General features: G+C 39.3%; 15 protein-coding genes, 2 long non-coding RNA genes and 1 pseudogene across 37 annotated transcripts; 10 read left to right on the top strand and 8 right to left on the bottom strand.

The window, feature by feature from the left end:
* Positions 1-1030: 1030 nt before the first annotated feature.
* Positions 1031-49939, top strand: erfl1 (Ets2 repressor factor like 1). Of its 2 annotated transcripts, none has more exons than XM_035944216.2 (7): positions 1031-1765; positions 14747-14908; positions 40892-40965; positions 41629-41863; positions 43659-43836; positions 45561-45690; positions 47301-49939. In XM_035944216.2, the coding sequence occupies exons 3-7, from the start codon at positions 40905-40907 to the stop codon at positions 48116-48118; spliced, it is 1422 nt and encodes a 473-aa protein (XP_035800109.1). In that variant the 5' UTR covers positions 1031-1765; positions 14747-14908; positions 40892-40904; the 3' UTR covers positions 48119-49939. The 2 variants fall into 2 exon arrangements, with proteins under 2 accessions (XP_035800109.1, XP_023117542.1); XM_023261774.3 differs by lacking the exon at positions 1031-1765 and adding an exon at positions 10752-10877.
* A 2689-nt stretch (positions 49940-52628) lies between these two features.
* Positions 52629-95336, top strand: arhgef1b (Rho guanine nucleotide exchange factor (GEF) 1b). 10 transcript variants are annotated; one of them, XM_035945155.2, is made up of 33 exons: positions 52629-52712; positions 68157-68222; positions 71813-71899; positions 72035-72148; positions 73975-74073; positions 75071-75113; positions 75251-75356; positions 77157-77297; positions 79262-79291; positions 80238-80349; positions 80530-80605; positions 80853-80882; positions 81333-81533; positions 82579-82720; positions 83859-83870; positions 84677-84838; positions 85691-85881; positions 86008-86154; positions 86490-86572; positions 86834-86959; positions 87112-87226; positions 87653-87753; positions 87923-87997; positions 88088-88163; positions 88801-88968; positions 89078-89165; positions 89256-89363; positions 89574-89626; positions 89737-89871; positions 90005-90130; positions 90693-90877; positions 91359-91463; positions 91854-95336. In XM_035945155.2, the coding sequence occupies exons 2-32, from the start codon at positions 68196-68198 to the stop codon at positions 91431-91433; spliced, it is 3234 nt and encodes a 1077-aa protein (XP_035801048.2). In that variant the 5' UTR covers positions 52629-52712; positions 68157-68195; the 3' UTR covers positions 91434-91463; positions 91854-95336. The 10 variants fall into 10 exon arrangements, with proteins under 10 accessions (XP_035801048.2, XP_035801047.2, XP_035801051.2 ...); XM_035945154.2 differs by having other exon boundaries at positions 84674-84838; XM_035945158.2 differs by lacking the exon at positions 80853-80882 and having other exon boundaries at positions 84674-84838.
* Positions 95337-95370: 34 nt separating this feature from the next.
* Positions 95371-98538, top strand: cd79a (CD79a molecule, immunoglobulin-associated alpha). The gene is made up of 5 exons (XM_023263735.3): positions 95371-95834; positions 96283-96606; positions 97288-97403; positions 97657-97719; positions 97905-98538. Exons 1-5 carry the CDS (start codon positions 95795-95797, stop codon positions 98028-98030), a joined length of 669 nt encoding a protein of 222 aa, XP_023119503.2. The 5' UTR covers positions 95371-95794; the 3' UTR covers positions 98031-98538.
* A 218-nt stretch (positions 98539-98756) lies between these two features.
* Positions 98757-126831, top strand: lipeb (lipase, hormone-sensitive b). Of its 5 annotated transcripts, XM_055013745.1 has the most exons (16): positions 98778-98888; positions 99297-99333; positions 102342-102382; positions 106881-107122; positions 107865-108149; positions 108820-108910; positions 109288-109314; positions 111462-111607; positions 111974-112159; positions 113055-113207; positions 116060-116204; positions 118091-118318; positions 119485-119667; positions 120653-120834; positions 121674-121943; positions 122720-126831. In XM_055013745.1, the coding sequence occupies exons 1-16, from the start codon at positions 98798-98800 to the stop codon at positions 123119-123121; spliced, it is 2709 nt and encodes a 902-aa protein (XP_054869720.1). In that variant the 5' UTR covers positions 98778-98797; the 3' UTR covers positions 123122-126831. The 5 variants fall into 5 exon arrangements, with proteins under 5 accessions (XP_054869721.1, XP_023119444.2, XP_054869722.1 ...); XM_055013747.1 differs by lacking the exon at positions 99297-99333 and having other exon boundaries at positions 98772-98888; XM_035945164.2 differs by lacking the exon at positions 109288-109314.
* A 1444-nt stretch (positions 126832-128275) lies between these two features.
* On the top strand, positions 128276-163404 carry tmem145 (transmembrane protein 145). The gene is made up of 15 exons (XM_023263721.3): positions 128276-128582; positions 140844-140918; positions 141391-141468; positions 143359-143445; positions 144128-144229; positions 150915-150999; positions 151543-151614; positions 153116-153184; positions 153844-153924; positions 154240-154318; positions 155721-155814; positions 157912-158084; positions 158758-158878; positions 159380-159568; positions 160837-163404. Exons 1-15 carry the CDS (start codon positions 128472-128474, stop codon positions 161074-161076), a joined length of 1656 nt encoding a protein of 551 aa, XP_023119489.1. The 5' UTR covers positions 128276-128471; the 3' UTR covers positions 161077-163404.
* A 735-nt stretch (positions 163405-164139) lies between these two features.
* mrpl17 (mitochondrial ribosomal protein L17) lies at positions 164140-167040 on the bottom strand. The gene is made up of 3 exons (XM_023263722.3): positions 166667-167040; positions 164588-164656; positions 164140-164479 (listed from the first exon to the last, which is right to left on the bottom strand). Exons 1-3 carry the CDS (start codon positions 166838-166840, stop codon positions 164225-164227), a joined length of 498 nt encoding a protein of 165 aa, XP_023119490.1. The 5' UTR covers positions 166841-167040; the 3' UTR covers positions 164140-164224.
* Positions 167041-167974: 934 nt separating this feature from the next.
* LOC111564204 (trypsin-2-like) lies at positions 167975-169601 on the bottom strand. Its single transcript, XM_023263643.3, has 6 exons — positions 169472-169601; positions 169117-169267; positions 168774-169024; positions 168551-168687; positions 168256-168357; positions 167975-168125 (listed from the first exon to the last, which is right to left on the bottom strand). The coding sequence occupies exons 1-6, from the start codon at positions 169509-169511 to the stop codon at positions 168078-168080; spliced, it is 729 nt and encodes a 242-aa protein (XP_023119411.1). The 5' UTR covers positions 169512-169601; the 3' UTR covers positions 167975-168077.
* Positions 169602-171712: 2111 nt separating this feature from the next.
* On the top strand, positions 171713-176225 carry LOC118469174 (uncharacterized). Of its 2 annotated transcripts, XR_008602835.1 has the most exons (5): positions 171713-171948; positions 172678-172819; positions 173809-173909; positions 175515-175638; positions 175702-176225. It is a non-coding gene; the product is annotated as an uncharacterized LOC118469174 (long non-coding RNA). The 2 variants fall into 2 exon arrangements; XR_008602834.1 differs by lacking the exon at positions 172678-172819 and having other exon boundaries at positions 171717-171948; positions 175702-176223.
* Positions 176226-184323: 8098 nt separating this feature from the next.
* Positions 184324-190951, bottom strand: LOC129349723 (uncharacterized). Its single transcript, XR_008602833.1, has 3 exons — positions 190730-190951; positions 189241-189389; positions 184324-184796 (listed from the first exon to the last, which is right to left on the bottom strand). It is a non-coding gene; the product is annotated as an uncharacterized LOC129349723 (long non-coding RNA).
* Positions 190952-191907: 956 nt separating this feature from the next.
* Positions 191908-196902, bottom strand: LOC111564197 (transmembrane protease serine 9-like). The gene is made up of 12 exons (XM_055013672.1): positions 196784-196902; positions 196527-196680; positions 196167-196417; positions 195927-196063; positions 195694-195795; positions 195574-195618; positions 193425-193593; positions 193018-193168; positions 192651-192901; positions 192398-192534; positions 192175-192276; positions 191908-192083 (listed from the first exon to the last, which is right to left on the bottom strand). Exons 1-12 carry the CDS (start codon positions 196821-196823, stop codon positions 192036-192038), a joined length of 1587 nt encoding a protein of 528 aa, XP_054869647.1. The 5' UTR covers positions 196824-196902; the 3' UTR covers positions 191908-192035.
* A 1317-nt stretch (positions 196903-198219) lies between these two features.
* On the top strand, positions 198220-211874 carry LOC111564198 (transmembrane protease serine 9-like). The gene is made up of 18 exons (XM_055013669.1): positions 198220-198350; positions 198454-198607; positions 198717-198967; positions 199071-199207; positions 199339-199440; positions 199516-199560; positions 201544-201709; positions 201966-202116; positions 202233-202483; positions 202600-202736; positions 202858-202959; positions 203051-203095; positions 209988-210054; positions 210254-210410; positions 210705-210803; positions 210949-211112; positions 211225-211364; positions 211492-211874. The coding sequence occupies exons 1-18, from the start codon at positions 198311-198313 to the stop codon at positions 211642-211644; spliced, it is 2361 nt and encodes a 786-aa protein (XP_054869644.1). The 5' UTR covers positions 198220-198310; the 3' UTR covers positions 211645-211874.
* LOC111564202 (trypsin-2-like) lies at positions 207034-209054 on the bottom strand. The gene is made up of 5 exons (XM_023263640.3): positions 208899-209054; positions 208651-208804; positions 208315-208574; positions 207539-207675; positions 207034-207416 (listed from the first exon to the last, which is right to left on the bottom strand). Exons 1-5 carry the CDS (start codon positions 208936-208938, stop codon positions 207264-207266), a joined length of 744 nt encoding a protein of 247 aa, XP_023119408.2. The 5' UTR covers positions 208939-209054; the 3' UTR covers positions 207034-207263.
* A 64-nt stretch (positions 211875-211938) lies between the features above and the next one.
* On the bottom strand, positions 211939-228003 carry cblc (Cbl proto-oncogene C, E3 ubiquitin protein ligase). 5 transcript variants are annotated; one of them, XM_023263636.3, is made up of 14 exons: positions 227669-228003; positions 226783-227570; positions 220161-220307; positions 219873-220029; positions 219445-219566; positions 218848-218985; positions 218673-218760; positions 218382-218513; positions 216349-216531; positions 215270-215422; positions 214999-215045; positions 214471-214542; positions 214257-214312; positions 211939-212609 (listed from the first exon to the last, which is right to left on the bottom strand). In XM_023263636.3, the coding sequence occupies exons 2-14, from the start codon at positions 227157-227159 to the stop codon at positions 212476-212478; spliced, it is 1806 nt and encodes a 601-aa protein (XP_023119404.2). In that variant the 5' UTR covers positions 227160-227570; positions 227669-228003; the 3' UTR covers positions 211939-212475. The 5 variants fall into 5 exon arrangements, with proteins under 5 accessions (XP_023119404.2, XP_035801071.2, XP_023119405.2 ...); XM_035945178.2 differs by having other exon boundaries at positions 227743-228003; XM_023263637.3 differs by having other exon boundaries at positions 227816-228003.
* A 4190-nt stretch (positions 228004-232193) lies between these two features.
* On the top strand, positions 232194-248508 carry bcl3 (BCL3 transcription coactivator). The gene is made up of 9 exons (XM_023263729.3): positions 232194-233031; positions 233649-233769; positions 240550-240658; positions 245887-246088; positions 246339-246427; positions 246545-246622; positions 246933-247100; positions 247609-247702; positions 247846-248508. The coding sequence occupies exons 1-9, from the start codon at positions 232518-232520 to the stop codon at positions 247953-247955; spliced, it is 1485 nt and encodes a 494-aa protein (XP_023119497.2). The 5' UTR covers positions 232194-232517; the 3' UTR covers positions 247956-248508.
* Positions 248509-248612: 104 nt separating this feature from the next.
* Positions 248613-259528, top strand: ddx61 (DEAD (Asp-Glu-Ala-Asp) box helicase 61). 2 transcript variants are annotated; one of them, XM_023263674.3, is made up of 13 exons: positions 248613-248757; positions 249620-250487; positions 251574-251637; positions 251799-251903; positions 252898-253027; positions 253367-253513; positions 253853-253947; positions 254065-254187; positions 254289-254417; positions 255670-255850; positions 255944-256045; positions 256176-256394; positions 257057-259528. In XM_023263674.3, the coding sequence occupies exons 2-12, from the start codon at positions 250309-250311 to the stop codon at positions 256385-256387; spliced, it is 1467 nt and encodes a 488-aa protein (XP_023119442.1). In that variant the 5' UTR covers positions 248613-248757; positions 249620-250308; the 3' UTR covers positions 256388-256394; positions 257057-259528. The 2 variants fall into 2 exon arrangements, with proteins under 2 accessions (XP_023119442.1, XP_035801069.1); XM_035945176.2 differs by lacking the exon at positions 249620-250487 and having other exon boundaries at positions 248656-248757.
* Positions 259529-259994: 466 nt separating this feature from the next.
* Positions 259995-267334, top strand: tomm40 (translocase of outer mitochondrial membrane 40 homolog (yeast)). Its single transcript, XM_023263675.3, has 9 exons — positions 259995-260084; positions 260772-261007; positions 261168-261328; positions 261957-262058; positions 262199-262304; positions 265660-265782; positions 265990-266066; positions 266621-266723; positions 266848-267334. Exons 2-9 carry the CDS (start codon positions 260791-260793, stop codon positions 266985-266987), a joined length of 1029 nt encoding a protein of 342 aa, XP_023119443.2. The 5' UTR covers positions 259995-260084; positions 260772-260790; the 3' UTR covers positions 266988-267334.
* Positions 267335-268384: 1050 nt separating this feature from the next.
* Positions 268385-275625, bottom strand: LOC111564199 (meprin A subunit beta-like). Its single transcript, XM_035945175.2, has 18 exons — positions 275569-275625; positions 275347-275428; positions 274937-274955; positions 274789-274827; positions 274638-274663; positions 274354-274438; positions 273836-273953; positions 273312-273490; positions 272775-272993; positions 271584-271745; positions 271163-271393; positions 270596-271048; positions 270337-270510; positions 270091-270196; positions 269896-269940; positions 269699-269743; positions 269519-269566; positions 268385-269032 (listed from the first exon to the last, which is right to left on the bottom strand). Exons 2-18 carry the CDS (start codon positions 275413-275415, stop codon positions 268954-268956), a joined length of 2097 nt encoding a protein of 698 aa, XP_035801068.2. The 5' UTR covers positions 275416-275428; positions 275569-275625; the 3' UTR covers positions 268385-268953.
* Positions 275626-278170: 2545 nt separating this feature from the next.
* On the bottom strand, positions 278171-279839 carry LOC118469844 (meprin A subunit beta-like; annotated as a pseudogene).
* Between the last annotated feature and the right edge of the window lie 6332 nt (positions 279840-286171).

Here is a 286171-nt window from a genome sequence, read left to right as displayed (position 1 = left end):
CTCTGTGTCATTTTAAACACATTGCGTTTTAATAATACAGTGTTGGGCCAATAAGTGTCTTTGTGGGAACGCTGTCTTCAAAACTAGACACTTAGATGCGCTGATATTGACACATCCATCGTCTGGGTGAGGCTAAAGCACAGTGTGCCAGTATAGCTCAGTGAGCGTTTACGCTAACATTCTAGAGGGAGAAAAAGATGTGAATCTCAATCCCGTAATTGATTTTGATAAACTAACATGCATGGTGTGAGGAAGTCCTCTTGCATTGAGAGAAAATGGGAGTGTGTCCGAGAGGCCACCCCCAAAGCAGCAATGATGAAAGTGGGGCTGAATGGTTTGTGGGATGGAATCAAGAGAAATGAGATACACCAAATTAGAAGAGATTGGCCTGATGGACTTGGATTAGAAGGAAAAGAGGTATATAGGGAGGTGGATGACGAGAAAAGGAGAGTGAGTGAGTGAGTGTGTGCATATGTGGAAGATGGGGAGAAATGGAGGGGTAGGAGGGGGGGGGTGGTGGTCTCGGTACTTGGCAGTCTCTGGGTATCTCAGGTTCTCTCCGGCCGGGAAAGCGGTCGATATTTAATTGTTATTGCTAGCATGGAACGCACGGAAGCGGGGCCTGTACGAAAATTTCTCATTTATTTGGTATTCTTGTTTTCTCTCCTTTTCCTCCCTTCACCCCCACCCACCTCTCTTTGCGGGGTGGGGTGGGGGAAAGCGAGGGGAGGTGTGGAGGTCTTGTGCGCGCACTGGGGGCAAATGGAGAGAAAAGGGGGGTGAGATCCTTGGATGAATCTGGAGGGGGAAAAGCGCCGCGTCCTCCTCTCCCAAGTTTAGTTTCTGTCTCTAGACACATCATATCCACACTCCATCACCTCCACCCCACCCCACCCAACTCCGCCACCCCCACTCTATCTACCCCCACCTGTCCAAAATGAAAAATCCGTCATTTTCATCAAACGTCCAACCAAATATTATCTACACTCCATTCCCGAAGATCGAATCTTATTTAGGGGCGACGGGATTCGCCATCTGTTTTCAAATTTCATTCCTCCATGAACTTTATTTTCCTTCGACTTTGGACAAAATTATAACCCGATCGATCCGCTTTCTGGCCACCACCCGTCTACATATATTTTCTTTGTGTGGTCTCTTCACCGTGCAGGTCAATTTTCTGTCTCACGTCCACACGAACACGTGCAGAACACAGTCTGCAGCTGATAGAAACTTGAATGCAGTCGGGCTGATGTGAGGTGGAGGTTCAGGCTCAGCTTCTCTTTTACCTCCCCCCTCTCACTGCGCTCTCGTCCTCTCCTCTCGCCTTGCGCCCGGATCTCTCCCGTTTTTTGTTTTCCTTCTTACTTTCCTTTTTTATGCCTAGGTTACATTGCTCGTATAAATTATATCTTACCCGTTTCGGACAGTAGAAGGTTGCAGAGGAGCCCCCTTTTCTTGTTAAGTTTTTTGTTGCTCCGAGGATAACTTTTTTTCTCCCGCTACATTCGTGCGCGCTGCTTCCTCATCTTTTTTTTTTTGTTTTGTTTTTTTTGTCTGTCGCTCTACGGGCAGTCTTCATCCACATTGGCACTCATAGATCATGTCAGTGTAACTCTTTACCAATATAGTTTAATGCAGGAGGAAGGATGCGCTGTCCAATCTGTTAAATTGCCCGATTAGCATCAGTCCTCTGCCCACGTCGACAGGATTCCCATCAACCTAAGTGCGAGCTGCTGGACAAGTCAATGAAGGCGCATCGGTGAAGGTAAGCACCCTACTTCCCTATTCTGTTACGGACAAGTGGCATTAATAATTGAGAAACGCGTCAGAAATAAGAATCTCACGAGAAATATAATGCACTTTGGTGAGAGAGAAACATGCGCACCTCCTGCAGAAATTGATTGATGTAGGCTGTGGACGCTTGTGCGCCCGAGAGTTGTCGAACAGCGCGCAGTACGTCTCCCTCCAAGTAGATCAGCAACAATTCCTCAAAGGTTTTTTTTCTTTTTCTTTTTCTTCTTTAAAGTGAAAACGTGTTTGTGCCTTGCATTTGCGATTTATATCCTACTGCGGCTTCAGGGACCGAGACGTTAAGGAGGTGGGGGGGTTGATGATGGACAAATGTGAGATGAAAAGTATAAGAGCGGCCGGGGAAGTGGAACACGAACTTGGGAAATGAGGATTTTGACTCCAAAAAGTTGTCAAACCTAGTACGATGCATGTGGGCATGCCTGCATATGCGAGATCATACTATTATATCTCAATATAGAAGGACTTAAATGCTATTTTCTGTAATTTAAAGCAGTGCTTGCTTAAAATGGTCATAAGCATGCAACTGTAGACTCATGTACAAGTTATACACGTAGAAGCTTCCCATGGACTATAATTATTAACATCATGTCCTTACAGCTGGTATTAAACCCCAAGAATGACCTTTGCAAATTGCATGAATTGCATATTCTTTGCACATTAAGACATCCAAACTATCTATCACATTTACTTTTTATATATATTTCTTAGCTTATGTCAAATGTGATCATATTTAACATATGGCTGCTGTGATAAAAGGAAATTTCTCTCAGTTTTTAGATCTCAACATCAGTCTTGGGCCCTGGGGTGGTCTGCTCAGGTTTTGTGATTGAAGAACTCCTTCCCAAACACACTGAGCAGTAAAGTGAGACTCTAATCTTTGATGTCCCACTGATAGATGCTCTGGAGCTGTTGCTTTAATAGAGGATTGCAGTCTGACTTTCTGAACTCATACAATGTTGGACTTTATGTAGTTCTTTTCAAGTGTTGCGTTGTGTTGATTTCAGTTGCAAAACAGTGGAATATGAACAATATGGAATATTTGTCAAGGTCACAGAAGCTCTGTGACTATATAGTCACATCAGACTTTTATATAACAATTTTAAACCATAAAATAACTAATGATCTGAAATTGTATTATAATATTTTTTTGCCACTGGCTCATGTCCTTGAATATAAGACATTTTATTAAGCCGTTATTTAATTACCCGCTCTCCCTTGCTCATCAGTCCTCCCCTGAAGTGTTCAGAATGCTCTTCTGGATACTGTCACCAGTCTTTTCACAGATTTCAAGTTCGTGTCGCGTAAGGTCAAAAACATCATAGAGACGGCTCTGACAGTTTTCTCATTTATACATCGAAATACAACGTGTGACATGGAATACTACTACCATACATGTGTGGGAAGATGAGCAAATGTCCTTCATATCTGTGTTAGCCATGTAATTTCTTATAAACAAATTCTAGCTGCTGAGTGCAACACTTGGACAGTCATGCAATGACGTAAAAAAAAATAAAATGAGAACCTCATCAATATCAGAACTGACCATTTGGTTTCGCCACTACGATATGGCAAAATAAATTGATGTATTGTTTTTTTACCACATAGCTGCCAAACTGTGAATATGCTGAGCAAAAACAGAAATACCTTGCATCATAGTTATAGCATATATATATATATGTGAGTTTTAACACCTCCCGTTTTGAGTCGTTTGATCAGTTTAACTTTTTTCCATCTGTGTTGTGAGACTTCAGTGGAAACATTGCCTCAAAATGCAGTTCAGATCAAGGTGACTTGAAAATGAGTTTTAAAGTTTATTTAATTTATGCTTTACTGCTTCAAAGGTTCTCACTACTGGTGTAGTGATCGTACTCATCAGGTTCATCCCTAGTGCAATTTATCTATTCACCGTTCATTTAAATATTTACCTTTGTATGACTAGATTTAGAGACCGCTTTATGTCTTAAATGTTTGCTTTTGTACATCAGTTAGATTCTGAAAGAATAGGACCCATCCCGGCATACCCAAAGTTTATTGGAGTATCTCATAGTGGCACAGACTATGTTGGGTAATATAGGTCTAAATTTTCAAATAACTCAGTTCAACAATAAAATTCTGCGTCATTCTCCTTGAACCAATTAAAATGTAGCAAAGTCCCCTTGCTCGTAAACCTAAATTTCTCTCTTTAAGAACCTGGGCTCATATCTGATCTGTAACACTGGCAGCCATCATTGGGATAGTGAAACTGCTGTAAGCCTGAATTCCTCACTGGAGGTGGCAGGAAGGTGTTTAGTTCCCACTGCAGCTTCGATACGCTTTTCTTTTTTTAACCACACAACCACCCCATGCACTTTTCACTTCTTCCTGAAAGAAATTTTCCTCTTGACACTAATAATGTGTTAATCAATATGGTAGTTTTTAGCTTATTCTAAACAACATTATATGTGCACCCTCTGTATGAATCAAGGCTCTGCAAGGGCCAACTGCAAAGGAGTGTCCCTGCATTGATTAGGTAGTAGCTTCACCACCTCCAACGCCCAGCCACTTGTTTGCAAACAGTGGTCTATTTCCGAGGTATTCAAACGATCACTAAGCATGGTAGCCAATATTTATCGAGGCTTTAACGGGTTCATTATAGTCAGTGGGGATGGTTCCACCAGGGGATGAAGCACTCATAAAGGGCCCAGTGGAGTAAGTCCCCATCCACTGAGCATTTCACAGTACAGTCAATGGCTCCAATCATTCCTCATCCACTTTATGGCCACATTGACGTTTATAGTTGTTATGGGGTTAAAACAAAGGCATTATTGGATGCAAAGGGTAAGGTGATGCATTTAATCAATGGTCGCTCAGTGTAAAGGCCATAATCCACTTGGTGACAGTTAGTGCCACTCAGGGTTTTCCTCATGTCCACGCGTTGTTGCTTCAAGGAAGACAATTCATGAAATGTACTCTCACATTTATTGATACTCGATTTATTAAAATGTTGGTCCTCTGATCTTAGGGGAAAATTAGTGTATAGAAAAAGCAGGAGTTTGGACCCGATTCACAAGTTGTTAAGCCATTTTTATGTATTTGTGGTAATATTGACTCCACCAGTACAATAAGAGAGCACTTTACATTGCTTGGATGTCCCAAGTTAAAATACCTGCATCATGCCAATTACATGTAATATGACATTCAACTAGTGCCCAAATGTAGATTCTGCTTTCTGTGTTTGTCTTGTGATACACGTTTATTTTCTTTGTCTGTGTCCCATCACAAATTTCAATATCGGACCTTGTCTCCACTCGTTTCTCTCTCTTTCATCTTTCAAATCATTATCATTTTCTTGCACTTCCAAACGAGTTTATGTCTGAATTGTGTCTCTTACTAAAATTACTCATTTGTGTACCCACTTTTTTTTTGTTGCTATCTCCCCGATACTTGTCTGTACCCAAAGCAGCTTTCCTTTTAGATAGCATGAACCCTGTTTTGAAGTCAGTGACCCCCCTCCGCTCTTTCCTCTCCCTTCCCCGTCTCTTACTTAACCCCATATTTCACAGCTGAACTGCGGCTAATTTCCCCCAGTCCTCTGAACACTGCTCTCTATACTGCTGGAGCACGCTTAATTACCCACAATTAAAGCCAAACGCTAACGAGAAAATTGCTCTGTTATGAAATGACTTCAAAAGGACTAGAGTAAGTAGAATGGATCGAAGGAAAAGTTGGGTGGTAGCCTCGGGTGGCAGGGAAGCGCTTCTCTGCTGCGTTTCCCCCTCAAGCTGTCTCAGTGGAAGGCAGTAAGCAAAGACTCCACTGGCAATACCCAAAGCTGTAGACTACAGTATTCAACAGCTAAACTCAAGTGTTGGTACTGAGAAAGCACAAGTACTTAACTTAAGTAATGAAAGATTGAATCTGTGAATGCTTTGTAGTGAAAGGGGGAAAAAAAAACTTGGGTTTCACTTTTGCTCTTTTAATCACATTACTTCAAAACTTACTCTACTTACCTATCTATCTTAACTTGCATCTCATTTATCTCACTTAAAGAAATATACATCACATCTTGTCTCATGACTGCACAGGATGAATGCTGGCCGTTGTAACTAGTGTGACCGATAGATTTTCAGTAGATTGCCAGCACTCTATATGATAAGAAAACAAGGTTATTTTCTAAGCTGATGCTTATTACATTTCATTTACTGAAGCAACCTGCAATCACTGTACATGCCATGGTGTAATGAAGTCCATGAAGGATAACTGACATTCTCTTCAAAGACATACACTTGAGAGTGATGTATGTCTGATAACCTACCGAAAGTATTGCATTCAAGATGATTATCTGCAAAACCATGTTTCTATAAAATCCTGACAAATTTACTGATGCACTGTCCAGAATGCTAAAACAAACAAGCATCGTCTCACCTATGGCTCCGTACACAAAACAAAAATGTGTTTTGATGAATGGAATTTCAATTTTGAGGCTCACAACATTTAAAATTACATTTAATTGGGCTAAGGATCTAGAACCATGCTAAAGACAAAGTACAGCTGAAGCTGAAGGGAACGGTTTAAGTTTTGCTTATGCACAACAAATGAAAAATTTGACTTGATGGCAGCTGTAAGTTAAAATGTATGCTTCCTCCAAAGTTATTACAATTCATCCCAACAAGATGTGGATATGTCTTTAACAAGTTTCATGGCGACACAGTATGGAAATACAGTAAGTGATGGACCAACCGACCACAGAGCTTCACCGCTGGCATCTCTAAAAATACCAATAGGAGCACTTGTTTCCAAAGACGAGTCTCATGTTACTCTCACTAATTCACATATTTCATGGACGCTAAAATAGTTCAAGAAATTAGTTTGAAAGAAAACTGTTCAACATCTTCAGTGAGGACTGTGATTAACCAAAGTTTGTTTTTGAAAAGATGCTATATTTCTTCTTTTGTTGCTGTGAGGCCACGGCTCTTTTCATCTCCATTGTATTGGACTAAAATCTCAGACACAGACAGTTTAAAACCACATAAATCCACAACTATATGCATTTCCAGGTTCAGTTAGAGGTGAGTGAGATATTAAATACGGTACTATAAAAGTATCAGTTGTAAAAAGCAAAATGAGGATGCTTTCAGACATAATGCCACAATAGATTCGGCACAATCTAAACATCTATAGTGTTTAAATCTTTTGCACAGTTCTCTGTCCATTATATTTGTAATTTGTGTGCATTTGTGTTAAAGTTGCTACACCAGAAAGCTCATGATCTGAGATGCCTGGCAGAAAAAAAACAGAACCTTCCTACATTCAATAAAGTGATCATGAACACATTTTGTACCATAACAACATTATCTCTCAAACCCCTGCTGAAACCGTCTCACAGCAGTTGAGCGGAATTGAGAGCCCCAGATGTTAGAGTGTATCTGGGACAATATACCTGACCACGAACCCCTATTCCATGTCACTGAGGAGTGAGCCATGCCTTCCACGCCACCAAACCTCCCCCCCACCCGACCCAATCCAATCTACAGCAGGTAAAATGAAACAAATAAACACTAATTTGGATTATTTACGTCCAGTTTACATCACATGATGCAAGGTATGAGAGGTAGGAGAAAAAAAAAGAGCTATATGGTCGGCGGATAATTGTAACAGTGGCAGTAATAAGTGCAGCGGCTACAGTGATAACAATTAGATTTGATTTCATTTGAGAATGCCTCCACAGCTGCTCCCCACTCACCCCCTTAACCCCCTTCTCCCCCCTCCCTCTTTTTGCCCCCCCTTCCCCCTCCTTTCCCTCCCCTCGCTTCTCTCCCCCTAGATTAAAGTGGGTGTGTTAATTCCGTGGTGTAGCGATCGAACAGCTCTGGCAACAATGGGAAATGGGCTATTGATCAGAACAGCTCAGATTAAGACTAGGCAGTGGAGCTCTTTCTTGCTCTCTTTCCTCTCCTTTTCTCTTCATTTCCCACCTTCTACTGCCTGTCTTCCTGTCTGTCCTGCTCGTGTCACCCCCCCCCACCCTCACCCCCCTACACCCCCAAACACACACATACACACATGCACATGCACACACACTCACACACACCCCATCCCTCTCGTCTCCCTCAAACAAGAAGAAAGAGTCTTTGCATGTATAAGAGAGTCTAAGAGTCTATGTGGATTTCCCTGTCCTTCCTTCCTCCCTGTCCCTCCTCTCTTCCTCACTGCTTCCCACTTCTTCTTTCTGTGCTGAAAGCACGTTTTTTTTTTTTGCCTCATCAGACCTAAAGAAAGCATGGAAGCCAACAAGTATATAGTAGCCTCGAGTGAAAATATAATGCGTAGAATGGGAGCCTTTTAACAGTTCACTGTGCTGCAATGTGACATCCATTCACATGAGATTTTACATCCGTCAGTCACGCTCAGGCCCTGTGTCGTGCCACAATTAAAATCCACCCAGTCAAAACAGCTCACATACCAAAATTAGCTGTCATGATCATGCCGCAGGACGGAACACATTGAGTTTGCATTGAATAGACATAAAACATACCAAATGTAAGGAGACAGCAAATCCATACAGTGAAAAGTGAGCTAAGAATCCCCTGCTCTACTTATATTAATTAACTCAGTCAATGGGGATGTGATAGGTCAGTTATTCATCCTCTTCCAACGCCTCCCCACTCTGTCACATATACCTCCCAGGTGTCAGGGGCTCAGACGCTCCAGCTGCTGAGCGGAGATCAGTGGGGGGAGAAAAACGTGAGAGGACGTTAGAATGTGCTGCTCTGAGATCAGTGGTTATAGGTTACTGACATGTTTCAGTGTCTCTGCGCTTTTGCCCTTTTGGATTTTAGAGGTGACGTGTACAAATGCGCAGACACTGCATGCATGTACGAACACTGACATGCACCACCAGCACACACACACACACACACACACACACACACACACACACACACCAATGGTCACATCAATATTGCCATGACCCTCCGGGGACTCGGACTATTGGCAAAGCTTTCATCTCCTGAGTGTGTGTCTGATATTTCCTGCTCTCAACACACAAACAAGACTGACGTACATTAAAAAAAAAAAAATACAGCTTAGCGTGCAAAAAGAGTACAATCCCACTGTAGTTTTGAGAAATGGAAACTGAAAAGTGAGGGCAAAGAGTTGAGAAAGAATAAAGCCACTAGTGTCAGCTTGGAGGGGTTAACAAGCAGTGATAGAAGGCTGAGATCAGCAGCCGACACTAGAGGGCGATAAAGAGGTGCATGGATAGTTATGTGAATGTGTGATAATGTGTGTATGGCTGTGGTTGTGGCCATGGCCATGTTCTACTATTAATGCTCCATTCATTCAGTGCATTGGCCCCCAAATAGATCTGTTTTCTGTTGTGTTTGTAAAATAACTGCTTCAAACACAAGTAATTTAGGTGAGTCAGGGGCAGATGGCCTTTAAAAAAATATCAATTAGGATAGCAACTGATACCTACAGGAAATAATATGAAATAGATTACAGCAAATCCTCAATCAGAGATGTTCTGTGGTATTTTTACTCAAAATTGTGGCCAAAAATGTTCCTGTTGCTCTGTTTTCATTTGCCTATTCTCAAACAAAATACTTGTTGCTAGGAGTTTACTTCTGCCCAACACTCATACATGAGATATGGAAAAAATACTGTCTAAATAGTTCCTTTCATGTGGTCCTTCATGTTTTGACCCTTACCCTCTTCAGCAATGGTTGCATATAATTGGCAGCAGTACAAGAATATGATCTTAATCCGCTGTCAGCCTCACTGATACACCAACTTAGACACCCAGCAAAGAGCACAGTATCCCATTCTTCCTTCCAGCTCCAGCCTCCTTTTCCCATCCTTCGATCTCTGCTCTTTTCTCCTGATTCCCTTGTCATAGACTCTCGCTTTCCGCACTCAAGTGAGTTCCATAGGTTTACCTAATTGATTATTAAGTTGCTGATTGAGGATCAATTAAATAATTAAAGTTTGTTAAGGGCAGAGTCGATTTACTGGCACAAGCACCGGGGCAACATCTCTGCTTCTTTTGTATGGGTGTGTGTGTGTGTGTGTGTGCAGTTGTGTGATTTAATTTATCCAGACGTTTGATGGAAGTCATGCGATTGAGTTAAAGACAGCTTGCATTTTACTGTGTTGTGGATTTTTTGCCCGGAAAAGGTTGACAGCCGCAGTGACTTTCTTCTTTTACTAACGCCAGACAGACAGGTGGAGCTGACCTTGAGTGAGTGGCGTTTCAGGTTTCCTTTATATTCATTGAAGAAAATATTGCTGTTGATAGGTAGCATTTTATCCCTCACAGGAAATCACAGTGATTCCCCTAGTTTCAGACGTGAATCCAGCTTTAAGTTTAGGTGGAGGGTTTTTCTTTTGTGTGTGTGTGTGTGTGTGTGTGTGTGTGTGTGTGTGTTAGAGAAAACACTGTCAGGCACATGAATCCCAGTTGCACTGGCGCTAGAACCTCCTTGAAGTGGTCACTTCTCCTTGCTCGTTTGGGGGAATTGCTGAGCTACTCCAGGTGAGCAGCTTTTGGGGTCAGGTCACTGTGTTGGTGAGCACACAGCGACTCTTCAGTGCAGGCGGTTGGCGGAAGGAACCGGGATGGAGGGGCTTCTCCTGTGGCAACAAGGGGAGCCCTGCAAGAGAAAACGCTCACAGTCACAAACACACACCAGTGCACACTCACACACACACGCACAAACCTCATATATGAGACACAGGAGCGGAAACGGGTCGAATCCTACTTCAAATTCTCTTTCCTCTCGGCTTGTCGACCGGGGAAAACAAACCGACCCGAGGCACAGCGAATGGGGATTTACTAATTAACTACTTACACACACACACACACACACACACACAGATAGAGAGAGAGAGAGAGAGATGCACACCTCTTCCTCTCCTCCCTCCTCCCTCTCCCTCCCCCTCCTCCCTCTGCTCTCCTCCCCGGGTTCAGGTTGGTAGTAGTGCTGCCTCACTGGTCGCTGGCTCGGTGCGCCGTCAGAGTGAATGCGTGTGGATAGACTGGTCGCACTTCAGCCCGTGAGAACACCACTTCCCTAAAAACACAACCGGTACGTTACCATTTGCTGCATATTTTTCTTTGTCGCATATATTTTTACGGTGTGCAAAATTTCATAATGTTATTGTTTGCGCAAGGAAGAAAAAAAAAACAGAAGAAAAGTTGGGATTGTAGTCGTTTTGTGAGTGCGTTTAAAAGTCATGATAGGTGTGCGCTGGCGATGTTGCTATTCATTGTTGTAATCTCTTTTTTTTCTATTTTAAGAACTATTGTTTTGCCTGTGTTGCTGTCGGTTTTAGAGGCGGAGTGTAACCTTGCAACAAAAAAAGTTGGACCGTGCGTAATTTACGCAGCCGCTTTTTTGCCACTATTATTGGGATTTTTTTGGCTTTGTTTTAAGCTCCTAGCATGCTTTTTTTTGGAGACATTTAAAAGTTTAAAATGCTTGTTTTGCACACCGGGATGATGCTTAAATTGTCTCGTGTACAAGTGTGAAGGTGTGAAAGTGTTGGCTGTACGGGAGCACTTCTTGGGTGCGTTCAGCTGTCTGCGTTGGCCCGGATTAGCCTTTAAATGTCTCTATTTGTTAAGGCGTCCAGCTCTCACCTCCACGCCGCCGTATCAATCAGTCAATTAAACAGCCACTCACACGCAGCGAGCTGCATGAGACCTTAACCGGTTTCTCTCTCTCTCTCTCTCTGTGTCTCTCTCTCTCTCTCTCTCTCTCTCTGTCTGTCTCTGGCCCATTTGTATGTGTGGGTCAGCCCAATTTACCTTTATGAATATGTTACAAAGTGTGTGTGTGTGTGTGTGTGTGTGTGTGTGTGTGTGTGTGTGTGTGTGTGTGCGTGCGTGCGTGTGTGCGTGCGTGTGTGTGTGTGAGAGAGTGTGTGTGTGTGCGCGCGCGCGCGCGTGTGTAAGCCCTTATTTTATTTCGTCATGCTGCCTGCTTGCTGATCTGTCCTCAACTTTGCACGTGCTAATATTTTGATTGGTCTCCCATTTAATTAATCAATGGACTGACAGTGTTTCTGTTAATTTCGCCATTTGATGCCCGACTGATTTCCATCTCCCAGACAGTTTCAGTCTAAATGTAAAGAATTTCTCAACTATATATTCCGACAATTTTATTTAAGTTTCCATTTCTACACTATCCCTCCACCTTCTTCACTCCTTTTCCACAAAGAGTAGATAAATAAACAAAAATAACTAAAACCAACCTTGCTGCTAGGGTGCTTATCTGTGATCTGTGACCATCCGCCAATGTGTTCAGCGAAGGAAAATACTGAAGTTTACTCCAGCAGGAGTACAGCCAGTAATTTGTGCGTGTGTGTGTGTTTTCAGACTCGCATGGGAGTTTGTTTCAGAAGTGCATGGGCTCATCGATACAGTGCGGAGTCGAGCTTGAAAAAAAATATTTGGAATAATCTTTATTTATTTGGCTGGTCTCTCCCTCATATGTTTTTTTTTTCTTTTTAGGTGTTTGGGCCCCTTACAACATTGATGCATATTTATGTGCGCCGTGGGTGAACTCCATCAATTATTTGTGCCAGTATATTTCCAGATAAACAGTGTTTGTAAATCGATACATGCATGTAACTATTGCAGATTAAGAGATCGATCAATGGATCCACCCCAACCCCAACCAATGTTGTTTTTCTGGAGTCAGTTATTCACATCTACCTCTGAAACTTAACAGCTTGCGTGTCCGTGTGAGAGTGTGCGTGTGTGATTGAAAAACAGGAAGTTTATGTGGAATTATTTAATTTACGATTGACAAGAAGTAATTAACCCAAATATGTAAGGATATTTATTATTAATAATAATAATAATAATAATAATAATAATGATAATGCATTACATTTTTTCCTTATAAAAAGCTACGTTCGGGAATGATTTAAAATCATTTTCTTTTTATCTGTCCTCCCTCTTTGCTTCAGCCTCACACACTTCATCCTGTCTTGCGTTTTCCACATAAGTGTGAAGTTTGAGGCCAACGTGTTGAACCTATTTTCTGCGGTGTCGTCCATGAGCTCTGGCCGTTTAATTGGATTATATCCCTGTTTTTTTGTGCCGCTTCACACCGGCCGCTTCATCCGTCTCTCTGCTGTCAATACTTGGTGGAAATATTTCCGACATTAAATGGCATTTGGGGAAATTTCTCCCCACGTCACTCACCCTCCCCTTCTTGATCCTTCACCTCTGCACGGTTGGCTTTGAACTCGTTAACCCGTCCAATTTGTTAGAATATCACCACTTTAACGCTGCTATTTATTTATACCACAGACAGTTCAGGGAGAAAATTATAAATGTCCCTCCAGTTAGGACTTGTCTGCCTATACCATTTTTTCCTCAGGTAATAATAATAATAATAATAATAATAATAATAATAATAATAATAATAATAATAATAATAATAATATTAATAACAATAATAATAATAATAATAATAATAATAATAATAATAATAATAATAATAGGCTTAGTAGACCCGTTGTTATAAAGCAAGTAGCCTACATTTTCGTTTAAAACGAATGGACCCGTTTTCAAATTATTTATATCATCATTACTATGATGTTGTTATTATTATTAATACTATAATAATTATTATTATTATATCGAACGAATAACCTATTATGCACTCATTCCTTTATTTTCCAAAGCAGCTTGTTTCAACTTGAAGCTCCACTTTTTCCACACTCCGATTATTTGCTATATTCTCATCCTAATTATTTTCTAATTTATTTTTCTCGAATTCATATATTTAATTCCATCTTTAGGTCCATATTTAAAACTTTTTTATTCATTTTGTCCTTTTATCTGCGACCCACCTTTTCATTCGCCGTCACTTCCACAAACAGAAAATAGAAATATTGCCGTTTCTTTGTTCATCTGTGTATCTGTTCTTTTCGTGTTACTGATACAATCGTTATCTAGCATTTAACTCAGCATTTTCATAAGCTGCTTGAGCCTTTGTGTGCCACATATATTCAGACAATCTAACTTTCTTTTCAAGTTCCGATCGTAATTCCATGGTGTGGAATCAAGATTTTGGATGCAGCCTTTCTTCCTCCTTCTTTCTTTTCCTTGTTTTTTCTTCTTCTCCCCTTTCCTTTCCTGATTTTTGGATAAAGAAAATTGGCTTTCTTTTATTTTTCAAGACAGCCGACCTTTGGGGGCTCTCACCTCTCCTCATTTCCATCTCATTCGGAAAAGAAACTTCTGACAGGTGCGAGAGGCGGGTTTGATTTTTTAAAAATGCTCTCATCCTTAATGTGTTGTCATCTGGAAAGCAATTTCGTATGATCAAAGTGCGGCTAGTTAGTGCGGTCAATATCCTTTCCAGCAAGCTTCTCATATATCGATAACAAGACAGCAAAGCCTCTCGCCGAGCTGCGCTCTGGTCCTCTGGAACCGCTCAGTGTGCCGATAACCCCGGATACATCCTGTGCGTAAAAAAGAGCTAAAATCCCATATATATGCATAAACATTTCAAAATGCTTCAGTGTGAATAGAGAAACACTATAACTCACTCGTAAAGATTCTGTGGGGATACTGTAGAAACATGAGGAGAGAAACAAATGCATTCTGGTGCGATAAGGTCATTCACAAATGAGCGCAATAAAGACGCGCTAAGTCATTATGGGAGTATTTCTCATACTGGCATCTCTTCCTCCCGCTCGCTACCTTCGTTACTGTATGACAGTAAGAAGTAAATAAGGTGATTGATCTGTGGTCTGTGAGACAGCAGTTGTCCTGCGGGAAAACATCAGAACAACTCTGATACCGCCACCTCTCCTGTCTCCTAGACTTGAATTAATTTTACTCTCTGATTTGGATGAAGAAAAGAAAAAAGTCCGGTAAGAATGATTTATTATTTTTTTTTATCAGTCTCACTTTTTTTTAAATCTTGTTTTTTAGTGACGCCTTGTGCAGTGCGACAGCGGCACTTTCTCCATCGCCTCCTTCCGCCCGGGTCACAAACCAGCGCAGCGGCGAACAAACTCCAACTCCACTCCGAGAGACGGACGTCGGGCTTCGGCCTCAGGTGCATCTCTGAGGCGGAGCGACGCGAAGGGCCAGGTGGGTGCATCTCGTCATTATTCCTCCTCTCTCGGTATCTTAGTTTCCATTTCTTTCCTTTCTCTTATTCTTCTACAGTTTCCTACCACATTTTCTTGTAAGCTGAAACCACTCCCATTAAAAAAGTTTTCATATATTTGAAATCCGAGGTCACTTAAGGTCAATGCGTTTTACAGTTTAAGGAGTCGTGCTGTTGATGTAAAATCACCATTTTGTAGGCTCATATGACCATGTGAGATAGAAATTGTCAAACATTTCCTATAAGTAAAATTTTTATCTTAAAGATACTGAACAATGTGAAATATAGTTTCCTTCTCTTGGTGACTTATTGAAAGGGCAACAAACTGTGAAAATTAATCTAAATAAGGGTTTGATTGTGATACAGCTTTGATGCACTATGGAATTCACTTTGATTAGCTCTCAAAGTTTTTCTCATTTTTTTTTTAGAAACACCTCTTTCTTGATTTTGAAAATGTGGCTGCAGTGAAGCAAGAAAAATCAGTAAATAATCAAAGGTGTCTAATTCGTCATGCAATAGCTCTTGGCCATTACCGATCACATTCAAGATTCTCCTCCTGCTGGCCAATATCTGAACGCTTCCTACGGCTCCTCTGCGTCCTCCTAATTCTTCCTGTCTGATGTTAGCCCTTCGGCACCGTAAATTTTGTGTTTCATTATTCATAATTCAACATTCATTACTGTTTGCTAGTAGACACACTTCTACCTGTTACACTCCGAGCCTTTAGGGCAATTGAAGGACTCCTCCGTATCTTTTCCACCATCTCCAAGCCTCTGCCTTCCTTCCCCCTTCCCTCCCTCCAGCTCATCTCCCCCATCCCTCCCGTGGCCCTCATACCCCTGTCGTCTCTCGCTGCCACACCTGGTAACTACAAACTTGTACACAATAATAACAGCCAGATGTATCCATCTATCTCTCTATCTAGCCTGTCGGCAGTTAGTGAAGTGGCTGAGAGACTTGCAGGCGTGAAAGGTCAGTTAATCAATGGCGCACAATTTGACAAATCCCAGCAACTCTTATCATCCTCACGGGCGTTTAAGGCCGAAAGGAGGACCACCGAGATAAATGCTTAATCCTGGCTGCTCTGTGAGAGAGAGAGAAAGAGTGAGAAAGGACAAGCACATGAGCGCTGTGAGGCAGATGGGCATGCAGAGAGGTTAGGAGTTGAGGAGTTGTGGGGGGAGCTTTGGAAGAGTTAGAGAGAAGAGGCGAATGGAAGAAAGAAAGAAGGTGATGTGGAAGTGACTCAAAGCAAAACTGGAAGGCGAACAAATGTGCTCGCATTTGGAAGTGACAGATTCTGCTTTTGTCTGTCGCAATCAAAACAAACGGGCGACTTTGTGGCTCTCAGATCATCGAATTTGCCTCAGGCTGGACAGGCCATGCACATGCCTTCTGGGCTGACAGAGAAATTCTGGTTTGCTCTCAGTTATGGCTTTGCAGCTGTGTGTAAAGTTGAGAAAAACCTGAGGAAAACAAAGGTGTATGAGTGGTTGAATTCTCCTGTGGCATGTTAGCCCGCCTGCAGCAGTGTGCAACCAAGAGGAAAATGAGCTTTTGTCCACGAGGCTGGCCTCTTTTTTCCCTCAGTTTTTTGAGCGGCAGGGGTTTAGAAGGTGGCACAGTTTTTTTTCTTATACCCTTAACAAAGATCACCTCAGTATGACATGCCGTCTGTTGTTTTTTTTTTATTGTTTTTTTTCACTGAACTATTAGCACCTTTTTTTTAATTTCTTGTGGTTTTGCTGACATCAATCCCTGTTAGATTATTAAAAATGGCATCACTGTCACCAAAACTGATGTGTTGCATATGTGCGCGTATGCAGTTTCCATCCTCTTTATAGAGCCGGAGCTCCTTGAGCAGTCACACAGACAGATGCTCATGTCCTGTATCTCCATCTCACTACAGGTTCGATGTAATTCGATTGAGATTAGTTGAACTGGCATGACAGCAGATCCCAAGTATTGCCAAAGCACTTAGGAGGCAATGACAGGACCACATTGATGTCTACTAACACATACACAGCACTCTACAATTGGTCAGCCTTGTAGCAAGACTAACATACACACACACACACACACACACACACATACACACACACACATACACACACACACACTCAGACAACAGCAGAGATAGAGTGACGGCTGAGTCAAAGAGGTTTTGGCAAATTTCAGGATGACGAAGTTAAAGGATGAAATAAAGTCGTTGAAAGAGTGTGAAACGAAGAGGAGAGAAATGATGAAGGGACCCGGACGATGAGCGGAGCTGAAGCATGACAGAGTGCATCCAAAAATCTAAAAGAATGACTGACTCCCAGGGAGAGTGATGGAGAGAGAGGTGGAAAGAAGAGGGGAAGTGAAATAGAAAAGAAAGAGGGACAGGGAAAGGGGTAGTGGTGGTGACAAAGCGGAAGAGGCGAGCGATGGTGGAAGAAGGGGTAAAGAAAGAATGAGTGGGAGGAACGCACTGGAAGCGGGAAAAAGAGAGGACAAGAGAAAAAGGGAGCAAAGGGGGGAGGGCAAAAGAGGATAAAATGTATAAGAGTGATGTACGAGAAGAGGGTAGAGGAAGAGATTTACTAGAAGAGAGATTAAGTCAAGTTGTCCCCGGTCAGTCATTAATCCGATTTAAGAGCAATTAAGGTGAGACTGATTCCTTCCTAGAGAGAAAGAAATAGATGGAGAGGGTGAAAAGAGGGGGGGAGAAAAGAGGAGGCAGGAAGGGAGACGAGAAAAGAGTGATTGAAAGAGAAAAGTGGGAAAATAAAACAGGTGTCTGATCGCTGACTGCCAGTTAGTGGACAAATTAGAACCAATCGTGTGTGTACCGAAATTGTCACTGAAACCCAGATGAAATATTTCAAACTGTTTCTGTGATTATGATTTAAACTGAGAACAACGTACATATAAGGTGGGAAAATTGTTTAAGGTCAAACACAGTTTTTTGAAAGGTACTATAAAAGTTTGGTCGTGATTTTCCTGTACATTCTTTCACTCTTTGAAAAACAGACATTCCATGTTTTGATCAAACAGTGAATTTTTAATGACATTAGGATCATACAGAAGCAACTCGTGATTCTGTTGACTGAAGTTTCATGTGAAAACAACCCGCTGTGCCCTTTAGTCTGCATGTTACACCTCTGCTATCTGTGAGATTGTTCTTGTGAGAGACAGAAGAAGCTGTGAAGTGGAGTGTAAGGTGAAAGTACACTGGCTGTTTACCTCTCATCAACATGAGACAGCTAGGGGCAGAGAGGAGAAAAAGACAGCAGTAGAGTGAGGGATGCCGTGGACAAATCTCCTTTGAATGAAAATGAACAGCACAGAAGCAATGAAGAGTTTCCCTCCTCCTTCTCTGACTCCTACTACTGCAACAAACCCCTCCAATCCCTGTTCTTTGAGCTCTGTTGTTCCAGATGTGTATCAGGGGTCTCTGGGTCGACAGAGGGGTCCCTCCACTGCTGTAGCATTTCTATGTCTATTGGGAGATGGTGGTCCTGATAGCTCAGCTGTCTGACACATACACAACAGTACATAAATCAAATGCACACATACACACACTCACTCCATTTATCTCCCACTCAAGCAGTGCGGTGATAGCAGCCAACTCTGCATAGAGTCAGAGGGAGGGAGAGGTTGTGGTCTGTCTTGTTAAGTGGGAAAGTAATGGGTAGCTGTAAAAGGTTTACTTCTCTTACTGCCATCTCTATTGTTCAGGCTTTTCCAGTGTTTGTGCCTTCTTTGTTTGATGTGCTTGAATAGTATATAGCACACTCAGTGCATAATTGCTGTTCCATACAACTGCAGGACAACAGCATGTTATTATGAAGCTGAAGTTAAGGCAAAGAATGGAGCAAATTGAAAGCTGAGGTCGTAGATCTCGCTTGCAACATTTTCGGCATCTGAATGGAAATGGCTTTATATGATTTCATTGACTTACATCAATGGTGAATGCATTTGCGTCTCAAAAGCAGTTCGTCATTATAGGGAAAATGGCCTTATACATATCTCTTTATTTTATTTCATTTTTTAGCCTGACTTTTCTCCTATAAAAATTCTCTCTATTTTTCTGTGGCACATCTATTGCAGTTTCTGTGTACCAATCTTTGGCCCATCACAAGTCCCAGATTGAGAGGCCATTTGGCTGCTGTTGACAGGAGGGAGCAGCTATTGACAGGGCCCTGCCGGGGAGGCGTGTCTCAGGCCCCATGTCCAAAGCGTTTGTGGCGTTTAATACACTGTAGCAGTGGTCCTCACAGCCCTCACCCTGCATGCTACTGCCATAGGGATCAATATGCACTGGGTTAGAGAGAAATGGACCATCTGATGCACACTCAGACAGGGGGATGAGAGAAAAAACGAGAGAGACAGAATCAGCGGGGAGGGGTAGGTGTAGCGAGGGATTTAAAGGAAAAAGAGACGAACCGACTTGAAAAAGGGGAGATGGTGAGACCGAAAGGAGGAGAAAGGAGGAGAGGAAATGATTAGAAGCACAGTTTTAAAGACGTGGAGGCAGAGTCCTGCCCAGCACGGAGATAGATGGTAAAGGAGAGAAAGTGGTCAGTGGTTGAAAGAGACATTCAGCTGGGAGAGAAAACAGATTGGAGTGAACGGGGATAGACATTGAAAAAGAGGAAGACTCTAGACACCAGGGAGGATACACACAGGAAAGGAAAAAAGACATAAGGGAAGAGAGGAGTGGGAGATAGGAAGGGAGAGTGTGCTGGAAGAAAGGAGGGGGTGAGAAAAACAGAAGGGGGGGGTGTAGAGAGGGATGAGGAAGAAAGGAGGGGAGGGGGGGTAAAATTTCCATCAGGTTTTCAATTGGGGCAGATCAATAGTGTATTAGAGCTCACCTTGACCCCGTCTCTCCCCCCTCTCCCCGGCCCAGCACACAGGCCAAGCTACTCTCCCTCACAGCAGGGGATGGAGAGGGGGAGAGATTGCATTACGGCCTCCCTTTCTTGGACCAAAGTGGCAGAAAATGGCACAATAAAAGCAAGAGCGGACAGAAAGAAAGAGGAAAACTAAGTCGCGGCAGGCAGAAACAGAGAAAGTGGGAGACCAAGAGTAAGAGAGAGCGGAATGAGGTGGAGGAGAAACCAGCAGGTGTTGTCGTACTTGTTTGGACGGAGCTCTCTAGGAGAGGAAACTTGTTGGGCGCCAAGGTGTGTGCATGACTTGTGTGTGTTTGTATCACTCTAACGCTCAAAAGGACAGATTAAACCTGAAATATGCTGTCCACGTAAAATGCATGCATGCATACACATAAGATGAAGACACGTTTATATAATTGTGTGTCAACTTGAAACAGACTCTCTAGCTGTATAACGATAACTTGATGTAGAAACAGATACATTCATGCATTTGAATTTTTATTTTGTTAGAGTGTTGTGGTTTTAACATTATGGTCTATTTTGATGAAACGCTGTACCATTAGTTTACCTTACCTACTAAACTCTTCATATATTTATCAAACATATCTGACTGTTTAACTAGTTATATAATCAGCAGACAGAAACGTAATAATTTCTGTGGACTTTGAAGGTTTGAGCTAATTGATGAATACTTTATACTACCCCTAATAATTACCTTATATGCTATAGCCAGGTAGTGGACATTCAAGTCATCCATGTTTATTGGATTACTTTTTTAAGAGTTAAGGCCGTTGATTCCTTTTGGGTTACATGCAACAAATTCATCTGATTCTACATTAATTGTAAAATTTCCTTAACTGCAAAAGCTATTACAAACATTTTTTAGATTTACAATGAACCCACGAAGAAGCTCTACATTTGTCAACAGGATGTGACACCAAAGTATTTGCTTTTCTATTGTGCACAAGTTGCATAAACACTTAGTCGTATGAATGGTGTATGAATAACATACCAACTCACTTCATACACCATGGAAGTATCATTTAAGTGCAGTTAAATGGCACGCGAATGCTTAAATACATAGACACAATACACAAAATGTGCCTGTGCTATTTATACACAATCCCATGACATTACATTACAGCAACCACCTATCTATACACAGGCTACATAAGGTTAGCAGGACACCCTCCATCACTAAAGGACAGCAAGACTTGAAGCTCTTTCAGAAGGACAGAGGCTGGGGCCAGAGGGAGGGTAATGATGGGGGGAGAGGTTGAATAAAAAAAAATTGATCTGGGAATTTAGCATTTAGACACAGTTTACAAAGCGATATAGAGAGGAGGCAGAGGAGCAGAGGGGACCATGCGGGGGAGGACACTTAACTTTACAATAGGTCAGCTCTGCCGCTAACTCTGTTACTAACTGTAACCCTGACGTACTGCCTTCTATGCTGCGTCGTGCATATACCGCAGAAAATAAACACAAAATACCAGTTTTAGATTCTCTCAACGATCCATCTTTGGGCGAGCATGTGATTTAGCTGTTTAGACAGGAGCTTGTTTGTAAAAGCGCAGACCTACTAGCAGCACCATCCTCATCTCTTCTACCACATTTCCTAATGCTGTTCCTATTGTCACCCATCCACACTCCAGTGCACATGCACACGCCAACACAGCCGACAACAACACAGAAATGCACACACGCACCCTATGTCAGACATACACACAAACACACACACAGAGTAACACACAAACTCTGTCCCACTCACTGAGGGGGAGAAAAGGAAAGAAAAAAGGAGAGAAAAAAGAAATCGATCGCCGGGGATAGCGGTGCGCGTCGGAGGATCGTATCTTGTCAAAATAATATATTACCCTCATCCCCGCCTGATCGATGCGGTGGATTAGGGACGGAGGGCTCCCTCTCTCCCCACCTCTCTCTCCCTCTCTTCCTCCTCGGTGCTTGGTGCAGTTTAATATTTACCTCCGTGAAAGAGCGGCCGCGACGGCTCTCAGCCCTAATTGATTCCGACACATGGGGCTCTGTGCTCAGGCTGCGGATGAGAGAGGGAGGGCCGACTGGAATGCAGAGGGAGAGAGGAGAAAGAAAGAAAGAAAAAAGAGAAAGGAGGAAAAAAGAAAGATAGTAGGGAGTGAGAAAGAACCTGGGGTTAAGACAACAGTTTAAACAGCAAAACAGGAGGAAAATCTGAAAAGGGAAGACAGAAAAAAGATGTCCATAAGGAAGGAGAAAGAAGCCAGAGGAGGAAAGGAAAGGTCAGAAGTGAAAAGGCTGAGGTAAAGTGTTGAGTTAAAGAAGTGGATAGAAAGATTGTACAAGGGTGGTAGAGAAATACAGATGAACGGAGGGAGGTCAGAGAAAATATGGCTGGAAAGGTATAAGATGGAGATAGCAGAGCCAGAAGGTAGAGAGGGATGGCAATGTACTTGGCACAAATAGGAGGGAGAGGGATGAATGGAACGGATAGCGGAGAGGAAATGAATCAGGAAGAATGAGGGAAACGGAGAGAGTAGGTGGAAATGGGACAGCACATGGAAACGGCTCCAGGAGAGCAGGAAGAGAAACGGGAGGGATGAGGGCAGAGGAGAGCAAATGAGAGGGGATTAAGAGAGCGACATGAAGATGGATAGAAATGGAGGAGTGAAACATGACGGGCGGAATGTAGAGCACCAATAAAAACGCGAGAATGGGGAGGAAAGAAATAGGGGGATGATGGAAAAAAGATCCTGGCGCAGAGGTGACAGAATGATATCAGGTGGGATAGACAGAAAACAGGAGTGATAGCGGAGCGAGAGGCAAGAGGGTAGAGAGGGACCATATTTTCCGTTGAAGGAACTGGCCTGTCATGCTGTTCCGCCAGCGGAGAGCGGCTCTATAAAATACAGGGAGCAGGCGGGTCGTGTCGGGTGACTTATGTGTATATCTAGGCTCTGTCAATATTTCTTTCTGTCTTCCTTCCTCTGTGTTCCCCCTATTGCTCTCTCGCGCCTCTGTTCCTTTCTTCCATCTCCAGTTGTGCGTGCACTGTCTCTCCCTCTTTTTCTATGTGTGTGTTTGTCCCAGTTAAACACTCACTTCTTCTCTAGCATTGTTTGTTTCTCTTCATGTTTCCTCTATCATGTGGGCACATACACAAGAGGTATGAGTTTTAGAAGTCACTTGCACCTTTGAGCATTGGCGTACAAGCCAGATATGACTGTGGCACAATGACTTGAGGACTTGGCAGGCTTATATTCCCCAATGATTCTCCATTATGAGACAATACAGGCAGGATGATGAGCCTTGCAGTTAAATTGACATCGACAGAGTGCCAACACAACTATTCTCATTGATGTTCATATCATAAAGTCTTTTTCCAGATCCAAAAACAGGAAGGCAGCCACTTGTGGTTCACATCTATCACACCTACATAGCCACTGTTTTACTGCTTCTCTTCTGCATGAGTGCATGGATGAATGAATGAATGAATGCATGTGTTTGTGTACATCGCTCTGTGAGTGTACTCCGCTAGTCTCTCTCTGCCCTGGCACAGACACACCGGGTGGTAGGTTGATTTATTCATGTGGTCCCAGGGAGGATTGCACCTCCTCTTCCTCATTTGGCGTTGGTTTAGTATCCTGAACACAGGCCTGCGGAGACCTGGGTCCATGGGGGGGCCAGACATCCTGCAGATACACTGCCCCGGTCTACAACTGGTGGACACTCACAAATTACCCTGCTCTACATTTCATGCATATTTATCAGAGAAACACATCAAAACTTCTCATAACAGTTCTGTCTTGCCAGACATGTGAGGTTGCCGGTGTTGCCTTTATTAGCTGCCTAGACAGTCGTTTACCTGAAGCCTAAATGAGTCTATGTAGGACCTTGTGTAAATAATGAAAAACAGGTTTTAGTTGATGCTGTGTAAACATTTTTTTTCCAAAAATTTAGAAAAATATTGTTCATCTTCACTATAGACTGTTAGGAATTTATTTTGAGCTGCCACCATGAGTCCATGACAACCAAATGTCACTGCAGAAGCAAAGGGATGTCTAAACAAAAAAAAAAAAAAAAAAGGGCAGAGAAGTTGAACTCAAATGAAATAGAACTTATTTAGTAAGCCGAAAATTTCCAATCCGTCTCCAAGACTTCCTCTGTCTCTTTGCTATTGTTTCTTTTGCTTTGCCACCCTGTTGGCTCTCTCTCTCTCGCCCTCCCTGTCCCTGTGTCTGTTCTTTATTTACAACTCTCCCTTGCTCTCTGTAGTGGCTTAGGGAGCGGTAACAGAAGTGTCACTTGTCATTATTGGTCTAATTCAGTAATCCGTCATCGTGCACTCACTGTATGCGGCGCATTATACGCCAGCACAGCAGGTGTACTACGCACCGAGGTGGAGATTCGATTTGACACGCACACACAGGCGAGAGGGCCGACAGGGGCCGGTTCACACAGGCACTGAATCTATGTACATTTGTGTGTGTGTCTGTCGAAGAGAGGGGAAAGAGGGAAACGCAGGTAGAAAAATTGAATTTCTGTGTGTGTGATTCAAGCGTGTGTGTGTGTGTCCGTGTGTGTGGGAACATGCTGGTCTGTGTATGGACGTCTGTGGATATATGACTTTGTATTGTGGTTTCAATAGAAATGCAGCAGTCCAAGACGTCCCTGTATTGGGAGGAGACATCAGAAAGAATATAGTGACAGAACAGAGAGTAAAAATCGTAGCAAATATGAAAAGAGACAGAACAGATGAGATAGTAGTCATTTTAAATGGCATGTGCTTTAAAAAAAGGAATGTAGTATATTATCTAGGCTTTGTATCCATTCACTTAGAATCTACTCTCATCATACTTTGTGTTTGGTGAGGTATTGTTTACATTTGAAATATCGTTCTTGTCTTCAAAGTTTGTGTTCATCTATGTGCTGAATACTCTGTATACCCAGAATGCCCCTGAAACCCAGTGAACAAACAATAAGTTAAACCTGCCTGAAATAATATTGTCTGGTTTGAATATAACATCAAGTGTCCAGGATTTCCAGTATTTGTGGTTCAAGATTTTTTTATTCAACTGTGTGCTATTCTGTTGTTTTATAAAGCAGTTCAGTGAATGAAATCATTAATGTAGAAATTTTCAAGTGAAATGCACATTAAAGTTTATAGTTAAAGACTGTGTAGGCAAAGCTGTCAATTCAGTCTGATGTATACATTAAAAATTGAAATCTTTATTTGCTTTACATTTTATAGCTGAACTGCTTGTCTACTTTGGGCCACATTTTTTACAGTGTTTCTAATTTGACAGCTTATGGAGTGAAATGACAAGAACTGGTGAAGAGAGAGGGGCAACATAGGTTAAGTCATGGTGTGGCAAAGTCAGCCTGTTGCTGTGGTCAAGATTATGATCCATACATCCTTAAAGGAAGGTGCCAATTTAATCTTGTCCTGGTCTATCTGTTTTTCATATATGGGCAAACATATGGGCATCAAAATCTGGGCAGACACAAAATAAATCATTTTTATTACTGATTGCTTTTATTTCTCAAGTTGATTTTTGTATTTTTAATCATTATCCTGTCAATGCTCTCTGGTGGTCAAATCCGGTAAAGGTCAGTGTCTTTAAATGACCTCAAATTTACAGATTTTATTTCATAGACCATAGTTTGACATTTCAGTAACACAGTTTCTCATTACTTATGTGCTGATACCAATGCATCTGCAATGAGCTAACAGGATTCTTGCCATGTGCACCCTGCTTTGTACAGTTCAGTGTTCAACAACTCCAGCCCACCAATTTTAAATTGAATCCACCTACGCTTTGGTGCAAGGGTGTGTCCAGTTAAAACAACGACAACGGCCAGCATTTTACATCACATTGACAGTCCCATCTCCCCTGGGTTCCAGGATTGTGCCAACTGCATTCTGGGTAGGAGAGTTCTTTTCATGTGAACCAGTGTAAGAGTCATGGGGTTTAAGGTTAGCGATGGTGGAGCTTCCACTTGTCTCTTTATCACTGGCAATTTGTATGTGAGCACACACCTCTGTAGTCCCAGCGGACACAGTGGATTTCATCAAGGTCTTAACCCCACAAGGCTACAAATCCGGTTACCACTGTAAGTGTTTTAAACAGTTTAAACTCTCAGAGTGCTCCATGCTGCGTCTCGGCCGTGTACAAGTCACAGCCATATCACACTGAACCATATGAGTCTAACTGCATTTACTCCACTTTTTCTGTTATTTTATTTTTGCTTCATATAACACCTGCCATTTCCACCGTCTTATCAAACGCCGGCTCTAACTCTGCTCCAAGGGGATTCAGTGCTATTGTTTTGCGAAAAGTTTTCAGGTTGGGTTTATTGATTCATTTTCAGCATTCCTTTTTTCATTAAGAGCAAGTTAGTAAAATATCATCTTTTTATGTGATTTGGCTACCCCCCAACTTTTGTCCTTGGATTTTAACTTTCTGTTTACTGTAGAATCTGACTGTGTCAGTGTGAGAGCCCCTGAAAGTGATTGGTCGTAGTTTGTAGGCTAACAATGCTATTACAGTCAGAATAACAACTACAAATAAACTGATAATATAGGTATTCATCATAGCTGGTAGGAGTTAATTATAATATTTTAATTTCAATTCACTAGTATAATTATTTGGCCTAAATATGTGGTGAACCTTGGTCAGCTGAATCGTCCACAACATCAAAGTGTGACTGAATAGAAAGTGACAGATAAAATAAATATAACTGAAATTGGAAGTTTAGTGTTTTTAAATAAAGCATCCGAAGTTCAAAATGGTGAGATGAAAACCATTTTGCAAAATGGAGGGTTTTTTTTGTTTTTTTTTTATTAAGACAAGGCTTCAACCTTAAAAATACCTAAAATATCACCATTGACTCTAAACACACATCGTTGCTCCTTTGAGGTCAAATTAATTATGCCGTCCTGTTTTTCATAATCCCGCTTCGTCCAATAATAAAAAAAATAAGAAAAAATAAACCTAATTGTTTTCTCAAGCATCGCGATAACTCATCCCTCATTAAACCCTTCAGTTAATTCTCATCAGATAAAGACAGAGAGAGGGTTTAACAAATTTGGAGAATTAGGAGATAAATCAGATAATTCAAATTCAGATAGCATTTTGAATTTTTAAAAAAAGTAACAATCCGCCTTCGTTTCGGTCTAATAATAACGCTGAAACATGAGCAACACATGACTTGTATCTGCGCAATTTACGCGCAGTCTAAAGTTATTTGTAACGCGTTACAAAAGTGTTACCGTCCAGTTACCATCGACTGGAAACAAATGATAAAAGTTAAAGTTGAAGATCTCCTCATTTCGAAGTTGCGTACATTTTCATACATACATCCCACTTCTCTCAGCTGCACCTCGCTTCCTACACATCTGGGACGAAACGGGGGTAAAAAAGGTCAATCTCAAAAATCCACTTTGGAAAACCAGCGACCTAATTCTGTTGGCTTATGCATATAAACAATTTGAGGATAAAAACGTCACTAAAATCAATAGACTGCGCTTATGGACATTAGCGCACTAATTGATAATTTAGTCTATGGAGAAAGAGACCTTTGATTTTATCTGCTGCGGTTGCTTGCTTGATGATGATCACCGACTGGGGGGTTATTTTCCATTATATGATCCGGGATGATCAATACCGGTCAATAACTGTGATCCTCTTCTTCTTCCATCAGCGCCATAATGTGTCCATGACGAACAACCTATAGGCCGTGCAATGGTTCTAATGTTCAACTATAATAGTCGGAACTCACTTTGACTTTGTTGTGATTTTTACTATAGCACCCTTCAAAATAATGGCACACAATAAGCTGATTAAACCAGCTTGGAGTTATGCGGGTAATGACATCATTATTGCTTTAAAAAAAGGTGGGGTATGACAAAGTTAAAAAAGAAGCAGGAGGAGGAAGAGGCAGGACGAAGAGGAGGAAAGTAAGGAAGGGGCGAGGAAGGAAAGTGTTTGAATTATTATCCTGTATATGCTTGAGTGGACATGAGACAGAGAGCAGGGGGGCGATATGGCGAGTTGTTGAAGAAAAGATGAGAGGTAAGGCCGAAGGTGGGGAGGAGAGAGAGAGAGAGAGAGAGAGGGGGGCTGATGATGAATGGAAGGAGAACAGGGATGAGAGACGGAGCAGCATGAAAGAGTACGGTGCGCGGTCCCGCTCCGAGGATGATGAAACGTTAATTAAAGTAAACGAGCTACCTGAGCTCCCCGGCTAACCCCCTGTCACACTCTGTCAGGAGACAGAAAGAGGGGAGGGAGGAGAGGAGAGGAGAGGAGAGGAGAGGAGAGGGAGGGTGGAAATTTGACTGAAGAGGAGAGAAGTTGGATAATCCAGCTGTGGCTTTTAGTTCAAGGTTGATTGCCGTCACAGATTTTAAACATCTGCTGACCAACATATATTTATTGATCCATCTTATTAGCCTGCGTGCTATTTATGCATCACTCCTTGTTCTCTGCATTAAATTTGTCCGAGCTTCCTGCAGGATGCACTGAGCTCTTTATTGCACTGATATCACATCTGGGAACTTAACATTTGGATGTCTTTTGTCCGTCAGTAATTGCAAAACCATTTTTTAACAGAATAAAAGTAGGCCTAATTTCCAAATCAGTCGCCTTGAGAGAAAACTCCCATCCTCTCGTTCTGCATATATGTTCCAGCCTGTGCTCCTCTGTGTATAAGCCTTATTTCCCGTTCAGTCCACGCAAGGTTTATCAGCCAAGATCACCTTTGTTTCTTTTTAATGCTCATATTCATTCAATTAATCTGGGCTCTAATTCGTTTATATATTTATTTACTCGGTCTCGCTATCACTCTCTTCTTTTTTTCATCTCTCTCCAACGATTATCCTGGCGTCTAATTAGAAATCGATGCTGCTGGGCCGGCGGGTATTTGCAATGTGTTTGTGGACGTTGAGAACAATTCCCCGGACAGAAAAGACCGAGAGAAGAAAGAGAGAGGAAGAGGAAACGCTACACTACACTGCACTGCACACACACACACACACACACACACACACACACACACACTGACAACCGACTTTACTGCTTGCAGCCATTCTTCTTTCTAAAAAGCAGTAGCTAAGTTTAAAAAAAAAAAGAAAGAATGCAAGGAAAGGGAAAAATGAAAAGAAAATCATTTTTTAACGACTGACGCCAGGGATTTGTGGAGAATTGTTGAGGACTGTTTCCCCGTCTTTTAGGAAAACAAACAAATCTCGAAGTGGAAAAGCACTTTAAATGTGATGGCCTGCATCTAACCCCAGTTCGTGCTTTCCCCAAAAGTCGAAGGAGCCAATTCATCACAAGGTTATAACACTGCAGTGTGCTGAGCCTCGATGTGCACTACTACTGCAATTATTATATGCATTTATTAGGCTTTCAAATGCAGCATCGCGTGTTGCATATTTGCACATTTGGCATGCGTTAATGTCATTTTTGCGCAGACGAACTGGTTACATTTCCCAACAATCCATGCGCATTAGTCCCTGAATAAGTTTCAAACTCAGTGAGAAAATTCTGTTAAACTCAAAGTGGACTGTACCACACATTCTCCACCTCTCTATTATCATCACGACCCTGCCTTGGATCGTTGTGTGCCATCGCTGCTCATACCGAGCCGCCGTCGCCTCCTCTCTATCGTGTCCCGTGGAGAGGAGTCGGAACAGAGGCGACGGGTTAGCGCCATTACCGGAGCCAGTCGAACCTAAACGAATTAGCGGCAGCCAGGTGAAAAAACGGAACATGTTCCAACCAAGTAAAAAAAAAAGAAGAGAGAGAGAGAGAATGAGAGCCTGGCACTTTTATTAGTTCAGCTTTACACCACAGTGTGTTTACCGTCTGTGCGCAACGTTTTATTGGCTCCCTCCATAATCTGTTTTTCAGACGCCGTTTCTCTCTGTTTTCTGTGTTCATCATCCCAAACGAGATGCATCACTTTCTCTCCCTCCCTGTCTCTCTCACTCTGCTTCTGTTTCTCCTACATGGGTTCACCAGTCAGGAAGTGTCATATCGGGAAATACAGTGTTGGAGTGTCACCTCCCTCTGCATGATGAGGAAAACTGAATAACTTGCTTTTTCTCGTTGTTGCTTCACATTTCATCAACCCCTGTGATGCTTTACTTGTGCCAAAACTATCAGCCTGCTCTCTCTAGTGTGTGAATGTGTGTGTGTACGAGTGTGTGTGTGTCTTTGTTGCTCTGTGCTGTATAGCACTGAGCCATATTTGTGACTCCATCCTTGCATTTTCTGTCAGTCTATCTTTCCATCTTGCACGCTCATTAAACGTCCCACCCTCCCTCACACACACACACACACGCACGCACACACACACACACACACACTCCTCTCTCTCTGAGTCTCTCCCTCTCCCTCTTCTTCTTCTTCCTCCGCGCCTCACGCTCCCCTTGCCCGTGGCTATATGATCGTGAAAAATGTGTTTACAAAACTCGCTCTCTTGCAGATCAAACCGTACGGACGAATCAAAGACTTTGGAGAGAGAGGCAGAGAAGAAGAAGGAGGGAAGAGAGAGAGAGATAGAGAGAGAGAGAGAGAGAGAGAGAAGGGGTAGGAGCAGAGGGTGTGTAGAGGCCTTATAATTTTAAAATTCTCTATGTGTTATTTTCTGTTTTTTTTTCTCCTCATGTGTGTGTCTGTCTGCATCTCCTCTGGTAATACAATATCTTTAAGGCCCCCAAAACAACTATCTGTGTCTCACAGTTAAACATGAGATAATGCAATATTGATGTCTCCTTGTCTTTGCTATAACGCAATACTGGGCCCATTCTGGCTGGACACACGAACGTAGGCCGATAGTGCCCTTGCACTTAAAAGAATTACTGTGCTTCTGTAATAAATTTTAGAGGGATGCTACACAAATATCAAGTCCCTAAAGGAATAGAAGTAGCTAGTGAAACCATAAGAGTTAACATACTCCCAAAGCAGCATCAGGTCACCTTTCATACTAAGTATTCAGTACGAGACACACATGAACTGAAGATTGGACTTTATTAGTTTTCAACTGAGTGAGTTGTTTTTCTATGCTTTGGGTTTCTAAAAGACGCACAGCGCACATGTTTCTGGTCTCACTTTAGAGTGCCTTGGTGTCACTTTGTAAGTCTTCACAGTTATGAAGGCTGCCTGCATGCACTTCATTTTGTTGATGTAAGAGATTGTGCTGTTGATGTTCCTCCTGTCTTCCATTTCTTCTTCTTTCATTAAGGTTGTTGGACTGTGAAAACAGCAGGGACAGCAGCGGAAACAATTATCACATTTTATTGTTTTGACAGTGTTCTATATTAATATTCAATCAGCTATTCAAGTCTTATGTGATATTGTACATAAGGTGGCATTTTTAAATTTTTTAGTAAAGTGCAAAATCACTGTGACATCTAGGGAAATGCAGAGCAGAGGTAAATATTATTTTGGTTATGGAAGTAATACATCATCATCATGTGCTCACCAAGTGTGCAAATTTTGTCATTCAAAGAATAGACGTCTCTCTTCATGTGTCAAATTAATTGAGATCAGGCTCCTTCAGAAGGTGCACGGGCTTCATGAGTAGAGGTGAGGACTTATTTTTGAACTGAAAGATCTTATTCCTGCCTTAATGTTCATGACAGAGGTTTGACGGTTATATGAGGAGAGAGTGTCTCAAATTAGAGGACATGAAGAAGACATAAAAAGAGACACGGGGACACGGGAAAGGGAAAAAGAGTGCGAGGAGATGCTGGCGAAGGGGGAGAGGGGAGGGGAGGGAGGGGGACAGACAGACAGGCAGGCAGGGGGAGCGATTATAGCAGGGTTTATGTATGAGCTATTGATTGAGTCGGTGGTGACTTCTTGAGTGGTTAATTCGGGAAGTGAGAGCGATAGAGAGAGTAACTCACTGACCAGAGAGGGGAGGGGGGTGTATGGGGGGATAAAGAGAGAGATAGAGAGAGCGTGATGAGGGTGAGTAGAGACACAGAGGGAGAGAGAAGTGCATTTCCTCAGGTAAAAGTGTGGAAAACAAGTTAGCTTTTTTTTTTTGCTAAGAATGTGCTGTGGTGCTTAGAGGACTATTGACATTATTATCCTGTTTGAGTATTAATAGTAATATAAAAGACGGATCTTACTCAAAACTCTGTATAGAAGGACCGAACCCTTCCCATTGGCACAAACAGTGGATGCTACTGAATATAGAAATGGCCATAAAGTGTTTCTGCATTACAAGGCAAGGACATATTTTAGTATTTAAGGGCTTATGTATGAGCAAGGCGCCTTTTGTTTACCAAAAAGTCACTGAACGACAAAGAAAAAATGTACAAAGTTGAAAGAATGCTGCATAGTGACATATACTTGGAGTCAGTTAGACCACAGAGGTTGAAAAAGCTGTTAAAAAAACATAAATTCAAATGGGCTTATTTGGGACTTTGGAGGGATATTTGCTAGACTTTACAGAAAAGGTCTCGAACCCCAAACCATCTCTCATTTTCTGCAGCAGACATCTGAATCATATTGGTTTAAGAGTCAGTATTCTGACGTAGGGAAAATACTGTTAATTGCCAAAGTGATAAAACTTTAGGTGTGTTTTGAGCTGTTAAAGTCTCCTACGTGAAATAGGAAACAGCAACACTGTTATAATATTTAAAAATGATGTAGAAGTACGTTCTAGTGGCCTTACAGCCTCTGTGTGACTATACTTCAGTGAAACATCCACACATTTCATCCACTCATTTGCAGTTTCTTTTTAAAGTTCATTACAGAGTTGTTAGTCTGCTTTCACATCTTAAACAAACTTAAGCTCAGTTTAAGCCAATGTTGGTATTTTGTCTTCTCTCTCTTTTTTTTCAGACATTGCAATCACCTTGCCTCTCTCCATTACGCCCAGAAACAGGCACACACTCCTTTTCTTTTCTATAGGTGTGAATTTGAGCCCATAGGACACTCATCTGCTGGAAACAACAGATGGTTCCCTTGTTCTCACCCTATCACCTTGTCTGAGGAAGTCAAAATCAAGAGCAACAACTTGGACTTGGGAAGAAAGGTGGCGTGTGCGTGTGCGAAGTGTTTTGGGGTGCGAGTCTGGTGCAGGCTATACCCTGGATACTTTGGTTATTATTCTAAATCTGTCCAATGCATATTCGCCGGCAGTTTCGTTTGCAATGCATCTCGGTTTTGTTTGCAGGTAGGATATCCTGCAGTGAAATTCCGAAAAAGCTGCGCGCGTGCGTCGGCTACGTGAGTTTGGTTTTTTTTTTGCCTGTGCGTGTGTGCGTGCGCGCGCGCGCGTGTGAAGGTCAGCTCGCCGGCGCAGTTTCTTTTCCTATTTCTCTTCCCTCTCGCGCAGGTTTTGATCTCTCAGCCGCGAGATCAAAGGCGCTCTCTGGCTATTAGTCAGCGCGAGCCATTGATCCCTCATCGATCCACGCGAGACACAGCCGCCCCGTGAACACCGCGCGAGGCTCCCCAAAGCTCCTCCCGCGCGTCAGGAGAAAGAGAGAGAGAGAGGGAGAGAGGGAGAACGCAAAGGAGGGAGGTGGAGCAATGTGTGTGTGTGCGTGCGGGTGTGTATATTTTTCTACTGGCGCAGGCAGAGTCAAACTCGAGCTTTTTCTTTGCCGCGGGACATGAAACAATGAGGCTCGAGCCGGTTTTAATAAAGCGCGCTTTCCCTCCTTTCAACTCTGGCGCGAGGCGGACGAGCCGGCAGCGGAGAGCGATCGATAATTAATGACGATGAATAATTTAACCCTATCGATTGATACTTTTTCTTCATCCTTTCCCCCTCTTCTTTTCCTTATTTTCTTAAGGCCAGCGTTCTATATCATACTAATAGCCTACCGTTTTCACGCGCTCGACATCCTCATCTCCACTCACCTCTTCTTAAACTTGTTGGAGTTCTTCACCTTTCGCCAAAGTCCGAAAAAACAAGTTTCCTTATTTACCACAGGATATGGTGGTCTATTTATGACCCGAGCTGGAGTCTCAACTTCACCCGACTTGTCCTCATGAATGGAACTGTCCTTTGCATGATTTTAGTGGCTTGGTGGTAGGTTTATTCTAGATGTTTCTTATTATCAATAAAAGCAAAACTGCTAATCAGACATATCTGGATTCCTCTTACACCACTCAGATGGGCAACAAATGTGTATTAGTCCACGACTGAAAGTAGTCCCCAACAAACTATGTGAAGTGCTACGAGATATTATGAACTGGCACTGCATCAATAAAACTGAATTGAAATGCAATATCTACTAGACTATAATGCACAGCTGTTTGGTGAAATTTGTGTCTTTTTTGTAAAAGTTGACATTTGAAGTAAAGACACCTGTGCTTGTGGGTGATGGCCACAAACAGATTAGGAAAGCCAGAAAGTTTTTCAAAGATTCTGGGACAAGAGGTAAAGTGCAACCCCTACTTTACTCTCAAAGGCCTGAACCTGCTATCTTTTGGACAGATTTAGTTAGTTGTGAAAAAAATATCTCCTTACCTTTCAACTATTTCAAATATAGACAAAATTCTCTGCTGTATTTTGGAGCCCATCATTAACTGTCAATGATCTTGTCACTTAAACAAAGCATCACCGTGACGATCGCTATACCACTATTGTACTGTGTCTTTCAAACTACATTTCACTGAATGATATTCTGGCTGGGCAGCCCTGTCAGATGATAGCCCGTCTCAGTGTGAAGGACTCAATATTATCTTTGAACCCGTAGTGTGGAGTAATAGGTGCTCTGTGGGAGAACAGGCAGAGTCTCAGAGCCTCAGTACTCCTGTAACTATACATCTTGGTTAAATACACTGACAGTACCACACCGCTGCCTGTTCCTATTGCAGCAGCTCTTCTGATTTCTCACTCACTCTTATGACAGTATGATTGGTGTATGAAGTTCAAGGTGCAAGGGGGTGATCACGTGGAGATTTAGCTGCTATGAAAGTTGCAATGTGATCAGTGTATTCTTAGTTTATTGAGCTCTTTGGTTCTTAAACTCTTTACAAAATAGTCTCAGAGTTTCAGCAATGTCAATCTAATGTAATTAAATTTACATGGGTCGGAACTAATCCAAGGGATAACATGTTAAAGGTGAAAGCACCTATTTCTAACATGGATGTTAAACAGACATGTAATGGAAACTAAGCAACAGAATCTTGAGCATAAGCTATAATAGACTACACTGCACTATACTACACTGTAGTCAGTATAATATTCTATGAAAAGGTAGAATTGTATTGCATATCGTTAAAGGGGTTAAGTCTTGTGTATATCCAACATTTTGCACAGATCAGTTAACTGCTGAAGGTTTCAGTGAGTTATTGTTTTAGGGTATAGTCCCCTAAAATTACTTAACACTTAGGCTAAGGATGGGTGAAGATGGACGAGGTTTTGGTCATTGTTTCTTGTAGTTTAGTGAAGTTCACAGAGTCTAGTCATGACAATAGCATTCTGATTAAGATTCTACTTTATCTGAAAAAATGCAGATGAAAAAATCATGAATACATTTCCTATTATGTTGTATATTTTGTATATGAATACGTAAAGAAAAAATGGAATATAAGAAAAATGAATGGCACAGAAAATGTGTATATTTCACTTTTTATAATATATGATCCTTTAGTCCCAAATATTAAGTGATTAAGATGAAATTTATAAGGGTTAGTATTTGATTCAGCGTTGACTTTTCTCTTTAACATTTGGATAGACAGGTTCTTTTCCCCCTTCCTCCCCTCCTCCTCCTTCTCTCTTCTGTCTCTCCCCTCCTCGTTTCTCTTCTCTCCTTCTTTCCATCTCCTCTAACAAACCCATAGCAGAGTCCCTCTGTTCTTCCACCCTGAGGCTGACCAGTGTGTCAGAGCTAACCAGGGAGAGGAACAGAGAGAGAGGGAAAGACAGAGATAGCGGGAGAGAGGCAAGCAGAGAGAAAGGGAGAGAGAGAGGGTTCAGTTGGGCCTTTTTCAGGGGCGACCAAAAAAAGGAAGATGAGACAGATGTACAGAGTCCGTTTCATCTAGTGGAAAAAGAAAGCGGGAGAGGCCAGACTCTTCATGCTTCTCACATTTTTCTATCTTTTTATATCGTGACCCATCACTCTTTCCTTCTTTAGACAGCACTGGAGACATAATGTTGCCTGAATGTCAGGCTGCCCCCCTTCCTCCCTCTACCCCAGTCACTCTGCAGAATTTCAAAACATAGTTGGTACTACAGTGTATTCCTCACACTGTTTTCTTTTCACTCTCGTCAATGGCCTACTAACCTTGGCTTCACAAGTATGCCAGCTCTGCTGATGGGCTCAGTCCTATAGATTGCCAGCTTCTTTGCAAACTTGCATCAGTGTGATTCGGTCAGTCCTGTTTGGGAGGAAGACGTTGCGTTCTAAATAGAAATACATGACCTGTGTGGCAACACTGATCTTTTGAAAATACATCGGGACTAATCTATGTCTAATTCTTGGTTTATTTATTAGGGGATATTCCTTTATAATACTTTTGTTTTGATTTGTATCTACCCGAAAAATATGATCAAGAGTTCATAACAAGGTCATTAGTCGATAGATAGAAACTAATATTATTGCATCAAGTTCACAGCTGAAAATAATGACTATTAACATTCACATCTATCGAGTCTATTTGAAAATGTGCAATATGAACATTGCAACATTTTTTAACAGCCATAATCATATTTTTCCTGGACCTTGGTCTGTTCAGGTCATTTCTTATATTTGAATAGCACCAGGAGGGGGGGAACCAGAGGACTAATTGCAGAGATCTTGCATTGCTATTGTGGGCATAAGAATATAGCTTTTAGATGAAAAAAATGTAAACCAATCCTTTAATTTTATGTGATTTTTAGAAGGTGCTGTAATTTGTTCTTATCCTGTTACATACTTTCTTTTTTAACCCCACCAAGTTTATTCAAATCCTGAAAATTCAATTAATGTGACTTCAAGGTTGCTTAAAACAAGTAAGCAAACTTTATTTCTGTTGTATTTATCAAAAACAAAATAACAAAGACTTCTTGAGAAACCCCAAAAAGACAAAGAAAGCAAGCAAGTTTTTTTTTTTAACATGTAGACTCCTCTGAGGCAGTGTCCACAAACACCCTGCCCACTCATTCACCACATCCTCCGTAATCTGCATCCAGTAGTTTATTTCATTGTGAGCAGTACAGTCCATTGCATTTGGGATGTTTAGCAAAATAGTGGCATGCGTATTATCAACACAATATCATTATATTGTGAGAATTTTGAGGGCATTGCAGAGCGTGTAAATCTCACACTGTGATGCTTTTAAAAATGACTAAAAGTATAAAGTGCAGAAAGTGATTTCAGATGTGTGCAAGTTGAGCAGCAACAACAGCAAAGCCGTTCACCTTCAGCCTTGACATAGTAAGTGTGTGTATGTCCTTGTGTTGTTGTTGTGTCCTAAAGACACAGAAAAAAAACATGTCACAAAAACCCAGAGTGTGCTTTCAAGTTGACTGAATTATGAAAAGCCTCTGACTCATCGACACACCAGAGGGTTTCCAGCAGTAATGATCCTTTTGTGAGACCTAGTGCAGGCCTACACTTTACAACATGTGGAGGTGCACAGCTAAGATTTCCTTTGAGCAGTAAATGTGTTTTTGTCAAGATGTGACTGTGTACGCTAACTTGGTGCCCCTGTTGTATGTGTTTACTATTGTCGCTGGTAACTGTGTGATCCATCATCCACACTGGGTCTTATGGGTGACCTTTTGTGGGAGAGAGGTCCTTTGTTTGATGTGTTTTGTCCGCAGTCACTCTGTGCGAAATAAAACGCATTTGTGTTTTTGTCTTCCCACATCTCTTCTCTCTATCAGTCCACCAGCATCTTTAGTAAACAAAGTGCATTCTCTCTTTCAGCTCGGCGAGATGTGTGTTAGTGTGTCGATATTGATTCAGTCAATATCTATGGGCTCCATGTCTTATTTTGTGTGCTGCTTTTCGCTGTGTGTGTGACTGCTACTTGAATACCTGCATATTTGTGCCATATCTGCTCGAGACTGTGTGTTTACTGTGCATGTACAATCCATTACAATCTGCGAGTGTCTGTATCTGACAGTCTGTGTGCGTGCATGTGTGTGTACAAGTGTGTGCGTATGAGGAACAGTATTCCCTGGGCTGCTAGTTATAATGTTTCTGGGGGTGATGGGGGGAACTTGAAAGCCCTGTGCTGCCCAAATCAAAACTAACAAGGAAATGATGGGGGCTCCTTTATCTCCTCTCTGGCCTGGGGGGCCGAGGGGGGCGAGAACGAGAGACTGGGCAGGGAGAGAAGGAGGAGGAGGAGGAGGAGGAGGAGGAGGAGGAGGAGGAGGAGGAGGAGGAGGAGGAGGGGAGGGCGGGTGAGAGGGAGGGGAGGAGGAGGAGGAGGGGGGCAGCCTGGCTTCCTCTTTGATTTGTAAAAAATGCATTACCTCCGAAATCAAACGGAAAATTACTGCGCTGAAGCAAAACACACAGAGCAGGAGAGAGAGGGAGAGAAAAGGAGATGGGTGGGGCGGAAGGGAGGGAGGGGGAGAAGACGGTGGATGGGATAGGTGTGTGTGGATAGGTGTGTGTGAGTAGAAAAGGAGGTGGGGAAGAGGAAAGGAGGATTCACCTATATAGATGTGCTGCTGGATAGGAAAAGGAAGAATTGGTATAGATTTGAGGTAGTGCGTAGGCGGTATGAGAGGTAGCTGGAGAGACCCCGACAGACAGAAGCACATATATATGTTTTCCTCAGAGGAGATGAGCCTATACATGCTGCGGAACATGTGAATATGGCAAATGAAAGAGATGATGCAGTATCGATGACCTGTAGCCCACAGGGAAGAGGAAACTTATAGATTACTACCTCCAACACAAAGAATATCTCATTCTTTAAAGACCAATCTTTGCAGAAACCATCAGTCAGATAAATGGGTTAGATGTCAACATTTAAATGGAAGGACATGCGTTTTGGAATAGTTTCTAATCGTGTGAAGATCGATGTGTGATTTGATATTCTAGTGTTACACCGACTGATCAAATGTTACGAGCTACACTCCTGTGCAAGTCAGTATCTTCGTGTAAAGATATAAGTTATAGCAACAACTTTGACTCATTACGGGAAAGTATGCAGGCAGAGACACAAGAGAGAAGGATGAAAAAGAGGAACCATAACATGAATGATGTGGAATAAACTGTGAGTGAGATAGGATGAATGCCAACTCTGTATCTGAAGACAGAGGGAACGGCTTGAAAACAAGGAGGATGAAGAGCGGGAGGAGAGAGCGAGAGGGGCCACAATCCAAAGGCTAGAAGCAGGGTGAGAGTGAACGAGAGAGAGACACATAGAAAGAGAGAGCCAGTCAGAGAGTGAGAAATGCCTGGAGTTAGCAATAATAATTTATACAAACACACCTTAATAATTCACGTTCCATTTCAATGCTGGAGGGAAAATCCAAAATTCACAGAGCATAATTAAATAGAGGCAGAGAGTGAAGGGAGAGATAGAGAGGCCAGCATTAAAGATACCAGTGTAGCAGCAGGGCATCTCTTCCATCTGAGCTTTGTAAAACAACCCTGATGAAACTGTGATATCCAAACTAGATTCCGTCTCTGCGCTCATCATGGAAACACTGAAATCTCTTTACCCTCTCCTGTCAGCACATGCCTATATGCATTTGTTTAGGAGGCGTTATCATTATAAGCTCTTATTTAATAAAGCAGCCCAGCCCTCCTTTACTCACACATGCATGCGTTATTGTACACTGAAAAGGGGGGAAAGGGATGGAGTGAAAATCAACAGTTTGTCCTACGTTTTTGTGCACACCGGTGGTGATTTCACTCAGGATGCTCAGGTGTGGTTATGAAAACAAATAGTGTAAAAGGCAGTTGAAATGTTGAAAAAGAAAACTGACATATCTCAGTTGTTTTAGATTTGCGTTAGTTCCTGCTGTTGCCTAATGCAGCTGTATATTTTGCATGTTTGATTTGTTTCTAATATTACATGTGGGCATGTTTTAGTTTTAAATGGTTTATCACTGGTGGCATAACAATACTTGAGATCGATTTGAGGTACTTGTACTTTACTTGAATATTTTATTAATAATATCGACTTTATATTTCAACTTTACAATTCAAAGGTAAATTTTGTATTTTTTGTTACTACTGTTCACTGCTCTTACCAGAAAACAAATCCAGATTTTAAATAGAAAACAATTATTGAGTTTATAAATTATGATGGGCCGCTTTAGATCAATTACCCAACAATAAAAAAAGTAATTAAAATGAGCTGTACCTGAATAAACTACAGCAATAAAAATCAATGCTGATAATTATCCAAAATTAACACTTGCATACTTGTGTTTTCAGGATATTTACCTGTAAAGGTGTACTTTACGTATTTGTATTGATACTTGTGTTTACGTAAAGGTTCTAAATATTACAAACTACATCTCTGCACTCATATATAAACTGAAAAAGCAGAAAATGTGTCTTATTTTCTATTTACCTAAAACACATAACAAACAAATCCTCTTCTGGGAGACCATTAAATCTAACCCTTAGCAGCCCTTAACACAGCTTTGAACACAGAGATTTTTGACTTACTGTGCAGTTTGTACTTTTAAAAACTCCACCAAGTAATACCCAAGCCATATTATATGTTTGAAAACATTATTTTTAATGTATAATATTGCTCAGCTTTTAAGTTGGTTTTCAAAAGTGTGTTTAATTCCTCCTGTTCATAAATGCACTATAGGGATGTCCACCACATTGCATCAGACACGGCCTCAGGTGGACAAGATCACATCCATCAAACACCTGATTTCTACCTAGTACATATGAAACATAACCTTGCTATATTTCACATTGATTTATGGTATCATTTTGAACTCATATTGCGCCTTTAGACCCTTATGCAATACCTTCATTTTGAACAAAGTTTACAGTCTTCAACTTCAACTCACAGCAATAAAGCTGCTGGGTAGCTGACTGTGGCTTAAACCAATAATTTTCTGTCAGGTGTAAGCTCATATTAGTCTGTGTCCATTTGCAAAAGTCTGTGTCTTCTCTTCGTTGTGTATCAGGTGTTGTGGAGGCATGGACTGTAACTGCGTCAGTGACCTGCTGCTCCCGCCGGTGCCCGCCCTCTGGACGCCAGGTCAGTACTATCATCAGCATATCCGAAATCACAGATAGTCATTCTAATTTTGCATTGTTGCACCAAATCTGCATCAGTTTTTTTTTGTTTTGGAAAATGTAGGAAAAACCTTTAACTAATCTAGTCCTAGTCTGCATGTGTAAATTGGGTAAAACCAGACAGCCAAATCAAGCAAATACAGTTGAGCTAAAAGTTGAGAAACATCTTCAGAATCGCATGTTGAAATTCATCTCAAATATTCAGCTATTTAAAAAGATTAACCATACGCACATATTGCCAAACAAATTGAATCTCTGTGGGTAATTGGTTCTCTATCTAATATTTTTACTAAGCTAGTTAGTGCCAGATTTACTTTGGGAAGAGTTAAACAGTTGCTTAACTTTGCCCATGATGTGCATACAGTCGGCTTTTAAAATTCAGTCCCAAGCAGCATCAATCAGACCTCTCCAAGCGAGCTGTCATCATCCTGCTGACCAATCTGTTGAGGCTAGAGGCTATTAGCTCAGACTAACATTGCTCAAGGCACGTGCTGTGATATTAAACACATCATCCCTTACCTCCATCACTCATCAGTCATTCAGACAGCGATCCCCCCCAGCGAGCAGCAGGACAAACGACAGGCCTCAGCCTCATCCTCCTGTTTTTCCTTCTCCCCCTGCTCAGGGTTCGCCTTCCCAGACTGGGCCTACAAGCCCGAGTCGAGCCCCGGCTCTAGACAGATCCAGCTGTGGCACTTCATCCTGGAGCTGCTGCAGAAGGAGGAGTATCAGGGGGTGATCGCGTGGCAAGGAGATTACGGGGAATTTGTTATCAAGGACCCCGATGAGGTGGCCCGGCTGTGGGGGATACGGAAATGCAAACCTCACATGAACTACGACAAGCTGAGCAGAGCACTGAGGTATGTGTTTGTACATGATGTGCTGAATGTCAGGCAGCAACTCTGTATCAGATAAATCACATTGTTTATCAGTACCTCAATTTACATACATTGTTTACTCTTGCTGGATTTAATCCTCACTCAGCATCTCCCGTTTCCATGTTGGTAAAAATGAAAAGATTGAGGAGGGACTTTTCCTGAAGAACATCAATATCCTCAATTTCTCCTTATCTGTGGACATCCTAATGGAAAGTTCGCCGTTGAACTGCCAAATAAAAAATTCAATAGAGATTTCAAAATTAAGCCCCAGCGTGAAATTGCTCAGACTTCTTTAGAACAGGGAAACTGCTCACCTCCGAACTTGGCGAAGGTGATTAAAACAATGCCACACTCCATACCTTCAGCATTTTACACCCACAACCACACACACAATTTGCTTATGCAAATACCCACTAGCCCGACTTGCTCCCCTACCCCACCCCCTCCCTCTGCTTTCCTTTGGCCTCTTGTTAATGGGGGCTGTCGTCAGAGTCTAATTGTTATGAATTGGCTGGGGCCACAATTAGCCTTCTTAATTAGCCTCACTTAATTGCTCAATTAAGGGCCACGGCACAATTGCCACGCAAAGCAAAACATGTACACATCATTGCGCTGGGCTCAGCCACTGTGGATACATGCTGATATGTACATGCTGCAGTGTTTGTTGATATAGTGCATCTGCATAATGAGATGCTGCTCACCACTATTTAATGCTGAGGTTGTCTAATGGTTTTGGTGCAGCCACTGTAGTCACTTTGAAACAAAGAAATCTAATTGCAGGAAGAAATGCCGTCCAAGATTTGAACTTAAATCTCGCGGTAATTCATCTACAGGTTTTTTAATTTGTAGCATCTCGCTTTCCCCCACTACGCTGCTCCACCTGAGCACTCACTTCCTTTACCTGGACCAGATGGCTCCATGTTTTTCCTTTAATGCTGATCAACCTGGCATCCTGGCAGATTGTACGTTGTGACACCTCTGTGGGTGGCAAAGGAAACTGGCATGACGATGGTTTGACATGCCCAGCGGGAGACACCGGAGGTCGTTACCATGGAGACTTCGCTTGTTGTCCCACCTCTTTGTAAATGTGCTTTGCTGTTGGAAATGGTGACAGCTTCTTGGTGTCATGTGCATTTACATGACAGTTTTACAGACCCAACTGCTTGTGATTATTCAAACTAAATACCAGGACGAAGGCAGTTCTTCCGTCATACCTCTCATCTTAAGATTCTGACAATTCATTTTACTTTATCTGACAAATTTATGATTTTACTTAACAAAAATACATTTGGTTTTAAGACACCAATACATTCCAGGATTGTGATAGTATCTTTTCATTTATTTTGATGTCTTAAATTTATATGATAGTGTATTTTGACACTCATATTATTTTTTGCCCGTGGTCTAATGGAAGGAAATTTTTGCTCTGTATTTTCTGCATACTTGGGTTCACAGGAGTTTTGGCTTTTTGATTTTTTTGTCTGTTAACAGCTGAATAAAATATCATTTTACAAAACCATATTGTATTGAATCAAGGCAGTGAGACATGAATTGATTCGAGGAAGGAAGAGATGAATAAAAACAGTGGGAAATCAGCATAGATCTTGCCTCACAGGGCTGAAGTTGTTTACTTATTCTTTTCTTATAGCGATGAAAAATGAAACCTTGATGTGAGCATTATATTAATCCTTCCCCTCCTCTTTTCCTTTTCCTCCTCCTTTATCCTTTATCACCTCTCTCTATCCCTCCATCGATATCCTCTCCTCCTCCTTTGTAGGTATTACTACAACAAGCGTATTTTGCACAAAACCAAAGGGAAACGTTTCACCTACAAGTTTAACTTCAGTAAGGTGGTTTTGGTGAACTACCCCATCCTGGACATGGCCAACTCTCCCTTTTTTCTGGCCCAGAACCACTTCAATGGGAGCACCGCCACACCAGACTGCAGCCCAGAGGTACGAGGCGTAGGATGAAGGGCTCGGGAGGGAATGCAATTGATAGACAGATATATTTTGATGTATTTTGTCAGATACATATTTTGCAGTCATACTGAAAATGAACATATATTTTGTAGTTTCACAAATTTGAGCAATGACAGTCATACAGAACAAACATTCTAAAATATCTACATTGGTGTCTCTATAGCAGGCAATTATAAAACCTGGCATTTCAATGCAGAGGGTACAAAAAGAAGACAAACCTGGAACAAAGACAAAATGATGAGATACAACAAGACTCCTCACTCTACTCCTTAATTTTTTATTAACAATGATTTAATCCAGCTATAAATCTATTTCACTGGTAATGGTTTTGCTGTTATAATTCTCAGACTCCTGCTGTGCGTTCCCTTTTTACAAAAGAAATTCTGGTATTCATTGCATCTATCTTTTATTCACTGTCTCTAATGGTGGTCATAATAGAGTACAATTCACTGATTATTTGCCCTGAGAGATTGTAAAACTTTTACAGAAATGAATTGTATCAGAATACATGAAGCACGAACAAAAATGTCCTAATTTGGCTCAGAATTGAAATTAGAACTTTACTTGTGGGTCTATTTCGGTGCTAAGATATTTAGATGCATCTTTAAATAATGAAAAAATCAATTTAAATGTTGCTGCACTCGGTAATGGATGTAGCTTTGCAAAATCTTGAAGGAGACTATTTTTTGGCTTGGATGTAAGTGCTGGTGTGCAGATAATTTTATTTCAGACGGCTAGTGTCCCAGAAAATACACGTAACTTAAAAGTACAGTAAGAGAGAATCATCCATCATTTGTCTGTGCCATCCTTAAGATGGGATAAGGAGGTACAGGCTCTGAAGGAGACCATGGAGGGGGATGGTTTTAACTTGCCCTTAAAACAAAAGAAGACGTGATCCCCTCCTTTTCTCATCCCTGTCTCCGATGGCGTATCCATCTGTCATCGATTGAAAATGAAAGAAACAGAAAGCAAAGGGGTCGCGTCAGATCAGATCAATGGCGGGTCATTAATGCGGTTTGTTAAGCAACGCAGATCTCGCAGCTTGGGAGTACAGTCTTGCCTTTCAAACTTGGGAGCTACACTGTGACAGATACTATTGATCCGCAGTCATGCCAGGGAAAAAAATCCCCCCTTTGTCCCGTCGAATCCTACGATTCAACCGTTCCACCTTTTTTTTTTTTTTTTTTTTTTTTACCGTGTCTCCCTCTCCTTCACATATTCTGGACAGAAAAAGTACAGGCACACACTGACACACACACACACAGCTGCCCTACTTCCTGAATGGGTGTCATTCTTTCACATCTGTTCGCCCTGTGTCCCTTTACACAAACTGGCCCACAATCCCTCTTTCTCCTTGTCATTTATCCTCTGTGCCTACGATCTTAATCGCTGGTCTCCATTTGACTCTGTACTTTTCCTGCCTTTGAGTCTCTGAGCCCCTGCGTCCTCCCACCTCCCGTTTTACCCCGAGTCCCATAGCGCCGCTTTTTATCCTGTCCTTGCTGCGACTGTGTCACTGTTTGCATCACACTCTGCAGGGTGCCGCTGTCAACACATGACTTTACCCTGCACGGCATCAGCAGCGTCATAAATGCAGATTTGTAGGAATACATGTTCTCTTTTTAAAATGTCTTTTCATGATACAAATTAATTTTTAAATGATTTTTTCCACTCTTTTTTTTCTTTCTATCACTTAGGCCATACAGTCCCTGTTTCCTCGTTTGCCAGACACTGGTAGAGGAACATCGCTGTTTGATCGAGGGACCACAGCACCGGGACCTGAAGGAGACAAACTGAGACTGGATGCATTCCCTTTTCTCAGTTCAGGTGAGCTGAAGCAATGGGAGAAGTTTGTCAAAAACTCTCATTGCCATTGCAAAATTAGAAATCTTCCAGTATCTCAGGGACAAAGTTGTCTCTATTACAAGAACACCTTGTGTATAGGCAGTGTGCAGACAGAAAACAGTCCTCAAACAAAGGGAGGAGGAGAAGGTAGAGGGAAAGGAGGAAAGCAGAGAGAGCAATGAGGATATGGGGAGGCATGAACATTTATTGTTAAAGGAAATAAGAGAGATGGCTGTCCCATAGCAGCCTGCAGTGAGGCTGCGCTTCAGGTGAAAGAGGCCAGGTTAGCTTGTGAATTATGCATGCCAGCAGAAGTAAGAAACAAGTTGAAGGCTGGAGAAAGCATCCACCTTTTCAACATGATCGTTCACATTTGTCCTCTTCTGTTTTGAGCACGCTCAGTGTCAATGAATGCAGCGTTGAATTGTGTATTCTCGCTTGATTGACATTATTGGTGTTAATGCGTCTGCTTTGTGTTTGTATTTCTGCATGCTCTATACCTGCAACAGAATGTGTACGAATCTGCAGAGCTCGATAGGTAGTGTGTAAACAGATGTGCTCACACACACACACATGCAATCCTCATCACACAACATGCACCTCCTCCCTCCTCCCCACTCTGTTTGTCCTCAGGTCCTATTCCCCCCTTCTTCCCTTCTCACCCTCCTCTCCCTCCCATGTGTCCCCGCTGTCCTAATCCCTTCCCAGGCAGGAAGGCCCTAATTGAGGGTGCAGGCTTCAGTTTGTGGCCTGTGGGCGCCCATTACTGTGTTTTCATAAGCAAGTGAGGCCTGCCTGACTGATTCAATATTCATGTGTCTGCCAGCTACTCCTGGCCCAGCACGCAGAGACTTCACCACTGTCAAATTAGCCCTGCATAGTAAATAACAGAGTGAAAGAGGGAGAGAAAGATGAGAGTGAGAAAGACTGGGAGAGGTGGAGGGTGCAGCAGAGACAGAATCTTTGAGTTGGTTGTCATTTGGAAGGAAGTGGAGTAGGTTGAGAGGCAATGCTTTTGCTTGTTCATTAAAACTGAATTCCAGCATCACCTCAAATTTACCCCCTTTAGTTGTTATCAAGTGATGCTTACAAGTAACCGAATTCTAATACAGTGTAATATTTAATTTGCAACACTGTTGGATTTTCTGCTTAATCTAAAGTGATACAGTGACACGTGAAAACGTTATTTCTTAGCTCGATTTTTCAACAGTGAGACTGTCATCAGTGTAATGATGTGCTGTCAAAACAGAGGCAGAGTGCCATAATATATTTCTCTTTTCACATCCCAGAAATAATGAGCCATTTGGAAGATGTGAACGCTGCGTGATTACTTTTAACCGCAGTGCAGAATCTTTGTGTCCACATCTGGTTTGCAGCAGTGTGAAGTGGGTGTACCATGCAGTACTGGCATGCATAAATGAACCACCAGGTTTTTGTTGAAAGCAACCGTGCCAGAATTAGCCCCCGTGGCTCCTGATTAGAATTGCTAATACCACTGACTATAATTAGTGAACATTCTTGGATGTTGTATGTCAGGAAACCTTTGCCCCTTCTGAGAACTAACCTCCATCTCTGGATTTTCTCTGTCCTAGGTGCCCCATGCTACTCCAAACCTCCGTCCCTGCTGGGCCCGTACCCTCGCAACCCACCCTTTGACTACCCCTGGGGCTTCAACCCCTACCTCCCAGGGGCCTTCTCTCTCAATAACTGCCCCAAACTACCCCCTGGCTCTCTTTACCCCTCCCAGTTTTACCCCAACCCTCTGCAGAGCAGCCTTTCCCAGCTGCCTCACCCATTCTCCTCCCTACTCCCCCCAGGGGAGGCAGGTGGGGGCGAGAGGGGAGCAGCGGGGCAAACTGGTGGGACAAACGGCACGGCAGGCGGTCAGCCAGCCAGGATCTGCCTGCCACCCTACCCAGGCAGCCTGTCACTGGGTCGGACAGAGATCGGCAACGGGGCGGCGTTGGGGGAAAGGGAGAGGGTGGAGGCCAATCCTCCGGGCACGGGGCTGAGTCTGGGGCTGGGAGCGGTCAGCCTCGGGGCCGGGACCGGGACAGGCCAGCAGAGTCCCACAGAGAGGAGAGGAGGGGTGAAGCAGGACCCAGAGTCAGACTCAGACCTGGAGATAACAGATCTGAGCGACTGCAGCTCAGACAACGAAAACGAGCACGAATTTGGCATCGGGAAGGAATCCAGCCTGGCGAACCGACCACAGCTTGTGTTGGATGGAAAGAAAGGGAGCGTGCTGCCACCCATCTCCTCTCTTCCCCCACCAGTGTCCCCGCATCCTCTGAAGAGCCTGATGCCCATCACTCCTCCTCCCCCATCCCTGCCTCCGTCGCTTTCCCCTTCCATGGCTCTGCATGAAAGACACAGGGAGACAGAGACCCTTAAAATGATACACAGTTAAGACATTTTCTGATGCACCCACCATCTTGCCAGTCTACGCTCTGATAACTCTCTTCTTCTCTCCTTTCATTTTGCCAAGACAGTTTTTCTGCTTTAAATGATCAGATATTCTATCACTCTTGATAAATACTCTTTTCCAGAAAAGGCATTTAAGTTCTTTACTTCTGGAACTAGTGTTTCCCTCTCTGCTGTGTAAGTTTTTAACTTGCCTGCAGTCCATTACACGACTGACTTGTCCATCTCTGAATACGTGGGGCGTACAGTTTTTAGGGTGTCGGCTGTCTGTATCACCATCTTGTCCTTTCTGTTTTGATCTCTCACACCAAATGTTCCCTCCATGCTTTGTAGACTTGTTTTACACGTTGCCAGCAATACTCTACAATTTGCTGTCTGCAGCTGAGCTATGAAAGAAGGCAGCGAGGTGGTAAATTACAACACAGCAATCCCTGCCCTGACCAACATTAACAAACAACATCCCTATACTAACACAACAGAACAACAAATAATGCTGAGATCGATCCAATTTTACAGATTCGTCCTGTAATTCTTGAGATTTAAACTATATAATGTAATCACCATGACTTTTGAAACCTAGTCAAATACTGCCACCTTGTGGTCATTTCTATCAACGTCTCCTTCAAAGAAAGCCTCTCATCTCTGCAGTCCTGGGAGTGAAATCGTTGCCCCTAAGTTCAATTTGCGCTTTAAAAGAAAATCTCTATATTGTTTCTTGTGGGTTAATTTAAATGCTAACAATCCACATTTTTAACAGTGTTAACTGTGACAGTCTGTGAGTATTTCCTTTGTCCAGAGATTTCCTGCACATTTTCTGTTAGGAAAGAAAAAGAGAGCAGAGGGAGCTGGACCAATCTAGAATTTGTATGAATATTTCTCTGTATATATTTTAATATGGTGTACATGATATTTAATTATTATTCACTATGATAAGATTTAGCTGTATTGTTGTGATTTAATTCAATATTTAAACATGTTGGAAAAAATATAAGCGTAGGTGTATCAAAGTTTAAATTATTAATGGCAGAAGATCTGCACTCTGAAGATGTTTTCTATGATGAGGACAGAGTTCATACTGGGAGTTGTCTCTGATTTCCTGAACCCCGGTTAATTGTGCCCTTTGGTCATTTTTGCCAGATGCCCAGTGTACAAACCCTTTGGGTTCAAAATCATGCCGGTAGACTTATTTTTCTAGTTAGCATTCACCCAGTGTAACTGTACTGTAATTAGTCAAATGTGAATAATATTGGTCTTTGCATTTTCTTTTTTTAAATCCTGCCCCCAAAATCTGTTTTGATTATTTTTCAATCAATGCTTTTTGTCTATGCCAGCAGCAGGGCAATTTGGTTTGCTTGAGGACATTAATCAGTGGAAAAAATATTTACAAAAGCTGTTTGTCTTTGCTCTCCCCAAATCTAATGACCAACATCCTTTCTACAGACCAGTTTTTGAGCACCAAGTGAACACGAAACCATACTGTACAGTTTCATAGCCTTTATAGCCTATGGTTTGTCAAACAGTGGCGGTATAAAGATTAGTTGTGAAAGCTCTATTGTAAAGTTAATGTAAAGCTCTATGTTTGTTGAGTTGCTACAGGAAAGGCCTCCAGTCACATCCACCTGGAGTATAACAGCTGTAAATACTGTTTCCTTTGTGTGTGTATGTGTGTGTACACATCCAAAAATGACAATGCAGTGGTTTTACCTGTCATCTTTCTTTGTTTTACTGTAAAGAGGAAAAATGGAAAGTGCAAAAAGAAGAAAAAGATTAATATCTTCAAAAGCAATAAATATTATTCTGGATAGTGGACTGTTGTTGACTGTGAGTTTGTTGAATGGATTCACTGTGTGAGCAAAAAGTCAGGGTGATTCATCTGTGAAATTTCTGTCATAATCACTGAAACTGATTGCAGATTTTGCTACACATATTCGGTATTTTTTTAAACTAGGATATGTAAATAATTCCGGCAATAATATCTGCTGAATTTAAATGTTGCTAGTTGATTATCAGTCCTTCATTGTTCACTACTTAATAATATGTTACTGTTCCTATTAACAATAATCAGAGTATTTCTGCAGCTGTAACACAAATAATCACTTTGAAATAGTTTTGAAAATGTGTTTTATTATCCTATATATTAAAAGCAGAAAGTTTGATGATATTGTAGCAAATTGATATGGATTTCTGTTAAAACACTTTGTCCACATTTAATTAGATTGTTTTTCCTAAAATGAAAGCATTGATTGAATAATCAGATGAAGTTTGACTAATAAAAGTAATCTACAGACACTTATGCTGATAATTTCATGCATGTTTCTAAAACTGAAAAGCACAAACACAATCACAGACGGTGTCGATTTATTTTAATTTATCAAGGTTGTTAATAATGAAAAGATGTCAGCCATAAATGTACCCAATTTCATGTACTTAACACGCTCATTTCCTGCTTTCCTTTCCTTTCCAGCTGACAAGACATGGAGCATTCTGCTACTAATGATAACAATAAACAATAGTCCTAGTCTTATAAAAACTCATTAAATGTTGATATACTTATCCATAATCCCACAATGAAGAAATCACACGTATATTACAGTTATACCTGTAGAAGATGTCATGGCCATTCAGACATGCATACATTTTAATACCTAAAAGCTGAATGTTACAAATTATGTTCGACTCAATTTGTCTTTTTTTGGGCTTCTATTTCATTACTTTAACATTTTATACATAGCAGCTCATTCAGCAAAGGCGCTGATAATTTAATTGAAATTGTATCTTTTGCATGTCATGTTTGTCATCTTAACATTATACAGCATAACATAACATAACACAAGGCATCTGGAGGAACTTTTCATCATACAGTCAAGACAGTACAGTGGCAGAGAGAAATCCAACAACCTTCCTTGAGCATGGTGAAAGTGGGAAGGTTTTGGAGGAAAAACTCCCCTTAAATAGTACATTTTAATGCATATTAAATGAGTGAAACAGCATTTTCAACAGTCATAACCTGAGCGATGAGCATGTCTCAGACTGTTTAACACCTTCCATCTGCTTCTCTGCAGTGCTGACAGTTAGTGTGATCGTGGATGGGGTGTGAAAACATCTTTAAAGTAAGTCTGGGAAGGTTAAATATAAAGATTTGTTTAATCTTAACGATTATCTTAAAAACTATTTTGAAAGCAGCTTTCAGCAGCCACTCAGACAGCGTGACAAATAGTCATGTTTATGACAAACCATGAAGAAGGCGGTAGCAGGGAGAGTGAGAAAGTGATTAAGTCCTCAACATAAGGAGGAAAACGTTTTCCCACCAGCAACCTGTATGTACCGTATCAGTATTACTTTAAGCTTCGGATATATTATAATACCTAAACTAACTGATACAAACTCTTTTGGACCTTTGTGTTTATTACAGATCTGCCACTGTTCCAGTTAAATGTACAGAAACCCATGTGTATTTAATGTGTCCAGAACCTCAGATACAAAACATTATCTGTTTAAATAATAATAATAATTTATTTATTCATTCATTCATTCATTTATTCATTTATGTCTTTATTTTTTACAGAACCCAACCTGTTAACATTTTTAACGTCCAAAGTACGAAGAAAAACTACATTTTTTTTTTTTTAAATCTACAGTCATGGAAACTGACGTTAAATGTCAGATTATTCTGCAGATGGGCTGTAATCAGATCATGACCATGTTCGTCCAGGGTGTGGCGCCAGGAGGCTGGGATAAACGTGAAGTCGCGATCAAGCAAAGAAACGAAGTTGAGTTTGAGCCCTCAGCTCTGTAAACAAATGATTTGACTTATGCAAAGACAGACATACGTTTAACAGCTGTGATCTCTGAACAGCATCATACTAGTGTGTGATTTATTTACTTGCAGGTACTGGATAGAGAAGACCTCACATGTCGGTAATTGATGCTCTACACATTTGATCTGGGTTGTTTAGGGGCAATTAAAACGCTAATTTAGAAAGAGAAACTCACTTTCTTTTTAATAGTAGCGATGATGAATGAGATTAAGTTTTTACCAGCCTCTCAGTGCACGACTGGTTTATTATGATCAGAATTAGTAAACTGTTGTTCGCTGAGGATAGTCTTGTTCTGATAACCAACAACAAACATGCAAATAACATGCACGGCATTTTTTTTTCTTTTTAAAAATCTCGTACAGATATTCATAAATGTTTTTTTTCCTAAATCTAAACCAGGTATATATGCAAATATAGTGCTGGTTACTGTGGGCTCAGTGGGGACGAGTTACTGTGTAACACAGTGCGGAAACAAGTTGTTTAGATGGATTACCTAAAAAATTTTTTTAAAAAATAGCCAAGCTGTAAAAGACACAAAACAAAAACAAAATAGCGTTATTTCTGCATTATATTGGACCCTTTCAAAATATTAAAAGACAAACTTTCGAATCACCGTGTGCTTCTTTTTTTTTTTTTTTTTTTTTTTTTGATGTGTACTTCCGCGTACAATGTTTTTTGTTTTTTTTTCCCCACTGACACACGGCAACTTTCGAACAGGAAACTCATTAGACGCTTCGCCTGTCGTTTTCTCTGTATTTGCGGGTGAGTACATCATTGAAACATAAATCCGAGTAGCATTTATAAAGCTTGTGGACTTTTATAGTTTTGTCTGCGTTGCTTAAACTCGCCATTGATATTTGCTTTGCAAAAGAGCAATGGCTTATCCCCCCTACAGCCCGAGCAGCAGACGGTAGCGTCCGCGTACAGGAATGCTGTACTCGGCTAGCTGCACGGCATGTCGTCTTTTCTGGATAAAGGTGTTTATTTACCATTTCGCCGAATTCCTGCAGCAGTGGAGCAAAGTCGGGGTCCTTTTCGACAACTTGTTTTATCTGTCAGAGGCGTGAAGCTCAGGATAGTTAGTCATTACAACTTCAGGTAGCAAAGTTGGACCGTATGTAATTTCTGGCAAAGACGACTCGGTTAGCTTTTATCCCACACAACAAATCACTTTAATATTCGCAGGGGGAGTTATGTTGTGTCATGGGCAGTCAGTGAGATATTTATAGCTGGCGACCTTGTGAAATTTTCTTTATTTTTTTAATCTGCTTTAATCTGCTTTGAGAGAATGTGCTTCTAAAAGTTATCAAATGACTCTAATTAGGGGAGTGCAGCTTAAGAATGTGGGGCTGTTTGCATTTGACCTAATAAATGGTCATTTATTATTTCCAGTCATCTCCATGTGATGCTTGGATATACACAACTAGGAGAGCTCTCAGCACTGTGATTAGAGAATTAGCCAGATCAAGCCCTACGTTTTCCTCTCATTTATTTGTCAATACTGTTTTTTGTTTGTTTTGTTTGTTTGTTTTTTGGCTCAACATGAAAGGAGGCCTCATTCTTGCTGCACAATATGAAATGAGTCCCTCCCAGCTCCCCACCCACATTTTTTTCTATACCGCTAATCAGATCAACCTATATAGTGTAGAAGCTTCAGTGCAGACAATGTTCAATAATTAGTGTCTGAAAATAATTGATTAGCCCTGACGACTTTGCTTTGTCAGACAGAGAGCATTGCCTGTGCAGAAAAGGCAAGAGTTTCCTGTGCTCACAGGAAACTGCAATTACTCTACATCTAGTGCGGCAGTCATTACATCCACATAATAGAGTGTGGGTTGTGCATGCCAGTAAACTGTCAAGTTTTTATTTACCACTCATCAAAGAGCAACAGCTTTTTTTTTTACCAGGTTGTCAGGCCAGTTTGTTTTATTCATGCTTATTTTTCTACTTTCATTTTTTTTAGTTTACAAGTGCTGTCAAAGCAAACATACAAATCCAGCAAGTGTTCAAAGCGATTAGGTTTGCTGAATATTAGACGGTGTGTGTTAAGGGCGTTGCAGATGGTGGTTTTGGAGACTGTGACGTGTTCCCAGGCTGCCGCTGCACCCCAGAGGCCCCGTGTGAAGCAGGCCCTACCACTTCCTGTTACGCTCTGTTAGACTAGAGGAGCCCTGCACTTGTCATCTCTCTCTCTCTCCCCACGTTTTACAAGTGCAGGCTTGTCTGGAGCCCAAAGGCTACCTTCTCTTCCTTTTAAAGGAATGTTGGCTATTTAATCTGAGCTGCTGTGCTGCTCTCTCCCTCCCTGTCTCTCACTCTCTATATTGTTATAGGCCTACATAAACTCACCCACATCCACTGTCTCTCAGGGGGTAGGAAGACAAACTCGGGTAGTACTACAGTGAGACGTAACAATCGTCGTTAGCCTCTGTGTGAGATACGCAGCAACTGGAATGACGGGTGATGGCACCCACAGACAAACAGCCAGGGGGTGTCCTAAGGGCCTGGAATTGTGTTGCTTGCTCTGATGGCAACCTAATAATTTACTGTAGCCAGGCTCGGACTTCAAAGGAGCACAGGTATTCTTCTCTGGCTGCAGTGAGTTTGACGAACAGGCAGCACATAATGAGAGACAGAGCAGACTGGGCTGCTCTTCTCTCAGTGGAATCTACTGATTCCTCCTGAAAGAGCTCCATGGGAGAGGTGGAGTGAAGTTACAAATAGACTTAACCCTACCAATAAGTGCTTGGGGTAATGCATGGAAGGCAAATATGCTGTGCTGCGCCTGTGACACAAGTACACCTGAAACCACACCTAATTTCTGCAGGCTTAAGCAAGTAGTACACTGTAATGTGCTGTTAGAGTTGTATGCATGAATAGCTCGTGCCGACATGTGGTATGTGTAGCAGATTTGTTTGTGGTTAACAAGGGATCATCCGATTGTTGGAGTGACTGATTGTCAGATCCAGTAATCATCATTTTTCCAATTATCTACGTGTTTTTTTCTTTTATTTAAATGTAAGAATTTAAAGCTATTTAATGAGTGGGCCAACAAAACAAGCCTCTATTTTCCACATTATATAATCTACAATATTATTCATGTCTTCACTGTCGACTTGAGTCATATTTGTTATATATAAAATAAGCCTAACCTGATCTGCATGATGGAATAACTTGTTTATCGTAGTTAACGTTAGTCTAGCTGTGGGAATCAGCTGCTCAACTCCAGCAGATGCTCACAAATACTGTTGATCAGTCCAGAAAATCTGTGTGTTTATTTCTACCCCTGAAATGTATTTATACTCCAAACAGAGCATCAACAGATCTACATTCATACCTTTAGTTTTGTTGCTGTTGAAAGATTAAATTGATAATATATGATCAGTTAATCAGTTAGTCGCTAGCATCCTGGTCCTGTCCACAGCACAGTCTGGTCAAGAGTAGTAGCCGTTGAACACTGAAGGAGAAATGTTGAACAGCGTCTTTATTAAAATTACTTAGAACATAAATAAAGGCAGTTTAACAAAGCTTTGTGTTTGAGTTTCTACTATTTAAAATTTTGATGGCAAAATTACATTTTTTTTGTGCAAATGTATATTGGTTCCAAATATTGGTCATCGGTCTCCTTAATTGATAATAATTGATATCGGTAACGACCCTGGAAAAAAAACCACAATGTCCAGCCCCGATTATTAACTGGGTTAGCATCAAGCAGACATCCCTATCTGGTTATTGATCTGCAAAGGTTTCGAGCTGAATTTTCAGAGAAGGCTGTGTAGCAAAACATTTTGATGCAAGTAAGTCACACTGAGGTCAGAAACCTCTTTTGAAGAAGAACGTGAAATAAACAGACAAAACAGTGCAAAGACTGACAGCACTAGAGACATTTTGAGGGATGTGCATACAGATGGCAATGGCTGAATTCATTAATTTATCATTAGTGAATTTCTCAATATATTGAGTTAGTGTATAAAAATAGCTTTAGAAAATAATAAAGCATTACAGAGAAGCCCAGTAGTCATCAATACTGACTTCTGCTGTCACTTTTCTGAGTTGAAGAAGTATTTTAAGTCAGACAAAGCATTAATTGATCTTTACATGACTTAATATCAGTTTATTACAAAGCTGAGCCACTGCTCAGTAGTGCTGTTGTATCAGTGTAGTCATACTACAATGACTTTTAAGTCAAAGTGTCTCACACGGGTAGCTCTGAATATTCACCTGCCAGTTTCTGTCCTCTCTTTGCTATCATTCAGTTCTCTGAAGTAAAACTAGATAAGGCTCCCTGCTCACAGTCTGTGTGGCCAGAGTGAGTCATGGGTGTGCAGCAGTGACATCCCCCCACGACTGAATGACCCCATCAGGGTCCAAAACGAATGCGATCTCTGTTCAAGTCTTTATGTGCTCTCGCTCTTAATTGTTCGAGGATTTTGTGCAAGTTGGACTTGGGGTGCTGCATCTTGTTGCTCACGCTCTGAGAAAAGGTAGAAAATGGAAAGCGTTCCATCCATCTGTCTAAGTGTGAGTCAGAGGGACGGCTGGAAAGCTGATGTGACAGTGAGCATACTATTTAGAGAGTGAGGAAGCAGAGAATGAGGTCTTTCATTTGAGAGTCAGAGTGGAAAAAGCTTGACTAGACTCCACAGATGATGTTTACTCTTGAGGAGTGAAAGATTGGGGGGAGGTAGGGGTGAAAAAGGTCCTTTAGTCGAGTGAATGTGTGGAGGCCGTGTTAGTGCTCAGCCCTTTGAAAACAAACAAAAAAAAAGGATGTTGTATTTTTTTTATTGTTATAACTACAGTACTATACTGTTTCTATTCATCCAAAGCTCAGACTTTCCATGGTAATTTTGAATATTTTTATATTTTCTTCACCAGTGTTTTACTGCATCTCAGATATTTGGTGCAGATTCACTTTTATTACCTTTGTTCTGATGATTACAATATCTTTGTCAAGTGGTATCGTCACATACCTACATATTAAGAAAAGTCAACAAAGATAAGAAAAAGTAAAACTGTAGGAGAAGCAAGAGAGCAGGGAGCCTACTTTGAGCTTGGATATATGCATGTGGTAGCTGTTGTACATAGAGACGTAGATCTGATCTTACAAACTTTCCTGTGAAGTGCACTGGCACACAATTAATGTGACATACCCAAAATAATTTGAATACTTCTCCTGATAGATGGAGCCTGTTATTAAAGCTTAATCTATTAGGAGATAAAGCCTTAAAATATGTTAGTGATAACAGTGCTTCTACTTGCTTTAATTTTCATCCTTGATTACTTTGATAATTTTAGAAAGTAGTAAAAAAAAAATAGTTTTCACTGCTTATTTTGTGCAGCCAACAGTCCAAGCCTCTAAATATTTAGTTTAGTATTATATATCACTAAAAAACAGCAAATATTCACATTTTTGATTTTGGATTTTTGGCGTGCTTACCTACAAAGCAGGACATACACTGAGGCTAATTTAGACACTAGGGTCTAACAAGAAAGAAGAATATACAGATATCTCTGCTTCTGCTGCCTCACTTTTTAAATCTTTTTGTCTTGAACTGTCCGTTGACCATGTTACAGAAGGGTGAAGCTGATATTGCAGACACCTCTTTTACCTTGAAAGATATTTGCTTTTAAGTCTTAAATATGAAACCCAGCAGTCCGGTTGTTCAACTTTGAGATAAAACATTGATTGTGGTCAATGCAGATAACTGTGATGAGGACAGAGTTATCCCTTGAGTAGTAATAGATCTATCCTGAGAGAAGGAGAAGAATGTTGCATATCAGGATTGCACACACACACACACACACACACACACACACACACACACACACACTGGCATGAAATGTTTGCAGCATCGTGAACCAAGGTGTGCCCATGTGCGAGTACAGAGTACATTTTTGGGAATGTTTTCCTCAGAAGCTTTGGTTCTGGACAGCCTGAATTCCTTCCAGTAATATTCAGCCAGAGCCTCCGCATTTCAGCTTTGCTTGGTACCATCTTAAAATCTGCTACAAATGAACCCACTGGACATTCTAATGCACATAACATCTGTGAAAATGCTTTTTGGTTTTAGTGATTGCTTCTACACACACATGAAAGCTGTTAGGCCAAGCTGGAGGTTCACTGTGAACCGCTGATCCATGCTAGTCAATTTGCCCTGGCCTATCAGCTGTTTCCATGAAGCCAATGACCTCTATATGGGGATAAGGAGAGAAAAAAAGCATGGGGTTTGGTTTGGCTGGAGGTGGCAATTTGTTGAACTATAACAGTTAAGTGTACTTTAGCTCTAACTAGAGGCAAGAAAATAAAACACGTGTGTGAAGCCTTTCTGAGTAGGCATGACTGTACATATAGAAGAGAGGAGGGTGTATCTTGTTGTATGGGATACCTTGTTTAACATCTTTATAATGTTAACAGACGCTGGGCAGTGTTGTGCTGAAAACTGGGAGGATGGGTCATGTTTAGTATCAGTACAAACCTCTGCGTGTATTTGGCTAAAATCATATGAAGAGCCAGTCGTTGGTTCTCTGGAGCAATGAAAACATGAAAAGGTCATGGCAGTAAAACAACAATGTTGCAACAAGTGCTCTTCAACAGTATGATGCCTGTTGTAAGAGGAATAATGAACAATATGTAAGGTAGAGTGTAGTGAAGTCATGAAAAACCCTGCCTGTGTTTCGCTGGCGCTATTGACCATAATCTTATTTTAGCCGCTACGTAATGGTCGTTAAATTACATAATTGGCCCTTGTCTACTGGCTATGAATGCACCGGCTGTTTCAGAGTGAGTGTACAAGGGCTGCTTTATTTTATATTCAAGGTGGAGGAGATGAAGGTTAAGAGAGAGGAAAGGGAGAAGTACTTAGAAATGAAGCTTGCAGGAAAAAAAAGATGGAAAAGGAGAAAGCATGTGGCAGCAAACCTGAGGAGGAAAATATGTCTGAATGGGCATGTTTTTATACATTCTGCCCAGATGAGCCACTCCCTCTTACATGCATACAGTGATGTCACTTCCTCTGTTCATGTACTCAGCTGCGCAAAACTATTATCAGAATCTCACAATCCACCGTCTCCAATGTTGTTTGCTTACTGTCAGTGCAATGACAAGATTTCTGGGATAACTTTGTGCCCTGTAATGTTTAGACCTCTGTTCTGTTGCCCTTTTATCTCATTGAACTAACATGCAGACAGTCACATTATGCCTTGTTATGTGGAAGTGTCTTTTGTCTGTGAATTGATGACTATAATCTTCAATTCTTCAAGTCGATGTTTATAGAATAATTTAAAATGCTTTTGTTGCCTGGTGGTCTTATCTGTTCAGTCGTATTTTAAGGGATTACTCCACCAATAGTGTTTTTTAAAGTTGAACAGTTTTGAGAGATTATTTTAACAGATAATTGTCAATGTTAACGCAGTAGATGTTGAGAATTGCTGACTTTCTGTTACTAATATGGGTCAAATGACAACAGCAGATTTATATGAAACATCATTCTTCCCAAAGATATTTCCTTATCTTGTGTTTTGATGAAGGTGGTTGACTGTTAACGAACACAGCGGTCTAAAATCCCACACGTGTTCAGTTAATTTGAGACTTTGTAATGGTGAAATGTGAAAGTCATTGCGTATGACTGACATAATTTTCCTCATCAATAAACAGTTCAGGGACCCCTCGTGCTATATGGATAGGGGCTTTGTCGTCCAGTCTTGTTTGTACTTGTTTTCTAATTATTCTTTATTATATAATAGTCTTTTAGCACAGTTGTAAGGATATGCTACCCTACGTTTCACTAGGTCAAATAAGACTGATTCTTTAAATTGTTACTTCATGTTTTTAGACATATCTCATAGTTTGGGAACACTCATCTCACGCTCACTTTATTACACTAATTAAAGTTCAGCATTTACACGTCACACATGTCCTGCTCGAACCCTTTTCGTCACCCTCCAGTGCATAAACTCACCCATTCTATGCACGTACATTTAGGCTATGCTTTCTTTTTTGTACACATGTACACCTTTCAGTTATGTAACCACTACATTGTGATCACAGCCTGCATGCTAAATATAAAGATATGTACACACCATGCATGCTCTATAGTCAAAGATGCCTTCAGGTGTCTTTACACTGAGATGCTGGCAACTCTGCTGCAGTTAAAATCATTTGGTCAAGGTTGAAAGAATGTAATGCGTGTGCCTGAAGCAGATGTGTAGCTTGTAAGCTTTCAGATGTAGGTCGGTGCTCAGTCCGCAGTTGCTGCCTTGTTCTTTATTTCCTGTTACAGCGTGTCCCTTCTTTTAATTTCTTTTCCACGCCACACTCCATCTCCTCCACCACATCCTTTCTTACGAGCCTCATTGCTTTTATTTTCTGTGTTGCTGTAGGGTTATTATAGGATAGTTATCGCTAGCACCGTGAGGCTTACAAGTATTAGAAGAGCTAGAAATGCATTTTATTGCAATTTAAGATGACAAAAATCAGGCAAATTTTTGTTAGCTTTGTTATGTCTGTGCATTTTGCTGTAATTTTTTTTCCATTGTTGCATCAATTGTTTTAGCAAGCTTATAAAATGTGTGGCATCCAAAAACGTGTACCTAAACCTTGTACTAGTAAGTCATCCTCTACTGTTCACACTCATCCCTTCACGAGCTCTGTTCCTCAATTGTCAGTTTCGTTTATGCTGTGCGGTAACGTCCTTTTCTGGTTCCCATGTGAACTTGAAGATGAGTGGCACAGGAGGCTTGTTTGATGTAGTTTTGTCTGTCATGTTTCTTACGGAAACACTTGTGGCCTCCTGTTTTTTCAGATTTTCTCGCTCTCTTTGTCGTCTCCTTCTGTGTCTGTATTGCTTTCTCTCTCTTCTCATCTGATAGGTCACACAGGAAACGGCTCTGATAGCTTCCTGAGGAAATTACACCCACTTCCTGTCTGTATGCCTCCCCATTTGCCACCTTCCCCAGTTTTCTTTTTTTCTTATCTGTACTCAGGGAGCAGCTGCTGAAGGAGTGGAGGAGCAGTAGTGCTAGTAGGAATCCCCCAGTCACACTAATGAGACTGTGGCTTGATGAGCAAGCCAGATAAACAGCGGTACAAACACAGCAAGCTATACCCATTAGCCGCTCCGCTATTTTTGGACGCTGCCCTCATAGCATATAGACAGGACACAGCCTATTGTGAGCAAGTATAAGAAGACAAAAGTGACCTATGCTTAGACAATGGATTCTGTGGCCAAGTGCACCCAGTAATTGCATAGGATTCTAATTTTAGTGTTTTTAGTAGTTTTCTCTCAGTATTTTTGCCGATGATTTGTTATTCACCTGCCTACATGTGAGCAGCAGCAAAATAGCCTTCACAACTGCTTTATGTAACACAAAATTATGCGTGCCACAGTTTGAATTATAGAGCATTCCACTGCAATCAAGTTCATCTATTTAAGAAGGATTGACAAATTGACAAAAAAAATCATTAGTTGCATCCTAGTCTCACTTTGTAACTGTTGTTTTATTACTATGGTTTTTCAGAGAATCTAATTAATCAAATTAGTTTTTGGCCTCAAAAATGGCAGAAATGTGGATCAGAGTTTCCTCAAATGTCTTGTTTTGTCCAAAGATCTTTAGTTTACTGTCAGAGGAAAGAAGCTAGAAAATATTCACCTTTAGGAAGCTGCAATCAGATAGTTTGGTCAGTTCTTACTTATAAAATGACTCAAAGTGATTAAGAAAGTTTTTGCTACTAAACTAAACCAGTGGGTTACTGGAGCAGCGACTCACCGGACTACTGGTTCTAACTGTGTGGGGAAGCTGGGTGAAGGATTCTGGGAGTTGTAGTCCAGACTGGAGCTGCTGTCTGGCGACACTTTAACGCTTCTGTTCTGAAAGACAAAAGAATCACCTTGTTTAGAACGTTTTAGAACCTAGATCCAGGGGCCTCAGCGATTTTTTAAAAAAAAATACACAAGTAGACATTATTCACAGTTTTGGCCTGTTTTTTGTCTGTTTTGTGAATTTTAAAATGGTAAATTAAGATTTATTTTTGTCTAATCTGACAGCATACATTTTTTTTTTTTTACAGTCGATGTAAATGAATACTTTTTTAAAAAATGACTGACCATTTATTAATTCTGAATATGCGTGTATTTTCTTTCAATTAGCGTCAAATATCTGTTAAAAAAACACTATTCTTGCTGAACTGAATGCAGTAAAACAATTTAATTTTTAGAGTCAAACATTGAAAAAGAACAAATTATTGATTTTAATGCAAACTTAATTCACAGTTTTTACCTTTACTTCACAGTTAACACGTTAATCATTTCTTTCCCTGATTTTCTTGATTTTATCTGTAATTTAACAACAATGTTTAAATAAATTCCACCTAAAACTGTTTAAAAAGTTCGTTTTTAGAATTTGCGTGAGTAATGAAGCAGCTCATCAGGCAGCAAACGGAAAAATGACTCCTCACCCTCGCCATCTTCATCTTCCTCCTTAATCCTCGTTGAGTCCTAAAAAACATAAATCACAACCTGAAAACATCTTGATTAATCTGATTACTGAACTGCAGTACTGGGCAAAAACTGGGGGTTTTTTGGACTCTGTGTCAAATTAGATATTTATCTTTGAAAACTAAATTGAGTTAGAAGAAAGTTTCCCAGTGTTTCCATTGTACTTTGGTGCTCACTGTAGCATCATTTTAATGTTTTAGAAGAGCTAACGGCTAGTGCGAGATGCTAATGGCTAGCACGAAAAGTGACAAGAAAAGTTTAAAATAAGATTACCTTTGTTATATATTTTATCCCTGATGTATTTATTTGCAGATAATAAAACATTTGAATTTGTTTTTGGATGAGAACATTCTTTTCTTTAAAGATTTTTTTTTAAATTTTCATGTAAAACTGACATTTAACAGATTTAAAATCAGTAAAATTATTAAAATATTCTGTAATTATATTCACATTTTGGATAAGGGCTGATTTTGGTCAAAAAAATTGTAATTGAAAATAGAAAATAATGTTTTTATGACAACTTTTTTTTGTTTTTTGATGAGCACATTTTTGTCTTTAAGGTCTTGAATGCGATTTCTTTATTTTCATGGAAGCAAACTGACATTTAACAGGTTTCAAATCAACAAAAACAAAACATATTTGGTATTTAGAATCAGGACTGATTTTGGTGAAAATATTAGTCATTAAAAGTAGAAATAATGTGACTACAAAACATTTTTATTGTGCGTTTTTTGACAAGAACGTTTTTGTCTTTAAGGTCCTGAATGCGATTTTCTGTTGTTTTTTTTTTTTTTTAAGAACAGATAATAAATAATAAAAATAATAATAAAGCACCAAAACACAGATTTTCTACTATAGAATTTTCAACTCATTATATTGAAAATAATATTTTTTGTTTTTTTTCGTCCTCATTAAAACAACTGTAGCATCATGTGAACAGAAATGACATTAAATGGTTCTAATTCTAAGAAAACTGAATTAATATTTGGTAATTTGGACATGGAATGCTGTAGATTAGAAGAATAAAGTTCTTAAAAGTGAAATATATTATTTAAATATAACATTGTTTTGACGTAGATGTTTTTGTCTTGAAGGACCTCAGTGTAAAAAAACAATGTTAAATAAAAATGTACATGAGCAGGTATGTGATTTACTGCAGCCAGTGGTTCAGGATTGGGATTGAAAATGAGTTGAAAATAATGTATTACATTAAAATTTTTATTATATTATCATGACATTTAAATAATGTTTTTTTTCTTTCAATTAAAGTTAAGCAATTAAAATGATAAGATAAAAATATGAATATAGAAATACATTCATTAAATATTGTGTTTAGATGGTGTTTCATGGGTTCAGTCAGAGTTCCTCTGACAGTGAACACCAGTGAGAGATATAGAGGAAGCCGGGCCAACTGACGGTCCTAGGGGAGGAAGAGCTGTTAGAACCCAGAGAGGAACGTTCTCAGGGGATCTTGGTTGTCGTTCTTTGGTTCCTCTACCTGGACAGGTGAAAGGAACCCATTAGCATCCTCGAACACCTCGTCCTCTGGTGGATCTTCCTTCAGCTTCTGTGCCTGAAGAGTTGGAAGAAACCCACTGGTGTCCTCAAACACATCGTCTTGTGGATCTTCTAATTGTTCCTCAACCTGGACAGGTGGAAGTAACTCGTTTGCATTCTCAAACACCTCATCTTCTTGTGGACCTTCTACGTGGAGTCCCTGACTGACATCTTCTTTGGGCTTTGCTGAGGTCAGCTGTTGGACCATCAGTTTCAGTTCCTTCTGCTCCTTGAGGAGGGACATCTCCCTCTCAGCAGCTGCCTGTTGCATGAGGTCAGAGCTCTCTTGCATCTTCTGTACAGCTTTCAGAATTTTTATCTGCTCACTGTGCATGTCCTGGGGTGAAGCCTTCAGCATCTGGAGCTGATTCCTTGATTCGGTTGGGAAATATGTCATTTATCAAGTACATTGTGACAAATAATGAGTTGAACAGCACAGACACCTCCACGGTTCCACTTTGTAACAAATGACGGGGAAAAAAAGCCTGTTATCCAAGACTGTCTTTTTTCCAGGGTGAACCCTTCTGCATCTCCCACAATGCTTTTCAATTTTAATATGAAATGAGGCAGCCAGCATGTTAAGAATTAACAGTATATTAAAGAATTAACAATATCCACTTGTACAAGCAGTTGGCATTTACTAGCACTTATGCAAAACATGCTGACCTCGACAACCTAGCTGTAATCCAGTTTGCTTATAGTTATCTTTACTAGTTGGGCCCGTTGTTGATTTGAAGAGTTGTGTCTCTGAGATTGACATTGTTAAGAACAAACGTGGACTAACTCATAAGAATTACTTTACTTCAATGTATTACTTTTGAACAAATTTGTGCAGAGCTGTTCATGATACCAGCCATTTGTGAACTCCAGTTTGCTTCTGTTGAGGAATTAAACCAGCTGTTTTTTCTGCAGGTAAAAGCCAGCAACTGTCATTCCTCACATCGAGTTTTGATTTGCTTTTATCGTGCATGGAGCAAAAGAGCTGGGCACAGTCAGGTCCGTTGTCCACAAGGAGGGAGTTGTTGTGCTGCGTGCAGTTCTACGACAACAGATAAATATGTGGCAGTCACTGCTGATATTGTGTCGCTACAAATACATAAATGAAAGGGTAACACTTCAATTATCTCAGTGTGCCAAAGTAGAATCCATGAAGGCTTTCTTGACCTCCACACTGCCTTACTACCACTAGGAGGCCACAAAATCACAAGTTCTGAAATTCTACACCTCGTCTAAAATAATTGCTTCGCTCCTGGGTGTAAAACAGCAGATGAGTTTTGCTACCCTCTCTGGTGGAAATACCAAAGCTTATTTCACCTCGGCTGATTCAATGATTGGTGTGTTTGGGTGTGGTCAGAAATGAGTTGCATTTACATATAACCACACTGGTAGAGATGATTACACTGCAACAAGTAAAAAATGTAACCACTGTTGGTTAGTGCAAACAAGAGTACAGGGGTAATAATCTTCTCCTCGAGTCACAAATGTGTTTTGTTTAGTGTTGCATCTCTGAGATGTTTGACGTTCACTGTGCCGTATGATGTATGTGCCGAGTTTGACACTCGAAGGCTTCTTTTTATTTTTTTACATTCAGCTACTGAAAAAGGAAAGAACCGGGGTCACATTACACATCTGACTTTAACGTGAATATTAAGCAGGATTTTGTGACTTAATGAGTTTGGAAGCCAGTCCTGCTTCAATATGCAACTTGCTCAAGTGTGATTTGAAAACTGGAACCCTCTGGTGCACATTTACTGAGACTGGAAATTTCAGTGCAGGAGTCCAGCGGTTAAACATTAAATTAAAAAGGATTTGTGTATTCATGGTTTCTGGGTTTTTCGATGAGTGTGAAGCCACAAAGGTAGTTTTAAGAATCTTAAACTATGTAACATATCAGACACTAAGAATTATTCAGAGCACAAGATTTAATCGTTTAAGACATGTCAGAGCATATTGGCTTTTGCACAGCATATATTTATCTCTCCTCTTTATAACATTTATTGTATTTATTTCATCATTAGAGTTATTCACTGATCAGCCCCAGCATTGAAACCGCCTTACTAATATTGTGTAGATGCCCTTTGTGTTGCCAAACAACTCTGACCTATTGAGACATGGAACTTTGGAGGTTCCATGTCTGTTCCAGTCGCCTGATTGGTGAGTCATAGACTTGTACAGCCTTCCTGTACACTAAACAAGTACAGACGATGGCTTTATCAATTGTTAATGATGACTCCCATCCTCTATGGGGTGAATTGCAGCTTCTTCCCTCTGGACGGAGGTTTTTAGTCCCGAGGTGCAGAACAAAGCGTTATAAAAACAGCTTTGTTCCCGTCGCTGTCACTGAGCTCAATAAGAAGTAGTGACATTGCACTTTATTTTATTGTATTTATTTATCCTATTTCTTAGCTCTATTTATTATTGTGACTTTTAAATTTTATGTTCTTATCCTGGTTTTTATCCCGGAGATTACTTTTATTTCCCTAAGGGTTTTTTATTGTGCTTTGTTGTGTTTTGTTTTCATTTATCTTGAGCTTATCTTTTTACTAGGGCTGGGACTTTAACGCGTTAATTTCGATTTATTAATTACAGCCGAAATAACGTGTTAAATAGATTAAAGCATTTAAGCATTTTCTCAGTTCCCTAATTTGTGGCACACCAGTAACACTGATGAACACTCCAGCCCAGTAAGCGGCGGTAATGAACCTAAAGTCTGTCTGCAGCATATGGTCTATGGTCTGCAGTGAAGAAGATACACAGGAGTGACGTCAGCGCACAAGAAGGTTTGGTGAACAGTGAAGGAAGATGAGACTCATTGTGCTTTTTGGGCAAAGTTTTGTTTTAAAAATCTTTCTGATGGCAGCTCGGATAAAAGCCTGGTTGTTTGCAAATTGTGCAAAGAGTTTTCTGATCACTGCGTCACTTCAAGTCGACGGCATCACCTCAATGGAAAACATGTTGCTGTTAGCATCAGAGCTAACATTAGCAATGACAGTCCTGCTAACGGTGTACCCATCCCATAATAGATCACTTTAGAAGACACTGAAAGTGCTTTAGTTTATAAAAAGTCATAAAATGTTGAATATAATCGCTATAATTGCATTTTGAGTTTGCAGTGATCTGTGAATGTAGTAGATGAAAAATGCAGATAAATAGAAATGAAACAAACATTTTTGTGGTTCAATTTTTTTAAAGTAAAAACCACAAAAATGTCTGTCTTTTAATAACTATAAAGTTTTTATGAAAAAATATTTTTCTTTATAAATAAAAATTTGTGTTCCTAAAAAAAGAAACATCAAAATGACAGTATTTATCAGACCCAGAAACTATGAAAACAGAATAAATCTGTGGATTTTCAACTTTTTGAAGGTTCTTGAATTACTTATGCTTTTGTTATGTGCCATACAATGGAAAAAACAAACTAAATCCAGACTTTAAATCATCCAAATCACCTTTTTTCTATATGTCCCATTTTAAAATTGTATTAATTTTATAAATTTTAAATTCTAAACACGTATGTCTTTTCATTGATTCAACTATCAACCAAAATTTATTTGAATTGAAAATAAATACTTATTGTGTCAAATATTGCTGTTTGACAAAAATGCAATTAATTGCTATTAATTACAAAGCCTGTAATTAATCAGATTAATTGTTTTAATCGCATCCCACCACTACTTTTTACGTATCCTTGCTGCTATATTGGTGAATGATGGACCACTGAGCACTTTTTTGTCTTGTCTCTCGATCAAGTACCTGCCTGTCAGGTTCAGTGTGTGTTTTGTAATGGAATGCAAAATGTAATCATTTTTTCAACAAATCTGCCCACGGGTATAAATAAAGTATCCTTGCACCGTTAAACCTTGAACCTTGTTCTGTGCCTTCTTGGACCAAGACATTTTTCCTCCACCGGTCAGTGGTTTTACTGTTGTAGCCAATCAGATAAATGTCTGTGCTTTGGAGATTCTTTGTGTGCACCCAAATGCTGGATGAATTTTGCACATAGGTTTGGTCTATAAAAAAAAAAAAACTCACCTGCTTCTCTCACCTCATTACATGCTGTGCTGACTGTGGTATTACACTACTATTTAACCTCGTCCTGATTCATTAAACTTACCACACTTTCTTTCTGATAATCAGCATCATGTGATTGCAGGAACTTGATTGACAGGTGTGGGCCCCCCTGGTTTTCGGTATGGACGCTGAAGATGCTCACTTTGGGGTGAGGTCACATTATGACTCCTCCTCTCTTCTTGGTCAGAGGGGTTTCAGTGAAATGGCTAATTGTTTAAACGGTTTCACAATGGATGTGGGCTTTGCAAGAGCTGATGTAACACTTTCTCAGTTATTATTAGGATGCAGTGTAACCTTAGTGACCTGGTGGAAATATGAAATGCTAAAGTATGTCACTACTTTAAGCGAATAGGCAGGTGCTGCTTTTTGATTGCTCATGTACAGAATTAGGCCTCGGCCTGGTCAGAGGTGGAGAGGAATGCTCTTGTAAAGGCCAGTTGTCATTGAACACACACATGGAAGTACACCGACAGCTCACTACAATCACAGAGGAATGGCCCCCTCCCACATACGTGCTCAGTCTTAACTCACACACACACACAAAGGCACGTACGCTTGATGGCTATCATTAGATTGATGCCACCTGACACTTAGTTAGTACTGGAATGTGTTGGGAGGGAGGGGTTGGGGGGCAGCTGCTGATTTTCAGGAGCACCAGAGCTGTATCTCTGCACTTCTGGGACGCTCTGTTCGAATGCTGTATGCTCATGGTCTTCTCGTCCACCCCTGGCCATGGCTGTGTCAGCCATTAAAGACCCTCACAGTGGAGAGCTTATGCCAGCTTTCATATAATGGAGGTGAGGAGAAGAGGGTCTGGTTACTGTTGAAACTCAGACTGTCTCCATCTGTTGTCTGAACTGTGCCATATGCTGGAATGCACCACTTGGCTCCTTCTGGATAGCGCAGGCTCCCAGTCCTGCCCTTCTGTAACCACGTGCTCTTTAAATCCGGAGTGGAAATGACCTTCGCTACTTCCCTCTGAGAAACCCCAGTTAGCCTTCCCCTGCCTACACCAATTTATCTCTCTCAGAATGATCATGTATTACAGTTACTTTGAAATCAACCAAGACATAACAAAAACAAAGGATTGGCTACAGCAATAGCTGTAATGAGGGGACTGAAATGCTGAGAAGTGCTGTATTGTGGCAGCAGTCAGCTTTCCATAAGGTTTAAAAGGACTTGTTCTGCTTTTCCATCACAATCAAAATGTAGCAGTTAGCTGGGAAGAATGCAGAAATCATTCACTGTCACTGTCCTCATGTTAGAAACTACAATTGCCAATTGATTCATTGATTAAACATTATTTATTCGCAGCAATTTCCAGATAAAATTTCAGGTTCCAAACTTGGAGAATTTGTTGCCCTTTTTTATTGCATTATCTTAAATGGAAAATTGAGAATGCTGGCCAGATATAACAAAGCATGTAACAACATCATCTTGCACTTAGATTATTGTGAATGACACTGTTGAGGTGTTTTTTTTTTTTTTTACATGTTTTATAGACCAAACAATTAATGAGTTCGTAAGGAAAATAACTGCAGAGCAATTGCTGAAGAAAATAATTATTATTTGCAGCCATGCAATGATATTTCAAACAGTGGACTCTTCCTGTGGATCAAGTCCGGCAGGTGACAAAAGGATGAACCTGAAATAAAATGGAGCAAATAGTACATGCAGAATTATCAGTAGAGAGTAAAGATTTAGAGCAATAAAAGTTTTTGTCTGAATTAATGGTCTTAGAGTAGAAGGTGCACTTAGCTGTATAGATTCTAAAGTCATTCATTTACAAAATAGGTGTGACTACATACCCAAATAAATCTAATCTTTCATTATGAACATCTACAGAGTGTTGAAACTAGAAGTGAATACAAGTGACCGACATTACGCACGATTTCTGTGCTTTTCCCAGTTAAAACAATGCACCTATCATTTAAACTTTAAAATGTGTAGGAAAATGCTTGAAGTTTTCAGTTGCGCTGTAAGAATGAGAGCATTTTATCTTTCCACCAGGAAATTGGTTTTGGCAGCATTGTTCAGTTATAGCTGTTACTGCCATGGTGACATAACAACTTGGTCATTGTCTTGGTAAAGTGGCTGCGGTGGATTCATTTTGATAAGGTGTCGGTGGCTGGGTTTGTGCGTGTATAAAAGAGGAGGTGTGACTCTGTGTGTTTGATTGTGTTTGTGTATGTCCATGCAGATGTGTGTCCATGGCCCTGACTGGCCTGTGTCTCTGTTTAGCTAACCCCTCCTACGCATGTTGCTCCAACACTGGCCTTTCTCAACTCGCAGCCTACTGGATATGGCCATGAATGAACACATTCTCTCACTCTCTGTTTGTCTCCCAGTTTCCCTCTATCGCTCTGTATCCTGAAACTGGACAGAAAAGACTCACTGGTTGTTTATAGTCTTGACTCTGGCATAGGTGTAGTGAGAGACTGCAGCCTGAGGATCTCAAGTTATGTGAAGCTTTTTATCATCATCATCATTTACCCAACCCTGCAGTAAACGATGATCTCAAGGACTAATTTACAAAATTAATATGAAACCTGAATAATATAGATGCACTAGAATTTATCAAAATCTTTACAATACTGACGTGTTTGATGAAATCTTCTTTCCAAAGGTTTCTTCTACAGTTTTAGTTATACATTTGTCTGTCATTACTTGGATTCAGACTTGCACCTCTTCAGCTCTACATAAACTCTGTTCCCTGTGCTCACCTAGTAGCGTACATTGTAGCTTTTTGATGTGTGTTTGTGTGTGCATTTGGGTGTTCCCTGGTGGCGGCTCTGGGTCTGTGGCCTTTAGTGGACTGGATACAAGGACTATGTCTTGTTTGTGTGTTTTGGGGAAGAGGAAATGGTGTGGGTTGTATGGGGTGGGGGTAAATTCATCACCCGCTCTGATGCATTTTTTCCCCAAACACGGATTTCTAAGGCAAGAGTTGGCATAAACCTTTAATTTCGGATTAGTTGCATTTTTAGACTTGGAGCGTTTTATGTCATGGTATTTAGGAGAGCCTGTTGCTGAGTGTTTTACTGAACCCAATACACGTCTCGAAAAACAGTCCCAGAGGCAAAATATGGCCAAACTTCAGAGACGGGTCAAATTGAAAATGCTATTTTGCGATGCAAGTTTAACACTGAATTATTCCCTTGAGTTCAGCATCTAACCTAAATGTTTTAGTGTCGCCTAGGGGAAGAGGAATTTAGTATTTCATAGAACACCCCCATCTTGTTGAAATCCTCAAAACTAAACTTTTAACCTTTGCTTCATCATTTGTTTATTATGACTCATTATCTAATTCTAATTTCCCAGTAGACTTGTGATTTATTTTTTAAATGCACTGCTTGAATTGAATTGTCATTCTACACATCGTTAGTTCTCTCTGCAAAAAAGACAATAAAAGAATCGCTTACATGTCTTTGACTTGCTTTATTTATTAGGAATGCGATGCTACTTAACATAAAGCTTTTTGTTATTCAAGGACCACAAGCATTATGACACATCAGGCCCGTCTCTCCAGGAGACTGGATTGGAAACGGGGACATTTCCCATCTTTCTGCGTGATGTTATTTTACACTGGGAAAGTTCACTGTGTCCAAACTCTAATCTGGCTTTATGTCTGGCTCTGCTCAGTGGGGGATCAGGACGTCAAAGAGATGGCCTACCAGTTCAAAGTATAGCACATAATGGTTGCTAATTGTCTTGTTATTTTCCCCTCTCTCTCCACAGCAGGGTGCGTTTGGTGCTCACTGCTCTAACCCAGCTATGAGCATCATCGGGGCCGAGGATGAAGATTTTGAGAATGATCTGAATGATGTGAGTGAACAAAAGAGCGGCGTATGACCGCTGAATCGAAAGCCATCACTGCCTCTCAGCTTAATTTTGTTTTGTCATTGTCCTTGATTCTTTCTCCTTTTATTCTTGTCTCTGTTTATTCTTTATCTGACTCAGGTGATGGATGACCAGTCCCCGCACTTCAACAGCATAGAGGTGTTGAAGGAGCGGCCGACCCACCTGCTGGTCTTCATGCAACATGTCATTCTGCAGTTTGACCCTGCTCCCTTGGTAAGAATTACAGTGCTCATAATGCTACATTCTCTTTTGTACAGGATGTGTTTCAGCACTGTATTTCACTCATCCATCTCATACATGTCTGACAGAAGAGATGTGCATCTGTTTTAATCAATACAGATATCTTAACAGGCTCTGTAAAGGCTTGCATCTTACTTGCTCATGTAAGTGTGAGCTAAATGGCCATTTTCGGCTTCTGGATTGCTCTCAACTGTTGTCTGTGTAGATACAGAGTTGTTTCGTGTTTATTTGGATGCCATTGCCGAAACAACTCCTCACCTACATTGGTTTAGGTTGAGTGTTGTTCAGTTAGATAGTTTACAAGACATAAATCAGTGACAATTTTGATAGCAATGCTCCTCATATAGAAATACCAAACACTGCAGGCGTGTTTATTTTCTGTCGGTTGCTTCTTTCATACCACAAAAGATTGTTGCAAAATCTTTTTTTTCTTGACAATGATAATTATAGGCTCTAGCCATATTGTGTATGTCATTTTTTTCCTTTATTTTAAAAGAAAACATTTATTTTGCCTGTATCTTACAGTGTTAGTACAAATGCAGACAGGAAATGAAGAGATACAGATATTTTCACTCAGTTAATTAATAATCTGTTGATTATTATCTTGATTAATAGAGGATGGAAATCTTGATTGTTTGAGTGTGGCAGACTATTTGTCCAATTTTGGCATGAAAAGTAAATTTTGTTACCCTAGAAGAAACATTCCCCTTATTGTTGTTATCTTCTGTGTCCTTATTTTCTTGCCACCATCAATATGGGCTGTGATAATATTTTTTCACAAACTTAGATGTAAGGAAATGGCAGTTCCACTTGTCGACAGAGTTCATTCGAGTTGGCAAAATGACCAGTCAGACAGGTTCTAAAGAAATGGCATAAAGAAAAAGCCTGGAACCAACTAGCTTTATGATATTGAAATTATCACAGGGTCCTCAAAACAAATGCTTATTAACAGACAATTTACAAATTTAACACAAATGATAAGTCACTTTACATATAAAGAGTCAGTATTGCACCTGGTATGTATGATTTAATCATAAAATCCAAACTGCAATAACATCACAAGACAACTTAGGCTACCTTAAATTGTGTGAAACACATGATACAACATGTATAGTATTCAGTATGACGTAGTGTGGAATCAAAGTGTTTTTAGACAAGACAGCATGCTTGGAGGCTTCTACCCATTTGTGTGTGGGTATGGCTATGTGTGTGACAGTGGTGTCCTAAAGCATGCCTGTCATGTCCCCTTTATTCTGCATGCAGACACTGTGACCCACCCAGGTACTGTTACAGCCACAACGCCCTCTCTTTGTCACACTCCCTGCTTTTCCTCTGATTTTTCACAGCATCAATAGTGTAGCATGTTTACAATAGCACGTATTATCGTGCATGGTGTTTATAAATCTGCATCTGTGGTTTGAATCAGTAGCTGCTTTTGGTTTGGTGTGTGTCAGATTCTCTGCATGGTAATCAATTATTACAGTGTGTTTTTTTTATGTATTTATTTTTTGACAGTGGCTATTGTATAAGATATTGCCATTAAGTTTGAAATATTTAATTCGTCTCTGTGGTTTGAGGACTGACTTCTAAGGGTAATTGAAAGTAAAATAAACTTTTTACAATGTATGGCATGCCAGTATATGATATGATTGTGTTACTTTTAGTAGTAATGATAGTTAATTAGTAATAGTCAGTCAACTGTGTGCAAAAAAATGGAATGGAAACTTTGCAACGCATCACAATGTCACTCTGAAAGCTGCTGAAATCCACTGATATTCTGTCTTCCTTTTCTCTCTCAGCTGTGTTACCTCCATGCTGACCTCTTCAGGAGCCTCAGTGCCAAAGAGACCAAGAAACAGTTTGTGGAGTTCTACAATACCTTTTTGGACAAGGGTGCAGTAAGTAACAAATGATCCTATATTTCAGTGTATGAAATACAAGAAGATACAGTTGGAAAGCTACCTAATTGTTACAAACTGAAAAAGGGTAAACATCGTTATGCACTTTATCTACTCTAGTGAACTTAGAAATATGATTCAGTTTTCTTAAATGGATTAACTAAGGTTCTATCCGCTCTGTGTTTTGTCTTAACGCCTGTGTCGTATTTGAAGAAGAAAGAGAACAGTTCCTTTTCTTGCTGGGTACAACTATTTGGCTCTATCAAGGCCTCCGCTGCACTGTTTAGATCTGTTACATTGTTGTGATTACTTTAGCTGATGCAGATGTGATGCATTTGACTTCAATTCATTTTATTTATTTATTTTTTTACTGCTCAGCTGTAGTCTATCAGCTGGACTCATGAGAGAAGATTGTATTGTGTGCACATGGTTTGTTTGCAAGTGCATGGTTGTGTTTGCTTTGTCTGTGCAGCAGCTCAGTATCTGCCTGTCTATTTCCATCACTTCTCCCCACACACCTGGCCCTTGTCACCTCACTGTTACATTTCCTCCTCAGAGCTCATGCACTGTACATGTCTATCAACTCATCTGCTTCATGTAGCTCTGTCTGTTTGTCCATCCGTCCGTCCGTCCCATCCCACAGCTTCCTGTCAGGATCATGAGAAAGCTCTTTAGTAGGCAGTCATCTTCTCTCAGTCTGTCTTTTTTTCCTTTTCTTTTTTTAATCTCAGCTCTATGGTGAACTTATTGACGTAACATTGACCCCTGTGGTCGTTTTCATGTCGGAGCAGACCTTATAACTCCCATTTGGAATATGTTTCTTTTTGGGGGTTTTTCTTCTTTTAATTTCTAGTGTTAAAATGACCCCTTGTGGTGATAAGTAGCTATTGCAGCATACGTTTTTTTTCTCAGGGCCACTCAAATATCTCGCATATGATCTATATAATATTTTTATTTCTCTCATTGTATATATTTTGTCCTTTGCTTTACATTGCAGATTCTCAGAGTGACAATACCACCTTCAATATCATATGAATTGGGTAAGTTATTTTCCACACGTGTTTGGATTATAAATGATTATCTGTTCTTTGCCTTCTATACAAACCTCAGTCCTGGTCGGTGTGTTACTCTCTATTTTTGGACTTTTCACTCACTCTTCTTTTTTCCCTTCTCCAAGACCGGACCCGTCCAGATCTGTTCTCAGAAGAGACCCAAAGGCGTTTTGCTCAGGAGGTTCAGAACCTGCAGACTGTTGAAGTGGCAAAACAGTTGGAGGATTTCAGGTGAGATTAATCCATTCTCAACTCTACTCACACAGTATAGGGCAATCTTTATTAAACCACAAGTATTTAATGTGTAAATCCACAATAAATATGCCACAGCATTATCACAACATTGACCTTTGCAATTAAAAGGACTAATGACTTGATGTGTTGAAGACCTTATACTTCAAACTGTGATTGCTTTATATACAGTATAGTAAAGTGTACTCTGTTTTATAGAATGTACAATAACCAAAATGTACATTCTAGAAATGTGGAGAGGTTGTTTAATGTTTCTCATCACTACTAAAAGACAAACTCCTTCTTGTGTTTGTTTTGGAGGTTTTAAATATGTTCAGTGAAATCAGCCAGTCAGTTTACCAACAATTAAGTCACCTTTAATCAGTATGAAGTACCAAAGTCACCTTTTTAGTTTTCCATTATGGTTGAGAAGAAATTAAAATGCCAGAATATCAGTAAAAAATGCAATTAGTTTTCTTGAAACTTGGTCAGTTAAATGATCATACCAATTCTTTTGCATGGATTGAGTCAGTAATTGCAACGCCTCATAAGTTATCATTACTTCAAACCATTTAGCAAAATAATTCATCTTTAGATTGATTTCCTTTGCTTGTATTCAGCGTGACTAACAAAAGCTTTAAAGAAAGAGATGTGAAATGTGCTTTTAAATTGTAATTAATCCGAAAGGAAGCCAGTAATGAATGTTGATACACGAAGGTGACACATGACATGACAAGTGTTCTGTAACCCTAACATGAACCACAGCAAGAACCAGCAACTCCTCAAATAATATCTTCGTTATGTGCAAAAATTGCACAAATGTAGATTTAGACCATTTTTCATCCTTTTTCATCCTTTTTCATCCTTCGTTCTTGTGTATATTGTATATATTATTGTTATTATAATTATTATCTTTACTGTACATATGAAAGCTTTTTGCTGCTGTAACACGGGGAATTTCCCCTGACGTGGGGAATAATAAAGGATTATCTTATCTTAAATGTAACTACCCTCCATGTTGCACACAGTGACTTACTCAAGACCTTACTTTCTCTCCCATATAAAATATGTAACATATATTGTATTATGTATAATTATGTTATATTATTTATTATTAGAGCCATTATACATTTATATTTCATTGTATTATAGATTTCCTGGAAGGACTTTTTATTATTGTGAATAGCATTGGCACAGACAGCTGAAAAGGTCATCTTGAGCTCTCTGTTTCCCATTTTATTTTTCAATAGTACTTCATCCTTGAGATCTCTATACGTAGGTCTGTTCTTTAACCTGAACAAAAAAACTATTAGAAGTGCTGCATCAGATTTAGATGCAGTGGAAACACACTGATCTTAGATGCAAGTAAAATCACACTAGAGCTAGAGATATGCTGGAGTTACAGGATGTATTTTTTGCATCCTATCCAAGAATGTAAGAGTCCACAGAGACCCCTCCAGCCTAAAATTTGTGTTTACTTGACTACTGTCCTTGCAGAGCGTCTACATGGCCGTGCAAGGGCGCCAGTGTACATGTTGAGCATTAGTGTTCAGATGCCGTGTATGTAGATGCCAACCTACTGTGCATGTATGAAATGCAGACTTCCCAGCACACTAGAAAGTATTATTTTAGCAACAACAACACATCTGTAGTATCCACCTCGGAAGACAGTAAACATATCGACATCCAGGAAGAGTATCATGTCAAATCAGTTATTACTTAGATTTACAGGGTTGCTCTTCAGCAGTATTTTTGATGAACTTGCCAATCTCCTGTCTCCTCCTGTTTTGTCTTGTCCAGGCAGAAGAGAAGGATGGGTATGACGCCCAATGAAGCTGAACTAATTGATGTGGAGAGTCACTATCCCACCGACCGCGTCCCAATGGAAATGAAGGAAAAGTCTGTGGCTGAGAACCTGCTGGAGAAGATGTCTGAGACACAGTGAGTGTTTATCTTGTGCTTGTGTGGAATTATTTTGGGCATTCAGCTTTCCCAAGGTGAAAGTCAGATTCTTTTCTGCTTAGACATGCACATGTAAACACTCGTGTAGCCATGAAAGTCTTTGTAGAATGGTGAATAAAAAAATAGGAATGACTGACTGACCTATAATAATTCATTAATGTAAAAACTGAAAGTTGTACAAGCATATATTCATACACTAAACATGTAAGGAAGAGAATGCCAAGAATGACTCCCAAAGAGTGTTTTTGTATGAGAAATGGTGACCAGACTTAAAATTCTGCAATCTCAATGTGCAATTTTCACACTTTTACAGAGTTGTTAAGGTATTACTAAAAGAAAATGCTTAAACAGCTATTGAACAGTGGCAAAGTTATTTGAATCTCCTCTCTGTTACTTGCTGCTTTACCCATGAAGAACATGACTCGTCTGTTAACTAAGGTGGCAAAGTAGATTTTTGTGGATGCGTTTCCACTTATGTTGTCGCAACACTTTCTTTAAAACAATACTGCCAACATCAGCTGTGCAGATGTCCTGTTCAAGACAAAGTAAAGCAATACAGAAGCTCACTGGACTGGAGCGCTGCAGAGAAAGTCATGATTGAAACAGAACACAACATAGCAAGAAGAAAACGAGGAGGCAGAGAGGAAAAGATGGAGTCTGCTGTGCCACGCTGGCAGGAAGGCTATCCACTGGCATTTTGCCAACTGCAGGGCGGGGGGGTAATACAGCGGAAAAGAAAAGGGGAGAGAAAGGGCCAGAGGGTTATCGATGCTGGATAGCTACTACCCTGGACATGGTTAAATAAAGAAAGCATGAGATCTAGGGGAAAGTTAATCTATCCTTGACCCCGTGGCCAGCTACAATGTGTTATCCTGTACAAGAAGCGAGTCAGACAGAGAGGGAGAGGAGGCCAGGGAGAGGGCAGAATACTGTCTAACTTCATCTTGTCAGGAGAGGTAAAAAAAAAAAAATGTACAGCAGAAATGAAAGAAGATGCACTGTGCACAAGCAGCACTCATCCTGTTGATAGAGCCACAATGTCAGTGGAAAAGACACAAAAAGCCTGCAAAGCAGGCTGTATCAAAGACATGATAATTCAGCTTTTGACACACTCAGTTACTATCACACAGTTGGATCTCTATTTCCATTGCACAAACGATTCATTCAGCTTCACTCCATTCATTTCTCCTGACAATTATCTCTCTATTCCTCGTACTCTCACAATGTCTCGCACTCTTGCACTCGGTCACCCCTCAACACACACACATTTCCCTTCTCACTTAACCACAACACAGCGACCTTGCCCCCTCTGTTTCTCATTGGTCTCTGTGATCAAAACAGGGCAACCGGACCATTTCATTGGATTATGCAGGGAAATCCCAGGGAAACCCCTCCCATCCTTTATGTTCATCTGAGTATCCAATTTCCACAGTCTTGCCTGCATGTTGCATCAGACAAAAACATGGTTAAATAGATATTTCCGCCGTGCTGGAGCATTTGACTTGGGATTCCCGTTGCAGACAGTGGACAGACAAACCGGAGCAGATTGTTTTAGACATCTGGAGACAGTAGTTTGACTTATTTCTAGATTTTGAAGTGTGCAAGTTGAGTTTTAAAATTGTTATAGCAGTAGGACGTAAAGGTTTTTGATGCATCTTTTTTTTGTTTGTTTTTTTTAGTTTTTTTTCCACCTTTTTTTAGACATTTTAGAATATGATCAATAGCTTTAGCTCTGAACACAAAACCAAAATAGTCAGTTTTGAGTTGGATCAAGAAAAGCGTAATCACTTTAGATTCCACCGGCCCAAAACAGAGTTAATACTCAGTCGAACAAGAGAAAGAAAAAATGTTACTTAAAAGAAAGAGGTGAGTTTGATGCTGCACCATTAGTAACACTCTTTCTCCCGTCTGTGGTGGACTGACACCTGTTTCTTCTCTTTCAGACCTACGATTGTCTCGGACGATGAAAAATGGTAAGTTAATGTCTTTTTATGAAGTTTAAAATATTTCTTGTGTAGAGGTGCTTGTGCACATGTAGTGGATTTCATCTGTGCATGCTTTCTCTCTACATGGGTGTGGTCAAACCACAAGATTTTACATATTATCCAAGTGCACCAAATGCACATTAAATTATATCCTATAGATAGATAAATTTTTTGGAAAACTGCCACTGCACTTGTTTTTAAATTGACTGCGATGCATTCTAAAATCTTGACTTGTTTTTTGTGTTTTTTAAAATTAAATCTTTCATACGTGAATTTGACTGAAAGAAATGATTACATCCACTCATGGAAGTCGTGTAGGATTTTCTCCCAAGATTGTAAACCCTCTGCAGTTCGTGTATTTTTTATTGCATTCCTTTGCTGTTGCATTTAGACAGCATGCTTTGGAAAACTGTGTGGTATCTTGTCATGTGAGAGACTTTTGTGTGCACAGCCCCAGGGTCTCCTCCCTTTCCCCACTCTTTTTATTTGTCCTCGACTCCTCCTTTGTATCTTTGTGTCCCCTTTTTTTCCCCCTCTCCTCACTCTTGTCAGCTCCTCCTCTTCATGCTCCTCCTCTGGATGATTTCAACTCCCTACCTCCCTTTACCCCTTGCTGCATTTGTCCATCCTTTTTTTTTATCCCCATGCTCTTGTCTCATTTACATTATCTATTTTTTGTTAGTCTCTCAGCATTACCATCAATAAGTCCAGAGACTATGCAAAGACACAGCTCTATCATTTTTAAAAAATACTTTATAGCAGCTTTTAATGTGAAGTAAAGGAAGGACATTTGCATCTAATTAAAAAAAATGAAAAGTTGATTTTGCTGTAGTTTTGTCAGGCAATTAAACAAGCTTAATTTGTTTAAATCTAGCAAACAGAACATCTTTATTATATATTTTTAATTAACACATGTCTCTAACTTCTCCTATAGCCAATCCATCTTTACTGCAGTGGCCTTCTACATGAAGCACCTTGGAGTTAAAACCAGGGCAGTTGACAGTAAGAAGTCTAGAGGAGGCTTCTTCAGGAGTAAACTGGTAAAGGTAAAGACCAATCATCTATGCAGAGGGAAACATCCTTATCCTTAACAGGCCAATAAATGCACTACACAGTCCTCATTAAACCTTTTTGTAGTAGCGTTTGTATTTTTATCGTCCTTATATATGACTTTAATTTGACCCTTTCCATTTCTTAGCTACTCTAACTGTTTTCTATCTTTTCAGAATAAGAAGGATGAATCTACAAAGCCCAAGCCCAGAGGGGTGTTTCCTGGCATCCCAAGCTGGATTGGAGGCAACAGTATGTATCTGCTTTTGTGTCTTTGCAAACATCAATATGTGCCCTTTTACACAATGATTTTGTATCTGTATTCAAATTCTGACCATTTTTAATGATTTATAAAGTATTCACAATCTCTCATCATACATTTTATATATTATAATGATGTTTGAAATTGATATTTGAAGTTGTGATATTTTCACATATTAATATCCATAAATGGTCTGAATATGAGAACATTTTGTCCTGCCCTTCTTTCCTGTTACAGCTGAGGTCAAACCTGAAACGGAGGCTAAAGGTACTAGCTGTTTAGATCCCATCCCTTCCCCATCCGACCCACCCACCCCTGTGAATCTGTAGAATGGTCACATCCCCAACTAATCAACCCATAAGCATGTCTGCATGTACCAAATCAATGTGGGATGAGCATTGTTTAGTTGATTTAGTGTTTCAGGGTGGTTGTTTGAAGAATTTGTTGCAGTGTATAGTTTGTAATCACCAGAAATCTTCACACATTACATATTCATCTCACTTGAAGGATTGTGGATGTTCCCCTGTGCCAAACTAACCCTCTCGTTTGCTACAGAGGCTGTGATTGCACCGTACTCATCTTGTCTGTTTGTCAGTCTCACTAAATCTTTGTCCCTATTTTTTATCTGGCTGAGGTGCTTTGGGTTGTGTTTTTTCTGCATCGGTGTTTTTTATACTTAACCTCCTGTATAACTGCCACTCTCTTTCCCCTCTTCAGCGGAAAAGGAGAAAGTGGCTCTGGATCGTAAAGGCCCTGCTCCTGGCAGAGGCTCCTTGACCGACCCTGCAGTCCCTGCCCTCCCTAGCAGAAAGGCTGGTTCCAGTGGAAGCCCTGCCTCACTGCCTGGACTAGAGATTAGTGATGGCTCGGGCAACAACATCAGCACTACCAATAGCCCAGAGTCTTTACACACTGATGGTAAACTTGCTCATTGACTTGGGTCTCGGAATTGATGTGTTAGACAAATCTACAGCCACTCATACAGCTATGTGACACTTATGTGGGTACACGTGCTTTAAGTAAACACTGCTGCTAATTTGGTCACAGTGACAGAGCTAACATGCTGAGACTTATCATCAGAGCTTAGATCATTAGCTCATGCTAGCAGTTGCTAAATATTGTAAAGATGAGAATTCAGGAGTCACAAAAGTCATTAAAAATTATCACATGAATGTCTGCACCAGCTTTTATAGCAATCCATTCAGTAGGTAGTCTTAACATTTCTCACTGAGACTAAAATCTAAACCCTTATGGTCAAACCTCTTGGGCTCATTAGTTTAAGTATGATTCATTCTTCAGAGACCATGAATATTTGTACATAATTTCAGAGCAGTTCATCCAGTAGTTTTTTCAGTCTGTATCAATGTGGTGGGCCGACTGAGCAACGTTGCCATCAATGAAACCACGTCTTTATTATATCTATCAACAAAATGCAAGCTATAATCTTTTAAAGCAGGACTGGGGATAGATGAATTGTGACATGGAATATGATTGGCCGACACATCCTGAAATTAAAAGTAACAAAAGATAAAATTTTAAGAGACAGCTTGGTGGCCTAACCTTGTTTTACAAGTCATTGCCCTCTGCATACTTTCATTTCATGTCGCCTTTGGTATTAATGGAATAAAGTGCCTGAAAATGCACTTTTTTCAGATTCATAATTTAATTACATTTTAAATAATGAAATGACAGTTTCTTTTAAAGCAGTTTATTGATTGCTTAACGTTAAACATATTTTAAAAGTCCACAATTCAGGGGTCTATATGGTATATATATTCAACTGATATAATAAATATTTGATAATTGCTGATGGTATGTATGTATTTGGGCATACAGACATTGAAATATTATTATATATCAGCCTTATAACTGATTTTAATATTTTTCTCTTGTAAAATAATATTAGATGAAAGCTTTTATTCGGCTGAAAAAATGACTAATATGTTGTTTTCTAATTTTCTAGGTCTTTCAAGCAATCGTTTAGAGCCCCCAGTACTGTCAGACGGGGGTGATGTTTCCCCCGTCGGGATTTCAGGTGGGCTAACCATTGGGGAGCCCAGCTCACCTTGTGACACACCCACAGACGAGACTGTGGAGAAAGACAGGTGAGAAGGACAGAGATGGTAATAAACAGAGTATTATCAGTGGAGTGAGATTATGACTGCAGTGCAGTGACTCACCAAGAGAATATTAAGCATATATAGGATTAGATGTTATAATCAGATTAGAATTAGCCTGTGTGGTAGGTGTAAACACCAACAACCAGGGATAAAATGGGGAAGTGAAATGAATTGCTCTCTGAGTTGCTCAGGCTGAGGGAGCGTGGTAAAACTCCCCCAGCAGTCTGTCCCTGCTGTGTGCTAGCTTTTGTCATGCTGCCCGTTGCTCGCTAGCTAACAGATCCTGCAGTTTTGGAAGGACCCTCACCAGGTGAACTTGGACCCAGATTTTCCCACCAGCCCTTTTCATTTCCTCTCCCTCATACCCTTTCTCCTTTTTCTTCCTCAATGGCATATATGCTGTCTTTCTGATATCATTCTGTCTTTTGTGTTTTTGTGTGTGACCTGCTGTGCATCTCCTTTTGTTTATAACGAGTTTTTGAATTTTTTATTTTTTATTTTTTTTGCTTATTGGCAGATAATGTATAATTCTGAATATCTTGTGCTTTTTTTTTTTTTTTTTTTGGATTCAGGTACATTTTGCCAACAGACCTGTGTCTCTTCTAAGCTGAGATGTTAGTAATAGTTACAACTTTAAAGCACCAATCATGAGCTGCAGGTGTTTATGTGACAGGTTTAGCATTAAAATTGTAATGTTTTGTCTGAATTTTGTTTCAAATTCTAAAAGTTATGAATATTGACAAGTTTGTCTTCAGCTAGGGTTCAGACAAGGAAGCTAATCTTCACATTGTGCTACTTACTTAATAGTCAAAACTCAACAATTCATTTAGTTCTGTTCTTTTTTTGAGCTCATTTTAGCTGCTCATGCCATGTGCTTTCCAAGGTGTCTATGTCTGTCGTGATCAGGACCCATCCTCTGTCCTGCTTGTCTCCACAGTATGTGCGGTTACATGTTGTGCCAGGGGCTTTGGCATCGTATTTGGCATGCTACTTGGAGAGTGGTTTGAACAGTTGTGTAGGTTGTTATGTTGGGGTGTGCATTTGCATGTTATGAGGTTTCTTTAGCTTGCAATAGTTGTGTATAAGCAAGTGTGTAACGATGTGGTGTCCCGTGTTTTTACAGACGGAAGACAAGGTGGGTGTCAGCGCCTTGACAGAGTCTTGGACATGCTTCAGGCCTTATACTGATCACATGTCACGCAAACGCAAACACAGAAGACAACACTCACATGCAACTACACCTCACATTCAACCTTGTACTTGTTTGCAGATATATAACACAAACATGGTTAAGTATTTTTATCCTGACTGTGAAGGAATTAGAAGTAGTTTGATTGTTGAGATCAGCTTGGATTATATTTAGCTGATGTGTATGCTCGTTGTGTGAAATAGGAAAGTTAATGGGACTGCCAAAGTTGTTTAACTGATTTTTTTTGCGCAGTATAATACACTGTGTAGAAGCAATGCATGGCTACTTTGTTAGCATACATTTGTAGATTGGCATTCAAGTGCTGCCATTTCTACAATGTAGAAAACATATTCTATGTTTCATTATCTAGTCAATATATGCATGACATGTCATGCATATTTGTCACTCATTTTCTCTGTCTTTAATGATGTGATTTCTTTTATCCATTTTGGATCATTTTTTTGTGTAAACCCTCCTCTGACTGAGCTCATCAATCATTCTTTGTAACCACAAAATTTACTCAAATTCTGTCCTTGCTCTCTGCATATGATTGATATTTCCTCTTTACTGTCTTTTGGAATCTCTGCTTTTCACTTTTATGCCTCCCTTTGTCTCTTCCATCTACATTTTTGTTTTCCTCTTTGCTCTTTCTGCTGCTTTTTTTCTTTTCTACCCATCGTTTCCCCTCTTTATTCTGTCCCTATCTTATCTCATACTCATCTCCCTCATCCTCTTCCACTCCTTCCCAGTAGGAAAGTGGGGCGCAGCGAGAGTGCACGTGTGGACCGGCACTCGTATCGGCGCCGTGGCTCTTCTCGGGCTAAACAGTCTCGCTCCCGTAGTGATGTGGACCTTCAGCCACCTTCTACCACGACAACACCAACTGCCCTGCTCACCCCCCAGCAACTCCATCCGTAAGATGGGCAAAGCCCCTCTTAATGCCTCTTTGGCTGGAGAGGTGCACAGCAGGGACAGACAGCATGTCAAATACTGACAGAGAAAACAGCTACACTGAAGGACTCTCAAAATAATCAGGACGCACTTAAACAGTACCATAAGCAATTGGTTGGTGGTATGTTTAAGTGCTAGGCTGTTCTTCACCCTTTGATACACAACATGGGTCAAGAGATACACATTTTCAATTGAATATGGGTCACTTTTGACCCATGTTGTGCATCAGAGGGTTAAAGGTGGGCTTACTTGCCCTAACCGTCTGGACTCAGAAGGGAAGGTCTTGAAAACACTCAAGTATCCTGAGTAAGCTGACAGAGATCAACATCAGTCAGAAAATGCATTTCTCTGTATTGTCAACTCATTAATACAATAATCAAAAGTGAATTTAAGTTTTATTCTTGAATCACTTAACATTGTGATTGAAAGATTTGGTACCACTACCAGTTTATGATGGTAAACTATCAATAGCTAGTGGACTAGATGACTTTGCAAAACAGCATCTTAACACACACTCAAAAATACCAGACTAGCAAGCTACAAGATTAACAACACATGCATTGGTAGCTCATCTGTGAGGTATTTGTCAAGCTTTTTAACTTCCTTATATTATTTAATGTCTTGAAATTCCTGGTATACATTTAGAAAGACCAGCAGTTTTTTTGATAGCTAGAGTTGTGCCACAGCCAACAACCTTCACTTGTGTTGCCAGAGTGTGTCTCACATCACTTGGTAGGGTCGTGGGTCCTCACTTTTGGTTTAATTTGTAATACATATTCTAAACTGTTTCTTCTTGCACTCCATTCATTTGTTAGTGTTGATGGAACAGTTTTAGTTCCTGAAGGACCTGGCCACTCCCCCACCTGTCCCTCACCACAGCTGGAGGAGATGGAGCCACGTCTCTTGGAGTTTGAGCAGGACCCGCCCAACTGGAGAGAGCTGGCCTCTCCTGAAGCCTTGTCCAGCCTCAGCAAAAAGGAGACTAAAAGGCAGGAAGTTATTAATGGTGAGAAGAAGACAGATAAAGAAGATGACAATAACACGATAAGAAGAAAACAAATGTGCATTAAAATGAGCCTGTATGGACTATTTTTTGCATCACTTATTCTGTACCTACTTTCTCCCTTGTCAGAGCTGATTGCTACAGAGCATGCCCATGTGAGAATGCTAAGTGTCCTTCAGATGGTCTTCTCCAAACCATTGGAGAGACAAGAACTCCTGGCCGCTACTGAGCTGGCTGCCATCTTCCCCAGCCTCGATGAGATCATTGAAATGCACTGTGAGTGCTGCTGCAAAGAAGGATTTCTGAAGTGTTTTTATCCTCCCAAAGTCAGACACATTAAATTGGCTCCTTCCCTTCCACCTGTGGTCCAATTCCAAAATTTGTATCTGTTTAAATTCAATCGCAGCATGCACAATATTTACAGTACCCAACTTCTTTCAGTGCTGTTGGGATTTGTATTATCGCTGGTCTTGTGTGTCTGTGTCTAAATTTGTTGCTCACACCAATAGTTTCATGTTAGACATAGCATGCCTAGTGCTCATTAACCTGCTAGGACATTTAGGAAAGACACTCAAAGCCAACTATGTGTTTGTCTCTGGCTCTTATCTCAGATAACTTCTACGAGAACCTGAAAAAGCTGCGGCTGGATGACAACTTCATAGTTAAATCCATCAGCACCACAGTGCTCAACAGAGTGAGTCCCCATAATGTATCTTTTCTGAAATTATATCTGTTCAAAATAGGATTTTGCGGTTTTAGTAAATGCTGAAAGATGTCTATAAGAAAATATTGACTATAATATCAGCACAGTTATATTTCTCATCTACCTTTGATGTTTACACCTTTCAGCTCTTCTTCAGTTTGTACTTCTCTTTATTCCTCTCATTTTATTTACTCCTGGATAGCACAACACCATGTGTGAGCTTAGTGTTTTCTGTCTGTCTGTCTGTTTTAGTTCGGTGGTACAGAGGGTGAGTGGTTTCAGAAGCTGACAGCCCGGTTCTGCAGTCACCAGTCATGGGCCCTGGATCAGATTAAGGGCAGACAAAGGAAAGACCCACGCTTCAATTCCTTTATACAGGTAACACACATACACACAGAAAACTGACTGACTGCCCAAAAATAAATCCTCAGTAACCTAACAGAGACATCCATGGATGCACTCACAGAGACAAGACCATGCAAGAAGTCACGTAAGTGGTCTCTTTCTGACTCTGTGTGCATTTATCCCAGGAGGCAGAGAGTAAGCCCCAGTGCCGCAGGCTGCAGCTCAAGGACATTATTCCTATAGAGATGCAGAGACTGACCAAGTATCCATTGCTGCTGGAGAATATTGCAAAGAACACAGGTGTGTGTGTGTGTGTGTGTGTGTGTGTGTGTGTGTGTGTGTGTGTGTGTGTGTGTGTGTGTGTGTGTGTGTGTGTGTGTGTGTGTGTGTGTGTGTGTGTGTGTGTGTGTGTGTGTGTGTGTGTGTGTGTGTGTGTGTGTGTGTGTGTGTGTCTGTCCTAGGCCTGCTTGTTGCTCTCTAGTTTGTATGTGTCAGTATGCATGTACTTAGGTTGATATCGATATATTGATACTCTGTGTGTGTGTGTGTGTGTGTGTGTGTGTGTGTGTGTGTGTGTGTGTGTGTGTGTGTAGGTGTGTGTGTGTGTGTGTGTGTGTGTGTGTGTGTGTGTGTGTGTGTGTGTGTGTGTGTGTAATTTGTGGCTTTTGTTTGGGCTCTGCTGTGAAAACTGTGTTTTCCTCACCTCTGTTTTTGGTCTCTCCACAGAGAACCCAACAGAGAAGGAGAGCATCCAGCAGAGTGCAGAGTGCTGCAGAAAAATCCTCAACCATGTCAATGAGGAGGTCAAAGTAATGGAGAACCTGTTGGTAAGAGAGACACAATCCACCACTCAACAAACTGTTATGTATTAATTCAGCACCAACTGGGGTCAAGTAAATTCATTTTAAGACTTCTGAAAGTTTCTGCTTGTTAGGCTACTGCTGCTTCAGTGCTGGGCTGTCAGATAGACCCCCTAATTTCTCTTTCTGTTCCCAGACTGTGAAGGACTACCAGCGTAGATTGGACACATCAGGTCTTAAACCCAGTAACGAACTTTATACAGAATACAAGGTAAGTTTCTTTCAATATAATTTATGAGAGACTGCATACAGATTTTTGTTTACAAGATTTTGTTATTATTAACCCATTTGTCTTTAATAGAACATTGACTTGACTCAGAAGAAGATGCTTTATGAAGGCCCACTGACCTGGAAAGTCACCAAAGAGAAGGCTATTGGTAAATACTGTATTTACTCGTGGTTACATGAAATGCATTTTTGATGCCTTGCTTTTTCACCAACATGGTCAGGAATCTCAGAGATTTAAAAATGTTGCTGAACTTTTTTCAACATCTAAATTAAACAATTTATTTGTCCAGTAAATGCTAAACACACTTCACCAAAAGGTAAAAAACACTTTAAGTGAGAGTTTATTTCGGCCAAAATTGGTATAGATTTTTTTTTTTTGCATTTCCCTTTTCTAAATTTGTTCATCAGAATTACAGATAACAGGAAACCCAGATGCGCTGCAGCTGGCTGACCACAGAGAACAGAGTGGCCCCTTAGCTACCTCTTTTGGTTTTAGTTCAGCTCAGTTTCCTAAACCTAAATTCAATGCAAGAAAAAGACAAATATGTTTAATTTCAAAACTAAAAACCATAGCTTTTATGAGCTTTATTATCAATGCATCTTTTACCGCTTCTGAAAATTATTTCATTTTGTGAAAAAATAAATGCACTGATAAATATGACTATCTAAAAACTATCGAAATGAAGTAGCTACACATTGATTTAATTATTCTTTGTTGGAATGAAAATAGTTCTTCTCTGACTGTCCAATCACCTTGTCCCACCCCTTCTTCTCCCTGTCTCTCAGAGGTGCAGTGTGTGTTGCTTGGTGACCTGCTAGTGCTCCTACAGAGGCAAGATGACAAGATGGTTCTCAAATGCCAGAGCAAAAGTACCATCGCTGTGCAGGAGGGCAAGCAGATGCTGAGCCCCATTATTAAGCTGGACTCAGTTTTCCTCCGTGAGGTGGCCACAGGTTAGCTGTTCAGAACAGTACCGTAGGTTCACAGACAAGCAGAGGTCACTTCCATGGTGAAATCAATAATAGTCAGCCTTCCAACTGCCGTTTTTTCCATTTCTGTCAGATCGAAAGGCTTTCTACGTGATATTTACCTGGGACAGTGGTGCTCAAATCTATGAACTCGTGGCTCAGTCTGTTGGAGAAATGAAAACGTGAGTGTTGAAGACAATTGTACAGAATAATCGTGTTTGAAGTTAAATCAAAGGATGATTTGTAACCATATTTGTGTGTGTATTTTTTAGTTGGACTGAGGTGATAAAGTTAGCAGTAGATGATCTGAAAAAGAGTGGTGCACCTATGAGGCTGCCACTGCCTCCAGGAGGTGGAGGAGCTCCCTTCAGTCCCTCTACGTATGTATCATTGTATGCACGTGTGTGTTTTATATGCGTGTATTTACACACACATATATATATATATATATATATATATATATATATATATATATATATATATATATATATATATATATATATATATATATATATATATATATATATATATATATATATGCTCCTTGCCTGCCAAAGTTTACACTTCTTTTGTCGTTTTCTCTCCGTCAGGCTAAATGCCCCTGTGAGCCTGACTGAGAATGGAAGTTTGAAAAGCGGCGCTGGTGAGACCGCAGCGCTTTATTAGCTTAACACTTAATAAGTAGAACAAATTTGCCGACATTGCACATTTCTGATAGTATGAACCAAAGTTAAGCCTGGTCTCTGTCTGTAGATCGAGACAAGTACGGTTTGAAGTCGACGGATCCCCGGCACAGGCTAATCGATTTCCTGTCAGATAAAGGCTTTGACTTGATAGGCCACTCCAACAGCATTCAGGAGAAGGTGGCCAGTCGTGCTTTGGATGACGGTAAATATAGGTCTTCCTTGTACCTCTACTAATGATTTGTATGTAACTGTGTTTTTTCCATCTTTTTCTACTTTAATAGAAGCTCGCCTACCTGTCCTTCTAATGAAACCACTTGATCTGTTTCCTATCTTAGTCATGTCACTGAAAAGACTGTTAATAGGCAGCATCAGTCTATCAGACGACTCAAAACCTGATGAAGAAAATGAAGAGGAACAATCAGAGAGGCCCGATCAAGAAAGGGATTGCTGTCAGTCAACAGGTTTGTGTTTTATTTAATGTAATAATTTTGATATTTGAAAAAAAAAAAAAAACCATCTGTTTGATTTCTTTCAGAGACATAGATGAGGGCTGTAATGCCAATTTAATATTTATAAGCCAAATATGGTACTAGAGCCCTCAATCCGTTCGCTTAGCTTAGCATAAAGACTGGAAGCAAGTGTAAAAAAATTTATTTTTCCTATAATTCCATGTTGTGTAATGTCAGAAAACCACCTGCATGTATTGCAACTTCTGAATTATTAATATGAATAATTTGCTGTTATCAACAGTTTTCATTTACTTCTTCATGGCAGAATTGATTATCCTCTTGTTCATTCCAAAAGTAAAATTACATGACCTATTTTGCCATTAAGTAAAAGTGAAAAATAAATGAATTCTTATTCCTTCACATAACAAAGTATTAATTTCATACAATCAACGTTAATTTGTCAGTGACTTTGTACTGTCAAAGGATTTTCTGCTGCTAATCATTTTTACATTTAATACAGCCTACAAACAGATCTGACCGCAAACACATCTAAATTGAGCCTCTCTTTCCACAGAAGAAAATCCGACCAGAGACGGAGGGGCTGAAGTGGTAAATGTCAACACATGTAAAAAAGAAGGTGAAGAGACGAAAGGAGATGAAGAAAGGAGCATCAGTGCTCCCCTGGTTTTATCCCAGGAGAGGCTGGAGGAAGTGTACAGGAGGCTGCAGAGCCTGGAGGAACAGCTAGAGAGACTACAGGTGAACACAGAGTTGAATGGATAAGAACATAGAGAAAAAACTATGAGCAGTGAGCAGGTAGTATGACAAGGTCAGATGAAGATGTGAGACAGAACAAAAGATGGGAGCTGACTGGAAAGAGGCACAGAGTTTGGCATCAAGGATTTCAGCGAGGATAACTTAAGTAAGGAGGGAGTGGTGGACAAATGGGGCCAAATGGCACAAAAGAGAAACTAGAGACTAGAAAACCATTTAACCACTGCTGTTATTGCTTCGCTCAAAATTGCCTTGTGAAATTGGACTTCTGTAAAAATGGCTATTATGTCCAGCGCTTGCAATGGGATGTGTCAGAAAAACAGCGAGGGAGACGAAGAGAGGATGTTAAGAGGAGGTGTGTGTGTGTGTGTGTGTGTGTGTGCGTGTGTGCGTGCGTGCGTGCGTGTGCGTGTGTGTGTGCGCACGTTCTCAATTCCTAAGGTGATATTGATTTTGTGTGTTGCAGAATGTAGAAGAGGAGCACCACAGGCTGCAGGAGGCTCTTTCTGAGTTCTCACTGGAACGGGGTAATTTCCAGTGAGACACCATCACTCCCCCTGCTGGCCACTAGGTGAGAAGACTCGATTAGGTATTTATGTTGTTTAAACTACTGGTGAGGGCAACAGGTTCAGTCATTTTGAGTGGGAGTCAGCGATATGAAGCTACAAACTGGTGTAATAAAACTGTAATAATTGTGATTAGTGAACTTTATCTGTAAAGCATTTTTAATGGAAAAAATCAACGCTATAAAACAACAGGACTATAAATTCAACAAAATCTTAAGGTAAATATGTTGAAATAGAAATAAATACTCAACAATAAAATAACATGAAAAGAGACGATGAAGGGGTGGGGCACGCATCCCCTGTTCTGTCTGGAACTTGTTACCTCGTTCATCATCCCACTTATTATCTTTCTTTGTTGTTATTTAACAACAAACTCTTCCTTATCTTCTGTTTAGGTTTTTCCTGGTCTTGGTTTGGACTGAGTGACTGTCAGAGGCTTTCCTGGAAATTCCTAAACTGTCATCCGTCTTGCCTGGACCGTTACTGCATTATTTGTTTGTATCGAGGCTGTTTGCAGCCAAGAAGGAAGTTTTCTGCCTGTCTGAGAGAAGGGAGGGTATTCAGCACCGTGGAGTGGTTCAGTGATGGAAAATGGGAGGTGTGCACACATGTATGTGTGAGTGTTTCTTTGCGTGCATGCTTGATAGTTATACAAAGAAGAAGAAAAAAAAATGAGACATCCTGTTTTTTTTTTTTTAATGAGAGGCTGTTTTTGCTGAGAAGTGCCACAAGAAATGAAGCAATATTTTTGCTGTGAGAGAGATGCTGCCTAACAAAATGTAGTGATTTCAATTTGCCGTAACACACATACGCACACCAGAGACATGCAGGCTGGGAAATAATTTATATCAATGCCAAGAACAGATGTAAAATATAGGAGAAAGCCTTAAACGGCCAATGTAGCATAAGATAATGTATTGAAATACTACTGCTGATATATCATGTTATTTCTAGTCTATGCCAAAGTACAACAGAGATGCACTTTTTTCTGATCAAAACAAGTTGACCACACACTGTTTGCATTTTTTTAAATTTTTACTCTCTTCAGTATAGTTCTTGAACAATTGGGCTTCATATAGACAGCCCTCATTATTGAAAAGATGCATGCAAGACAGTGTGTGTATGTGTGTTACAAAGTTTTTAATTAAGGACATGTATGTTTGGAGGGTTCTTACTGTAATTAGGTCACATAAAACATTTATAAGTAGTCAAACTATAGGTAGTCACATTGTTAATAATTAAAACTTGTTTGTATGTACCGCTTTTATTTATTCCTCTGAGTCTTGTCAGGTCAGTGAGTTGCCTCATCCGAGTAAAGCTGTTACAACACTGGACCAAAACGAAAGAGCAATGTATGAGAGTCGGACAAGACAAAAGAAAGCAAACCTGGAATGTGTAAAATAGATGAAGGCGGAGAGTGAAAAAGAGACATGTAGGTATGGGAAGTTGCTTTTGTTTAGATAGCTTGAGCTTGGAAATCTCATGAAAATCATGAGGAGATCTGTAGAAAACAGGACATTAGGATTTGTAGTCTCTGTACTCAAGCAGACATATACACACACACACACACACACACACATATCTACAAACACACACAGCTTAGAACAGATGGGCTCACAAATGCCAGCATCATTTCTGCAGCTTCCCCTTGGCATGGTTCATAGCTCCTGATCCAAAACACAGACTTGAGATGAGGTAATAAATTGTATTATATGACATTGGACACATATGTGTATTAGTAAAAAAAAAAAAAAAAAAATCTATTATTCCCTGTTAGCAATATTTGTATCAAAATTGAGTTGTGTTTGCATTTTATTGAGCAGTTGATTGTAATTATCGGTATTGTGATACAACTTCAGAGTAGTAGCATAACTCTGGCTGTGCACACAGGACCAAAGACGAAGTAAAGCACCATTAGATCCTCATTCAAGCTGATTTTTTTATTATTATTTTTTTAATGACATGCTTCATGTTTATAGTATCATGTCACAAAATGCTGATGCAGGAGTGGTGGCTCAGTAGTGCAGCTGACAGTCAGCAGCTGCTTTTCCTCTCCCCAAACTTGTTGCAGCTTAAAGTGTTTTTAGGAGCACATACATGAATGAAACAGTTGTTGTCGATACAATACAGAGTTAGTTTTTTTTTTCTTTCTGAGAATGTAAATTAAATACCAAGATAAGGAATGGTGCACTGATCAAGTCATATGACCAAATCCAGACAGAATCTGTAGATTTCTCGCCTGCATTTCAGTGACGCTCAACAGCAAACCAATGAATGAGAGCGTTGTCTTCGAATCTGTTTGGGTCACTGACTAAAAGCTGGTGTGACTCCCGCAAGCTGTACTGTACTGTACTGTACTGCACAGCACAGAGGACTGGAGACCAAACACTGCTAACATTTCTGGTACCTAGCTGAACAAATGGGACCTGATTCTTCTGTAGAAAACAGGGTGTGGCAACAAGAAAATGAAGCCAGAAAAGGATACAGAGCATCTGTCAAAAGTTTAGAGGAAAGAAAGCTGCTGCCTCGTTCCAATAATGTTGCTATTGCCAACACTCTAATCATGATCACTTCCTGATATGCATTCTCATTGTTGTTGCCACAACAACAAATGCTGCCTTTAAACCTACTGAACCTCAGTAGGTTAACTCAGTCTAGCTAATGGAGTGTCACAGTTTGCAAAATTATAGAAGCTTGTGTTTGAACATTACTGCCATCTCTCCCCGTGTCTTTATCTTTAAAACTGCATGAATTACATGAATGTTAGCTTGAAGGAAAAAAAAACGATAAAAGTATGAATCCCCGACCCCACATTTTTATTAAGCTTGTTAGCTAACAACTCACTTCACGTGATAGCATAATCATCTTTTCCTACTGTACTTTTTTTTTGTTTCACATCACATGTTGTGTATTTAATTTGCTTCACTTAAACAGTCTGGGAAGGTTTTCATTAGTTTTTCCCATTATTTTTCAAAGAAACTTATGTCATTATGTACTATGCATTTGCTGTATTGGTGAGAGACAGGACTTGTCTGTAACTTGTCTGTGCATGAATTGGTCTAACAATTATGCAAATATTGTAACCATGACCGATTCCTGTAATGTCAACGTGGCCTGTGCTGTGGCTATTAAGCTTACCTATGGGATACGTTTAATGAGATTATCTCAACCAGGGGTTTTTAGCTGTGTAACAGTGGTGGTCAGCAGGTGAAATCCAGTTACCGCCAGCGTACAGTGATGCATTCAGGCTTCACTGGCTGAATGACTACTACAGGCACTTCTCCATCTCTTTCCTTCAGCTACTTTTCCTCATGTATTCTATTTACTAAATGTATAGAAAATGTATTTATAGAGTGGTGCCTTGTTCTGATGATCAAGTTGTTTTCTTCATAAAGGGCTCTTAAGTTAAACACAATCACTGTTGTTTCGTTTGGTGGACTGTTTTTCACTGGGGAGACATACTGACCAAATGTCTAATGAGCAATGAGAGATTATCCCAGGATTCTGATCAGGTGTTTTCACAGTTGAGGACTGTGGTTGTATGTTGACTTAATTTGGTGTGAATACTCAATCTTTTTTCCTTTTTTTTTTTGTCCCTTTCCATTACATCAGCAAGATTTGTGCCCTCTACCGACTCTGCCAGCCAGTCCATTGCATAGAAAAGCTCCTTGTCATACTGGCATTTGCCTTTTTGTCTATCTATAAACAGTGAATATGCAAGAACTATACTGTGTATTTGAGTTTTAATTTTTATTCTGTGAGAGGTTCTTTAATGATGTATACCTAAGGAAAATTTTGGTACGTTCTGTTTTTTAAGTCTTCTTTCTTTTTTTTTCTCCTTTTTTTAAAAAAAAAAAAATAAACTGGGGAAATAACTACCTGTTTGGTCATTTTCTAGTTAGCAATCAGTTACAGTTTTATACAAATTCATGAGCTAATTGTTGAGGGACAGCTGGGCTTGACTTGCCGTGGATGCCTATCACGATAAAGCTCAGCTATAAATCGTACTCTATATATGTTGATTCAGTGGACCATATATCAGTACTATTCTATCTCAGTTTTAAAATGTACAGTGTATATATAAAAAGACATAAAATATAAAATATCATCCAAAAGAAATTATCTACTGAATATGTTGTTTGCATTTTTAAAATGTGCTCAAATGCAGTGCCTATGCAAATGTGGGGTGGCCCGTTTTCATTCAAGCATAAATCCTGACAGAGAAAAACAAGACACCAGGGTGACTACAAAAGAGAAAGCTGGGTCACTGAGTGTAGAATTTTACTTGAAGTATTTCAACAGTTTTCATTTTTGGACTGAACATTTGTAGGAAAAAATGGGAATAGCTGTAATCATCGTCCTCTGCATTTTGGCAGGTGAGTAAAATTACAGTTTTTGAGCACAAAAATTTCTGAAATACGTTAATTTGGTGAACATGTTATATTTATTTTCATTATAGCTCAGAGATTTAAAGAGTTGCAATTATATTCTGGGTTTGGGGAAAATTAGGGCTTTCTACATGTCGGTCAAGTATATGTATGTACTCTATATAGCATTTTACTTTTAGCTCCTTTGAGGCCTGCTTCAGTGAACCACATTTCCTGTCAAGAACAGATGGCCATGCTATCATGTTGAAGTTTTTCCTCTGTTGGTTTTGGTTCATTATGCTGTAAATCTACAGCTCATTTTCTTTATTGTTGTTATTAAACATTTACTTCCTTATGCTGTATGCCTTTTTTATGTCGTGTTATGACAATATTTGCAGTCACAAATAATCTGATAAATGCATAGAACATGTCATAATTGCTGCTTCTTCCACTGTAGGTATTACTCAGGGTGAGGTGTTTTTAAAACCAGACAGACCCTATTTAAGGGTGTCGCTCTCTGACTCTGCTGACTTGAAGTGCTGCTACGAAGGACAGTCACAACTCCTCATTTGGATCAGACGTGTTAAATCTGCCAATAACACTCGCAGTCTGGAAAGGATGACTTTTTCGAAACGTGTGACTGAAGGAAACTCTCCAGAGGATGATGCGTCGTGCGGCACCCTAAAGTTCACATCAGTCCAGCTGAATGACTCTGGACTGTACCAGTGTTATCTGAATAGCACTCAACTCTTCACTCATGGCACCTACCTTCATGTCTACAGTAAGTCTGAGTGTGTGTGCGCAGCACAAACCAATCAGATACTGCAGTCTGTATGTGTGTGCTTAACATATGGTAATAGAGTCAAGTGAGCTTTAAACACTGCTTACACCTCATAAGCCATAAATCCTGTTAACATTAGTCCATCCAAGAGTTGAGTTGACAGCATTCTTGTATATTGCAACTTAGTTAATCTTTACATCATCAGGTTGGCCTCATTGAAGGCTGCTGCCCAGTCATTTAAATAGTGCCAAAATTACCTCAAGCTGCAGTCACACGTGACTAATGTGTAACGGCATTAGTCACTGAAATGCCATTTTGCATCATAATCTCATTAAATACATATGGCAGATTTGGAAATGTGAAACCACCGAACTCGGGATTATGTGTGAAATAACTTGCATTAGTTTACAAGAACACCATTACCCTGACCTAACAATACTATCAATTGTACATTAGTCTTTTTTTTTAAAGTAAATAGAACAGTTACATAACGCTTTAGTCATGCAACAAATCTCACTGTAAGTCTATTGAGTAATTATTTAGTCTGCTTCTTTTTATGTGCTCCAGGTTCTTTTAAATGTGCATTTTTGCTACCAAAACAACAAGCATTTATATTCACGTACCTAAATGTGCAACTGCTGTTAAGCCTGTTTCCCCTTTGCACCCTTCCTGCATGCTTAGAGCCACTGGACAAGACAATAGACCTCAAGGAAAGCACCAAAAACAAGATCCTGACAGCTGAGGGAATCCTACTGTTAATGTGTGTGCTGGTGCCTTCTGCTACTCTTCTGTTCAAGGTTGGAATGTCACATTATTATGCACTAATCTGTCATCAAACTGCCCGACCAGTAGCATAGTAAATTTCCAAACTTTCATAATAAGGCCTGTCAACACACCTCAAATGGCTGCATTATGTACAACAGTCCAACTTCAGTTGTTCATACCTCATACTGATTCACATTTCTCAAATGTATATTTTTCATAGTGTGTCCTGCATTTTCCCCAGTGGGAAGTTGCACCATTTATCAACTTATGTTACTCCCCTTACAGTCAAAGACGCTACATACACTGGAGAAGAAGAAAATGAAGAAGGAAGAGGAAAACATATACCAGGTTGACATTAAATGAGTAACATCTTTCTTACGACTCAAACTCATGACAAGCAAACTATTTTGTTGAAAGGAGGAACAAAGATATGAAAGAACATATTGTCTTATGTCTCTAATCAATGATTATTATGAATGTATTCCATGGATTTTGTGTTTTCTTGATTTCCTTATTCTTTATCTCACAATCAGGGGCTGAATCTGGATGATTGTTGTGCAACATATGATCAGATTGAACGCTCCCAGGCACAGGGTCCATACCAGGATGTGGCCAACATTATGGAAGCAGGGGATGACGTCCAGCTCGAGAAACCATGAAAAGAAGTGGAGAAAATTGCGAAATGTGATTATTCTTTTTTTTTAGCATCTGAAACGTATTGCTTAACCCTGTACAATCATTTAAGATTCAAACAGCCATCTTACTACATAATTACGGCTGTTAACAGGATTTTAGGTCACATAAGTCCAAGGAGCCCTTCCACTCATTTTATTCATTTCATTTTATTCATTTAAAAACAGCTGCGCGTGTGTTGTCTATGTAATATTTTCCTTGACATTAAATTGCCAAATTTAAGGAAACAGAATATGAAACGTTCATCAGATGGTTAACAGGCTGAAAATTACTCAAGAAATGCCAGTTGTTGAGGAATTTGTGTACAGATTAAGAGCTCCTTAGCTTCAGAGTGACCCTTGTGGTGAGATCATTATCAGCTTCTTTAATGTTTATATAAACCTCTATAAAATGAACTTCTTGCATTATACTGTACGACTAATGACAATTACCTGCTTTCTAACGTTTCTGTAACTGCTGGAAGAATAAAGAGTGTAAAAAATTCAACAAATTCCTCTGTAAATTGTCGGTTCTGTAATCTGTATGAATGGAGTAAGGATTCACGTTTTCTAAACCAAGTTTTCCAGCCAAGTAAACAGGGCGGGTCCTTCAACTGTTGAGTGTCGTGATTGGCTAAAGGACCGCGACAGCAGTCTTTCATTGGCTGCCATTTTGGCATGGGCGGAGCTTCGGGGTTCCCAGGTAGGTATGTAGGATAGATGAGAGAGGCGGTACGTAAACAGAGTGGGCGAAGATGGCGTCGGGCAAGAAGGGTGGTGCGAATAGTAGATTGGAGAAAGGTGTGAATGGAAGACGCTCGTCCAAACACAAAGAGGGTCCAGTGGGTGAGTTTTTCTGTGCCGTGTCAACCTCGCCCCCTGGTGCTTTCCCCTTTAATAACTCGCCTCTTTACACTCCGTTTCCTCCCGCTGTCGTGCGTTAGCAGCTAGGTTACATTAGCTGTCCTTGAATAACCGCCGCGATGTTTGTCTCGATAGCTTAGTTCTACTAATTGTTAAATGACATATAAAGTGGGTATTGTGGAAATGTATTAACATAGTGTCATAAAGTGCTTCCGAAAGAAACGTCCTGTCAAGCTCTGTCACTGGTAACTCAGGAGCATCCCTCAGTCATAGCTGCGACCTATTTATCGTTAGTTGCCTAGTTGCAGCGGTAGTCATTTCCGTAGTAGACTTTAACTAGCATCACACCTACATGCATTTGCATTTACTTTTCACTTTCTGTGCCCTTAGTCTCCACCTCTGACACTGACAGGACCCACCTGAGCAGGTACTGCTAACATAACGGATAGGGGAGGGGGCCTAGATTAATGAGATTATGCTGCGAGTGTCAGACATGGGAGGGATGGGGCCACTGGTTGTACTGCACTGTGCATAAATCGATTAAGCGAATTGGTGGTGACGCCGTTATTAATTCTGCCAGTGTGACATGAGAGCAGGCTGACACATGGTGACGAACGGACAGCTTGCGAAATATGGGGCAGTCCTAATATGATACCTCCTTCGGGAACAGTGAATCAACTGTTGGCATTTAATACACTCACAGAGTCAGTGTTTAGCTGTGTTCTCCTGGAACAATCCATCCATTTCCAACCAGCTACTTCTGTCAAAACACTACTATTTAATTTTTAACTGTCTTTGCAATGCTAATAAAATACTTTGAATTGCCTGTTTATAAATGATGTGTTTATTAGATTTATTCGAGGAGTTTCTTTAAACCTAATCTTACTTGTTAGGTATGGTTTCTATCATGTTCAGTTTTCATCAGATCTGTCTATGGGATTTATAATTTTCTTTTCCATGTTAGGCATCGTGTTATACAACTGGAGTGAGCCCTTTATGTGGAAGGGAAGTGGAGGCTCATTGTTGCTAGTTTCCTGTTGTTGCGTTTGGCCTTGTGTGTAAAGGTACTCTGTCTGGGAGAGGGTCTTCCTCTTGCCCGTGTTCTGCTCAAAGTTTTCTGTTTTCTTAAACATGGTTCCAATAGATGTGATATCACTTGAGTATCAGATATCTGCAAGAGTTTATAAAAAAAATGCACCATATACACTACTGTTCAAAAGGTTGCGGTTATCCAGACAATTTCAAACTCACACTTTTACTCATGTGCTAACATAATTGCACAAGGGTTTTCTAATCATCAATGAGCCTTTCAACACCATTAGCTAACACAATGTAGCATTAGAACACAGGAGTGATGGTTGCTGGAAATGTTCCTCTGTACCCCTATGTAGATATTCCATTAAAAATCAGCCGTTTCCAGCTAGAATAATCATTTACCACTTTAACAATGTCTAGACTGTATGTCTGATTAATGTTACCTGCATTTTTAAAAAAATCATATTTTCTTTAAAAATTAAGGACATTTCTAAGTGACCTCAAACTTTTGAACGGTAGTGTACCTTATAGAAAGAAAACATAAAAACACAAGTGGTTAAATTTTGCAACGCATGTTGCAAATTTGTTCTTGCATAGATAGATGAGGACATTGTGCAGTGATGACAAGTTCCAGTTTATAGAACGGCCACTGTGTTTTCATGTCTTTGGACTTATTTCACCTTGGCTTAACATTTCTACTCAATAGACACATTGAGTCATTATAGGCTTGACAGGGGAAACAAAAAGATCTATGGGTTAGAAATGATGTAGACAGGATCAGCACACTTAATCATATTGACATTAAAAAACATCTCCATTATAGTGCGACTCCTGTAAGTTTTGTGAGTGGAAGGAACCAGCTGTAATTTTTAGCCACAGATGTAAACAAGAATGTTTTTTTCCAGGCAAAAGAACAAGTCCTAGTTTCTGTCTCTTTGTATAGAGGTTACAATGTATATTTACTTGCCATTATGGTGAAAAGTGATAGGAACCCCAGAGAGCATGTAAGGATGAAGAGAGTCAGTGTTGCATTAATAATAAGCTATGAACCAACCTGGACTCTGAAGCATCTAATGTTTTGCTAAAACTAGAACGCTCTTGTCAGAAACCATGTCAAGTTAAAGCCCTCTGAGAGTCATGAATAACAACAAGAACAATAACAAAAACAGCAAAATTTCTCAACAACGCCTTAATGGTGTGTCAGTGTTCCTTTGTGTGTTTGTGTATCTCTGTAATTCTAAGTGGGTGAGGGGTCACGGGCCCATTCATAGAGTTATGGGGCCTGTCGTCCGTGTTACCAGTCAAAAAGTCAAATCTGAGGTCATATTTTTCCCAGGAAAAATATTCTCCAAATGACATATTCACCATCTGGTTTTAGCTTTTCACGTGTTGATCATGCTCCATGTTCATTACTGACCATCAGTATTTCCATAGAGTTGGAACACACTGCACATTTCTACTGCATAAATGAGCACAAACATACGTTCAAAGGTACTTCATTAACGCAGTTCATCGTTTAAAAGTCTTGATATGGAAAATGCAGTACATGCACATTATGGACATAGATGGAGGTTGTCTGAAATAATGTAAACATAGTGGTTAGTGATGGAAAGTTTAATCACACACTTTTGATAATTTAGTAAATGTCTAGTCAATTTTCCAAATATTTTCTGGGTCTAGCAGTATGTGAAGATACTCTGTTTTTTGTTTGTTATTGTCACTTGTAGAGCAATTTGAACACATACTTCTAGTTCTACAGTGTTGGCTAGGGTAAGAGAGTAAGAAGATTTAAGGTGTCTTTTTGAGCTTTCATAAGAAGTACATTTGGTTTAAAAAAAAAAGCCAAATTTATCTACTTATACTCAATATGTAGATTGATAATAGGTGATTTTTATAGCTATTTGTTTACATTTGTTTTCTGACCTTATTAAGCAAAAGAATTAAATAAAAATAATTAAAAAAGAATGTATATTAAATTTGAATAATTGAAACATTATCTTCTCATAACCTTATGATAGTATCCAAATAAGTTGCCAAATAAGTTGAAGGTCACAGGGAGTTGCAAGCTCACAACCAATGGCAAATAGATCCCTGTCACAGAGAGAACTGGGCCAGGGTTGTGTTTAGTGTCCCTACCCTTTTTAAAAGACAGATGGGAGGGGCCAGCACTGAAGAAAAAGGACAGAGCAACACATTGCTTGTAAGGAGAGTTGGTTGTGACCGGCTCACATACAGGCACTGAGAGTTGAAGAGACGCAATATAAAGACGAGAGGACAACAGAAGCAGAGAGACTAAAGAACCACTCGGAAAGCCCTGTATCTTTCCTCTGTTCCACTCCTCGCTTTCTCTCTCTCATCCTCTCTTTGTTTTTCTCCATGCTCTCATTGCTTTCGTGGAAGAGAGGAGACAGACATGGACAGAGCCTTGAACTCAGATACTGGTAAAAAAAAAAAAAAAACTTACCTTTCTTTTCTTCCACTTTATCAATAGTTTTTCTATGTCATCAATCGTATGGTGTGGGTGGTTTTATGCAAACATTTAATTCACTCTATCTGTAGGCCCCACAGGAGTCATTATATGCCTGTAATGTTACTGTTTTCTTTTTTCTTTTTGTTGTACATGACTTATTAATGCCTATACTCATCCATCTTTAATGTGGAAAGACCAGGTACAGCTGAACTGTTACTGTGGGCTTACAGTTGACACTTGTTTCAGTAAAACATAAAGGGATGATGTTGAAACACGTTGCTCATTGCTGACTTAGAGGTGACCTAGAGCATTTGTAGATACACAAAAGGCAGAGGTGGTTAGGCCAATAGGTGAGCCATGTTTTTGATAGTATTTTGACAGCTGTCGGGGCTTTAGTATAAAGTCACCTTTTATAGTTTGTCTGCTTGAGGTATTGTCTAGTGTCAAGTAAAGGTGAAGACTGCACTGGACCATGGCATTTTTGTCCACCTAATGGTGCTCATTTACATAGTATTTGCATATGACATGCTCCCTGCAGATAGGGATGTAATGTCTAAGGGCTACATTGACATTAAGCAAGTGTCAGAGCAGCTTGTGCTGATCCACGAGTTCGTAAAGTTCAGGTCTAGCTTAACGTGTCAACATTTGGTCTGTTGGCTTGCTCAGATCAGAGAGTTGTATCCCCTGTCCTAATTAAGCAATGTGATCTTAATTTTGGCTGTTTGCCCACTGCTAAAGCATGACATTTGCTTGATGGGACCAGTCAGTGTATCCACCAAGGCAACACTGCTGTGAATGTGTTCATGCAGACTGATGAAGTATTTTTATAAATGTTCTTTTTGTGTCTCTTGGTGTTTCCAGTTTTATGCTGCCATAATAAATGCATTGTCGAACATTAAGTAACTGCCTCCTAGGCTGTCAGATTCTGAACATTCACTATTTGTGTAATCCACAAATTCTTGGCCCAATCCTGAGATGGAGCAACAATCTCAGAATTCTCTATGTGTATTTGTTGTTTCCTGTTGAAGTATCTTTGAGTTGTACGATTGGCTTTCTTCATCGATCTTTATAATGAATTTGTATGATTAATGTTTACATATCATATCAGGATTAGTTACACAGATGCTTTGACTTTGTGATGTGGTCCTGCTATTTCTCAGGTATCCTTGAGATCCTGAAAAGCATCCACCCAAAAATGTATCCCGCTTTATTTCTATAGTGTTTTACAGTCCAGTCATGTTGTAAACATTTACTTTTAAAGGCAACGTTATCACAGAACCAAAGGAAATTTCTTGTAGGCATGGGCGATAAAACAAAGTGGACAATTCGCACTGGTAATAGAGACTTCATCAGTAACAGTAAGAAAATTGTACGATAGAATGTTCAGTAGTTTCACTGATATGAATTCAATGCCATGAAAGCTGCTACTGATAATGCAAAGTTTGGTTGCATAAATAAGCCTCAATAGTGCTCCATTGATCATAATCCTTCATAATGGAGCCACTTCACTATCTTGTTCCTCTATCTGATGGCTTCCGTGGATCTTCTGGAAGCCATCAGTCTCCTGAGGTACACTAGTCCGTGGCCGCCCGGGCCTGTTCCCATTTCCATCTGCACCCATAGACCTCACTTAGGAGAGACTGCAACTGGCAGGGACAGGTGGTTGCCTTTCTCAAGACGGGCTTTGTGGTTAAAAACACTTACGATCCTGCCCCCCCCCACCACCTCCACCTAAACAGCACGCTACTGGTGGCCTGTTTCAAATGGCTTACAGACTTTATGTTGGAGTAGACTTGGAGGCTAGTGCAGGGTTCACATCTGGTGAGACCCAGTCCAAGTCAACCGCTGAGAAACTTAAGCTGAGTGCGGTGTGGCGACTTTTCCCTGTTTGCCCTCTGTGCTCCTCAGGGTTTTATTTACTTTCTTTATTTAATGTGTAGTGAGGTGGGAGCCTTCCTTTGTCATAATTGATTTTTGTTTATGTAATTTCTTATGTTTTTCATTGTTGTGTTAACATCAAAATTATAAACTGCATTCCTCAATAGTGTAAAGTGCCACAATTCAAAATTAACTTCTTTCTCCCGACCTTCATTAAAAAAAAATGGTAATTTAAAAGTTTACATTGCTTATTGATATTGACTGAAATGAAACATTTTATCGTGATAGACCCAGCCCTAATTTCCTGCCATTGACTCACATCTAAAAAGTGGCACCCGAAATCATATATCGAAGTCTTGATCTCAAGTTCAGAGAGAGATACTTGGACTTCTTGGAATTAATTTATTGCCCAGTGCCATTTGAGTAGCACAATGTGAAATCTATGTTTACATTTCTCTGTAAATCATGGTACAAACAGATATTCATCTTACCTAGTTGAATCAATTTGAAATTAAACCTGAAGCTGAATTAGTTCTTGCATGAGTAGAACCTGACTCTGTATTGAAATACTGTTCTGTGTTGCCTGTTCATTTAGTTGTACTATGCGGATTTGTTGTAGTCTGTTTGTATTTCCCAAGGCCAAGGAGTGGCTTCTGGATTCAATGGGACATTCACCAAAGGATTGAGTGCAACATCACACACATACATATGGATTCGTTTTCTGAGTAATTAGAATCATTTGACCTGTGACTAAAACAATTGGGTGGGACATGTAACAGAATAATGGAACGAGTAACGCACTGATTTCAACTTTATTAAAAGGCAAAGAATTTTAGTATTTTGGTTTCAATTTGGGTCTGTCTAAAGCATGTTTGTTGCTTTGGGGATTTACAAGAATCTACTTTTTGTTTGTATTTCTGTATGTTCTTTAAAAAATTTTAAATGCTTATTGTAGTTGATATCTTACCAGCAAATGTGTGAGGGTGGGCACTCATTTTTGGAGTGACTAATGTGATTTTTCAGTTCATTAGATAAGCATAATTTAACTATTGATAATTTAGCACAGACATTTATTGTAAACAGTAATTCTGAAATACCCGTTATCAATAATGTCCCACTTTGTACTGTTACTTAATGCTGATTAGAAAAAATTGCTCAAGCTCTGCCAAGTCCAGCCACAAATTCTCAGTCAACTTAGGTCTGGGCTCTGACTCAGCCACTCCAAAACATCCTTGTTGTTTTTTAACCATTTCTATGTGGAATTGGCTACTCTGGTTCATTGTCTCCCTAGAAAACCAAACTTCTTCTAAATCACGGTTCTATAAAAGACTTCACCAGGTTGTCATCCAGGATTTCCCTATTCTTTACTGCATTCAGGTCACCCTCAACCTTTGCAAGCCATCCAGGGCCTGCTGCCAAATTGCAGCCTCATGTCACAATGCTACCACCACCATGCTTCATGGTAGTGATTGTATGTTTATGATGATGTGCGTGTAGTTTGATAGCCAAAAGCTAAATTTTGGTCTCTTTAGACCAAGGAACCTTTGTCCAGTTGGCTTCAGATTCTTCCACGTCTTGTGGTGAACTCTAGTCTAGATTTAATTTTCGCTGTGAATAGTGGCTGTCTATTTGCCACTCTCCCGTAGAGCTTGCGTAAAGCAGTTGGTGTATGCACAGTTTCTCCCGTCTCAGCCACTGAAGCTTGCACTCAGTCAGAGGAGTCATATCTATGTTAGTAGCATCTCTTACTAGTATTTTTCTTGCACAGTCTCTCAGTTGTTGGGAACAGCCCGCTCTAGGCAGATTCACACAGGCATCCTATTCCTTCCATTTGTTACTGATGGATTTAACTGTGCTCTGACGGATATTGAGTGACTTTGAAATTTTCTAGACTTTGGCTTTTCAAAAAAACTATTTTTCCACTGAGTCAATAGAGTGGTCCATTGACTTTTCTTACAGTCAGGAGTACTGATTTACTAGTGACTGGACCTTACAGATACATGTGTCTTTATACCACATTATTACTTGAGATGCATTCACTGCATGCAGATGATCTCTATTTCAATAATTGTGTGACGTCTAGCACCAATTGACTGCACCTGTGTTGATTTATTTTTATTTTTTGTGAATTCTTGTCTAGTCTAATTAAATGGACCACTACTTAATGTTGAAAAGCAATTGAAAGGAAAAACTTCCACAGGGGGGAAATATTTTTATAGGCACTGTATGTTTGTGGTACAGGATAGCGATCCTAGTGCTTCTTTTTATGCTAAAAAGATCAAACATCATCTGGCATCCAAATTCTCATGCCTACAGAAATTAATGATACCATACCTTTTGATTTTGCTGATTAGATAATACAATTTGTGATCAAACGGTGGTGTATTTAATAATACGATAAGTGCAGAGTATTTTGATACATATTTTTATATCAGCTGTTGCTTGCCTGGGCAAAAGGAGAATTTCCCTCCTAAAAAACATAAATAATCACATTAATGCAGTGTGATTATTATATACATGCAGTCTAACACAAAATAAACTAATTTCTTTGTTTCATCCTCTGCCTTCCTCCTTTCTTGCACTGCTCCCAGTGATGGACACCAAGGCAGTGTTTGCGGCCGTGTACAGCGTGTGCGAAGAAAATGCTGCTTTCTTCTCAGGAGGAGCCAAGGGGTCGCAGGGTGATGCAGCATGCCGTCTGGTGGAGGCCATGAAGCTGATCCAGGAGCATGCTCGCAGTCTGGAACCTGTTATTTCTGGCTTTGCTGCTGTTTACCATCATTTTGATTTTGACCCACACATACCTGCTAATGGCTATCGCTCACTGGTCAAGGTAAGCTCTGAGATGTTTTTCAAGGTCTTTTTGTGTGTATGAGACTTAGATGTGTTTTTATTTCATCCCTGGTGCCTCTTGGAGATTAATAAGCCTTGATATGGCAGTACATTCTTGTCACACTATTCACATGTGCTCCTTTGCTTTGATATTGCTTTGTTTGAAGGTCAGTCCATTCGTTTTACAGATTGATTTTATGCTGCAAATTGGTATGGTTAAATTCCTCCAACTTGCAAATATCTGCCACTACTGTATCTACTGTACTTCATCTTGTTAGTGATGAAACATCATGACCTTCAGTTGCCACCACAACTGAATGAGTCTTGTTTAGCAGTAAATGAATACTGGACTGTTTTCTACCCTCTCAGTTTCTACATTTCTAATCCTTTTCATCCCTGCAGTACCACTCTCACTAATCCGTAACACCATAGTAAAGCAGCAAGTTTTTCACATGCTCGCATATAGGCATACTATCACACACAGCTTTTTCCCCCTCCAGCTTAGCAGACTGATCTTAATTACAACTTACTTGCACCCAGAAGACATGCCTCTGTGATGAGTGCGCAATGAAAGAAATGTGATTGGCTTTGCATTGCATTTTAATTATTTCAAGAACAAATATAATTTTTAAAGATTGTGTTCTTTACTACTTAATATATTAATCAAGCTTTCTTTTTAAGTCAGTAAGCAGACGTTAAGCTGGTAGGGATATTTTTAACACATTTGTTTGACTGTTTTCTAGGTTGTGCGCTGCTGCCTTCTTCATATCATCCACAAGGGGCGCTACATCACAACCAGCCGCCGCAGCATCTTCTTCAGAGTAGCACATAATGCGGGGGAGATGGAGGCGTACTGCAACGCTCTGTGCCAGCTGCGTGCCCTGCTTTACCTGGCTCAACGCATGCTACATGATAACAGCCATGGTAACCTCTTTTTCCACGATGAAAGTGGCCTCAGCGAGAGTTTTGTCCGCGAATACGCATCCATGCACAAAGGGTGCTTCTATGGCCGTTGCCTGGGCTTTCAGGTGAGATGAGCTACGTAGCGTTGTGATATGTGATATGTGAAATGGAAAGGAGTGATGCTATCTCATGTTTGATATTCTAAAACTGTGGACTTTAGGCAGGATGCGGGGAAGAAGAAATTCACACAAAGTTTGTGGTCATAGGTAGGGGGTTAAAGATATATTCATTTTTTGTAATACGACACCTCACAGCAATACAGGGTTAATTAAAAGCAACCTCAGACTCATTAATTCTGTCATTCAGACAAGCCACTCCCTGTGCTCATACCTACTGTTCTGGCAAAGGTCACTCACAGATTGATCCATATTACAGTTTTGCAACTCCTCAATATTTATTTATTCTTGTCATTGTATTATGGCTTATGTGCAGAATAATGCAGCCCACAGGATTCTCATGTATTCTATTGGTCAAAAACGTATTTGCTGCTATGCTCATGCTTTAGAATATAGGGACTGACCTTAAAAAGAGTTCTACCTACCTTGTACCACTTTTCTGTTAATTTCTGACGTGACATGCCCCTCTCATACTCTGAAATCCTACCATCTGTTTCACTTTCTCTGTTTGAATGATTGCAGTTTTAATCATAGTATAATTCTTGTTTTTAAATGCACCATGGATAGTGTTTTAAAATCTAAATTATTTCTCTGTTTGTTTGTGCATCCCTCACTGCAGTTCACTCCAGCCATTCGACCCTGCCTTCAAACCATCGCTATCGGCCTTGTGGCCTTTGGAGAAAACTACAGGCGCCATCAGTCAGGAATAGGTCAGCATCATCTTGTCTGCAACTGCACCCTCTCATCATCCAGCAATCATTTTCATTCATAGATCGTACTCCCCCATCCCCACGCCTCTTCTACATTGCTCCTTGGCCCCTGACTGTGTACCTTTTGATGTTGTGTGTTTGGATTGTAGATGCTCTTTCATCCTTTGGAATCTTGAGGGCTAGCTGGTGTGCTTCTTCTATATTTCAGAGTGTTTTGAACATGCACACAGTTATGTACAGAGGCAGACATAGAAGAGCATTCCCCATCATATACACATTTGTACTGTGCACACATACACAGGAATGCATAAATATTTAACATTTAAAAAAGAATTATCTCACTCTTATGGTTTCTTGTGCTCTCTGCTGCATCTCAGTGGAGGCAGGAGGTATTGCACCATATGGTGAGTGTTCAGTAACCTACACCCCTTCATCATAGTCCTCTGTAATGCACTGAGAGGCTCTATGACTATATGAAGAAGCTTCTTCTTTCCTACAGTTCCTATTATCCTAAATGTTTTAGCACTTATCACTGTAAGCTGCTGTAGCTAGCCTTTGTCTGTACTTTAGTTTAGAGATTGAATTATATAGCCCTTTTCTGCAATTAGATCTAGAACATTTCTGGCTTCATCAGTCTGCTAAACTGATGGCATTCTATCATTCAGACATACTGTACATGACTTTTCCTTGATGTCCTTCATGGCTTCATGCAGATATTCCACTCACAGAGCGGTAGAGAGCTGCGGTACACACATTTGTCATTCACGTATGATTAGGCAATGTGCCAAGTGATGTCTAATGCACAATAATGCAACAACAGACTAAATTTTCACTAACAGTAACCTACCAAATTGTCCAAATAACTAATTTCTTTCTGAATTCTTAAACTTGAAACTGTAAAGCTCAGAACAGCCAAGATTTAACCAAATTTTTAACTGCAGCTGATAAACTGTGACTGTGACAACTTACCAGACTGAGTTGAAGAAAAGTGCACGGTGGGACTTGCTGTTCGATCCTCATCAATCTTTCTCTGTGTCAGGATAATATATCATTTTAACTAATTAATGAGTTTAGTAATGTTGCTCCTTCAGTTAATGTACACAACTCTCTCTCTCTTTAGAGATGCTCGTATTGATAGTGCTGCTGTCTGATGGTGCAAGTGTTTCGTAATTATAGAAAGTAGTCCTCAGCAGCCAGAAGCAACAAACTAAACTGCAATTTGATGTGTGACAGCTCACCTGCCTGATGTGACAAGTAGTACTACGCAGTGTGATATGCTGTTGGGTTTTTGCCTGGACTGATCCGCTCTCCTAATGTTCTCTCAGGGATAATTTGTAATTCTAAGAATTTTATGAAGTTCCGACCAGTGTTGTTCTCTGTGCATGTTTTTCTTGTGGATCCTATTGCTATCTGATGCTGTAGGTATTGAATAAACTTAGAGAAAATGGTCCTATAAAGCTGAACTCAACAAACATCAGCTCCTGTTAGTGTGTAATAGGGTGAAAAAACTTGAACTGCATTCATTTTTGGTGAATATCTCTAATCTAAGCTGGTAGTGTTTGTTTTCATCTCAGTAGAGTTTATTTACATGTACAATTTATTTTGTAGCCTAATAGATTTGAAAATGTACAGCAAAATCAGTGAGAGACACTATGACGTTTTGAGAAGAACTTTGGTACTAAAATATAGAAAAAGCCTTACCTAATTCAACTCCTGCAACTACAGGTACCGTTTGTTATGCACACCTATTCGTTCATGTGACGGTGCATTTCAGACTTGTGCCATGTTGAAATTGACACAAAATGTGAATACGTGTGACTTAGTAAGATTGCTGGTGCGATATTCACGGAAACGTGACCAGGGTGAGCATTCAGACATGACCTCAACACATTTAGTTGCTATCAAATTAGTGTGGTGCATTTCTGGAAAGGGTTTGAGAGAGATTCATGGCATCAGAGTGTGCAGCAGTCTATAGATAGTAAACATAACTTTGAAAACAGGGTAGAATTATAATACCGTGAGATGTCAGTGATTTAACATGGCATGCCACAGAAGATCTGAAATATTCATGTGGCAAAAACAAAACAAAGAGCTATGAATAAGTAACAGACAGTTTGCCATGTTGACTTTAACGATGGGTCTCAGTTATAACTAAATCCCACAGATTAGTCATGGTACAGCACAAATTTCCACTCTTCACCATCTGTCTTTCTTTTCTTCCATCCTTTCATCTTCTTTCTTTTGCTTTCTGTGTGAGTTTGTTTTCTTATTCTGTTGTTTTGTGAGCTATGGTCCAGTTACTACAGCTTTATTGTCCATTCCTTCTTGCACTGTCTCTATCTTTGTGAAATCGTTATTCTCATACCCATCATTTCCAGTTTTTTTTCTTTGTCGATTACTCTTTTATTTCCTTTTCACCTCCTCACTAAGCATACTCATTACTCTTATTTTTTTAATGCTACTTCAATTTCTTTCTTGCATTACTCTGTCTCTGGGATCTCCTTTCCCTTATATACCTTCCTCATTATGTTCACCTTCCTCACGTTCCCAGGTGTAGCAGCCAGCTCTCTATTTAACTCAGGGAAGTATGCCATCGACCCAGAGTTGAGAGGGGCAGAATATGATCGCATTACCCAGAACTTGGATGTCCATTTCTGGAAGACTTTCTGGAACGTCACTGAGACTGAGGTTCTGTCGGTGAGTCGACTGTTGTTGCATCTTGTTACGCAAAGACACACACGCTCTTACACGTGTGTAATCTATTAGTGCTTTTGTTGTTAACCTATGCCCACAAATATGTGCACTGCCCTGTTTCATTTTAAAGATGTATCAAGGATATTTTGCTTTCCTCAGGTAAAAATACCTTTCCGTCATTATGCATTTTAGCCTACAGGCTATTAGAAATAATTGAGTAGAATTCAATTTATTCAATGGGCTTCATGATTTATTCATCCAGCTTCTCTTTCTCTCCAGTGACCTGACTGGCTCTGGAACTTGCACACTCTTCTTTCCCGTCCAGTCTCAGTTTCAGTTTTTTCTCTCTGTGCATCTTTTTTTCTCCAGAGTCTTGCCAGTATGACTTCCACTCAAGTTAAGGTGAACCGAGCTCTTTCTGTGCCCTCTGTGCCCTTTGACCTTCCCCTGGCGGCCAACCACAGAGCATCTGTAACTATAGCCCCACCGTCGGCACACATTGGCACTGCTCCTGTTCAGATGAGACTCATCTCTTATGACTTACGTGAAGGACAGGTACTTGTATCATTATTCAATTCACACTGTAGTGGCATGCTTAAAGAATTCAATAAAAAGCTTCAAATTTTTGCACAACTTGTATTTTCTGTGAGCTTGTCTCTCACAACTTCCTTGTAGCCAAAGTATTTGTTGTGTGACCTAGTTTATGACAGTTTCCCTCATGGGCTCCTTGCATGTAACAGCCACCAAAATTCTTAAAAAACTCAGTTCAACAATATTTAATGAAATGTGCGGTATTTTTGGAAATACTTCAGTAAAGAACAAATTTGAATCTTCAGCTTAATCTAAATAAGCTTCAATATCTTTCCCTCTCTCTATTTCTCTATTTTACCTTTTTTGAAAAAAAAATTATACTTTTTCTACTCTCCCTTCCTAATTCTCATAGAAGACTCCTTCTCTCCAGCCCAACTTATTCTTTCCCTTTTTTGTAGTCTGGCATATAACCACATATGTTCTCAGCAAAGCATTTCAGTCACTGATGATGCTGAAGCAAAACCACAGTGTCCTTTTAAATATTGTAAAATAGAAGCTGCAACAATGGAGACCTTCTTTTTTAACCACATCTTCAATCCCTCCTTGTTTCCCTTAATGAGTGGGAATTAGTGTGTATTCCTGCAGGCACAGGAAGGGTTGATAACAAGCTGCTACAGAACAACCAGTTAATCCCTCTCTCAAAGGAGTCCTGGTGTTAGCATTAGCACTAAAATATATTAGCAATGGAAATGGGAATTAGATGAATGAAAACTTGTTCGCAGTCTAGAGAATCGCTTCATCAGAGTTAAACAAGCATCATGACCAGTCATTGTGTGAATATGAAACCTAAAAACATGATCTTGATGATTGATTATTATCGAGTTATTCTTTATCATAATGCCTGTCTCATTCTCTCCAGGACAGTGAAACGCTACTATCTCTCTGCCGCTCTGAGGGGGGTGCTATCTCTCTATCACTGGGGCTGAAGACCAAGCGCCTCCCTTCTTCTCCCTGCCTCCTGATCCACTTTCATGGGGGAGGCTTTGTGGCCCAGACCTCCAAATCTCATGAGGTGAGATTTTACTATTCAACTGGATCTAGCTAAAGTTCATTTAGAGTTCGAATCCAGTTTGACTGGAAAAGCAATATAATTTCTTAATGACAGTTGCAGTTACTTATTTGCAAGAAAGACTGAGCAGACTGTTTACCTTGTTGTATTGTGTAGTGTTTTAACTTGCATCTGAATGTGACAGTATTTGCCTATTTGTGATATTTATGATGTAAGAGTTGGTGAAAATGCAGGGAAGGGTGATGTAATATGTTATCTGGCACCTACATATCAAAATACTAACAGCATTACAGCTTCACCATCGTACACCTTACTCTGATGTTCTTTTTCCAGGATTTGAGCCAGCACCACCAAAGCGCTTATCTAGCTAAGTTCACCTTCTCAACCCTTTAGCAGTGTTTCCTGAAACAAATAGTAACTGTACCCCAGCTAATTAAAGTGTTAATGAGACAGATACTAGGTGACAGTGGAGGGGCAGAGGTGTTACTAGTTTGACTCTTTTCCTCTGTCAGTAGTGTGGCATATAATGAGCAGTTAAGCTAATTATTTTGGAAGTATTCTCTGAAAACTTAGTAAGGATATTTTGATCCCACTCCATGCACTCTTGTGATATACTGCATACAAAGCCGGTCCTTGTCTTTTGTAAGTTGTTGCTTCTTGTCCTGTACTTTGTCCTCACCCATCTTTTTTTCTTGTAGAAGAGGACATCTTGTCCTAGATTTGTTTTGTACATCACTGGTTAATGAGTGCACCAGCGTTTCTTTTTCCATCACATACACACTAAAGCTTTGGGTCTTCTTGCTTAGAAATTGTATTATTAATGTGGTCTTATCATTGTCACTCAAAGGTAATGTAGCTTTTTCAACAACTTTTTTTTATTAGTAACAATACATGAAATTGTAGTAGGGTAGCATATGCTGGACCTGCTTTGTTGATGTTAATGAGAAAGATTATTTTTAACATGGTTTGTATCTTAGCTCCCTATTCATCCTGTGTTGGTACGGTCATATGTGGCCTTGTGCGATCTTTATGTGGCTTCAAGCTACTCATAGCTGCTGCAAGACTGGGCTCTGTGAAATTGCAAAGAACCTGGGCATCCTTGATCTGCAGCTGCATAGCAACCAGAGGATGAGAGGAAGCAATCAGAGAAGGGGTGAGCAGGGCTGTCATGTTGAATTAACGAAGAACTGTACAATCCCGCAGAGAAAGATTACCCCGGGCACTAATGGAAGACTTGTCAGACTATCTGTCTCTTTTCTTCTTCTAGGCTCTCATTTTTATTACCTCCTCCCTCTCAATCCTGCTAATAACTCACAAAATCCTTTTTGTTCACTTAGTGTCCTTTTTCACATCTCCTTTTTGTTGTATTTGGGCACCACATACATGCCTCTGTACAGATTTTTCTGGCTGGCTTCTGCTCTCTTAATCCCTCACTGAAGAATGAAGAAAAAATGGAAAGCTTCTCCAATGATGGAGACAAGGTTGTCCCTCTTATCTCTCTTACTCCTATATCCCTCTCTTGATCTTGTTTATCCTGTCCCCTACGTGAGATAGTTTGACCTCAGTTGCAGGAGGCTGTGGTGTTTTCATTGCACAATGGTGCTGAGATCTGGGGTATTGGTGTAGTGACATCTGTGTGTTTAGCAACTTGTGCAGACATCACAGATAAGGTTTTGGAATGTAAAGGTATAAGACTGCTGATTAATTGTCTTCTCCTGTCTGAGAATCAAAAGGACTACCGCTCTCTTTATTTCCTGCTTTGAGAACAGATTCAGAACTTCAAATTGTTGTATATGACTAGGATGTGTGTGTGAGTTTCCTTAGTCATGTAAAATTACTGACACACACACCTCTTCTCTGCCCAGTGGGCCATTTGTTGTGCATGCTTAGCTCCTTTTATGCAGGCAGATAATGAACTGTCTGACTGACAGACCTGCCCATGGACTCAGACACATGTTTACACTTATTGTTGACTGCCACCGATAGCTACTCAGTTGCACACACTCCTGTGCACCTTAAGGGTATCTATTTGATGTGCACAAAACCACACTGCCTGACCTTAATACAGCTTGAACTGTATTACCACTCTCTTGTCAGTGGCCTCTCTCAAATTTATTGACACATACAGCTTTAAGAGAACACAGCTGACTGCCCATAGTTGCCACTGTTGGGTTTATTTTTTCATACTGAATCACAGGTCTGTGAGGTGACATACAAACATACAAACACTGTGCTTTTCCTGGCATTGTGAATGGAGATCTGTCTTTTTCCCTGCTAGCCTTGTCATAGCAAGTCAAAAAGGGGCTGGAAGTAGATGAAGAGGAAATGGGGACTTCTTTGTGGGAAGAATATTGTGTCACGAGAAGTTTGATGCCTTCCTTTCATTTCAAGGTCACTACATAAGTACATTAAACACTTAACCTGACTGTAACGATAATAAAAGAAATACTCAGTATTCTGACAGTGACTTTGTTTTTGCAGACTCTCCCTCTAAATCCACACCAGCCCCTTGTCTTTGTCTTTTGCCTTCATTCTCTGCAAAATAGGACATGTGGGCACCTTTGTTATTATTGTATGAGAAGAAAGGAAATGGAGGTGACTGAAAGGGCAGCGCTCATTCTCCCTTTGTCTAGACAGTAAGCCAGAAATCCGACAGATGACATCAGAGGGGCACATAATATTCATAAATTTTTATCCTTGTGTCTTAATGTTCACCTCATGCACATTTCTTCCTTCATATTTCTTTTTCTTTCTGTCTCCCTGCGTCTGTGTTTTATTTTGGTCACTGTTGTTTCCTGTTCATTTTCAAACATCTCCATTTAAAAAGTCATAAAGTTGTCTTATGCTTTGTGCAGCCGTATCTGAAGAGTTGGTCCCAGGACCTTGGTGTTCCCATCCTGTCAGTGGACTACTCTCTGGCCCCTGAGGCCCCCTTCCCAAGGGCCCTAGAAGAATGTTTCTATGCCTACTGCTGGGCTCTGAGAAACCACCACCTACTTGGTACACACGTCACACAGCACTGTTTATACTGGACTGTTTACTTTTTTTTATCTCCTGTAAATTTTCTGTTTCACACTTTAAAGTATACAGCAGAGATTCACAAAGTAGTCAGACCTTCTCACTTCAGCATACATTGTGTTGTACATTCAACTCCAAATCACCATTAATATCCACCAGCCTATGCTCAACTACCTATACTGATAAAATGTTTTTATTTTCTATGGAAAAAAAAATCAAAAACTCAGATTTCCTCTTTGCAAACGTGTTCAGATACTTTGTTGTGACACCACATATCTTGCTCACCTTAACTTTCCTTGAGCTGTGAATTGTTAGGACATAATTCAGAAATGTCCTGCAATTCACACTGCAAATCAGGAAAGCCAGGGACCTTCTGTAGATCTATATGATAGAACTGTGCCAAGGCATGGACCAGGGTGAAGTGGCAGTGGCCTTAGTAATTGTGAATGAAAGAAATCAGCCACCAGGAGTCCTCACAGAATTGGCCTTTTGGCCAAACTGAATAACAGAGCAAGAAGCACATTTGGTCTAATTAGGCAAAATGCACCTCTTTTGAAGCTCTGGGCACTTTGTCTGGGGGCCAGCAGATGCTGCTCATTACCTTCTAATATCATCACTGTGGTAAAGCATAAGGGAGCAAACACAAGGGAGGTTAAAAAAATAAAAAGCTGCTCCAGAGTGCAGTGACTTGAGACTAGAGCAACAGTCTACCTATCAGAATGACAATAAGTATGCAGCCAAGACAGTGCTGGGGGAGGCCATGGGACAGGTCTCTGGCTTTGAGTGACCCTGCCTAAACCCATGCTTAAACCTCAGTGAAAATTGGTGGAGAGATTAAGATGGTAGTTCACATGTTTCTCATTCATTCTGACAGAAATTGAGAATATCTGTTTGGAAGAATCAGATAAACTTCCCAAATCCAGGAATTCAAAGCTTGTAAAAACTTACACAAGAAGACTTGAAGCTGTAATTGCTGCCAAGGTGCTCCGACAAGCTACTTAATTACTGGTCTTAATACTTTTTTAAATTGGGCATTTGCAGTTTTTGATATGTAGTAAATTTGTAGAAAACTCAATAAAAAAAAGTTTTGTCATGGGCTATTGATTAAAGATTAAAGAGACTTTATTGTCATTGTTCAAAAGTACAACGAAATTTGTCTGAAGAACACGACAATTAGCAGCAGTGCAAATAATAAAAATAGATAAAAAATACTCTTAAAAAATAAAAAGAAGAATCAATATTGATTGTAGACTGTTGCAAAATAAATGTATTCCATTTAAAATAAATCTACAACAAAATAATGTGCAAGAAGTGAAGGGATCTGAGTATGTTCTGAATCCTTTGCAGTTGTAATGGCATATACCTTAGACCAACAAAAGAAAAGAAAGTTATTAGAATGAAGGAGCAGGCACAATGGATAAAAGTTACCTACTTCAGTAAAAAGGTGTCTGTTGAGTGCTTCTGGAAATCTTCAACTTAGTTCACTATATCTGTGTACCTCGTGAAAGGATTCATTTATCATTTTTAAAGCGATGATGCTGCACGCTTCATGCACTTTACTTGCTTTCAAACATCGCTAAAATTTCCATGTTCAGTATTCAAACAGGAAACAGAGGACATTTAGTTGGAATACATCCGACCACTAAAACATGCTGTGTCAAACTAACAATAATGGTGCAATATGTTAAACTTTGATACTGTCAAGTGGCTATTTTGCTGCTTAGTGGATTTCATAGTTTTTGGAAAGTATTTATTTTCCTTTGTCATTTATTTCCTTTATTTTGTGTTTGATTTGTCTAAATTTCCCCCCAATAATATTGCTTCTTTTCCTCACCTTTACCATCGCCGTTCTGTTTTATTCTCTCTAGGATGGACTGGAGAGAAAGTGTGTCTGGCTGGTGACAGTGCAGGAGGCAACTTATCTATAACAACATCAATGCGCGCTGCTGCCTTTGGTGTGCGGATGCCAGATGGCATTGTGGCAGCCTATCCAGCTACCCTGCTGACGGCCTACGCATCACCCTCCCGTCTGCTAACACTTATGGATCCCCTGCTGCCGCTCACTGTGCTCTCCAGGTGTCTCAGTGCCTACGCAGGTAGGAGTTGTTGGTGTGTATTTTTAAAAGAAATCTAGCCAGGATGCCTCTTTTTGTCTGGTGAGGTGGAGAATTGAGTTTAGATCTATTTTCCTAATTGTTTTTCCTTTTTAAGCATGTCTTCAGGTGTCTGCTGTCTACTACTTCGTATCATACATTCTAATTAATTAATTTAGTGGTCTTGACCAGCAGAATTGATCTAATGTAAATTATTATTATGAAATTAATCTGTTGTTGTCTTTCCAGGGTGGGAACATTTGTGTCGATTAGAAATTAATCTATCATATTCCAATAATTAATTAATTCATACTGCAGTTTACTATATGAAAAAAATGTCTTGAAATTATTTAACAAGTCTGACCAACAGCTGAAGCAAAAAAAAATCCATGATTTAGTCAAAACAATAGCTTAAACAACTGATTTATGAGCAAAATTAAAATAGATCTTTTGTCAACTAATCATTTCATCAGCTGATTTCTGTACTTTCCCTCCTTTAATTTTTAGACTGTGTCATATTAATAATACAGATATTTGCTCTGGTCTTGAATTTTGCTGAATCATAAACAAAATATTCTCATCTTTATAGATGACAAAAGCAGGATTTTACATCATAATAGTGATAAACTTTATGGATCAAATAATTTTCCAAAATATTTCTTCCATTGTCAGGTATAGTTGTGTGGTGAGTGGAAAATATTCACAATAGCAACTCAGTTCATTAGCATATGGATGCTTTTTAATTAACCCTTGAAAAGACGCTTAGAAAGTCTTGCATGTCCTCCGATAAATTATTATTTCACTAGGGTATATCTGTAGAGGACTGTGGAGGAGTGCAGGAACTGGCTAACAATACCAACTACTGACACAGAAATACTGCCTGTGCTGTCACTTTTCAATAACTGAACTAAAACACTGGGTTGATGGCATACGTATTTTCTGTCCTCTCCATCTGTCATCACTGTGTATTGCTGTCTGTAACACAAATAGCTATGTGGTGGTATTCAACCCACTCTGTCAGTGGTTTTCTTACTTGACTGGTATGCCTTTCCTATTAGTGGTTTCCCATCTTCTCTGTTGTTACTCATTTGTGCTTACTGAGGAATGACCAAAACACTTTCATCACTTTTGTACATCTATTTTTGCTTCCTCTATGCCTCTTTCTCCAGGCAATGAGCCGCAGACCGAGAAGCAAGTAGCAAAGGTGAGCACACTGAGCCTGGTGAGGAGAGACACAGCACTAATGCTGCGAGATTTCCGACAGGGAGCCTCCAACTGGATCCAGTCTCTGCTGGATCCCAACAGAGCTTCAGCCTCCCCGAGCACAGGTGCAGAGCCACCAGGAGCCACAGGTAAACAAGCCAATGGGTTTTCATTATGGTTTGTGTGCGCACAAGCACACGCACATGGTGTAGTTGTGTAGAAAGATTACATGAGATGTGGGTGGAATAAATGTATTTTGCTTGGCAGCCACTGGATTTGATCGTATCTCTGGTGAAAGTACAGTTCTGGTCACTTTGTGTGTATGTGCATACCTCTTGCATTTTTAAAGTGATCATTAAGTCAATTCATGTAAATATTGCAGGTCCACAACATGAGGAGTAGGTCGCATACATGGATCCATGCTATTCAGCATCCAACTAACCAGTTGTCACTTTATTTCATTATGTTGCAAATCATTCCTGTAGCCCGATTCAAATCAGTTCACCTTTTTGGAGCAGCAGGACTTTGACAGTAATTGTTAATTGTAGCCACCGTAAATCTGGTGGCGAATTGTAATTTCCCTTGTGTCCCGTTAGGTAGGTGGCACCCCCAAAGCTGCAAACCCAGTTTAATGAGAGTGTCACTGGTGGGTGTACTTTATTAAAACACCATCATGGTGCTGAGATAGTTTATTATTAAAGAAATGGGAGATCAGTAGCGCCTTGTGAGGAGACCAGCCATGATGACTTTTACAGCTGTGTTTTGACAGCTCATGGCGGGCAGATGATATCACTATGACAGCAATTTTTGAATTTCCTCCTCCTACTTCTTCTCTTTCCTTCCTGATACATCCCAATTTGCATTTTAGGCTTTTAACTGTTGGCTGTCAACCAGAGGACATATGATAAGTGGAAACAGCAGAATAAGTGAAAGTGATCTTGTGTTACTGTCAGTGCTAGTTTATTTTCCGTGTTTTCTCCCAACTGCTATTGAGCCTAAATAAAAACTCTGTGTGGTTGACAGTATTTTTTTTTTTTGTTCAGGAACTTAATTTTATTGTTTGTGTGTTTCAGATGTTTTGATTTGCATGTCATTCATCAATCTGTTTACCCCTTTGCCCTTCTTGTTTGCTAGATGCAGTGAGGAAGAGCATTTCAGAGGCATCCATCTGTTCTCCTCACGCTGACCCTCCTGTACCCACAGAGCCCTCAGAGTTCCTCAGTAGGAAATTATCAGTGAAGAGCCAGACTTGCCAGGACTTGGGATCCCACAACAATGCCATACCCCACTGTACACCACTGCTCTCTGAGCGCACTGTATGTCACATTTGAACATGTTTACTCTGAGATTAGCTTGCTCTCTGCTGATAATCTTATCCAGGAAAGGTTAACTGTATTAACCAACCAAGGGCTTTTGCTTAAAAGAACACTTGGGTGTTAATGGAGATTGTTATGGGAATTTAACCTGTTATTATAAAAAGATGTGTGATGTGATGGGAATATGTATTGTAGTGAACAGAAGACCGCTAGCCTCTTGTCTATGATTAGTTTATCTCTGCTTTCATACACTTTGCTTTGAAATGATTTGGCATACAGTTGTAACCTTTTTAAGAGGTCGAACATTTTGGGAGCATGGAGATATTTCAGCTCTATATCTTCCAGTGCTGTCTACCCACCACTGATGTGCATGTTTCTCTTCAGTGAACTCAGCTGAGATTATGTCACCTATTTCTCACAAACAGATCTGGCTAAAAAAGTGCTGACAGCATATCAGAAAATTCTAGTTGTGCAGGACTGACAAGGTGTTGCAGATTATCCTTGCATGTATTTTCTCACAGGCAGACTGGATTAGTGGCTGGTTTGGGAAAAATAGCAAGCAGAGGTGACGTAAGATATCAAATGTGCTTTTCCTCTTTGAAATTAGAGTTCCTAAGGAAAGACTGAAGAGGTTTTTAGAAGGCTTTTACAGGGACAAACAGTGGTGTATGTATGTGTGATGTATATGTATATACATTTTTTAAATATATATATATATATATATATATATATATATATATATATATATATATATATATATATATATATATATACACACATATGTCATTTTGTATAGGTCTACTTCACCTGGATGTCTTTTCATTTCGTCTCTCCCTTAGCCAGAAGATGTGAGTTTCTTTCTCACCAAGGATGGGGATACCTCCATGTCCAGTGACCTGTCTTCACTGGCCATACCACCACCTGATACTGGAGAGGAGGGATCACAGCTGGAGCACCGCAGGGAGTTTCCTCTAGGGTTTGAACCACTGCGCTCAGAGCAGCTGACTGAGATGAAGGTGGAGAGCTCTCCAGTGGTCAAGGATCCATTCTGCTCACCTCTTCTAGCCCCTGATAGCATGCTTAAAGGGTTGCCACCGATACACATAGTGGTAAGAGGAACTTCACAGTTAAATACACTGGTTCAAAGCTTACTCAAACAAATCTAGTGTGATTTATCTGTCAGTCACTGCATTGTAACATTTTGCTTTTTAGCACTTGCAGTTTTCTACACTTTTTATCACACTGTCGTCTCCTATGAGAAAGCACATATGATTAAACTTCAAGAATGAATACAGCATTGCAAGGGTGGACTGACAAAAAGAATAATATCAGAGCTTTGGAGCTTTGACCGAAACACAGCCTTCCAAGTAGATTAAGGTTACCCATTTGTCACAGTTTTGTAGATATTTATTGCCCATTTTTTGGAGCACTATATGAAGACTTCTTGGTTTTACAGGACTTGAAAACAGCAGTTTAACATTTGACCAGAGCTTTAGCTTTTGATCATATCACACAATCACACATATAGTACACACATTGGGTGTTAGACAGAAAACAAAACAGACTCAAAATGTTCAGAGACAGAGTACCAAGATGTGTTTACGTATATTAGAGTGACAGTGTGATGTGAGGGATTGGTGAGGTTGAAGCCTGTTCTTTCTTTTGAGAAGGATGTTAATATGAAAATGAAGAAATTGGTGCTGACTTTAAAGTGACCAGAATCAGTACAAATGTAAAGAGAGTTCGAACAAAAGAGACTGGAATGCTTGGCTTCCTTTTCTTCAACCCTTAATTAAGATTCTTGACACGTCTAAAGGGAATTCAAATTTGCTTCTTACAATTCCTACCCCTTCCCTTCCTTTCTCCGCTTCTCTCCCCCTCTCAGGCTTGTGCATTAGACCCCATGCTGGATGACTCTGTGATGTTTGCCAAGCGTTTGAGGAACATAGACCAGCCTGTCACTCTCTGTGTGGTGGATGACCTCCCCCATGGTTTCCTCAGCCTATCGCAGCTCTCCAAGGAGACAAGGGAAGCTGCCAGTGTCTGCGCAGAGCGAATTCGTGCTGTTTTCACCCAGGACACACCCCCAGAACCACGCAAGCACCGCAAGCTGGAACGAACCGATAGGGGTGTGCCGGCTTCTTCTGGGGAAAGCGGTTCTCTTTTTGTTGGCCCCGCTGAGGGAGGAGAGCTAGCTGTCAAGAGAGGAGCTAAAATTGCTGATGGGGAGGGTTCAGTTGCTGTGGCAGCCCAGAATAACACTGACGCTGGTGGCATCGGGGCTTAAATAAGGTTAGATAGAAAAGTGTGCTTCATTTCACCGAGGAGGGAAAGGAGAAGGAGTAAGTGAAAGTCAGACAAATTTAGGCAGTGCAATGCCTAAGTGAGAGACGACGAAAGCGTCCTGAAAAGCAGGAGGTGGGGAGGAGCGCCAAAATATTACTCCATCTACTTTACAATTCTTGCCAGTTGTCTACGCACCAACGCAGATCTTGTAGACAAAACGAACACACCCACAAAAAAAACATGTCATGTCATGTTTTAGAGTAAAATGATAATTTAGCAGCTACTTAGATCAAAGACCAGCACTCACCCACCCACACACACACACACACACACACACACACACACACACACACACACACACACACACACACACACAGAGCACACACACTTAACAGAGTTGCTGTTATGCAGCGGAGGCTTGGACATAAAGCAACGCAGAAGATTCTTGAGACGAGGCCTGAATGGGTGATTCATCTAGGCCAAGGCAGTTATTGGAGGCCCTAATCAGATAGTGGTAGACACACTACATGCTTCTATGTAGAGTCATTCCCATCAAAATGGCCACTTGTCCTTTAGGGAGGCACTCTAAATCACACTTAATAACTCTACATTGTGTTCTCCATTATGCCAGTTTGGCAGTCAATACAGGTTACTTTGTGGATAGTAACTCTGTTGACTCTCTCTCCGAAATAGAATTACAAATCTACAACACAACAGACTGAACTGATTTACTTCTTTCTTGAGATTCTATTGCAGTTTTTAACCATATAATTAATCCTATGCAGAAGTATTGCTTTTTTTATTTATATAAATGTTTTATTGCTGTTAAAATCCATGAGTCACAGCAGGCTTTTTTCTGATTTGCATACTCTATTATTTAATGTAATCTTAAACCATTTACTCCAATTAACTTCATATCCTACTCTCAGTAATACATACTGATCAGATAGAGTAAATGTAGGATATTACACAAGGACACAGTGTCATAGTGTCTGGATTTTGCCTTGTGCTGACATTAAAAATACAAAGACTGCATTCTATTGACTGTTATAGTGAAATTTGTGGCAGTGCACTGAAATGCATTAATATGAAGTACAGGAATACTTTGGCCCTTTCTTTGCAAATCTTTCAAAAACAATCATAGCTTTCAAATGTCTGAAAGAGACTGTTTTTATTGTATTGTGTAAGATAGGAAACAGTTGTTCTGTATTGACTATTCCAGAATGAATAAGACAGAGAGGAGTGGCAAAACCCCAGCTCTCAGCTATCAATACACATTTTAAACTTCACTGCACTGATTTCCGCTTAGGTTGTCCCTGTTCCTCAGCAAGCGTTATTGCTCACTACTTCTCTGCACAGTATGCACTGTGTCAAAGTACCACTTCTCTCTAGGCAGGAGTTTTCTGGCCTGATAACCAGTTTTTTTTTACAAATCAGAGGCTTTTAGGCAAAGCTCGTAGACCCTGACCAAGAAAAGCAATTGCAGAAGTGCTGTGTAAAAGCCATTGAACTTGTATTTGGCCCAAAAACAGTGGCTGGTGGTCCAGATATTTTTACTCCTCGCTGTCACATTTGGGGTTGACTTTGTTTTTGATTACCTGAGGACACTCTTCTGAGCGTATTGCCATCAAAGCACTTTGAAGTACACAAAAATGTCCTTCTGAGGGTCAGTCCTTCTATCAGGTCCAACTAAATATAGATGCCAACAATGCTGGCACTGTTCTGCCCTTGCCTGGTAACAGGGCTGGGGTTGCCAGGTCTGTAGAGAGGGATGCTGTGTGATGAATAGGATTTAGCTGATGCTCGGAGTGCAAAATCCTCCCTGTGTAGAAGAGCAGGATTTTCAGCAGCAAAGTCATGCTACAGGATTAGACCATACTCAGTTCTGTCAGCTTGAAGTACTTACTGCAATATTTTTAGTCAGATTGATGGAGAGAAGCAGACCCAAGAAGAGAAAGAAAGTTATACACTCACTCTGAGATGTTGGGCTGAAGTTTGTACTTCCTTCACTATCCGCTGTTTGTGCTCACCGTGCACTTTTGCAGTAGTTGGTCTGTCAATCAGTATAAGTTTATTTTAAGCTGAACTTGTATACATGTGATTTTTTTTTTCTTTACTTGATGTCAGACTCAAGTGAAGTTTGTGTGCACATTCACATGATCACAATAGTCTCTGTCCTGCAGAGAAAGATGAACTCACACGTTGGTTTGCCCTCTTTGTGTCATACACACAAAAGACAAGAATGGCACTTTCCAGTCAACAGTTATTCATTGTATTTATTGTCTGTTGTTGAGAACACCCACTTTGTAGTTGTCAGGCCTCTGTAGGACAGCTGTGTTTGTCTATGATGTACTCTAAATCAGCTTGATTTTATTAATACTTAAAACACAACTGCGTATGTAGGACAGCGGAGTTGATTGCTCATTAGCACTTTGTTGCATAAAGCTAAAAAAATGTTGAAATGTGTCAAATTCATTTACTTGCTGTGTATTAGCCTTCATATGCCTCTCCCCATTTATGACCGGTCATGTATTAGTCTACCCTGAGTGTAGGCGATGCACCAGAAACCTCATCTGTTGTTTTGGTCAGATGATTTTGCTACTTGTAGTTTATGCTGTCTGTAACTTTGAGCTGACATTTGGTTGAGTATTATTTTAGTGTGTCTACATCATAATGTCTGTGTTGATGATTCACTTGTTGGTGAGGAACTTTATAACTGCAAATATTACCTGAGAGTAAAACCGCTTGTAGTAGTTCAGAGTAATACTACTTCTTAAAAATATTCAGCTGTCAAGATATGCAGGATGCCTCTGCAGTTTTACTCATCAAAAGCTATTTTATTAGAGATTTTCCTCGCTCCAGGCTGATTTCCATGATGTGCCATGCAAAGTGCAATACTGTTACAAACCTGAGCTTGCTACTTCAACAGTCAGGGCAACATTTACAGTAAAGTGATGCAGTTACACACAAGCATCGCTTCATTTTTCTTTTCACAGTCTCTGCTTCTTCTGTTAGAAATGTGGCACTTCTGTTTATTGTTGTGCAATGTTTGCGAATCACCTTAAGCTTGGACTTTACAGATAATATACCAACCCATATACAGTAGCACTTGATTCAAGGTATTGTTAAGAATCCTTGAAGCCTGCTTTTACAACTGCCTCAGCAAGTTAAACTGACCTCAAGCACTTCTTGGAAATGTTTCCTTATGATAGTTAGATGTTCTTCATTTATGGTTAAAATTTCAAGCATAACCAAAGACTGCACTTAGAATCTTGCAACAGATGTACAGTCCTTGCTGTTTAATGTTTGCTGTTAAATGTTACCACTGTAAATGCAGGTGCTAATCAGTGTCATAGCCGATCTGCACATCATATGCAAATTGCACCGCATCAGTTCTGATGTAGAATATTATTAGCCTTTAAAAAAACAAGCCATAGACTGGAAAGAAAGTATGTATTAAATTTACTTGTTTTTACTTTTAAATTATCTTTTATGGAAAACACCACAAGTGCAAACCTGTGAATAAAAAAAGAATGTATATTAAATGTGAATCATTTAAATATGTTTACTTGCAGATTTGTTGATTCCAGTTTGTTTTGAGCTGACTGCATTTTCTTTGAGGGTTTCATACTAGAATGATGTGTTTGATGCGCCATGACAAGGCTTTTTCCTTTGTTGATTTATATCTAAATAAATATCCCATGAATGCTGCTGTTGTGTCCAAGCTCACGAATTAACCTTTTCAAAGCCTCGATTAAACTAGAGATTATCTGCAAGTTGCTGAAAATAGAAAATACAGATGATATTTCATTCAGTCTGATGAGATGGTATTTTTAATGGATTTCAACTTCTGTGTATTTATGATTTAGGACTGCATTTGCAGGTTGGTGGATATCATTGTCGCCTTGCAGCTAGAAGATCCCCTGTTCGCATCCCGGCCTGGGATCTTTCTGTGTGGAGTTCGCATGTTCTCTGTGTACATGATGGGTTTTCTCCGGGTTCTCCAGCTTCCTCCCACAGTCCAAAAACATGCTGAGGTTAATTGGTGATTCTAAAATGTCCATAGGTGTGAATGTGAGTGTGATTGTTTGTCACTGTGTGCAGCCCTGTGATAGACTGGTGACTTGTCCAGGGTGTCCCCTGCCTTTATCCCTAAGTCAGCTGGGATAGACTCCAGCTCCCCGTGACCCTAATGAGGATTAAGCGGTGTATAGACAATGGATGGATGGACTGCATTTGTGAATACTAAAACTGATCAATTGAGTTTTCCTGACATTTTGATTCAGCCAGGACTTTGGGAAAGGGAACTAAGAGGGATATTTTGTTTAACACAAAGTGTTGGACTAAATCCAAAAACACACAATGCAGAGAGCTTTCTAATATTCATGCACCGTAATTTGTCTACTGAGGTGAAAATAAGGATGTACTGTAAGTGCAATTTTGAGGCACCTTTTTTCACCTTATGCCCTTCTCTCTACAATTTAGAGACAAATAACCTTCTAAACTGCACAACATTTCTGATGACTAATTTTTGCATGTGAAGATTGCGCACACCAAACACGATGAGTTTATAAAGCGATGCTTTTGTATAGATTTATCTAAACCCAACAGTATATTAATAAGCTCCATTTTGACCAGCTACAACACTGAAATCAAACAATAGCCTATTCTGTATATAACACTTGGAAAGTGGACATTCTCCATAATACTAGATAACCTTTGACACTTAAATTACATCTTACTGATATTCCTGTACTTTTACTTATGCTAAGTTTGGATACAAAAACATACTGGTAAAAGAATAGTTTGCCTGTGGAAAAAGCCAACTACTTTAACCTAAAAGGTCTGAGTGCTTCTTTTGCAAAAGCGCACTATAACCGTTTTCATGAAAATTCAGCTGTAATCCAGCCTGTTACTGTAGATAGGTATCTTCCTGATAAGTGATATAAGCCAATTTGGAACAGAAGGCCGGGCATCATCTGTCTCAGTGCTACTTCATTAGAGGTGTGTGACCTCTAATGAAAACATGATTGCAATCAGCGATGGCATTTTTAATGTGCGGACGTGTCGCATTGTCAAAGCACGAGCGGAACCGGGCGCGCGCACTCTCTATCCACCACCCCCTCCCAATCAACCACACACACGCACACGCACACACACACAGCCATCACCATCCACCACCCGGCAGCTTCAACAGCTGGAGGGGCCCACATGCACTGAGGGACCAACGCGAGCGCGTCCGCTTCTCTCTGGCCACCCTCTGCGCGCTGGTCCTCCGTGCGCGCTCCCTAGCAGAGACAGGCTTCGGGGAGCTCGGCGAGCAGACGAGCGACAGCGGGGGAGAGAGAAAGATGGAGGTGAGGGTCGGGGAGAGACTCCTTTGCCTGGCCGTGCTGTCCAGCGTCCTTTGCGTGGATTCAGTCCTCGGAAAATACGTCAGAGGCATCGTCAACACCAAAGAGGTGAGCGCCGTCTTTCTGTACCTCGTTAATTTGTTGCCTTGCGACAACGACACAGACTGACAGGAGTGCGAAAACGACTTGACTGCGTAACCGAACGCAGGTGACTGGTGGACTGTTCCGAGGATGGACGAAGGGGCTTCTATCAATTCAAGTTGCCTCGCATATTTACGTGGCTGTTTATCGCCGCCATATGAAACACACTTCCCTCTATACTGTCTTCCAGTTGCGCGCCATCTGCATGCGTGTCAAGCGTGGCGTATATTTCCCCCTGACTAAGATAGTCCTTGGCATCATTGCTGCCCCAGCAAGCGGCATCCCACCAGTCCACGCTCCACCAATGAAGCGTCGGTAGTGGTTGCTCATCTTGAAGCCGAATCCAGCTGAACCATGCATTGTTTTGTTGCCATGCTTCAATGTAAATTAGCTGTGGTTTCTCTGTTTATGGCTAGAGGAGCCGTCACCGGTGTGCGTCATATGGCTTGTGGCGCGCAACGGTGGTTGTGCGGTGGACCGTTCACCAACTGGGCTCATTAAAGCCCGGTTAGGGTTCTGAGTGTGCTGTGTGACAAGATCCGGGTGTTAAAATGTTGACTGTGCAACTGGAGCAGCAGCTCTCGGCCGTTTGTAATTCAGGGAGGTACCACCTGCTGTTCCACATCTCTGAATGGCATTCTCACGAGTTTGTTGGGATCAAGTTTGACATAAATGAGCCGCACAAGAAGGCTGCCTACCATTTTGTTGTGAGTTAAACCATACAGGTCACTCTGCAGGCAAAATAGCCTCCATAACAGAGCTGTCAAATCAGTCTCAGATCAAGTTTTTTTGTGGTGGTTTAGTGCATAATTATATTTCTGCTGAAATTTGTGCAGAACTCATATTTTACAGGCCAAGTATGTATCCATAAATCTTTCAGTTCCTGAGATCAGCTGTCCGGAGTTTTGTAACAAGGAGTAAATTAATTTGATGTTCAACAAACAAACCTGATCATATAAACATAAGAAAGAATACATAAGATGGAAAAGCCTGAGGTTATGTACAAATTTTTCATGTTTTACCTGACAGTTCAGCAACTGCAATGATGTAAACCACAAACAAGTTGAATGGAAAGCTGGAGACAAGAAATATGTGTCATTTTTGCTTGATAGGTTCATGGCAAAACTGAGTAATTTTCTGTCAGCTAGTCAAGCAATTGTTTCAACTCTAACACGAGCACTCTCAGCAGATGAAATCTCCTGTTGCCACCATGTAGCCGCTCAGTGACCAGCAGCAGAGGAGGTGTATCTGTTAAAGCACTCAAAAACACAATGCGATGGACACAGTGTGATAAAGGATGCATGTTTTTGCTTTGATCATGTGCACAGGAGGCAATTTGAGCCAGCAAGCTTTAATTATCACTCTGGGTTGCTAACATGTTGTGTTCACCGGACTCTTGACTGCAGTAAATATAAAATGAGTCAGACTGAGACTCAAGCCACCAGTTTGAATCCCCAGAATGACAATGGGGATAAGAATGGATAAATTGAACAAGAGGCACTCATCCATCCATCACAGCCGTAGAGATGCCCTTGAACACAGCACTGAATCTGCATCTGCTCCAGTGGAGCTGCTCAGTGGCCAGCAGTAGGTTGCACTGGGTAACTTCCAAGTGTGTAACTGTGTGTGTGTGTGTGTGTGTGTGTGTGTGTGTGTGTGTGTGTGTGTGTGTGTGTGTGTGTGTGTGTGTGTGTGTGTGTGTGTGTCTGTGTGTGTGTGTGTGTGTGTGTGTGTGTGTGTGTGTAGTAGTGCAGTAGATAGTAGTAGGGGTAGATGAGAACATAGTTTATTCATCTTGTATGTATGTATGTATGCAAAGCTGCACTGGTAGCTGTAAAATTGCTGTAAAAATATTTTGTGGAAATAGCAATTTCCTGGAGCATAGGGTGATTTGTTGGAAAAAAGAAACACTAATCTGATGAGGTGATATCCTCAAACCAGATGACAAATACATCTTAAAGGTTGATGCCAGTGGATTTTCATTTTCCTTTAAAAAAATGACAATGACTAAATAGCTGCTGATTCCATTTTCTGTGAATGGACCAGCTAATTAATTCACTAAGCAGTTGTTTTAGCATTACTGTATTGTTAGACAAATTGGCATTAAGAAATTTATTAAGAGGAAATGAATGTTCAAAAAAGACTGAGGTTTGCACTTTTTTTTCATGATTTTCAGGCCTGTTCTTGAACCATGTGGTGGGATTTTTTTCTGCTTCTGCTGCTGAGCCAGTTAGGTGTAATATGACAGCCTAAGCAAACAAAGTACTTTGAATGACACCAGCCAACACCAGGCTTGACGTATTGATATTTTGTGTATGTGCTTGTGTGCGTTTTAACTCCTCATCAGTCTTCCTTGTGCATTCCTGCCCCAAGGTCACCTACTAACTCCACTCCACACATCCCTGCAGATTCACACCCACAAACATACACACACATACATACATACAGTCATACATCCATGCATGCATTGGCATCTTTGTGAGGACATAATGCCCTTTACTCCAACCTTAGCCATCAAATCTAGAAGCCAAACCGCAACTCTTACCCTACCTTAACCTAAACCTAATTCTAACCTCAACCCTAAACCAAGTCCTAACCCTCACACATCCCTATAAAAGGCTTTAAAGTGATCTTACAGCTGAGAGGTTGTCACTTTACCAAATTGTCCTCACTCCAATGGCCCAGAACTCACAAACTGGTCCTCACAAAATAGCTGGACAAGTACACACACACATGCTCACACACTCACTCACAGAATGAACTCAGTTTCAGTTCCTGGATGCTGTAGCTGTATCAGTGTCTGCAGAGGTGAAGGTAGAGTTTGCACCGGGTTGTGAATTGGTAAACCAAATTTGCCACACTGAGATGGAGGAACTGTTTAAAATTGTGTCTGGATAAACATAGTGAGACATAAGCATAGTTATCCAAAGGCAATGGTGCGACAATGGACTAGTCAACATCTTTCTTTGAGCTGGTCGATGTGTACCGTTAGTGTAACTGGCTGATGCCGTATGGACACACTGATAAAATGTCCCTTTGAGGGGCAGTGGTGTTGTATTTTTAAGGGCAAAAGAAGGACACTGTTTTGAAATCAACTGGGGAAATAAACTTTGCCCTCCTTCTACAGTCAACATCTGTAGACCTCTGAGCAAGGCAGAAAATCCACCCCCTGCGTCAGGCTGTGTCTCTTGTGTCAGTGTCCATAGAGCTGTATGAATTTGCAGCAGACTGATAACAAACATGTACAAAGACTTCATATGACATTTGTTTGAGCTGAGCTCATGCTCAGTTATATTTTGACAGCACAAGTCATTCATCATTCATCCTTAGGTTTCTGCACACTGTTCAGCATTTCAGGAGGGAGTTTAGAGATTCAGTAATTAATGCATATCACTCTAAAAATGGTTCTAGAGAAAACGTGAAAGCTCTGTTTTGATTTAAAAATCTACCGCCCATGTTCACCAACATACCTCAACTCATTGGGCTTTTCTCCATCCTAAAATTAACTCCTGAAAAGCTGTGGAATTTACTATTTTGGATATCTGGGTTGATATAGTAGCAGTTACAGAATGGATATCACCAGGATTTAATCATGATCATGAAGTAAGAGTCCCTGCATATGACGTTTTATTTTAATTAATGTTATCTCCTACCTTTAAACATGCTTTTTATGAACTCTTTAATTAGATTTATTTTTTTAATTTAGAATTTTCAAGCCTTTTAAAGTCATAGAAAAGTCTTTGAATTTAACTTCAAAGTTTTGGCGTAGCACTTTCAAGTCCACAACTCAATCAGTTTTCCTTTTTAATGAGGATATTGTGACTAGATACAGATGTTATATGTGTGGATGCATGTGAGGAAGCATGATGATGTGTCCGTATGCTTGCTTTAATATGTCTATTTACATGTTTACAAAGCCTATGTGTGCTCATTGAAACACCCAGTTTGACAGAAAGGGACAGAGCTTGTGTGTGTTTGTGTATGCCTGTCTGTGCGAGAGTGTGTTTATGCATTGCACCATTGTGTAACCCTGACTAATGAATCATTGAGAAGCCCAGCAGTCCAGGGTTGACTTGACTAGCTGATTGGTAATTAATTGTTAATGAGGCTTAGCAAACAAACAGGGATCTGGAGAGAAAAAGAAAAAGACAGAAAGCTACAGAGATGAAAGGACAGAAACTGTGAGGGAGGAAGGAAGGAAGAAAGAAAAAGAATAAGACAGTGAGAAGCTGAATTGACCAGATACTGCATCAAGGCATAGCACTTGATTAATGGGTTGTACATACATACACATACACACACACACACACACACTGCATGTGCAATCACACACACATACTTGGGGAGGTGGCTGAGTGACTCTGCATCACAATGCAGTGGCCTTGGGGAAAGAAGAGGACTGAAAGGGGATTAAGGTGGACACCTCATCCACTGTTGCTACTCTCCAGGGATCAGTCTCTTTTCTGCTCTCCGCTGACACAAACACACTGAGCTACACTTTGTTAACTAGTGGCTGCTTAGTTTAGTTATTGACGTTGGTGGAATTGCTCAACCCCATTGGTGAATTGTGCTAATAGCCGTCTCCACACAAGCTTGTTGATGCCATTGTGCCTTTGGTAGACTGTTTTACTCAAGTTACATGTGCACTGATTAAAAGCATCAATTATGCAAAGACGTGCTAAATTTTGTAGAGCAACAAAAACATACTCATTTTGACCATTGATTAATTGTGGTCATCAGTGACTGACGGAATGATGATCTAATGGGCTGCAACTAACGATGAATCGATGAATCGTCTGAGCACGATAGGTCATCAAAAGTGGAAGTGAGCGCGCAATGCAACAGAAATCACCGTCCGAGCGGAGCGCGGCTGTATCGTGCATCTATAACATATGCATATACTATATACGCACGATACAGCGCAGATGTCCATCCATGTCCCGCACTCTGCTCCAACGGTGATTTCTGTTGCATTGCGCGCTCACTTCCACTTTTGATGACGTATCGTGCTCAGATTAATCGATTCATTGTTAGTTGCAGCCCTAGCTGCAACTCATGTTTTTTTATCAATACATTTATTTTTCAGTTAACTATCAATGTGTTCATAAAATGTTGAAACAATTTGAACTGCATTCTAATGGTCTAAAATCCAAAGATTTTTTACTTTACATCAAAGAAATGTGACAGTTGTGTGTGGAAAAATGGCTTAAATGAATGCTTTAAAAAAAAACTCCATTAATAGGGTTGAGCAAAATTAAAATCTATGTCAAGATTTTCATATACCCACCTTGCCTTTAGCACAAGTGTAAAAGTAATGTTTTATACTCTACAACGCACTGTATTTCCAGAAGATATGTAAATAATACTTGTGCACTGACATTGTTTTTTTCGTGGTTTGAATTAGGGCTGCAATATGGACTGCTGTCATTATCGTTTTGACTTCCAGTTATTTTTTCAATAATTGATTCAGTGTTTACTACATCAGATTTCCTCAAGCTCAAGGGAAGCCTTCAACTGTTTTTCTCAATCAACAGTCTAAAAGCAGAAAATATTTTTGTTTAATCCTAAATAAGATGGGGCAAAGTCTCACATTTCAATCTTTGTTTTATTATTTTAGCATGAAACATGACTAAACCTCTGAACAAATCTTTGGAAAATTACATTTTTGTGTGTGTGGACAGAACAATTGGGTAATCAAATTCTAATTTCAGCTCCAGTGTAGATCCATTTGAGAGAAATTGTTACAGAATAGGCATTTGTTATTACTGTGCATCTTACTCTGACAGAACAATTGCCTGAAGACCGTTGTCTGTTTTCAGTAATAACAATGCCGCATACACTTAGCCAGGTCCATAAAGAAATGGATGTCTGAGTTTCTCGAGAAAATTCTTGACTGGTTTGCACAGAACCCTGACCTCAACCCCATCAAACACCCCTTGGGATGAAGTGGATTGCCGATTGTGAGCCAGGCCTTATCGCCTGACATCAGTGCCTGACCTCAGTAATGCTCCTGAAGCAGAAAAGGAGCAAATCCCTGCAGCCAGGTTTCAAAGTCTTGTGGAAAGGATAGTGGCTGCTCTAGTAGCATATTAATACCTGCAGCTTAGGAATTAAATTTTCTACAAGTATATGTGGATGTAATGTCTCAGTATTCAAAGACTTTGTTTTGATGCTGCTCACATGCTTTTGGCCATTTTAATATGTTTCCGTTTTTGTGTTTTCTCATATCTAGGATGTTAAAGCTTGAGTATACAAAGTAGTCCAGAAGCTTTTTTTAAAATCATGGTTTTTGAAAAATCTTTTTACATCTTGACACCAAACAATAAATCAAGTGATCTGATAATGACATAGAATCACAGTCAGTTTGTGGCTTTTTGGGTAAGAATTTTCAAAAAGACTTGACTTAAAATATTTTTCAGAATCCAGATTACAAAGTGCTTCACAGGTCAGCAAAATAGTACAGACAAGTGGTAAAATCATCAGAATTTAAAAGACAGATGAAAGCACAATAAGACATATAAAGCCAAGACAGGGTTAATGAGATTAAAAAATATATATTTAAAAACAGTTCAAAGGAAATCAAAACTCCAAGAAAATCAAATAAGGCTCTCAGATAAAAGTGTGTTGTACGAGGAGATTTAAAATAGACCAGATTCAGCCAAAATGATTTCCTCAGGCAGATCCTTCCAGAGCCTCGGTGATCTGACTGCAAACACTTTGTCCGCTTTAGTTTTCAGCTGAGCCCCAGGAACAGACTGAAGACCTCTGCCCGAGGATCTTAAAATGTGTACTGGTGCATAAGGTACTAAAAGATCGGAAATACAACAAGGAAAGAGGCCATTGAGGGCTTTTAAAGTGATCAGTAAAATCCTAAAATCTATCCTAAAACACACTGGGTGTTAGTGCTGTGAGGCTGAAACAGAGGCGATATGTTCACATTTATTGGTTCTTCTTAATAGAACATTGTTGGTGAATATAGAATAAATGAAAAGTTTAACTTTTTCATTTAAATTATGGAAAAAGATAACTTTTTTTTTGCAATATTCAAATTTTTAAGCTGCCCCTTTAAGACCTTCAACAGCAGAGTGTTCCACACAATCAACTCAATGACATTTGAAGCTCTTTTTAAAACCTTTTGCAAGGCCAGCACCATGACTACTAACAGTCTTGTCCTGTGTCCAGGTGGCCTGCAGGAACTGTTTATTTGTGTTTGGCAATGGAGTTGAAGTGAAGAATGAAGACTATTTTACCTCATTTTTCTTTGCAAAACTGTCAGGACTCGTGAGTGGACAGCACTTTTCGAGTCCAAACATGAAACTTCAGTCATCTTGCAGCCTGCACCAAGTTGTCCTTTAGGAATTCACTATACTTTTCTGTATTCATTTTACCCTTTACCTTCACAGACCTTTAGGGCCTGCCACCAAGTAGCATCCCAAATCACAATACTACCACCACCTTGCTTTGCGGTGGGCATGGCATGTTTGTGATGATATACATTGTCTGGTGTCTAGTCTAAAGTCCAAAATGAAAATTTTTGTCTAGTCAGACCACATAAGCTTCTTCCAGATCACACCAGAGTCTTGCACATGCCTTCCGGTAGTTGAGATTTAATGTGAGTGTTTTGGGGTTTTTTTGTCAGTGGATTTCTTTTGCCCACTTTTCCATATAGCTTTGAGTGGCAAAGAACCCAGGCAACAGCTATTGTATGCACAGTCTGTGTTATCTCAATTACTGAAGCTTGGAATTTTCAGAGGAGTCATAGGTATCTTCATAGGCATCTTGGTGACCTCCCTCATTAGTCTCTTTCTTGCATGGTAACTCAGTTTTAGAGGATAGCCTCCTTTGGGCACATTTAAGCACATGTCATAATCCTTCCATTTTTTAAATGATGGATTTAGCTGTACTTCAGGAGATATTCAGTGACTTGGGAATTTTCTTGTTTCCGTCCCCACGGTTATGCATTTAGTCTTCACAGTGTAGTTACAGCCAGGAGCAGTGTTTCACCAGTGACTGGACTAGTCACTACCTTACTTGAGGCACATTCACTGCACATCAGATGATCTCTATTTAAAAAATCTGCTGCATCTGTGTGGAATTAGGTGAGTCACTTATACAAGCATTTATTTTACTTTTTCAATTAATTGGCATTCCTTTGTAGAAATCAGTTTTCACCTTGACACGAAAGAGTAGTTTTTTTGAGAAATTCTTGTCAAAAAAGAAATCAAATTGGCTGTGATTCCAAGTTAAAAAGCAGTTAAGGAGCGTTTTTTTTTTTTTGGACAAGTGAGTATCTGTTTTTTGTTTTGTGGCATGTAGGTTATGGTTAACAATAAATGACACATAATGTAGTCTGAATGCTCCCTGTCAATGTGCTGTCTTGTGAATTAGTCCACCATTAGTGACTGAGGAGGGAGCCCTGAAGGAAAGAGTTGGGTTTTTTGTTTTAGTTTTTTTTTAAAGTTGTATTCTTTTCAGTGTTTCTTCTTCTTACACTGTCTACAATCCTGCATACTCCAGCTTTAAGTTAATTTAATCACAGTATTGTATAATCAGTAGATAAGGGGCTGTTTACTAAGGAGTTGGTTGAACTTCTGCTTAGAAGTCACTGGTTTTTAGTTTATAGACTTCTACTAAAAACTGCAATATACGTGAACTTCAGTAAGAGTCACAATTGTTGGTAACTCATTAAATTTGGATTTTTGTTGACCCCTTTTGATTTGATTTTGAGCCCTGAAATTTGTGTCAGTTTATTAATCAGTAGTTCAGTCTTCGGAATTCAATTAAAAAAATTTGTGTTAACTGCCGTCTTTGGTGAGTGTGTGAGCAGCTAAAAGAACTAGCTCACAGAGCAAGGAAGTCAGACTAATTATCTACTTTCAGCATCATTGTTTGGAGCTGTGTACTACTGCTGGGTTATTGAGTAGGAAATTGGAAGGACAAGTGCTCGAGAGCACAAAATAAAAGTGGGTGTGTGTTGTGAATGAATGGCTTGTGCGTTTGATGTTTCTATGGCAGCTGCGAACGAAGGTATGCTGTAGTTGCTATGGCACTAATGGGGAGGGGGCATTTGGAGCAATATGTGTGTGCACTAAGTGGCGTGTGTAGATGACTGTGGTTGTTTTTGATCAGCCACAACATGCTGGAAAGAGAGTGACAGATGCTTGTGGATAATTCGGTGTGTTCGCCTAACAAAGGGGTGTTTCACAGTCCTTGGCTGTACTGAGGTAAATGATACCCCTCTCCATCCCACCATCTCAACCAGACCATCTCTCCTCTCTCCAGGGATTCATCTCTGGGTCAGTGCTTGCCTCTGCTGCCCTGGTTGTCATGGTTACAGCCTTAAGCATCACCCAGGACAGCGCACAGAGGTGGGCGTGAGTCTCTGGCTTCAGTGACTTCTGGAGTTTGCCATGAATTATAACACAGAGGCACCAAGGGCTGAAACTGGCTGGCAGTGGTTGAAATATGGCTGCGGTTTTGTTTGCTGTGATATATGGAGGCAGCAGTGCTGGCCACGGTATGCTGCTCGGTTGCACTTTATTTCTTAGCATAGAAATTACTGTGCTTGTTTATGTAGGGGAAACTCAGGGCAGTGGTAATTACAGTATAATGGTGCATAGGGAGTTTTGTTGGTTGGTTGGAGATCAAGAGTTCATAACAACCAACCCTAAAGGCCTGTTTTAATAAGCAAAATGAAAACTGTCCTCCGGTCCTTCATATGTGGTTGGAAAGTCAAAATGTATTCTGTGAGTTGTCATCATGTATTGAATATGTGTACTTTAGACATCTGAAGAGTACAATAGATTTTAAGGAAATAAAACATTAACTGATGTAGAACTCCATATACCAATATAATCATCATATCTGCATATGTGAGACTATAAGTCTATAACGTGTGTGTGTGTGTGTGTGTGTGTGTGTGTGTGTGTGTGTGTGTGTGTGTGTGTGTGTACACTACCTGTCAAAAATTTGGACACATCTTCTCATTTAATGTTTTTTCTTTATTTTTAGGACTATTTACATTGTAGATTCTCATTGAAGGCATCAAACCTATGAATGAACACATGCAGAATTATGTAATAAATAAGTGAAAACATGGTTCATATTTTAGATTCTTCAAAATAGCCTTCCTTTGCTTTGATTACTGCTTTGCGCACTCTTGGCCTTCTCTCCATGAACTTCATGAGGTAGTCACCCCTAATGGTTTTCACTTCACAGGTGTGCCTTGTCAAGGTTAATTTGTGGAATTTGTTGCCTTCTTAATGAGGTAGAACTTTTGAGTGGTAGAAAAAAAAAATATATATATTTCACATGATAATATAAATAATAAACACATTTTTTTTTCAAATTCAAATTATATTTACCATGATTTCATGTATAAAAGCAACAAAAAGGTAAAACATCTAATGGTGGTGAATACTTTTATAGGCATTGTATATTGCTGAAAAAGACTTGCTGTTGGCAGAGTGCTGTATCGACACATATTGATCGAAAAGTTGACTCCAAAAGAAAAGTGTGCTACAGAAATGGTACAAAAGCAGGGATGACTGCAGCCTTGAGAGGATTGCTAAGAAAAGTTGATTCATGAATCTAGAAGAGCTTCACATGGAGTGGACTGAGGCTGGTGTCAGGGCATTAAAAGGCATCAAACACAGACGTTCAGGAAAGGGTCTACAACTGTTGCATTCCTAATATCAAGTCACTCCTGAATCAGAGACTACGTCAGGTTCCAAAGGCGTCTTTTCAGATGAAAGTAAATTTTGCATTTCATTTAGATCACTTCATGTTTCATTTGCTGACAAGCTTTTTGGAGAAACCGACCAAAGGGTTTGCTGACCATGATATCACCGTGCTTGATTAGCATGCCAACTTGTCTGACCTGAACTGCATAAAGCCCATGTGGAGTTATTGTCAAGAGGAAGATGAGAAACATCTGACCAAAACATACAGACAAGCTGAAGGTCACTATCAAAGCAACTTGGGCTTCAGTAGCACCTCAGAATTGCCACAGGATGATCACTTGCATGTTACGACACACTGATGCAGTAATTCATGGTAAAAGAGAACCTTTTGAGTGAATTTTGAGTGTATAAATTAACATACTTTGGAACATTGAACATTGAACGTGACATTAAAGTAATTTCAGGACACTAAGGAATATTTTTCAAGGTAAAACTATGTAAGTTGAACATTTCTGTGGTAAATCCTTTTTTGATTGATCTTAGGAAATATTCTACTATTGTAGGATTCTGGATTTCATATTTTCATGAGCTATAGGCCATAATCAGCTAATTGAAACCAGAAACGGAGAGGCTTAACTTTATGTGTAATAAGCCTAGAATTTACAAAATTTTCACTTTCTTTAATAATTGATGGTAATGTGTCTACTGTATACTTCACTGGTTTTAATAATTTGGCTGCTCACTGTATATACATCACCACTCATTGATCCACCATACTGACACTGCTGCATTGCCTTATGTAAGCTCAGTGAACTACACCATCAGCACTATTATCTAGTCTCATGCTGCCAAGCCTATGGTTGAATAATATTAAGAATGGATAGGGTTTTTTTTTTCTTTTCGACCTCTCATGCTTATTAATGTGCTCAGCACCCCCTTAATGCCCTCCACCGTATACCCTCTCTAGAAGTTTACCCTCTTGGCACTGCTTCCCTCCCTTTCAGTTTGTCTTTAACATTCCTGAAACTCTTGCCTGCTCGTATAAGTCTTATCACCGCTCTTTGGTAGGTCTCTTCTTTACAACCCTGTTTATGTCCTCACCAACTCCTATTTGTTTTTTTCTTTTCCCTACTGCTCCCATTCCCTCTTTTACATCTTGGATGGTTAATGTCCATTTTCATGCCTCAGCATCCACTGGATAGGTTGTTGGTCAATTTCAGTTTTTGCCCAAAGAGTAAATTGCAAATAAGTAAGCGGTTTTCACATATCCTGTATATATAGAGAGATTTGCACAATTTTCGAAAATAAATGTTCGAGTTTGCTGATCCCCAGACTTCTTCTCTTGTGCCATCATGCATCTATAACTGTGATTGTGAGCATGCTGACATATTGATGCTGGCATGTTCCCCAGAGCGCTGCTGTGCCAAAGTAAAGGCTCAAAGAACCACTAGCACAGCTGTAGATTCTTGTTTCTACCTTGCTCCATCTACATGTTAGTTGTTTATGTGTTCAAATTTTTTCTGTCTCTTTTCTATCTTGACCACAGGACTGGGTTTTTCTTACACGCTTTTGCTTTCTGACTGACTTTGGGCGGCTGGATTTTCGGTTCCGATATCCAAAGGTAAGATGACTAACATAAAGTTTTATGTGTGCATCATGCATTTGTTTGCTCTTCATTATTTTCAGAATTTTTCTAAATTAGCTCAGCTTCCCCACACTTTCTAGTCAAAATAAGTGTGATTTTTACTTTACTCGCTCTTTCTTTCCTGTATAATTTAGAATCTTCCTAGTTCTCTCTTACTTTTCGTACCTCATATAAGCTGATGTCTTCTCTTTTTCCCTCCGGCTGTTCCTGCTGTACCTGCCTTGTCCTTTTTTTCTCTTCCCTCCTCCTACTTTTTCTCTCATTCTGCATCTTTCTATGCATCTGTTTGTTCCTCCTCTCGGCTTTCTTTTACCCATGTCTTACTTTGCTGTTTTATTCTGCCGACTTTGGAAACAATTTTGCCATATCAATCTCAAACTGTGTCGCTGCGTCCTCACTGATCTATGCACATCCCAATGCTATCTCTTTCTGTCTCTTCTCCATGTAGTCTCGCTGCTGTCAGAACATATTGCTTTACTTTGATGACAGTTCTCAATGGCCAGCTGTGTACAAAAGGCCTGAAAAGGTGAGAGACTGACACCCTCTGCATCACATCTTTTGACAAGCTATTATTAATGATGAATACTGCTCCATTCACTTGTTCATGTGCCGCTGTTGTAATGAAAAAGTTCTGTAGCTCCAGTTTTGATAATTTCTATTTTAACTTGAATTGAAGGATCACAGACTTGTCATGTTGCTCAGAGTAAAACAAAGCTGTCATTTCCTGGAATGTTGACACTTTTTAATGTATTATTGATGATGGTTGCAGTGATCAGGGATGGTACTGGCCATATTTTTGAACACAAAGGGAAACACCAGATAGTTCTACCTGAACTGAAGCTGTTCATCAAAAATGACAGCTGTAAATATTTTTCCTGAAACTGATAATACAACTCTAAAGGGCAGTTATAGTAAAAATCCCAAAGTTTGTGGATGTGTTTTTATTGGGTTGATCCCCTGGTCTACCACCTTAGATCTTTATGGGGGCGAAGTGCATAATGTGAGCTCAATATGATGATATTTGCATCAATTCTGGGTAAAGTAAATCCTTGTCTTTGTCCTGCTTAGCTGACCATAAAATAGGAAACTATGTATACAGGGGTTGTGATTCCTATAATCTTCGTCAAACATCATTGTGAACACTCAAATACTGTTGAAGCTTAAAGTCAGCATTTCAATTTTGTAGTTGCTGTTTTTTTTTTTTTCAAAGCCCAGTCTGCTGGAGCACAAAAACCAAACAGCAGACCATAATGTATGCCTTTTAAAGCAGCTCCTGTATTGGGTAGACTCTCCTGTCCACTGTCTTAAAGTATGCTTGTAACATCTGGCAAATTTCTTGATTTTGAAAGACCCCTCTGGTGAATGTGACATTTTCAAGGAAGAAATATCTGAGTATTTAATGTGTAATTTGATTTTCAAACATGAGTTTCAAATATTTCTTTTTTAAAACAATACTAAGAGAAGAACTTCAAGTTTAAAGTCAACTTTAAATCAACTTTAAATTGCTTTCACAACCAACAAATAAGGCATCATTTATCCATTGATTCTTGACAGACATTAGTCCACCAATCAAGTCACTCTTTTCAAAGTAACCAGTTGAGTGTTAATCCATCAACTCATGGCATCTCTCCATTGTCATAGAATATTAGGGTAAGTTTCTGGGTTAAAATGGTTAGAATTGCTATTATGGCTGTAAAGTGTTTTTTTTTTACTGTATTTGTTTTGTACTATATAGCAGATATATAACGTACTATATAGGCGAATTCATGCTAAAATGATTTGGCATTGTAAGAAAAAGTGACACAAATCCCTTGCATTTCTGCACAAAGTCATTCAGTTGGTTTTATACTCTTCTTCTGCCTGGCATCTTTTGACACAAAGAATGTGACATTATGTTGAAATATTTCCAGCACATCATTTCTCAGCTTTTAGTCAGATTCTAGTGTCAGATTCTCACAATCAAATGCTATGGCCTTCATTCTCCTCTCACCAAATTGCACTGTTATATTTATGTCATATTATGTTGCACTACAATATTCAGCAGTCACACACAGACAAATCCATCATAGAGGAGACAAAAAAATCAGTATTAATTCCAGCAGGTTCAATAGACCAGAAGTCAATGCATTCACATTTTCAATTAAATTTTGATTAAACACACCTTTCATTTTATGAACTGGAAAATCTGTCTCTGCTGCTACTCAGTATGCAACCATCTATAAACCACAGCTGAATGCAACCACTTTGAACATTTCTTGTCCTGAGCTTTATTGAGAAGTGCTTTGTTAAATGACAAAAAACTGAAATAAAAATATATTTGAAAGGCTGGGGGTAATTAGAACAGGATTTTCAGTTAGGGCATTTGTAAAAAATGTTTTAAGCAAAATTTAAATTTAAATTTTCCTGCTTCTGTCAGAACTGCTACCAGAAGGAAGCGGTGCTGCGGCCCGAAAACAACCAGGTCATCAACCTCACCACACACTACACCTGGTCAGGCTGCGTGGTAAGAGCATACACACAAATATATGCATACACTTTCACTGAATGGCATCTTGTCCTTAAAAAACACAGAATCCAATACATTGATGTTGTTTTGTAGTTTCATTTTGTCTCTGACCCTAATGTGTGGTGATATATAGTATGTGTATGTATTACAGAGTATAACATGGTTCCCTTTTTATCTCCAGACACACATTTTCATCTTTCCTCTTTTGTAGTGCAAAAAGAGCACAGAAATATGTAAAAGAGGGAAGCAATAAACAGAGATACAGATAGGGAAGGAAGTGAGAGCCAAAGGCCCCTAATGTGTTTTCATAGCATTTTTACTGATTTCTGCTTTTCTGCTGTTGATGATGCATACCATTCAATCAGACGCTCTTTCCTCGCTGTGACACCTTTTTTAAAAAAAAAAAAAAATCCTTTTGCCTCTTTTTCAATAATCAACGCAACGTGTTTGTTTATCACATTAGTAAGTGCAATTGCCAGCGTGACTCTGTTGTTGTTGGGGTTAGTCGATCTTGTTGCCACTGTTCAGGCTATATTGGGGTGTGAAATATGCTTGTATCTTGATATCACAAGCTCCCAATCTACTGTGATTATTCAGTGTTTCTCTGAGGTAAAATGTGTATCCTTTTTGGATAACAACCGTCCGTGCACAACTGATCCATGCATTTCCTGTCTCTCAGGTGGAGGGAGATGGGAATGAGGAGGTTCTGAGCTGCGTGGGTGGCCGTAGTTTCCGCTCAGTGAGGGAGAGATGGTGGTACATCGCTCTCAGCAAGTGTGGGGTAAGCAATGACCTCTAACCCTCTGTGACCCCACTAATTCTTTCTATCTGTAAGGGCGGGTTTAGCATCAGGCAGATAACGTGGTGACGCGGCACCGTTATCACAAACTGACTGGGAGGGTTTCCACTCAATTGGCGTCACTGTGTGAATCTGTTTGTATTCTGTGTCTATCCAGATAAACAAATGTAATCGTCATCAGTGTCATTATCATCTACCCATCAACACTAGGACAAATTACTTCTCAGGGTGACTACTAATTGACCGCAATGTCGCTTTTTACATGTCCAAAATAAGAGTTATTTTAACTATGAGCCAGAGTTTTACAGTTTTGCATTCAGACAAAAAAAAACTCAACAGTTTTCAGGTACAAGCAGCAGAATCAGATAATAAGATGGGAAAGCTTGGGCAAAAATACACCCTGAGGAAGGCTCTGTAAAATGCTGGATATATTAAGGCTACTTTTTGTGCTGCCTCCCTATAAATTTTAAATGAACTTGAGCATAATTTTTGTTGCCTGTATGTGCTTTCCCATTTGAGTGTTTTGCACCCGGTTATATTTCAAATGGCAGAAGTAAAATTACATATATAGGCAAAGAACTGCAAGGAAAAATAAACCTGTGATTGGCCTAGTGGGCTGCACAGTGGCTCGGTGGTTTGCACTGTCGCCTCACAGCTAGTAGATCCCCAGTTCGCGTCCCGGCCTGGGCTTGGGATCTTTCTGTGTGGAGTTTGCATGTTCTCCCTGTGCATGCGTGGGTTTTCTCCGTGTACTCCGGCTTCCTCCCACAGTCCAAAAATATGTAGAGGTTAATTGGTGATTCTAAATTGTCCGTAGGTGTGAATGTGAGAGTGATTGTTTGTCTCTATGTGTAGCCCTGAGATAGACTGGTGAACTATCCAGGGTGTCCCCTGCCTTTGCCCTAAGTCTGGTGGGATAGCTGACCCCAATGAGGATTAAACAATGTATAGATGATGGATGGATGAATTTGCTGTAGTTAACTGGTCTTTTATTGAGGCTTATCATGTTGCAGATCATCAGGACTGATCTCAGTTGTAGTACATCTTATAATACAAATTTCTGGCCGCAATGCCAAGCACACCCTTGACCTCAGCTACTCGTATGCTACAACTGATCCTTTATCTGTACATCTGCTTCTCGATTGTCTCTTGACACTCTGAAGTGTCTTATCTCCCTCCATACCACAGTGCTTTCTGCAACAAAGCCCTGTGACTCTTAGTATGCAAGTCTCTGCTTCAACTGTGCTAAACATGGTGTATCAAGGCTCCACTCTCGCCTATTGATTAGCCTGCTTTAGGAACATTTTAGCATTGTGTTGCTTAGTAATGGGACACGGTGTTGTACCAATAGTGTGCCGGGAGAAAAAGAGCAAAGTGGTAGCTGTGGTTTGTTGTTTGTTGATATGAGTCTGGACTGGGGCAGTCAGTAAAGAAATCATGAGTTGGATAATGATAGCTCAGTGATGATACATCCTCCTATGCTGAAGGCTTCTGTCAAGGACAAATCATTGGAAGAGAAGTGTGTGTTGTTTTTTGCGTTGTATGTGTATAGTGTTTCTGTGTTTTCATCAAAGCGACTGAGGAAAAGAGTAAATAAGTAAAATTTTGGCTGAATGTGTGTGTGTGTGTGTGTGCCTGCCTACCTATCAGTCATATACTCTCCGTTACACCAGTGCCATGCTCCTGATTCTGTGTAATTGCGTGTGTGTGTATGTGTGTGTGTGTTTTGCCAGTTGGGAGCGCTGGCTGAAGAGGGATATGATTAGAATGGATGCTTCCTGCAGAGTGTGGTTTAGTGTCACGCCAGCGTCTGCTGAAAGACACGCAGCCTAATGCTGTTGGACTCGAGTATAAAAGCTCGTCTCCACTCCTGTGCACATGTGCATGCTGCGTCCCACAGCCAATTTCCACCCCTCGTCTCTCACTGCTTGCCTTCTCGCTTCCGTTTCGCTTTCACACTTCTTCTTCTTTCCTACCTCTGTCACTCACAGTCTTTGGCTATGTCCTGCTCTCTTTCAACTCTGTCAGCAAACTGTGACACACTGCACACCCTTTCATATCTGTTTACCTTTGCATCTCCTTTTTCCTCTCTGTTAGGCTGTCTCTAATTGTGTTATTTCCTTTCCATCTCTTACCATCTCACTGGTTCCATTTCTTTCCTGCCTCTCGCTTATTTAATGCATTTTTCCTGGCACCTTCACTTTTATCTGCTGCTACATATTTTGCTCTTTGTTCCTGTTTCTCTCTTATCCAGATATCTTTTCCTGCACTTTCCATCTCAGTCTTTAGCTCTACTGTAGTAGGTAGAAAACCACATCAGCTCATGGGCCCTTAAAACCAGAGGATACCTGCTTTCAGTTCCTTGCATTAAAATTCTAAAATTAGCAACTGATCGGTGTTTCATATTTCCTGGCAACTTCGCCTGATTAATTACAGCTGCAAGTAATTATTTCATCAAGGGGAAAAAAACATTATGAAGTCATTATAAATAATATTCAGGCCATCACAAATTACAGAACAGAGGACCTCTGGCAGTCCAGTCTAAGGTTTATTTTAGACAAGTAAGGTGTCAGAGTAACCAAAGATCACAAATGAACAGGCTTGTCTTTTCCTCTCCTGCATACGGAACAGATATTAAAGGATATATACAATTTCTCTTAATTTATGGTTGCAAAATTGTAAATATAAATTTTACTTTTCTTTTTATTACATTGTACATCAGTATGTCAAGTTAACAGAAACTGTTAAGTTTTTAACAGGCAAATAGCACTTGTTTCTGTTAGAACTTGCTGGTTAAAACTAATTAGACACGATTAACTGAAAATTAACAAACCAGAGCCACTCAATAGCATGGTGTCATTACTTGCTATTGAACCCAGCAACTGTTGGCACAGCCTTGAGCCTTTAGCCTTGCAGTCTTTGAAACAGCAGCTATGGAAAGCTTTAAATTGCTGTAATCAACTCCTGCCTTTTTTTTTTTTTTTTCTTTTAGCAGAACTGTTGTTAATGAAACAAAATTACCTCAGTGGGGAACCAAGGAACAGCTGAAATTAGATTTGCTTTAATGAGTGCAGGTTAAAAAAATGGCCAAAATTTTACAGCTGTCAGCTTGACCAGCAAACTCCTCTTTATAGATCAAGCAGTGTAGAAACACCCACACAGCTACTGTATTTTATCCAGATCTCAGGCACAAAATGTAGACTGTGACTCTCATAAAGACTCGCAACACTGCCACACAGAGGAGAATTCTTCTTCTGAGCCAGATTGGACTTAAAATGCTGCACTTTTTAGTGAAAATTAAAGGACTTTTTGACAATGGTAAATTGCCTGCACTTTTAAGCACCTTTCTACCTTAGTGGTACTCAAAGCTTTACAATTTTTCCCATTCACACGCACATTCACAAACCAATGGCAACAGAGCTGCCATGCAAGGTGCTTGCCTGCCATCAGGTTCAGTGTCCTGCCCAAAAACTGCCAAGCTGTCCTAGTGGATAACCCGATCTACCACCTGAAGTACAACAATTTGATGCTTCCTCTAGGAGATATATTCATCCCTATAGAAACTAAACCGATCTGATGGTTTGTAGAATTGCTCCCAATGTTCACCTAAAGTGCAAGATTTAAGACTGATTCTAGTAATATATTTCTGTAGTGTGTTTTTTCGACATCAAAAGACAATGTCTTGTAACTGCAGCCAACAGTGTTCATTATCTGTCAATATGTGATCAGATGTATATTCTTGATTAATTTACAATACATATTGTCAATGAAATGTCAGATCTTGGTGAAAAATTCCCTTCACAATTGATGAGGGTGCAAGGTAATGCCATGAAAGTCTTTGTTACATTTGAGCAATACTTGATAATCAAAAGCCAGGTTCTAAAATCCTGCAGAAAGTCTCCCCAGAAGAATGGCAGCCCATTAAGCAGAACTTCACTCTTTTTCAATAACAAAGTAAATTTACTGGTCATGGTTAGTGCTTCGTAGCCTGTGAAAATAGTTGTATAACGTCTTCTGTCACTTTAGTGGAGCTTTGTCAAGTTTTGGTAAAAACCAGATAATGTCATAGTGATGCTACTCCGATTGCCTTAGCTTCAAATTGGAGCATTGTATTTACAAGCAGGAGCATGCATTATAAGCTGAAAGATTGGTTTTAAAAGGCATGATAGAGAATGTAGGATCAGGGATTCTTCATGAAAATGCACTAATACACAATTATGATAGTAAGGCAGTGTGTATATGTTTATGTGTGCATGTAGCACCAGTTGTAGCACGTGTTTCTTGTATTGTTTGTTACATGTGTGACATGCATTGATGTGCATGCCTTAGTGGTTCAGATTCTACATTTTCATCGTGCTTATAGTACTTTATGTTGTCATTGTTTCCTCTTTATTAATGTTTATCCCTATATTTCTGTATTTTATCTTTTACTGCACAGCACATTGAGTTTGCCACATGGTCGTGGAAAGACATGTTTAATGACCAGTTAAGGACATAATGTTCGGATGACGGTATATTTTCTTCAGGGGTAAAATTTTCTGAAGTGACACAGAGAGAAACACTCAGATCAGGTCAACTGCACTCTTCTGCCAGCCATAACCAAACATTTGTCTTCCAGAGCCACACTCTCAAAAGACTCTCAGGAATCCTTTTTAAATGCAGTTATCCGCAGCCCTTGGGATCACACGTTGTATAAGACTGTACAGATGTTCAGGTGAGAACATCTTCAGTGTGTAATATATCAGTATATCAGAAGTAGGTGCCTTTCATAACTGAAACCAACCAGCAGCCCAAAGCTTCTTCTGTGACTCCCTGTCGGTCCCGCAGAGTGAGAATTCCTGCTGTGAAGTGCCACTTCTTCCCTCATCTCTCTTTTTTCCTTTGCACCCATCTCTCTTTCCCTCTTTATATTCGCTCCTTTTTCTCTCTACCTGTATTTTTAACTTCTTCTCTCTCTACATCTATCACTCTCTTTATCTGTGTCTCCTTGCTCTTTGTGTCTGTATTGATTTTGTGGCAGTGCACGCTCCATGCTTCTCGCCCTTTTTGATAGAGGGAGTGAGATGGAGTCTCAGGCTGCCAAATGAAATCAAAGTCTTTTTTTTCTCCTCCCTCTGTGTTCCTTTGCTCCACTGCAACAAGCGCGAACTCCATTGACTTTGAACTTGCGTGTGTGAAATGAGCTCTCTGTGCTCTGATTGTCAGCCCATCTCTGTGCCCTCTCTCTTGTTCTTTGCTCCCCATCCCTTCTTTTTCTCACCTCCCAAATTCACTATAGTTTGATGCTTTTTGTTTGTGTGATTGCCAAAAATTAACATCATTTCAGCAGAGGCTTTTCCCCACAGGTGTGTTTATTTTTTCATGATATCTCCCCTGTCTTGCATGTCTGCATACCTAAATATTCTTTATTTTTCATAACATTGCAATGTAGAACAACATCACATTATTAAATCAACCCAACACATCAGTTTTGTGTGTCACACTATTAAAAATTACAAACAAGAATACTTAGACTGTTAAGTCAGTGAAAACTGTTGCTATGGATATGGTTCATCCATCCTTCCTGTTAATCTGGGTCATCTTCACATTTGCAGCACAGTAGGCAAAGCAGCCTAGATTCCTTTTTCTTTCTCAACTTCTTCCACACACCTGGGGATCCTGAGGTGCTTCCAGGCCAGCTGGGAGACTGACTGACTGACTGACTACATGACACAGTTACAAACACCATTTACATCAATGGTGTGTTCCTCCCCAAGGAAAATTTGGATGTTTTTGTTCTCCTGTAATCGGAAAGGTTGGAAGGAAAATCTGGGCTCTGTTGTTTACGCTGTGGTGGGCTGGCATATTTTTTTGCGATGCAACACACCCATCCCATTAAAGTAAATGACAGAATTATGCTGTAGCACAGAACAACACATCCACTGAATTCAGATGCTGTAAATTCAGTCTGGTGTGACGAATGGACATCAGTGGACATTTTCAGCTGCGCAAGGTGATTAATTAGTGAGCTTACAAAGGCAGGTTAATGTGTTACACTGGGATATGGGACAATATGAATTTGCCTTACCAGGGAATGACCACATGCATTTTATTATAAGATGATGTAGATACTTTTACACTATTTTGTTGGCCTTTTTTATCTGTCGCAAAATGGTCCTTGTTTAAGGTTTGTAAAGAAAATCTAAGCATATCAATATTTTAGACAAGAAAAATTATTCACTATAGCACTTAGAAGCAAAGATAAAAAACCTACTTCTCCCACTTACCAACTCTGCAGTATGTCATGACTGCTTTAGTGGAGGGTTACTAGATTTAAATTTTTGGTTCTTTAAAAAAAGAAGAAGACACACTAAGCACTGAAGGGTGATTACCAAGACATGCACAACAGAGAAAATTTGGCTGATCCAATTTCTCAAAAAAAATCAAAGATTTGTGAAAATGTACACAAGCTGAAAACACACTAATATAATTTGAACTACTTTATACATAACAAAATACATAGTTATAACTGCTTTATATATATATATATATATATATATATATATATATATATATATATATATATATATATATATATGTAGTTCTAAGTAGTTATAACCATGTATAGGTCCTTTAATGTAACCTGCTGCTGGTCTTCTTTCTTTTGCCCCCCTCTCTTCTCTTGCAGGGCGATGGCCTGCAGCTGGAGTATGAGATGAAACTGACCAATGGCCAGTCTTTCTGGACGCAACATTTCTCTGCGGATGAGTTCGGTAAGACTGATTAGACAGAAAGATAGAGATTACAGGATGAATCGCTGATGGCACAAGCCAACGCCACTTAGCACGGCCAATAAAGCACACTGAACTGAACAAATTACAATAATGAAGGGACGGCTGAATAAATTAATGATGATAGATGAACTGAGAGGAAAGCATGAAAAGACCAGGCCTGTATATCTTCTAAATGAATTATTCCTACATCTCTAATGTTTCCCCTCTCTTCCACACTCTTCTTTTACTGCAACTCCCTATTTCTTTTTCTGGACTAATCCAATATCCTCATCAAGTGTCTGCCTATGTTGATTTTCTATGTTGCTATTTTTATACACTCCTATTGTCACTTCTTGTCTTCATTTTGATATTTTGTCAACCTCATTGATTCTTTTACTTTTCTTCGCTGATCAATCCACTGCTTCTGTCGCACATTTGTCTCTCCATATTTCTCAGTTTTTCCATCTTTTTTACTCATCAGTTATTTTTTTCCCTTTAGCACACCTCTTCATGTCGTCTACTTTCTCCTCCCCTTGTTCATAGGAATCTTGGAGACAGACATTACGTTCCTGGTCATCTTCTCCATGGTGTTCCTCCTCTCATGCTACTTTGCCTGTAAGTACTATCCTTCTTTCTTACTCTTATCGCTCTTTTTTCCTCTTCAAGACAATTTATTCTGACTTTCAAAGCCTACAGCAATCATTAAATGCCTTTTACTTCAGATCTATTATAAAATCTACATGTTTTCTTGATGGGATAGGAGTAAGTTCTCATGTTTCTTCAGATAAGTAAAGGTGGGGCATGTGCCTATTTTCTCCCTGGGCTTAGAGTGTGTCTGAACAGCGTACATACGACACAGAAGCAGGAGTGAGAAGATGATGAGAGTGGGGCTTGGTTTTTATGTAAAGGTAGATGGTTAAGTGGAGAAGGTAGCAGTAGCTTTAAGGTTACTGAAGCGAGATTGTCACATGAAGGTCACAGCTGAAATAACCGTGAAGCAGTGGAGAACAGTAGCTCCAAGGAAAGAATAAAAAATGATAGGAGCCTTGGTGAAGCCAATATTTATTTTGGTGTAGCTCTTCGCTCTAATCCATTTATTGATCCAGGGACTCCATGAAACAGTCATGAGATTGTGGATGAAAGATCAAATCTCACAACCAGTTGCCATGGAAGTGGAGATGATTCAATTTCCATTTTTTCTAAGCTCTTTACAGACTTCCTGTCCATGTGGCAGAAATGCTGCTAACTGAACGTGTGATGAGATAGTTTTATTAGCTTCCTTTATTTAATTAAATAATAAATTAACTCTAGAGTGGTCATTCGGTTTTTTTGTAGATAAATGTCTACAAAAATAGCTCACCTACTTAGGCGAGGTTATAGCGTGCTGATTGGATTTCTTGGATTTTGCTTAAACCAAGATTGAAGACTGTGAATGACCTGGTGTGTGTTTTTGCTACCAGCCTTATGGGGTTATTCATTGATACAGAAGTTTGAGTTTTATTTAGTTTTATTTGCTCAGTTTTGAAAGGTGTAAAATTACATGTGAAGGGGTTGTGCAAAGAAAGAAAAAAAAATGTCGAACCAAGGTTTTGAAAAGAACTTTTTTAGATTGTAAACACTGAAGTCAGTAAAAGCAGAAGCATCCCATTTTTGGAAGATATGTTGCTTTTAACAGCCATCATTAGAGTACCTTGGACAAAGTTAAAAGAGGATCCAGCAGTATTTGACTGGCCAAGACTGTGGCTATAAAGAGCAGCCATGAGTGTGTGTGTGAACATTAATGACCCTTCCTCCCTCCATAAATCCCCCCTTCAGGCCACTGCTGTTTGCTGGAGTGTTTTGGTAGTAAAATAGCCTGGTTAAATATGCATTAAGAATATTTCCTCTCAGATTAGGTAGAGAAAATAGAGAAGATGTATCAGGCATCATAAGATGGATGCATACTAATGATCGCTCTCCCCATTTATCTGGCCCGTTTGTTCTTGTGTTTTCTTCTCTCACTCTCCTTCGCCATCTGTTAGCATATTTCCATCCTTTTTATCTCTATCTCCCCAACACACACACATGCGCACACCTCTGTCACCTCTATCTCATTCTTGTTTTTTTTCCCCCGCAGACAATCTGAAGGGAAGACAGCTTCTTCACACAACCTACAAAATGTTTATGACGGCGGCAGGTGTGGAGGGTGAGAGCTTCTGTCTTGAACAGACGCACACACATCATAAGGCACACATTGTCATAACACGCTCTCACGCACACTCAAACCGACAAAGAGCCTCTCGCATGGCTGCAGCATCTCATACCTTAATCCCCGCTTCAAGAGTGGAGATATGATCGCCCTTATTAGCCTCTGAATAGGAACTATCGCAAACAGTCTTGCTGTGCTACAGTGTTCAGTGGAGCATACTGTTACTGATGAACACTCCCCCCACCACACACACACTCGTCTCATCCTTTCCTCTCCTCTTTCTTCTTCCCCCTTATCTCACTTTCTTCTTCCTCGCTTGCTTGTCCCCTCCCTGAATCTCTTATCAATTCTCCTGCCGCCCCTAACTTCTCATTCACTCTCTCCTCCCACTTCTTTCAAGCCCTTTGCTCCTTTTATGATTTTTTTTCTCTCGCTTTTCTTTTCCCCATTTCTCTCCCCTTCTCCTCCCCCTGGCCTTCCTCTTCCCTCTTGGTATCTTCTGTTCTATGTGTATTCTTCCCTGCCCCACCTCTTTCTCCTCTCCCATAACACCTGCTCACCTGTTTCTCCCCCGTCCCTCCTCCTCTATCCCCCCTCCTTCATTCCTTCCCTTATTTTCCCATTTCTCCCCTCTCTGCTTCTTTTCCACTTGGCAGTGCTCAGCCTGTTGTTCCATTGTGTCTACTGGGGCCTGTATGCTAGAGATGGAGTTGGCAATGGCAGCTTGAAAATACTTGGTGAGTTCTTTTCGTGCATCGGCCACTGACTGAATAACTGACACTACCTCTGCACTGGAAAATCACTCACTGCCTGAGCAGAATGAATGAGTGGACAAAGATGGATGTGTGCAGCTCAGGAAATGTAATAGCTGGTTTTGATGGGCACGGGCAAGATCATGCATGATTTTATATGACTGTGTGTGTGCAATATGTGTGTGGTGACCTGATTTTATCATTCCCCTCTGATATTACACTTTTGGAAACCATAACCTAATTACCCTTCTGTCTCCTCTTTCTCATTTTCTGTCTCCCCACCTCTCTGTCCTTCTCCAGGGAAATTACTGTTCTCCGTCAGTTTCTTGGTGTTCCTTCTGATGCTCATATTGTTGGGCAAAGGTTTCACTGTCACCAGGTGGGGAGGGGTTGCACTTTTATGTGTGTGTGTGTGGGTGTATACATATGTTTCAATTTTTTTCCGCCCTACATGTGTCTGCCACGGGTGTGTTCATGCTGTCACAGACGTCTCACTGGCAGGTCTCGCTGTGACAGTCATAGCACTATCTCATGACATGACAATGCGAGGTGTCAGTCAAAAAGTCAGTTAGAAGGCTGGTACTGATAGTGTGAACACCTGATGTGTCCAGGGGGATGTGACAGATGAATGCTGCTCTGATGTGAACGCTGTGTTGTTTTTGTGTTTTATCTGAGTTGAAGGATTACCTTTGTCCCACAAAGCCAGATCTTTGGTTCACTCACTATTTTTTGGCAGTGCTCACTAGTGGACATGTGCTTGGGTCAGGCAGTTCGACTGCACAAAAGATTATTATGAATGTTGCTCTTCACTTGAACATTACCATGTTTCACACAAATCGACAAATGCCCTACTTGCCTATCAGTTTTTCAGTTGCAATGTCAGACTCCTGTTATCAAACTGGAAACACATTCCTGATATTTTTTACATTGTTGTTTGAGTCAGTGTTGTATGAGAAGGGAATCATAAAGTTAGTTACACAGTTGTGCTTTCTTAAACATTTAAACAGCTTGTTTAAAAGGTGTCTCACAAGGCCTTGAGTTTTGAGTCATGATGAATCATTGTCTGAGCCATTTTTCATAGTTTGAAGGTTGGTTTCTGCTTGACTTGAATTCACATGATGTTTTTATATTTTTTCAAACTTAAGTGTGAATGTAGCAAAATCTGACCTTGCGAGATTTTTAAGCTAGCTTTCTTGACTCTAGGTTATATCCTTCTGAGGGTTCAGAGGAGTCTGTGATCTCTAGATTTAGTAAATCATCTTTAAAGCCCAGTGAATATAGTCAAAACTGCATCACTCTCAGGCTAAAAACGTGGCTGTTTATCTGCAGTATCTGATCAGATGACAGTTGGGAGATTAATACCCAACCACTGTGATATGGGTTTTTTTTGTCGTTGTGGTGATGAATTAGTCTGTACAAAATTATGTTTAAAATGCAGATGAAGGCATAATGGTACTATTTGTTGACTGCTCCAGATAGAGAAGAAATAATTTCTGCTTTTGCTTTGTCCATGAGCCTGCAGCCATTTTAGATTTATAAATAGCAGAGTTGAGCACACCAGTTTTTTTCTTTTTTTTGTGCTGTGTAGTGTTCAGTAGCTGCTTTTAGATTAAGCTGCTTCAGTGTAAAGAACTAAATGCATGATTTTGTGTGTGCTTCCACGTGCAGCTGTACCCTTCCTTTTCACTTGTGTATATCCAAGTGTGTCTTCGTACTTGTTTCTTATCTTACCACCACTAGCGTGTAACCTGTGACCCTCTTGGTTTATCCCTGTGTGTCAGGGCGAGGATCAGTCACAGTGGGTCTGTTAAACTGAGCATCTACATGACAGTCTACACAATCACCTATGTCATCCTCTTCATCTACGAGGCCGAGGTATAGTATACACCCACACTCCACAATAGCTAACTAGTATATTTTTAGCCATGGCAGCAGTATGGCATGAAATTTCAGACAGCCATTCATTGTGCCCTAGAACTGATCACACTGTCTTTTGTGATCCCTGGACTTTTCAACAACCGCACCCATGACCCTAACACTTGCAGTGATGTGTGTTAGTGAAATAGCTCAACAACTGTTGGGTGAACTGCTGTAAAATTTGGAAGAAACCTTATGAATTGTAATAAGTCAAATCTTCTGACTGTTCATCTAGCACCACCATCAGGTGAAATTTTTAATTTTTCCAATACTCCAGTCTACAGCCTTACAATGGTGCTAGCATGGCTATAAACTCAGACTTGTTTGCCTGAGGGGAGAGCATCCTGTTGTTAATTTTAACAATGGACAACTGTCTATATTATGTATTCACTTCACAATTATATGAACCAAAGAGCCGCAAACCCTTACATTGCTGAAGTTGTAAACGGCTCGATACATAATCTAAAAAAATAACTAATTGTCAAAACTGTTGTCAGTTAATATTTAATTTGTTGATTAATTTGCTAACCATTCCAGCACTAGTTAAAACACTGAGGATGTTACATGGCAATAATTTTGATAATTGTTGAAGTCCCATCATTTGCAGGTTTCAGCTTGTCAAACATGAAAATGTCCTGGTTTTCTGTCTTCTACTGTTTAATGTGAAGAATTCAAATGCCCTAGGTTTGAATAGACAGAATAGTTGATCTGAAGACATCACCATGAGCTCTGGAAAACTGATAGGCTCTTTTCAGTATTTTAGGATATTTTGTAGTCAAAGATTAATCAATTAATTGGGGGAAATATTTGACAGAATAATCAGAAGTGAAAATAATCTTCAGTGAGAGCCCTAATTTCAGACCGATAAAATCACATGTGCAGTAGTCACTAATGGTCTCCTGCACTTCAGATACTGGTAGGAATGTGTACAAATTTTGCATCCTGACAGGAACAAACAGGCAACTCCTAACTGCAAACTCAACTGACAACATTTATGGAAATTACTGCTGTACCTGTGATAAGAAAGATTACATCAAGGATCTTTAATGCTTTCCTAGGACAGGAAAGCTAATTTTACTAATCAGCATACAGTGATATCTGCACTCTTATTATTCATACTGCCTTTCTATGTTCTGTATCTGAAGACACGAACAGATTTGACCAGCAATGATGCTTAGCATATGAACTTATGAATTAATAACACTCTCAGGGGTGTTAGAGTTACATACATCTCTGCACAGCCCAGAGCCTTCAGGACAGTCAGATATATAGATGATATATATGTGTGTGTGTGTGTGTGTGTGTGCGTGCGTGCGTGCGTGTGTGTGTGTGTGTGTTTAGGGACCATGGATTAGAGTCTTTGAATACAGTGTGGTAATGACCCAGTGGGAACAGTGCAGCAGAAGTATCTGCTATATTTAACAGTGGAGCCTATAGCCATGTCTCACACCGCATATGTGGATCTGAAGCAGAATAATTTATCTGCTACCTGCCCTCTTACATGGGCCCTGCTATTAAAGAGCTTAAAACTCAGGGGAGCTCCTGCTAAAAATAAGCTAAACTAGGTTACAATTGCAACTGAAATGAAGACTTGAAGACTGTTCCTGGTACTGAGCCTGCAGTTGGGAATCTGTCGAGTTCTGGATGTCTGGTTGGATACCAAGAAGCTCTACACCAAGTCGTTAGACCTATGCATTATGTAGAAGGAGTAACTCTGTATGGCTCATGCTATACACTCACTGGACTGTGAAATGCAATCTCGTGTCCACAGAAGCACGCACATGGGCCAATTCCACACCCACAATGTTGCGCACACACACATTCACCAAAGGCCTAGATGTGCAGAAGTGTCAAAATCAAAGGCGCAAACAGAATGCTATGAGATGGGTCAGTGAAGTGGATCACTGACCCATCAGCAATCCATCTTAATAATTAGAGCACAGGCTACAACATGAAGCCAGACCAAAAGACATTTCTTCTCTCCACTGTGTAAAAGCTTTTCTTGGTTTTATGTGTGTGTTCATTATTGCATGATGTCTCGTGTCCCCTTGCCAGTTCTTTGATCCAGGTGAAGTGCTGTATGCCTACGACAGCCCCGCAGGCTACGGACTGATGGGCCTCCAGCTGGTTGCTTACGTGTGGTTCTGCTATGCCGTGCTGGTCTCTCTGAAACACTACCCTGAGAAGCAGCCCTTTTACGTCCCTTTTTTCACCACATATACACTATGGTGAGCCCTGCACATCTCCCCCCACTCTGCCCTCACTGCAGATAATGGCACCTGAGCTGGAGATTGCAGGAGTAGAAAAATACACATTTCTCTGTTTGAGGTCTCTTCAATTTGAATAATTTATGCAGCTCTGCAAAATGTGCACAAGATAGCTGATGCTTTAGCTGTCTGGGAATGAAAAGTTGTTTATTTTACGCTACCCCTTTACAACGTTGCCCAACCCCTGTGCTCAACTTGCACTCTAGATAATTGTTCTTGAGTGAATAATTGTGAGAGGAAAATATCTATTTTTCCTTGCTGATGTGATCTCTTCCATTAGAATAATTTATGTTCCCATGTATGTGTGCTAAATAGTCAGTCCTTTGAACTGGAAATGGGAAAGTTTTTAATTTACACATCGCTGAGAAAAAACTCATGTCTTCTGCTTAGTTTTTCTGTCCTCTACTCACTATCTACAATGAAGGGTAGATTACACAGACCAATATTATCTGTGTATCTCTCACTCATTGCAACCATTATCTCTTTCCTCAGTACGTGCATCTCTCCTCTCCTAATGTCTTTATTTTTCTGCTCTCTCAGTGACCTTTCTCTCACCATCAAACCACAGTCTTTCTTTTCTTTGCATGTGTTTTCATTGCTATCCTTAACCTTATCTTGCACTTTTCTTCCCCAGGTTTTTTGCAGTGCCTGTCATGGCTTTGATCGCAAACTTTGGGATTCCTCGTTGGGCTCGGGAGAAGATTGTCAACGGCATTCAACTCGGCATCCACCTCTACGCTCACATCGTCTTTCTTGTTCGTACCACACACATTCATGCAGACCCTTGCACGTCTGCATAGTTATACAAGTCATTATTGCCACTGTCAGTCATACATTATTCACTATCTTTGAGTCACAATGGCCTCGTGCTGATTGTCTCCTCCACACATCATTATCTATCTCTTTCTCACCTTCGACACATTGTTCCTTACTAATGGGCCGTACTGCTCATGCAAATTTCCTTCCATATTCCTCCCCACTGAATGCACTGCTCTTCCTACTTCTCACCTGGACCTTATATGGTCAATTTCATGTTTTCCATGAAAACTCACACTTATTCATGTGCTAACATAACTGCACAAGGGTTTTCTAATCTTCAATTAGCCTTTCAACATGATTAGCTAACACAATGTAGCATTAGAACACAGGAGTGATGGTTGCTGGAAATGAGCCTCTGTACCCCTATGGAGATATTCCAGATAGATAGATAGATAGATAGATAGATATGGTAATTTTCTCCTTTTGTCTTCTCTTAGGTTATTACACGACCTTCAGCAGCCAATAAGAACTTCCCATATCACGTTCGGACATCTCAAATTGGGATCCTACTATCCAGTCCGAAAGGTGGTGAAGGGGCAGAGAGTTTCCCCCATCATGCCTATGGAAATAGTTCATTTCTAGGAGATTCTCAACCCAACTTTACTGAACTCTTCTCCATCCAATCAGTAAGTCTATACTTAATGTGTGCATATATATATATATATATATATATATATATATATATATATATATATATATATATATATATATATATATATATATATATATATATATATATATTGTTTAGAGAGAACTCAGAAAAACTGAACACAGAAAAGCAAGTGAGTCTCATTCATGTGAAAACTATTATAATACATTTACTGATTTCTACCTATTAAATCCACCTCAGTTATGAATATGTGATGTTAGCAAATATAGCAGAAGCAGGTTTCAGGTAAATGTAAGCATCGGAATGAGAGTTAAACTGTACCACTGTATGTGTTTGTACGCTATTCCATGACATTAGAACTCCTGACAGCTGAAGTGAATGACATTGATCATCTCATTACAACACAATGGCTTTCTGGGAAACTTTGGGTCTTTGCATTCATGTGAATATCACTTGGTCACATACCAACGGCACTCGTCTTAATTGTACCTATTTTCTGCTGCTTTTAAAACATGCAGACTTCCCTGTGTCAAACCTCGCTTGAAATTACCTCCTGTCTCATCAAACAAAAGGGCATTAATTTAGAAGGCATCAGTATAAAAAAAAACAATTTGCGAAACAGAATCATGACAAATAGCAGTTATTAACAGTCAACATCACTGCACTGCACAGATATTTTACAGAACAATCCAAATCATTATGGGGAAGATGTTCCTAATACTTGTTTAGATAAAGTGAAGGAAGGTATGGGTGATAACTCAGTTGCCATTTATCAAACTTCATTGTATGATCTGGTTATCGATATACAAACTGAAGAAATTATTGATTCATAGCGAGCTACAGTTAAAAAATAACAAACAGTTTATCAAGTGTTGGTTTTATACATAGCAAAGATGCATTCTCATAACAGCAGTGCATAGCTGTGGAGCACAGTACATTGCTTTGAAATGTATTTATTTACTGGGTTTATTCATTATGTTGATCATTTTGGAATTCATTTTTCTTCAGAAAATGATTCATCAACTATTTTCATAATTAACTGGTGAAGTATAGTTTGTGAAGAGTCAAGTAATTAAACCTGGAAGTCAGGAAACCCAGTATATAAGTAATTTATCCCAGCCTTGGTAAGCTTGAGAGGAGGCTGTCAAAATGCGAGGAATGGTGTGGTGTAACTGACACAGTGTCTGCAAGGTCTCACTTTGTGGCCGGGGCGACTCTTTGTAACCTATATCCAGACGATCAGGCCAGGTCAAAAGTGTAAAATTCTTATGTTCTTCCTTCCAGGATCCAGTAAAGACAGTGGAGGAGACAGTAGCCCGTAAAGGACCAGATGTGCCAAGGAACAGCGAACAGAAGATTATCACCACTGCTGCTGACTTAACCTCGATATTGCCCCCACCTCCACCTCCAATACCCCCACGCCCGGCCGCCCGTTCACCCCCACTGCCACCTCGGCTCCCCTCCTTCACCGAGTATTTTAGCATGCAGAGCGGAGGAGGAGCGGGGGTCGGAACGAAGGCATGAAATAGAAAGTCAGGACAGCAGGAGATGGGAGGAGGCATGAAGGCAATGGACAGAATGACAATGCAAAGTAAAGAAATAGTCTGAGTGGAATATAAGGTGTTACTGCTTAAAGACAAAAGGGTCAGCCAAAACATAAAAGTTTGGAAGGACGTGAAGAAGTGAATCCCTAAACGGTCCCTTTTCACCTGTGAATGGAAATGACCAGAATGGAGGAGTGAGGGGAAATGGCTGAGACACAAGTGCTGGGCTTGTTAAAGAATAAAGAAGCAATAAATATTTGATGTTGACCAGTAAAAGGCACACAGGGAGAAAGATGACAAAGTGGATGTAGCCAGAGCAATAGAATGATAGCTGTGCACAATGTGGAAATGAACAAAACTCCTGAAATACTTTTCATTCAAAAATTCATGAGGCATTGATGGTGTGCCTGGAAGAGTTTGTAAATAGCTAAAATTGGTGAGAGCTATCACTCTATATAGTTTTATTTCAAAAAAAGGAAATTTATTTTCATGTTTTTTTCCACATCATTAAATTCCAGTTGGTGCTGTGACCATAGAAAATTCTCATGCCATTACATGTATCAAATTCATGTAAAAAAAAAAAAGAAAAAAACTTTTTTTTTTTAAATGTTTAACACATTTTGATAAAGCATAGATATATTTACCCTATATGGAGTCTGTTGGGTTAATTTATATTCTTATATGCCTTCATTGCAGCTGGTTATTCTGGATTGATATGCTGATGTGTAACTGTAAAATGTCACGTTTACTGTGGGCACTTCTAGGTACAGTACTTGTGAAACACGCATGTTTGTATTGTATTCCCCGTTCAAAAAGCTGATATATGTACTCCACATGACCATGCAATATTTGCTTATTGTGTGTATTGAAATCTATACTTTTGTAAATACATACAATAGGCTTCAGTATGTTTTTGATTGGATAAATTCTGATAATTGTTATTCCAATCAAAACCGTCTTGCGCTGTCTGAAACACACTATAAAGCCAACGTTATATCGGTTTTGTTAATTTTTCACTTGAGTGCAGAATATGCCGGCTCAAAAATGTCATATCTGTGTATGTAGACGTTGGTGAATGTACTGATGCAATACAGCACAAGAACAGGAGTAATTTTCAAGTGACTGGATTCCTGTAGTACACCTTTGTTGAATTTTATTTTATCTTTTTGGCTTCTGTCCACAATACATTTATGATTTTAGAGCAGGGGGCTGCCTTTTTTTAATATATACAAGTAACTTAATTCTCACATTTGTCTTGTACCTTAAATATTAATACTCTATTTGTTAGTTTTTCGTACCTGAATGCGTATACAGTGCGAAAAGCTGAACAAATATTACTAGTTTTGTATCCCCTAATATTGAGCAATGACAAAAAAAAGCCTTGTGGATGAACTTTAAAAACAGCAACACAACTATACATTTTGTCTGTCCTGCATGGAGCACTTTAATGTTCCTGGTCTTAGTCTGTTTATTCGTGATGATGTCACCTTATAGGACTGCTTTTAAACTTGTATTCACACCTCATCCAGTAGTATTCCAAAAGCATTACACCTGTAAATACGGTCCGATTGTCTGGACATGTTAAGGAACGTATTATGCTTGGCCAGTGTAATTCAACACTGAATCACAGATGCTGATGAGAATAATGTAAGAATGACATTAAAACTGAGTTTACCACCAGCTTTGTGCAGTTCAAAAACTGTCAAAAACAGTTAAAGTACACTGAGTAATTCAGTGGTTTTATCTTTCATTTATATCTGGATTTTAAACTAGCTGTACTGGGCTGACAGTCCACAGATTTATCAATGGCAATTTTGCTGTCATGGAGTACTTTAGGTGATGTTAGGACTGTGGTGTGTAACTTGTAAGAGTGTAGTCAGAGGTGTAACGTAGTCTGTGAAACCGAATGATACTTGAATTAGAGTCCTAGTTGTTATTTCTGATTATGTGTCTGGTTTGTTTTGGCATGTCTGCCATTTCGTCTGTTGTTGCCTGTTGTTACAGTTGCCATGAATTGACTGAAGACACTGGGGAACTCAATAGGCTGATACTGTATCACTACTTCAACCTTGTGTATATTGACATTTAATTATAGGAATGACACAGAGTTGGGGGAAAGAACTTGAAGACAAGAGATTATGTATGCATGACAGAAAACAGCACAGCTTTTAGGCTCCTCAGAGCGATCTGGTTAAGAGCACATCACTAAAGCACCGTTCAAATGCATTTTAATGGTGTCAAATAATAATTCTAAACATGCTGTACATATACACTTTTTGCCAAATAATAAAAATATGGTTTTATTAGAGGCCTTGTCGGGCTGTGTGTGTTATTTGGCTGATGTGGTAATAAGCCAGTGTTGTGATCCAGTTAGGACAAGGGCATGTGTCCAAAGAAGTAAATCATATTTAAAATCTAAAAGAGTCCATTAAAGTAAAACACCACAGGGACAGACTCTAGCCTGGTCACAATCTGATGTAGGCTAGGCTAATTGTTTCACAGTCACTGCCAACACCCCGGTCTGCAAATCCTGAACTGCAGAGACAAACCAAACTGTGTTAGACTCAAAATGTACAAACATTCCTAACCAGTTCTTTTCTTTAGAAGACAAGTTAAAAAAAATTGTGATGCTCAGTCCCATTAATGTTTGTTCTGAAATTGATGTAAACTGTTCCAATAGTTGATATTTGTCTTTAATTTTTTTTCGGAAATGGCTTCATCACTATGTCCGTTATTAGCCCACCAGGATAACAAAATGAAAAGCGCCCTGTACATTACAGTGCAAGATAATAAACCTTTTTAACGGCTGACTCTGCAGACATATCGCATGGGAGGCACAGCTGTGATTAATAACATTTACAACCTGCCTAGACCCTCATTAGAGACTTAAAAGTCAGGATTTCTTGGCCTCTGCTGCTGCAATTGTGACTATTCATAAGAAAAGACATTTGTTCCCTTTATGTGCTGCTGTATTAGTCAAACCAGCTGCGGTCAACAGGACAAACCTTGACAAATATCCAAGGGAATTAAGTGAATCTATTACTTATCTTCAGAAATAATATTTATTAATACACAGTCAGAAAGAAATGTTGTTATACAGAACTGCTTTTGGCTTCAGTTGGTATTAATTACAGTTTTGCATCTAACTGTTGTGCTCGCTCTTCTCTGTAGCCTTTGAGCAGCTGATTGATGAGAGTCAGTTCATTTTCTTTTTTCGCAGGATAAAGAGGTGGGAAGGGATTTCCTTTGTACTCCAACACAGCCATCTTAGCTCTGTCTAGGTTCTGTCTGTTGGGGATGCGTGCCATCCGTGTATATCCATGGGACTGAGTCTCAAACCGTGGAGCGAGAACCTTGAAGAGCTTCGGTACCAGATCCTTTTCCTGAAAAGAAGAAGCAGACTCAAACTTCACTTCACATCAGCTGTTTTGTACATTCCGAGCAGCACAGCTTGTAACTTCACAACGCTGAGAAGAGCTGCAGACACGTACCGTGAGCCAAAAACTGGCCATTTTCATTGCCTTTTCATCTTTGTCTCCCTTTTTGGCATAGTCAACCAGCTGGGGGAAGAAAAAAACAACACAAGTCTCAACGATTGTAAGTGGAAGAAAGAGAATTTTAAATCAGAGTATGCTGTATGTTAGGCTATTTCCATGTAAAAATAATGAGCACAAATACTGAAAGTCATTCTGAACATTTTTGGACAAAGCAAATTCAAATAGTCATATGGTGTAGCAGCTGTCAGTCTAAGTCCTGGGACCCTAAAGAATCCTGGAGGAGCTCTCATGGGATCTGCTGCAGAAATATTTTAACTTTTAATGACAATCAAGAGGCATTTGCACTGTGCAAACATTTATAGGACAGTACCAACTAATGACAAATACGGCCATGGTTGGTCTACACACAAACACATCACAGCAATAAGCATATATAATACTACACCATCCTCTGCCAACAAATGCTGCATCACATATGAGATAAACAGCAATGTTTTGTTTAAATAGTTGAATGGAGAAACATAATTACACGATTTACTCATTAAAGCTATATTTTACAAGGAAAATTCTAACTGAGATTGAAAAGTCAAAGTAAACTGCTGTTTAGTTAGTCACTATTTAGGCACCCCTGTTTCTAAATTTGTGATAATTATAGTTTCCACATGCTTGACTGACCTGCACAAAGACTCTATCTTAACCTCAACAAACACCTCTGGGCTGAAATGGAATGCTGACTGTAAGAGAGTAAATCCTGGCGACAGGAACCAAAAATGTCTTAGAGAACAATAGGCTTTAAAAGCGGTTACTGCCATGGATTTGTAAAGTGACGTTGAGTAATCATAAGATGTTATTGTTGCATGTCCACTACTTTTATCCAAATAATTATCCTGAAGACAAAGTTTAGAGTATATAAGAAATGCAGGCCAGAAGCTGAAGTTAAACAGTGAAATGTGTCACATATAAAAAGGTTGTTGTGTGCACATCTTGTTTTAATATTTAGGCCAGAAGCAGGACAACAGACTAAAGAACATTTGACCGAGTAGTCAATATAGAGGCAAATGACCAACATAGTGAGGGAAAAGACCTAATTAGACACAAAAGTGAGTACATTTTGCTCTCAAAAAATATGTACATGATTTACTGTACAATAGAGTTTGTGATATGGCCATGTTGTGCTATACTTCTCTTGTTATTGTACCTCTGCTAGTTATTTCTTTGTATGTCAGAGCTGCAGGAGTCATCGATTGCTTGTAAAATAATAAATTAAACACCAATTATTTTGATAATCTATTCATCAGTTTGTATGTTTTCATCAAAATTCTCTGATTCTAACAACTTAAACTTAAATATTTCTGGATTACTTTACTCCTGTATGAGAACATCACCCTTTGCTTTGGGACTGGTCGACATTTTGTAAATGTTCTGTAACTTTATAGATTAAACAACTAATCGAAAAAATAATGGACAGATTATTTTCCAAATGATAATTAGTTGCAGCCTTAAATATTATACATCATTTCAAGATTTCAAATAATAAATTCTAATACTTTTGATTGTTGCTAATCCTACTGATATTTTGTAAATAGTTGATTCAGTTGATAATGTTGTAAAAATTTAAGTTAGTGTTGTGCCTGTATGTGTCTGATTCTTTGTGTAGTTGATCAGTTGCCTGGTGAGGATTTCATTTAAAATAAAATTTGAGAAGTGCATGACTAGCAGGACAATGAAGTGTGTTAGAACTGCTTGCTTTTCTTAATTTACGACCCATTCTTTTTTAAAAAACGTGTTATTACAATATATTACTATGTTTGTATTTATTTTCCATTTTAGAGTTTTATTCAATCATAGCAAAATATCGTCCAGCTATTACCTGAGGTTTCACATATTTATGTTTTGAATTATGCACTTGTTTTCTTCCATTCTAAAAGTCTGAGGACCAAATATTTGTCAGCCGTCACTGATTCTTCACAGCATTTCAGTGACTTTCTATCAGAGCAGTTCCTCTCCTACAACGCGAGCTTCATGAGCAGCTGTTAGCTAGCTAGCTAGCAGCACTCAGCAGATAGCTGTCACCTTTTCGGCGTAGAAGCGGACTTCATCTGCTCGGGCCAGCGTGGTTTCTATCCTCTCGTGTCGGACCAGTCCTGTCAAAATGTTTCGCAGCATGTTGATTCTGGACTCCGGTCCCAGACCCATCCTCCGGGCCATTCGGCCGTGGGAGATCAACATTTGCAACGTGAGGCGCATCTTCTCGGATAGATTCGCCTACTAGAGACCGCGACAAATACACGTAAACCCCAAAACCATCCACTTCCAGGCGTACTGTCCACTTAAACCGCCCTTTTTAAAGAAAACAGGACAATGAACACAATTTTAGCACAACTCCTGAGGTCAGTTATGTCAACGACAAGTTGCCTGGGTTTGACATTGGCGGTGTATCATCAAATTTGTCCGACGTGGTGACGGAACAAGGAGGCGATAGTTCCGCTTAAATCTGCAACTCGCAGTCTATAGTGACAGGAAACAGTGAAAACCGAGAACCGCAGCAAAGGCATTAAGATTCAAATGGGATTGTGTTTCTTAAAGAAGAGGGCAGATGATACTTGGAATCTGTGTGTCTTGGTGGCATTGCTAAGATTATTGTTACTGACATATAAAAGTATTTTTATTTTAAGATAAGATATATGTACAATATGTATATATTACATTACATATGTACAATAATAATAATAATAATAATAATAATAATAATAATAATAATAATAATAATAACAATACTAGTACTACTACTACTACTACTACTACTACTACTACTACTAATAATAATAATAATAATAATAATAATAATAATAATAATAATATGTACACTATATATAAGAATAAAGAATGAAAGATGAATAAATACAGTATTACTACACTATAAATGACAGCAGCATAAAGTGGCTTGTGTAATAAATGCAACTGTAAAAGTGCACGATGCCAGTAGTGCAAAAAATTTTTGCGCAGATTTTACCACGGTATGAGATGATATGATATAGTCCAGTTTATGTCAACATCAGCCAATGATGCTGATGTTGTAAAGTCTTGCAGCAGATGGAATGAATGACCTGCGATAGCGATTTTTTTTTGTATTCCCAATTTGTACAGACCCATTTGTTAACAAACACATTTTTTTCATAATGTTGCTCTGTTTTTTCTAATATTTTATTCGTTTAAAATACATGGTGTCAATGTATTGTGACTTTTAATCGTAAATGTAATATAAAATTCATCGCAGGTATAACGTTACAGTAATTTCCCCCCAATTTTCCTCAGATTTTCCAGGCAGGTCATAATGACAAAGAGCAAGAGGATATACAATAAAAGGGTACAGACTGAAAGTATGGGTATTATTTAGTTTTATTTCCATTCCAACTGGCAGTTTCGTTTACACAAGATGATGCAGTATAGAAAAGTCCTGTAATACATAAAAATTAGCCTGGACTCAGTAAGTGGCCATGGTGCTCTGCAGCCAGTCTGTGAAAATGCAGGTCTGATCCAAGAGAGAGAGAAACATAGAAAACAGAAAATGTAAATTGAAATTTTTGTCACATGGCACTATGAGAATACCGAAGTGTCATAAAAGAGAAATAAATGATTGTCAGGTAAACCTTATTTTCTACCTTAGCATAGACACCAGGGTGGTTTTTCTCTGCACACCCGAAACCCCATGACACAACACCTTGCAGCTTTCCGTCACACACAACAGGGCCACCAGAGTCACCCTGGAAACAGAGAGTGTAAAAAATGAAATAAATGTAAAGTTGACATAATATACCAAATATTTTATTGACGGAACTGTCCTTTGAAAGGGAAGGGGCCAAAGCCAAAAAAAGAGCATAAATCAGTGTTGAAGGTAAAACACAAGACATCAGTGCTTTAATGCTTTGTTTATGCTTCAAAAGCAGAGATGCAAACCTGGCAAGAGTCCTTCCCTCCTTCCAGGTATCCAGCACAGAACATGGCCTCAGTGATCATGCCAGGATAGGAGTTATCACAGTCCTCATCAGACAGGATGGGGATGTTCAAGCATTGCAGTCTATTACTGTCAGCAGCTACAGGTATAAACAACCAACTCAAGAAATGAAGTATTGACAGATTATAGAGTATGCCCTGTATGGAAGCATTGTCTGATACTCACAGGAGTCCATGGTTACACCCCATCCAGAGACCGTGCACATGGTGCCTGCAGTGGCACAGCCAGTGGGCAGAGCCACCGGCTGCACATACTTGTTGATCGTAGCTGGTTGGCTCAGCTTGATCAGCATGATGTCGTTATTAACCAGCCAGGACTCATAGTTGGGATGAGGGATCACCTGGGCAGCAGGAATGATCTGTTCATTGCCATCCATAAACCAACGGTTGTGATCACCAAGTACAATGTCCATTTTGCTGAAAGAAAAGCAGAAGTTGTGTGTGAGAATGAACATCAGAATTTGATAACTTGCAAGACTAGTATTTTTGGATGACGTTTAAGCACCCACGATTTGTAGCAGTGAGCAGCAGACACAACCCAGTATTCGTTGACAAGGGAGCCGCCACAGAAGTGGTAGCCAGAGTTCAGAGACACCTGATGGGGCTGAGAATGAGGTGTGCACTCATTCCCTCCAACAATTTTGTCATCTTCTGTGGCAACTGGAAAAAAAAAAAATATATATATATATATATATACTGTATCTTTACAAACAAGGAGTAGCCTCTGTACAAAAATGTTATTTTGCATGCCCACAATATTGTATCTTTTGTATATTCTGTCTGGAAGGCATAACATTTCCCACACTGAGAAATTCTCAAATCATTTCTGAATGTTAATGCCTTCTAAACATGGTTCATACTTACACGCAGCTCTCAAGAGCAGTGCAAAGAACAGAAACCTCATGATTGCTGAATGGGAAACGGCGCTGCAAAGTATTTAACTGAACTCGAACAAGGCTTTTATCGACTGCTTTAGCTTATGCTAATGGGCAAAACACACCCCTGCTGCTGCAGACCAATCCAAAACCTCAAAGAGTTCTGACAGGAAAACGTTGGCACCCTTACTAAAAAATTCTGTCAAAGTAGGTGTTTATGGGCTTAATCATGCTACTGGGAATTTTGCTCATTTCTATCACAAATATTCATATAGAAACTACGAGTGTGATGTTTGTTTGATCCACTGACACGCTTGCTGAGTTTGAGTACAGTACAGTATGTTTAGTACAGGTTGTAATGAACATCCTGACCTTGACCAGCTGCTGTTCCAGGTGGAGGTTCTCTCACAGACAGGCACATTGTACGAGTCTTACTTTCATAACTGAAAGCTGTTAGGAAGGTTCTCTTATAGTAGTAATAATAATAAATGCTTCAAATTGAAATGGTCAGGCCGTAGAAATGGCAAGTACCAGCAGAATTTATTGCTACATTAGATGACATTAGAAAGCGGAGAGGAAGTCAATAAGTATTTGTCACATTAAATGGGGTTCTTATTGACTCTCACTCAGTTTGCTGTCACATATTGCACTACTATTTGACCAGTTGAAGTCTTTAGTGTTTTACTGTCATATGAAGATTTTTTTTTCATATTAAAACAGAGGGCATCTCATTTTCAGTTTAGTCAGTTGTGGGTATTTTCTCTGTGGGTTTCTACAACATCTTGTTGTATCGTGTTCTTGTGAGGCCCACTGCTCAGTTACTCACAAAAAATAAATAAATAAATAAAATGAAGTGATTCTATAGACATAATGGGTTGTTTGCAGACCTGATTATATTTGATATGATTTTGGGTCATTGTCACTGGAATAAATAAAAAATAAAAAGATTTTAAGAGTCACAAATATCTATCAAAGACATGGGGCACACTGAGATAGTGCCAATACATAGCTCCAAGGTCCGTGTATTTATCTGGCAATTGGATTTTCCGTTCTGAAACGGGTATTGAAAAACAAAAAACGAGTGGTTATTTGATCTTCGTTTTAAAATACAAAAATTAAAATTGAAATACAAGGCGTTTTTCCTTTTCATGATCAAAAAGGGATATGCAAAATTTTAAAACTGCTTTGATTTTCATTTTATATTTAGAATAACAAATAAATAAAATCAGTAAGAGACAGAAACGAAAAAAGGTCCGTTTTTTCATTTTCTGAGACCGGAAGTGGTCATCAGCAAGTGTGGAGCCAAACGACAACAAGATTCTCAGAGGGCGGAGCCAGAGAGCAGTGATTGGTCAGACCGTAGATAATATAGAAGACAGCGCGCTAGCGTATCTAGTCTGTGTTTATCTATGGTCGGCAGGTCTGGTAGCATCTTTGGCTGCTGTTGATCTTGTTTTTGGAGTAAAACACGGTAAGAAGATAAATACTTCTAACCAGTAGCGTTGTTTTGTTGTACGTTAAGTCAGCGACTTGTGAAGAGTTGTGTTTTGTCGTGTTTGAGCAGTTGGTCCGGACGCGTTAGTTTGCTAAGCGGCTAAGTTAGCTAGCGGGCTAATTAACACAGGTGGCTAACTTACCGCTGAACACCTGTGTTAGTTGCTGCCGCAGCTGTCATTATTAGAATGAACTTCTCAACCTATATTTCTCTACTGTGTATTTTAGCTTTTAAAAAAGTTATTTCACTTTAAGGTTAACTGAAACCCGTTCAGCTGCACTGAAGTTTAACATTCAGCTGGTTTGAATTAAACAACGCTTAACTTAACATTGCGCAACATTACCTCTGAATCTCCATAATTTCCTTAAATTCCTTCTCTCTTCCACTGCTCAAGTTCAATCCAGTATATAAAGTGACATTAATAGTGAATAAAAAACTAACAACCAGCCATTGTATTTATTTACTATTACATTTATTTGTAGCAAAACATGAGTTGAAACATCCTACTTTTGGATCTAGAACTGCACAAGCCGTTCATTTTCAGTCACCTGACGAGTTAAACTTCCCTTTTTATGTGAGGTTGAAGCAGAAAGTCTGAGTTAACAAAGAACGTTGTTTATAATTTGTGATACCTGTTATCTCTGACTGAGGCTTTAGTTTTTGTTGAGCTGATTTACACGTAGAAACTTTGTTCAAGAAGATTTCTCAGTAGCTCAGAGGACAGGCTGCTTTTTACACAACCTTGTAAGAGAATGTCTGTCAATGCTTTCTGCAGAATTTGGAAACACAACACTTCCTAAACAGATATTTTGAGGCTGTGAGGTTGAACGTTTGAGAGTATATCAGTGTGTTTGTGGTCTTTGTGTTTCGAGGTGGAAGCTGAATTAGTGAGGATGACTCCTGCTCCTGTCATCTCTAAGCTCCTCACATCTTTACCTGCACATGAGGAAAATCACTCCTGTAGAATGCAGGTATGTTTGTCATTATTATAAAAAGATGTTGCCTGGTGACCTGTCAGAAACCCATTATACAGAGTTAGCCAAAATAATGTTTATACACATCAGGAAAAGAAAAACTTGCATAAATATTTCAATACCAAATTTATTCAGACATCACAAGATTAATAAAAGTTATCTTTGGCCTCTACAATTACAAGAGGTGCTCAAAGTGGTGGCCACTGGCTTCCAGACATTTCTGTTGTGTTGTAGACGTCACTTGTTGATGCTCCATTCATGAGGGTAGCGCCATCTGTTGGGAAAACATCGTACAACAGGACACAGAGTTATCATGATTTGATCAAACTTAGAAAGAGGTATCTATATGTGTAGAAGTACTTATACAAATGAAATATTTATAAAAGTTTTTCTTTTCCTGATGTGTGTACATTATTTTGGCTGACTCTGAACTTAATGAGAACAAAACTGTCATTTAATTGTTGCTTTGAAAGCTTCTTTAGTGAAAACCAGCTGGTGTTCTGCTTTGAAACAAACTGCTGTTGAGGTCTGTGTTTTTAGGTTTAACCCCACAGTTTCTGAATGAACTGATAATTGGGTTTTTTTTCCTGATCAATGTGGACGTTATAATTGATGGTAACATTTACTGATCATATAATCAGCATGACAATATAACAGTATAACATTCTGACCACCTGACTAATACTGTGTTGGTCCCTTTATGCTGCTAAAACTCCTCTGACCCAGTGGTTCATCAGAACCTCTGGGGATGTCCTGTGGATTCTGTGGATCCTGTGGGTTGCAGGGTGGGTCCTACCTAGACCAGGCTGATCCTGGACCATCCCACAGATGCTCAATCAGATCTGGATGTGGGGAGTGTGGAACCCAGGTGAACAGCTTAGCTCTGTCGTGTTCCTCGGACCACTCCTGAGGAGTTTTAGTTTGTCCTGCTGAGGGAGGCAGCTGGCATCAAGGACTGCTGTTGCCATGGAGACTAGGGGGTTGTTTGTCCTGCAGTGTTTAGGTGGTGGTACATGTCAAACATCCACATGAATGTCAAGGTTTCCCAGCAGAACGTCACATTAGAACAAGATGATGGATGTTGTTCTCTTCAGCTGTCAGTGGTCAGAATGTTGTGGCTGATCGGTCGATCTGTCTGCCTTTACTCTGACATCCAGAGTTATACAAAAGTGTAGTATGTGTGCAGTGCAGAAGAGATTTACTTAATTGTATGCAGTTTTTTGTTTGTTTTTGGGGTTATTTTTTAAGGGAGAGCATTTTTTTAATCCACCTGAATGAAGACCCAATCTTTCCCTTCAAAGGATAGTTAATTGTTACTACGGCTTCCATAGTGGTCCCATCAGAGAAAATCATCCATATACAGATTTTTATTAATTCCAGGGCTGGTTCAATAAAGATTATAATAATAACTACATCAGATAATTCTTGGTTGCAGTTGGAATTTTGCAGCCTGAGAGATGGTTGAGAAGGTTTGCAGTTCTTGTTTTAGCAAAATATGTTATAATAGAAGATCTTTATTGTCATTGTACATGAAATTATCTGCAAACCAGCAAAGTGCATCAGTCTGAGGTATCTAAAAATAAATAAGTAAAGAAAAATGCTTCTAAAGCCAATAATAAACAGAATATTTTGAGGGAATATTCTAAAAAGGAAAGAAAAGCTCCATTCTCACTCCTCTCAGGATAAACTGTAAATTGACTTTAAATTTAGCTTCAACATGAGATAAAAACATTTACTTTCATTACTGATGTTGTCAAGTTTTAATAAAGTTCATGCTACTTTTATAAAATGATGAAAGTGAATAAATTGTACTTCTGTGATCTGTGTTTGATTTCTGTCTTTTCTCCTGTCATCCAGATGTTCAGAGGGAGATGATGCCACATCTGGTCCAGCCAATGGAAGGTCTTGAAGTTCTCTGACTGGCCTCGACTGAAGATGGTCGTCTCACTGGATTTAAGGTTCAGATGCTCAGTAACAAACTCCACCAATGAGCCAACAGGGAAGCTTTAGGTTTATTAAATGTTGCTATGAAGGTATCGCTGTTTTATTTTGTGAATGGAATGTGCTCCAACTGAAACTTGAATTAGAACTTCGAAGTAAATCCTTCCATCTGAAAGGATTTAGTTGCATTAATAACCTCATAACATTCTAATTTTTATTCCAGTCTTGGTTGGAAATAGAATCTCTGTATTGATTCAGGTAAAAACTGAACTTCACAGCATGTTGGAGCAAAACAACCAGATGAAAACTGTGTTGGTGTTGGATTGTCAGACCGTAATGTTGCAGCTCAAAGCAGCTTTTCTATCTCAGTTCATTCTGACATTCAGCTATGAATCAACACAGCAGATGGTGATCCATGCTGTGGAAGTCTCACATCTCCTGATTTAATGGAGCTGCTTTGCACTTTTTACACTGTTTATTCACCAACACTTTATTTAATAAAAGTCCCATCTAGTTTTTATGAGGAATGTGATGTTTTAATTTCTCTGTGAATAACTGCAGTCTAATGCAACAGCTGGAGTTGTAACATCTGTCCTGATATTGATCATGAAGTATTGATCAGAATACTGATGGTCAGCAGTCATCCCTGAAGTTTTACATTAAAATCTTTACTTGTGTTGTGAACTTTGGTAAGAAGCAGAAATGTTAGCGTTGCCATGGATACATGAGTGTTAAATTCTGTCCATGTTTTCATTTTGGGAAATTCAGTCCAGTTCCAGAATGTGGAGGAATTTAGTCTCACAATCACAGACAGCAAATATTATCTGAAAGTCGGGTTATTGTTGTTTATCAGCACAATACAAAAAGATTAATGTTAGAAATATTCCAGTTAAGACTCTAGAATATCATGATTTATGTAAATTTACCTCAATAATATGAATGTTCAGGTTAAGATTGTACAGTGATATTTATTATGCAAGTTTAGCTGATTAAAGTTTATGACTCTGTACTAAGATATTTAAATTTACATCATTATTATAATATTTAGGGTCAGACCCTACAGTGTTGAGATTAAGAAATCAAATATTCTATAAAATGTAAATACACTGAATTCATTTGGAGATATTTAAGTGAGACTCCACAATATTATTTGACACAAATCTATCTAAATCAAAATTTTAATCATTTTTACTCCAAACATTTACTGGACTGAGTTAAATATTAAAATCACTCCTTTCTAATCCTCTGCTGTACGTTCAAACCTGAGGCCTTAAATAGAAACACACAAGTATCTGATTGAAGGAACTTCTGCAGAGTCCTGGTTCCAGAACATGATGATAGAATTATAGACAAACTTTAACAAAAGCTGCCTGAGAGTTTACAGGTTTTTATGTTGGATGTCTTCAGTAATTTAATGAGAGTTATCAGCAAAAATCAAGTGTTCATTTGATGAACTTCATTTCCTAAAACATCCAGAATTGGAGCTCATATCTTTGGCAGCTGTAAAGTTTCTGCTCCTTCAAAGTTCACAACACAATGAATGAATTCCTAAAACACTCTCAATGCTGGAGAGCGTTTGTGATGCTGAAGCAGTGACCAGTTTTTCTGTTTCTTCTCTGGAGATGCACAATGAGGGACGTCTGCAGAGACTGAGAAAGAGTCTCACCACATCCTGACATGAGGAAAAAGACTTTATTGAAGACTACAATGAGAAAAACTATCAGACAGCAGACGGCTGCATTCAAGGTGAGCTCTGAACATTTGATCTGGAACAGGAATTCAATAACGGCAGCATGAGCTTCATTTCAGTCTGTAGCTGCTGAATTCATGGATGAATCATCTGGCACTAGAGAGGAAGACCATCAAACATCCACGTCAGCTGATGGAGGTCCAAGGGTCTCACCAAACAAACAAACAACCTACAGAGTAGTGATGTTAGGAGACATGCCGAGGCTTCGAAGCATGTGCCGAGTAATGGAGGGGGCGTTTCCACGAATCGCGTATCGAGGCTTGCTTCATTCAGGGGAGGAGCCAAAATGATGACGTCCGAAGCCTCGCTGTCTGGCTGAACCACGTAACTGCTTCGGAAAGTGGTTCAGATTTTGCCGTGAGGTTTGACAGCAACATAAACCCCTCAGGCTCCGTTCAAAATGTGGGTTTTTGATAGAGAGTTGCGGTCAGTTAAGAGTTTGAATAGCTTGAGTACTAGAGTTTGGAGAGTGTTGATATAGTTTGGAGAGTTTAGAGAGTAGAAAGATAGTTTGGAGATTTAGGAGAGTGAGAAGGATGGGTTTTAGGAAGGAGCCAGCTAGGAAGAGGAGGATTTCCCCTGTGTGGGAACATTTCGATTTGATAATTTCTCATCAGGTAAGCTGAATCTAACATTATTACAGACTCATTTTGCTTTAGTTATCAAGAACTGTATTTATTCAAAGGTGAGGTGTTTAGTGTGTGTGTGTGTGTGTGTGTGTGTGTGTGTGTGTGTGTGTGTGTGTGTGTGTGTGTGTGTGTGTGTGTGTGTGTGTGTGTGTGTGTGTGTGTGTGTGTGTGTGTGTGTGTGTGTGTGTGTGTGTGTGTGTGTGTGTGTGTGTGTGTGTGTGTGTGTGTGTGTGTGTGTGTGTGTGTGTGTGTGTGTCAAAAAAGGAATCATTTAAAACCAAAAAACTGTTGAGAAACTGTTATTTCTGAATGAAAAGAATAAAATGTCCCCTTTCCTGTGCATTGTTGTCCAAGTTACACAGCATATTCAGTACAATCTTCCTAGTTCCACACTTTCACTGTCCTCTGTATGCTTAAGGCCATGGCATTTTCTTAAAGTGACAGAAAAACATTACACAACCTGCCACATTATATGATACTACCATTCTGGGGAAAATTTACACACACAGAATACATGAAAATATATTTTATTCTACACATGAGAATTTATCTACAGAAATTATTTGGTCATACATTTTCTTGTATTTCATATTCATTCCCAACAGCCATAACCGATAAAAATTCAGTGCATCAGACATTATGTGGTTCAGATACAGCTGCCTGTGATTATACACCTGGCCAGTAGGTGGCTTTGTGTGCTCATGAAGCTTCAAGAAATGAACCGTTTCTCGAACCAATTGGCTCAAGTGGTTCAATACCCCATGAGGCTTTATCTCACCATCACTATTACAGAGTGAAGACCTCGAATCTGATTGGACGGCCTCCTATTCAGCCACGTGTGAACAAATGGCTCTAAGTTGATTTGTTTTCTAAAATAAATCTAGTTTGAGTCCTAATCTATGCCTGTGTGTTTGCTTCTTTACACCACTGTTAACAGTTTAGGCTCTTAGATTGTTCCAGATAAGACAAGTCCAAGATACTTCAGAGCCGTTCTACCATGAGCCTGACAGGAAGAACTCCAACAGCTACTGAATGTTCCTGTGGTCCCCTCAAGGCTACAGGAGGAGCCCTACGAGGACGAAACGGTCCACCTGATGGCGGCCAGTCGCTGTGGTTCAAAGCCAACACCGACTACGTGGACTTCTACTGGACCACATGGAGGCCTTCAAACCAGACCAACAAGTTCAACGACTCCCCGACTCGTGGGTCTGAGGACGCCGCCGAGCCTCGGTCCAGCCGGCCTCCTGTCTGTGGGTGTTTGAGTGCTGAGAGGTTTGTGGATGCATGTGAACGTGTCTGTGTTGAAACAGCAGCTTTGGACTCGGTAACGCTGGGAAAAACCAAGAGCTCCTTTATTTGTGACTTCCACTGAAAAAACTGATGACAATAAGTTTGCCAGGGTTCTGACTGATAACAGATTATTGAATAATGAAAATAATCATTTAAATATTCCTTTAAACAATCCTTTTGGGTCTACATTTCCTTTACGCTGACTTCTTGGTATTTTGGGTGGAATATACCATTAAGCCCAATGCTCAAGGGTTCTTCTGGGAATATATCATTAAACCAACCTTTTAGGTAAATGTTCCAGGATGTTGGGTAGAATATACCATCAGATCAACCTTTTAGGTCTACGTTGGAAGATTTTAGAGTAGAATATTACTCCAAACCATCCTTTACACCAAGAATTTTTGCTCTATATTGAAGGATTTTAGGTGGAATATTCCTTTGAACGAACTTTTTAAGTTTATGTTAAAGGATGTTGGGTGGAATATACCATCAGACCAACCTCCAAGGTCTACAGTAGTGAATTTTAGGTGGAATATACCATTAAACTCGCCTTTTAGGTCTACATTGGAGGATTTTAGGTGGAATATTCTTCCAAACCATCTTTTAGTCTACATGTAAGGATGTTTAGGATGGTATATTCTTCCAAACCAACTTCTCAGGTCTACATTTCAGGTGGAATAGTCCTGCATACTAACTTTTTTGGTCTACATTGAAGGATTTTTTCTAAACCACCCTTTTGGGTCTATATTTGAGGGTTTAGGTGGAATATTCCTTTTAACCAGCCCCTCAAGTCTCTGAGGATTTTGGATGGAATACTCGGTTAAACCAACATTTTAGGTGCATGTCCAAGGATTTCTGGTGGAATGTTCCTTTAAGGTGGATGTGTGAGGACCTTGTAAGTGGAATATTCCTTTAAACCAACCTAAATTTCATATTCAAGTGAGAAACCTCAATCCAGACTCCTCATAATGACGTTTGAGATTTATGCTGCTGTTATTTGTTTAGTCCAGACTAAATGACAGAAATCCACAACTGTCATTTTATTTCAGGACTCGGTTATTAAATGTCAAAATAATCCATGTGACTAAAAACTCAACAGCTGTACAAACTCTAAGATTAAACTCTCCACAAGGATCCAAAATAAGTTGGACTTCTACATGGGAACTTTAATTATTCTTCATCTACTTCCTGAAAAGTTTGGTCAATAAAAAAGACAAAAACTAATATTTTCAGCTGAACTGAAGACAGATTGTGATTTTTCTGCTCACATGTTGTGTTGTTGTAAACGTACTCTTTCAAATAAATAGCCTCCTAACCCCCTGGAAACCAGCGTTTGTCCTGTTTTTGTGTTGCTCCTCGGCGACCCTAGACAGCTGGGTCGTAATGTTTTTGAGCAACACACCATACTATGACGTTTTTACAATGATGGTTCTACTATGAAACCAGTTTGACATGTTCAGGTGTTCTTTGTGTGAAAACTCAGAGATTTCAGGTATCAGAAGGTGGTTTTCAACTTTCTTTGTTAACTTTCTGCTTCAACTTTAAACTAAATTTCCTTCACTAACCCAGCCCTCTGGACTTCCAGTAAGCTGTGTTCCTATTGGCTGTCCAGGTGGCTGCTTGGTGTTATCAGGAACACCTGAGCAGCTTGGTGTTATCAGGAACACCTGAGCAGCTCAGTGTCTTCCTGCTTTGTTTAGCTGCAGACAAACATTTCCTCTGCTTCTCTTCCCACTGAACCGGGTTTGGCTTCATTGCTTTAGTTTGTTCTTTAGGCATTGGCTTGCAGCTTCCAGCAGTAAAATAGGCTTTAATGTGTTTCTTGGTGTGTTTTAGGGTTTTGTACTGGATAGTTGTCTTGGTAAATGTGGTTCTTTAGCCACAGTTAGCACATGGTGCTAATGTATGCAGTGATTAGTGGGTTTGGTGCAGCTGAGTTGTGTCTTTATCTTGGCTGTAGTGAGTCTTCAGAGGTTTTTGGTCAGACACATTCTGTATTCTTGTTTGTGAAGCAACGCTGGTTGTCCAGAAGGTAAGAGTTCCTGTCCTGATTCTCTGTTCTCAGAGGTTCTCTGGTAGGCTGCAGGAGACTTTAGCGTTTGGGTTGTGTTAGTTTTGTTTTTGTACGGTTTCATTTGGACGACTATCTTGAGGCCTCTCCATGTGGTTTAGTGAGGTTTTCTGCAACAGTTCTACAAAGCAACCTGCAGCAGAAGAGACTTTGAGAGTTTTTAGGAAGTTCTGGAGACCAGACTTTAGAGCAGCAGAAACATTTGTCAGCAGTTTGAGCAGGAGAAGGTGAGCTTCAGAGTAGAAATGAGACAGAAACCTTGTTGACCCGTGTGGTGAGGTCCTGTACCAAGAGTTTTAACAGGTTGTGAAGAGTCTGTAGTTCTTTGGTCTGAAAGCACAAGAAGAGTCGACTCATTAAAGGAGAAAACAGGAGATATTGTTGGTTCTTCTGTTGCTCTGCAGTTTCCTTAGACTGAATATCAAGTTTATATTTTAAATGATTTCACATGTGAGCCCAAGAAGACTTCAATAAAGTCCCTCCATCCCCTGGACAGAACATATTTTATTACCATGTTAAATCTTTTTTTAAAAAATGTTTTTGAGTTTGAATCATAGTTTTAGCATAGTTTTTTCTCTTTGCTTGTTTAGTTTTGTCATGTGTGAAAGGTGCTAAACAAATAAAGTTGAATTGATAAAGTGAATAATTGACTAACTCATGATTGTGACAACAGAAGTATTTTCATTGTGATTTAAGGGTTTATTTCATTTTTAAGGTTAAAATCTTGACAGAAAAAGAAGATTAAAGAAATAAACTACATATCAAAAAGCAATTAAAGGGAAAAAAATTTAATACAATAAAAGTTTTTAAAAGTTTTATTAAAAAGTATTTTTTTAGCTGTTTAATATTCTTCTTGTTTAATTGTATTTTTTAAATGTGTAATTATATCATTTAATTGTATTTAATGTTTAACTATATTAAACAGACAAAATATCGAATTAGATAATTAAACAAGATACAATACATGTAACTATGAAATTAAACAAAATTTTTAAAATACAAATATTAAAAATTACAGATAAAATATTTTCGATAATTACACATTTAAAAAATACAATTAAACAAGAAGAGTATTAAACAGTTAAAAAATACAATTAAACAAGAAGAATATTAAACAGTTAAAAAAATACAAAACATTTAATTAGATTATTAAACCTTTAAAAAGACAAAACATTTAATTAAAAAATGTAATGCTTAATTAGAAAATTACATCTTAAAGACAATAAAACTTCAAATAGGCAATTAAACAGAAAATACAATGAAGCATTTAAAAAGAAAATTAAACATTAAAAGGTGGTAAAACATTTAAAAAGAAAAACCTTAAAGATTTAATCAAAAAATTAAATATTGGAAAAGAAATAAAAAATTCAAACAAGCCGATAAAACATTTGAAAAAACAATTAAACATTAAAAAGACAAAACATTTGGAAATCAAATCAGACATTAGAAAAGAATAAAAGGTGAGAAAAGAGCAAAACTAAATATTTAAGAAGAATCAAACTAAAGACAAAACATTTCAAAAGACACCAGTTAGACTTTAGAAGATCAAATTAAACAGAAGAGACAATAAAACGATCAAAAAGAGCAAAAACAGATAAATGACTTGAAGCGTTTTCTAGTCTGAAATTAAAACATCAAGTTGTTTCTTCAAACATTTCCTCTTTCTATGTTCTTGGTTTGATTGTAGACAGATTTACTAAGTGCTCATTTCAGAAAACTGCTTTCCAGATAAAGTCTACTAGTAGTTGAAGGCATTTATCAAACTAATGTTACCTTCTGATCTCCACAAACTTTACTGTTCAGTGAAGAGAATCAAAGTTTGTTGAGGATTTCTAAAAAACCCACAGGTGAAGGTCTGAGAAGAACTCAGATGGATGGTCTAAATGTGAAATCAAGACTCATGGTCACAAGTTTTAAGGCTTCTGTTAACCACAAAGTTCAAACTAACAGAGAAGTACTGAGAAACTTTTAAAACTTCAGTCCTCAGAGTGTCTGAAGGTTCAAACTAACAGAGAAGTACTGAGAAACTTTTAAAACTCCAGTCCTCAGACTGTCTGAAGGTTCAAACTAACAGAGAACTACTCAGGAACTTAGAAGATATCAGTCCTTGGACTGTGTGAAAGTTAAATCTAACAGAGAACTACTGTGGGACTTGGAACATTTCAGCCCTCAGACTGTGTGAAAGCTCAGGTCCTGAGGACTCGGGAGGTGTGGAGGCTTTGGAAAGTCTTGGAACTGAGGGTTCAACCCTCCAGCACAAAGGCTGAAGTCCAACCTCCTGAGAAAAACGGTCGAGTCGAGAGTCGAGTTAAAAAAAAACTCGAAAACGACAAAAAATAGATGATAAATGCGCAAAAAAAAGAAGAATTTGTATCTGAGCGAGTAGCTCAGGAGGATAAGAAGAGGACTACCGACTGGAAGGTCGCAGGTTCAAGTCCACCACCGGCCTTTTCTTTCTTTGTCTTTGTTAGGATTTTGAGAAAAGTTTAAGAACTGTCTGGTCTTGAACCAGCGACCTGCAGCTCCATAGGCAAATCCTTAACTCACTGAGCTACAGATCAGATACAAAGAAATAAATTCGTCGTCCCTTTGGCATCGCAGTTCCTGAAGTGACCACATGGGCGGAGCCAAGGCGGAGTCTGGGTGGAGTCAGGGCGGAGAGTAGGCGGGGAGGTGGGTGGTGGCCTCCCCCCTCTACTCCCCCACCTCCCTCCACCACCCACCACACCTTCCCCCGCCCGACGAGTTCTTCGAGTCTCCACGAGTTCTTCGAGTCTCCACGGGTTTTCCCGAGTTTCTGGAGTTTCCACCAGGTCTGAGGCAGAACAAGTTGTCATGAAGAGGTGCTGAAGTCGGCCAGGATGGAGTGACTTTTTACAGCGACTAGAAGGAAGACGACTAGAAGAGCAGGTCTTTAACCACCATCCATAAAATCCATGGAGTCGCTCCAGAGAAATGAAGGGAGGTCAACTTTTATCAACCTCCATCCAGATGTTCAACTTCATATTTTTACTTGGAGATTTTTAGCACCACAAACTTTTAGTTTCACACTTTATTATCATTTATTGGGACTTTAATGGAATCCACCAGCAGATTTAGTTTTTGTTGACAAACTTTATTCTTGTCGTCGTGGGACTGCAGTATTTAAAACTGTTCCTTCTATTTGACCTCATGTTTATTAGTTTTAGTGGAGAAAGTTATTTTAATTGTCCATTAGTCTCTTCAAAACCAAATAATAAATTGGGTCAAGAGGTTTGAATTTCTTACTTTGTCATATTTTAAATATGACAAAAAAATATAAAAATAAAGCGTCTTGAGACAATTTGACCTGTATTTGGCGTTATATAAATAAAACTGAATTAAAATTGTATGTATCTTGTAATGTTAGAGTAATTCAGCCATATATGTTGGAAAACACATTTTCTTTGTTAATCTGTTGATTGTTTTCTCCAGTAATTCATTTCTTGTTTTGGTTTATAAAACGTCAAACCCAAATATATTCAGTTGACTGTCATAAAAACCAAAAAGATTTACATTCATGATACAGGAATCAGGCAGTTTTTCACTTTTTATCTTAGTTTTGTCAGAAAGATAGTTGATAATGTGTGAATTGTTGCAGCTTGTGAGCCGTAAAAGGTTTTAATCTTTGGGGCCGAGTGTCAAAAAACATTTAGAAACCAACATCAACAAAACACTCAACAAAGATTTGAACATCATTAAAGGGAAATCCAACTTTTGCGTGACAATGTCTGATTAAAGGACATTTATTTCCAACGTAAATGTGTGATATTCATTCTCTGGAGCTTTCTCTTCACATCATCTTCCACCTGGACTGGTTTAGTCAGGAGCATGTGCAACAAACATTTGAAAAACTGCACTTTAACATCAATGAATGACACTGAAGTTTAATCTCTACATAAATGAGACTGAGTCTGGATGTGCTGCTCTGTCATTAATTCCTAAGTTTAGGGAAAGTTCAAACAAAAGAGGACAGTTCAGATAAGACTTGAGAATGAGCTTATTTTGAACAAACATCTCAGACTTTCTGAGCTTCAGCACCTCTAGCAAGATATTTTAACAACAAGCAACTCAAGAGATCCAGAAGTTGGAGAGAGTTAGCTTTAGCTGAGCCAAAGAACATGTGGGACACTAACCTAGCAAACATTTCAGACTTTTCTCTGTGAATTCTGAGAAATAATTTCCTATTTAATGACAGAGCTACACATCTTAACTCAGTCTCATTAAAACAGACTCTAATTCAGTGTCATCCATCCATATTAAAGTGCAGTTACCCAAAATGTTTGCTGCATGAGCTCCAACAAAACCTGTCCAGGTAGAAGGCCACTTTGACAAACAGGAAGTGGATGATTCCAAGAAGATTTATAGAAGGGGGAACCGGACTGTACTAAGTGTGGTCAAGTATAGAGGGGTGTTTTGTGGGTTTTTAAGGCTGATAATGATTATTACTGAGACATTTGGAGTAGATATTCATTTGCAGTAAATGAAAGTATTTAAAATCTTGGGAGTTAAACTTAGAAGAACACAAACTCTAACAGAACACTTGGTTGATACATTTTTGTTTTGTTTACAGATGTTAAGTTAAAGGAGTTTTAATCGTGACGTATAACCAATCAAATCACTCCAGTAGACAGAGCAACCACAGGTAGATTAAGGTTCAGAGCCAAAGTAGCGCCATTTTTAAATGGATTTATTACTGTAAATCAGTAAAAAATAAAATACTGACAATCAGTAAATCAGTCAGCCCACAATTACTACAATTCTACAATGTATGTCTCTTTCCTTTGACTTGTTATTTGTACAATATACAATGTATATGATGGCGTTTTTTCATACCAAAGGCTATACTATGATGTTTTCTAAGAGACATACGCTGCACTCCTCCTCTGTTGTTTTCTGGATTGTACTCAGCTGCATGCCTTCGTCCACCCGGCCTCCGTTGACTCGTCCCGCCTGCCGTCTCTGGAGCTGAAGCTGGATTGGAACAGACCAAAGTACAGTCCAATCACGATGCCAGCTGCCTGTCAAAAGGCTCCTTCATCTGGCAGGTGGTGGCACTTCTTCTGAGGGGAAGCTGAGCTGGCCCGGCAGAACTTTGGAGATGTGTTCCAGTGGTTGGTGGATGTGTGGGGAGATAGAGAGGGACCTTTGAATTGTTCAAAAAGGAAAACAGGGAACCCATTGTTAGTTTTAGTTTAGAGTGCAACTGCGGTGTGTTTTGGGGCTTGAAGAGGTGAACAGGAAGAGTTTTTTTTCGTATTATCTTTTACATTGTTCCTGGTTGGAATGCCCATCAATGTCAACATGAAGTTCACTTTTAGTTCTGTTTATTTATTTTTATTTTATTAACACCCATTTGCTTTTAACCCCCTCACATGTTGTGTTGTTGTAAACTTCCTCTTTCAAATAAATACTCGTCTAACCCTCTGGAAACCAGCGTTTGGACTGTTTTTGTGTTGCTCCTCACCTACTTCAGACAGCCGGGACAAAACAATGCTTTGTGGACCAAAGGCTATACTACGAAGTTTTTAGAGCGACATGCTATACTATGACATTTTCTGAGCCACATGCTATACTATGACGTTTTTAGATCGACATACTATGCTATGACGTTTTTTGGACGACATGCTACACGCTGACATTTTTAGAGCGACATGCTATACTATGATATTTTTTTGGCGACGCAGTATACTACGACGTTTTTAGAGCGACATGCAATACTATGACACTTTTAGAGTCACATGCTATACTATGACATTTTTGAGCGACATGCTATACTATGACGTTTTTTAGATGACATGCTATACTATGATGTTTTTTGGATGACATGCTATGCTATGACGTTTTTTGGACCAAAGGCTATACTATGACGTTTTCCAGGCGACATGCTTACTATGACATTTTTCGAGCCACATGCTATACTATAACGTTTTTTGAGCGACATGCTATACTATGACGCTTTTAAAGGGACATGCTATACTATGATGTTTTTAGACATAAGGCTATACTATGACATCTTTAGAGTGACATGCTATACTATGACATCTTTAGAGTGACATGCTATAATATGACAATTTTAAAGTGACATGCTATACTATGACGTTTTTTGGGCGACATGCTATACTATGACGTTTTTTGACCAAAGGCTATTCAATGATGTTTTTAGAGTGACATGCTATTCTATGACAAATTTAGAGCGACATGCTATACTATGACGTTTTTTGGGCGACATGCTATACAATGACGTTTTTAGAGCAACATGCTATACAATGACGTTTTTTGGGCGACATGCTATACAATGACGTTTTTTGAGCGACATGCTATAGTATGACGTTTTTAAAGCGACATGCTATACTATGACATTTTTAGACCAAAGGCTATACAATGATGTTTTTAGAGTGACATGCTATACTATGATGTTTTTTGGGCGACAGGCTATACAATGACGTTTTTAGAGTGACATGCTATACTATGACGTTTCTGGAGCCACATGCTATACTATGACGTTTTTTGAGCCACATGCTATACTATGACATTTTTTGGGCGACATGTTATACTATAACGTTTCTGGAGCCACATGCTATACTATGACGTTTTTTGAGGGACATGCTATAATATGACGTTTTTAAAGCGACATGCTATACTATGACGTTTTTAGAGCGACATGCTATACGATGACAATTTTAGAGTGACATGCTATACTATGATGTTTTTTGGGCGACATGCTATACAATGACGTTTTTTGGACGACATGCTATACCATGACGTTTTTTGAGCCACATGCTCTACTATGACATTTTTAGAGCAACATGCTATGCAATGACGTTTTTTGGGAGACATGCTATACAATTACGTTTTTTGAGCGACATGCTGTAGTATGACGTTTTTAGCGCAACATGCTATACTATGACGTTTTCAGCGCGACATGCTATACTATGACGTTTTTAGAGCGACATGCGATATGATGACGTTTTTTGGATGACATGCTATACTATGACGTTTTTTGGACCAAAGGCTAGACTATAACATTTTTTAAGCGACATGCTATACTATGGCGTTTTTAAAGCGACATGCTATACTATGACGTTTTTAAAGTGACATGCTATACTATGACATTTTTTGGGTGACATGCTACACTATGACATTTTTAGAGCGACATGCTACACTATGATGTTTTTAGAGTGACATGCTATACAATGACAAATTTAGAGCGACATGCTATACTATGATGTTTTTGGGGCGTCATGCTATACAATGACGTTTTTTGGACCAAAGGCTATACTATAACGTTTTTTCAGCGAAATGCTATACTATGACATTTTCAGAGCGACATGCTATACTATGACGTTTTTAGAGCGACATGCTATACGATGACGTTTTTTGAGCCACATGCTATACTATGACATGTTTAGAGCAACATGCTATACAATGACGTTTTTTGGGCGGCATGCTATAGTATGACTTTTTTAAAGCGACATGTTATACTATGACGTTTTTAGACCAAAGGCTATACTATGATGCTTTTAGAGTGTCATGCTATACTATGATGTTTTTAAAGCGACATGTTATACAATGACGTTTTTAGAGTGACATGCTATACTATGACGTTTGTTGAACGTCATGCTATACTATGATGTTTTTGGGGCGACATGCTATACAATGACGTTTTTAAAGCGACATGCTATACTATGACGTTTCTGGAGCCACATGCTATACTATGACTTTTTTTGAGCGACATGCTATACCATGACGTTTTTGAAGTGACATGCTATATGATGACAATTTTAGAGTGACATGCTATACCATGATGTTTTGAAAGCGACATGCTATACTATGACGTTTTTAGAATGACATGCTATACTATGACGTTTGTTGAACATCATGCTATACTATGACTTTTTTTGGGTGACATGCTACACTATGACATTTTTAGAGCGACATGCTACACTATGACCTTTTAAGAGCGACATGCTATACTCTGACGTTTTTAGAGTAACATGCTATTCTATGACGTTTCAAGAGCGACATGCTATATGATGACGTTTTAAGAGCGACATGCTATACTATGACTTTTTAAGAGCGACATGCTATACTATGACGTTTTTAGAGCAATATGCTATACAATGACGTTTTTTGGACGACCTGCTATACAAAGACGTTTTTAGAGTGACATGCTATACTATAATGTTTTTAGAGCGACATGCTACACTATGACGTTTTTAGAGCGACATGCTATACTATGACGTTTTTTGGACCAAAGGCCATACTATGACGTTTTTTGAGCGACATGCTATACTATGACGTTTGTTGGGTGACACTGTATACTATAGGCTTTTTAAATTGAAATATTACTATGACTTTTTTGTTTTAGGTTTTTTGTTGTTTTTAGCAACATATAAGAATTTGAACAGCTTTAAAAATTACTATACTTTTACTTGTGCAATGAAATATTATTCTATGGCATTTTTTAGATGACATATTATACTCTTATGTTTTCTTGAATAACATACTATTTTGACAATATACTGCACTACGACATTTTTTGAACCACATATCATACATGACAATTTTAGGCAACATTACGGTGGCCGAGAGGTGCAAACCAAATTTACATAATGCAAAACACTTTTACAAAGCTTGAGACAAATTTACATTTAGGAAAACATTTTTACATATCATAAAACAAAATTACAAGTTCTGAAACAAATTTACATTTTAGAAAAAAAAATGTACAAGATGCAAAACACATTTAGAACCTCCAAGACAAATTTACAAGCGACAAAACACTTTTACAAATCCAAAAACAATTTTACAAATTAAATTTAACCGGAAAGGGAATGTCCCAACTCCGGTGTTGAACCGGAAGTGATAACGAGGAGCGGCTAATGCAACTTTTGGTTGTTGTTGATGGTGAACCAAGATGGACACCGAGCAGGTGATGTTTTGCCCGTTTTGTGGGGAACATATCACCCGCTCGTTGTCCATCTTGGTTCACCATCAACAACAACCAAAAGCCGCATTAGCCGCTCCTCGTTATCACTTCGGGTTCAACACTGGAGTTGGGACATTCCCTTTCCGGTTAAATTTAATTTGTAAAATTGTTTTTGGATATGTAAAAGTGTTTCGTCACTTGTAAATTTGTCTTGGAGGTTGTAAATGTGTTTTGCATGTTGTACATTTTTTTTTTCCAAAATGTAAATTTGTTTCAGAACTTGTAATTTTGTTTTATGATATGTAAAAATGTTTTCCTAAATGTAAATTTGTCTCAAGCTTTGTAAAAGTGTTTTGCATTATGTAAATTTGGTTTGCACCTCTCGGCCACCGTACAACATTCTATCATTTTGCACTTTTTGAACCACATAATAATCTGTTGGGGTTTTTTTTTGCCAAGCTATACTATGAACTACAGGCCATACTATGTTATTCTTGAAAAGTATACTATACTTTGAAATTTTCTGAACTACATCCTATACTATGGCGTTATACACAGAGTGCTTTGGTTACATGTTGATTTATAATCTAGATTTTTTTCTGTTTTGTTTTTTGACAGGATTACCATAGACCTGACCGTGAACACCGTTGACACCCACCTGAGGGAGATGCTGCCTAAGATCTCAAGGCTGCTTGGTCGTAGTCTTTCTGGTCCTGCTCCAGAATGCCTTCATCAACTACATCTTCTTTTGAAGAGGCCCTCAGATGCTGCAATCTCTGACCTTAAGGAGGAACTGCTACTTTCACTCTGTAACGAGACGGTGGTTATTTTAAAGACCCAGCTCCTGGCGGCTTTGAGTGAAAGTTTAACACCCATCAAAACAGAACTACAGACAGTTAAATCTGAGCTGTCGGTCAGTATTTCAAACATCAAGTCCGACCCGGCTGCCCTAAAGCACGCTGTGGGTGAAACGGAAACTTCACTCTCCACATCACCGACGACATCGTCACACTCCAAAGCAGAGCACCTGTCTGCTGAACTTTTAAAAGTGGACTATGAATGTGAAGAATGTGAGCAGCAGCAGAATGTGAGCAGCGGAACAGATGTGATCAGAAAGAAGTCATTTTCTTTTTTCTTTTCTTTCTGGTTGACTTGATGCTGTCAGATGCAGATGTTGGAGCGGATTCTGATCTTTCAGGATAAAAAGCTGCTTTTCCTTCACAGACTTTTCAGGAAATTATTCTCTCAGGTTTTCTCTGCTATTTATATTTGTATTATCTGTGATTATTTCATTATTTCTTTATTGTAAAAATAAAGTTTGAGGCATAAAGACTCATTTAGTTATTTTAATCCTGAAATCTTTGATGTAGCAGAACTAAACTTCCATTTTCCTTCTTGTGCTTCTGATACTAGAACTAAACGTATCTTCAACATGGATCATCTGGTTTTAATGAATCAGCAGCAACATCACAACAACAAATGAGACAATTTTCAACAAATTAATGAAACTGATGTCATTTAAAACTATCAGAGTCTGTTTTAGCGTCAAATTAAAGCTGATTACTGACAACTAGAACGTTAACGTTACTGTTTTAATCACATTTAAGTTTCCTGAACGTTACATTAATGTCAACCAGCCAAAGTTTTATGAACTCAATGAACCACATTACAGGAACAAAACACACTTCAGCTGTTTACATGAAACTCAACACATTAGCTTGATGCTACGTTAGCTTTAATCAGGCTACGACTGAGCAGCTAGCTCAGCATCGCTAACATTAAAGCTAATATTTACTATGCTAACTTTCTTCTCTGGTCAACACACACTGAAACAAACTCCACCAACATCTGGAGTGCATGTAATGTAAAGAGTGACTGTAGTTAATGTTGTGTAATGCACAGTGAGTTATAGGGCTGAAGTGTTGTGGGTTCTGGGATGAGCATGCGCACTAAGACGGTTAATCCGGAAGTGTATTAAGAGAGTCGCACATGTCTGTATGCACGTTCTTCATTAAAGCTGGTGAGCCGATATTACTCCCGACTGGTCCTTGAACCATACAGTGCATGGCACACATTCTATCTGACACTAAAGCTGCATATAAATTGCATTAAAAGCGGCACCGATACGAAAATAAACATTTACTTACTGAACTATCAGAGTCCTTTCAGTGTCTGCTGGTAGAATCAGCCGAAGGTAGAAAACTCGTTAAAACGAGCCAACGGGCAGGAAAACTGTCTGTGGAAAATGTTCTGCTGCTGCACCGATAAATAAACCAACAGTTGTTATATCAGAATTAATCCAAACGAGGAGAGCAGAGTCTCTGCTGCCTCCTCCATAGGACCTGTCAATCATTCCAGACCGGACTGTCATCCAAGTAGCCCCGCCCCCTGGCTTTGCAAAACTTTAACGCTCTATAAAAAAAGTCAATATTGATTTATTTTAAGATCGGCCACCTGATCTCTCATTTTGACCATGAAAACTAACGACAAAAAATGTATATACGGTCTATGCACTCTGTTTGGCCCCACACTTGCTGATGACCACTTCCGGTCTCAGAAAATGAAAAAACTGACCTTTTTCCGTTTCTGTCTCTTACTGATTTTACTTTCCTGTTATCCTAAATATAAAACAGAAATCCAAGCGTTTTTTTTTGTTTTTTTTTTTTAAATCGTATATCCCTTTTTGATCATGAAAAGGAAAAACGCCTTGTATTTCAATTTTAATTTTTGTATTTTAAAACGAAAATCAAATAACCACTCGTTTTTTGTTTTTCAATACCCGTTTCAGAACGGAAAATCCAATTACCAGATCCGTACACGGACCCTCCAAATGACGCTTAATAACCTCACGTGTCATTTGGAAAAAGGACAGTGCTATTTCTAGATGATGGAAGCAGATATTCATTCAAATGAATATATGAATATTCATTCTAAACCCATCCGAAGGGAAGTTTTAGAAATCTAAAACTTATGTTAACAACTGTATCTATGAAAAAGCAAATTTATATTACAATTTTATGTTACAAAATAAAGTATATTATGCAGCTTCTATGATTCCCTGTTTGTTTGTGAAGGACAAATTCTTCATTAGTTATTGGTTTCATTCTAAACTGTTACATACCACAGAGGCATCACATTACAGCATAAGGCAGTGTTTGTGTTTTCACCAGTTTGGGTGTCAAAGTTATTCACACACTCACTGCCTTTCTGCTACTTCCTGAGTTTGGGATAAAGGTTGTCAAACCCTTTTTAGTTTTGGCTCGTTATGATGACAACATTATTATGCAGACATACAACAACAAAAATTCAAGGAAACAAATGGAGGTCAAGTTGAACAATTTTATTGATTGAGATGGAAACTGACTGCACATTGTTCAGAACTCTACAACAATGTGTGGAGTTAGAATGATGGAATAAATGCAGCAGATTAAGATGGTGATAGAAGGATCAGATTTAATAGCTGGCCATGGTGCTCTCCAGCCAGTCGTTGAAGATGCAGACCTGTGAATGGAGTCACAACAAGAGTAGTTAGCACAGACAGCCAGCAGCATATATGATGACATTTTACTGGAAAGAAATCATCTTTCTTTACCTTGGCGTAGACACCAGGGTGGTCCCTCTCGGCACATCCGAAGCCCCAGGACACGACACCCTGCAGCTCATTGTTGCACACAACGGGGCCACCAGAGTCACCCTGACAACAAAGACAAAAACTATTACAATGGATTTCAACAAAAAAAATTGTAAAGTACTATTATGTTATTGTGATGATATCGGTTGAGAAAAAGCCTTTGCATATTTGACGTCTTACATACCTGGCAAGAGTCCTTGCCTCCCTCCAGGTATCCAGCGCAGAACATGGCATCAGTGATCATGCCAGGGTAGGAGTTATTACAGTCGCTGTAAGACAGGATGGGGATCTCCAGGCACTGAAGCTTGTCACCGTCAGCAACTGCACAATGTGAAGCAAAGTATGAATGAACAAGGACTAAAGAAACACGAGAGGAGCCAGATATTGCCATGAAACATTCGGTAACAACCGGCTGCTAAGATGCAGATGTTACTCACGGGAGCTCATGGTGTTGCCCCAGCCAGAGACTCTGCACATGGTGCCAGCGGGAGCGCAGCTCTTGGGCAGAGCCACAGTCTTCACGTACTGGTTGAGGGTGGCGGGCTTGCTCAGCTTGATCAGCATGATGTCATTGTCAAGGTCGTAGGAGCTGTAGTTGGGATGGCGGATGACACGGGAGGAGCTGATGAACTGCTCAGTTCCCTCATTGATTCTGATGTGGTGCTCTCCCAGACGGACCTCAATGCGGCTGAAAGAAATGGAAATACGGAATATTAGTGTAAAAATATTGATATTTGATCGGTGTACCTGTCAGATAATTGAATCAAACCAATAATCGTGGAAAAACATGAGGAATATGCTTACGACTTGTAGCAGTGAGCAGCAGACACAACCCAGTACTCATTGACCAGGGAGCCACCGCAGAAGTGGTAGCCAGAGTTCAGAGACACCTGATGGGGCTCGGAGTGAGGGGTGCACTCATACCCTCCGACGATCTTGTCGTCCTCCAAGGCAACTGAAAGCACACATCAGCAAGCACTTACTTGTTTGCTTCTACTTTCTTACAGCAACAGTGAAACATTGTTTTGTATGGAATTTGTGTTCAAGTCAAAGCCCAAAATGTAATGTATTTTAGAAGCTGATGAATTATAATTATTTTTGGCTCCATGAGATGCTGAAATTATGCTGGATAAAGTTTCTGTCTGGGAGGAAGGCCAACAGCCTGTTAGCAGAGAGGAAGACAATCTGCTCAAACTAAACTTCACACTTACAAGCAGCTCCGATGAGCAGAACGAAGACCAGAGACCTCATGGTTGCTATGTGAACCTGTCGATGAGAGTTCTTCAGCTCAAGTCCTGATTTTATACCCACAGGGAGTGCTGCCTTTGCTTTCTGAGCATCTTGATTGGTCAGTGAGGAGCCAATCTCTGAGGCGGTTTGTTGGAGTTATGATTGTTGTTTTTTTTCCCCTTCAGAATTAAAAGTGGACGTGTCAGCAAAACATCTAGACAAAGTGTGAACATGGCTACGTTTAGCTCTTACGCACATTTATTTATTCATTACTGAGAAAACCCATTTTGCAGTCATCAACAATCCAATCCAAACAAGTCATTATTTCAAGTAGGTTAAGAGCTTAGAATCAGCTTCTTAAGGATTTCTTAAAGCTTAATATGTCAGTACATCTTTTAATTCTGCAGCCTTGCAATACTTGTTTCAATCCAGTCAATACTCACAGAAAATTTCATTATTTCACTTATGCATAGAAAGTGTTATGTATGAAATTGAAATTATTATAGAGATTTAACACATGTAAGACCTATCAGTGACTACATTGTACTCATTGTAGGGCTGTGCTTCGATAAATCACCCTTTTGTTCAACGTATGAAAATGTATTAATAATAATAAATAATAATATAATTAAACTGTTTGTAAGGAATTGTAACTTTTCCTTGTGCAAAGATTTGAATTCACCTCATACTTGTGGACAGTGGTGTCTGTTTCCCTTGTCAGATTATAACCGCTATACTTAGAGTGTAGCATGTGTGCACAGATATTACAGCTGCATTTTTCTCAGCACCTGTTACCTGAAAACTAAATTTAGATATGAGAGTGAAGGCTGTCTTGAGGAAAAAAAATGTTTTTGTAACTTTTTTTTCCCAGCAAACCCTGTGGGTGTAAAGTAGGCATCATGGAACAACTTAGATCTTTTACCGAAGTAAAGATAAAGTTGGAAAAATGTACTGCTATGGGCAAACTGATCACAGCCAACTTTAAGCCACCTGCATGTTTTAATTCCTTTCTCTCTCACTCCACATCTCTTGTCTAACAAAGCAGGAAACACCCAATAATAAAAAATAAAGTATCAGAAAAAAATACTCTTTATGCAGAATCCTACAAGATGGTATTTTTAATTTTTTGTAGACGTTTGTGCAGAAGTTAGTTTTGTTGTGGGACAAGTTGCCACCTTATCTTTCCTGTTTGTGTATTTTGACCTCATTTACTGTAAATGCACGATTCCAACTTAATGTGGTCTTAAATTTGTTACAATAAATTATATTCAATAAGTGAATCTGGCATGTAACTGTACTTAAATATATAAAATAATTAAATAAATGAAATAAATTAATTAAATGAAGTGTAGTGGAGTCAAAAGTACAATATTGTGAAATGTAATGGAATCTAAGTATAACGTAGCATAACCTGATAAATACTCAATAAATAAATATCGTTATCTAAAAGTTATATTTGAGTACAGTATTTCAGTAAATGTTACATTTTGTCACTGGTAGAAACACTTCACAACAAATTTAAAAAAAAACAACAAAAAACCGTCTTATGTGTATAGTTGTCAAGTTGGTCATGAGTTAATGGTTGAAGAAAATGCCAATGAAATAATAACGAATGAGTAGTGAACACTAAAAAATTTAGAAATCTGCCTGTTTGACAACTTCAGATCTGAACAGATATGTTTCATAACAGTATCACTTCACACTGAGTTTATCCAGATGGAAAGAAATCTATAATCAACCACTTCAGACATTCTCATATTTATAAGGCCACACTGCACTGCTCTTCTGTGTGATGTAAGTAATGATTTATTGAGAAAAAAATAATAGTTATTTTTGTTGTTGTTGTTCATTTTTAATTTTGAAACTTTCCCACTCATTTAAGAAACAAAAAATCTGGAAAATAATAAAAAGAGCATTGGCCTGCGACCTGCTGAAAACTGTCATTGATCATCTAAATAAGTCATCAGTGTTACACTTTCTGTATTATTACACAGATAGAGGGAGACGGTTTAATCATTCCTTTCTGATCATTTATTTGTTATACTTTTCACTCCTTCTTCAGCAAAAAAGCACTTCAGCAGTTGAGAGTTGATGCCGTTGAGCTGATGTGGAGGTTGAATGGTGGAGTTAATAGCTGGCCATTGTGGTCAGCAGCCACTCAGTCTGCACACAGACCTAAAAACAGACAGATGTCAGTCAGCATGGAGCAGTGTAGTATTTGTTATGCTTTATTTGAAGCAGTGATGTTACCTTGGAGTAGACACCAGGGTAGTTCCTCTCAGCACATCCAATGCCCCAGGACACAACACCTTGGAGCTCACCATTGCACACAACAGGACCACCAGAGTCAAGCTGAGAGAGAGAGAATCATTATAGTCTAAACCTCTGAACCTCAGACAATGAAATACTTTTGAATATAAAATGGAAGGAACTCCAAATACAACCTATTAAAGAGTTGCTGTTAGAAAAGTAGAGATACATACCTGGCAGGCGTCCTTGCCTCCCTCCAGATATCCAGCACAGAACATTGTATAGTCGATCATGCCCGGGTAGGAATTGTGACAGTCTTCATCAGACAAGATGGGGATGTTCAGGCACTGGAGCCTGTGACGATCAACAGCTGTAGCAAGTACATTGTGCAGTAGAAATGTTAGAAATCGTAGATTGAATTTTCACAATCAAAGTTCTTTTGAAATAATAGGTTTCAAAGAAATCTAACTCACAGGAGCTCATGGTGACGCCCCAGCCAGAGACTCTGCACATGGTGCCAACAGAGGCACAGCTGCTGGGCAGAGCCACAGGCTGCACGTACTGGTTGAGGGTGGCAGGCTTGCCCAGCTTGATCAGCATGATGTCATGCTCAAGGGTGTAGACTTTGTAGTCGGGGTGTGGGATGACATAGGAAGAACTGATGAACTGCTCAGTACCTTCGGTGATTCCAATGTGATGCTCTCCCAGACGCACCTCAAAACGACTGGCAGAGAAAGAAAATGTTAAAAGAAAAAAGTTTGTTTTACATTTTTCATGTTTGTTTCCCAGTCAGAGGAATAAATGTGGAATAACAATATGCAGAATGTACTTACGACTTGTAGCAGTGAGCAGCAGACACAACCCAGTACTCATTGACCAGGGAGCCACCGCAGGAGTGGTAGCTCCCTGAGTTCAGAGACACCTGATGGGGCTCGGAGTGAGGGGTGCACTCATACCCTCCGACGATCTTATCGTCGTCCGTGGCAACTGAATAAAGCAGGCAGAAAAAAAATATATTAGTTTGCTGCAATGTAGTACATACAAAATCAGTAACAAAGCATGAAAGGCATCCTCCTCTTGAAGAACTCACAAGCAGCTCCAATGAGCAGAATAAAGACCAAAGACTTCATGGTTGCAATGGGAACCTGTCAATTCCCCTGAATCCCTGCTTTATATTTATATCAGGCTGCCTGATAACCACTGAAATCAAAAAAAACAAAAAAATAAAACTTGATAGCGAGGGAGTGACCACCAGATGTAGATGGTTCATTCCAACAGACAATGTTCAGCCAAGTATAGCTGGAACAGATGGATTATTCTCATAACACCTTTACTCAAGGTCAAATTACCCATCAGTATGAGAGGAGTCAGCCAGCGATACCAGATGTAAGTTCAAGAACTTGCAGCAAGGATCATAGTCACATAATCGACATATATCTTAGTGAAATTAATCAAATCCATTCAGAAATGAAATTTAAAAACATTCTGAATAATCAGTTTCTGGACCAGTTACACTGAAGCCCAGTGTAAACTTCTAACTGCTATGCGACATTAAGAAGTTACCTTCAACTATTAGACATCTATAATAGTGTAAAACTATCTTTTAAAAAAAGAAAACGTGACCACTAAATCCTTCTAAACTCTTCATTCTTTAATCAATTATAGTACTGTAATGAATGATGAACTGTCACCCACTGAAGATGCTGTCGACAAAAGCGTTAATTATTATCATTTATTATATGCTATTTGAAAAGCAATCTAGATCTGCATTTAATAACATTATAGTACATCATAGAGTATTTAATGAAGAACTAGCTTACATGACTATGTGAAAGTGAAACAGTGTAAAATTAGATCCCTTTTTGAGAGTAGCTTTAATCATTAACAACACTGCACACTAGTTAAGTAAATTTGGTTACAACTGAATTTTGTGACAATATAAACTGTTTTTTAATGTTTATTTTTTACAAACGCTAAGTGGGGGTTAAAATTTTCCCAACTTTTCTTAAGACAATTCCTCAAATCTGGAATTTGACATGACAAATATGTTTGAATCGCGCAGGCATGGCTTTCATTACAGTACTATAATTGATTAAAGAATGAAGAGTTTAGAAGGATTTAGTGGTCACGTTTTCTTTTTTTAAAAGATAGTTTTACACTATTATAGATGTCTAATAGTTGAAGGTAACTTCTTAATGTCGCATAGCAGTTAGAAGTTTACACTGGGCTTCAGTGTAACTGGTCCAGAAACTGATTATTCAGAATGTTTTTAAATTTTATTTCTGAATGGATTTGATTAATTTCACTAAGATATATGTCGATTATGTGACTATGATCCTTGCTGCAAGTTCTTGAACTTACATCTGGTATCGCTGGCTGACTCCTCTCATACTGATGGGTAATTTGACCTTGAGTAAAGGTGTTATGAGAATAATCCATCTGTTCCAGCTATACTTGGCTGAACATTGTCTGTTGGAATGAACCATCTACATCTGGTGGTCACTCCCTCGCTATCAAGTTTTATTTTTTTGTTTTTTTTGATTTCAGTGGTTATCAGGCAGCCTGATATAAATATAAAGCAGGGATTCAGGGGAATTGACAGGTTCCCATTGCAACCATGAAGTCTTTGGTCTTTATTCTGCTCATTGGAGCTGCTTGTGAGTTCTTCAAGAGGAGGATGCCTTTCATGCTTTGTTACTGATTTTGTATGTACTACATTGCAGCAAACTAATATATTTTTTTTCTGCCTGCTTTATTCAGTTGCCACGGACGACGATAAGATCGTCGGAGGGTATGAGTGCACCCCTCACTCCGAGCCCCATCAGGTGTCTCTGAACTCAGGGAGCTACCACTCCTGCGGTGGCTCCCTGGTCAATGAGTACTGGGTTGTGTCTGCTGCTCACTGCTACAAGTCGTAAGTACATTCTGCATATTGTTATTCCACATTTATTCCTCTGACTGGGAAACAAACATGAAAAATGTAAAACAAACTTTTTTCTTTTAACATTTTCTTTCTCTGCCAGTCGTTTTGAGGTGCGTCTGGGAGAGCATCACATTGGAATCACCGAAGGTACTGAGCAGTTCATCAGTTCTTCCTATGTCATCCCACACCCCGACTACAAAGTCTACACCCTTGAGCATGACATCATGCTGATCAAGCTGGGCAAGCCTGCCACCCTCAACCAGTACGTGCAGCCTGTGGCTCTGCCCAGCAGCTGTGCCTCTGTTGGCACCATGTGCAGAGTCTCTGGCTGGGGCGTCACCATGAGCTCCTGTGAGTTAGATTTCTTTGAAACCTATTATTTCAAAAGAACTTTGATTGTGAAAATTCAATCTACGATTTCTAACATTTCTACTGCACAATGTACTTGCTACAGCTGTTGATCGTCACAGGCTCCAGTGCCTGAACATCCCCATCTTGTCTGATGAAGACTGTCACAATTCCTACCCGGGCATGATCGACTATACAATGTTCTGTGCTGGATATCTGGAGGGAGGCAAGGACGCCTGCCAGGTATGTATCTCTACTTTTCTAACAGCAACTCTTTAATAGGTTGTATTTGGAGTTCCTTCCATTTTATATTCAAAAGTATTTCATTGTCTGAGGTTCAGAGGTTTAGACTATAATGATTCTCTCTCTCTCAGCTTGACTCTGGTGGTCCTGTTGTGTGCAATGGTGAGCTCCAAGGTGTTGTGTCCTGGGGCATTGGATGTGCTGAGAGGAACTACCCTGGTGTCTACTCCAAGGTAACATCACTTCTTCAAATAAAGCATAACAAATACTACACTGCTCCATGCTGACTGACATCTGTCTGTTTTTAGGTCTGTGTGCAGACTGAGTGGCTGCTGACCACAATGGCCAGCTATTAACTCCACCATTCAACCTCCACATCAGCTCAACGGCATCAACTCTCAACTGCTGAAGTGCTTTTTTGCTGAAGAAGGAGTGAAAAGTATAACAAATAAATGATCAGAAAGGAATGATTAAACCGTCTCCCTCTATCTGTGTAATAATACAGAAAGTGTAACACTGATGACTTATTTAGATGATCAATGACAGTTTTCAGCAGGTCGCAGGCCAATGCTCTTTTTATTATTTTCCAGATTTTTTGTTTCTTAAATGAGTGGGAAAGTTTCAAAAATAAAAATGAACAACAACAACAAAAAAACCTATTATTTTTTTCTCAATAAACCATTACTTACATCACACAGAAGAGCAGTGCAGTGTGGCCTTATAAATATGAGAATGTCTGAAGTGGTTGATTATAGATTTCTTTCCATCTGGATAAACTCAGTGTGAAGTGATACTGTTATGAAACATATCTGTTCAGATCTGAAGTTGTCAAACAGGCAGATTTCTAAATTTTTTAGTGTTCACTACTCATTCGTTATTATTTCATTGGCATTTTCTTCAACCATTAACTCATGACCAACTTGACAACTATACACATAAGACGGTTTTTTGTTGTTTTTTTTTAAATTTGTTGTGAAGTGTTTCTACCAGTGACAAAATGTAACATTTACTGAAATACTGTACTCAAATATAACTTTTAGATAACGATATTTATTTATTGAGTATTTATCAGGTTATGCTACGTTATACTTAGATTCCATTACATTTCACAATATTGTACTTTTGACTCCACTACACTTCATTTAATTAATTTATTTCATTTATTTAATTATTTTATATATTTAAGTACAGTTACATGCCAGATTCACTTATTGAATATAATTTATTGTAACAAATTTAAGACCACATTAAGTTGGAATCGTGCATTTACAGTAAATGAGGTCAAAATACACAAACAGGAAAGATAAGGTGGCAACTTGTCCCACAACAAAACTAACTTCTGCACAAACGTCTACAAAAAATTAAAAATACCATCTTGTAGGATTCTGCATAAAGAGTATTTTTTTCTGATACTTTATTTTTTATTATTGGGTGTTTCCTGCTTTGTTAGACAAGAGATGTGGAGTGAGAGAGAAAGGAATTAAAACATGCAGGTGGCTTAAAGTTGGCTGTGATCAGTTTGCCCATAGCAGTACATTTTTCCAACTTTATCTTTACTTCGGTAAAAGATCTAAGTTGTTCCATGATGCCTACTTTACACCCACAGGGTTTGCTGGGAAAAAAAAGTTACAAAAACATTTTTTTTCCTCAAGACAGCCTTCACTCTCATATCTAAATTTAGTTTTCAGGTAACAGGTGCTGAGAAAAATGCAGCTGTAATATCTGTGCACACATGCTACACTCTAAGTATAGCGGTTATAATCTGACAAGGGAAACAGACACCACTGTCCACAAGTATGAGGTGAATTCAAATCTTTGCACAAGGAAAAGTTACAATTCCTTACAAACAGTTTAATTATATTATTATTTATTATTATTAATACATTTTCATACGTTGAACAAAAGGGTGATTTATCAAAGCACAGCCCTACAATGAGTACAATGTAGTCACTGATAGGTCTTACATGTGTTAAATCTCTATAATAATTTCAATTTCATACATAACACTTTCTATGCATAAGTGAAATAATGAAATTTTCTGTGAGTATTGACTGGATTGAAACAAGTATTGCAAGGCTGCAGAATTAAAAGATGTACTGACATATTAAGCTTTAAGAAATCCTTAAGAAGCTGATTCTAAGCTCTTAACCTACTTGAAATAATGACTTGTTTGGATTGGATTGTTGATGACTGCAAAATGGGTTTTCTCAGTAATGAATAAATAAATGTGCGTAAGAGCTAAACGTAGCCATGTTCACACTTTGTCTAGATGTTTTGCTGACACGTCCACTTTTAATTCTGAAGGGGAAAAAAAACAACAAACATAACTCCAACAAACTGCCTCAGAGATTGGCTCCTCACTGACCAATCAAGATGCTCAGAAAGCAAAGGCAGCACTCCCTGTGGGTATAAAATCAGGACTTGAGCTGAAGAACTCTCATCGACAGGTTCACATAGCAACCATGAGGTCTCTGGTCTTCGTTCTGCTCATCGGAGCTGCTTGTAAGTGTGAAGTTTAGTTTGAGCAGATTGTCTTCCTCTCTGCTAACAGGCTGTTGGCCTTCCTCCCAGACAGAAACTTTATCCAGCATAATTTCAGCATCTCATGGAGCCAAAAATAATTATAATTCATCAGCTTCTAAAATACATTACATTTTGGGCTTTGACTTGAACACAAATTCCATACAAAACAATGTTTCACTGTTGCTGTAAGAAAGTAGAAGCAAACAAGTAAGTGCTTGCTGATGTGTGCTTTCAGTTGCCTTGGAGGACGACAAGATCGTCGGAGGGTATGAGTGCACCCCTCACTCCGAGCCCCATCAGGTGTCTCTGAACTCTGGCTACCACTTCTGCGGTGGCTCCCTGGTCAATGAGTACTGGGTTGTGTCTGCTGCTCACTGCTACAAGTCGTAAGCATATTCCTCATGTTTTTCCACGATTATTGGTTTGATTCAATTATCTGACAGGTACACCGATCAAATATCAATATTTTTACACTAATATTCCGTATTTCCATTTCTTTCAGCCGCATTGAGGTCCGTCTGGGAGAGCACCACATCAGAATCAATGAGGGAACTGAGCAGTTCATCAGCTCCTCCCGTGTCATCCGCCATCCCAACTACAGCTCCTACGACCTTGACAATGACATCATGCTGATCAAGCTGAGCAAGCCCGCCACCCTCAACCAGTACGTGAAGACTGTGGCTCTGCCCAAGAGCTGCGCTCCCGCTGGCACCATGTGCAGAGTCTCTGGCTGGGGCAACACCATGAGCTCCCGTGAGTAACATCTGCATCTTAGCAGCCGGTTGTTACCGAATGTTTCATGGCAATATCTGGCTCCTCTCGTGTTTCTTTAGTCCTTGTTCATTCATACTTTGCTTCACATTGTGCAGTTGCTGACGGTGACAAGCTTCAGTGCCTGGAGATCCCCATCCTGTCTTACAGCGACTGTAATAACTCCTACCCTGGCATGATCACTGATGCCATGTTCTGCGCTGGATACCTGGAGGGAGGCAAGGACTCTTGCCAGGTATGTAAGACGTCAAATATGCAAAGGCTTTTTCTCAACCGATATCATCACAATAACATAATAGTACTTTACAATTTTTTTTGTTGAAATCCATTGTAATAGTTTTTGTCTTTGTTGTCAGGGTGACTCTGGTGGCCCCGTTGTGTGCAACAATGAGCTGCAGGGTGTCGTGTCCTGGGGCTTCGGATGTGCCGAGAGGGACCACCCTGGTGTCTACGCCAAGGTAAAGAAAGATGATTTCTTTCCAGTAAAATGTCATCATATATGCTGCTGGCTGTCTGTGCTAACTACTCTTGTTGTGACTCCATTCACAGGTCTGCATCTTCAACGACTGGCTGGAGAGCACCATGGCCAGCTATTAAATCTGATCCTTCTATCACCATCTTAATCTGCTGCGTTTATTCCATCATTCTAACTCCACACATTGTTGTAGAGTTCTGAACAATGTGCAGTCAGTTTCCATCTCAATCAATAAAATTGTTCAACTTGACCTCCATTTGTTTCCTTGAATTTTTGTTGTTGTATGTCTGCATAATAATGTTGTCATCATAACGAGCCAAAACTAAAAAGGGTTTGACAACCTTTATCCCAAACTCAGGAAGTAGCAGAAAGGCAGTGAGTGTGTGAATAACTTTGACACCCAAACTGGTGAAAACACAAACACTGCCTTATGCTGTAATGTGATGCCTCTGTGGTATGTAACAGTTTAGAATGAAACCAATAACTAATGAAGAATTTGTCCTTCACAAACAAACAGGAAAACATAGAAACTGCATCACGTTTCGTAATATAAATTAGAGAACGGTTCATATTTTTAATAGATCTGTATTCTATTTCATATATTTTAATCTATTTTAGAAAATTCTAACACTAAGCTTATATTTTAATTGCCTTTAAAAAGTTGCATGTGGGCATACCTGTTCAAAATCAGAATTAATACCTGCTTTTATCATTTACAAATGGCCCTGCCCTTTTTCCCAATGATATGTGACTTAATTATGTGTCTGAATGTTTTATGACATGTTCTGATTTTTAAAATCACAAAAATTGTACTGAGAATAACCTAAAACAATGTCAGTTTTAATTATGTCTACAAATAGTCCTTTCATTAAAATCATCTAATTCAATTATTTACAAAGCACTCATAGACAAATCAAACTGATAAATAAGTGTAATGTAGTCAAAGCACCCATTATGTTATTTATTGAGAAAAAATTGCTGGGAATCATTGAAGGTGTCTGAAGAAGGGAAGGGACTGATAAAAAAAAGTCTGGTTATCAGGAGAAGATGACTCAACAAGCTGTCCTAAAAATCTGTGAAGAAAAGACTCTGACAAGACTTAGAGGTGTTTTTTCCTCTTTAAATGAAATAATTTAATCACATATTAGTGCAGAAACTTAAAATGACATAAGTGTACACTGAGTGAGAGTCAGTTAGAAGAACCTACTGAATGTGACAAATATTTAGTGACTTGCTGCATTGCTGTACTGCTCTACTGTCTGTCTATCTCTGTCATTGCAAGTCAATGCTCCGGTGCACTGCACTCATGTTGATTTATCTCTCCTGACACATAGCTGCAGAGATAGATAGATAGATAGATAGATAGATAGATAGATAGATAGATAGATAGATAGATAGATAGATAGATAGATAGATAGATAGATAGATAGATAGATAGATAGATAGATAGATAGATAGATAGATAGATAGATAGATAGATAGATAGATAGATAGATAGATAGATAGATCGATATCCCCATTTTGTCTAACAGTGCCTGCCTGACCTGCTTTGATGAAATGATTACGAGCACGATTTTCTGACCGGGATACCTGGGGCAGACACTTACTTATATTTCATAAACTCTGTTCTCAGGGTGACTCTGGTGGTTCCACTGTGTGCAATAGTGAGCTGCAGGGTGTTGTGCCCCATGGCCATGAATGTGCTGAGATGAACCATACTGGTTTCTGTGTCAAGGTTGCTTTCAAAGAATAAAAATATTCAAATAAAACTTCAGCGTAGCTTTATTCTGGCTGTTTGAACTGCAAAACACGCTGCCCAGCTGCTTTAACACCGGTTGTCTTCCTTTTTACGTCTGCATCTTCAAGTTACCGGGGCATTCCAAGGCCACTTCAGTCAAGCAGCTTAACATGCTTTTTTTCTTTATGTTCCATCTGTGTGCTGCATTATTTGGGTACATTTTTAGTTTAACAGTGTTGAACAAAAAATATTCTCTGGAAAATGCACATTTTTTCCAATTATTACTATGATCAGTTTATCATCTTCTCATTTGTCGATGACTGTAGTGTTCAAAACAACCAAAATAATCCAGACTAACCATTGTACTGCATAAAAAAAAATTTAAGGAAATTGCATTTATTTAACACGATGATTAGATTCAATCCCAAATATTATTGAATTCTTGTTTGAATATGTGAAGAGTTTTATGAAAAATGTTATAGAAGTTGAAATGTTGGATTCAAATGCTTCTCCCACTACTGCAACCTTTCCAAAGCAACACTGTCTCACAAACATGAGGGTTAATCGTGTCTAAATCATATTGTTCTCCACTGTATGTATTGCTCACCTCCACAGTGGCAATTAATCACTGCTTCCTCGGTTTTCTCATTTTTCAATCAGTGTTGAATTCTCTTCTTTGGCCACTATATTGAGAATTTTGCGCTTTAGCTCAAAGGACCGGTGAATGATTTGCTACTACTCCTGTATTATACAGCAGAAGTCTCACAAGTCCTTAAAAGATGGATGTTCTCTGTGCTTGTTGGCAATTAATAATTCCAATTCATTTCCCTGCGTTTGAGTTATGAATAAATTAATTATGAATGGCTATGCAAAACGATTTAAAATTTTACATATTGTCACTCATTTACTAATCTGTCTTTCTGTCATATTCTATTTAATCATCTCATCTCTTTCAGTATCTTGTATCCTGAAGAGGGCAGTCGCTGGGCTGCTGCAGTCTTTGCTTTCTGTCGAGAACAGACGGGAGATGTATCTGCACTGTCCATCGATTGCATTGAGGTTCAACTGCTTGCTGGAAACGTGTCAAACAACACACGTGTCGTCACTTCACCATAAGTGACTGCTGAACGTAGGTTTTCAATTGACAGCTTCAACTACCCTTTCGAGGGTATGAACACAAGGCATTTTCTTGTTGAAGACTAAAAATAATTGCTGAATTTTTGAGCTTTATGACGTTTATCTGAGCGGTGACACAAGAACCTGCATGTATTTTTCTTCTAAAGAATGCTATCAAAAATATAACAGACACCAACAACAGCAGCTTGTGCTACGTCAGTTCCTCATAATTTCCCCTGCAAGTTATAAGATTTATTTTTTAAATAATAAACACATTCATCATTAACTATTTTTGACCACAAAAGTTTTGGAACTATCACATATTTATCTGATTGCATTCTTCTAAAAGAATCAGAAATGGGGAAGATCCTTATGACCAAACCAAAACTGTGCAAGAATCCCCAACATTTTTGATTTTATGATTACACAAGCATTAGCACTAAATTTTGCTCATTTAAGACTCTGCAGGAAGAAAGGGAAATATTGGTAGAAATCAGTGAATTTGAAGTATGTAAAAACTGAAGGAGGAATACGTCTACTATCTTCAATTGCTTGATTTTCAAGCCACAAAACCCCTGACAGATTACAAGAGAGACCTTTCTGTGAATTGTTAGCTTTTGTCCTTTCCCTTTGAGTGTTTCTGCCACCAGATTTTTATTAAAAGAAGGGCCAAGTTTCAGTATTGAATGGAACTCATTGGATAAATTCAGTGTAAGTCTAACTCCATTTCAGACTTTCATACTGTACTGACATTGATAAATGGGATGGTGCAATATCCAAGTCCTTCCTTTCCAAATGTCTAATGCTTTTTGCACTGAAGAGACAGAAAATCAAAATGGGCCAGTGTTTGTGTTCTCCACCAAAAGTAAAACACTGTCGAAACCTAATACTATACATGTAGCTCTTCAATACTGAACACCAAGCAGCCATTGCAGATTAGAGCAGCAATTTGTTTATCTAGCTTTTATGAAACTCTTCTGGAGTAGCTGTTTGGTGACATTAGTCTAATAACACCCTCATTCATATAAAATGTGTTGATGTTTTCAGACTAATGTGCTGTTGTGGATTTATGTAGTCCACTGATATTAGTTGTGATTGTTTGACTGTGGTATGTTTTGAGAATAATATCAGAAATGTTATATACAGTTTGCAGGAAATTCCTAAGAGCAGCAACAATATTGCAAACAGTTATAAACACACTGATGCATCACAACATGGTAGATTTTATTGATAGTGCCTTCACATCTTACATCTCTTTTTCTCTCTCTGTCTCTTTGTTTTTCCTTGTGGCTCTCTCTTGTCTGTCCTCCTGCTGTTTTTTCTTTCTGACACTACCCACGACCACCTCCTGTTGCTGTCTCCTTCGATTTCAATCTCTCTCTCTCTCTCTGGTCTCCCCTCTCTCATGTAGTTCTGTGATAGGAGATCACAGTCTAGCTGTAACTGGAAAGAATGTCATTGATCCAGGGCATCAGAGAGCAGACTTTGGTGTAAACACCAGGGTAGTTGGGCTGAGCACAGCCCTGGCCCCAAGACACAATTCCCTGCAGCTCTCCATTACACACAAGAGGGCCACCAGAGTCACCCTGGGCAGAAGAGAGGAAAGGGGGGACAATGGAGGAGTTTATTCGTTTCTTCATCTAGTTGCATTAAATATTTTTACACTTTCACAGACCAGCCACATTTTTTCCTTGAGCTGTGTGAATACCTGACAAGCATCCTTGCCTCCCTCCAGGTATCCAGCACACACCATGCGGTCTGTGATCTGCCCGGGGTAGGAGCCTTCACATTCCTTGTCAGACAGAATGGGGACTTCCACACACTGAAGGTTAAATGGGTTGAACACTGCGGATAAGAGCGAGAAAGAAAAAAAAAACCTAGTGCAGAGTGGGATCATTATTTTTACCTGAAGTGGGCATTTCAGAGAACCTCTATAGATCTCCACAATGTCACTTTTGCATGGCAGCTGTAACTGGTTTCTCAAAATAGTGATAAATAGATGCTCTAGCTGTTGTTAAAGGATTCTTGATTGAACAAACACATGCTTAACGTTTTACATTAAGCTGAAAATCCACTCCTGACATAAACATAAATGATTGTGCAGAGAGAGATAGAGAACAGTTGGTAAGCCACCAAGATCTTTATCATTTTTAGTTTTGTGAGGAATTAAGTGAGCACATTCCAGCTAAACTATAGCTTTAGTCATTCTATATATATGGAATATATCATAAAAAATAAACAAAAAACCTCCTAAAAACTATAGTAAACCTAGTTTTAGAACAATAACTGCTGACCAATGAATGTACGTCAGCACTTAGTGTTTTATTGAAGGTTTTTGTTAAATTCTGTTCAATCTATGGCAGAGAGTGTAATAATTTGTCATCATTTGTTTCTTTCTATGATCTTAGCATTTTTTGGCTAAATGTGGGACTTTAAAAAAATTTTTTTTTACATTTTTCATTGTCAATATTTGTTGCAACTCACCTTGGTCAGTGTAGATGTTCCCCCATCCAGAGACCATGCACATGTCTCCAGGTGTGGGGCAGGCTTTGGGCAGGGCGATAGGTTTGACGTACTGGTTCACAGTGACAGGGTGCACCAGCTTCATCAACATGATGTCATAGTCTAGGGTCTGATAATCATAACTCTCATGCCAGTAGATGGCATCCACCGACATGAACTGCTCCGTGCCCTCATTAACCCAGATGTGGTGGTCGCCCACGATGACAATCTGTGAATATGGGCTGGAAAAGAGACAAGGGACAAAATGATTACAGCTCTCTTAACCAGACAGTTTGAACACAAGAAAGCAATACAAACTTTTGCCAGCAGTGGGCAGCAGAGATGATCCACTGGTCGTTAATTAGGGAGCCGCCGCAGTCATGGTAGCCGATATTGATAGACACCTGCCAGGGTTGAGAGTGAGGTGAACACTCGTAGCCTCCCACAATCTTGTCATCCACAGGGGCTGCAGCTGTGGCAGAAAGAAAATACAAAATGTGTTATAGATTTCATAGTTAACATTCTGTTATCCTAAAACCTTTGTACACACTGCAAATGTTCTATACCTGCAGCACCCAGGAACACAAAAACAATCAGGCCAATCATCTCGTGGCTGACTACAACCTCCCTACAACCTGAGTAGATGTGAATGACCTCTTGACTGCATTTATACTTGTCTGTGACCTTCCAAGCATCCCTCCCCCCTGCACACCTTCCCACTCACCTCCAAACTTTCGACTGTTCCTCCCGCCCCAATCCCGGCCTTAAAATGTAACTCTGGGCTTTTTTGACATTTTCTACTTTAATATCTTGTATTTGCCTTGGTGGCAGGTGCAGAAAGATACACATCACCAAAGAAATATCACAACCTTTTTCACAGATGATATAAATGTAAGTCCCTTTTCAGCAAAAAACACAAAACAAAACAAACAAAAAAACCAATACAGCATGACTGCAACATGTCATGCTGTGTTATTAGATACTAGTAAAAATAAATAAATAAATAAACAAACAATGACTTTGCACACTTATTTGAGCTAAAACACTACTGATAGACACCAGACACAAAAACGGGAACATAGCACATGTAGCATGGTTTTTTTTTCCCTGCTTCTGAGACCCACAGATGGTTTCTTTCTCACCTCCTTTGGCTTTCACTCAAGGGCAACTAAAAACAGAGCAAATCAACAGCACATTCATGTATCTTGTTTTGAATTTCTTTAGCCAACATTTGAATAAGATGTTTTGACAGCAGTTATTGCGGTAATTTTTCATTTTTTCCCGTATTATTCATATTGGTACAAGCCTGAAAGAAAATGTTTTTTATTATCCTCACAGTTTTTATACTGTAGTTTGCCAACAATGACTGACCAATAAGGGGACCACAAAAAAGTGTTAAATGTCTGGAAACTTTGACAAACTGCACAGATGACATAACCATTGGGGGTGTACTGTGATGGGGCAGCAGTGGGTAAGTAAAAAAAAAAAAAAGTAAGCCAGGCATGATAAGAGAATAGATTTCACATGGTGTCAAGGGCTATGATAAAAAGTGTGAAGACTCAGATGTAATCGTCAAAAACAGGAACAAGGGGAGGGTGGAATAGGCTGAGCAGAGCAGGTTGGTAGGATATAAATATGAACCTGGGTGCGTCCAGGTGTTTTCTGATCATTCACCAGACACTATGAGACTGCTGGCTCTGCTGCTGATGGTTGGAGCTGCTGGTAAAGACACAGAAATGCACACATGTAGTGGGATACATACATGCAAATACACATATACATACATACACACATGCTCAGCCATATATCTGTACCGCAATGTCAAATATCTTAAAAACATGATGGAAAGTTGTGGTAAATGATTAGTTTGAAACACATTTCTGCTACTGACCTCTCCTTGTCCTTCCAATGTGTGTTAAAGTTGCAGTTCCCCGTGAAGATGGCAGGATCATTGGTGGGCAGGAGTGTGAGCCTCACTCTCGTCCATACATGGCCTCCCTCAACTATGGCTACCACTTTTGTGGTGGTGTGCTCATCAACAAGCAGTGGGTGCTCTCTGTTGCCCACTGTTGGTACAAGTAAGTATGCACTGATGGAAAAAAGGCTTGCTTTCAAATTGTTCTGTCTTTCTGCAAAGGTCTTTTATATAATCTTTCTTGATTTAAGGCATATCTCCCTTTGAGGTAAGAAATAAAAGCATCTGTTGATGGAAGACAGACGCTTTATAATCTATAACCAGATGTATCTGTTCAGTCTAAAAGATCATGGAGAAAATGAGATTGATTGCTTGGTTGATGACAGAATCATGAAAAAAAAGCTTGTGAATTTTTTCCTTCACCCTTATCATTATTTTGTGTGTGTGTTTCTCTCAGCCCCTATTCCATGCAGATCATGCTAGGAGAACATGATGTGCGAGTGTTTGAGGGTACAGAGCAGCTCATGAAGACCGACACCATTATTTGGCACCCTGAGTGAGTCTAACAAAACGATCCATCCTGTCTGAGAGTGTTGTTCCCTTTGCACTATTTAATGATCACTTGATTCATTAATTTCACTCAGTCAGCGCAGAGAAAAATGCTATAATCTAAAGCTTATGTTGCATTTCTCTGAGTGCAGTTATGACTACCAGACTCTTGATTATGATATCATGCTGATCAAGCTCTTCCACCCTGTGGAGGTGACTGAGTCAGTTGCACCCATCCCATTACCAACCGGGTGCCCAGTGGGAGGGCTCCCTTGCTCTGTGTCTGGATGGGGAAATATCGCCCCGGATGGCGAAGGTGGGTTGATAATAGTGACACCTAAAGTGTGTAATGCTCAATATGCTACATGCCAGTGTATGCAAACATACACGTATATATCTCCTGAATCTCTGAGTTCTGGTTGTTGCAGAGTCGTTCATGCCGTTCCGTCTGCAGTGTTTGGATGTGCCCGTGGTGGATGATCAGGCTTGTGAGAATGCCTATCCTGGCATGATCACACGCAGAATGTTTTGTGCCGGATACATGGACGGAGGCAGAGATGCATGCAATGTAAGTTTTACAGTATTTGTTTTCAGAAGCTAAACTGTGAAGAACAGAAAAAGTCTATCCACACCTCGGCATGTGTGGAACGATTACATGTGTCCTCGCTCACACTCCTCTTCTCTGTGTTTGTCAGCGTGACTCTGGCAGCCCTCTGGTGTGTGTTGGAGAAGTTCACGGCCTGGTGTCATGGGGTCAGGGATGTGCTCAGCCCGGATACCCAGGTGTCTACGTCAAAGTGTGCGAGTTCCTCTACTGGATTGAAGACACTTTGGCAGCCTATCCCTGAAGAAATGTTTCTCCTCCCTTCCCCCAGTGTATTCCCCTCTATTTACTGTAGTTTATTAGCACGCATTCTTATTTTCTCTAACTTTCCCCCAGCCTTTTCTTGAACATCTTTATTTTATTCAGCCTTTCCTGTCTCTTTTGGATCGCATAACTTTTCCCCCTCATATATACAGACTCAACACACATGTGGCAGAAATCTGAAAAAATAAAGAAATGAAATCTCTTGATAAATATTCACTTCTCAGTTGTCTGTCCACACTGCTCATAATGGGAGAAAAAAAAATCACACAAAATCTAAAGCTCAATGTACTTATTTATTTGAATATAATATTTGAAAGACTGCTTGATGAAACAACAGGACTCACAGAACATATTTACAAGAACAAGTTTATGCAATGGGTTAATTGACGAGGTAGAATTTTTCTATAGTTCTATATATCAATTCTAGGTATGTGATTGGCCCATTTCATTTGTCTGTATATATCAAGCCATTCCTTAATTCCTACTTTTAAAAAATAAGATTCAGTTACTGTTTTAACTTTAAAGAAGACAGTGTTTGAGATTATTTCAGATTTAGTACTTTACCTACTGTCCGAATAATGGCAGTGTGATTACTGAACTGTAGGAGGCCACAGTGGGCAATTTCTGTCAGTTCCACCCACTCTTTTCATTTTCAGCAGTGCAGGAGGCACGTGGTCATTTACAGTTGAGTATGAGAGCAAAAACTATTTTTATATCCATTGAAGGCTGATTTCTTGAACATACATATTTTAATCCTTCATTATTTTTCACTTTATTGAACAGTTTTTAGATTACAGATTGTGTTTGTCACTCAGGACGACATTGTTCTCGTCATCTCTCCCAAGCCATATTTGTCTTTTCTGAGCCCTGCTCGCTTTTCCTCCTTCTCCTTATGTCTTCTTCTCTCTCTGACTGGGCTGGAGGGTCCAAGCCAGGCTGCTCCACCTACACAATCATAGGAAAAAGCCATTCTAAAAGGTACAATTGACATCAGCAGTCTAAAAGTGTAAAGAGATACTGCATGTTACATTAAGAATATTGAATAATTCCTCTGGCTCTGCTTTGAAGATACTCAGTTTTTGATAAACAATAACACTACTCCGATAGAATGACTTCCAGCATGAGATTAGTAGTTAATAGACCTTTTTCACAGCAGACACTTTGGTTTATCACAAGAGGAGAAGTACAAGTGGAAATAATGGAGGCTCAGTTCTAATACATGTAAGCTGTTCAAATGAATGAATATTCACAAGTGGAAGTGGAATGCAGCCCCAGTTAATACATCTGTGCTTTCACTACTGTGACAAGTCAAAGGCCCAAACTCAGCACTCACACTTACAGACTCACAGACTTTGAAATGCATTCATGCTAAATGTGTAAGGGCTTTCGCACTATTATATTGTCAAGTACACAACAGCTTTCTTGTGGAGAATTCGAGGCCTTCATGCACACTTTCTTTGAGTTCACAGTTCTGCAGACTATGTGTAAGGGAATTACCCACACTTCATGGTGCTATGATTTTAACCAGGGGAGGGGAGGTGTTAAAGAAAGGAAAAATATAGACAAGACTGGAAGGAGCAACCAACCTCTTACTAGCTATTCATAGCCAGAACTGTTTGTAGTTGAATACTAAATATGCTTTTCCTTGGCTGTGGAGAAAATAAAAAAAAAAACCTAAACTACAATATCCCAAACCAGCAAATAGCATGAAACATGATTCATTGTAAAGTGCGGTCTCATTCCTGTTCATACCATGGCAACGTCTTACACTCAGTCACTTACCAGGTGGATTCAGTTAAATTTGTGAGGGTTTAATGCTTAGGGCTTTGGGTGGAGATTAGGTCTGGGCTCATATGTCTGCCATGACAAAGTTCTATTATGACTTATTGATGGAGTCAAAAGTGACAAAAATTTGAATAGAAATTAAAGTGCATTCGTCATTTTTCATAACAAAAATGCTGACCTTTCCGAGAAAAGTGTCACTAATATCATTATTTATGGCTGTCTTGCATTACAATAATTGCTGAAATGAAACCATCACCAGTGTTATGAGTTCCACCTGTGTTTTTCTACTGTGATATGATGAACATCTGACAAATGTCTTTTGCATAATGACATTGAAGCACAGATTTTTCAGAAGGAAAAAATGTAACACAAGTAAAGCTTATTAAGATAACATATCTGTCAAATCCAGTCAATAAAGAATCCTGTATTTCTGTGGAGTTAACTGTTGCAGGAGGGCTTTGTTCATTTCATTAGCGAAAACTCAATTCATGTCCATTTGCATGACAGAATGAGGAAGACCCATGAAAAGAAACATGCGGTTCATAGTCCTGAAAATATTATTGAATTTAAAAATAAAATTGTGCTCCTTTCATTAGGCATCATGTATTCTTATCGGTTGATTTAAATATGCTGTACATTTGTACAGATTTTTTCACTGGTTTCAATAGGAAGGGACAGCAGTTGTTTATAAGATACATTTCTTAGGATCAGATCCTCTGAATGCTGGAGAAAACTCTCATTTTGTTTCAGTCTAAACTCGACACCTACACAGTTCAGGATACAAGGGTATAACATGCCATGACTTACTGTTGACACCCTTCTGAGAAGAGGAAGGAAGTGGTGCTTCTCTGAGGTATTCAGCACTGGTAAACAGAATTGGAAAAGAGACATGCAAAAAAGGAGAATTAGCTGCTATGCATGAACAACCGGAACAACTTCCCACTGATATAATTTCCTGTCGATTACCTCACTACCTACATAAAGACTCAGATGAAATACTTGAGACAGCCGTCAATCAAACCTGTGAGATAGATTGCGTGGTCTCAGGCCTAAGTTGTCTTCCTCCCTGCTGTATGCAGCCTCCCCTTGGCATCTAAGCGAAGAGGGAAAAATATATTTTATAATATTTTGATTACTGTTCATGTATATATCTTGTCACATGTATGAATATGTAACTAGCAACTAGATCAGCAAAAACTGATCATTTTTATTCACATCAAAAATTTAACTGACTACAATATCAAATGACACCAACTCACAGAAGAAAATCTGCAGTTATTGCAATGTGCAAAATCTGTTAAATAGTGACATGTTCAGTCTTTTTCGTGGTTGTCAGAGATTATTGTAACCTGGCAGAATTTCTTATTTCTTTTAAAGAAAATTGGAACCAGTTTCACCAGGCAAATGTAAATGAGGCTAAAATGTCAAAATTCTTATTTCGGTATCAAGAAATCACTCAGTAAAGCATCAGCAGCACGGCCAAATTTAAATTCTTGGTGGAGAACAACAGAAATACATCCCCTTTACTCTATATTAAGCAGCGTCTCACCTTTTCGTCTCTTGTTTGTGCCTACGTGTTTCATGGCCACCATGATCCTGCAAGATGAGAGGAAACAAGTCACACGGATTGTTCCAGCATCAGCTGCTACACATATTGCCAAAACATTAGGTCAGTCTCTGCAATGCTGCGCATGAATTTGCATTGCTTAAGACTTTCTGTGTCTGTGAGGACTGGATAAAATCAACATTTCACTTCACCAAGCTGTGAAACCTAACACAGCAACAATATGCAAATAGTTTAAATGTTCGTGGAAACTTACAGAAAGAGAGTGGCTGTGTTTGGTCACTGTGTTGGTTTCAGATTTTTGATACTGGCCGTGGGGAGATGGACAGCGTGGGAGGGTGCTGTTTTTAGGGGGCAGAGGTGGAGCGCTGATGTGAGAGCTGGGGACCTGGTAATCCAAACTTGAGAACTGTAATGTAATCACACAGTTATGAAAAGTTTTTTCTTAAGGGGCCAGGAGAAGACTAGAAGGATGAATGAGGATACAAGTTGCTAACAAGGTAGTAGGATTTTAATACACAAATACGTGACAAAACATGAAACTATAAACACGTACTTGGGTTACAGACAGACACAAACAAAGAGAAACAAGAGTAAGAGTCTACAGTTATGCTAGTGGCTTTGGGCACCTGTATTTACTTTGCTTTGCTTCTAAATGGCATAGTGGTTGGTACTAAACACAAAGACTGATAGGAATGTCATTGCTATTCCAGGTATTTATTTTATAAATCAAAGGCAAAGGATAAATTCAATTTTGACCTAATGATGGGGTGATCAAAAACATTTGTAGGATCATTTGGGAGTCAAGAATGTTTTTACCAGATTTCATGGTACTCATTCAATATGATTTATATTTTACAAAGCACATGAAAAATACGACCTGCTAGAAACACTAATAGAAAAAGTATGATATCACCAAAGTCATTTATTGGTCATCCATTCCAAGGCTGACGTACAGATTTCAGCCTGGAACAAAGTGATGGACACCAGAGTAACATTTCCATCTAGTTGGATGATGTTCATTTTGTCATTTCTTATTATAGAATAGAATAGAATAGAATTACTTCTTAACCGACAACTGAATAAGGAAAGTATGTTTTTTTTTTTTTTAATCTTGCTGACATGTTTTGACTGCATCTGTGGTCTTCTTCACACATCAGATGATGCTCTGAGGAAGACTGCAGATGCAGTCGAAACATGTCAGCAAGGTAAAAAAACCATACTTTCCTTATTCAGTTGTCGCTTAAAAAGTAATGCTATTCTATGACATTTCCATCTGTTTGCATGGTTAAAATTAAACAAAGAAAAAGGAAATCTAGAAATATTTTCACACACCTTCTTCAAGGCTGCCATTTCCTTCACCACCAGCTCAATGTCCTCATGGTCCTCATCCTCGCTGTCACTATTAATCTCCTCCTCCCACTGCAAACTGCCGGGCAGGTAGGGCTCAATGAGGACGGACTCTGTTCCTCTGATGTCGCAGCGACAGTATGGGCAGGTGTGGCCAGCAGACTTCTGCTAGATGATTATCAACAACCCGTCACGGGCAGAGTAATGGAAAAAACATACAAATGTGAAGACCCATTGTTACTCACTGACTTGAGAACAGCTTTCATGTCATTTGAACTACATCTAGTAGAATATGTTGACTCTGACTTCAAAGAGGTCACTAGTTTTCAAAAGAAGAAGGTGGAAAATACGTTCAACAAATGCTGCAGATTGCGGTTTTATGGCTGCAGTGTACAGGCTTTCTGTTTCCTCGTGTTGCCTGATGATCACTTCATAGCGTGTGCATTTGTGACCAGTGATATTGCTTTCAGTGATATGGTTTTTAAGATTGTTACAAACTCTACATTATTATCTAATTTTGCATAAATCTATTGCATAAGTTATAAATCCATAGGTTTGACAACAATAATTTGGCCTGTTTCAAACTGTTTCATGTGTCTCACACTGCTTTGAAGAGAACAATTTTTCCAGCTGGTGTGTTTTGTATTCTGTCGTAAGTGTATGCAGATATATTTGAAATTGTATTTTCGTTCAGAGTTAAAAAAAAATATTTACAACTTTCACACGCAGTTGTACTGCAGTTTAACTGTTGATGGTGAAGTTGACTTGATCACAATCTAGGCTAAGTTTACTACTTGACCACCTCTCTCTCTCCTTCTCACACATCTCTCAAAGTAAATGTGGCCAATACAATCTGAGGAGGATGTTAGGCTGAGCTCACACAGGAAGTCTGATGCCAAATGTCAGGACATGGTGCAAAGACTTAAACACCTCCTGAATATCACGGGGGTCAAGCTGGCTGAAAGATATAGTCATTCAGCATCGATCCAAAATTTGACAGCAGTAACTTTAATTGTGATTGGATATCTTATCTGTCACTCTGTGCTTAAAACAGGAAGTAGGAAGTTGGGGAAGACCTACTGCAAGAGCAAAATTGAGGCACATTCTGGCCACATGATAGCTAAATTTTCATTCTCCAACAGATGTTTTGGATCTCGGTGTCATCTAAAATGTTCAAAGGTAATCAGTTTCTTTAAAGACTACTAGATGACATTTTGCATGTGTGCTACATTTAAATTAATATGAACAGACTATAGGACCCATATTACTCCCCCTTTGACAGTTAAGTACTGAGAATATTTGTTATCAGTGTAAAGGAATCATGTCATAGCCCTTTTCTTTTTCAACCCTTAAAATTTAAGTTTGTGATTCTGGATGCATGTGACAGATTTACTGTCTTTCTCACTCCTGTTGTCACTTAGGACGTGAACTGCCTTGAGATTACATATGTTGTGAATTGGTGCTATATAAATAAATGACTTGAATTTGTGAAAAGATGCACTGGATCAGAATCCACCTTGTGATGATTTTCCAGCAATATATCAAACTATATGATCTCATATGTGATTCAAAATTGATTTTCAGAGTGTAGGAGTGAATCCACAGCTTCTTTGGTGGCCTCAGAAAATGGCAGGGTTGTTTTCAGCAAGGTTGACTAATACCATGTCTTCAAGAAAAACTGAAGTGGGATATGACAATTATAACCTAATAAAATAAATGTGTACAATAAAATGTTTGCATGAGAACCACAGAGCTTATTTTTTGACATAACTCTAAACCACATTCAAATAACCAGCATTGTTACAGTATGGTGATTCAGTGACCAACAACCAAACCATTTCCTCCAAAAATAATTCAGTTTAGCCAGACAGTTTCACTCCACTGAACGCACAATTGCAGAAGTGTGTCTCAATTTAACATGTCAGTTGGAGCAAAGTGCAGCTGAAGATCGGTCTGTGATGTTGAATGATGATACATGTACTTTGGGCAGCTTACAGTGAGTGGATGAAGGTTCATACCTGCCAGCCTGTGAGACAGGGTTGACACAGGAGATGCCCACAGGGCTGGATTCGAATGTCTTTATCCCTCTCTGCGCAGATCTTACACAGCTGGAAGGTGCTGCCGATCTCACAGTAGATCTCATACTGTTCCTATTTGGCGTTGCAGTGGCGGTGTTGGTTAGTCAGAGAGACAAGACAGAACGGAGAGCATCTCAGGATATGATATGCGCTTTGTCTTGGTAATGCTTCAAGGTGCTGCTGGCAATCCACTTGAAAACTGAAAAACAGGTGTAAAGTGCACTGGCTTACTTCTGTAACTTTGACTTTGCCTCTGTGGGCAGGTTCACACAGGCTCGTCAGGTCGGGGTTCACATCACGGCCATCAGGGTACAGGTAGCTGCAGGCACAGAAACACTCAGCACGTAGAGAAAACCACACAAACAAAGGTAGAATTCATCAGAGAACTGTATGTGTTTGTCCTAACCAGCCCTCCTTGAAGCCTTGAATGAGTGCCTGGTAGAGAGGTGTGTTCTGGGGAATGGTCTGGACGATGCCACCTTCCATGGTCACGTGGCCAATAGCCCACTGGCCCATTCTTGTGCAGCTCAGGCGAAAAATATAGCTAGAAAGAATAGAGACAATTACAGAACAGTTATTCAGAAAAAAAAAAACTAAACTGAAATGCATTTAGAGAATTCAAGACTAGGAAGTTTGCAGATAAGTCACTTAGAAACTTCTTTTTTCAAGTGTCAATAATTCTTAGACTGAGTATTTTTGGTCTGTATTTGTGCAAAAAAAAAATCTTACTAAATTCCTCTCGTTTTTGACACAATATTGATGCTACAGCTCTGTATAACACTTTAAGCCCTTTGTTCAACTACAGAATGTCCTGTAGATGTACCTGACACAGGAAGGACACGTTTGTATGAATAACAGAAAATAGCTGGGAGGCTTCAGTTTGCTAAATGTAAATAGAAAAGTACTAAATTAACCCTTTCCTCAATGAAGTTTTCACATCTTTTTTATAACTTTTGGATATGTTTGACATAATCAACTTTGCTTTTTCTGTCCTCATTCTCACCTCCCAGGTCTGTGCGAGTAGTGTTCCAGACGAGCTACAACCTGGTCATAGGTGAGGAAGGCCATGTAGCCTGGATGAGTCACTGCAAGCTGGTTCCAGTTCCTTATGAGCGACTTCCAGGGCTAAAAGAGGGAGGGGAGAGGAGATTACCTCAAATTTAACTTTTTTTTGGTTGCAGAAACAGTGTTCATGCTGTTTTCTGATCAACGTGGCAATGAATAGTAAGTAGTGGAGACGCCATGAAGTTTGTGGTTCCAGTAAATGAATAATCTGGCACTTAATCCTATGTTAAAGGGATGAAATACGAATTTTCTCGCTTTTAGACAGAACTAGGCTAGCTGTTTTCCCTTTTCCAGTCTTTATGCTAAGCTCAGCTAACTGGCTGCTGGTATCGCTAATAAGCATCTTTTCCAAAATGTCCACCTCACCTGAAACAGTCGAGTGAAGATGTCAAACTCAAAGACAGAGATGTGATCATTACAGGTGAGGTCTACAGTTGATTTCAGAGCCATGGATTCCATCCCCTCCTCAAATGAATGCACGTTTCGCAGCTGTTCTTTAAACCTATTCCACTGCACTATACACCTGTCAGAAACACATCATAAACATTTGGTGGGGTTGGATATACACAAAACAGACCAAAAATTAAAACACAAAAGAATAAAAAATTAAAATAAATAAATAAATAAAAATGCACCAAAATTTCCCACACTCACTCGCTGCCAAATGAATGCCTCCAAAAGTCCTCGGCTTCTGTCTTAGTCACCCTGTAGGTGTCACCTTGAAAACGCCCCTCTGGAAACATGGCCTTTAGCTCCCACAGCATGTGACTGAACAGCAACGACAGTTTGGTCAAATTCCTCCTGTGAAAGAAAGACAGCAGACTTTCAAACTTTCTGCAGAAGCACAAGGTGGAATACTTTTCTCTGAAATATCACTGGTTTTTGGCCCCATCGTGTTTGTTTACCAGTTTGAGCTCCCATACAAGTACATAAAATTCTCTTGTGAGCCAAGAAATGATCCGCCTTAATCTGTAATCCAAATCTAAAAGACCCCAGATCTGCAGAATGCCATTTGCTCTATATAATTCAATCTAATGTTCATGATCTGTGCTCTTGCATTCTACTTGTGTGACTATTTAAATCTATTTTCCTAATCATTCATAGAATTACATGAACACACCAACTTGCGTTATCGGTGTGTGAAATCAGACAGTGTCGTAGGTCCGCTACCTTACTGTTCTGTTTATAGGTGAAGCGAGCACTACTGAAGCTGATACTTTCCACAGAAACACACAGACACACGCACAAGCAAACATGCAGCATGTAGTCCAGCTTGCAAACAGGATGCTGTGTGCTGCATACTTGTCTGTAAATACCACAAAATGTTCCAATGGCGATTGTGTCACTTCAGGCCAGTCTTTAACAGTCTTACCAGACTTCGTGGGCTCTCCTAGGGTCTTTTTTCATTTAACTTTCATTTTTAGACAATTGTTCTGCGTATATTTCACCTTTAAGGTTTTGTATTTCTTAGTCTAGATATATATATATCTGCCACCATGCAGCTTGGTGCAACCTGTGATCTCACATCTCTCATGTAGTTGTTTTTAGTTTGAGACAGATTCAAACTAAAAACAACTACATCCGAATCACTAAAACCCAATAACACCAATTGCAGACTTCTTTTGACAGAAAAATGGAAGATCTATACGTGTGAAACAGTAAGTAACATATCAGTGAGTAAAGATCCCGTACTGATATGTTGTATGTGAAATACTTTGACATGAATAATGATTAATATCTTCTATGAAAAATATTCAGTCAAGCTCTTCCAGCACGTCTTCTTCTAAACACTAAAAAATCTAGAATCCATGAATTGCAAAGATGTTTCAAATTTTAATAACTGGGCAAAATGTTTCCCACTTTGCTGTGAAGGTCAAATATTCAAGTGATGGAACAATAAACAAAATGCGTGTTTAAGTGGAGGAAGGCTTTAATTTGTTGTTGTTGACTTTATCAGACATATTTACCTATGTATGATACTTGAATTAACAGAACTTTTTTGTCAAATACTGAAATCCATTTTACTGTACAGGACTAATGCAATATGAACGAATTTCAAAATAATACCACTAAAGTCATGCCACTGTTAATGCATTACATTTAATAGTGGGAAAAACAGTCATAGACTTTCCACCTCAATGAGAAAAAAAGAAACCTCTGTGGTGTTGAAGAGAGGAAAGTAGATGTGTAGTAGAGGGGGAAGTGTGTAAGCCACATCTCTCGCCCTGGCTAGGGTCCTTCAAACGTTCTAACGATAAAATGCTGTGGTGAAAATTAAAGCAATCCCCACAATTAATGGGTCTTAGTGGCGAAAGTACCGTAGAGAATAGTGATTCCAGACAAGGCACTGCATTACACAAATCCTTTGTTGGGTTGTTTGTCATTTACAGTCAGTTTCAGCTGGCTATTATGAGAAATGGTAAGCATGCGACAATGAGCTCGCTTCAAAAACGATCTCTTATTTCTGGCCGAGGAAGCGAATCAGAAGTAGAGACCCTCAGGGCAGCCACATTTGAACTCACCCATTAATACGCCTAGAATAAAGCCAGTTGTGTAAGACTGTAAAATTATGTATAGACAATTATGTAGCAAAGGGGGCCTGTAAAACCCCTTTTATTTATTTTCAGACACAGTAGAGGACTGTGGTATTTCATTTTAACTTTTAAGTTTCAAGACCAGAACCCCTGCACTAAACACTAAAGAAATATTTGTCATATTTATATACATTCTGCACCTTCAAATCCACAGAGTTATCATGTTATCATGTGTTTATTTTCTAAAACAGTGGAGAAAACATGAGTTTTTATTAAAAAAAACAGTAGCCACACCCTAACCAGTATGATAGAGACTATTTTTTTTAAGCCCCCTGCACTCCAAAACCAGAGAGGCATGTTATTTTTCAGAACTCACCAAGTTTACAAAATTTGCTACCTCTGAAGACGTGTAAATGATCATCTCCTTGTCATTATGCTGCTCACACTGCATTCACATCATGAAGGTCCAATCCAGTTTAGTCACACCAAGGAAACTGTGTCCATTCTTCACGTCAGCTTTTAAATATTCACTGAATTTCAGATAAATTAAATATGTGGACAGTGTTGCAGATTTTGAGGTATGGGGAAAGTTGTGAAAATCTCATTTTGATCATTTTTTTCAGTGTTTTCTGAGTCCTGAAGATTCGATTTTTCTTACAGAGCCAGATACGATAAAACATAAAGAATTATTAGATTTTTTTTAATTTTATTTATTTTTTTTTTTAGCTTTTCTGCAGTCTTTCAATGAAGCATGTGTGATGCACAGTTCTGTCAAGAAATTCAATCAAATCTAAGCTTAAAATTATATTATGTCATCAATATCACTGCATGTTTTATTTAGAATAATGCTTATTTAGATGATGCAGTAATAAACCTGTCACTGCAAAGAACAAAGCTGCAACTAACAGTCACGTAACAAAAATTCAAGGACATTTTTTTTTTTGTTGAACTGGACTGGACTGAAGGCTGCAAATTAAAAATATAGAATGTAAAGTCACCATTTTTCACACCTGTGGGCACAAATTTGTTGTATATGCAAATTCTAGGTTTTTAATTTTGTGTCACATTAATAATCAAAGAAATTCAATTTTTTTTGTGTGTGTAAGATTTATGACGTTATGTATTTGTTATACAGAAAAAAAAAACATACACGTTTTCTCTACTTCTAGCCATGGTTGTACTGTTTCCATTAAGGGGCAGGACTTCATGTAGCAGTGAAAAAGCAGTGAGCATGTAGTGACAGAAAATGTGACATGAGCCAGTGATGGTCAGAAACTGCGTGGGAGTCAAGCGTTGATATGGAAATCTGTGGGAAAATGTAGCTAAACACATTCAGGAAAGTGCTGCACTTAAGTATAAATTTGAGCCACTTGGAGTGTTTCCATTTCATGCCACTTGATAATTCGACTGCACCATAATTCAGAGGGAAGCGACAATAAATCTGCTCCACTTTATTTGACAGCTAGCTTTAAGAATTTGCCAAACATTAGATGAAATATGATGCAGTATGAAGTCAGAGGTCCCACATTGCTATATTAAGTACATTTTGCTGCATAATCGTCCTCCACCAGTGATAAAATTAAGATCTTAGTAAACATGCGTTGTTATTAGTTAATGTATTGGCAAATAAATATCAATGACCGTCTTATGTTGTTCGGCAAACAGTTCTAGTTGTATATGTGAAAGATTTGCATATTTGCATGTGTGTTTCTTAAATTCCTGTCAGAATAGGTCAAAACCCCAGTGTGCCACAGACCGTAATCTTCCAGCTGCTAAATCTTCCACTGTCTGTTTCTGTCATCTCCACCATTAGTTGTTTCTCAGTTCTGCTTTTAGCTTCACATAATAGCCAAGCAAAAAAAATTACACTTTACACGATATATTACTCCACAACAGTCCATGGTTTTAGAAATGGGAATGTGCTTACTGGCCTAAGTCTCAGGAATAAAGATTTACAAGAAACAGAACATTATAGCCGGACATTCTTAAAACACAAAAAAAGGATATATACACAATATGCAATGCCATCGAAGCCACAATATATGTAACACTATATGAATTTGCCACATGACTGCCCATGCAGGACTTGCTGTGGTGAAAAGAACATCTGCTGTACATGTACAACATTGTTAAAGCTGATGCAATAAGTCTTTGAAGAGTAACTTACGTGATTTTTTTAGATTCCAGAGAAAGATGATGTCTGATACAAGCCAATGTCTGTTACAATATTGTAGCACTGAGCATATGTTGTACAGCGTAGAGTGGAATCTATAGATTAGAACTCAGAGCGGAATGAGATTATTAGTTAAATTATTTTTGTGATTCTGATGTATTGTAATCAGGCTTTTAGTGGTTAATTGGTGTTTTATTTTGTTATCATTAGTAATATATATTGTCCATTAGCTTTATAGTGAAACTGGGGAACTCATTGTGAAATGTATTGTTTAATCTTCAATCAAATGTTTTTGCTGTAAGAAACTCTATGCCATTTCAGATGTTGATCTCTTAGTAAGGAAAATATAGTTAAACTCATGAAAAGATTGCATTGCACATAAACATTTTAATTCAATAAAGTGTTTCACGGTACGTCAGAAAAAGTTTTGCGTAAAATTGTTAGAAATATCGCAATCATATTCTTGGAACACATTTCAACTGAAACATTATAGATGGATTTTGCCCACCTTGTAGACCCAAATGTTTTTAATATGACAGAACAACTACTTTGATATTCTGAACAAATGATACAAATACAAATAAAGAATGAAAGCAGACTTTCCACTGTGACATGTCCGTTGAAACTGTAGTTTCTGTTTTTACAGTAAACATTTCATTAAAACTGCCTCCAGTTCTTTTTCTTCCTACGCTGTATAATGCCATGATAATTTCCAGTAAATACTATGTATTTACACCACATACCAGTTAGCAGAGACAGTGAAATAAATACAGGAACGCCTGTGTGCACCTTGCGCATGCAACTCTGTAGGCATAAACTGAGAAAATGTGTATTCAGGGCTAGATAGTCTCTCCCAAGCTGCTCACATTCAAAGGATGTTGTTGCTTTTTCTAGTTTTCCCATATTAGCATCACAAAGGTGCAGGTTTGGCCCTTTTTCTACCTTCATCATTAGTATTCTCACCAGGAACAAGAGAATGTGGCCAGTTCTCCATATAAAAAAGTCGCTCTATTTACCTGTTCCAAAATATTTAGCCAAAGAATAGACTTGCAGAACATTTTAGTGAATGATGCCTATTTTTAACTTGTGGGAACCAGAGAAGCTCCAGTTTTTATGGATGATGTAAAGTTATTGGGGTTTATTTGATTGAGACTTCAAGGAAGGGTCAAAACTTCCATTGTAATTGCCAAGTATTGAGTGATGCAAATTCTAGGTTTTTAATTTTGTGTCACATTAATAATCAAAGAAATTCAATTTATTTTTTGTGTGTAAGATTTATGACATTATGTATTTGTTATGCAGAAAAAAAAAACCTTCCACATTTTCTCTACTTCTAGCCATGGTTGTACTGTTTCCATTAAGGTGGAGGACTTCATGTAGCAGTGAAAAAACAGTCAGCATGTAGTGACAGAAAATGTGACATGAGCCAATGATGGTCAGAAACTGCGTGGGATTCAAGCGTTGATATGGAAATCTGTGGGAAAATGTAGCTAAACACATTCAGGAAAGTGCTGCACTTAAGTATAAATTTGAGCTACTTGGAGTGTTTCCATTTCATGCCTTCTAGTCAGGCAATTTTAACTATTTTTGTGCTACTACTTGTGAGTGTAAAAAAAGTTTAAAAAAAAAAAGTCCCCTCTAGAGTACTAGTGGGAACTTTTAGGGATGTGTGGCCCTTTTCGGACATGTCTGAATGATGTTTTATTTGTGGTGCCAATCAAAACATCTTAAAATTGTAAAATAAATAAATAAATAAAAGCAAAATATTTTTTTCCAGGAAAGACTTTTCATTGCTCTGTGTAATCCACAAACTGTAATGCAAACAGTTGCCATCAGAACGAGACAGAAAGTTCCTATGAAGGCAATATGATCTCTGAAAATACAGGGATACTTCCTGGAAGGATATGTTTTATGTTGTTTTTTAAAAATATAACATTGTAATGCTGTAATCATGTAACTTTAAAATGATTTTCAAAACCACTTATTGTGGTAGGATAGTGGTAGAAATATCCAAACCAATTAACACACTGAAAATGAAAAAAAATACATGATTTTCAGGCTGCTAGGAACAATTGTTTTCTTAATATATGTATATTTATTTGACATGTCAATTAATCATTTAGTCTATGAAGTATCCAAAACAATATTTTTTAAAAAATGCTTATTGTAAGTCTGAAATGCCCAAAGTGATGTCCACAGCCCACCAACCAACAGTTCAAAACTCACAATATTGGCCTTATTGACACAAAACCGAAAAAAATTAAGGAGTTCTGAAAAATGTTCTCTATGATAACCTCATTAATTGAGCAATAATGTGTTTCATACATATGACAGTATGCTCCCACTGTAAAGGGTAATGCATGACAAAATAAAGAAATATTGTGTCATTTAAAGCAGGTTTTAACAACTTATTTAAAATAAGCTGCATACTATTTTAGAATGAAAGACTTCATGGACAGAAACCACAATTCTGCACATCTTTAAGTGATTCAGTGTTTCAAACTAACCTGTCCCACTAACAAATGCTCACTTGTGTTTGTGTATGTACATGTCAGCAGGGGCCTCTTACCTGTAGCTTGATGACTCCTCAAATATTTTCTCCCGTCCCTCCTTAAACAGCAGGACAGCCCTGTCCGTCTTATCCAGGAGGTTTCTGATATGGACCCTTAAGTACTTGACCTGGTCTTCGCAGGGCACCTTGCCGCCTCCTGCCTTGGAGCCTTGGTAGGGCTCCCAGACCAGGGTAAGCAGTGTTGAGGTCTCAGATATTAGATCTGGCAGGTATGGGGGACTGTTCCTGAGGCCTAACCGAGGGTTAGTGCACAGCTCGTGGAGCTTATCCAGTCTTTTGAGGGTCTTGTCCACCAGCCTCCGATCTCCACTGGTAGGGTGCTGGGAGCTCAGTTTGGGGCTCTTGGAGACTCCTAAACCTGCTGATGCCATCATTTCAGTGTTGTGTGTTTGAAAGTGAAGTGAACCACAAACTACTTTAAATGTCAGTCTGTGATTATGCGTGGGGGTGTGACGATAAGAGACAATAGTCCTGCTGTGTCAAGAGGTGTGACAGGTCAGTTTTTGAATATCTGTAATATCTGTACTTGTTCATAAGCAGAAATTGGGAGCAGCTATTGACAGTGGCTTAAATTTTTGATCGTTTACACTTACATCTGCTGTCCTTAAGTGATGTTTGTGAGTCCTCAATTTAAAAAAATTATGCATGTTATCCACTTGAAGCAGTATCCACTGTTGAGTCATATAATAACAGTCCAATAGCATTATCTTATCCAGCAATGGAAACACGTGCAGTTATTGAGTGCCACTGTTGTCCATTTCTAGCTTCTCACTCTGCTGTCAGATCTTTAGAAAAATGCGAAAAAAAGAAAGGCTGTTACAGAGTATATATTCAAAGATTTCCACAAAAGGAACAACTGAATACAAGAGGCCAACAAAAATACCTAAAACAAAGGAAATGAGGGTTTGACTCTGACACAACCCTCAGAACAGTTCAGACTTTCACCATCCCACTCACTTCTCTCCTCTGTCACTCCTCTTCTACAATTTTAGCCAGCTTCGCTCCTAGTTTAGCACTATATCTTGCTTACCAACTTTTATGCGCACATCTCAGCAGCACAACAGTCCTACATTCTCAGAGCTGATAGTCAGCACAGCGGAAACATGTTCTCTGTCATGGTCTGAAACATTGCTGCTTCTTCTTTGTCCCTCGTGATATCACCCTTTCGTCTTGGTTCACCCTTTTGATTGGTTTCCTGGTTGCAGCTAGACAAACTGGTTTGTTTTCTTTGCTCTATTGCTCAGGCAGACAAGCAGAGAGAGAGCGAGAGAGAGAGAGAAATGGGAGGGAGGAAGACAGAGAGGTGTGGACTCAAAGCTGAACATTTACTGAGAAGGAAAGCAGTGTGTATCGCCTGAATTACACTTGGCATCCAAACAAGTTTACTACTTCCAAACGGACAGGATGCCTGTAAAATGAGCTCAAAGGTCAAAAGCACAATCTGCCTCACCAGATAGTGAGCAGAGAACATAGTTTACTGTGTAAATAAATTAATTCATTTGACATTTTATAAGAATTGTACATGAGCTGCAGCAGGATACCATTATGTCGACCTGTCAGTAGGCCCACCACTTCGTCCCACACGGAAACATTTTCAAAACTTATTAATTTGCATGGAACCAAGTGCAGACTTTAATGTACAATGTATCCTAATTACTTAAATCACCACCAGACTTTTCCTCTAGCACCACCATGAGGTGTTTTTGTGTTAGAGTAAAATGCTTCAACAGCTATTTGACGAATTACCATGGAGTTATACACATGTGCACTTCTTCTATAGGACCATATAATCTTTTTTGTTGAATATTTTGTTCTTTTATGATCAAATATATGCGATACTAAAATGTCATTGGCCTCGACAGTACTCTGTGTTTACTGCTAATTATGAAATGTGTCATGGTCTGTGGGCTTTGGTTTGTTTATTTCCTGATTTATTTTGAAATCACTTTCCCTTGTGTGTTCTTGTGGTTTTACTTCCTCCCTTTGTCTCTGTTGCCCCTCTCTTTTGATTGCCCTTACTAGTCTCACCTGTATCTTGTAAGTCACCTGTGGCTTGTCACCCCAATCAGTTCTCAGTATATAAATAGTCTTGTCTTTCCCTTGACTTTCACGCTTTGTCCTGTCTTGCCTTGTGTTCATCTCTGATTTTCCTCACAGATATCTGCCTGTTTGGTCTCCTGCTTGCCCCCCTGTTCACCTACCTCATGCATTCTAGCCTGACTTTCCCCTTGTGTTCCATGTGCTCGTCCTTTTCATCAGATTTGTATTTTTTGATTTTGGATTTTGGGAGATTTTGTGTGGATTAGTTACTTTAGACATACACTTGAATTTCTAATTTGGATTTGTTTCCTGGACCTCCAGTCTTCTGTTTATTCCCCTACTTGTTTTTGTTAAACCTGTCAAGTGACTTTTGTTTAAAGTGTTGTACCTTTCACCGTCCCATCTGTGGTGTTTGCTTTTGGATCGTTACCTGAACATCTCCTGATAAAATGCTAGCATGTAAGCAAACAAAGTAAGTTCTCAAATTTAAGAACTGGTAAATTGGCCTCAAAACACTGTTTCTCACATTACAGAATTGGGTTCTTGTGAAACTGCTGACTGACTAATTTAAAGACAGACAGGGGACAAAATGCTTAAACTTCAGCATTTGATGTAAAATTTATTTCAATTGTTTAAAAGTAGGAAACATTTTTGCTTGAGGACGAACCACTTCAATAGCTAAACATTTGTATAATCATCTTTAATGTATGTACAATGATCAAATATGTTAATACAACATGCTCAGTAACAAGGTGGGGCAGATATCCTCACCTCAAACAGACAAACTTCACTCTATACACCAACTCAAACATTTACATGCTTTTAGCCTTTCTGTAGTACATATTCTGATCCAGTAGGGGTTAAACAAAGCTTTCTTCTCTAGAGGCAGCAGCTCCAAAGATATTCTTAAACACTGCCACCTCTCAGTGAGAAGGTTCTGAGTTTCCACCTGTGTGGAAATTACATTGTATGTTCTCTGAGTCTGTGTGGATTTCTACAGGTATTCTAGCTTCCTGTGACAGTCCAACAACATGCATGATGGGTGACTGGGGATTCTAAAATAGCTGTAGGTGTGAGTGAGTGAGAGCATGCATGGCTATCTGTCTCTCTTTTTCTTAGGCCTAGGATGGACAGACCTGTCCAGGACGTGCTTTATCTTCTTGCACAATGTCAAATGAGACAGGCTCCTGTCCTCTGCAGGATATAGCATGTATAGTTAATGGATCAGTAGGTGAATTGATATTCAGTCCAATACTTCACTTGCACATTTTTACACAAAACCTCCGTTTATGTGGAGCACAACATCAAATTGAAAATTAATTTATCTTAAACACATTAAAAGTTAAGAAAAAGGGTGTATATACACATCACTTAGCACACAGACGACATAATCTAATTGGGAAAACTGAACTTTTGCATCCACAAGAGGGAGACACTAAGTCAGACAATGCACACCAGTTTACAGTTGTCAAAGCAATTTGATCATTTCACCCATTTGAATTTCAGTTTCCAGCCTAATTTACCTTAACTAAAGTCCATGCACATGTTTTCAAAAACACTTTCTTCTTTCTTTTGACCTAACTAAGGGGGTTCTTGCCAGATTTCTTTCCAGCTGTGCTTGTAGCAGTCTCAGGACCTGCTTCTAAAAACAAAAGTCAAAGTCATATGCAAGTAATAAGATCACAAGTTTGTTAAGGTCAGAATTATGTCTTTGATTTGAATCTCAAAACTCAGTTCCACCTTTGTACTGCATTAGGAGAGTTAGATGCACCTTTGCTCTCCCAGCACAAGAGGGCCTCATGTCATTGTCTTGTATCTCAATGTGCTAATTCGTGATTTTATTATGGAGCAGTGTTTTAGAATACTGAGCCCCTAAATCTTAAATGGATGTGAGGATATATTCTGTTTATATGTGCATACTCTTAAAGATCGTGAAAGCTCAATGTTTCTTTCATTCTGTAATAAGCTGTAATAGTGTGTGTCCTTGAAGTAAAAGAAGCCAGCCTGTTTTTTTTTCTTTTTCTTATAAACAATTATAACTAATGCCAGACCAAAATGGTTGAGTGCCCCCACAGCTGCAGAGCATGTTTGTATAGTGTCAGGGTGTTTTAGGGACTTTAGACACCAAGCTTGACTGTCTGTTGCCCACTCCACACTTCAGTGGTAACAGGAAAGTCCCAAATTGACCCTGGTAATCAGAACCTGGTAAAGGGTGGAGTAGGATAAGATTAAAGACAAGGAGATGAGAAGCGATGTTTTGCATGTGTGTGTATTTGCAGGATTGCAAACTGACATTTCTGATAACATTGTAGCATTTTTACATGCAGAGTAGCAGTGAAATAGCATCAATTTGGCCGCCTGGTCACATCACCAATCCCAGAAAAGAGCTGTGTGACGCCTCATGTGATGGACTGCAATCTAGAACTAAGTATTAAGCTTGCTTGAGCTTTTATATGCTGTATACGAGTTCACATATTTGCAGAAATAAAATCTAAGCATTGTAAATTTAAAGATCCACCATACTAAATCTGCTCTTTGCAGAAGAGAACAATCACCTTTAATGTACCACAGCTTGATATATTGTGTGTTATAGACTGGAATGAGATCAGCAAACGGTGACATGGAGCTTTATGAATGGAGTGTGAAATTTCAATTCATTTCTCCAGTGAAACATACATTTAAAATGACATCTTCCCTCAAGTGATACTAGTGGACACACAAAATTTAAGAAAGGAAGTTTACCTTTCAAAGACTTTAGGTTTTTAGGTACCTGTCTTCTGTTTTTTTTTTAATGCTATCAGACATTAACACCTAAAATGGGCATATATGCCCAGTTTCATCATGTTATTCTGTGTCTGTATTGTCATCTATAAACTAAGCCTCTTGCAATAAAGTAGAGCCACTCTACATTACATTTAACTATAACTGAAATAATGTTGCATTTGGAATCTGCATCTTTAGCCGTTGTCTTTATCCTGCACAAAGTTGCTAAGTGCGTGTCAGTTTTGGTAATGAAAAATTAAAATATGAAAAACTATGAGCTGATTTTTTTTCTCTTTTGAGTGTTAACCATTAATCGAGCATTAGACTACAGTTGTGGTAACCAGCTACAGCATCCCCATTTACTCTTGCATCGACCCGTCTTTCCTCCTTGAACTTCTTGAGAAATTCACTGTTAGATATTTTGAACTTGCATGCAAAACAGACAGATGTCAAAGAAGTCGGAAATGCAAAAAAAAATTATTATGAATTCAGTGCAGTGTTTTCTCTTTTCCTGCCTCACTCAGTGTAATTAAGTGTTCTGTTTCGGTTTAAAGGGAAAGCACCATCGTCAGATTACGTTCATTAAAAGCAGATGAGCGCTGGCGCAGCTGCACTGTAGACTACCTGCACCCATAGGTGCGCTTGGATACATATAGAGACATATATATAGATCTACATCAATTATGTTGGCTCTTCTTCCTATTTGCATGAGTCAATGTATTTTAACGCTTATCTATGTTAGAGTGACACCACAAGGAAACAGGGTGATTTGATGTGATCGTCTCCCGTTTAATTTTATGGATATGGGAATTGCGCACGCTCGGTCACTCTGGTCAGACAGGTCCCTCTGAGGTGTCACCCAGAAGAAGTTCTGTTCACACGCACACACCTGAAACTTCTTCAGGTCGTGACAGTCCGCCTTCCAGTTGATGCCGAGGGTCATGACCATGAACGGTGACCACGAGTCGGTCGCCACAGCACCGCTGGATCTGCGCACCACAAACCGAGAGCGTGGAAGCGGCGGGTCGAGGGCTCCGGACTGCAGAAGTCGCCTCAGGGACGGTCGCGTGACAAACGGCTCACCTGCGCCTCCTGCATGCACCGGGACGGACAGTTTAGAAAGTCACTGCCCCGCGGTCAGACAGGCAGTGGGCTCAGTGGACAGCACCGCTCACAAGCGACCAGCGGATACATCTTCCTTAAAGCTTCCTTTTAGGAAACGCCCGATTCCTGTCGAACCGGAGACCCGGAGCCGCTCACCGGCTCCACCAGGAACCGGTGAGCGCTTTTCTCCCGCAGAAGATAAAGACTTGAGGTTTCGGGAGAGTTTGCCCGGTTGTTTGGAAAGAGTCGGCGTAATACCAGTGACCCACAGGCGGGTCGAAGAAGCAGAACAGAGTCCAAATGGATATTCACTGTGCTTGTGGCACCCATTTAATTACGGTAAGAGTTGCTGGCTAATGTCTGTCATAGTCATCCAGGTCATTATAATTCTGTGAGTTTCAGCACAAAGCAACTACACTTCTCTGCTAGGTTCTTGAAAATGTTTCATCGCTCAACCAAGAAGAATTATTGAACTTTATAACTGTTTATGTAAAGTTTGCCTATCATTTTAAGTGTCACAGCCTAACAGTGACCTGCTAGTGATAGGCTCTCTAAATTATTTTTGCTTTATGTCAAGGTGTCACATGGCAATGATATTTAGATTGTGTAAACAGCAGCACTACTGTGTAATAGGTGGTAGAAAGAACACTGGAGTCATAGTTGATGCAGAAGCTGCTGCTAAGAAAATGTCCAGTCAGCTGTTCTGCAACTATTCCTCTTCAGTCGTTATCTTGCACTGACAAAAGTAGTTTACTGGGTCAACTCATAACTGGGTAGTTTGCATACTCACACATATGGTGTATGTAGAGTTGCATACTTCCTCCTTTCAGAAAAGGACTTGTTTGCCAAGCTAGCTTTTTCAATTTTATCTATCCCTATATATTTTTATATCTGCGTCCACCTGTATTTCTCTGTTTCACTGGTTGCACCTTTCTTTCTGTGTCATTCCTGCTCAGGTCACTACCCTATGTACTGCTTGCCTGCTGTTCCAGAGCTGAGTTACCCTCCTGCCCACCAAAGTGAACACTTTCTGGCTGGTATCGCTCTGGCTACGCATCAAGATGAAGATGGAGACACGTATGTTGGTGTTTTTAAAATCACTTAACACTAAAAGTTTGAGTGTTGCTTTGTGGTGTATAATTTCACCATGTTCATCCATCCATTTTTCCATCCCTCATATAATGAAGTCATTAACACATACATTGAACTTAACTTATGACAATGATTCATCCACCACATGCATTTTATTAATCAGAATATTTTGTTCCGATGTCTGTCTTGAAAGTGGAAACTTTGCAAATATGATAGATCTAAAATCTTACCACAGTCATAAATATTCATGAAATTTCTAGCTGATTGAGAGGATTTATTGTCATTCTGCTTACACTGAGCAGAATCAGCCTACAGCTTTACTTGTAGAGGCCAAGAGTTTGAACTGTTTTATGGTTAAGATGGTAGATATTCTTTCATTTTCATAAAATGGTCACTTGTCACAAGGTCACATTGGTCACAAAAGTTTAATGCTTTACAGAAAAGACAATTTTATATAATAAAATGGGTGGATGTTATCATTTTGAATAGTTTTTATTGTAAAAGGTCTCTCCAATTACTTAAAACTGAACTATGTTGCTTTTCTGATGCTCTTGATGGTGGCAAAAAGTAATGTGAAAGATACTTAAAGTACTCTAAATGTGACTGGTGAGACTGAATCACAGGTCATAGACAGCAAGCTTTAGCATAATCTTAACCGCTGGCAACATTTAAACATGTAAATGATATTAAATATTCAACTATCAGCACAAAAACTTTGCATAGACTTTCTGCTTTAAGCTTTCACACATAGTCTCCCACAGATTGCGTGTTTTCACATGCATGCTTGGATCTGGTATGTCTGTCTATAGGTCAGCATTCTCAAATGTGCATTTGTGCTAACTTTTAAGCCATTTTCACTGCCGACATTTCAAATTTTCACTGTAGGAAAACCATAATTGAATAATGATGCTGCCATGTTATTCATGCATTCCTCCCAGTAAGCCTTCACTTTAACTTTATTTTAGAAACACAGCTCCATATGAGTACAAAAAACACAATCAAGCAAAAATTAAGGCAAGATATGAAAATCCTATTCAGTATTATTCATATAGTACCAAGTCACATGTGTCATCTCATAGCACTTCCCATAATAAGATAGCAAGATAGCAGATGGCTAACAGACAAGCAATACATAGAAAATATGACAGCAACCTTAAAACTGAAGTATTTAAGTGGAATTAAGCCATCACATTTTTAAAACTGTCTCGCCTTGTATTTTTTTTTTTATCTACAGTGACATGATAAAATATCTTCTGGAAAAAGACTTCGAACAAATCGATCAACATTGTCGGTCGTTACTAACCACAGACTGATGCCCATGGCAGCAGTATACACACTGCACTATGCTCTCTGTGGACTTCACTTGTGTGTTTAAACTACCATATCAAAGGAAACTGTTGTCCTAAAAAGTGAAACTGAAACGGTCACTTCAATGGAAGTTAATAGTGATTCAGTGGGCCTGACTCAAACAAGACTAGTCTCAACACACCACTGTCTGACCTCACAAACAAAACTTTCGTGTTGCACAACCTGGTTCGAAGATGTCTGTAGTATCACTTCAGTTTATTTAATGTGAACTCTATGACTTAACTGGCACTGCATATTCAACAGGTCCAGTCATTACCTCCCCCAGCCCCAATCCAGCCAAGTTCTTTACTGCTGTTTAACTTCCTGTAAAGGAAACTGGTTCATTGTCGACCAGGATTGACTCTCTAAGTGCATTTAGAGACTTTGATCTGACACACTATCCTGGAAACTGTAGATCTGAACTGCCACATTCAGTAATCACTGCAGATGTGTTTTGGTATGTGTGTCTTGAAAAAAACTATAATTGTCAGTTGATTAGTCTCTAGGGTATGGGGTTGGGGGTTGGGGATGGAGGAGCTCTGGAGGCCACATGAATGCAAATCTTAAAATTTTAACGCATGGTTTCTTTATGCTAGGTTTACCACCCACACACACACTAACTGCGATGACAAAGTGAGAGCACACAGACACACTCACACAGTCATGTGGCTGGCAATATAGCATGTCCAAAAAATTAAATGGCACTTTGATGTTTCAGTTTCAAAAAGTATCAACATCATTTGCATCCACTAAAAGCAAACTCGTGATGACCAACATTTTTCCAAGCCAGAAGTCCCGTGACATACTGCAACTGTTTCTTGTCCCATATTAGCTTCAGACACTTGTGCCGTTACCTGACCGTGGCAAGAAACAAGAAGGCAATGAATCTTGATTCCAAATAGCCTTTATAAAAATAACTTTTTCATTTTTATATATGCAATGATCAGTCTGTTGTTGACAGTGTGGCTTCTTTAACATTGCTGCTCTAGTCTGATTTCTTTTTTTTATCTGCACCTGCTGTATCATCAGACCATTTATTATTCAAACTTGTAGATTAGATAGAAAAAAACTGAGAAGCGTGTGAGTATTTTATTTTGTTTTTGAATTTTTACTGGAAACTTACTGCAACAAAGATTCAGTGCAGAGACATTTCATAAACTCTAGCCCCTAAGGGCTTTGACTGGTTGTGTAGTACCTATTTGTTGCTTTGTGGTTCTTTGAAACTTTGTGTGAATTCTGTAGAAAAAAACATTGCAGCCCCTTTATCCTTTTTCACACTATATGTATGTGAGTGTGTGTGTGTGTGTGTGTACGTGCATGTATGCAAAATGTGAGTGATGGTGAGCACGCACTTACGTCAATGTCACTGTTCATCCTCTGTTCTCAGCGCCCTTAGTTTCGGGAAAGCCAGTGAGTGCTCAGTTTTTAAACATGATTGTGGTTTTTCTCAGGTGTCTCTGTGTCTCTCTCTTTTTTCACTGTGTTTTTAAATGAATGGGCTCAAAAAACCCAAACATCCGCTTCTGACTTCCTCATTTACCGATTCTTTTCTATCAGCTTCGTCTCTCACTCTCTCTCTCTCTCTCTCTCTCTCTTTCTATTGTGTGTCAGTTGTACATGTGATGTGCAGGTATACTGATTTACCAACCACTCCTACTAACAAAAATTCTATATCCTTTTGGTTTGCCAGTGGGTTTATGTGCACAAAAATATTGTTACATACTGAGCTTAGTGTAGATGGTGCAAGAGAAAGAAAATTACCAAAAGCGTGAGGATATATCATCTTACAACTGTTGTATTTAGAAAAAAACATCTGACAATACTGTATAAGTGACTAAATGAAAATTAATTACAATTCATCCTTTGGTGACCATGAATAGCTGAGTTGCATTTAGGTGTTCTGTAAGCTCATCTTTTTTTTTTAAAGGAGGAAATACTTGTTTTATATATTTTGTAGTGCTGATATGCTCTGTAAGCTACCACACATCCTTCAGGACAGTAACCTGATTATCAAATGTAATCTCGAAGGCAGTTATTTGTATTAGTCACTCACTCTCTTATTGACAATGAAGAGACATGACAAAGGAAAAGACAATGTTTGCTCCAGTCTTTTCCCGTACCTGTTTTCCATCATTCAACACCCCTCAGCTGTGACTTGAGAGTGAACACAAGTTAATACTAACCATCAGATTATTGTTAAAAGTAACATATCCATATCATCGATGGATGTTTTTATAACGGAGCCCCAAAAGACCATCAAATGCACAGTCATTAATTTTCTAACTGACTCAAGGTTAAAACAGTTTGTATCACTATGAACTATATGAAGGAATTTTACAATTGTAGGTGTTGTACTTGTGATGAATGTCAAACGCCAAGAAAACCAGGATCCCACAAAACAATAAAGTCGCTGCTCATCCAGGTTTCTTCAGATACATTTCCTCTGTGAATACCTTTGCTCCAGCAAAATCTAGAACTAGTCCCATTGTTCATGACGTAGACGGGTTTGGCGATAAGCATCATTTCTTGTTAACTCGACTGTGTTGCAACTTTGCTTTTCTTTTGTTTACTATTCACACAAACTGACACATAACCTCATTGCTCAGCTGGTCCACAGACCACAGGCTTCAGTCTGATCATTCAGTCTGGCTCAGCCTCGATATCGAACAGGATACCACACGTATGCTGCTTCTCTCTTTTCTTTCTCTCTCACACATACACATACAGTTGGACTGTCTGTGTTAATCTGGCAAGTTCAGAGCTCCTGTATCTGCGTCAGTGCCGCTATGGCTGAGGTTATCTGGGGCTGTGGTCTGCCCCACTTCCAGGAACCAGAAACAGTGCAGTTTCATCTTAAGAGAAAAAGAGAGAGATGGATACAGATATAGTTGAGTGTAGCAAGAGTGATAGGTCGACTTTATGCCTGTATGAAGGCAACCATCTCAACCCCAGTTTTTAGAGAGCTGAGATTCAGTATTTATTCACAATGTCAAACTGCACCTGGCATTTGTGTTTCTGTTCATCAGAGCATCACGTTTCACTTGTTTCCTCATGGCTCAGAATGACAGAAACCTGGTCAAGTCATACTTGAATGTCACTATATGTGACTGTCCATATATGGTGCCTTGATTAGTCACTCCAATCAATGGCGCAGGGTTTTTTTGTTGAGGCAAATGATAGGCAGTTGATAGCATGTTCAGTAAACATGACCAGAACTTTGTTGATACAGTTTTGTGCTGAGCTAATTTACAGGAACAGGGATCAGCTGAGGAAAGAACCGTCACGCTCACTTGAAATGCAAAGTTCTGCTTTTCACTCTACTCTCAGAAGCAAATAATCTAATTGTCTATTGTAGTTGCAGTTCCAATCTGGTCTTCCACAGCAATGTTTAGCTTTTTACTCATGCTGTAGATCTCATCTCCATGGTTTCTCAAACATGTGCAATAGTGATGCATGCATGTACACATGAACACATAGCTTATCTAATCCTACACTAGTTTTTAATTGTTCAAATAGACAGTACGGCATGACTTTCTATGCTTTTCTGCAACCACCAAGTGAAGGTCGGTATGTGTTTGTCATTCATTTGCAGACCACAGACATTATTCTGTTCATACTTGCTTTTGCCAGACTGACAAAAAAATGTAATGTTTCCACTATAAATACAAATATTATGTAAGCAGTATGGTTTTCATGTGGTTTGAAGACATAATTAGACTAAGATGATACTGTTATCGGGGAGGTTGACAGATGGACAGAAAGACAGACAGACAGACAGACAGACGGACATTAAGATACACACATGCATGCATACACTGCATGTCAGATTGATAGGTATGAACATATAAACATGCATATACATCTTACACATCAGAGTGTAAATACATGTTATATATGTTTATGCATGTTGTCTTTAATTTACTTCAGGCAGGAAGTTACTGTCTTTATTGACTTCATGTCAGTGGGACACATCACTGAGAGAAAAGTGTTGCAAATGTTTTTGTCACTGTGAGAAATTATTTTTTGAACTCATATTCTGTGCAAGGCACTTTTATCTCATTCTCAAGAAGTGTCCCTGTTTCCTGTTGCTTATTTTACGTGTATGTCTGATTATGACACTAGACGGTGACTGCCTAAACCTACAGAAAACCCCTGTCAGAAATCATATAGCCTTAAAGTTAAATTTCAGGGCACATAGAGCAAGATAGAGGCAAAAGAATAATGCCTTTGTCAGTGACAACAGGAAGTGACATAAAACAAGGCTCTTACTGGAAGCCGCTCCTTTTGATAACATTGAAAAGAAAAAGAAAAGAAAAAAGGTGAAACTGGTATAGTGTTCTCTACAGCATGCCCTTCCCCCTCACTTTTCTGCTCTTCCCTGTCCTAACTTTGGCCTGCATTTCTTCTTTCGCCTTATGTAAAGACCACAGATAGTGAGTGGTTTTCCCTTTAGTCTTGATTACTGTGTGTGATAAGTACTATGAGTCATGCCTGTACATCTGTTGAGCTCCTTGGTGCAACTGTCAGTGGGATCATTAAGATTAAAATGATCAAGCAGAATTTAGTACCTCTGTTAACAAAACCAACTTCAGTCTTTTACATGTTAAGTTTGAAAGGCCATGAGGAGAATGTGTGAATTTTCATCCTAAATAAATATTTATCTAAAACAATACCTTTAGTAGCTGGTTAGCAGGGTTTGGCATAAGGATTAAAAACTAATGTAAAAGCTAATCTAGATCTCCCAGGGAGGAAAAAAAAAATCCACCTACCAGCACTAAAAGCACACTATGTTAAATCCCAATTGTTTAATCTGTATGGCGACAATATATGTACTAAAATGAACAGAAAAATTAAGTTTGCTGCAGCTGTGAAGTTGCCAGGCAACAAGCAGAGACTTCCAAACGTCCTTGCTCTGGGCCCAGACAGTCTGGCACGTAACCTCTGCAAAACCACAACTTGTTGATTTAAAAAACAAAACGAAAAGTAAAACAACAACGAGATGCAGCATGGTAATTAGTGAGCTATAGAGTTGTTACCAGGTGACCTTTGCAATCTTCAGGGGGAGTAAGGTTCACTATTTCTCTATTTCCAATCTTTATGCTTCGCAAAACTATTTTCTACTTGCTGGAGCTTCATATTTGATATGGACATGAGAGTGGTATCCATCTTCTTATTCCCCACTTTACTAAAGAGAAAATTTATTAGGCAAAATGTTGACCTTGTAAGATATGAAGAAAAACTCATCATATAGTGTTCAGACATTAGGTGCAAATTCAAATATGATATAGGTTCAGACATTTTCTCCTTTGGCCAAAATTAAATGTAGAGTCAGTAGGTCAAAGCTAGTTAGTTACCCTTTGAAACATTAACTTTCACCTGTTAAGTTTGTGTTTTTGTGTGTGTTTGTGTCCATTTCAGAGCTCTCCATATAGCTGTGGTGCAAGGGGAATTGGCCATTGTCTTCAAACTAATCGAACTCTTGCTGCGGGCTCGCAGAGGCCTTGATATCTACAACAATCTTCGTCAGGTGAAACAAATACATTGATAAAGACACTTTGAATACACGCATGTCACAGTCCTGACCATTAAATCACCACATCATACACTTTTAATTATTAGTTACATTTAGAACGCAGTGCTGTTTTCATTTTGTAATCCACGTGTAATGTAAAAGATGTTCTGGATGTTTCAGCTAAGTTTGGTTTTGAGGTCTTAGATTAAGTCAGTTTATTATGATGAAGGTCGACTAAATGTAGAACAGACATGCAATATGGTACTTTTGTCCCAACAACTACAGTGTTAAAGCAAACAAATTCCCCTGCCTCACCCTTTTGATAACAGTAACATGGAAAAGAATGAAAGAGGAAGTGCCTCGGTTTCCTCCTTGCCTTGCGTTGCTTTATTGCATGCTCTTACAGTCATGACGGCTGAGTGTGCAGTGGAATTCACCCTTCCTGGTTTCTCCACCTGTACTTGCCACAAGCCAAAGCCATGCACATTCTGGGAAGCACAATGTGTGCTTTCCAATGTTCTGTTTTATTTTTTGCATGGTTTTCTAGTCTTCAGTTTCCCTACAGCAAGGGATTTTTCAGGGTTTACATGTAGGATTTACCATGTTGTGAAACTGACAGGAGAGACACAAGATGATTAAGTGTGCAAAGAATGACTCACATTAAAGCTCATGAATCATACAACCAAATCTTATGTCTTGGCTTTAAGTGGAAAAATATAAACAGGCTGGGAAATTGCAGGACATTAGTTTCAAACATGTCTTTTGTGACTTTAACTCCAGAACATAATTATTTTGTCATTCTCGCATGTAAAGTGTCTGATAGTCTGTCTACAGCAATTTTGGTCCTTCAAACAGATATTAATGGACAAAAAGATCCAATGCACTTTCACTGCAGTGACTAGTCTTTCTTATGAAAACTTCCCATGTAGCAACTTCACATAAGTCATAAGCTACAGTGCATTTTACTGGAATGTATACGAGGAATTGTTTTTTGAGTGTTTCCTAATCCAGGACTGTCCCAACCACTGGCTTTAGGCCAACACTTCCACATTCTCTTCCCCTTTGCTGTCTCCACCTCCCTGCCCTTCTGATCTGCATTCTGCCAGCTTTCTTTTTTTTCTTCCTTCAACAGAGAAAGCACCTGAGCTGTACAGAGCTTTAGTTCACAAGGCTGGGGTTTCACACCATACAGGACGCCACAGGCATGCTTACCAGAAATACTGCTAGTGCTATCATCGGCCGTTCTTTCCTCATCGCTAAGGCTTGACAACATAGGTTTTTGTGATATCCTGTGTCTGCCCTGCATATGAAAATGCATGTACCACACACACGCACGCATGCACACGCACACGCACGCACGCACGCACACACACACACACAAACACACACTTTTCATATGCACACATTTCATGTCATGTGCAGTTATAGGCAAAAAGGGAGATTTACAGGCACAGGTCCTGTCATAGTCATTTGCCTGCCAGATTGTGTGGTTGTGACCGACTACTAGGCATCGAGAATACATTTCACTTCCACATCAAAATAAGGCTAGGGAAATTTTTATTTTTCAAATCATAAAACTTACTAGACAGACTGCTACACAATTTCCAGCACTGGTCAACTTCCCAAACACAAATGAAAATATGTTTTTTCCCATATTGATGATAAATCTTGGGTCTCTGTGGTTTTACATATGGAACTTTTTGACAGAGTGTTACTATCAGTACCATAACTCAACAATAGTGCATGCACTCTTTGCTTTCCACTCCCAGAACTACTATGATGCTATACAGACAGCTGTTTAATACTCCCACGCTGCTGCTGCTATCAGTGTAGCTACAACAACACCACAGCAGTCTACTTTTGCTGTTCCTTTGACAGCTGATGGTGTAGCTAGTGCACTAACATTAGTGGAGACTGAATCCCTTGGGGCTACTAACACTGAAACATGCACTGATAGTCATGTTTATTAGATCATAATCCACATGCATGTGTTACTGTAACAATTCATTATGCAGATGGCAAAAATCCACTAACTGTTCAGTTTGTTTATAGTATGTTGGTAGCATGCAGAGTTATTTTTTAGTGCGTGTGTGTGTGTGTGCATGTGTGTGCACAAGGAAACAGCGGTGTGTTCTTGTGTGTGTTTTAGTATCTTTGTTCCGAGAAGTCACATGACCACCCCGCCTTGCTTTGGGCTGTTTCTCAACATACCTTGCACTGAGGTTCAGAGGGTAGTTTACAGGGACTTTCCCTTCCTGCACGTCTCTCTCTCTCTCTCTCTCTCTACTGTCTCCCTTTTTATATCTCTTGCTGCATATAGCTTAAAAGAACTTAGTTTCTAACCATAAATGATGAACATACTGATGCTATCAGTATAACTGTCAACAACACTCACGTAAGAGCACACAATGTTTATTTGTGCAACAGGACTGGCTTTACCCTTTAGTGTTCACCACAGAAAAAAAAAATGTCTTTGACTTGTATTGTTGCCTTCCACCTTTCTTTGTGCTTGGCCCTGCCAGCAGCCTGGGGCTGATTTTCATGCTTTAAACCCTCCTCTCCTCTCATCTTTTCACCTCATGTTGATCTACTCATTTTGCAGGAATGCAAGTGTATGAGGACAGACCCAGGGGAAAGAGAAGGGTTTTTCCCTCATGATCCTGCCTTTCCCCTGGACTATACTCTGCCACTTCCGCTTCTTCCTTTTTCCTCTGTCTCCTCACCCTAACTCCCCCTTCAATCTCTTCCCACCCTCCCTCTTATCATAGATGGATTTTTGTTTAGTCATTCTGAAATCCTTTGCAGGAAGTCAGAACCAGAGACTGCCAACTCTGAGAGGTCTATTTTGAAGGCCATAAAAGGCCTTAGTGTGAAAGGTAAATTCTTAAGCTCCAGAAAGGCCCAAAGACGGAGAATTTCATTAGTGCAGTGTGGGGACAAATTATTAGAATGGCTGCTCATTATAATACTGTTTAACAATGAATGCTGATTATAAGAAGTTCTGATAACATACTAGGAATGTAATTGTATAACTGTGTGTGCATGCACTTACATGTGTGTGTGAGTCACAGGATTCAGGGAAACAAAGGCTAAAGGGAGGAACACTTACACTGACACACTGGAGGAATTCCACAAAGATGCTCTCCTACTGTTAGACTACTTTTTAAATAGCCTTTACTGGAACAAACCCTCAGTGCGCGGGCACGCACGTACATACCCACACACACACACACACACACACACACACACACACACACACACACACACACACACACACACACACACACACACACACACACAAAAATAGCAAAAGGGAAATTTGGATCAACAATCTGTTACTGACTGCTGCAATTATTGTGTAACTTGATTAGCAGCTAAAAAGTCCAGGTCAAAGACTTCCCTTTATGACTGAACAAAGAACTGAACATTGCTTAATTTAATTTAACAGCTTGTTGTCTGTGAACTCCCTGGCCATAGATGACATAAGTATCATCAGGATGATACATGGTGACCTCATCCACGGGAACATCCTAGATTGCTAAAGGGATTTTATTCGGCACTTAGTAGATTCATTCAGGCAAACACCTGGTGAAATGTGTATAACTTTTGCTTTAATGGCATTTGCAGACAGTTTGTGTCTCACAACAGGTTCCTCCTTAATTTGGATTATCACTCACTCTCATGCTCATGCTTGTTGTTAGCGATGTTTGTTCGGTGATACATGGTGCAAAGGTCAAACCCGACAGAGAGTTTTTGGACTTTGATTTCATTGCTGTCAACTATATATTGTGTGTATGGGTTATGTATGTTTGTACATAGGTAGCACATGAATACAAGGGCCTGTATCTCATGATCTTCTGATGTGTAATAGTCATAGTATAATCAGATGCAGTTTCTTGTTTATTTATTCTAAGCATGGTTATTGTTTTATTGTGCCAGTGACCTTTCCCTCGCAGGGCAGGTTAGAGATAAAGTGAGGTCTTTATTATACATCAGCATACTCTTCCTTCAGTTTCACAGACAACAATGGATGGTTTTGAAAATGTAAACTTTATTGCTTCTAATGTCTAGCTGGCAATTTGCAATTTGTGTTAAGCTAAGCTAACCCACACGGTTACATTGGAATGGACTCACATGGCCAGAGCATTCTCTAGTGCTAATACTATGTAGAATGATCTGCCTATATCTCCAACATTATTCACTTAAACGGGGGAATTATTTTTAATGGAATATTTGCATGCAGGAGGCAAGTACTTCCATTAAAATTAGTAATTCACAGAAAAAAAATTCCTCACTGAATGATCCAAACCTTTGGCGAAGCTTGGAATATTCAGTGTGGTAGTTTGATGCATGGAGATTGGTGGTATTGTTTGCCATGGGGATTTTGAAAACAGTAACATACAAAAATCTAGAAAGGCGAGTGAAATCCATGGCCAATGGCAAACTCATACCTGCAATCTACATCTAGTGAGTCAAACTAGTGCCTAGACTATATATAAAAGATGGCGTATCCACTATGATGTCATCAACTGGTTTGTGGACTATCGTTTTGAAACCACGTTCCACATTTTGCCTGTTGCCATCTTGTTTCTTTTGAAATCAAATATGACAAATGAAGAGTGGATCTGACTAAGAACTCGAAGACTCTGCATGCCCATGCAACCGCAACTTGTCAATCACACTATATCAATCACCCTGCTTTGTCATTTATCTTACTCTAAATAGGATGATAATTTAAAAAAAAAAAAAAAAAAAAAATATCATGCTGTATCATAAAGGGACTGAGATCTGTCTTAGACCATAAAGTCATTACTGAGGTAATAAATCAAGGAAGAAGTGGGGTCATTTTCTAGTCTTCTATGCAACTCACTCCCTAGTGACCATCATGAACAATGCAGGAATATGGCACTTCCTTCATTCGCTTTGCTTTTCAGACTCGGAGGCTGTGTCGATCGTTTACATAGTCTATGGTCAGAACACTGACGCAAAGAAATGTATTTGTATTAAACATGGCATCTATACATGGTGATAAATCTGGAGGAGTTGTCTTTGTGGATAGCAAAGAGTGGCAACATTGTTCAGCATTGGTGGCGAGATAGTGCCCTATGAATGGTGTCAAATGTGCATTTCATAAAACAATACAATTACTGTGTGTGTTTTTCAGTGTATTCCATTTTTATAGTTGTGGACCTAAATATACTGGTTTGTCTAAACTGTTTTTTTTTGCTGTCATCTTCCCTCAGACTCCCCTTCATCTGGCAGTGATAACCAAGCAGGCAGACATGGTGGAAGCTTTGTTGAAAGCGGGTGCCGACCCTGGAGCGTTGGACCGAAATGGCCAAACAGCACTCCATCTCTGCTGTGAATATGACCAGCGTGACTGTCTGTCTCTAGTACTTTCTCTGTCCTCAACCTCCAAATGCCTAGAGATCAGAAACTATGAGGGTGAGTTGTGGTTTACTGAAGGAGCTCTTTGGTATATATTACACTAAAGGTGATGTTGCCAAAGAAAGATCTAGGTTTTTATGTGCAATGGCATAACCTCTGGTCTCTGGAAAAATATACTTGGGCAGTTCAGTTCAGTTCATTAACAGCACTGTGAATTTTGTTATGATCCTTCTAGTATGCCCTAAATTTCTCACAATGTACTTGTCATTAAAGATTTTTTCATAATTTGCTTTGTCACTGTTTCCAGGTTTGAGCCCTCTCCATCTGGCTGTGCTGCAAGGCTGTAAGGATTTGGCTAGAATGTTACTGGATGCAGGAGCTGACATCAATGCTATGGTAAGTCCCTACTGCACTGACTCAGCACTCTGGGTTTCACAACTACTCACAAATTTTACATTTTCTATCTCTGCATTTTCTGACTTTTCCCATGGTTCTTCTTTCCTACAATTTAAGGACATCAAAAGTGGCCAGAGTCCTCTCATGCACGCTGTGGAGGCCAATAATGCAGACATGGTCCACTTCCTCATTGAGGTAATGAGGTTGGGTGGGCAGATCAGAGAGAAGGGTTGCGACTCGACTCAGCTCTATTTTGATTTATTTTCGAGTTTATGGATAAAACTTTGACAGAATTTAAATAAAAGAAATATTATCACAGTTTACCAGTTGTGCTGTTCATGGGAAGAATGTTTTTTTCTCCTTTCTCCATCTCCTCTTTCAAAGCATTTTCTCTGCCTGTCCAGTCTAACTCGCCATCATCCTCTCAATTAATCTTTTGTTTCACTTTCTGTGCTTAACTGCGTGTTCTCTGACTTTCTTTTTGAACCACATTCTTCTGTTGCAGAATGGATGTGATGTCAATAGCCAGTCATACAGCGGGAACACAGCCCTGCACAGTGCTTGTGGCCGAAGTCAGGTGGATACTGTGCGGCTGCTGCTTAAAAGTGGAGCTGACAGCAGCCTCAAGAATTACCACAATGACACCCCAGTGATGGTGGCGAACAACAAAAAAGTGAGTGAGGAGATGATAGAAAGAAAAAATATGCACAATGAAGCCGACCTGGCAGAAAGTTTTGCAGTGTCAGTTGTTTTATCCTTCTTATGGTTGTACATCGCTGCTTCAGGACAATTTAGCGCTTGAAAAGAGTAAACATCTAAAAGGTTACCAAACTGACGGTTAATGACTTGCTTGCCAATGTCCAAATTTTCCATCACTCGCTGTAATTTTTTGGTGGAAGTTTCCATCCACATTTTAATACAGTTAGTCAGAACAAATGCACGCAATTGCAAAAAACCTGTTTAGTCAGCTCTGATAAGGATAGGTAGGAAGAAATAGTTCTGAGCCCGGGTGGTAGTTGGTAAATGTGTGTATCCTTCCCCCTAGAGGCAAGATCTAAATGTTGCAGTGTCTTCTCCACCACTGTTGTGTTGTCTTGTCTCAAGAGATCCTTTTGTAGATCTATATGACACTTGCTTTAGGTCATGCATAATGGTTGTAATAGACTATAACTCTTTTATAGATAGCCGATGTGTTACGAGGCAGAGGCTCCAAGCAGATAAGAGATCAAAATCAACAATGTGTGTCACCACACGGAAGCAGCTTAACAGAAAATGGTGAGTTTACATACAAGACAGCACAGTGTCAGAAGGCAGAATATTTTCCAGGTACTCTTCTTGTTTCAAGTAGAAAGCCTGACAATTTTGTTATGCATTATGTAATGTTAATAAAGATGCATCCATTCATTCCTCTCTTTTAGGATCCCCATCTCCCAGCCATAGTCACGGATGTTCACCCTCAACGACACCGCATGCCTTTCATCGTAGCGCTTCCCACTCTCCATCTACGCTTGTATTTCCATTTTACTAGTTCACAGCTGTTGTCCAGTGAAACGTGCAACTACCTCCACACACCAAGCATCAAGGGGACAATCAGACTGGGGGAAACAGAAAAGCTGAGCAGCTGCAGTGATCAGTTGAAATGCACAGGCACATATGCATCAATGGAAATGTGCTACTGCATGAAATTATGGCTGATCGTAAAGGACATTTTTGAAACTGCCAGCTATCAGTTGACATGGACCAAAGATCAATAAACCCCAAATGCCCTTTTTAAAGTATTTTCAAGCATTTTGCTTCTGTTTTTGAAAGAGGACAATTGTTAAATAGAGAAGAGATAGTGATGGGGATTCTGTGTACATTTTCTTTGCCTTCCTTGAACTGTGATATTGTATTTACATTGTCAACAGGCACATGGGCACCCCAAGTCTTGTTCAAGTTTCCAATATACTTTGATTGTACTGTCAAATCCTTCCCTATAGCTGTATTTCAGATCAGTTAGTGTGCATATGTGTTTGTAGATGTTTGTTTTTCTATTACTGTCAAACGTTGTAAATATTTTTATATAAATTATGTCCAACAGACTCACTTTTGTGTTGTTTTAGTCTCATGTGCAACTGTAAACTTTGAGAATTTGAAAGCAAAGCTGTGATTGGTCAGTTGGAGGTCCTTTGTAGCAAGCAACCAACCCCCAAAACGAGCGCGCGGCCATGTTGAATTGTCAATATTCTAAAAGAAGACACAAAAGAGTGACAACTCGCTGGATTTCTCTAAACTAGTTTATACCGAACTTATCTGAACTGCCGATCTAAAGTCAAGCAACGATCCAATGGGTGAGTCTTAGTGGGTGTATCACAGTTGAAGTATCATCTTCCTCCGACTGATAAGGAGTCAATTGTCAAGTATATTGATTAACAGTAATGTTATTGTTAACGCATACTGGATAAGCTAACACAAGCTTGTTAACTTAGTCATTTGGTCAGGTTAGATTAAAAATGTTGACGGAACAGGTGTGAATGGATGGATACACGGTTGTTTTGTAGGCGTAGTTTCCCTACACATAGTTTGAAACAAAGTTTCTCGCAAAAAGTGAACAAGACCAAGCTGAGCTTGCTAGCTGGTTGGCGAAAGCCACGTTGCTAATCATGAAGTTTCAACGCTACTTATAGCCGTGCTAGTTAACTTTATCACGCTAACTTTGCTATCGACAGTGACAACGGGCTGTTAATAAAAGAAGAGACCCACGACTAGGCAATACTGTAATTGTTAACTTGTCGTTGTAGCTTGTTGTACATATTCCAGCGGTTAACTAACTTAGAACGTAACCTGGTGTTCGCTGAAGCGGAGGTTGATTTTAGCTTGTAACGCTTGTTAGAATAGCTTAAGTTAGTTTTAGCTTATAGCCTGGGGTAGAGTTCTTTAATTGCCTTGTTATGTCCGAATCACGGTGTTAACATTATTGGCCTTTTTACCAGTAAACTTTATAAATTTGTAGTATTGTTTGTTTTCTGTCTTATTAAAGACAGGCTTTGCTATTGTACACGTCTGAAATGCATCATAATTATCTCCTCTGATTTCGACTAATGCCAGTTTGTGTTGCTCTGCTGTCTGCTGTGTGCTTTCATTGTTGTTGTTTTGCTTACTTGCTCGTCAATGCTCAAAAACAACCTTTCACGATTGTATATTTCTTGGCAGGTAACCAGGACTTTTTTTTGGTGGTCAGCGATTCTTAAAGCACTTTGCAGACTGGCATTGCAAATTTTGCTGCAGAAGTACAGGAAACCAGAACAAAACAACCACAAACATTTAAAGTACACTGCCCATGCTGAAGAACGTTTCCTGGAATGTTTTTTTTTTCAATCCAGTATTAAGCACCAGCAATCACGTTTGAAGAACTAATGTGAAATCAGCAAATCATAAGCCTGATATGTAACCAAGCAGATCATTCAGATTTTGCAACTGGCCATTTTGAATGTAGAAACATAGCACTCAAATTTAAATAACCAAAATACTCAAAGAACACACAAATATTTCAAGATTGTCACTACAACAAGAATATATGCACATTGAAACAAATACAAATAGGAAATACGAGAGTTTATGTTTTGATCACATTTTTGATATTATTTATATGAATGCTAATTCTCCCTTTTTGGAGAGTTGTCTTGTAAATAGACATAATTCATACACAGACTTCTTCTTTTCAAGAGGTCTGAATGTCAGATTGTGTACACAATACATTCTTTAAAAAGAAAAGATTATTTTTCAGGTTTTAATCCTACTAGTATTTTTACACGGGTGCATTAAGCAAACCGGAAAAGTGAAAAAGAGGCAAATATAAAAATTGCACACTGTGAAGAATTGCAAGTTAAGGTGTTGAACCCATGGCTACAGCAAGAACAGCAAATCCAGCACCAATGATTGGATTGAACAAACCAGCAAATGGGCAGCTCAGAGGACAGACCAAGCCAGTTGCACAACAGGCAGGACTCCATTCAACTGTCCAACAGCTCAGTGCCCCCCAGGAAAGAACCAGCATTCCTCAGAGCAGTAGAGGCATTAGGTAAGATACAGGTTCCACTTGTTCTTCAGCTTTTGAGAGAAAGGTGCTTGATAGAAGAACCCCATGCCAAAGCTCAGGATGTCCCTGCATATTTGCCAAAATATTGCAAGAATCCACAGTGCAAAATCCTCCTTCAGTTCTCCATCATTACTTATTTTAGTGTTGTGTTTGACGTTTTTGTTTCATATGAATTTTAAAAGACATAATAGTACTTTTGAACGTTTGATTGTTTTATGAAGGGGGAAAAAATCCAAACTTGCATTCCAGTCCTTTTTGTGAGTAATGTCCAAGAAAAAAAGTGACTGTTTGGTTAAACAGGATTGAGACCCCTTCTTTGCAGAGATGGGATTTATGGCTCTTTGAAGGGAGCCAGATTTTGAGGATTGGCTCGTTGTTATATTCATTTATTTTTTTAGAAGCCAACCAGGGTTAACTCGATTTTATCAAGGAAACAATCACTGGTAGCAGTTATAGTTTACAATATGGATCAGAAAAATCCAAATTTAAACATCGCACTAATATATACTTATTTACTTATATGCTATATATATTTAATTCTATATTTTTATATACATTTTATTCTTATTATTTTTATTATGTATTTCTTTTGTATTGTTAAAATATTCTTGTGTGGTTTACATGCTACGCTTCCTTTGACTCTGGCTCATTTTATGTTTTTTTCCATCGCTAGTATCTCCTCCCTAAAAAAAGCGGTAAATGTGGCTCCTCTCCAGTCAGTCAGACTCAGGCGGCATTCACACTCCTTCTCTAAGTTAGCTCCACATATATAGCTGCGTTCACGTGAATGGAGTGTGCTGTGGTCAGCTCAAACTCGGAGATGTCATTAATTGTTCACGTGAAGGCAGTGTGGACAACTCAAACTCATGGAGCACACTGGTGACCCGCAAAGAAAATGTGGGCAATTTGCATATATGAACGGCTCGCAACTGCCAACCAATTCTCATCGTTCACTTAAAAGAGCTGTTCAAACGACTGACTTGTTCGCCAACGTCATATTTCTACCTTTTTGCCAGTGTTTTATTCTTTTATTTCCGTAGCCTTAACAATGCATAATCTTACTTATAGGTTTGGTGATGACTGGAAGAAGTTGCTGGAGCTTCCTCCAAAAGACAACCGAATGAAAACTTCGGTAAGATGACTGTTGGCAATAGAAGACAAAATTATTGAGGTTCACTGTCATGAATCTCTCAAAAATGTTTGAGACTCAATGTGTGTTGCTCGTCCTGTAATAAACAGCCTCTCGATCCTATCAAATAGTAGTCTAATATGTATCTACTTTGTGTTCCCCAGGATGTGACATCAACCAAGGGAAATGAATTTGAAGACTACTGTCTAAAGCGAGAACTTCTGATGGGGATCTTTGAAATGGGATGGGAAAAACCCTCCCCTATCCAGGTAAATAGATCAACCAGAACTCAGGTCCCTTAGTGCTGCTTTTAAAATGTACCCAAAGACCCATTTTTTGATTCAGAATTAGCTGTAGAACTTACTTTTACTACTTCTTGCTAGCTCCAAATGTCACTTAATCAAATTCATTGAATAATTTACTTGAAACATTTTCGCTGGATGTCTCCACTGAAAACATTTAACTATGTTACTGCTAATCTCTCTTTCTTGCATGTGCATGTAACTGGGCCAGAATTGTAGGCCTTTCTTGCAGCACTCTTTAGCCAGCCACAGGATACTTCCACTGCAGTGGTGTGATCCAGCAAAAACTTAATTTTGTCCCCTTTACAACAGAATATCAGAACAACAGACTGCAGAGTTTTAGGTGAGGTTATTACCTCAATTTATTATGAGACCTGTTGCCACGAAAAAAATCCACTGGGGCTAAAAAGCATTTTCTCCACAGGCCGTAATAAGATGTCTGTAAAACTTTTGACGAGATGCCTCAAAGGTGCAGGTTACTCTTTCTCTTATGGCTTCCTACTCTATCGATGTTTCATTTTAGTAAAACCTCCCCAGCACTTAGAAAGGCAAGTTTTATTTTTATGGTGTCATTGTAACTTGTCGGATCTGAGTCGAGAGGGAAACACTAAAATGCATGTAGGTGGGACAGCACAATGTGGAAGCAAACATCTGAGCTTAAAAACTTTGATCCATGTGCCAGACAAAGTGAACAGGGGCCATCTCTGGGCCTGGGATTCATTTGCCCTTAGTACATTTATGGGTTATTATTGCAATTACAAGCTTTTAGTAAGTTCTATACAATAAGTGTCTTTATATTGTGGAGTGACATTGCAGCCCTGTTCTTTATTCTAAGGGGCCGCAAATATGATAGTATTTTGTAAGGTGTTCTCCATAATTTTTTGCCTTATTTCCAAATAAGTCTGTCTTTTCCAATGAAGCATGCCCATTTTACTGACTAGACTTGTCTGTCTGCCAAAAGGAGGAAAGCATCCCTATTGCCCTATCAGGTAGGGATATTTTGGCCCGAGCCAAGAACGGTACAGGAAAAAGTGGAGCCTACCTCATCCCTCTGCTGGAGAGAATTGACCTGAAGAAGGATCACATCCAGGGTGAGTTTTTTGCTGCCTTGTGCTAGTAGTTGCAGTGTGACCAGCTGTTCCTGTGAAGGACAGAACAGAACTTCATCTGGGTTAGCAAATCTATGGCACATTTGACAGATAGCTTTGTTGCTCTACAGTCTCTGGACCATGTGCATAATTTCATGATCACTGCACCAGTCTGCCTTGTACATATGTCTTTCTAGTTTTGATGAACAGTTTTTGTTTGTTGTAAATGCACTGTATATATATAATTTTTTATTTATTTTTATTTTTTTAAATAAAATTTTCTCTGTGTATCTCATTAACCTTTGCGTATTATTTGCCGTTTTTATTTCTGTCTTCATCCAGCGATAGTAATGGTACCAACAAGGGAGCTGGCCCTGCAGATGAGCCAGATCAGCATTCAACTCAGCAAACACCTGGGAGGGGTCAAAGTCATGGCTACCACAGGAGGAACCAACTTAAGAGATGACATCTTGCGTCTCGATGAGATAGGTAATTAGTGTTCAAAGTGATTTTATAGTAAGAAAAAAATATGCAGGAGATTGTTTAAATTGTTTTGTTTTTGTTTATATCTTTTCACTTTGAAATAAAGACTTTTGTACTTCTCTAAGTTTTTGAAGTTTACAGTTTATGAAGCATTTACATCTATGTTCCTTTATGTTTTCTTTTATTGTTTTGTGAAAAGATGATATTTTGTATGTTGATTGCACTACTCAGCATGCAGTTGAATGACAAGAACTTAGACACTTCCAGAAATCCAACAGGTTGTGCAATATCACAGAGATTTTCTCAGTGGAAGTTGTTGTGATGTGCTGTATGTGTCTCCTCCAGTGCATGTAGTGGTTGCCACACCAGGCAGGATACTAGATCTGATCAAGAAGGGTGTGGCAAAAGTGGATCAGACCCAAATGATGGTGATGGATGAAGTGGGTTTGCCCTTTTTTTTAAATTAACTTTTTTTCATATTGTGGACTGTTTGTTTATGAGATTGATAAGAAGACCAACCGTTTTGATGCTCTTTATTTTTATATTCCCTTTCTAAGGCAGATAAGTTGCTGTCCCAGGACTTTGTGGCCCTGATTGAAGATATTATCAGCTTCTTGCCAAAGAATCGTCAGATTCTGCTCTACTCTGCCACTTTCCCCATCAGTGTGCAAAAATTCATGGTATGAACTTTAGCAGCAATTAGATTCTCTCATTAGGTAAAAGTTAAAACATTTATTTCCACTTCATAATGCTGGCTGTAAAATTTGAATGCCTTTTCCAGAGCAAGCACCTGCAGAAGCCTTATGAAATCAACTTGATGGAGGAACTGACATTGAAGGGCATCACTCAGTATTATGCCTACGTGACGGAAAGACAGAAGGTCCACTGTCTCAACACACTCTTTTCAAGGGTGAGTGTTCGGAGCTACAGCTGTGGCCTGCCACTTGTATACCAAGAGCGTAAAAAAGCTGTGCCATTGTAAAGAGTGTTTAAATGCCATATGAAAAAGTACAGCTAATCTACCCTCTCTGTTTGACAGTTTCAGACTTCTGAATTTTGTTTCTAGAGAAAGTTGACTGAATTACTGTGTATTGTGACTTCATGCACTGTCAATGCACCACCCTGGTCACTTTACTGTAAAAGTCGCACTGACCAGCTATTATTTCTGTATCACTTACAACACAGCACAAATCTGAACAGCTCCCAGCTGCATTAAGGGGTAGGCACACACAGGCAGCAGTAATTAGAGTTATGTGAAAGGATTGGCTTAAGACTTTTTCCATGTTTTAGCACCAATATTTGTCCAAAAACATCACAGAGTGCTTAAGACACAGTTTGTGTGCCAAAATCACATCACACCTTTCTCACTCACTTTGCCGGACAAATTCAAATCATTTGAAATGCAAACTGATGTGTCCATAACAAAACTGTACTGCAATTACAAAAACACTAACTGTTTAGATTAATATTTTTATGAAATATCAGCAGCATCAGACAGCAGCTGGATCGATATGTGCATCCTCAGAGCAAGGGAGAAATACAGAAAATTATAGATTATTCCCAGTACAGAGCCCAGTCTCTGTGCCAGTAACTTTTCTTTACGTTAGGCAGATGAGCTGTCACGTACAGAATCACAGTTTATAAGCTGTAGTTAAATCATTTGCTGCAGAATGGCCCTCCTGAGGTTGAGTCCTGAGCTCCATTACGGCTGTTGGGATGTTCTTATGTTACTGTTGGGAAAAGAAATGGTTAGATTATCATCACACATGGACTGAAGTGTCAGTGTTTAGGAAAGCAGAAAAGAACAAGGTTGAAAGTTATTTGGACAGTTTGATAAGCTGCTGTTGGTTTCAATAGTTGCAATATTATGTTCTATACATGACTTGGTATATTGTCCAATCTTGCACGAATGGCAAAAAAAACGTGTGTACTGTGGTTCTTTCTGACATTGTGATTGATATGTCTGAACGAAGCTGTGAGACAAATTGACTGATAGGTGACCTACATCTGAATGACAGAATGCTGTCAATTTAACAAACTGTTGAAGCCAGAAATGTTTTGGATCCCTTGTCTGAAAAGGGCTCAAGAGTTGCATCCATCTAAAGAAATGAGTAAATTCCTTCAGTAATAAATGATCATAAATCTGTACTTTTCCATTACAGCTCCAGATCAATCAGTCTATCATCTTCTGTAACTCCACTCAGAGAGTTGAGCTTCTGGCAAAAAAAATCACCCAACTGGGTTATTCATGCTTCTACATTCATGCAAAGATGATGCAGGAGTACAGAAACCGTGTGTTCCATGACTTCAGAAATGGATTGTGCAGAAACCTGGTCTGCACAGGTAGGTGAAGAGAGTTAGGCATATTAAAATATAAACTGAAAATGTAAATGATTCATGTTCAGTATGTTGATTACTACACGTCTTTTCTTGTAGACCTTTTCACTCGGGGAATTGACATCCAGGCAGTGAATGTAGTCATTAATTTTGACTTCCCCAAAAATGCTGAGACCTACCTGCACCGCATTGGCCGATCAGGTAAAACTATCATGTAATGCTGTAGAGGTTTTGTTCACAGATAACATTTTTAAAAGCTCTCGCACCCAGATTCATTTTATGACACCACTACTAATGCTTCATAATAGATACATTATGTCTTCTCTCTCAGGGCGGTTTGGTCACCTGGGTCTGGCCATCAATCTGATAACTTCAGATGATCGGTACAACCTGAAGACTATTGAGGATCAGCTCATTACTGACATTAAGCCCATCCCCAGCAGCATTGACAAGAGCTTGTATGTGGCAGAGTTTCACTCTGTTGACCCAGATGAAGATGGTGATGAAGGGGGAGCAAAAAACAAGGACCTGGGAGCAGCCTGAATGAATGGTCAGTTTGTCAAACAGCTGAAAAACAAACCGTGATTGAAGCTAAACCTTTAAGATGAACTGTTTTTATATATTCAGCCAGTTGTACTGCTACTCCTCAGCTAGTTTAACTAAGTCACATTTTAACTGCATTTTTTTGAAACCCCAACATTGTATGAGGGTTGATGCTCAGCTCTGTGGGGAAGGGGCAAGTGGACCTTTTTTTCATTCACTAGCAAGGGTTGGGTTAAAGCTACACGCTTTGGTGATGCAGCTAGGTGAATAATTGCAAAGGTAAAATCAGATAAACTATTAATTTCCACATTCTACTTCACTGAATTTGGCATATTTAAATGATGCAAATTAGTAATGTATTCATAATACTGGAAACCTCTGAGCACTCGTCCTCTTGAAGTAGAGCGAATACTAGTAACCCTGCAAATGGATCATATCCTCTTTCATGAAGAAGATTAACTGAAGTTTTACAGGATTTAAAGGTGAGGGATTAAGAGTTGTCCTCTTCGAACTGCTCCACAGCAGCCAGCATAGATTTGGACAGAGCTGATTAGCACACACGGCCAGCTGTCTGCTCTGCATGTTTACTAAAGCAGTCATTCACATGGGAATCAGACATTCTAATTCTCTTCTTTGCTCCTGTGGCTTGTTTTTTTTTTTTTTTTTCAGGAGAAACATGGTGCCTGGCATTTGTCACACAATATTGACTGCACATCACACAAGACTTGGATGAAGATTTCTTTCTTCCACTTTGCCATCAAAAGGATCCTACTATACTATAGTTTTTTTTCATTACCCAATGTGAGTTTACAACACCTCCATTTCTGTTTGTACATATGCTAGTGAACTGGGATCTAAACGGTTGCATATAAAAACGGACACTTTAATCAGTTCATCTTTCTGCCACGGTGCTAGGGATCGCTGTCCATTTTTGTTGTTGCTTAAAGCTCAGTCACTCTTGACAATAAATGGAAAGTATGAACTCTTTGGTTGTTGCTGTAAGAATGACGATGTGAAACCACAGGTGGAACCAGCGGATGGTGCCAGCCATCAACTATATTGGTCACGTTCACATCGTGCTGAAATGCCTTTTGAGGAAATGGTTAAAAGTAAAACCACACCTTGAAACAAACTACACTTGTTTGCTTTTTTCGATACTGGGTTTGACCATTGTTTCTGTCAGAGCAGCCAAAATTGTTTGTGGCATGGATTCAACTTGGTGCTAGAATCATTCCTCAGACACAGATTTATGTTGGTAGCATTATGCAGTTGTTGCAAATTTATCAGCTCCTCATTTATGCTGCAGCCTCATCTCAAAGGTTCTCTGCTGGATTGGTAGACTAGACTTACTGTGATATTTGTGATGACAAACTTGTGTATTGGCCTGCTAAAACCAGCCATTAAAAGAGGTAGACTGTGACCACAAACTGATGTGATGTATGGTCAGCAATAATGCTTAAATTTCTGCGATGCTTGCTTAGTAGCCAGAACTGTGCCAAAAATAGTACTCTCATCATTACACTGTTCGCACTTCCATTAAATTGTGACCCTCATCTGCATGATGCAGAACAGTTTGCAGTTTCAAGACCAGGCAACGTTTTTCCAGTTTTATACTATCCAGTTACAATGGGCCTGTGTCCACTATAGCCACAGTTGTCATTGTTGACACTTGTCTGCTATAAAGAAACGTATTTACTGTCTTTCCTGTCAACTTGAAGCAATCTTGGCATTCTCTGACCCCTCACCAGTAAGGCACTTTTACCCTCACAGCTGTCACTCGCGTATTATTTTTTTTTGCAACAGTAGCAATCGGAGAGACTTTTGTGAAAATCACAGGCAGTCACCACAAACAAACCCTCCACAGTTACTGGGATCACTATTCTTGTCTGTTTTGATGTTTTGTCTGAATGTTGTCACAAGGCCTGCCTTTATTTATTTACTTTTTGCATTAATTTTCTGGTGCATAATTTGCTGATTGGATATTTGCATTAATAAGCAGGTGTCCCTAATAATTTGCCTCCTAAGTGGCAATGTTTTGTAGCTTTAGTCATCCTTCTTGTTGGTTAGCAAAACAATTTGCCCAATACCTTAATTGTTGAGATGTAGGAATACATTTTCAGAATACAGCAAACTATACATGCATCCTTCTCCAAATTATTTGAGACGTCATCCTTCACAAAGAAACCAAAGCTGAAAGAGTTGACTTAAAATGACTTAAGTTACAATGAAGAGGGCTTCTTAAACCAAAATTACCACTTTCCTTTGAGAGAGAAGAAAGATGCTGTGGTGTTCAGTTCCAGGTCACCTGAAACAGTGTTGCAGAGGATAATCTTTGTGTATTTTTTTTTTTTATTATTTTTTATTACGGTGTTTACTGCTGAAGTAAGGTATTTAAAGATGACAGTTTAAGGTCACTGACACTGAAATGACTTTGTAAGGTGCAGACCCAATAATAACAGTAAGCCAGTATTTGTGAGATGTTTTTGATTTTTTTAAAGACAGCACTCGACAGCATTTCTCAGGTGTTAACATGTTAAAACTAGACAACTTGTTCAGTGTGATTTGTGTAACGTCTTCTTTATAAAGTGCCTTAGTCTAACATCAAACCTTTACTTTGCCCATGCCTTTGACCTGACTAATTCCAGTTTTTCAGTTTTAAAGGTTGCATTTTGAAATGACTTGCAGATTTTCCTTACTGGCTAACAAATGCATTTCTTCTAACAAATGGAAAAAAGAGAACTACACTTGTCAACTGAATATGTTACCACCTGAGAGTTCTTGACTTCAGAACAGTGTCACAAAATATACATCTGAAATTCAAAATTCAATTTTGACCATTTTCGTTACTGCCCAGCCCCACCAGGGAGAGAACCCATGCGTCCGCCCTCTTCTACAGTAATTCTAAAGGAGTTACTCTTGGTGGTAGGTTTTGGTTCCTCAATTATTTAACTTAAGTGCAGGCCATGGTAATTGTTCAAAACATTTTCTGAGTGTTTTTTTTTTGTGTGTGTGTCATCTCTGCCTTCAGGAAGAGTAACCATGTCTTGTTGAACAGATGTATTGTTAAAGACCAGCAAGAGTTTTCTGTTTGTAGTGTATCAATGCCAGAGCCAGAAACAAATTAAAGTCGAACTGACTGAATCTCCTCGTGTTTTTTAAACCTGTGTCTGTTTTTGTGAATGATTGTATTTGTCTCGTACAATAAGGAAGCTATTCATCGGTAAGATAGAAATAACCACAAATCTTGCAGTGCCAACTTGCATAGAATGCGATATGGAACTTTTTACCATATATCGTTTGAAATATAGTGTGAACCCTCGATCTGGAAGTACGATTCTTATTCAAAAACTGACCCAAATAGAAATATGTTATTCATTATTATTGTTTTTAATATGGCGTGAAGCATTTACATTTTTGTTGTGTATCCGTTCCGTACGGCCCCCAATTAGGCGTACCCTTGGAATGTCATTCAGTAAGAGCCTGAATTAAATGAATGTTCAGCGAATGAGCTCTGCGATACGTCACCAGGAGCGTGCGATCCCAGCTGTAACCTCAGCCAATGGTTGTTGAAGTGATATGAACATTAGCCAATCCCCGGACGAGTCATGGAAAATGGGCGTGCACTTGTCAACTACGGTCACGGACGTTGTCGTGAACTTTACCGGTGTTGAACTACCCCAGGACCCAAACCGTCAACGTGAGTAGCTAAACCATGAAATTACAGGAGAACTTTATAAGAGAGGGCAGCAGATACCATCACTTTGGCACCTATCGCATTTGTAATTGATATGTTTTCCCTGTTTAGACGAACATATCTCGTGGTCGTCTCCACATGGCTACCTAGCCCGCTAGCTAACCAGCCAACCTTGCTAGCTTGCATTAGCCTTCATAGGTTAAATACTGTTAGCGGAGATTTGCTGGCCCCTGGCTCATCACCAAATGTTGCCTCTGTAGCAAGCCACAAGTTGCACATATCGCTTGTAATTATCGGGATGTGTTGTGATCTAATGTGTATGTCGAGGATCAGACTACAACTGGGCCTTAGCTACAGCCAACCTGGTGTACAGTTACTGCCACTACAGTAGGACACAGCACTGACTGTAGCTAGCCAAGTTGATGGTAGCTGAATGCATGTGAGTGAGCTAACACTTTAAGAGTTAGCTGTACTCAAGTACACAGGATGTACTGTGTGAACAGTCGGTACCTGTACGCTATCAAACATCACAGGTCGTTTAGGTGTTTGTAAATTACACTACCGGTTATCGAAAGATACACCTTTTATATGTGTGTATATGGACGACCAGTTACACGCATCAATATGATTAATAGCAATGATGCAATAAATTATGAAATAAGTTATTCATGCATTGTCTGTCTCTCTTAGTCTGTTACAGTCTCAGAGTATGGGCAGTGTGTTGGCTGCCGCCTCCCCCAGTCCGGCCTCAGCTGCAGCTGGAGGTGGACAAGGGGTTCCAGGGTTGGTGTCAGTCCCTCCTGGGTTCACCATGCCCGCAGTGTCTTCCGTCCCTCCATCATCTGGATCTGACCAGCAGGCAGCAGATGCAGATTCCTCACTCCCGAATCCAGGCACTTATGAGGAATGCCACCGCAAATGTAAAGGTTAGAAAATTAGCTGTTAAATATTGAGATGTGCATCTAGTAGATTGTTAATGTACTTTTTTCATATTTATTCAACAGTTATAGTATAGTAATATACATGACATTGTTACTGTCTGATGCTGAGTGACATAGGTCATTCATCGCCCTTTTTCTGTTTTAGAGGTCTTCCCTCTGCAGATGGAAGGAGTGCGGTTAGTGGTCAACAAGGGCCTGAGTAACCACTTCCAGGTCAGCCATACTGTTACCCTCAGCACTCTGGGTGATTCTGGTTATCGATTTGGTGCTACCTATGTAGGCAGTAAACAGACTGGACCAGCAGAGGTAATGACCATTTTCTATTGGCTTTATTAAACTCCTGAAATGATGCTGACATTTGGAACTTTGGGCTGTAAATCTTCCTGATCATGACAGAACCTTGTATGATGTCTCTCTCTCCCTCTTTTTTTTAGAGCTGTCTATGCTTTACTTTATGAATGGATACATCACTTAATTTCACCTAATTTTACAGCTGAATATAGGGTTTGTTTGTGTGTTCATCAATGATTTAAAACTGCAAGTTTTCCAGACATTGTTGTCAATTTTTTGGGATGATAAAATAGACTTCAAAAGTGCTGTGTTTTTGTATGGTATATGTCAGTGGAAGCTAACTGAAAGAACCCACATGCACAAAAGCGAGAACAATACTGTAGTTATATGATTGTTTAGTTTACTTAGGCCTGGATGAACAACCTGTTTTGTATTCATTGCAGCTCAAAACTGCAAAATGTATTTCAGTTACACTTTGACTCACAAGGCGTACATGAGCTATATATAGCCAGCCACACAACATGTCGATTGATGGTTTAGGAAGCCATACAGCCCAAAGCTCGATGACATTGTTTTTGATTGCTTGTTAATGCAGTCGTCCCCATTACTTAAACACTCAAACTGGTGTTTTTGTTTTCCCTAGTCATTCCCAGTCATGGTTGGTGATATGGACAACACTGGCAGTCTGAATGCACAAGTCATTCACCAGCTGACAACTGCTGTGCGCTCCAAAATAGCCATCCAGGTACATAGACACGTAAAGGGATCAGCCTTTCAAATGAGGACTTTTAGAGTTTATTTTCCACTATTTTAAGTATCCTTTACACTGTCTTTAAATTTTTGGATGTTTTTATCTTTTTTGTTTTGTTTTGTTTTGTTTTGTAGACTCAGCAACATAAGTTTGTGAACTGGCAGTGTGACATGGAGTATCGTGGTGAAGACTTCACCTCTGCTGTGACTTTAGGAAATCCAGATGTACTTGTTGGATCTGGTATGATTAGTCAAGTTATTTCATGTTGCTGGTGAAGTTTAATTGTGTATTTTGGTAATTTTTATTAACACATCATAAGAACAGTAAAGGTGTTAGGTAGAGTGAGAGCATCAGCAGGACATAACTACTGTATATGGCTGGGTATTAATTATGAAATCAACATAATAGTTTTTTTTTCTGCTATCAGGATATAGTGCTTTATTGGAAAAGTATGCCACATATAAAATGCCAGATGATATTTTATGCAGTTAAAGCTGAAGCCATTATTTCTTTAGTCAATCAGAAAAAAAATACAGCACTATTTACAGCTTTGCATATGCCAGAACTTGGATCCTTTCTTTGTGGTATAGCGTGGTAAACTGAATGTCTATGGCCTTTAAAGTGTGGAGGTGGTGGGTACAGTAGGATGGGAGCGATGTACTCACTCCATTGAGCCACTTACTTAAACATGAAATGTCCAGGGTCAGAGTCATAGCAGGCATTGCCAATTATTAGATAGTTTGAACAATATTCAAATTTCATTCAAACAAACAAGTTTTTGTATACAGTTTACTTACACTCATAAAGACCATGCATGTCATAGCAGTCTAGAGTTTCCACTGAATCCTACAGCTCTTAATTTTCTATGATGGAATGACTGTAATGCATATGTCTTTGTCACAAAAAACCATAATGAATTTTGGCTCTTTCATACATTTATTATAGGCCTTCTGGAAATATGACAAAATGTGCTGGGTCAAAAGATGCATACAGCACTCCTATTATTGGTTAAATGTCCCTTTGACCATTTTCACCTCAGCTAAGGGATATTGGTAGCTGTCCACAAGCTTCTCGTTGTATTTTTGACGGAATTGATGTAGTTCAACTAAATTAGTTGGTTGTCAGACTCACTCCTGTTTCTTTAGCACAGTCCACAGGTTCTTGCTGGGATATAAATGAAGACTTTGGGAAGGCTAATCTAAAACCTTAATTCTAACCTAATTTAACCATTTCTTTACACCTTTTGATGTGTGTTTGGGGTCATTGTTTGAACACTCACTTGCTTTACCGTTCTCCTCCAAACCTGTTTCTGGTCATTTTGAGCAAATATCTAAATTTTTATTTCATCTGACTACAGAACTGTCCTCCAGAAGGCCTTTTTAGATCATGTGATCAACGGCAATCTTAAGCTGAGCCTGAAGGTGCTGGTTCTGGAGGAAGAGCTTCCTTTTTGCACGGCAGCTTCTTAGCTCATAGCGATGTAAAACATACTCGACTGTGGGCATTGACACCTGTGTTCCAGCAGCTTGTAATTCATAGCAGATCTGCTATTTGGTGATAATTGCTTGATTCTTGATCATGTTTACCAATTGCCTCTCAGCAGCAGGTAATGGTTTGCATTTTCTTTCTTGTTGTGACACAACTGTGCCTGCACTTTATACTTAAAGTTGTTTGTACAGATGATTTTGGGGTCTGTAGCTGCTTTGGAATGGCTCAAAGTGACTTTCCTGACTTGTCAATGATTCGCATCCTCAGATGTTACCTGTGTTGAACTTCTTAGATTTTATTGTAGTGATTGTGGCTTAGTCTGGTAAGTGTATCAGATGGGTCCTATTTAAATTGGCTCAGAGTAGTCAGCAGCTGTAGTCCATCATAATCACCCATGAGAGGTTCAGAGGTCATGGTACTAAGAAAATTGAATGAATCTATGAAAGAACCAAACACACATAGGTTTTAATGATTCCATCGTACAAAATTAAAAGCTGTCAGTGTCATTGGAAACTGAAGACTGCCATGATATGCATGGTCTTTACAAGTGTATGTAAACTTTTGTTTACAGCTGTACTTAACTGCTTGATTGTGATTTGAATAATGAGTGGTCTATAAGAGACAGGAATAATCAGTAAGCTGTATGAGTTCACGAAGCTGAAGTCTGACCTGTTATAACTAACTAGACATTTCCAGACCTTACCAAAAAATACAGCAAGGGGGCGCCTGTAGTTCACACATGAATGCTTTCCAACCTACAGATCAACTACAGGTTTGTTAGTATAGCTCATGTGCACATAGTGTCTACTAGGGAATAATAAACCATATTTGTTTCTAAAAAAAAAAACATAATTCAACAAAGTCATCCTCTATTCAATATCACAGTGATTAATAATGTAAGCCAGGTATACAGCAAGTCTAAAATTATAACTAGTATTATGTAAATATTAACATGTTTATTATCCTAACTAATGCATTTACTTGACTTTATCAAATGCATACCAAGAACTGAACACTTTACACTATTATTACACCTGTTAATGAGCCTAGAATTCTCTGTCCGTGCAGCTGTGAATGAATACAATCTTAGCTCTGCATCAGCAGCAGTGTATAGTCCACTGTTGTCATTTGTATTAATGGTCTCTGACTGGCTTGCCAGACATTGAATGTTGGTGGGACACAAGAAGCTCTGTGTAGTTGTTCACTTAGTCATCTGGAAAATGCCAGCACCACTGGTTTTCTCTATTTTGATATTTTATAGAAAAACAGTTTTTTGTTAGTAGTCTGAATCTGGCACAGTATTGCCAGTGCCAACATTTTGTAGCTGTTTTCAGTCCCTGGTACCACTGACACATTTCTGTAAGATGTTGGAGCTCAATCCCAGTCTACCAGCAAAATAGACTATGTGTGAGATAGCTCCTGCGCGTTCGTTGAATGAAGCAATAGGAGAAGATAATTAGATTTTACTGTAAATGTTTATTTAGCAGAAGAGTGAATATAACAGAACAGAATTCTGGGTCCAGACTTCTTTCCGTAACAGCAACAGAGACACTGTCAGTTCATGAAGTCTGACTACGCCTAGTTCCACCTTGACCCAGACTTATATACTACTACAAAATCATGCAAGCTTTTTTGGTGTCTTCTCTCTCTCTGATTGGCTTCTTCTCTCATCCTGTGTCCGCTCATGCACAGCTCGTGACCACGCTCCTTGTTCTCCTTCTCACCTCAGGGTGGGGGTAACCCTTCCCCTGAACTGTTGAGCGGGTCCAGGTTGTGTAGTCTTCAACATGAGATACTGCCCTTGTTGATCTCTGAAACCAAATATTCACACAGTCCCAGACACTCAGTGCTTTTCCACTACAGCATACTAAGTTACATCTACTGATATATGTATGTGGACTATTCTAAACTTCTACAATAAAGGAACACTGGTTAATAAACAAAGTTATATAAGGCACGATAATCCCACAAAGAATAGAGAATTTTGTGAAATTTTTTGAATCACCAAAAAGCCTATTCAAGACCAAGACAGAAAACAAACAGAAGTCCTACTCGCATGGATATACTCTGTTTATGTAGTGGATGTTGCTGTTCTGCTGTCCTCCAGGCATTTTGGTGGCTCACTATCTCCAGTCCATCACACCGGCTCTGGCTCTGGGTGGAGAGCTGGTGTATCACAGGAGACCAGGGGAGGAAGGAACAGTCACCTCCCTCCTGGGCAGGTACACAGGTAAAATCCACCCTGAGCTTTTTAATACTGCGAACCACAAGACTACGTGGTGGTCAGATTTATATATTTTACAGTGTTGTTTATCATTAAGTTCAGCATTTAATAAGTGTCTACAAAGTTTCAGAATTATCAGTTGTCACAAATGACCTTTTTATTCACTCTCCTGTAGTTTGATGGGGATTTAAAAGTGTATTTTTTTCTCCTCAGGTGACAACTTTGTTGCTACAGTGACTTTGGGAGGAGCAGGAGCTCATGCTACATACTATCACAAAGCAAATGACCAGGTACCTAACATCAGTATGTGTGTATGTGGATGCATTTCAGTGTACGACTCAAATCCATTCTTTTTATTCAACTTCAACATTCCAGCTTACAGGACGGACTCACATTTTTCAAGTTTGAATTAAAGGTCCCATATTGTGAAAATCTATTTTCTTGTGTTTTGTGGTTGTTATAGACTTAGAGATATAACGTAAAAGGTGTTAAAATTAACTTCTGCCATTCATCAAGCCTCCCACAACTAGATTTCTGTTTAGAAGAAGGCTAAAATCAGGGTTTATACAGTCATGGGTTAGGGGATCTTTAGGTCAATACTTACATGGCCCTTAGATTTACATTGGAACATTTTTTGTGGTTGTTGTGGTTGTCTTCCCGTTTGTACTGAACTTTAAAGGGAAAGACAAATGTGGTGATGATCTCCACTTCATATGTGTAACTCAGACTGCCACACATACAAGCTCCAGCTTAACAGTGGAATTGATTTTTGCACCATCAACCCTATGGTGTTTTCCCTATTCTTTAACACTGGAATCTGTTCTTTAACTTTTGTCTTTTACAGTTGCAGATAGGAGTTGAATTTGAAGCCAGCACAAGGATGCAAGACACTACAACATCCTTTGGTTACCAGTTGGACCTCCCCAAAGCTAACTTGCTCTTTAAAGGTAAATACATACAGCATGAATGCACCTATAGCCACATGGGTTAAGTAACTATGAAGATTGCAAAATAAATACAGAATTTCTTTATTTTAAAGAATACTGCTTTTCCCCCCTTTCCTCTCTGCAGGCACAGTTGACAGCAATTGGGTTGTTGGAGCAACCATTGAGAAAAAACTGGTGCCGCTGCCTCTTACACTGGCCCTAGGGGCTTTCCTCAATCACCGCAAGAACAAGTTCCAGTGTGGCTTTGGAGTCACCATTGGCTAGAGGTGCAGGGGCTACGTGGAACCAGCTCGCAGGCCACAGCTTGGACTGGCACAGAGACAACACAGGAACCTGGACTAAGTTTTAGAAATTGGATTCAGAGACTCTCTTTCTGGGGCAGACAGAAAGACAACTACCAAGGAGCCAGGACTGGCCAAGCCATGCCTACATACTGTAGCACAAATGTCTTTCCTTCATGGTGTATTGGATATACCCAGAGGCTAGAGAGATGTTTATCAGAGGGCATCAGGTGATGCATGAGAACATGTGATGTGAAAATCAAAGTAAGTGGTGAGACATAATATATGGTGATCATGTATGGATTAAAATAAATGTGATTACTTTTTGTACTACTGGATGTGGTGATTGTTTATGGAAAAACTGGGCCTGGGATGTGGACATCATCTTTAACAAAGCCATCTCACAGTGAACCTGTAAATAGACGGTCTTTGTTCAGGCATCAGAGAGATGCTGATTTAATTCTAATACTTTCTTTCCACCCATCACACAAAGTACATGTAGTATCACATAAGCTATGACCTCAAACATCACCAAATTATAAAGCAGAAACGACAAATATGCAGTCCAGATGAGGTAGGCCGCAGGGTATAGGGAATGCTAATGTTTCTGTGCATTGAATGGTGAAATACGCATTCATTCATTCATGAACAACCTCAACAACACTACCTCTAATGCAGTGCAGTAGTATTTTCTCCACACTTTCTGTAACACAAATGAATAATATAAGTATATGAATTCTTGTCAGGACTGGGCCTCAAAAATTTGCATGATAGTTATGGATGGGAACTAACCAGCAGTCTCATCTTGATTCAGGAGTTTATGATTAGCCAACTTGCAATAGATAATCCAAATACTGACAAATACGGAGCCAATAAAAAATGTGTTAATTGTTTGAAAATATAAAATGTAAAATATGCGATTGCACAAATGTTCACCCTTTTAAAATTACTCGCCTAATTCAACAGAGGGGCAGCCAAATGGTGCTAGAAGTCACACAATTAGTGGAATGGAGATCTAAATGCAGTGAATGTATCTATAATAACACGTTCATTGCTGTGTTGTATTTGAACGAAAACTGCATCTTGAAGGTCCTTGGTCAGTGGTGAGTCTGTACTCCTGGCTGTAACTACACTATGAAGATCATCTTATGTGTTATGACTATACCATGAAGACAAAAAAACACCCCAAGCAATTCTCTATAAAGGTTATTGAAAAGCATAAGTTGGGATGGATACAAGACAATATCCAAGTCACTGAGTACTCCTTGGAGAGCAGTTTAATATGACACATGTAAGTCTGCATACAGCAGGCCCGTAAGACTCAAAAATCTGGTGACCATTCAAGAAAGAGACTAGTGAGGGAGGCCACCAAGACACCTATGACTTCTCTGAAGGAGTTACAAGCTTTATTGGCTGCGATGGGAGATACTGTGTACAACAACTGTTTTCTGGAAGCTGGATTGCTCATAATTCAAAGAATGAAGTATTTCCATGGTCACCACACAAAAATATTGACCTTAAAGTTGCATTAAATATACATATAATATACACATTATTGTTTATATATTTATTTTTAGTCTTCTCAAAGCAGACACAAAAGATATTGATGCAGTTTTGTTTATTATTTGCTTCAAAGATAGAGAAAATACGACATTACATTGAATGATTTCAAAAATGATTCATTATTGATAATTTAACAAACATACGGTCCCACTACCATAACTAAATCATCGTAGCATAACATGACATTTTTAAGTATTTAAGCAAAGTACGACTGTGAGTCAGTCACAACGGAAAGCTCTGAATTTCCCTGTCTTATAGTAAATCCATGTAGCCCAGATAAATAATGACCTCTTTTAATTGCATTTAGAAAACAACATAAACAAATGTCTAAAAGGAACTAGCAAAGTGTACATGTAAAGACATGAGATGTGGATGGGAGATGCATATCAAGGTAGCAAAACCATCAGTGCTAGCAGGAGAATGAGGACTGGAGAGGCCACCATACCGGGAGAAAAGCCAAAAATGCTGTAGCAGAAACAAAATCATAGATTAAATGAAAACAGTGGACTCTTGATCATAACCTCATCCAATTTTGAAAAAAAAAAACAACCCACAAAATCATCATATTATAGATTCTATGAGGCCTGTTGTGATTTATAGGGCCACATTATTTTGGTGTAGTCTGCAAGCTGCTCCAAATTCTATCCAAATGTGCCTTGTAAACTTCCAGGTGAGGGCTCTTAATATGTATCTTAGCATACAGTTATATCTAGCGTATACAGCTAAATAGCCAGTTTTGTCTGCATACATTTTCCAACTTCAATATATATTTCATTATTGCAGCATTCTTAACAATGCAATTTTTTTCTATCTTAAAACTCACAAGGAACAATACACACCTATTTATAGGACTAGCTGACTACTATCAACAGCGCCAAATGGGTGTTTTCACAGTTTTTACACTCAAAAAATATTCCTGAAAGTGTAAAATGTGTCAGCAAACTTGAATACCTGTTATCATCAGTTGTTTGACGAGGTGGAAGGGTGGTGGCTGAGATCCTGTAAAAATCATATCATCATTTGACAAGAATGAAAAAATCTCTGCATCTTTTTAAAGCTTCTTCTAAACTGTGAAGATGCTTTAGTGAAAATATGTCTGGAAATGTAACCAGTGTAAGTAAATGGGAATACCTGTCATCGGTTATTTTAGGAGGTGGAGGTGTGGTAGTTAAGATCCTGCAAACATCATGACATTATTTGATAAGATTAAACTTTAAATTGAGTGAAAAATACTACATCTATGTTTTTAAATGTTTCCCTTTAAAATGAGAAGATGTTTTAGTGAACAAATTTCTGTAAATGTAAAATGTGTGAGTAAATGGCAATACCAGTCATCGGTTGTTTTCGGAGGTGGAAGGGTGGTGGGTGAGATCCTGTAAAAATCATAGTGTTATTTGACAAGAAAATTAAAATATAATTTCAGTGCAGTGCAAATTCTGTTTTAAAAGTTGGTTAAAAAGTTGTTTCAGTGATGCTGTATAATGTATATGACTGTACTTCACTGATTGAACGCATTGTCTTACCGTGATGAACATGGACCTTCGTCCTTATTTGTGGGAGGATATGTAATCTTTACTGGTCTTGCTTGAGGACATGGTAGAGCACTTCCATCAACTAGAGGCGTGAGATCTATTCAAAGAGGAAAGTTGCAGTAATGTTATACAACAGTATTTCCAATTCGTTGTAAAGTGATTTAAATTTTTTTAAGTATTTTGTTGTAAATTTCCAATTCCAGTCATAAGATTTAACATTAAAAACAACTGCCTTGCCTTGGAAACTGGAGATGAAAATGGCACTCTTTCCTTTAAGGAAGTTTCTGGACTTAATTTCTTCCAAAGACGCAAAATAGCTTCTGCCCATCAGAGGTCCAGCAAACATTAGCTCATTATTCTCATCTTTAATTTGTGTTCCAATCTTGCGAGGATTGTCCCAAATGAAGGTACCTGTTTACAGAAGGCATTCACAACATAAAGTATAATTAGCAGAGTAATTTTTTAAAAGGATTTCTTGATGTTCTTTGAAACTTACCAGAGGAGCTGGTCAGAGTTGCATCGGTGGTGATACTCCTTTGCTTTGACATCTGCAACTGCACTTCTGGGTTCTGATCCAGCATTTGAAAAGTCACTTGCCTTTGTGGGCAGGGCCACTTCAGCTGGTCATCATAGTCACCAGACAAGAGTTGCACATACATTCCAAAATATGTTCTGGTGAGCCTGATCGCTACCCGGTAGGCGTAGCCCTCGCTGGAGTACTGCCGTGGACTGTATACAAAGGTTCCGAATTTACTAGTCTTCAAAAGTTCCTCAAAATCATCAATCTGCAAGGTTAAATGTGGACACTCGAGCTCAGACAGACTGATGTCATCGATTGAGAAGCCACCTGAAGAGCTTCCTTCTCCTTTGTGAACCTCGAACTCCACCTGGAAGTGCTTTGTGGCATTTAGAGAAACGTGGTGGAGCTTCCAGTGAGATGTTTTTGGACCTGGAGGGAGAATTATTTTGATGACAACACTGCACTACTAACTAACATTCACAGTTAATTAGTCTTTAATACCAATAAAGTGCATGATAGCGGATAATTATAGTCTCACATTACCAGTGATCTGTCCCATGAGGCGGAGGGTTCCTTTGTTGTCCTGTTCATCTTGAAATTCTCTCATCCAAATGTTAAGTACATCTGATTCACTTCCACTGTGGTAATAGTAGAACTGAAGACACTGGACAGGGCAATCCCTTTTGGGACTTATCATCTTGGTCTCCAGCCAAGCTGAGTCTCCCTTCTTACCTGACGCTGTGCTAACATGCATGAAGTAACCTGGACCTTCACCTGTTGGTTACCCAAAATATTGTCACAGTCAGCCTTCAAATGTCATATCTACAAATAATCTTAAAAACACAATTTATCATCAGCATTTACATTGATAGAAGCTGAAAGGTAATAAGAAGTGACAGATAAAAGGATGGGGAATTACTTAAATAACCAAGTTCAAAATTTTAAGAACATCAAAAATTCTTACCATTTTCATTACTTCCACTGGGGAGACTGGTGTGGTCAGAGCTTGGACCCCCATCAACCTGTGTTACCATTTCCCAGCCATTGCCACTCTGTGAACACTGATTCATTTCACACACGGTCCCTTTAGAAAAGCCACAGTTCATCTTAAAGGCAACGGTTGAGTCTGTAGAGGTGAAAGTAGAGCATAGACATAGGCAGAGGCTTATTTACTGACTCATCAAATCAAAATGTGTAACTTCTCTGTTTTTTTATGTATGTTGGAGATAAATCACTCAATGGCTGATATAGCTGCAATGCAAGCACAAGTTTTTAACTGTACTAATCCATTTGAATCTTATCTATATCATCTTCAAGACTACACTATATTGCTGCTGTTAGTTAAAAGCCTTTCCTTCTCCACTAATTGCAACCTGTGTGTAACTCATACAAGTATAGATGCATCTCTAAAGAACGATGAGATGTTACTTGTTTCTGATATGAAGAAATGCGGCATAGCGCTAGATATTCTTCTGTTGTGTGTATTTTTGTTGACTGACACAGATCCCTATTACAGTCACATGTTCATATACTTTTAAAGGTGGGGTAAATTAGGGCGCTGAGACACTACAGCACTGGTTGTTTGTTCAGACATTTCAGTTAACCTGTGTTTGCATTTTTCCTAACTAAAGATGACAATGCAATGATAGCACAGCAGAAAGCTTTGGGTGAGAGCCTGGGGTAGATGGCTGGGTCATTGAGCAATGTCTGACAGATGCTGTCTGGATCTCGTCACCTAGCAGCTGTCAGTATTGGTTAATGTTAGCCCTGACAGTGACCTAAGCTTAACAAAGAAGTGTTAATTGTTTAAAGTTGCTTCAAACCTTAAATGCAATTTGAAACCATGTCCTCCTTTTGATCAGGTTGCCAGATCAGGATAACTGGATTACTGGATATTTTAAAAGGCAGTGATGTATTTAGACCCTGATACCTCTGGTTAAAATAGAAGTTAAGTTCCTACAAAGGTTCCTGGGCTTACAATAGTAAAATTGTGTCTCTAAAAATTACATGAAAACTCGTGAAAATATATGACTGTGACAATAAAAACAATTCTCCTTTTTTCAGTAAATAGGACATCGTGTTTATGGTGATACAAACTGAAATACATGACCAGATTAAAAATGGCTGTTGGTTCTCCTAACATTCAAACACTTACTGCATTTGTAGAGAAGGTTCAGCTCCTGAACATCGCTTGGACTCATTTCCAGTCTTTGACCAATCACATTCTGGAATTTTGGGTCTTTGGTGATGATTGTCGACCCATTTCCATTGGTGAATGCATTTTTGCTATAGTGCATGACTGACTCGTAGTCGTATGGGGTCCCATGGGTGGTCATGCTTTCAATGCTAACTTTATTGAAATTTCTCTCAAAACCTAGATATAGAACAAAAAATCAGTTAGTGTATACTTCAGTGTTAAATCTGGAGATTAGCATAAATGGTCCAAGAACAATTCACTAAACATTAGTTGACAATATTAGATCAAACAGATTATACAAAATGAGTTCTACATAACTTTGAAGATTGATTGGTTAAATTGTAAATACTGTTGGATTATCCTGCTTTTAATTCAGTAATTGCTAAGTGGTGGATACATTTATGTCACACACCACAACAAAACATGTGTAAGATACATATTTTAATGTAAAGTAGAAGACATGATGATGGTGTAAATTATAATTATTAATCAAACCTTTTATAATGTTTTCTGATACAATCGTCACAAATTTGTCTCTGTCATATCTGGACTGTTCATGGTAGAATCCAAGAGCATGGAGAAACTCATGTTCAACAGTGGATATTTGATCACAGTATCTCCCGATGGAGAGAACCTGTTCACGGCTTTGTACTCGCCCAACAAATGAAGAACACCTAAATTGGAAAAACAGCCATGATCAGTACCAATTACATTTATACTTCAATGTCATTTATCTGACCAAAGGCTTTATTTATTAAAGCATATGTAGAACCCTAAATTACCAGAAAATGGTTAAAAGGCATAACCTTCACAATTTTCACAATCCCTAAAGAAGACTCCCAAACAGTCATAGAGCCAAAGAAAAGTTGTGATTAACATGAAAGATGATTTCCATCTTCATCTTCGATATTTTTGCATTATTAATTAATCACCAAAGTGGCTGAAGGTAAATTTTTCATTAATTGTTTAAATCTAAGTAGGACATTTTAAATCACCAAATTAAAAAAGACAATACATACCCACTTAGCTTTTTTACAGAAATGTAATTGCTTTCAGAGTCCCTCGGTTTGAAGTCAATGCATGACTTCAACCTGAACTGGTCAAAGGCTCTCAGGATGACTCCTTTAGCATTCATCTCTTCAGTTGTTCATGAGAATGGGGTGATAGAGATAAACAGAGAAATGTTAGGCTATTCAATTGATAGATGTACTATTTTTGTTTATTCATAATCCTGCAAAGCAGTGTTCTCACAAACTCCTTCTAGATGCTAAAGTGGAGACATGGGGTGTTTCCCACAAGTGAATGGTGCAAAATTACAGTATATCTGTCAGATATCTTAATGTGCTGTTGTTTTATCTTTCCAATTGTGTGGCAACAACCTCCAGTTAATTGGCATTTGCTCAACTGTACTTGCTGGTTTGCAGCATTCACTAACTTCTCCACATAATGCAAACACTTGAAGAATAAGTCCAAAGGTGTGCTCTCAACAAATATAAATATTATCATCATTTCTATTTGCTTTTCAAAGTGTATTTACCGAGGTCATTTCCCAAGACATATGGAATTGGCGACATCCACCGTCTGTACTCAGAAGTAGTAGCACCCCTGTGTGTACTTAGGAACTAAGGTATATAAGACATGTATTGGGTGACACACAAAAATACATGCATAATATATACATATTTTACTTTTATATATTTATATATATATATATATATATATATATATATATATATATATATATATATATATATATATATATATATATATATATATATATATATATATATATATATATATATATATATAGACAAAACTCACCTCCAGAATATCATCTTCATGCAAATCTAAGATAAAACATATAAAGTGAGCGTTTTTAACAAGGAAATCAACAACTAATAATTTTAATTACAGAGAAGCTGACAAAGTGATCTCATTGCTAAGTAGATTTATTGTAGATGTTTAACTTTACCCTTGTTTACTTCTGTAATGTCCTTGTCTTCACCAATTTCTACAAGAACAGATGAAATACTTCATTAGAAAGTAACATTAATGAATAAAAAAAATAACAAAATTATGATATTTTCGTGAAATTAATTTCATTGGAATAATAAACTTACCCACTGTCTCTGGTTCATTCTGCAATAAAACAAAAAACAATTTAATTACACCAATATATATAATGATGCCAATAAGAAAAAACTCTGTATCTTTTTTGGTGTTTTTTGGGGAGCACTCAGTACTTCTGCACTGGATGGTCTAAAAGTATATCTTAAATTCGAAATAGTTCAATTTGAAGTTTAAAGTCAAATGTTAGATGTCTGTGCTTATGAGTCTGTATAATTTCAAATGTTACAATTTAAAATCCAAGTTTCAATCAGAATTAATGTGTTTTATTGTATTAAAAACATTTCTTGAGACTAGATTTGGCTAAAGTCATCTTAGTATACTATTGTTTAAAAAAGCTGAAAATCAATGAAATACTGAAATACATCATAACTTAACAAAACAATAAGATATAAAGCCTTACTGAGTTGATGGAGAATGCTGATGAAAGTGCCAAGTTCATCATGAGAAAAATGCAGCCTTTCATCCTCATGCTGGGCGTTAGACTAAATTTAAACCAACAGAGATTAAATGAAAACCATTAAAAAAGAAAAAAAATCAAAGGCAGATACACTGCAATCAAGCTAATTTTTCAACTCAATTAGAACATTCTGTTGATGTTCTTAGAAAAAGTCACTGTGTTTACCTTCTGCCACACTGCCTGTCTGTTCCTCAACTGCAGATGAGCAGCTACGGCTGTGATGGGAGAGTTTTAAGCTACCGGTAAAGTATGACATAACAGGGAATCACAGTCATGTGTGACGTGTTATTGTTAGAAGGTATGTCAAATATCTGAAGAACTGCTATTTTGGTTTCATTGTTAAGATGAAAATCTTGTCTTGTCATTGATGCTTTGTTTGTACCTGTTATGAGACTTCTGACATGAGCACAAAGGATCTTATGCAATTCTGTTACTGTCAGAGAAAAGTCAGTTCGCCTTCAGTTCAGACTTTCTCAGGTCCTAATGCTATTTGGTCCTGAACACTGTCCAGAAGTTCAGTTGCTGACAGTCCTAATTTATTTCCATTAAATAAAAAATCACATCCTGAATTAAAGGTTTCAATTCAACTCAATTTTATTTATATAGCGACAATTAGAATTCAAATTGTCTCACGGCACAAACTGTGCCTTCCTGTCTGAAGTGTTAAACGTTTGTCTTGATCAGTATTTTTAAAATCTTTTTTTCACAAGCATTAGAGAACTAGCCCCAATAACTTGTCAACTATTGTGTATGTTGCAGTGTAATTTAATCTTCACAACAAACAGAACTCTGACTGTCTAAACAAGTTAATTGATGCTAAACATTCTGTACTGATCACTGGTGCTATAGCTCAGATTTTTACTTGATGAAATTTACTTGGAGGATGCCTGAAAATAAAGTGGTTCATTTTACCATTCAGTGGCAGATTTAAAAAAAAGAGTCTAAGTCTGTGTTTAGATGAGATTGACCCATTTGCTGCAGCTCTTATTGCTGCCTTGACCAATCACATACAGTATATATATATGTGTGTGTGTGTGTGTGTGTGTGTGTGTGTGTGTGTGTGTGTGTGTGTGTGTGTGTGTCTGTGTGTGTGTAGTCACTGTTTTAAAAAGGATTAAAACAAGTTTGCTTGTCCAAACATGTCAACAACAACAAACAAAGTATGTACTCCACTTGAACGTTTTTCCCTTTTATCGCTTTTCAATACTGAATCATGGTCGATTTTGTTTTTCGTCTTTACAAGGATTTCAAAAAGAAAACTTTCTTGTCAAAGTGAAAACAGGTTTCTTCAAAGTTATGTCAAGTAATTAAAAAAATATTAAATGTTAAATAAGTGATTGCATAAGTATTCACCCCCTTCGGGTCAGTATTTACTAAATAAGATACCATTTTAAATATGCATTCAAATCAAAGATGAGAGCAGGAGCCCTCAGATGATGAGAGGAATACATCATTAGCCAGTAGAACTACTCTCTGGGAACCAGTGATGTCAAAAACAATTACAAAATACCTTGGTTGCTCATGTCAGGCCTTAAAAAATGCATAATATACTTATACAAATACATAATATAAATATATGTATATATTCTCTATATAGGATTTTAAAAGAAACCAGGAATATTATTTTGGGTGAGTGTTTCTCATCAGTGGAGCACCAGATAAATTCCTTTTTGTGAACACAGTGAGCATAGTGCATGCATTTAGGAAGATGTTTTTTGTCTCTAGTGTCCAGTAGTGTAAGAAAATATAATGAGTTCTGGTCGAGGCTGCCTTCAGATTTAGATTCTGAGCTCATGTTTCCTTTTTCTATGTTAAATGATTTATTACATGGTTTTCATTATGCTGCACTGTACTTCATCGTTGTTTGATTTTGTGACAGATAGAACAAAAAACCGTGCAAGACATAGAAATGATTGCATAAAAATCCACAGTGTTAGAGAACATTGTCTACAACAAACTGTGGAGATTTCACAAGGCATTTGTGAATGCAGCAGACTATGGAAATATTATGCACACTTATGCCTAGCCAGCATCACGCACAGACAAACCAAACATACGTTAGAACTCTTTATTAGCATTGTTTTGTGTGGATCACATACAGCAGTTGGCAGAATAGTAGAACATGAAAATGGAGGATGGGGGTCCTGTTGAATGAGGGATGAAAGAATGGCCATTCCTAAATGTGTATTATTGTGTCAGTCATCCGCCTGACCTAAAGAATCAAAGGGTTTCCACGTTAAAGTTGAATATACTGAAGGTTTCAGATTTAGGTAGCAGAAAAAATTTAGCTCAGAAATTAACAGCTTAAGTAATAAAATATTTTTTGAACTAACCTTGTGTCATATGGGCCTTTGTCATACATATTTCCATGAGTGGTTGTAAATTTACCTACAGGAAATTTTGGACAAGGCACAGAGCTCTGATGCTGCAGACTGGAAATATCTAGAGGAAATGAATATTAATTCAAAGACACTTTTAAGAAAACTGTAGATATTCAACAAAAATACCCTTAGCTAATAGATACAATAGGTTTAACCTTAATGCAAAAATAATAAATAAAGTAACAGATAGATAAAAAAGATACAATTTGCGAACACTATGATTTTTCAATACAGCATAAAAGGTTCACTTACTATTAAATGTGCTGAAGATGCTGCAAAATTGCTTACCTGACACTGAGAAAAGGAAGACAGCCGAGTCCCCCTTTAGGAAGTCTTGGCTTCAGATTTGCTCCAGAGAGAGAAACAATTTCACCCCCTTGGCTGGATTCACGTATAATGATTCTTTATTCCTTATAATTTGTCTTCCGACTATATGAGGGTTGTCAAAGGCAACTGCAGAAAAACAGAAAACATATCTCTGCATAGATTGTTGGTGACAGCATGACTAATAGATGTATTCATAGATTGCTTATCATGCACAATAGACAATTGGCATATCCATTCTTGAGACTCACTGGATGAAGGATCAGTGGTCACAGTGACCTGTTTGGACATCTGTTTTTGGGTATGTGGGTTTTTGTCGAGCATGATGAAGGTCAGCTGTCTCCATGGGCAAGGCTATTCCAGTGCTGAATCATAGTCACCTGACACTAAACGAAAGCTAACTCCGAAAAATGTTTCTCGCAGAGCAATTAACATTTGATAAGCAAAACCTTCTCTAGAATATACCTGAGGGCTGAGCAAATAACTGTTGTAGTCGGTGGTTGTTAAAAGCCTCTCAAAGTCCTTAATCTGCCAGACATTGTGAGGACACTCAGCCTCAGGTAGATCGATGTCATCCATGGACAAACCTCCTGAAGAGTCTTGATATCCGTTACGCACCTCAAATACTGCCTGGAAAGGATTGGTCGCATTCAGGGGAGCGTTGTGAAACTGCCATTCATAGGTTGGATAACCTGAAGGGAAAAACGATATTTACCGTTTGCTGTTTGTGTATTTTGTTTCTTGTCATTTTCAATTTTTTTATTTTAAGCTACACCACTGGCAAGTCTTTTTGAATGTTAATGTCAGTTGTCAGTCTCTCCACCACTTTGGTTCAGACTAAAATATCTCAAGAACTATTGGAATGGCAGCCATGACATTTTGAAAACTTGTTAAAGGTGCTCAAAAGACAAAGTTTGTGATGAGCATTTGTGGGTTTAAGTAAAACATCAACTACCAGGTGTACTGCCTTGAAATTTGGTACAGGCATTCCCAGGTCTGTTAGTAACATCTGATATATCAAACTTTTCCTACCACTAGGTAAATGTATTATTTATTTCAACATTCTGTTTCTAAATATCTGTCTCATCAGTGGCATTCCTATCATTTGCGTCTGTACTTAGTTTTTAGTGCTAGCAAATGTAAGCTGGCTAAAATGCTAAACTAAGATGGTCAACATGACAAACCTGCTAAAATCAGCATGCTGGTACTGTCACTGTGAACATGTCAGCATGCTGAAGTAAGCCCAAAGCACCACTTTTCCTAAATGCAGCCTCACAGAGCCACTATCTTGGCTGTAAACTTTAATTTTTTGCAGATTTCCCGCCTCCTGTCTGTTTTCCTCATCTATAATCTGACCTATAAAGCAAAGGTTTCCTGTAGAGTCCCTGTCATCCTGGAACTCTCGGATCCAGATATTTAGCTGATCTAAAGGGCTTCCGCTATGATAAAAGTAGAACTGGAGACACTGAACATGGCACTCTCTAGTTGGACTTAACTTCTTGGTCTCCAGCCAGGCTGAGTCTCCTTGAAGCACCTGAAGTTGTGCTCGCATGCATGAAGTAACCTTTGGAGTTTCAACAAATTTCAATTAGCCATTATTGTAAATCTTGTGATGCTTTTAATTTTAGCTCAAATGTTAAGACAGATTTTTGTGAAAGTCAGTCAGGCCCCACCTCCTGTTTTGTTCAGGTTAGTGTGGTCAGTATGGGGACCTCCATCAGCAGCACTCATTCTCCTCCAACCTTTGGTCAAACCTTGATTACAAAACCTCATTCTACAGATATCAACGCTGGAAAAATCACAGAGCTCCATAAAAGAAACCGATTTATCTGTGGTCATGTAAAAAGATCACACATAATTATATTCCATAATTCAAGCAAACATTTTGAAATAATGTATGTACAGTGGACTTTTCAAGAGCAGTGAAAACTTACTGCAATTATAAAGGTGATTCAACTTATATATGTCAGTGGGGCTCATTTCCATCCACTGGCCAATTTTGTCTTGATACTGAGGTAGCTTTGTGACAATTGTGTTTTCCATGTTTTTAGAGAAGAAGTTTTTACCATAGTGCATCAGTGATAAATAATCATATGGTGCATTAAATGTGCTTGATGTAGGAGTTGATTTCTGAAAAATTTCCTTGAATCCTGTAAAATAGACACAGATTTATACACATCGTGCATTGTAGCGGTACGCAATTTGTTCATGTATTATTTTAAAATTCAGAAGTAACTTTGTTGTGTAGCTAAAGACTATTTAAGTATTGAAACACATAGAAATCAAGGGCAAGATATCCCAGTGCATCCAAGCAGTTGCAAAGGAAACAATTGGTGACATTTCTTATTTAAAAGTTTCAAGATCTGTATTTAACAGAAACAATAAAACTGCATGAAGTTCTTACTTTGTTAGACTGTTCTGAGAGAAAATATGAAAACAACATCCTGAACACTATATTTTATTTCTGGTAATAGATGTCTTTAAATTCTACACACTGATTCTTCATATTTGACTTTGGAAAAAAGGCTAAGAAACAAAAACAATTAACTTTAGGTATAAGGTAATCTAATATGATTTTAATTATTGTGAGAAAAGCTATATTTGAGAGATGCTTTAAAAGATGTTATTGTACCGTCTTTGATGTTTTTCCACATAGTTATGTAGTCATCCCTGTCATATCTTGATTGTTTGTGATATAAACCCAAAACATGGAGCAACTCATGTTCTACTATACCAAGATGATCACATCACTCACCAATGGAAACAACTTGACCACTTTTAATAATCCTTGAAACATAGGAGTAACACCTGCAGAGTGCAAAAGAGTGGCACATTAAAAGGATAACAGAATATAACATCTTCAGATAGAGGATTAGATTCTCACTGTCAAAGCCTAATACATTATGTTTGATAAGAAAAGGAACAAAATTAAATTACCCTGGATTCTTTCTGACTGAAAGGTAGCATTTCTCAGTCTGTCTGGGCTTGAAATCAATACATGACTTCAAATGGAAATGTTCAAAGGCCTGCAGTATCACCCTTTTAGCATTCATATCTATGTTCATGAACAGAGTCATAATTAGTATTTTTCACCATGTTCTGTCTAGTAATTTATTCATGCCTCAGTAATTTATAAACTGTGATGAAAGGAAAGACTCTTTTGACAATCACTCACCAAGGTTGCTGTCTAATACATAAGGAACAGGGTTGTCCCACAACTGTTTTGCATTCAAAATGGCATTCCTAGCAGCTCTTGTTTGTGTCTCAATTTCCTTCAGTGAAAAAGAGGCATACATTTAATAGAAACAGTACTCTTCAGCATCAAAATGACAAGAAAATTAATGAAACTGGCTGCTTACTTTCATAATGTCACTTTCATACAAATCCAGGCCTAGAAGGCAAACAAACACATAATCGCTGTTGTTATTGAAGCTGGATATGGTTACTCAAAGACAATGGTTGTGATCTAATTGTAAACTCTTGTCAGTTTTTGTCAAATGAAACATCTGTATGCCCTCAGTCATAACTGAGGAATACTCTGATTATTTTATATTCAATAGGAGTAATGCGGGAAACCTCATTTATATATTCACATTAATTGATAATTACAACTAGAATCTCTATTGAGTCTTACCTTTGTTTATTTCAGTGAACTCCAAATTTTTCCCTTTGTTTTAGTGCAGAAAAGTTCATTCTGAAAATGTTTGCATTTAATGAATTATCTTTTTACAAAACATTACAAACAACCTGAAATCTCTTAAGAAAAATAGGTGAAATTTTAACAATATTATGCCTCTAGTTTATTGTTTATGTATTACAACTTACAGATCACAGTGTATCTACACAAGCACAAAACATTTAGTCGTAGGTATCTGGAACTAAACAATATTTTACAACTTGTCAAGACCTAGAAATCATTTAAATTTACATTCATTTCCACATCTGTGTACTAATCCTGACCACCTGAACTGACAAGCCAAACAAACTAAAGTAGGAACTATTAAGGAAGAATATTTGGATGATGTTCATTTTGTCGTTGACTATCATAGGATAACGTTATTTCTTTTACACCGACAAATCAAAGATAAGATGGTTTTACCTTAACTGACATGTTTCAACTGCAACTGCAGTCTTCTTCAGAGCGTCATCTGACGTGTCCTTTTTTATCAGGACCCATACAGCGCATAATGAAAAAACACAACATCAACACAGCAGTAAAACCACATACAAAACTCCGGTGTTCCAGTTTAACTGGTGATCAGGTTAACTGGCGACAGTTTCCGTCTCCAGATGTTTCGTCCGCAGATTCGTCACGATCAGACCTGGATTTACGTGAAATAAAGATACCAGATAAAGAAGACCTCGCCGAAAAACGTCGGCATCACTGCTTAATAAAGTCTATATCCATGTAAATATCATCTACAGACAGTAAAAAGAAATGTGCGGGCCGAAATAAAAACACGTATTTTTCAAGTAGGTGAGAGGATTCGAACCCACGTAATCCAACGATAAAGTTACGAGACCACCGTTTTACTCATTGTGCTACCAATCAGCTCAACAAGCATTCTGCTTCATCCATATAGATCACTGTCATCCTGTCAGGTGTTTAACACCTGGTGATTGTTCAGGAATCACGTCCATGTCAACTGGGGATAATCACAACTTAACACAGGCTTCCTGGTTAAGAACGAGTCACAAAACTATTTATTGTCTCACCAAGAAAACCCACACCATAGAAGCACGTCCACTGCTGTGTTGTGTGTTAGTTTGTGTGTTCAGTGGAACAGATCCAGAGCAGAACTTCGAGCTTAACTCGGGTTTGTTCTCAGAAACACTCAGACCCTCAGCAGCCTCCCATCAGAACAACACGCAGCACAGCATTAGCTGGATTTGCTAAAATACATCGGAACAAACTGAGACCACGTTGTTTAAAATAGTCACTCAGAAAACAATAAAAACTCGTTCAGTCATCCACGTCCTAACCGTCATTTCAGAGCACTTTAACCGCTGACTGTTGCTACACTTGTGGCTCTGCAGTTCAAAACTTTTGGATTCACCAATCAGAGTGGCAGCCAGTGTGAAAGAACGTTTAATAACAGAATGCACAACAATTAACATAAAGAATACCAAGCAGCAGTCATCTATGTCACAAGCACCACCACAGCCTCGTCCTCCACCACCAGCAGCACCTTCCACAGGTATTCTTTTTCTCTTCTGAATAGGGAATGACTGACATTTCTGGTGATGATGATGATGATCTTCAATATTTTTCAGTTCAACTGTGGAGCCTATTAGACGAAGACGCAAGTAGAGCCTGGTAAATGCAAAGCGCCACAGCGAATGCAATTGTAGAAAGAACGGCAGACCCACTGGCTTACTGGGCAACCCACAAAATTGTTTACCCAAACTTGTACAATGAAGCCAAACATTTCCTGTGTACCTCAGCCTCATCTGTGCCGTGTGAACAGGTTTTTTTTTTCTAAGGCTGGGGAGATAGTGAGTAAAAGAAGGAACTGCTTGAGTCCCAAACAATGTTCCCTGTAATTTTTCCTGAGTCTGAGCAAACACACAAACTCCCTGAGCGTCCCTTGGACCACTGTGAGCAACATCAGACGTGTGCACTGTGGTCACACCAGCATCACATCCATTCAAGTTACATGGTTCATTAAAAGAATCAAATTACAGCATTTACATTTCTGTTAAAACACTTTGTCAACAGGAGCCAGTTGAAGGCTGCAGTGATTTTAGTGACACTACAATGTATAAGAGTGAAGTTATTGAATATTTGTCTCTCTTTACTGTTGCAGTGATTTTGCAAATTGCAGACGGACCCTGTTCACTCCATAGACACCAATGTTATTCCTGTAGCTTGAAAGACAGCTACTTTTGATAAAACTGGGCTTGTAGCACATTGTCTGCCTTGCAACAATGGGAAAGAGGCACCGTTTATGTTTTGACAACCTATATCTAACTAGTTATTGATGCTGGAAGTCCGAATCTGTGAATATCTTTCCAACTTTACTGAACTTGGGGCCACTACCACCTAAGGAGTGATATATTTAATTCTGAAAAAAGCATTTAGCCATACTTAAAGCTTTAAGTGCTTTATTAACACGGAACTAAAAATTTTGTATTGTTTTATTATCACAGGTTCTGTCTGAAAAGAGGTGGCATCATTTTAAACAGTGAAATCAAACTAATAAAATGTAATGACCAACCAGTGAGCAATACTGGATTCTGCAAAAACATAAACAACTTTTTTTAAAAAAATCTAAGTCTTATCTTAACACAGTTAATGTATTAACTTATTTATGTGTTTATGCATGTATTTATTGATTTATTTAGTACTGTTAACATATCAGAGTTCTGAGTGAATTTTTCTTAAGATAGGCAAAGGCCATTTATTGATTACATATAGGCTGTTAAATGTTTATTAAAAACTAAAAAGCATTTAAAAAAAACAATTTAGGCATTTATTGAGTCACTAAAATACTGTAGAGTACAGACCACATCAGCATGATTATAAGCATCCTCTGGTAAATGAACTCTCACCATATGGACTTCAGGAGATGACTGGGGGATGATAAACTGTGACCTACTGGTTGGGTTCTCTCTGTTCTCATGTTTCTTACATGTTTGTCCCCTGACAGCCGGGTCCTAATGTTTTTTGAGCAACACACCATACTATGACGTTTTTACAATGATGGTTCTACTATGGAACCAGTTTGACATGTTCAGGCGTTCTTTGTGTGAAAACTCAGAGATTTCAGGGATCAGAAGGTGGCTTTCAACTTTCTTTGGTAACTTTCTGCTTCAAATTTAAATTAAATTTCCTTGACTAACCCAGCCCTCTGGACTTCCAGGAAGCTGTGTTCCTATTGGCTGTCCAGGTGGCTGCTTGGTGTTATCAGGAACACCTGAGCAGCTCGGTGTCTTCCTGCTTTATTTAGCTGCAGACAAACATTTCCTCTGCTTCTCTCCACCAGTGAACTGGGTTTGGCTCCATTGCTTTAGTATGTTCTTTAGGCGTTGGCTTGCAGCTTCCAGCAGTAAAATAGGCTTTAATGTGTTTCTTGCTGTGTTTTAGGGCTTTGTACTGGATAGTTGTCTTGGTAAATGTGGTTCTTTAGCCACAGTTAGCACATGGTGTTAATGTGTGCAGTGATTAGTGGGTTTGGTACAGCTGAGTTGTGTCTTTATCTTGGCTGTAGTGAGTCTTCAGAGGTTTTTGGTCAGACACATTCTGTATTCTTGTTTGTGAACCAATGTTGGTTGTCCAGAAGGTAAGAGTTCCTGTCCTGATTCTCTGTTCTCAGAGGTTCTCTGGTAGGCTGTAGGAGACTTTAGCGTTTGGGTTATGCTAGTTTGGTTTTTGTATGGTTTCATTTGGACGACTATCTTGAGGCTCCTCCATGTGGTTTAGTGAGGTTTTCTGGAACAGTTCTACAAAGCAACCTGCAGCAGAAGAGACTTTGAGAGTTTTTAGGAAGTTCTGGAGACCAGACTTTAGAGCAGCAGAAACATTTGTCAGTAGTTTGAGCAGGAGAAGGTGAGCTTCAGAGTAGAAATGAGACAGAAACCTTCTTGATCCGTGTGGTGAGGTCCTGTACCAAGAGTTTGAACAGGTTGTGAAGAGTCTGTAGTTCTTTGGTCTGAAAGCACAAGAAGAGTCGACTCATTAAAGGAGAAAACAGGAGATATTGTTGATTCTTCTGTCACTCTGCAGTTTCCAGTTTCCTTAGACTGAATATCAAGTTTATATTTTAAATGATTTCCCATGTGAGCCCAAGAAGACTTCAATAAACTCCCTCCATCCCCTGGACACAACATATTTTATTACCATGTTAAATCTTTTTTTTTTTTTTAATGTTTTTGAGTTTTAATCATAGTTTTTTCTCTTTGCTTGTTTAGTTTCGTCATCTGTGTAAAAAGTGCTAAACAAATAAAGTTGAATTGATAAACTGAATAATTGACTAACTCATGAATGTGACAACAGAAGTATTTTCATTGTGATTTAAGGGTTTATTTCATTTTTAAGGTTGGGGTTAAAATCTTGACAGAAA

This window comes from Amphiprion ocellaris, chromosome 9 (assembly GCF_022539595.1).
Source record: "Amphiprion ocellaris isolate individual 3 ecotype Okinawa chromosome 9, ASM2253959v1, whole genome shotgun sequence".
Lineage (NCBI taxonomy): Eukaryota > Metazoa > Chordata > Actinopteri > Pomacentridae > Amphiprion > Amphiprion ocellaris.
Note: the sequence above shows the minus strand (reverse complement) of the source record. Positions and strands in the feature narration are given on the sequence as shown.

Excerpts from the sequence above, each read along its gene's own strand:
- erfl1 (XM_035944216.2), top strand. The coding sequence starts at position 40,905 with ATGGACTGTAACTGCGTCAGTGACCTGCTGCTCCCGCCGGTGCCCGCC. Across the intron at positions 41,864-43,658 it reads AAGCTGAGCAGAGCACTGAG|GTATTACTACAACAAGCGTA; the intron begins GTATGTGTTTGT and ends CCTCCTTTGTAG. Across the intron at positions 43,837-45,560 it reads CACCAGACTGCAGCCCAGAG|GCCATACAGTCCCTGTTTCC; the intron begins GTACGAGGCGTA and ends TCTATCACTTAG.
- arhgef1b (XM_035945154.2), top strand. The coding sequence starts at position 68,196 with ATGGACGCTGAAGATGCTCACTTTGGG. Across the intron at positions 79,292-80,237 it reads GTCTCGGACGATGAAAAATG|CCAATCCATCTTTACTGCAG; the intron begins GTAAGTTAATGT and ends CTTCTCCTATAG. Across the intron at positions 81,534-82,578 it reads AGAGTCTTTACACACTGATG|GTCTTTCAAGCAATCGTTTA; the intron begins GTAAACTTGCTC and ends CTAATTTTCTAG.
- cd79a (XM_023263735.3), top strand. The coding sequence starts at position 95,795 with ATGGGAATAGCTGTAATCATCGTCCTCTGCATTTTGGCAG. Across the intron at positions 95,835-96,282 it reads CGTCCTCTGCATTTTGGCAG|GTATTACTCAGGGTGAGGTG; the intron begins GTGAGTAAAATT and ends CTTCCACTGTAG. Across the intron at positions 97,720-97,904 it reads AAGAGGAAAACATATACCAG|GGGCTGAATCTGGATGATTG; the intron begins GTTGACATTAAA and ends TCTCACAATCAG.
- lipeb (XM_055013745.1), top strand. The coding sequence starts at position 98,798 with ATGGCGTCGGGCAAGAAGGGTGGTGCGAATAGTAGATTGGAGAAAGGT. Across the intron at positions 107,123-107,864 it reads GCTATCGCTCACTGGTCAAG|GTTGTGCGCTGCTGCCTTCT; the intron begins GTAAGCTCTGAG and ends ACTGTTTTCTAG. Across the intron at positions 111,608-111,973 it reads CTGAGACTGAGGTTCTGTCG|AGTCTTGCCAGTATGACTTC; the intron begins GTGAGTCGACTG and ends TTTTTTCTCCAG.
- tmem145 (XM_023263721.3), top strand. The coding sequence starts at position 128,472 with ATGGAGGTGAGGGTCGGGGAGAGACTCCTTTGCCTGGCCGTGCTGTCC. Across the intron at positions 128,583-140,843 it reads GCATCGTCAACACCAAAGAG|GACTGGGTTTTTCTTACACG; the intron begins GTGAGCGCCGTC and ends TCTTGACCACAG. Across the intron at positions 143,446-144,127 it reads ACACCTGGTCAGGCTGCGTG|GTGGAGGGAGATGGGAATGA; the intron begins GTAAGAGCATAC and ends CCTGTCTCTCAG.
- mrpl17 (XM_023263722.3), bottom strand. The coding sequence starts at position 166,840 with ATGCGCCTCACGTTGCAAATGTTGATCTCCCACGGCCGAATGGCCCGG. Across the intron at positions 164,657-166,666 it reads TCCGCTTCTACGCCGAAAAG|CTGGTTGACTATGCCAAAAA; the intron begins GTGACAGCTATC and ends TTCTTCCCCCAG. Across the intron at positions 164,480-164,587 it reads TGGCCAGTTTTTGGCTCACG|GAAAAGGATCTGGTACCGAA; the intron begins GTACGTGTCTGC and ends TCTTCTTTTCAG.
- LOC111564204 (XM_023263643.3), bottom strand. The coding sequence starts at position 169,511 with ATGAGGTTTCTGTTCTTTGCACTGCTCTTGAGAGCTGCGT. Across the intron at positions 169,025-169,116 it reads GCTGCTCACTGCTACAAATC|CAAAATGGACATTGTACTTG; the intron begins GTGGGTGCTTAA and ends CTTTTCTTTCAG. Across the intron at positions 168,358-168,550 it reads GAGGGAAGGACTCTTGCCAG|GGTGACTCTGGTGGCCCTGT; the intron begins GTTTGCATCTCT and ends CTCTGTTTCCAG.
- LOC111564197 (XM_055013672.1), bottom strand. The coding sequence starts at position 196,823 with ATGAAGTCTTTGGTCTTTATTCTGCTCATTGGAGCTGCTT. Across the intron at positions 195,619-195,693 it reads ACCCTGGTGTCTACTCCAAG|GTCTGTGTGCAGACTGAGTG; the intron begins GTAACATCACTG and ends GTCTGTTTTTAG. Across the intron at positions 192,277-192,397 it reads GAGGCAAGGACTCTTGCCAG|GGTGACTCTGGTGGCCCCGT; the intron begins GTATGTAAGACG and ends CTTTGTTGTCAG.
- LOC111564198 (XM_055013669.1), top strand. The coding sequence starts at position 198,311 with ATGAAGTCTTTGGTCTTTATTCTGCTCATTGGAGCTGCTT. Across the intron at positions 202,117-202,232 it reads GCTGCTCACTGCTACAAGTC|CCGCATTGAGGTCCGTCTGG; the intron begins GTAAGCATATTC and ends CATTTCTTTCAG. Across the intron at positions 210,804-210,948 it reads ACCATTATTTGGCACCCTGA|TTATGACTACCAGACTCTTG; the intron begins GTGAGTCTAACA and ends CTCTGAGTGCAG.
- LOC111564202 (XM_023263640.3), bottom strand. The coding sequence starts at position 208,938 with ATGATTGGCCTGATTGTTTTTGTGTTCCTGGGTGCTGCAG. Across the intron at positions 208,805-208,898 it reads TGTGTTCCTGGGTGCTGCAG|CTGCAGCCCCTGTGGATGAC; the intron begins GTATAGAACATT and ends TTTCTGCCACAG. Across the intron at positions 207,417-207,538 it reads GAGGCAAGGATGCTTGTCAG|GGTGACTCTGGTGGCCCTCT; the intron begins GTATTCACACAG and ends TCTTCTGCCCAG.
- cblc (XM_055013971.1), bottom strand. The coding sequence starts at position 227,159 with ATGATGGCATCAGCAGGTTTAGGAGTCTCCAAGAGCCCCAAACTGAGC. Across the intron at positions 219,567-219,872 it reads TCTTCACTCGACTGTTTCAG|CCCTGGAAGTCGCTCATAAG; the intron begins GTGAGGTGGACA and ends TCCCTCTTTTAG. Across the intron at positions 218,514-218,672 it reads GCAAAGTCAAAGTTACAGAA|GAACAGTATGAGATCTACTG; the intron begins GTAAGCCAGTGC and ends AACGCCAAATAG.
- bcl3 (XM_023263729.3), top strand. The coding sequence starts at position 232,518 with ATGCCGAGGGTCATGACCATGAACGGTGACCACGAGTCGGTCGCCACA. Across the intron at positions 240,659-245,886 it reads TCTACAACAATCTTCGTCAG|ACTCCCCTTCATCTGGCAGT; the intron begins GTGAAACAAATA and ends ATCTTCCCTCAG. Across the intron at positions 246,623-246,932 it reads TGGTCCACTTCCTCATTGAG|AATGGATGTGATGTCAATAG; the intron begins GTAATGAGGTTG and ends CTTCTGTTGCAG.
- ddx61 (XM_023263674.3), top strand. The coding sequence starts at position 250,309 with ATGGCTACAGCAAGAACAGCAAATCCAGCACCAATGATTGGATTGAAC. Across the intron at positions 253,028-253,366 it reads GAAGAAGGATCACATCCAGG|CGATAGTAATGGTACCAACA; the intron begins GTGAGTTTTTTG and ends GTCTTCATCCAG. Across the intron at positions 255,851-255,943 it reads CAGAAACCTGGTCTGCACAG|ACCTTTTCACTCGGGGAATT; the intron begins GTAGGTGAAGAG and ends CTTTTCTTGTAG.
- tomm40 (XM_023263675.3), top strand. The coding sequence starts at position 260,791 with ATGGGCAGTGTGTTGGCTGCCGCCTCCCCCAGTCCGGCCTCAGCTGCA. Across the intron at positions 261,329-261,956 it reads AACAGACTGGACCAGCAGAG|TCATTCCCAGTCATGGTTGG; the intron begins GTAATGACCATT and ends TGTTTTCCCTAG. Across the intron at positions 266,067-266,620 it reads ATCACAAAGCAAATGACCAG|TTGCAGATAGGAGTTGAATT; the intron begins GTACCTAACATC and ends TGTCTTTTACAG.
- LOC111564199 (XM_035945175.2), bottom strand. The coding sequence starts at position 275,415 with ATGAGGATGAAAGGCTGCATTTTTCTCATGATGAACTTGGCACTTTCA. Across the intron at positions 271,746-272,774 it reads GAACCTTCTCTACAAATGCA|ACTCAACCGTTGCCTTTAAG; the intron begins GTAAGTGTTTGA and ends TCACCTCTACAG. Across the intron at positions 269,941-270,090 it reads GAAGGTCCATGTTCATCACG|GATCTCACCCACCACCCTTC; the intron begins GTAAGACAATGC and ends TGATTTTTACAG.